This window comes from Bradysia coprophila, unplaced genomic scaffold (assembly GCF_014529535.1).
Source record: "Bradysia coprophila strain Holo2 unplaced genomic scaffold, BU_Bcop_v1 contig_324, whole genome shotgun sequence".
Classification (NCBI taxonomy): domain Eukaryota; kingdom Metazoa; phylum Arthropoda; class Insecta; order Diptera; family Sciaridae; genus Bradysia; species Bradysia coprophila.
In genome coordinates this window covers 2269618-2505616 of record NW_023503584.1, presented here as the reverse complement: position 1 = coordinate 2505616, position 235999 = coordinate 2269618, and the positions used below count along the sequence as shown (strand labels likewise).

At 35.7% G+C, this 235999-nt stretch overlaps 15 protein-coding genes and 1 long non-coding RNA gene across 25 annotated transcripts; 7 read left to right on the top strand and 9 right to left on the bottom strand.

Moving 5' to 3' along the window:
• Nucleotides 1–4578: 4578 nt before the first annotated feature.
• Nucleotides 4579–103722, bottom strand: LOC119079434 (diuretic hormone receptor-like). Of its 2 annotated transcripts, none has more exons than XM_037187348.1 (15): nucleotides 103408–103722; nucleotides 34409–34528; nucleotides 29052–29175; nucleotides 28865–28920; nucleotides 28659–28801; nucleotides 20843–20936; nucleotides 16075–16168; nucleotides 15821–15901; nucleotides 15635–15708; nucleotides 12355–12465; nucleotides 11931–12116; nucleotides 8564–8688; nucleotides 8416–8481; nucleotides 4740–4899; nucleotides 4579–4665 (listed from the first exon to the last, which is right to left on the bottom strand). In XM_037187348.1, exons 1-15 carry the CDS (start codon nucleotides 103411–103413, stop codon nucleotides 4642–4644), a joined length of 1464 nt encoding a protein of 487 aa, XP_037043243.1. In that variant the 5' UTR covers nucleotides 103414–103722; the 3' UTR covers nucleotides 4579–4641. The 2 variants fall into 2 exon arrangements, with proteins under 2 accessions (XP_037043243.1, XP_037043242.1); XM_037187347.1 differs by having other exon boundaries at nucleotides 4611–4668; nucleotides 8416–8493.
• Nucleotides 48091–48910, top strand: LOC119079437. The gene is made up of 2 exons (XR_005088170.1): nucleotides 48091–48269; nucleotides 48431–48910. It is a non-coding gene; the product is annotated as an uncharacterized LOC119079437 (long non-coding RNA).
• LOC119079436 lies at nucleotides 78373–79999 on the top strand. The gene has a single exon (XM_037187349.1). The coding sequence runs from the start codon at nucleotides 78531–78533 to the stop codon at nucleotides 79695–79697; it is 1167 nt and encodes a 388-aa protein (XP_037043244.1). The 5' UTR covers nucleotides 78373–78530; the 3' UTR covers nucleotides 79698–79999.
• An 11998-nt stretch (nucleotides 103723–115720) lies between the features above and the next one.
• Nucleotides 115721–130021, top strand: LOC119079432 (diuretic hormone receptor-like). 3 transcript variants are annotated; one of them, XM_037187344.1, is made up of 12 exons: nucleotides 115721–116281; nucleotides 120638–120758; nucleotides 124818–125013; nucleotides 125085–125178; nucleotides 125253–125346; nucleotides 126579–126659; nucleotides 128722–128819; nucleotides 128888–128998; nucleotides 129092–129277; nucleotides 129339–129475; nucleotides 129537–129584; nucleotides 129893–130021. In XM_037187344.1, exons 4-12 carry the CDS (start codon nucleotides 125164–125166, stop codon nucleotides 129918–129920), a joined length of 798 nt encoding a protein of 265 aa, XP_037043239.1. In that variant the 5' UTR covers nucleotides 115721–116281; nucleotides 120638–120758; nucleotides 124818–125013; nucleotides 125085–125163; the 3' UTR covers nucleotides 129921–130021. The 3 variants fall into 3 exon arrangements, with proteins under 3 accessions (XP_037043239.1, XP_037043238.1, XP_037043240.1); XM_037187343.1 differs by having other exon boundaries at nucleotides 129080–129277; nucleotides 129893–130015; XM_037187345.1 differs by lacking the exon at nucleotides 126579–126659 and having other exon boundaries at nucleotides 115722–116281; nucleotides 129080–129277; nucleotides 129893–129930.
• Nucleotides 130013–131600, bottom strand: LOC119079433 (mitochondrial import inner membrane translocase subunit Tim22). Its single transcript, XM_037187346.1, has 5 exons — nucleotides 131422–131600; nucleotides 131211–131335; nucleotides 130952–131145; nucleotides 130806–130878; nucleotides 130013–130178 (listed from the first exon to the last, which is right to left on the bottom strand). The coding sequence occupies exons 1-5, from the start codon at nucleotides 131547–131549 to the stop codon at nucleotides 130093–130095; spliced, it is 606 nt and encodes a 201-aa protein (XP_037043241.1). The 5' UTR covers nucleotides 131550–131600; the 3' UTR covers nucleotides 130013–130092.
• Nucleotides 131601–132876: 1276 nt separating this feature from the next.
• On the top strand, nucleotides 132877–134852 carry LOC119079431 (CDK5RAP3-like protein). The gene is made up of 6 exons (XM_037187342.1): nucleotides 132877–133031; nucleotides 133094–133268; nucleotides 133336–133940; nucleotides 133997–134248; nucleotides 134310–134506; nucleotides 134572–134852. The coding sequence occupies exons 1-6, from the start codon at nucleotides 133026–133028 to the stop codon at nucleotides 134822–134824; spliced, it is 1488 nt and encodes a 495-aa protein (XP_037043237.1). The 5' UTR covers nucleotides 132877–133025; the 3' UTR covers nucleotides 134825–134852.
• A 2008-nt stretch (nucleotides 134853–136860) lies between these two features.
• LOC119079430 (protein fem-1 homolog CG6966) lies at nucleotides 136861–144881 on the bottom strand. Its single transcript, XM_037187341.1, has 9 exons — nucleotides 144364–144881; nucleotides 140586–141355; nucleotides 140347–140524; nucleotides 140033–140286; nucleotides 139831–139964; nucleotides 139639–139773; nucleotides 139274–139399; nucleotides 138570–139209; nucleotides 136861–138522 (listed from the first exon to the last, which is right to left on the bottom strand). Exons 1-8 carry the CDS (start codon nucleotides 144507–144509, stop codon nucleotides 138985–138987), a joined length of 1968 nt encoding a protein of 655 aa, XP_037043236.1. The 5' UTR covers nucleotides 144510–144881; the 3' UTR covers nucleotides 136861–138522; nucleotides 138570–138984.
• Nucleotides 144882–150209: 5328 nt separating this feature from the next.
• LOC119079428 (tyrosine-protein kinase Abl) lies at nucleotides 150210–170736 on the top strand. Of its 3 annotated transcripts, none has more exons than XM_037187338.1 (11): nucleotides 150210–150745; nucleotides 163507–163940; nucleotides 164026–164157; nucleotides 164215–164578; nucleotides 164640–164957; nucleotides 165016–165093; nucleotides 165204–165394; nucleotides 165454–165580; nucleotides 165646–165763; nucleotides 165840–165907; nucleotides 167542–170736. In XM_037187338.1, exons 1-11 carry the CDS (start codon nucleotides 150607–150609, stop codon nucleotides 169758–169760), a joined length of 4188 nt encoding a protein of 1395 aa, XP_037043233.1. In that variant the 5' UTR covers nucleotides 150210–150606; the 3' UTR covers nucleotides 169761–170736. The 3 variants fall into 3 exon arrangements, with proteins under 3 accessions (XP_037043233.1, XP_037043231.1, XP_037043232.1); XM_037187336.1 differs by having other exon boundaries at nucleotides 165840–165964; XM_037187337.1 differs by having other exon boundaries at nucleotides 150217–150745; nucleotides 165207–165394; nucleotides 165840–165964.
• Nucleotides 170737–175356: 4620 nt separating this feature from the next.
• On the bottom strand, nucleotides 175357–177285 carry LOC119079429. The gene is made up of 2 exons (XM_037187340.1): nucleotides 176943–177285; nucleotides 175357–176868 (listed from the first exon to the last, which is right to left on the bottom strand). The coding sequence occupies exons 1-2, from the start codon at nucleotides 177161–177163 to the stop codon at nucleotides 175623–175625; spliced, it is 1467 nt and encodes a 488-aa protein (XP_037043235.1). The 5' UTR covers nucleotides 177164–177285; the 3' UTR covers nucleotides 175357–175622.
• Nucleotides 177286–180082: 2797 nt separating this feature from the next.
• On the bottom strand, nucleotides 180083–182290 carry LOC119079426 (venom serine protease-like). Of its 3 annotated transcripts, none has more exons than XM_037187333.1 (7): nucleotides 181977–182283; nucleotides 181499–181631; nucleotides 181357–181433; nucleotides 181181–181283; nucleotides 181025–181120; nucleotides 180609–180961; nucleotides 180083–180309 (listed from the first exon to the last, which is right to left on the bottom strand). In XM_037187333.1, exons 1-7 carry the CDS (start codon nucleotides 182274–182276, stop codon nucleotides 180127–180129), a joined length of 1245 nt encoding a protein of 414 aa, XP_037043228.1. In that variant the 5' UTR covers nucleotides 182277–182283; the 3' UTR covers nucleotides 180083–180126. The 3 variants fall into 3 exon arrangements, with proteins under 3 accessions (XP_037043228.1, XP_037043229.1, XP_037043227.1); XM_037187334.1 differs by having other exon boundaries at nucleotides 180221–180961; nucleotides 181977–182182; nucleotides 182261–182290; XM_037187332.1 differs by having other exon boundaries at nucleotides 180221–180961.
• A 2373-nt stretch (nucleotides 182291–184663) lies between these two features.
• Nucleotides 184664–185292, bottom strand: LOC119079427. The gene is made up of 3 exons (XM_037187335.1): nucleotides 185207–185292; nucleotides 184994–185139; nucleotides 184664–184928 (listed from the first exon to the last, which is right to left on the bottom strand). The coding sequence occupies exons 1-3, from the start codon at nucleotides 185216–185218 to the stop codon at nucleotides 184757–184759; spliced, it is 330 nt and encodes a 109-aa protein (XP_037043230.1). The 5' UTR covers nucleotides 185219–185292; the 3' UTR covers nucleotides 184664–184756.
• Nucleotides 185293–187579: 2287 nt separating this feature from the next.
• Nucleotides 187580–189630, top strand: LOC119079425 (probable cytochrome P450 6d5). Its single transcript, XM_037187331.1, has 4 exons — nucleotides 187580–188659; nucleotides 188722–188905; nucleotides 188965–189198; nucleotides 189261–189630. Exons 1-4 carry the CDS (start codon nucleotides 187702–187704, stop codon nucleotides 189454–189456), a joined length of 1572 nt encoding a protein of 523 aa, XP_037043226.1. The 5' UTR covers nucleotides 187580–187701; the 3' UTR covers nucleotides 189457–189630.
• Nucleotides 189631–190548: 918 nt separating this feature from the next.
• Nucleotides 190549–193306, top strand: LOC119079423 (SET and MYND domain-containing protein 4-like). The gene is made up of 3 exons (XM_037187328.1): nucleotides 190549–191746; nucleotides 192194–192806; nucleotides 192863–193306. Exons 1-3 carry the CDS (start codon nucleotides 191113–191115, stop codon nucleotides 193194–193196), a joined length of 1581 nt encoding a protein of 526 aa, XP_037043223.1. The 5' UTR covers nucleotides 190549–191112; the 3' UTR covers nucleotides 193197–193306.
• Nucleotides 193267–196755, bottom strand: LOC119079424 (aldo-keto reductase family 1 member B1-like). Its single transcript, XM_037187329.1, has 8 exons — nucleotides 196577–196755; nucleotides 194998–195140; nucleotides 194601–194937; nucleotides 194433–194540; nucleotides 193887–193925; nucleotides 193745–193814; nucleotides 193480–193618; nucleotides 193267–193414 (listed from the first exon to the last, which is right to left on the bottom strand). The coding sequence occupies exons 1-8, from the start codon at nucleotides 196649–196651 to the stop codon at nucleotides 193372–193374; spliced, it is 954 nt and encodes a 317-aa protein (XP_037043224.1). The 5' UTR covers nucleotides 196652–196755; the 3' UTR covers nucleotides 193267–193371.
• Nucleotides 196756–199356: 2601 nt separating this feature from the next.
• Nucleotides 199357–228319, bottom strand: LOC119079422 (coronin-1C-like). Of its 3 annotated transcripts, none has more exons than XM_037187325.1 (12): nucleotides 227990–228319; nucleotides 206217–206237; nucleotides 205058–205243; nucleotides 204885–205001; nucleotides 204661–204810; nucleotides 203944–204114; nucleotides 203671–203874; nucleotides 203493–203597; nucleotides 203288–203426; nucleotides 203126–203227; nucleotides 202670–203052; nucleotides 199357–201567 (listed from the first exon to the last, which is right to left on the bottom strand). In XM_037187325.1, exons 1-12 carry the CDS (start codon nucleotides 228137–228139, stop codon nucleotides 201436–201438), a joined length of 1860 nt encoding a protein of 619 aa, XP_037043220.1. In that variant the 5' UTR covers nucleotides 228140–228319; the 3' UTR covers nucleotides 199357–201435. The 3 variants fall into 3 exon arrangements, with proteins under 3 accessions (XP_037043220.1, XP_037043222.1, XP_037043221.1); XM_037187327.1 differs by having other exon boundaries at nucleotides 206217–206456; nucleotides 227990–228317; XM_037187326.1 differs by lacking the exon at nucleotides 206217–206237.
• A 1943-nt stretch (nucleotides 228320–230262) lies between these two features.
• LOC119079421 (spindle and kinetochore-associated protein 1-like) lies at nucleotides 230263–231756 on the bottom strand. The gene is made up of 3 exons (XM_037187324.1): nucleotides 231302–231756; nucleotides 231013–231243; nucleotides 230263–230653 (listed from the first exon to the last, which is right to left on the bottom strand). The coding sequence occupies exons 1-3, from the start codon at nucleotides 231672–231674 to the stop codon at nucleotides 230346–230348; spliced, it is 912 nt and encodes a 303-aa protein (XP_037043219.1). The 5' UTR covers nucleotides 231675–231756; the 3' UTR covers nucleotides 230263–230345.
• Nucleotides 231757–235999: the final 4243 nt, after the last annotated feature.

Here is a 235999-nt window from a genome sequence, read left to right as displayed (position 1 = left end):
TTCTCATACAATTTTCCAAACGAGTTGAAAATTTTGACAGATAGCCCATACATTTTGTGTCAAAATTTCATTTCACCGGTTGGCTTTGAAAGGTAAAAACCTTCTACTAAACTCATTGTGCGCGTTGCACGAGAGATTTCTTTTAGTAAGATATCGTTGGCAACATGACCAGAGGGCGTCCTACCATTTGTTAAACGATCATATCTTTGGACCCATTGGTTGGAGACCGATAAACCTGGAAGCTGTAAACATTTGTGAGATTTTGAACCCTTCATAAAGTCAATCCAACCAATAGTTCGAAAGATATAGTCAGTAGGACGCCCTGTAGTCATTTTTGTGACGATATTATTTTTGGAAACAACAAATTTGCACAACAGATCAACGGTATTCGAATTCGAATTTTAGTTGCAATCAACATTTCGTTTTTATGGCAGGTTTCAACACTTGAACTTGAAACAGTGTTACAGTTAAGAATCATTTAAATGCTAAATTGAAACCTGAACTTATACGCGAAAAATGTATATTTTCGATGGTAACTTTGCACTAAGACTCTTTTTGGACGAAGTACATTGAGAAGTAGGAACGTTTGTGGCTATCATCAATAAATTCTGAGGCATTAAAGCATGAAACGATGGTTACATTTCGTCCAAAAAGAGTCAAAATACAAAACTATTACTGAAAAACCATTTTTTATTGGTTTTTCCTGCTTGGAAGCTGTAGTCCTTTGAACTCTTTTTCAAGTAAAAATGGACTCTTTTTGAAATTTTCGATCTGGGAAATTACCAAATCCATTCATTTAAGACAGGGCCCGTTTCTGAGAAATTTTATTTCTAAAAGTCAAAATTTCTCAAATTTCTAAAAAAAATAGTTCGAGAAATGTAAGAAAACTCAAGGGGCCCTCTCAATAGAACAAACTGACAAATTAAAATGAAAAAGCATATATTTGAATATGTGTGTGACAGCTCAGTGTACAGACAGTAAGAGGGACTATTAATGTCAAAAGTAAAGGGACTCATAATGTCAAAAGCAAAGCAAAGTTGACGTTTTCGTGTTAGTGGTGTGTGTGATATAATTTTTCAATGAATTTCGGTCATAATTCCTCTAATACCTCTATGAGAAAACTTTAGAAATAAAATATCTCAAAAATAATCCCGGACTCAAAAATTTCGAAATTTTTAAATTTATTTATACAACCGACTGTTGGTGAAGTCGTATTTCGTTAGACCGATCCGTAGAATATAGACAAATATTTGATTTAATTTTCCAACGCAACGCCTTTTCCAACCATTAAAAGCTTCAGGGGAAAGACAAAAATTTTCACTGCAAAGTTTACAATTAAAAAAAAAAATTCTTGTGTTTGAATAAATGAAGTCCCTGATTTGGTAAAGCCAATTCGGTTTTTCCCTTTGAATATTGCATGAAAACCTCCTTCAAAATTTTATGAATTTACTCCTACATTACCTAAAAGTCGAAGTAATTACGCAAAATTTTAGTTGTGCAAAAGGACCTGATTTCTTACTTTTCAATAATCGTATAATGAATTTACTTCTTGTTGCCGCTAACTGATGATGGTGGTTCTGACAACATAGTGCTTCTATTCTATTGTGAACTGAAACGAATGAAAAAGCTTTTCTGCTGGAAGTTTACTGTATGGACATTAAATGTCCGACATTTGAAAGGTTTGTTTTTGCAACAGCAAGGACAACTTGACTTGCTTTACCTTAAATAAATTCGATCGATATCCGGGGCGACATCTGTTATAACTTATCTGTCGACAATTCGTTTTTGTATATCTAAACTTTACTAACTTAAATACAAATTTTAACGAAGATAAATCTATTTCAATTGAAATAAGACGTTATATCAAAACATACCTGACCTAAACAGCCGTGCTTGACGCAATTGAAAAAATTAAGAGAAATTTAGAGTTGTCATTCGAAGTAATAATGTAAATTTCTTCGTTATGACAAGTTTTAGATCGCAGATATCAATTTTGTTAGTTCCTAAATTACCAAGCCAAAATTCTGCATAAAGGCAAAATACAGCTTTCCAATAACATATTCCACTACAATCTGATTTTATATGATGCCACTACTTTTTAGTGAACTTTTCATTAATTTTGCTTTCATTATTCTCTTTGCATATTTGAGAAAATGACCGAATCGGGATTTGGACACTATTAGTGTCAGTCTTGCTTTACACACAATTGGGTTGATCAAAAAATTACCAACCTTTTAATGACTATATTAATGACTATTTGAGGGCAAATCAAACTTTGGCTTCATGAGTGTAGGTGTCGCTAATATCTATGTAAATTAGAGGTTCATATTTACATTTGACTGTTTGCTGTTAAAAAAGCCTCATCTACCACTCGCCATAATAGAAATTTGGGAGCGCGAATGTACTATTAACATTTAATTGGTTTACTTTTACATCAGAAGTTTAGATAGCTTTATTTAATTATCTTCGACCGCAACCATCATTTTCTGATCTTCTTCATCAAACAGTGGAATAATTTTGACGATAATACGTACCTCAGTTTTAAGACTAACTATGACATCATAAAATGAAGAATTGATCCCAAGAGCTTTTATACTAATTTTTGCTCATTTATATCAGATATAACCCAGGGAGTTGCAGGAATGGACCAAAAAACATTTTTTTTAAAGTAATTTATTATAATTGCAACAAGTGCGACAAGTGGAAGTGTATCTACAGTCTTTCAATTGAACTAAGATGGAATAGTTCGATGTTAAATTGACCTAAATTTACAAAATTTGAGAACCCGATGTTATGGGAATGTTAAATTAATCTCAAGGCCACAAATAAGAAATGTTTTCAATGTCGAAAGCCTTGCCATATTTAATGGCTACTAAAAACTTTGAATTGAAAGCAAGTGGAAATAACATCCTACAACGAGCATTGAAATCGGGAGCAATTCCGGCTATTCTTGAACCGCCAGGATGTTCCAGACCCGATGGGAAAAAACCGGACGGATTAACACTAATACCGTGGGCGAGAGGAAAATCTTTGCTGTGGGATTTTACTTGTGGCGATACGTTTGCTCCTTCGTACTTAAATTCTTCGTCACGAAATGCTGGTTCTGTAGCAAGGAGAGCTGAGGCTAAAAAGATAGATCATTACTCTCACTTGGCAAGCCAGTTTATTTTTATCCCAGTCGCTACTGAGACATCTGGTGTTTTCGGAAAGTTGGGATTGGAATTGATAAAGAAAATCGGAAGCAAAATCACGGAATATACAAACGAAAAGCGTGCGACGTCGTATCTAATTCAACGAATTAGTATCGCTATCCAGAAGGGGAATGTAGCATCGATTTTGGGAACTATTCCGCCTTCGAAGGACTTAAGTGAAATATTCTATTTGTAAATTCAAATAATACGGAAATAAATTTATGAAAATTGGTGAGAAACGTATACACACACCGAAATGAATTGAAAGCGAATTTATCGCAAGAGTAGAAAATAAGCAGAAAAAACTTTATTAAAAAACACGAAATATTGAATAAATTTGCCCCACAATTTACACTTTGCTCTATTTCACAAATTTATTCAATATTTCGTGTTTTTTAATAAAGTTTTTTCTGCTTATTTTCTACTCTTGCGATAAATTCGCTTTCAATTCAAAGTTTTTAGTAGCCATTAAATATGGCAAGGCTTTCGACATTGAAAACATTTCTTATTTGTGGCCTTGAGATTAATTTAACATTCCCATAACATCGGGTTCTCAAATTTTGTATCTACAGTTCAATGTAAAACGTACTTTATTTGTATGTGGCGTTCCTCTTTAATCAAAATAAATGTGTAATATTCAAGGACTATTTTTATTCTAGAGCTTTATTTGAATCTCTTCTACTAGGGCTCATAATAAGAGTTTTTCGTTAATTCTTTAGAAATTTTTAGAAATTCTTAGAAAATTTTCTCCAAATTCTTTAAAATTCGTAAATTTAATAATTTTTGCGAATTTAATGAAACTTTTGAGAATTAATTCTTGAAAATTCTTACAATTCTTAAACTAAATAATTTTTAGAATTTAAGAATTGAAATTCCGAACCATGAGCAAAGCAGGTCCCCGTTTGGCAAACTACTTTTGCACTAAATGCATCACGCTAGAACGAACTTTTCGATATTTTCGTGGTCGTTTCTATTTCTATATGGATAGTCTCGAAAAAATGTGTTCCATTCCCGCAGCTCCGATGTCAAATACGGGTTCAAATTTTTTAACTTTTTTTTTTGAAATATTCACAACTTTTCCTAGATATTGCCACCGGAAGCACAAGGCTACTTGCATGTGATGGGGTAAATAGCTTCGCTTAGTTGACTTTCGTTGTTAGTTTACTATTTTTGCAACAAACACAACCAACACATTTTAGCTTATTAAAAGATTTTTAATAAATAAATTTTTACATGAAACTATACAATCTAAAATGTACAAATGATTTTTAAGTACTTACAACAGTAAATTAAAATATTTTTTGGCATTGTTTAGGTCATCAAAGAATCAAAGTTTCGAAATTTACCAATTGTTTCAATTACATCACAAACATTTAGAAGATTTTACTTTTGACAACATTTTTTTTTCTTTTTTTTTTAAATTTCAAAATAAACTAGAAAATGAGTTTTCCTAGACTGAATTCTCTTCGAGGCCCTGCTGGAAACGAAAAAAAAAAAAAAATTGAATTAGAAGCAAACGCTTAACCGGCAATGTGTCGACAACTATACCTTCATTAGTGGACTAATAGCTCGTGGAGTTGAAGACATTTGTAAAGCACCATTTGAGTCCCGTTGCTGATTGTATGTGTACGAATTTGGTCCGAGTAATGTTGTGGTTGTTGCAGACGATGCACAAGACTCTCTTTTTCCGCAATGTGAAGTTAATGGACTGAATTTATAATTATTTATTTTGACGAGGTGTTTTAGTTGTTAGTCGAATTTTGTTTGAAAATTAGTTAAATTTTAACAACATCAATTTGAACAAAGAAATTTTACGAACAAATAAGGGTAGCAATGAACTATAGCGTGTAACTGTTGGTATAGTGAACAAATTATAAACTAAAAAGTAATGAAATGGATAGACCACTAGAAATGGTTGCCTGGCGGGTTGAGACTTGCTCATAGGGCATTCAAAGTTTGTATGGTAAAAAAATAAAGTACAAAAGACAAGGACTTGGATGATATTCGTGCTAATTCTCGCAGTTATCTTCTTCTTTTAAATACTTAGACCGGTCAGACAATTAGATTTTCCAATGCAAGACAAGATCCCAAAGAAATAATTTTTCGAAAATGCTATTCGCAGTGTTATTAAATAACTATTCGTACAATGTACCATAATGTTTTCAGTCGTCAACAGTTTTCATCGGATGGAAAGCGTAAAAAATTGATGTATCCCATCAACTTCCCCTTATTGACGGAAGCGATCTAATCCAGAATTTTATTGATCAACGTCCATCTTCTGACGAAGCACATGAACATTCCATTTATCAGATTGGTTACCATTCATAAATAATAATTTTATGGCGCTTTATGGTTGAATACAAAATTTTGATTAATTTTTATCCCTCTCTTCGCTGTCTATATCGTCTCATGCAAATCATGACCTATATTCCAGAAGCAGCTCCCGAATTTATTTCGCTCATAGATCTAATTGATAAACAAAATGGCTCTCTGAATGTCATCGTCAAGGATAAAAGTAATTTGACATGATTAGGTCTGAAAAGCTTTTTTCACTTCTGAATAATTCCTTTCTTTGGTAGATGCTCTTCACCCCACACAAAGAATTCAAGAATTTTTTATCTGAAGGAAGAGGGAGTTAAAAAGAGGCTAGATAAAAGAAACACCCTCGAAGACACCACCAAAACGAAGAAAAGAAATCTTAACAGTTTCTCGAGTCACCAAAGAGGCTAGGTGCACTGTGCAGTGCCGCCTTTTCCATATGGCCCAAATTGCCAAATGCCAAATGCCAAATGAAGTGGAGCAGATGAAAATGGCGCCCGAGGTCCTTAAAAAAATTGGCTTTACTAAATTGGCGCCTATTTTTCCAATTGCCCTATGGCGCCCAAAAGCTAAAAGCGGCACTGGCTAGGTGAAAACAATGCATTCAGTTCAAATCCTAAGGAGGATCCTAAGTCCTTCTACCAAACTATATTTCGCTAGGAATTATATCCTTTTTAGCATTGACCTCCTATCTGAACATCGAAATTACCACTCTAGTACTGAATTCCTATGCAAAAAGCATGTTCAAAAAATATTGCAACAATTCGCACCCGGAGCGAATACATCAATTCAATTTTTATGTCCGCTGATGGACGATTTTCCAAATTTTTATAGTCTTGCACGTACGCTTTTACAACAAATTTTATTGAAGCTAATGTTCCATTGTGTTCTGTGTGTTCATCTAAAGATATTACTCAGGTAACCAACCCCTACCACGTAAATTCGGAAGAGACGAACGTTCTTAGAAAAGCTTTATATCCACTTCTAGATTGACGAATTATTCCAACGTCTTAAACTGAAAAGACTAATGGCAGTGGAGGATGGTTTGTCGTTACAAATTTCGTATTGAACTGAAGTAGTCGTTTAAGCGATAGGAAAAGTCAATTCATTCAACAACCCTCCATTATATTTTGTGAATATTATCATTTCCAATGCGAAAAGATGCTTCATTTCATGTGTAATGCATAATAAATTGATCTGCAAATTTTCACTGATAGAAAATGACGAAACTCTTATCCTGTTTAACAGCAGAATGAAGATGTGATACGAGGGGTTTCATTTGTGGTGTGGATGTGTAAATAGCAATGAACTTCAAAAATAATTTCGTCAGAATGATGTTCTTGTTCATACATAATCAGAGACTTTAAAATGGTATGTTAAAAGACTGTTGATAGACAATTTGTATTTAATTATAAATATTTGTAAGAAAGTTTCCGAAAGGGATGTGGTATGCTTTTATGGTTGTGCGGTTATAGTGTACGAAGCAAAGCAAAACGTATAACATATTATGGAAAACAAGAGTTAAATTCAACATAAAGTTTCGAAATGGTTTTATAATGGTCCTTCATGGGGGGGACGTTATAAAGTAGTAATTTAAAGAACAGAGACATGCACAGGGAGTCAGTTGGAAATGCTGTTCGAATGAACCGAACCAGTGCCAAAATACATCAAAAGCATCCAAACATAAACACATAAAGCTGGGACCATTTTAAGGAATTTAATTCTCAATTTGATTCCGCAAAATTCAACCTTCTTCATCAGTCATTTAGGGGTGCGTTTTCTTTAACGCTAGAAATTTTTTGGAATTTTGATGCAGCTGTGTGCTGTTGATGTTAAAGGTCAATCATCGTTTTTTGGATAATTCCAATAAAATTTCAAAAATCGTCTGGTTGGCAATGTTAGAAAAAATCAGTCGCTACGAAGTCATGGTTGATCAAGATATTTCGGAGAAAATGAGGGTTTTTCGGTAACATGCATACCAGAGTGAGAGGTCGTTCTAGGCGCTAGGTAAGCTTATATTTGATTCGAACTTCGTAACAAATTCTCCAATTTCAAATTTACTTAGCAAAACTCAATTTCATTTGAATAACAAAAATAATTTGGTGCAAAATATTCGCTACCTGTAGTTACTAGTGCAGAACGGCAGCTCGCTATGGTGTTTATTTCGATTCATGATGGACATTCCCATAGGCAATTTCATTGGCATATTAGCTGTGATTTTTCACGATTGGCACAGATGAGTACTTGGGTATGACAGTGAGTTAAACATGCTGAATGCCGCTTGTAAATCACATATGAAAAGGTTAGTAATAGGGGATTGAAGTTTTGACAAGTTTTTTTTATGCAGAACACGATTCTAAGCAAAAAACTGTTTTAAGGGTATCGAGAATATCGCTCTCTCTCTCTCTCTCTCTCTCTCATCGAGTTCGCCCCTTCAAGCCCCTTAATGAGTTGTGGTGTCGATAAAGTAGATAGGAATTGAGGGTAGCTTTCCAAAATGTGAAAGCAGAAAACCAGTTCATAAAACCTTTGTTACCCCATACCTTTACTCCTTCCTCTGTCACTGAAAGTAGTGATAGTAAATCTTCATCGTTTAGATCATAGTACCTGAAGGTGTAAAACCTAAGCCAGGTATAAAGTAAGTAAGGACTTGCACAAACCAAATAAGTTATAAAAAAAGGATTTTTTTGTCGTTTAGAATAATGATGTGCGTCGACTTCAGTCAAAACTTCAACTCCCCATTTTCAACAATTAAATTTTGTAAAATATCCCCTGACCCCAAAGTGCTAAAAGCCCATAAAACAGAGTTTACGATTCGGTTTAGTGCGTATTACTACATGTTGGGTAATTACAAACAAGAACATGATGAACAACAATCTTAAATAATATTCGAATTAATCATTACCGTATGCTTTCGGCTCGAGACCTAGGTGAATAGTCTCTCGAATAATGTAGACTCGTTGCTGTATATCTTGAAGAAAGTCTGTTGTTACAATTACAATTTATTAAATTTGAAACAAAAACAATTTTTTTTGTTAACATTCCAGTCTTACCGTTGACTTTGACGCGTCTGACCCATACGAATATTTCGTTCGTCTTTCCATCGGTTGAATCGATGTCTGAGCGCTGTACGTACGTCCGAATTTAGGAAGCAATAAAAAAGCGATACGGAGAAACCCTAAAATAGAAAAGAGTTGGTGAGTGAACATTTTGTAAACTTTTTTTTTTGTTGATTATTTGACAGCATTGGGTATAGATAGGGGGTGGGTATTGATTTGATAGACTTATGTGAGCTTTATTCGTTTTTTCATAAAACTTTTACAAGTTCAATGAAACACAGTTTAGTATCGGTTCGCTCCATAACCCCATTGCTTCAAATTATTTTTAGCTTAGCCGAAAACGTAAAACCGTTAAGCCAATAATGTTTTATTGACGGCTATCTTAAAAGATGGTATTACAATGTCTTTGTGTAATTAAAATTTTACTTTCGTCTTGCTATAAATACTAAAGGAATTGTCGTTCGACGTTTAATAAAACCGTATAACACACATGTATCTCAGCTGTTATTGCTCGTAAATTGTATGATGATAATGTTTCGGCATCATATGCGAAGCACAGAGCAATAAATTGTTTATTGATAGTAAATTAGGGAAGGTGATGGAGCTGTGACAAAAGTTTTCGTTTGGAAATTTTAGTGCCAGGGCAGTACAGAGAGTTTGGAAATTATAATGCAACCTCACAAACTTTTGTTTTGATGAACTTGTAAAATTATCAAACATACTCAATTCCCTCACACATAAGCTATAAACAATATGAATAATTTATCTATTCTACTTGTCTCCTGCAACCATTTATCAAGTGATGAATGTAAGACCACAGACAGATATATCATCAAATAGGTAATTTGAACGGTTTCCATTCCAAAATTTTGCTAGTACACACAACGCAAGGAATTTCAGAGATACTGAAAATTACAACGGTATGCATGGTATTACAACGGCCAGTATAATTTGCATTTCTTACAAAGAATTCCGAGCTAAATGTAGATAGCAACAAAATTGTTACTTTTGAAAACTATAAAAGTACAAACCATATAGAATTTCCATAAATTACTGTGGCTGTGATGCGAGGTCATCGTCCAACAAAGAGAAAAGTTGTCGGAGATGGTCACTGAAACATGGACATGAACATACTCGGGACCGGGACAGTAACTGTAAAGAGTGATAGGAGATATAAAGAATGCACAGAAATTTCTTAAACACTCTCAAGAAAACTCGCTGGAGACTGCTTGTCATGATGACAATGTCACCTGTTAACAATAACGACAAAAATAAGTGACTGAGTAAAGTTTGCTTATATAGTAAGTACGTAAGTACGTTAAATTAATGAAGTAATAGATTCTGTATCAAACGTTACTTTGAACATGACAAGTAATAGATTTAATGAATATTGCTTGCCGTTTGACGAGAGTGAAGAATTTCAAGGGACATTAGAACATAAGATTGTCAAAGGAACGACAAATGATGCAATATTTTTAGAGATTTAATGGAAGTCTCTTAATTATTCACTTCAAATGAATATATATATATATATATATATAGAGCAATAAGTACGTTGATCCTTCAATGTTTAGAGGATCAACAAACTAAGTCGAAATTTGAAAGCTGAATGTACAGTCAATCGTATAAATATTTAAGCAGTTTTTTCGTGACAAACTCCATCTGACTCTTCACAAAAGTATGAAATCGTATTTTGACAGGGACAATGTAGCTGTATGATTCTGTTAAACATATAGCGTTGTGGTTGCGAATGTGCGATTGCGAAAACATATTTTTTTCTTTAATAAAAGGAAGAAATTTATTAAACAAGTGGTAGTGCACGGACTATTAAGATACATTTGAGAAAATAGAAACAAAATATTTACGATTCTTCCATCAGAGATTCATCACTGTGTTTTATTGTGTTAGCTGTACCAGCTTGGGGAAGTAAAAACGGAATAAACAGAAATAATGGACCGTCCTAAAGAAAGCATACTTTCATAATGGCTTCAAATCCGCTTTCAGTAGAATTACTTTCGTTATGTTTTCATAGCACTTTAATAAACTAGGTTCAACCTTCCGGGCGGGTCAGATCACTTGACTGACGAAGCTATGAGAAGATATTAAAACAATTCTTTTTATTTCAATTTCAAATCATGGGTATGACTAAATAATCTCAGTTCACCACACACCACATTCCACTGAAATAATGGAAAGACTTTGCGTTGAATTGCTCATATCGCAATCGGAACCACTTTTTTCATACGGGACAAAACTGAAACCACGCGTCAAATAACGTAACTGTCACTCATTTCCAAAACGAAACTGGAACCAAGAGTGACGCAACTGTCACTCATTTCCATTGTTTTAGTGGAGTGTTGTGGAGAATTGAAATTATTTTGGTATGACGTTCGAAAATACTCGAGAGCTGTTTATATTGGTGCTGGTCGAAAGCCAAAAGTTCCAGGTTTAAAATGGACGTCTCGAGTGTAACTCTATGCTTACATCAATTTGCGTGCTAGAAAATTCTGAGGAGATAGCGTAGCTCTCTGTATATCTCGTGAATAAAAATGCAACTTGTTTTAGGAAATCCATTGAGATTTACTCAAATTATCAGAAGAGCAAGCACACTACTCCCAGATTGTCAGGCCGATATTGCTTATTTTCGAACTTAACCCGAGAAATTCGATTCTTGAAATTCGGGTGAGATTTATTCAAATTATCGCGTTACCAAAAGTACAAAAAGGTGTTACGACCAACGAACATCCATTTTTCGTTTTTTATCACATTTCCAACCATGATGATCGCATACATCTTTTGCAGTAAGACCCATGACTTCAGTCAAGGGGATAATGGATAAATTATTCAATGTACCTTATGAGAACGTGTGCCCTCGGTGTTAATTAAACTGAGTGAGGACTTACTGAAGACGAAAGATGTCAAATGCAAATCGTACGTTAAGACAACAGTGGAGAAAAGGATTTTGTGTGAAACGCTCGACAATAATCCAAACAAAAGAACTAAATCAGAAGTAATGTTCGGGATATACGCTTCCGAGGTAAGTATATCATCAGGATAGTGGGTATTGCATGATTTGATCAAAGTAATTTACATTTTGCCATACAAGCTAGAACTCATCATTTACTTTCGTCGTCGTTGTCGATAACAGATGATTTGGAAGTTTAATTAATTACATTCCATGTAATCGTCGTCCCATAGAATTACAATTTACAATTTAATCGTTGCAGACATATTAAACACATCTGTTTTTCATTATCGGTTCGGCCTCAATAAATATTATTTTTTTAACCAAAGAAAACACCACACCACGCACACACAAAAAAATTGTAACGAAAATAAAATTCTCCACCAGCCTCCATACCTGTGTACTTAATAATAAAGCTCGTGCTACAGCAAAAATGTAACTTCCCACACCTTCATTCGGTCCGGCCATAACCACCAGATAAGTTATACCCAGCAATGGTATGAGTACGAGAAGAGCCTTCGTTGCCTTTCGATACTGACGCGTTTCCTGTGTGTTTGCCGAACGCAATTTTGTAATAAGTACCTATGGCAAATGGGATGAAACGAAAATACAGAAATTATTATTATTATCAAATGGTCTGATGTCTTTGTGGTATTGTTCGGTCTGAATGAAATATAAATAAATTTTGTAATGGAGACACTGTGCGGAAGAATAAAAAGCAAAATTAAACAAAAATTGTTGCTTTGCGGTCAAATGTGAAGGAGTAATTAAATATGTAGATAGGATTGGAGCCTAACCGAAAGTTACATTTAACACGTACCCACATTATTCGGCACAGGAATATTAAGTTTATTATAAGAACCGCACATGCTGGTCCCTGGAATATCCAGTCTATATTCGTTTCTCGCATCCATGTACATTCAATGGCCAGCTATATTAAAGTAAAATGTAATTATAGGTGGAATTCATGAATGCATAATTAATGAAGAAATTTTGTTTTGTTTTTTGTGGTGAGCGAGTAATTTTGTGTAGCTGGTATTTTATATGTAATACTTTGTTTATAGAGCACTGTGGTGCTGTACACGGGATTATTATGTTAACAGAAAAGTGATAATTAATATAAATATTATAAAAGTGTTCGTATATGGAGATATAAAGCGCCAACATGATAAAGTAGATGGAACGCGTTTTGAATGTCGGTGAGGTGGAGTGAATTTATTGTGGGTTGTACTGGCTGACCTTTGCGGAGCAGACTGTATTAATTCTGAAATAGAATGTGCAATTAAAGTTTGCCATTTTAATGGACGAATGTGTTTGCAGTTTTTTTTTTAAATATTTTTTGTAAAAAATTGAATTTCAAACTAGCTTTGGGTTCTATAATTTTCGAATAACTTTGCACTACATCGACTAATTGGGTAAATTGGGCAATAAATTAAAGATACACATTTGTAAGTAGTGTTTGAGAGATATCCAAAGTTCATTAGAATTGGCTCCACATGTCCGCAACATCTTCCACTCCTTTTGCTTGCGTAATAATAAGTTTTGTAAGGATTAAGGAAGTCCATACTATCTACCTTTTAAGATTATCAGAATGGTTATGAAAAATGTTTAAAGCTGATTTTATAAGTTTTGAATCAAAACTTTTGATTTAAGACCTATCTCTAGGCATATAAAAATCACCCCCCGTAAAAAATCAGAACGATTTCGTCGAGGCCAATTTTAAAAGAACCTTTCAATAAATATACAGCCAAGATATTTTATTGTGTAAGCTAAAACGAGACAAGCAAATAAGGGAATGACGTATTTGCCACATCACAGAAGAATAATTTTCGATTATGCAATCGCTAAAACAAACTGGTGTGCATAAGTTATTTTGCACCAGCTGCTCCCATTTGGAATTGTATGTGACCAGCTGGTGCAAAATGCACACCAGTTCGTTTTAGCGATTGTACGTTCTAGTTGAATAATTTTGAGGGGAAAACAGAGCGCGTACACTATAAAATGGAAACCTCGGTTGGCCTATAGAGGCGCCACATTTTTTGTGCACCGGACAACTGAAATACGACCTATTTTGCCATGATTTCTTGTTATGAAATGTCAGGTTTCACCGAACGGTATGTCGTTCGGGAAAAAATTCATTTCTTTCCGATATATCGTGTGAAAACGATTTTGAATGACTATTGACTATACGATAGATCAAATCTAATATGATGAATGTGAAGTTTGAATTTTTTTCAAGTAAAGTTATGTGTTTTGTCTATTTCAGTTGTCCTGTGCACAAAACGTTGTTCGTACCTCGACACGAAATGATGATTTTTTCAGCACACGTCCGAATTTTCCATAGTCGCTTCACTCGTGGTGCTGGTGCTGAAAAAATCGTCATTTCCTGCCTTAGTACGAAAAATACTATTTCATTCTTGGCGCTCTATTTTCAGGCGATACGAGGGTGATATAACTTGGTGAAATATCCGATGCTAGGTAGGCCAATTACTGAAAATTACTAAATTTTATTCGCTCGTAATATTAAGAAATAATGAATAGTTAAATGCAAAAGCAACACCTTTCACATTAACGAATTATAGGAAAAATGAAATTTCATTGACTTAGCTCGGTTCCAAGCTGAAGATGTCAGCAAGGGTCAGTAGAATTTTCTTTTTATAGTTTTAAACAGAATCTTTTCGTAACGAAGCTAAATGAATGAAATTTTGTTTTTCCTATAATTCGCTAATGTGACATGTCCCGTTTCTGCATTTAACTATTAATATGTTTGTAGCCTTAGAAGTTAAAAGTTAATTCTCTTTACACGCTTTTGGTTTCCCTAAGGTCAAAAGCGGCTTATTACACCTGGGAAAAACAAGAAAATTGGTTTAGGTTCCAAAAGCATATAGAAGCCATTACACAGCTCTGGATAAAAATGGAAAGTCTCGTTTTCGTGTGTTTATTGACCTCGGCTTCGCCTCGGATGAACAAAATTCACACGAAAACTCTACTTTTCAACTTTTCATCCATTGTTATGCAAATAACTATTGAATAAGCCCTGATACTAACTGTAAGTACGCATAGCAAAGAGACCTAATTCAAATTTTTCATTTGTTATACAGTTTAACAGGAGAAAAGAAGAAAAATTTGAATTAGGTCTCCTTCGCGTTGCTATGTGTAGCTAGAGTAAGAGTCTCACCTAAATCTAATTATCCTAGAGGAAAACGAAAAATGAATGATCGTAAATCTGCGTGAAACTACCATGATTGATAAAACCCAAATACAGTGACTAACATTCTGATACCGGTCAATCTTAGTTTTTCGACATTTTTGACACTTCTCGGTATTTAAACTTCCAAAGTATACGGCTGCGTATGAGTAGGAAAGCCAGTAACCAATCACTGACATTTTCAACCGTAAGAGCTTTAAAAACATTGAAAAATTAAAATGTCATACAGTGGCTGGTATGTTAGCTTGTTTGTCACAATATTTCAAGCTAACACAGTGTTTAAAACTACCGAATAAACTCCACTCTACCTCACACGAGTCCTGAGCAAAACGATCGCCACCACTTAAGTGTTGGACATTCATTCTAAAAATAGTATACGACCCCATTTTACAGCTTAATGAAATAAACAAAAATGCGAAAAAAAGGGAAATTTCATCAGCAAAGAATGAATGTATGCCAACCACATTCAAAAGATCTTTTATATTTATCTAACATAGTTATGCATTTTACTTTGTCGCTGTTTTCAAAGTTACATCCATTCACCGAGTGACTATATTCAACACGGTGAAAAGGACAAACTTTAAATGAATTCTTTGAATGGAATTCTGTTAACCATCCTGAATCGGCAACAAAAACGGATGGAAGGGACAACGTAAACATGTTTTGCAGAATATCCGTTCCCTTTCATATATGGAACTTACGAATGCGACACAATGCTCCACAGAAAAAGCCTACACTTTCAGCTCGAAAATGTAGCTCAGCGTGTGAGTGTGTGTTTGTTTGTCTGTGTTTCAAGTTTTTCTTTTCTTTTTTAAATTCGGCTCTACCCAGAGAATATGGCATTTCCGTAACAGTAAAACTTTCGCATCACATTCTTTTATGTAATACTTACCCCATCGAGATTTTCATTTTCCGCAGTAAATGCTTTAATTATCGCCCAACTCAGAACAAACAGAGCTGGCCCACCTAAAATAAATACCATCATCAAATATACATATTCATTTTATGCTGGGAGGTTTATTCAATAGTAATAAGGGGGAAAGGTTTTCTTTCGGTAAAAGTACAAGGCTATACGCACCCCATCCTATTGAAGCGTACATAGAGAATCTGAGATTATCACCGGAAAATGTCTCAACCACCAGCATGTACAAATAGAGGCCTGGAATATGGAAGAGAAATAAACATTTTTATTAAAATGTCAAAGATCTCTCGGTCCATTAGCTTAATATCTTTCATATGCTGTGCATATTCCCCACTATATATGGTCGTGACGCATAATAAGTAACATCGGAATTGATTTCGCCTTTAAATCCATTTTTCTTTTATACTAACCTTCCACTAGCATCCAGAAAAAGTTAGTTAGACTAAAGTAATGAAACAGCGTAACCAAAATTATGCAACTACCTATGCTTGGATGACCCGAGATCTGGAATTATTGTAAAAAAAATAGGAAAAAGTTTGACTCGTTTGTGTGAAAGCATGAAAAACAGAAAATATTTTTAAAGAAAACAAATAAAGTTTTTGGTCGCCATATGGTCTGAGCTTATCGTTAGCTAATAACCATCGAACAAATGTTTGTTTTGGAAAGTTTTTTTTTATGCACCGAATTGTGTTACCGAAATGTTCTTGTGTTGATGACCTTCAGGATCGATTCAGTTGTAAATATGAATAAAATCTGAATCGTACAAGTTACAATAATAGCATTAACCTACATCACCACGGTGGTATATTTGGACTTAGAAGAAATTAAATTTTTTATTAGTGTGAATTATCTGCGCTACATAGTTGCTTACTCGCACGTTTGTGACATTTTATTATTTTCAGAATCGTTGCGATAGATTTGTTGATGACTCAATAGAGATGGTCAGTAGTTTCAAGTTTCAATGGATATTGATTGTTGTTTCCTACGCAAGACAGGGCCTATTATTGGTAAATTTGTTTACTGAAATTTACCAAAGATTACTGGAATTTACTGACATCTAATCTTTGGTACACATTTACCAATAATAGGCCCTGAGTACATTAGAAAATCTTGGTGATAAGATGCCGCAGGAGCACAGATTTTTGATTTAAGAATCAATTTATAAAATGTTGACGGTCGTCTACTGCCTGCGAGGCATAATTTTCTAATTATTTCGTTCATTTCAACGGCAAAAAAAAATATTTGAAAATCAATGCTCCGCCGAGAATCGAAAATGTGTTTTTCATTTAGCATCTCCATTAATGTCACTCAACTTTCCAATTTTCTATGTACAACGCACATCCAAAAATATCCTCTCTGACTTATGGATATCTTAAAATAACGTACAATACTTCAGCTAATACCATAATTGAATCACTTGAAGTGATTTTCATCCCTTTGAGAGTTATATACCCTCATTCCCAAAGAATTGGCTTTTTATTTTCTTTAATACTTTCGGTAACATCTTATCGAAGAACACAGAGAGGAAACAGGAAAAGTGCTGGTGGAGATTTTAGAGAAGAAAAGAAATTGGTTGAAAATGAAAATAACGAATTGTTACTGAGAAGCAAATGCGATTCAAACGGATACGGAAATACAATTCATTTGTCATTCTAAAAGGTTGATTCATTGAACTCTAGTTCGTTAAAAGAACTACATCGTCGAAAGTCAATAAATAATTTCTGTCGCATTCGCAACATAACCTTCTGTTATCGACAGCTTGCACAATAACAACCAATGAGCACAGGTGAGTGTTCTCGTATACAGAAAACCTGTAGTAAAGAAGAACAAAACCTGGTGTGAAGCAGCGATACGTAGAACAACAGATTTAATTGTTACATGGTGCTTGACATGGATGGTGACAATCTTTTTTTTTTGTATAAAAGCTTAATTGAATATTCTAAAACACTTATTGTCAAGCATCTCACTTTTATCGAAAAGCATAATTGTCTTTGATTTAATTCAAAGTTATTGAACATTCAGTATTTAAGAAGCAGAAAATGCAAATGTTCTTCGTGTTCCATCAGATATTTTTCCATATAAGGAAAGGCTTTACAGACTGCAAGACTGCAAGACAGTTATCGAATCTGATACTCAATTTTATATACATTCGAAGCTTTTTCGGCAGATTGTGAAAGAAAATCTTTTACTTCATTTGTTTCAACTTTCGATTTGCTATATAAAGCGCGACGTTGGCTAAAGTTTGTTGTTTTTATGATCATCGTTGTCAATAACAGATGATTTAGTTTGCGATTTCCGTTCATACTTTGCCGTCTTTTCCATTTGGGTAAGTGCTAGTGGCTCAAAAAAAAAACTGACGCTTAAACGAAATCTGCCGCAAAAAAAGCAGAAGACTTTCAACCAAAATGACAAGAACAAAAATTTATTTATTTTTCAATATCCATGGCGCCGAAAAGGTTAAAAGCGGCACTGACACTCCACCCCTTGAAAAGGCGTCAAGGTGACGGAACGTTGAGCGACTCAGACATAGCGTATTTGCTTTTTTGAAGAAGCCAACAAGCGAAAACTGTAGTAAAATCGCATATTAAAAAAAAACCTTTCACTTCATATGTTGCGTCCCGTTACAAATGATAAGTTTTGCTACACAAGACGCTACGTTGGCTATAGAATATAGTTCGGAAAAGGTCAAATGTGGGGTGGGTCGATTTTCCCAATTTTAAAATCCACAACCAGTAGGTTGTGTGGTTTGAAGAGACGAATCGATCTGCATCATTAGTTTTTGATATCCGATTACTTTTGAATATCCCATCACAACTTTTACGAGTTCAGCGCCTTACTTAGTTTTGAGATTTTTGTAAATTTTTTTTCCGTTGGATTCTCTTCAAATAAGTAAGTTGAAGACTTGTAATGATAAAAAGAAACTAAGCGAAGCTTTTTGAAAAAAAATGTCCGAAATTTGCACACTTGTTCCACAATTTTCACATAAAAGTTCATAATTTTCACACAAAAAATTCATTTCGATTCATAGTCTCGGTTTTTGTTGCTATCTTGCAAAGAAAAAATAAAGTACACAACAGAAATCAACAAATAGTGTGAGTGAGGAGAGTGAGTGGTCCCACTTGATCACATCGTTTATCGAAACTCCTGTCGAATAGCGAATATATTGGTCCGATTGAAAAACTAATTACTGTTCCGGAGTTCTGAGGTCATGTGCTAGACGCTAACACTTTATTTGACTAAAATCCTCCGAGGAAAATTTAATAATTTTTCTCTTTATATTACTAACATTGGATCTATTGTAACGACATTGTAGCGAAGCATTTTCCTATTGATAAGGTAAAAGAATAGTAGACGATAAACAATGACTGCCGCAGTACCGTACCTGTAGAGCCCCCAGAAAGACGGAAAAAATCTGCATTTTGGCACCAACGTTTTTTCCAAGACTTCTGTAGTCTTGCAGCACAAAAGTACAGGGTTCATTTATATGTGGAGCGATAGTGGGTGAGGCCAGCTACAACACCACATACTCAGTTCCGTGGAACACCGAGGAAGGCGGACTACGAACATCGGCTATATTTTAGTCATAACTCTCGTGGATCTACTCTCACCAAGCAGTGCATATACTCTACCTGTAGGTCTTTCGAAGGCCGATATTCGTACAACATTACAATAATTTAAAATAATCTTTTCTTGAGTTCATGCCGAAAAACTGTTTTCGGTACCCTCTGACATGTCTTTACTTTTGAACGCTTTTCACAGAAAATATTTTCTTTTCTTTTTCAAAAAATTGAAAGATTGCTAGTATTGACGAGTCCAGCGAGGTATCACTCATTGAAATCGGAGACCGCTTTGTTCCCAAAGTTAATTAAATCACCTGAAATTTTTGTCGGTAAGACTCTTAACTATAAAAAATTCCAATGACTCACTTTTATTTTCGTCTGCTAACAAGTCATCATACGCCTGGCTTATACGCAGGGACTATTTCTGAGAAATCGGGTTTCTCAAAACTATCAAATTTCTTAGAAATGTTTCAAATTTTTTAAAGCTTTTAAACATGTTTCAACATTGTAATTTTATGTCTGTTTATGTCTTTTATACAGAAGTAACCAAAGAACTTGTACAGTCGAAATAAATAAAGAAGAAGTAATTCAAGCCTTCGATATAAAAAAAAAAAAATAGTTTTCAAGTATTTATCAAAACTAGCTCTCTAAATCAGTTCCAGAAACGTTTAATTTATTATTAACATCGTTAGACACTTAACAAAGTTAATTTTCTTACATTTTATTCATAAAAACAACAAAAACATTTTGTAAAATTTTGAGAAACTTAAAGAAATATTTCTCAAATTTCTCAAAAAAAATCTCGAAAATAGTCCTTGATTATACGTGAGAAGATATCTATCTTTCTCGGTAGCTTCTCTTCGTTGAACACACGTGAACGAATAAAAAAACAAGCTTGAGCATGTATTGGCCCCTCAGCGTCGCTACTCACTTCCATTTCTGCCATTATAACTACTCTTACTCACTAAGAGTAACCAAATGTGACGATGGTTCATTGTTAACAATGTAATACAGAATGTTAAGTTTAATTGTCGGAAGTAATAGAATGAAAGATAAAAAACATTAAATCGATAGTACTATTTGTTGCGTTCTGTTATTTACTTTATTTTTTCTTTGCAAGATAGCAACAAAAACCGAAACTATGAATCGAAATGGATTTTTTGTGTAAAAATTATGAACTTTTATGTGAAAATTGTGGAACAAGTGTGCCAATTTCGCACATTTTTTTTCAAAAAGCTTCGCTTAGTTTCTTTTTATCATTACAAGTCTTCAACTTACTTATTTGAAGAGAATCCAACAAAAAAAAAAAAATTACAAAAATCTCAAAACTAAGTAAGGCGCTGAACTCGTAAAAGTTGTGATGCAGATCGATTCGTCTCTTCAAGCCACACAACCAACTGGTTGTGGATTTTAAAATTGGGAAAATCGACCCACATTGTACAGTAAATAATAAATCCACCAATAAACAAAGTCTCGTCCAACGTTAAATATTAAAGGAAGGAACTACTTCCACTACCAATATTTTACGTGAACGTTTTTTACTTTTTAGTTAAAACATTTCATGCGATTCCTCAGAATTCCCATTTCATTAGCATAATAAACAACACTTCAATAATACCTGTAACGACAGCGTCAATATCCAGAGCAATCCTGATAAAATGTAGGTCAAAAATAAATTTGCATGGATGGTGTTTCTTAGGCATCGAAGATCTCTGCAAATATATATAAGAAAAATAGTATCGAGTGAGGCGTATAATTTGCACCCTTGGTGTAGATTTTATCATGAAATTGAATGGAATTTTCTGTTCTTCTATTAAAAAATGGAAATTGAACGGAAAAAGAAAATTGTTGAAAGAGCAATCCTATGCTTGACAAGTGAAGGTTGTAAAAAAGTAATAAATTTTGATGAGAAATAATAACTGTGTGCAATACAGCTGATGCGGATATCTCGTATGCCGATGGCAAATGCTCTTTTTATTACATTGAAATATTGCAAGTATTATAAAATGAGATCAACAATTTGTGCTCAAACAGTATCGTAAAAAATATCATACACCTAGCTACAGGTCTTCGTTACTTTTTGCTGTGAAGGTTAAACATTGAATGAAGGATTTGGTTTCAAATACCTTTTTTTGCTCGTAATTTCTTATTTCAAAAAAACAGTCGATCAGAATGGAACGCACTTTATTTTTGAACTTTATTGACGAGCATGAATAAGCCTCATTTCAAAACATCAAGCAATTTGTTTTATTTTTTTATTTTAATATGCACAAGAGAGAAGATTTGGTCTCTGATACCATTTAGACCAAACACAGCTTACGGTGAAATTGTGTGTACGCACTTGTTATACGTACGCACGCACCGTATGTTTTGTTTTGGCTTCACCGTTTTGATTATGTAGACAGTCTATACCATTCAAGAACATATTAAAGCTATTTCATCTGTTAACTACATCAACGATTAAGAGTGAATTCGCGAATTCTTCGAACAATCGGATGCTCTTCCTATCCGGAATTTTCAAATGAAAAACAAAATAATCGGAAGCATTTTACAGCGGACTATTTTATGTGGTCTACATAGGTAATGGTCCCTAGGAAGTAAAAACAATTTTTTGAAAATTATTCGATGATTTTCTGCCCAGATAGATAGTCGAAAACCGAAGACATGCATTTTTATTACGGCGTCGCATCCGGCTACACAAACGTACAAAGTCGTGTGAGGTGTCATTTGAAAGGTAACTGCATATTCTTTCGGATCTCGTTGGGCTTAAAATTCATTTACGAGCGCTATTTCGGAGAACTACTTATGGTTGCCATGCAGCGGACAAGCTGCAGAAATAAAAAAAAAAAATGTTTCCCTGATTGCTGGTCTCAGCTTTACAATGACACCAAACGTGTAGTGACACGGTGAATGTACTTTTGAAGTGTAAATTTTAGGCTCACATCCGAAGATCTACGAACATCGATAAGATTTGATCAAAAGTTTTCTGGACCATTTACTATTGTTGCTGTCTCACAGTCTCCTGGTTTCAGTAGGTACAACCAACGATCTGACATACCCGAAATAAGCGGCAAAAGGCAGGGTTTTTTTTTCCACCAGAGGTCCACCACGTTTTCAAACAGCTTTACCACTAAAACGACACTTCGGAGAGAGGTCAGTTATACCTCGTTGGGCTCGTAACGATGCAAGGATTGTATCCAGCATGGAAATTGTCAGAGCACTATGTGAGTGCTATGAAATTGTCGAAGAATTCGCGATTTCACTCTTAAGATAGACGATAAGCTCTCACTAAATGTTTTTAGCCCCGTACGAAGTACTGGGGGCTTATAAGATTAATATGCCGTTTGTAACACGTCGAATTGGAAGCAGACAGTAAGGGCAAAGCATTTGGTTATGTTCATAGATGACGAATCCGCAATAAAAAAAATGTCCGTCCGTCCGTCCGTCCGTCCGTCCGTCCGTCCGTCCGTCCGTCCGTCCGTCCGTGACCCCTCTAGCTAGAGTAAATCGCAACCTTTTTTTAAAATTCTTTTTTTCCCCGATTGGTATCGACAAAAGTAAGGTCAAGTTCGAAAATGGGCATGGTAGGGTCGGCCCTTCCAGAGCTAGGGCCCTATAGGTGTTTTTCAGTCTTTCGACGAAATCTACCGAAATATGCACGCAATAGCTGCTTGTGATATATCAAATGAAAGGTATTGACGAGTAGAACAAAGTTGCTGAACATTGTTTTTGGGTAAGATGCAACGTGGGCTTGTTGGGAGGGCTCAAAGGTCGTTACTCGGCCCTAAGTGTTTTTTGCACATAAATCGAGTAAATCTCATCCGATTTTGCTAGTTTTAGTTTTTTATGGAAGGTAATTGAATACCGAAAAGAACGTGACGAAAAAAGTTTCAAATTAGGGTCCTTGGACTAAGGCCGCTACTCGGCCCTAAGTGTTTTTTGCACATAAATCGAGTAAATCTCATCCGATTTTGCTAGATTTAGTTTTTTATGGAGTCTAATTGAATACCGAATAGAATGATGGCGAAAAAAGTTTCAAATTTGGGCCCTTGGACTAAGGCCGCTACTCGGCCCTAAGTGTTTTTTGCACATAAATCGAGTAAATCTCATCCGATTTTGCTAGTTTTTGTTTCATTTGAGAGATAATTGAATGACGAATAGAATGATGGCAAAAAAAGTTTCAAATTTGGGCCCTTGGACCAAGGCCGCTACTCGGCCCTAAGTGTTTTTTGCACATAAATCGAGTAAATCTCATCCGATTTTGCTAGATTTAGTTTTTTATGGAGTCTAATTGAATACCGAAAAGAACGTGGCGAAAAAAGTTTCAAATTTGGGCTCTTGGACTAAGGCCGCTACTCGGCCCTAAGTGTTTTTTGCACATAAATCGAGTAAATCTCATCCGATTTTGCTAGTTTTTGTTTCATTTGAGAGATAATTGAATGGCGAATAGAATGATGGCAAAAAAAGTTTCAAATTTGGGCCCTTGCACTAAGGCCGCTACTCGGCCCTAAGTGCTTTTTGCACATAAATCGAGTAAATCTCAACCGATTTTGCTTGTTTTTGTTTCATTTGAGAGGTAATTGAATACCCAATGGAAAGTTGGCAAAAAATTTTGGGTTTCTAAAATAATGTCGTAAATTGTTGGTTTTATTTGAAAGGTACTTCGTACGGGCTTTCGTAATTGCGCTATGCGCAATTTTAAAAATGAACAGTTTCAGTAAATTTGACAATGCGCAACTTGACTTGCATTTTGGTAACATACGCATTAGAGGGTTGTGGACGTATTAGGGTTCCGAGCTTATTAGGGCTACGGACGTATAATGGTTGCGGACAAAATTGGATTACGGGTTGTACGGGGCTAAGTCGCAGCAAACGCTCCGACTGTTCTGATGCCTTGTTTTTTAAAGAATTTGTCAATAATGTTGAAGCAAATGATCTACAAATTAGTTGAAAATACTCAGATCAAAACGATTAAAAGTTTCGATAACTTCATGGGGAATGTCTGTAAAATGTTAAACAAAATCTGAAGTCATTTTGGCCTCAGGAACCGAAATATTTTGATATTTTTAAAGGAGATACGACCTCATAGATTCTCATTAAGAGAGTTATTGTTTTAAAAAAATCTGAAATTGGTATAAACAGAAACCCAAAGGTTTGCGTAGTACAAGAAGAAGAAGGATGAATCCACACGAACCCGCTCTAATACCTATCCCACCCTATTTAACTGTGCATAACTCTTTCCCGCACTGTTCCATGCAACAGATAAATATCTCTCATTTCTCAACGAGTGCAACGAAAAGAAAAATTAAATTAAATATGGAAAATGTTACAATTCCACTCTCGTACCAATTTTTTCCTTTAATTTGTGAGAATGGTTTCAGAACTGTTACCCTGCTGGCATACATTATAAGAGACAGCATAGAGCACAATGTGTTTAAAGAAACGAATGCAAGATTGAAGAAATATTTCCTTACAAGAAGACTCCGGTATACCCCTTTCTCCAATTATTTTCATCAACTTTAATTACTTCCAGCTGAAAGCACTAATATGTGATCGGATTACTACTGAAACCTTAAGTTTGCTCCACAATCAAATAAATCAAGTCCCAGAGAGACAATGCCACTAAAAATAATCGTTATTTACCGTTCGCAAATGTCAACACTCATCTACTTTTAATTAATTGGTGGACGTACACACAGCGTGTCTGCCTTGCATCTTCGTTTTTTTCCGAGCCAGTGTCTCGTATGACTCTATAAATTTCTGTTCCTAAGTATACATCAAACATATTAGCAAAACATACGAGACTCACACACATTTATTATGTATGCACAACGCAAAATAAATATTGTTCCACGACCTTATCGTAGCACATTGAACGTACAAAAGAAAATGCAAAAGCTTTTCTAATTACCATATGGATGAAGGGAGGCTACATGCTCCAACTTTTACATTCTTCTATAAGTCGGATAAAGCGTAAAATATTACTTTTTATTAAAAACATGTTTCGCCATGAACCGGGGCTTGTTAATGGTGAGGGCAAAATGTATGAAGTATGTACGATCCAAATGTTTATTTAAATAGGAACTGGAGGTAGAAAATTGAATTAAATTTGAAGCTGAGTTATTACGCACACACATAATGTCGATTCGCATTTTAGTTTTTCCTATGGTGTTTTTATTACCGACACAGGTATCCTATCCTACCCATGATTCAATTATGACAATCTCTTTGCATAAAAGTACTTTGCTGACGATTACATAAATAGAATTTTAATAATTACCCTTCCTGAGAGCCTTCCTGCCTTGTATTTCGTGAATTTGAGAGATCGTATTTCCATTTAACCTGTAGCGCGCTATATAAAAATAGAATCCAAACCTCTATTATCATAATAATGTTCGCAAACTTGATGCTGAGCATGGTAGAAAAGATATGGAAATTTTTTGCATTTTTTGTTTGTACTAGTTGCTGTCGTTTTGATATTTGTGGAGGACGAATTTTATTTTTACAGAGCAGCCTTCCATCACTAGACTACTAGAAACGAGAGCTCAACTTGATGAATAAACTTCTAGTATAAGTAGACGATACTTATAGTGATTCTGACATTGAAATGAAAGCCATAATGGAATATAAAACCGTTCCGTGAAAGCATTTCTGATGTAAAAATGAAAAATTTTAAAAGAAAGTTCGTCCACTCCATGGTAAGTTTTATTACCATTTTTATCATTCAAAGCACATTCAGTGACTATGTCAACGGCGCACTTTAACGGTATAAATCGGGGAGCATTCATGAATTTTGCCATAATTTTTCCTCGATTTATCTTTTCACCAGTCGAGGAAGGTCTGCAGTAGGAGTTTTAAACAAGTTTTAAATGCAACTTCACGTTTAGGATATATTGTTTTGTTGTAATCTACTACTCTGTCTGACTTTGTACTTTAACAGGACAATTGAAAAATTTTGTGTGAATTTTGTTGATCCGAGACAAAGCCGAGGTCAACCATCACATGAAAACTTGACTTTTCATTTTCATTCTGAGTTATGGAATGGATGGTTGAAACATGAAAAGTATAGTTTTCGACGCATAGCATGGAAAACACATTACGTTTTACTGAATACTCTTCAATTTAGTCAACGATATTTAGTGCCCACTTTGTCTGCAAAAGTTTCGTTTTTTCTCCAAGTACTTTTCTATCATGTCTCTTCAATTTTCATTTTGTCAAAATCACTCCCCCACTCTAGGGTTAATGGCATTTAAAGATGTCCCCTTGTTCAGAAACTATAAAAGTACCTAATTTGTTGAGTTGCAGCTGCAGACTACTCTCAGTTCAACATGTTGAAAGCAGCAATGTAAAAATGTAAAAAAAAAACGAAACAACAAGAAACTGCAACCTTAAAGTGAACACCTTGTTCCACTTTGAATGGGTTTTCAGGTAGTTCTTGCATGGCAAAATTAATTTGAAAGACAAGTTTATATGCTGCAATATTTTGTGTTTATAGACAGTCGGGTGAACTTTGTTATTATAAATTCAAAAGCTGGAAGAGATAAAAATTGAAATAAACAAAGGAGTGTAGAATTCGGTGAACCAAATTCTAGTGGAATCATATTTTCCTTTCGCCTGTTTAATTTACAATTAAAATTCTCTGAAAATGTCCTGGAGTCACTATGATTTTTATAAATTACAAAAGCTCAAGGTTCAACGTTGTATATGTTTATGCACGACGAAAAAGTCTTCTATCCATTTAAGATGAGGAAATAGAACGAATTTGGTGACAAATTGTTTTCATAACTTTTCGCCTCGTTCACCACGAGTAGACGACCAACTTTCAAAATTTATTTAAAAGCCTTCAAAGTGAACAAAAATTAAGACAAATTGGTGTAAGATATATGACACGACACACCAGAGAAAAAAAACGTTGGTCATCAAATGAAGTGACGCTCTTGAATTTTTAAGAGAAATCGATATGGCTGATGGCGGAAAAGTTTAATTTTATTCGATCAAAAAACTTTTTCTGAAACTTTTTATTTCCTCATTTATATTTAGAAACATTGGGATCGGGTCGGAAGCTAACTTAGAACGAAATAACGTCTCTATTGTTTTCCGTCTTTAGGCCAGTACGAGTCACTGGTCTTATCCCTGTAGTTATATTCTACTAAAATGTATCTTAGGACAGGATAGTTACGTTATACATCTACCATTCGTACTGCAAAATGGGCAGTTTTACGAACAAGCGTATCACCATGTAATTCAGAAATCTATTACTTATTGTGTTTAAAGCCATCGTCTAGTGTCCGATACAAAATCTAATACTTCATTTGTTTAACCATACGATCTACTATAAATTAGATAACATTAACCGTAGCTCGTCATTTATTTTTGTCGTTGATGTTGATAATAGATGACACGTCGCTTCTAAAAAGTTAGAAGTTTCCATTTGACCGTATGCTTCTGTTTCACTCTATTTACGCTCCTCTATCGTAACTTTAACACGGTGACTATTCGTTTGTATGTATAAAGAGTGGATGAGATGCATTATGTTCACAAACGACAAATAATTTGCCAATTGCCGTTAAAGGAATAGTTGCAATGACGATTGAAGAAAAGTAGTAACTATGTAGTATGTAAGTATGTCAAAGTTAGTGGCTGATAATCTGTAAAAATGTTTCAATTCGACCACTCTTTCTTACGGACTCAATGTCATACAAAGGATTTGTTACAACGGAAATTTTGTAGTTTTTCGATGAAAAGAGTTTGTACGATGCCAAATAGTTTTCATTTGAATGGTTCAACTTGAACGGTTTAGCAGCGTATAGCTTTGCTTTTCCTACATACAGTCGTGAAAATGTAGGAACTAAAAATGTCAAACCAATTTAAGGTTTCATTTTACATCCAATGACGTAAACACTTTCCCATTCATGCATTACATAGGGTAAACAGATCAGTTACGAGCATGTCTGACTCGATTTTCTCTTTCAGTGCCCGTAACTGACATAGGTCTCAAAATAACCCGTTTACCCTTTATCTTGAACTCATTTGGTAACGCTTGTGGAATTTAAGAAGAAAAAATAAATCGTGCGAGTCTTGCCTACCGCCCCCCATGGGCTTGTTAAAGCACAGTTCTACAATGTCATTGAAAATTAAGTGCCTTCGTTTAATTTGAAGTAAAGTTTCCCAATTGTATTCCTATCTACCTATTCATCTACATAAAAAAGGAATGAAAAGGAGAAACTCATTAGAGTTTCTTTCGAATTTTTCTTCGTAAGGGAAGGCGGTAATACGGGAATGATATTAGGATTTGATTTAATTATTTTCAACAGACTTATAAACTTCATTTGCTGTAACATGTTCTATATCCGACAACGTTAGTTAGAACTCATTATTAATTGTTATGGTCGTTGTCGATAACAGATGATCCATCACTCCTACGTAATACTTACTTGAAATGAACAAAAACCGCTACAGCTAACGTTAATGAAATCAGACTAATTGAATATCCAATGTAGTAAACAATCGTTGGCAACTCAATATTTGGCTCGAATTCAGATACAGCAGACGACTCAGGAACGTGAATGCATAAATCCTTGTTTGAGATGATTTCGATCAATTAAGCTGTACATATCGGTGTTAAAATGAAATTACTTACATAGTTGGTGTAGTTGTCCCAATTACCATCCAAATTACAAAATCTTGATGCATTTTCTGTATAAATTGAAATTGATTAATGGGTTTATGCAGTACACGTGCGGTCTGTATGATGTATGTTTATGGCAAGTGAATTTCAATTCATAATATGTCGCGTGAAAGAGGCATAAAATCATTAAATTTCTTACTTGAAATGTCATAATGTACACCGCTTAGCTCAGCGAGACATGGTAATGTAGCCAATGAACCTTTAGGTGTTCGTGGCCAACAGAGTATCGAGTCGAACGATGTGGGGCAAAATCGATCCGCATCCTGTAAAATTGTTGTTGCGATTTTAAAATGCGTGCAAAATGAAACATAGAAATGTGATACTGGAATATGGAAAATAAATTACGAAGAACGAGTTCAGGGTAGGATGTATGTTTTCCTTTAAAAATTTAAAGCATTTTTCATTTGAATTTTCATGAAGTCTTGTTGAAGAGTGCACGACCACTATACCATTAATCGGATTTCGAAAGAAGGGGTCTAGTAACATTCTAACCCAAACAGAACCCAGCAAGGAATGAGACATCAGATCATGTTGGTTTGGATACATGGACATCCTGCTCTTGGTTCCGCGTCTCTCGTGAATGGATTAAAACCCTTCTTATCGATCCCGCATTCACTATGTAATAAAAGACTGGTCTGAATTTTACTAAATACTGGATTGGGTATAGCGGAGGAACGCACACAGAGAACTTCTCCCCAGCGCCCGATAACAAGTAGGCCATAAGGAGGGAAGTATAGGAGCGATAACTGAGCATTATGGTCTGAACAAGCATCTGGCAAAGATGGGAATGAAAAACTATCCCAATTCCTGTGGCATCGGAGAAGAAACCGGCCTCTTCATCATTGGTGAATGCCGGAAGTACTGCCTCCTGCAATTCAGAATGGTAGGTGGTCATGACAGGAAGTTTTAATTGATTTGCATGATGCACAGGAATAGAAACAAAGGGTTGGGTCACAAGACCTGGAAACGGACCATTCCGAATGGCATTCTAAACTTCTATGCCCGACTGTAAAAAAAGTACGAAATCTATCCATAAAAAAACTTATTTTACTTTACACATTGCTGGTCATAAACACCAGTCACTTATTCGATAGAACTGAGTGGATAACATAATAAACACTCCCCATAGACAATAGAACAATAAACAGAATGCCTGCACAGAACACAACGGTCGTATATTTTATAGTTGTGTGTTATTTATATTCTCAAAGAGTTTAACAACATCGATGATAAATAAATAACAAGAAAAAAGCTTAACTGCCTTTGTGAACCGTTGCATTTGAGACCGTGTAACGAGAGTGTATGTTTGCAACAGCAGTTTTTGCTGGTGATTGTTGCTTCAAATTTACATAGCCAAAGAGCGAGTAATGCCTAAGCGATTTTCAATTTTCTGCATTCATAGTTTTCACATTTGCCTTTTTAGCGCGTGGAAAACTTTTATGGTTTTTTAATTGAAATCTGTCATGAGGGAAATACATGAGCTTCATCCACACAAAAACGAGCCATCAGAACAGTCGGAGCGTTTGCTGCGACTGAGCCCCGTACAAACCCGTATATCTATTGCGTTCGTGACCCTAGTGCGTCTGTCACCCTACTTTGATCGTAAGCCTATTGCGCCGGTTAATGTAGTTAAAGTAAAATTATTATGTAATATGTACATCTTACAAATTGCGCATAGCGCAATTACGAAGCCCCGTACGACGTTCCTTTCAAATGAAACAAAAATTTCAAATCGCCCTAAAATTTTATTTTTTTGAAGGGCCTAGTATCGGCCTCCCAAATTTAAATTTTTTTCAACTACATTCTATTCGGCCTTTGATTACCTTCCAAATGAAACAAAAATTACGAAAAACGAATGAAATTTGCTCGAGTTATATGTAAAATACACATAGGGCCCTAGTATCGGCCTCAGTCCGAGGACCCAAATTTTTTTTTTCAACTACATTCTATTCGGCCTTTGATTACCTCCCAAATAAAACAAAAATTACGAAAAACGGATGAAATTTGCTCGAGTTATATGTAAAATACACATAGGGCCCTAGTAGTGGCCTTAGTCCAAGGACCCAAATTTAATTTTTTTTCAACAACATTCTATTCGGCCTTTGATTACCTTCCAAATGAAACAAAAATTACGAAAAACGGATGAAATATACTCGAGTTATATGTGAAATACACATAGGGCCCTAGTAGCGGCCTTAGGCCAAGGACCCAAATTTAATTTTTTTTCAACAACATTCTATTCGGTATTCGATTACCTTCCAAATCAAACAAAAATTACGAAAAACAAATGAAATTTACTCGAGTTCTATGTAAAATACACATAGGGCCCTAGTAGCATTTCACTTCTAAGGCCCTAACTCACGGCCCACTTACCCGATTTAAAAAAAAAAAAATTTCTGGATTGGTATTGACAATACCTATCATTTGCCGTGTTACATTTCCATCGTTTATTTTGCCATAAATATCACCAAAAGACCTTAAATCACTTAGGTGGCCCTAACTCACGAAGGGCCGACCCGAATATGCCCATCTTCGAACTTAGCCTCACTATTTCGACTATCTTTCAGGGAAAAAAAAAATTTTGAAATCGGATTTGATTTACTCAAGATATCGACGTGACAGACGGACAGACGGACAGACGGACAGACAAAATTTTTATTGCAGATTCGTCATCTATGAACATAGGCAAACACTTTGCCCTTACCGTCTGCTTCGAATTCCATCAATTACACACGGCATCGTAAACCTATAAGCCCCTTTGTACTTCGTACGGGGCTAAAAACAATGATAACATTAGCTTGGGCGTAATTTTTCATTCATGTAGTTCTTTATCTTTATTTAAAGGCTAAAAAGCATACATTTGGGCGTCATATATTGGATTTTAGTTTACTTTTGATGATGTCTTTCCACAAGAATTCATTTTCAAAAATGTATGACCGCAATAGAGACCACGAATGTGTTAGCTTTCAAAAGAAAGTATATTTGGTTGTATTTTAACCAGTTCTAAGAAAACTGAGCTGCTCATGAAAATCTCGTTAAACTGCTCACGCTTCTCAGAGCCGGTCAAACGAAGAGAACCAAAACCGAAGGGGCCGCACTGAAAAGAGTTGCATAGATAGCGTAGTTAATAAGGACCAAAATATTTACAGATCGGGTAGAGACAAACCAGTGATTGGATATTGTTTGGGATGTAAAAAAATTAGGTTTTGGAAGGGTAACCCAAAAATCCACTCCATACTTCCCCCCCCCCTTTCAGCCCTTCAAACTTCAAATGCAGAGGCTTCTTGTATGAATTATTGTGAAGCGACGAATGAGCGTACAACATTGAGTGGGTACTCAAATGAAAGCTAAAAGATCAAAGTTTTTTTCTCTACAAAAAAATTTCCAGAATTTTCCGATTTCCTTGGAATTTTTCCAACTTTTCTTAAAAACGAAGTTTTAAATTTGAGGTTAAAGTTAAATATTTTTTGAAATTAGTTCACAACAATATTTTTTTCTTCGCTATTATCGTTTAGCATCCCATTACCAAACTTTTTACAAACAAAAAGTATTTTGATGTTCCGCAATTGAAGCAGTTATCGTAAATTTTCATCAAAAATTGGTACCCTTTTTGTATGGCAAATTTTTTTCGTCACATTTTTTTTTTATACAGGTGTGATAGTTGTTGGGTAGGCTCAGAGTGCCTCAAAAACGAAAGAAAACAAGTTTTTAGATTTTCAAAAATGATTCCGGTCTCGAATTCGGCTAAAATATTGAAATTTTCCACCCTCGGCGAACTTTGTCGAACACTACAAACAGCAAAATCGACTCAGACACCATAAGATTACCCCTATCACAATGCTACGACTCTCAGCTTTCAAACGATACCAAACACTCCATATTAAATTTAAAAAAATTATGACTTAGCATGTGAAATATGTGGTGGGACCCCATTTCTTGCAAATTTTGAAATATGTGAGAGCTGACTAAAAAATGCAAAATAAACTTACCTAAAAGATGGTGAATGGACAATTTCGAGTAAAGGTCTTTCACAATATGCATATATGAAGTTGTAAACTGGTTTATTTTGCATTTTTTAGTCAGCTCTCACATATTTCAAAATTTGCAAGAAATGGGGTCCCACCACATATTTCACATGCTAAGTCATAATTTTTTTAAATTTAATATGGAGTGTTTGGTATCGTTTGAAAGCTGAGAGTCGTAGCATTGTGATAGGGGTAATCTTATGGTGTCTGAGTCGATTTTGCTGTTTGTAGTGTTCGACAAAGTTCGCCGAGGGTGGAAAATTTCAATATTTTAGCCGAATTCGAGACCGGAATCATTTTTGAAAATCTAAAAACTTGTTTTCTTTCGTTTTTGAGGCACTCTGAGCCTACCCAACAACTATCACACCTGTATAAAAAAAAATGTGACGAAAAAAATTTGCCATACAAAAAGGGTACCAATTTTTGATGAAAATTTACGATAACTGCTTCAATTGCGGAACATCAAAATACTTTTTGTTTGTAAAAAGTTTGGTAATGGGATGCTAAACGATAATAGCGAAGAAAAAAATATTGTTGTGAACTAATTTCAAAAAATATTTAACTTTAACCTCAAATTTAAAACATCGTTTTTAAGAAAAGTTGGAAAAACTGCAAGATAATTTCATGGTATTACGGTGTAATGACTGAAAACTCAGAACCGGAAGCAGCCATATTAGCCCAGTCAACCTGTCGGAGCCTCATCTGCCCTCTGCTTTGTAAGTCACACAATAAAAGTGCAATTTCTTCACTAGTTGAACAAATAACTATTTCGACAAGGGTAGAGTTTGTTTGTCCGAGCCGAAGTTGAGGTACACCTACACTTCGAAAAACAGTTTTCAGAGCAAAGTGCTCAAAATTGTTTCCAAATTAATGAATTACCCAGCAGCATCCAGTGTAATTCTGTTTTACTGCCTATGAAAATTCACGAAAAATGAACCGATTTAATCGATCATTTTCGCAGGGGCTAATTGCTATGTAATGTTTAACTTTCGCATGGGGCAGGCAGTGAACCAGTTTTTTGTCTCAGATCGAGTTCATTCATTCAAAAATTACAGATGTTTTCCATTTTATTGAATTTCAAAAAATATTTGTAGCTTTCTACGTCGCGAGGCATAAATTTGAATTCTAATCAAGTCAGTTGTAACAACAACATTTTCCGAATTCCATGAAAATGTTCATATTTTTGATTTTTTTTGCTTCTTGTGTGTATATCAGGAGCAATGATGTTATAATAAGCAAAAGCAAATAATTTAGATTTAATTTAATACGGTTCGCAACATCATGGGGCCTTGTATTATATCCAGAATCGAGTCATACACTTCATTGAAAACAATGCGTATATAGCATGATTGATTGCACCCATTAACCTTTTTAATTTTAAATGATTGTCTGAATAGCATTTGATTGCGCCATTCACGCGGAATACAAAAGATCCATTTATTCCATTTATTTGTTTGTTTGTCATATTTACCTCATTTAATTGTTCGGCATGACCGTCCAGTAGACATTGTAATTCCAAACTTGTATTTATCGCCTGAAAAACATCCGATGGGATGGCTAATGAATTGTCCGCAGCCGCCACACTGATGGTCTGTGGTTCGATGGAATACATGGAATGGAAACAAACGGTGGGTGTTACTTTCATTCATCAAACACATTTCATTCATGGAAGGGAAATGGATTGCCCAAAATATTGTTTTAAAATCCCCATACATCAACTGATCTCTTTAGTCTGTAGGTTAGTTGTGGATGTTTTGTGGATAACATAAAGGGTAAGCGTACCAATACTCGAACAAGAATGTATTGGTGACTAACTAATTTTTTGAGTATTAGGTTAGCTAGGCAACAAAAGTGAAGAACAGTAAAGTGAAGTCAGTCACTGCAAAACGATTAATCCACATCACTAAAGTTTTGTAGTTTTTCACTTTTCCATTTCCCAACGGTAACCCATCCTGAATCTGCGCAAGCTAATTCTTATCTTTGCATAGAAATTTTGGAACAAACTTCAGAAGTAACAAGTACAATCTGGACCATCGGCTTAACGTGACTTCAGAACATCGCCTCGAAGTATGCTAATACTATCTGAGGAAAGTTATGTGCTTAACTGATATCTCCTCTTAAGTGTAGGCTAGACATAATGCACACAAACTAATCGTATTTGGGTTACATCATACGAGTAATTCAGTGTGTACATCGTTGCAGCCACAATACAACAACCCCAAATTTTTAAAATATTTTTTTGATGGGCGCTAAATGTAAATGTTCTGTTAGGCACCAAGGGCAATGACTATTTTACCACTATGGAGAGAGAGGTTTTGCTTATGCTATGAGAATTTATTTAACAGTGTCGGCTACAAAATGATATAACGTATTTATGCCATCCTGAATTAAGTGGAACTTTAGTTATTATTTTGTCGAATTGACCCAAATAGATTGATGTGTTCTACTTCTACAATTTTACATGTTCATGTCTCGTTATAGTGTAGTCGATAACGCAAATTCTCTTAAGGAACGTTTACCGAGCGAGTTCCTGCAAACGAGTGATTGGAGGTTGTTGGGTACATCGAAGAAATAATTTTCCGAAGAAGAGATAAAGCATTCCTCCTCATCCTTCCCCTCCCCACCTCTTAAAAGTTTAAATGCAGAGGTGTCTTTGTCGAATTATTGACAGGGCTGTGTGAAACCGAGAGATACGTGTGATAGCTCATTTTAAAGGTAAAGGTTCAAAGTTTTTTGGCGCAGTTAGATTTTCAAAATTTTCCAAATCGTTTAAGACTTTTCCGACTTTTCTTCAAATTGATGTTTTAAATTTAAGGTTAAAGTTAAATAATTTCTTAAATATGTTCCAAAGTAAAAAAATTTTTTTTTGTAATATTGTTCTGTATACTGGCTAGACAATTGAACAAATAGTCCAAAGTTTCTGCGTCTAAATAATTCAAATCAGTTGAATGTCATGGTAATCAGTAGACATTTCCAATTAACAGTCGTGCATTACCATAATTTCCGGTAAAACTCAGCGTTTTTTTAGCAGCCAAACAACCAATAGAACAACTCAATCCTCTTATAGATCTCTACCATAAAAAAATGTTCTTTCAAATCCTAAACGTCTTTTACTTTGAATTGCTTCTCAAATTTTTAACATCACAATTTTATTTCCAATATAAACAGCATTACAAAAGACCACTTTTTCCCCATCGTTATATGTCTTTTATATGGGTATTTTATATGTACATTTTCAATGTACTTCCCTTTCAACAATAGAACTTAAATACACTTACAAAACCAGAGAAAATGCAAAGTTAAAGTAAGTGTGTAAAAATGATGTGAAAGGTATACAGGCAAGGTATACGTATCGTGTTTTCTGATTCTTTGATAGAATATTTTCTCGGCATTTTATAAACGTAAATAAATGCGCACAGCTCTACGAGCTGTAAAACGCTTCAGAAGACGATTTTATCTGATTTACTGTGTACAGTTCAAGATGTGAAATTTTTTCGCAGCGCAAAAATTAACTTAGACATGTTGAAAGGAAAAATTGTTTTGAAAAAATACCGTCACAATAAGACGTTAATACAACAACACAAATGCGTACAAAGGATGTTGAGTGCCTTTTGTTGGTAAACATTGGCTATGATACCTACACTTTACTTACACTATCCTACTACAATCGTACGCGTGGAGTTGTTCATCAAACATGATTTTAATCGGTGTGTTGCTTTAGCTTCTATTCTTTTACATATAGATGACAGGATTATCTCTCTGGTGTATTGTACGCGAATAGGACGTTTAGTCTTTACGTTTACATTTTCCAAAAATTTTCCTTCAAAACCACCTCAAAATCCTTCCCTTTTGTAATTTGATAAGATCATAATATCCACACAAGATTTGAATCTTTTACTTCTTCGTACACAGCAGGATATCTTAATGAATTTGACTACACCATCAACCCATTAAAATATTTCAGAACGACTTCCGAGAAGGAGCACGAAATTAATTTGATTAAAAAACACCTCAGACAAAGAAATACAAATTTAACTCGAATTGTTGGGTGTGAGATGAATATAGAGTCGTTGAGTAGAGATGGCGTTATTTCGTGTCTATACTCCGATGTAAACAAACCAATTTTACTTTTGATTTTCGTTGTTGGTTTTAACAAAATTGTCCTAAACAACACCATCACTTGAATACAAGATCTAAATAATTAAAAATAATTCAATTTATGTTTAAGAACAGTGATTTCTTTGATTTTCATCTGACAAGAATTGTCATAAGTTTTGCCAACGACATTCCACCACTGACCTCAAATGAATCTTAAGATTCGTGTAGAGAGTAGAGTTAACATAACAGAGTAAACAAATCAATTGGCAGAACTGTTTCCACTCACAAAAATCTCATGCGCACGGAACTTTGAGTTTCAATCGTATTCGACATGCGATTTTCTGATAAGCCTAACCAGAAATCTAATTCTGCCCTTTATAAAATGTTGATTGCAGATCCCTAAATGTAGACCTCACCTCCCTCAATATATTTCCAACACCAATTAACTCAGACCAGATTATACAACAATGTTTACAAATCCTCGCGATCCACCATTAGATGTCCTCGCTGCCAAGTAAATTATTTGATAATTCGTATTACCGTACCGGATTTCCTCATTAAACACCATTAACAATTATTAGTCTGTTACCGGAGGCAGGATAAAATAACAACAGACAAAGCAAACAAACAAACACTCAAAACAAGGCTACATATTGAGTAAGCTTTGGTATAAGTTTGAACATGCATTATGAGTTTAGTGTAATTGAAAACGAGATATTGGCGTTGAAAACAATGACAAAAATACCGGGAAATTTATCTACCATTTTACCTAATGAATATGGTGCGATTTCCATCCACTGGACGAATTCAATTTAGCTCTCAAAAATGTTTTATGGGTCACAACGATAAATAAACGAAAGTGGAAAACTTTTCCACTGTTTACAAATAGCTGACGGCGATTGTCCTATGCGCATGATAACGAAGGGAAAGCTAAAGTTATTTCTATGACAAATATATTTTTCGTATTCCCAGAACTTTTAGTTGAAGCAAATTTAATAAATAAAAAGAATTGAATTGTTGTTTAGCAGTTACTAGTTAATTGGAAAACTGTACCGGAAGTAGAGTTTAAAATGAGAATTTTATTGTTCCATTAAATGCTTTATCTGACCACCCAATGCACCATTTCATAATTCGAAGTGTAAGACTATTCGCAGTCGTGTGCGAACAATCAATTGTCAGACTATTCGCACACGAATGTAAATTGAATACAAAATCTATTCACCTAGGTGTTATACTCTTAGATGTTATATAAATATTCACCAGTATATTCCGCATTATTTAAAGAAAAAAGTTGACAAAGTGGAACATAACATAAGGAACTTATGCTTCCTTTTACAACATGGAACACAAGAAACTTATACTCCCTTTTACAAAATCGAACATAAAAAACCTATGCTGCATTGTACAACATGTAACAAGAGGAACTCATGCTATGATTTACAACATGATGAATTCGTCCTTACTTTTACAAAATGGAACATAAGAAAACTATTCTGAATTGTAAAACATGGAACATAAGGAACTTATGCTACCATTTACAAAATGAAAGATAAGGAGCTTTCAGGGACGCCGACTTGTGTTTGGGAGTAGTGGTGCTCACACAACAAGCGAATCTGGGAGTATAGTGGTGCTCTTTCAAGTAAAACTGGAAAGATGTTGTGGTGCTCTTTCAAGTAAAACTGGAAAGATGTAGTGGTGCTCATCATTCGAGTAGTGGTGCCCGAGCCTCGCTTGTCCTTAGAAGTCGGCGCCCCTGGAGCTTTTACAACATGTATCATAAGAAACATTTGCTTTTTTTACCTAATGGAACATAAGAAACCTTTGCTGTCTTGTGCAACATGGAACATGAGGAACTTATGCTACCATTTACAAAATATAACATGAACATAAGAAACCTAATATCATGCAGGTTCAGTTGCAAAAAATATGACCTTTATGTACAAAACTAACTAATAAATATTACGTACACCCTTTGTACAGGTCGCTACGTATGTTTTCAAAAATTAACCGAAAATATCGGTTTCAGAGATGATCTGTTATTTATTCAGATTTTTTCTACAAAATTTTCAATAATATTTTTAAATAAAATCTTCTTTTACGTCCATAAACTGAGTGGAAATTTTTCAAGGACCAATTGGGTAAACAGTGACTTGCAAAAACATCTGTACCGAAATAGAAATAATTGACATTCTTTTCAATATTAAGTATATCATGGGCGCGTGTTGCCACTTTGTGATGCAAAATTTTTCTTCTAGAATTTTTCGGTTTAATTTTTGTTTTCACAATTTTTGCGTACAGCGATATCAGTTGTTTTGGAAGTATGCACAGGGACTTGCGTCACTTTTACTCTTTGAGTGTTTTCGACTGATATCTAACGTATCGAACTAACTACGTAATTGTTGTCTTATCTTTGAATGTCATTTGCTCAAGACTAGGTCCTATTAGGTAGGTCAGGTCACTTCGATGAATAATTTCCCATTAAATTTGGTGAGCTCGAAGAGATGACTCTCATCAAATGGGACCTCTATTCAATTTAATTTTATTGAATTCGCGAACCTATCAGAGTTGAAAATCATGAACACAAGTGAATGTTATTTATTAGATATGAATGTGCAAACAACAGCTCTACATCTCACCAATAAATTGGTCAATAACATACAAAAAATAAAATGCAGCATAGAATACGCAACGATATTCCGTTATGATATTAAATCTTCACTAATTTTTTCATTCAAAATTCGTCGAATACCAGACTTTCACCCGAAATGCCATTACAACAAAAGTACACAGCGAAATAAAGTATCCGCATAACCCATTTGGTGAATCTAGTCTAGCGAAACAGAGCCACAAATGTGTAGGTATAAAAATAAATTGGGATAAAGCGAGCTCAACAAGCAAATATTTAAATGACATTCAACGCGCTGGTGGATAAATTTCAGATATTATATAAACGGAGAGCATTTAAAGTGTGATGAGCTAAATTTAAATTAATTAAAAAGAGATTAAAAATGTAAATGATGATTTCAAAGTTTACGGGAAACGCAAACGAAACATGGGGAAGTTTAAACGGTTTTATCGACGTACAAATAAACGTTTTACAGTCCGCCCGCATTTATTATACACGAACCCAAAGTAAGTATACGCGAATCGAATAATTGCCGGAGAGCTTTAATATCCGTTTTTTTTTTTCGTTCGCATTGAGTACAAGCACCTGTTCTGATTATGCATGGAAACGTATCAATCAATATTTACTAAACCTTAAAAATTGTGAAGTATACTTTTCGTTTGAGTGCAGGCAGAAGGACGAATAAAATGTTCTTTTCAAATGACATGCAATGTTGCATTTCGTTCATGAATAAAAAAGGTTTCGTTTGTAGCACCTTCAATGAGTCTTATCTTTCACCCTCGCTAACATTCCCTTGGAAGCGAGTGAATTCGATTTAATCTTAAAATCTTTTATGTGTTCACTGCGTTTAGTTGAGAATACTGTATTCAGCCACCTGAAACAGACAGATTACCGTTTCTGTAATGTCGTATCTCATTACGGTAGATAAAAGGGAAATAAGTGTAAATAAATATAGTAAAATAGCGAGTCTTCCACATGCAATGAGTAATATATTCGAATCATTTCGTACGAGGAAGTATAATATTTTGAGTAGAAAGATTGAGGTATTACCACAACGTATCATCCTTTTGTTGATAGAAAGTCGTTGAGAGTTTATGTATAAATGCAATGGTTTGTCGAATGACAACGCAAGTTGATTTGGAATATAAAAGATAAAGTTATTTTCAAAAGTAAACACGGAAATACTGAAGCGGATGCTCAAACGGATGTTCACACAAAGATGTTACGTAAGATGGTGAGGAGGATGCAGGACTCGAGTCTATTTTTGTCTGTTAGACTTTATGAACCAATTCATAAAGCCAATCCAACTAATAAAGTGAAATTGGGGAATAAGAAAGATATATGAACCAAATCATGCTAAATGACTTACATGTAGTTACACACTTATAAGCAGGGACTATTTTTGGGAGAACATGTTCCATACTTTCCTAAATTTTTTCAAATTTTTCTAAAATTATTTTATTAGAAAAATTAAGTAAAACATGGGAAATACTAGGGAAGTTCTAGAAAATAAGTGAAAACGTTTTCCCAGAAAAAGTCCTTCTGCTCATAAGTGTCCAATGTTTCCTTGTTGACACGGGACTAGCGGCGGATTGAAAAAAAACTGTTTGATTTTAGTGCAATATTTCGCTCGGTTTATCTAGAGCTTCATCAGACTGTAATTAATAGCATAAAAATGTGTCCAATCGGTACACCAATATTCTAGATCCACATATATTTTAAAGACTGGTTTATTAGACGTTGAGGTCTGGTTACAACGCTTTTATTTAAACAAAACGTAAGCTCAAACTAGCGAAGGGCAACGTATCAAACACGCAGACCTAGACTTCTGAACCTGAACAAATGAAGTCCTAGATCAATACATCTCAATACGATGTGTGTATGTTCGTAACTGCTTATTTATTAGAAACAAACGCTCTCGACACTCTCGACACGGCCTTGAGAAACTTCCGAGGTTATTCTTAAGATTTTTTTAGTTACATACTCAAGACTACAAATGCAATTGAATTACTTGAATAAGAAAGCGATGAGGTCTGAATTTTCTATTCAAACGACAAAATTATTCACAAATATTCAATGCAACACATCCAATATTTATGAGAAAGTTTACATTAAATTATAGCAGTATGGCATTGTCTTCCTTTTCCGCTCTGATATATTCACAAGCCATTCCACCGTTAAATGAAATTAAATAATAATAACTGTGTAACGTCCCTCGGTGCATACAAAGCGATAAACAACAGAAACTTGGGCGACGCGACGTGCACTTTCCACTTGGATTGAATTTTAACAAATATTTTTTCGCATTTTTCAACTTCTAAAAACAAATAATTTTTACAACGAGACTACCATCGGGAAAAGTTTGCGTTCGTGTGGATTGATGACAACTTTTTATTAAATTTCGTGAGGTGTACATGGGAATCGATGTAACTGGAGAGTGATATTTTTTTCTATTTTCATTGCTATTATTAGATACACACGGATGCAGAACAGCAGAACTATACTAAACTATATTTTCAAAAGGAATAGAATTACTTGGATGTATCTGAAAAAGGATCCACATTCCTCTTTATCTAATGTTGAATCTATTTTAAATTATATGTTGAACGATATTTATGTGGTCGAGGAAGCCAAATGCAAATATCCGAGATAAAAAAAGGGTATAACGGATACAATATCCTTATTTATTGAGCAAATATCAACATCGGCATATATACAAATTCCAATCAACCGATCCCTTTTCCCGTCGAAATTGAGAGTGGCACAAATGTCTGGTTGCTATATACAATGCAGGAAAGATTCTGTAAGACAAGGAGTTGCACTGATTTAAAGGTACAACGTTGAGCAGATATGTTTGTGTGTTCTATTTCCTTCTATAAATGGATTTTTTAGTTGAGGTGAAATAGTCACCGGATTTTCTGAATACCTTTTTCTGTACGAAAATACAACATTGTATCCATATTTTGCGCACTAGTAAAATAAAGCTTTTTGAGTTAATCATTGATACTTAGCAACGCTTATGATACAAACCACTAAATCCTATTTATAGATTTAGGTAATAAGTTCAGTAATTTTTTACTTTATTTTGAGTAACATTGCGAAATTTGCAACAAACTTTTCCAAGTGAAAAGTTTTCACAGACGACAAGCATGTAATGATGGAACGGCATAATAACCGAATCTAGTACTTGATTAGACTTTGGTCGATATAAAATCTTTTACTTCATTAGTTTAATCAAAAATTCTTCCATTTGCGTTGAAAAGATTCATCTTATTTGGCTTAACGTGTCAGACTAAACAGGTGAATCAATTTAACTGCTTGAAGATTAAAACACCAAACTCGATTACACTAATCCTTCCGACTTCCGACATTTGCGAATGAACATTGACGGATTTAACGTTAAAATTAAACAACGATTTTCCAACGATTCAGCAATTTAACCGAATTTATGTAGTGCTTGTGAGACTTGAGTTGTTAAATTAAATGTGAATACGCTGAGACAACTAAATATTTACTCTAATTTGTTCAGCAATCAAAGGAACAATTTTATGAATTAACTTCTTCTCTTCTATAATGTTAAGTGCTGAAATTTCATTTTCATGAACATTTTATTTACAAAATCTATTTGAATATGAGAAATTGTAAATATTGGTTGTGTCGTTAAGTTTGTGGAACGTACAACGATATGACGACACACTAAACATCAACTTCTATTTCTCCTCGATAAGTAAATTTTTGCTCTGAGTAGATTTCAAAAACCACTGACCATAGCAAAGTTAAATGTTTGAGTGATTCCAACAGTTTAGTGAGTTGGAAATATGGTCATCATTGAACATTTACTCCTTGTTTTCTGCTTCCATTTTGTTTAATTCCAAAATATAAGTATGGCAGCTGTATAGTGCCCCGTACGATGCGTAAGATTCTAGTGAATATTGTTTCTACATTTATGGAAAAACCAACCATGAACCGTTAAGGAAGAGAACTTATGAAATAGACTGTCCAAAAATTAATTATTAAAAATTGACCTGCCTTCTACACAATCGATTACTCGAGATTGCCCTACGTTCGGGGATTTCATCTACCCCAACGATATCCTCTACCTTTTTGATATAACTTGGAAAAAACTTCGAAATTATTTTTCAAGGACAGTCGGACAATGTAACAAATAGCATCACGAAGCCATCGCTTCGTGAGGGGCTGAAACTTATCATTTTTGTCTATTCAATCACTCGTAATCAGAAAATATTTGGTTCAATTCACCTAGCAACTTTTGCCTTTCGTGTCTGATTTCGAGGGAAAACATTAACTTGAACCAATGAACTGATGAGTTACGTCACATGTCAACATATATTTTTGCTTGTAGCAATCATCAGAATGTTGGTTTTGATGCTTAAAGATCCACTCATCAAAATACTTAACGTTCTGTTCGATCACAAAACATCCAAAGAAACTGGGGTTACAAAGGAATGCTTTCGCCAATTTTATATTGGAACGTGACACGCCGATCAATTTTACTTATAGATGTGACAAATTGATTTCAATCAATGTAATTCGTTCAACGAGCACAAAGAGAGGAGGTGTGTCCGTCGTGATGCTTTGGAACTGTTTCAATCCGATAATATTGTGTTGCATAACAAAGCACGATTTGTAGTGCGGAGTCGCATTGTTATAGGATACTTTTTTCGAATCGTAATTACGATAACGATTGTGTAACACGAACTCAATGGATCGAATTTCTGCTTCATTGATGATGTTCTACATTTATTGCAGCACCTACAACAGTGATAGATTGATACTATTAAGACGAGAAGTGTATTTTTAGCATTTGAAAGCTTACACTCTTCGTTTGTGATTAACCGGTGCACTCTAAATGCTTTCGGAAAATGCATCGCTCGTTATTATAATTAGACAGAAGACAGTAATAGTGCAAAACGACAGATGCTCGTTTCAATTAGGACAAGTACCGTATCTGAAACTCCATGGGTACGACAGAACAAAGAATGTAAAATGAGAAATATGTCGCATATTGACTGACACTAACACTATATAGTCGTCCATTCCATAGTATATGATAGCAAAGGGGATCAATGGGGATGTTTACAAAATATTTCGTTGCAAGGGAACAACTATTCCCCAAAATTGATTCGGTAAATTAAATATCTTGCCATAATCTGTGAATTCCCGAGTAATTTTCCCCTATAGATATTGACCTTTTAGACAGGTAAATAAATCTACATTCCTTGTCTTTATGATGCCTACACACGCGTGTAATGGAATGACGTATAATAACCATTTTCCGGATACCATAAACTTAGCAAAACAACCCTCGACGTTATTTCCGGTTCAGATTTTGTCTTCTTCTTCCAGGCATTGGTTTTATTATTGTTTGGAAGAAAAATGGTACGTTGTAAACGACCTTATATTTACCGTACGAATTATGTATTCTGAATGAGACACCAATACCAATATGTGGAGGGAGAAGAAAAACTTTGAAGGAAACGGAAAAAATAGTACATTACGTTACAAGGGAGATACTTTCCGAGTGACGTATATAGTTTTACATGCTTGCTAAGCAGGGCGAAAGTAAGAAATGTCAAATTCAAGGGGCGAAAGCGATAGCTTTCGCCCCGTGGGTTTACATTTCTTTTTCGCCCCGCTTAGCAAGCATGTAAAAACATTTTTACTGTTCGTCGAAGAACAATGAATAGTCATTTGTGTACCTGTTTTGGACGATTGATTTTAGGCAATTTCGCGGATTGTAGGCCGAACGAAGTGAGGCTTACAAGCGAAAGTGCCTTAAATCAACCGTCCCAAACAGGTGCACATGTGAGTTTTCATGCAGAGGGCCGGAAACCCGAGAAAATTCGAAAAATTGCCCTCATTTTCGGCCCCGAAGCATGAAAAGTAATTTGTTTTCATTGAAAAATGTGACACATAAACATATGCGGGAAAAATGTACAGAAGATATGATGGTACAGAGTGCACAGTAGGGTAGCAAATTTTCTCGGGAGAAAATCTTAACCTTGGGCGTCGTAGGCCAGAGTCTATGTTATCGTAATACTTACTGCATTGTTTGGACTCTTGAGCATTAATTAAAACAATTTAGGAAAGGGAAAAAAAATCTAAATTAAATGTCAAGAGAGGCTTTCATTTTGGGTCAATTTTATTCTCTGATTTTGTGCTAGCCCAAGAAACCGGCGTATCTCCGATTTTTTATGCCAATTTTCGTTTCTCGTCATGATGTTTCACAATTGGACAATTGACAAATTTGGACCACAGGTGTCAACAAAAGAAAGTTTATACAATTCGGATGACCGAATCGTGAGTTAGAGTTGGTGTGAACCAGGTGCAAGGCGGCAAGCAGTTTTTGCTTGTAGGTCGGCCAAATTTGAACCGATTTCGACTACTTTCGCTTTATTAGATAGGTATTGACCGTACCAATCAGGGAAAAAAAGTTTATGGAATTGGAGTGAGCTCATATCCGGCTACCGGTGGTTTTTGCCAATAGCTCGAGTAAATTTTGACCGAATTTCATGATTTTTTTTTGTTTGAAAGGTATTAACGAATGTAAAGTATCAGTACTATTTCCGGTCTCCTTACAAAATGGCTGCCGAGGCCGTGTTGGATTTTTTTTAAAGTGAAATATCTTGGAAAAAATGGTACTAAGAGAGTTTCTGTTACCAGACAAGTAATTGGTAATTGGTGTGTGGGGTGTTTCAAGCATTCCTATCTACAGCTATATTGAGCTACACGAACAGAATTTTGAAAAGTTTTGAGTTTCTGATTTCTCCATATAAAAAAACGTGCGAAATTCACAAAAAACCAGTAAAACACAAAACAGAAAATGTGTCGGTTTTCAAAATTCCGCGAGTGTATATACAGGCATATAGAGCTAATTTCAGCTATATTATAAGCATATTCATCTGTAATATATATTATCACATAAGCGAAAACGAGACAACAACATAGAACTGAAGTGTAATTTTTGATTTTATTCTTCTAGTTAAGTAATTTTGACATCCGAACATCGCGCGTATGTGATAAAATGTTTATAGTGAAATATAGGTAAATATAGCTGTTCAAATATAGGAATTTTCGAAATTTTACTTCGTACGGGGCTTTCGATATTGCCTTCGGCAATTTCTTTGTGCATGATAGCAATAAAAAGAATGGAACGGCTTGACAATCACCAACTCGTCAAAAAAAGCATGTCTCCGAAGTATTAATCTCACTTCCGATGAGGAAACAACAAGTGCGAATGGTGGGACAGGCTGCATTAGCCGTTGGAGCGAATGAAGTGAAATACGAGCGTATGAGTGGAACTGACGAGCGCAAGTTATGAGCGAATAAAGGGAAAATATAGTCGAATGGTGGGACAGGATTTTCCGTTGTTGTTTCCCCATCGCTAACTTCGTCTGGGCTACAATTCGCGAAATTCAAAAAGACATCCAAGAGAAAAATTCTTCAAATTTGACTGAGTCCGTTTGTAACCGCGACTAGGAGACATTTTTTGAGCTGCTCCATAGCACTGTCAAGCACCGAAGCTGACTTTGACATAACTATAGAAGCTGACTTTGACATCACTCAATTCGAAGGCCAAACACACATCTGTTGGCTATTTAAAAAGAAATTTTTGATAGGCATTGTATGAAAAATAATAGCCAACTTTTATCTGTTCAGTTCTCTGTTTGAATGACGTCAAAGTCAGCTTCGGTGGCTAGACAGTGCATTGGCGGCTGTACGTTCAAAGCTTAGAGTTATGCTTGATTTCCACTTACGCCATCTTGCCTCCGTTGAACGAAAACTCTTTTCTTTTGTTCAAACCGTAAACGGAGAGCAAATGGAGCGTACACGGCGTAAGTGGAAATCAAGCATTAGTTTCTCTGAGTGCTCCAGTCTAATTGTCCATTTACGAGTAAGTCTAGTTAATGTTTTTCAGTAGAAATGTTGTAAGTGTGATTTGTTGTCGCACATTTGTGACCTAAATTTGAAGTTTCATTTCTGTCGAATGAAAACACGACAGAGTAAAGTTAACCAGGCAGGAGCGCTGATTTGACTAGGAACCTGAACAATCTAGTATATTTTTTATATTTTATATTTTCTATATTTTTTACAAATAAAATTTTTCAACTTATGTCAGTGTTCATTTGAGTTCATTTTCATACAGTGTATTAGGTCCCTTATTTGTCGTTTCGAAAATGAACCGCTCCTGCCTGGTTTATTTTACTCTGCCGTGATGAAAACAATTACGATCTACTTAGAATGGAATATTTTTTTTACTGAGCAACCAGAAACGTGTTGCAGTTTTATCCACATACCTTCATACAACCTTCAAATTCAGATCAATTGACGTCAATAGGCGTGATAAAAACAAATGCTCCAGGGTATTTAATATAAATTTAAAATTACAATAATTTTGAATTCAGTTCGATTTGAGCTTCTGTTAATTGATATTGTCACGACATACTAAAGTGTTGGTACAACGTCGTGATATTGTAGTTTTTCAAGAGTTTCCTGTTTTATCAAATATAAAACTTTGAGCTGACCTGGGTGATATTTATTGTTCAAATACTTGTTGTGCTGAGAAGGAGAGTAAACCGAATTAATTGTGAGTATAGAACGCAGTGTTTTGAGTTTCAATTCAATGCGGTTGTTGTTTTATGGTTTTGCTGTTCTTTTATGAATAATTCTACTATAAATTCTCGGATCCTCTGAAAATATTGTAGAGATTCTACAAAATTTAAATAAAATTGCAAATCGATTTTTCAGATAATCTCGTCATGCATTCTACCAAAATTTGCATACTCGCATTCGCTGCATTTTTACTAATCGGAATTGTCAGCAGTCAGGGTTCGTGGCAGTCATATGTCGATAGTAATCTGTTGGATGCAGGTTTCATAGAAGGAGCTATTATTGGCAAAGACGATGGTTCCGTTTGGGCAGCATCGCCGAATTTCAATCCGACTGAAAACGAAAGACAAACACTTGTCGGTCGTTTTAATGGTTCTTATGGCTCATTTTACCTGGACGGTCAAAAATATCTTGTTATTAAATCAGATGACCGATCAATTTATGGAAAGAAGGGTGTCGATGGTGCGATTTGCGTCAGAACATCGAGTTCAATTATAATTGCTATTTACAATCACCAATTACAGCCAGGACAAGCGGCTAATATCGTCGAAAAACTTGCTGATTATTTAATTGACAACGGCTATTGATTTAATGAATTAAAATTGTAGACTTAAAAAATCGTGATGGTTTTACAGCTACTCTCTTTACTTTCAATGCAATGGACATAGTTACTTTTAGAAGGACTGGAAGAACTATAGATTGTCGCACTGCTAGTACTTCTCTGGATAAAAAATTGGTAAAAGTGTCTGATAGACGGAATTTTCTTAATAAATCAAACCTTTTCCCAGTAGAATAGTATATTTCGTACCTTGGACTAAAAGTCTTTTTTAGCGAGTGAGAGGTTTCCAGACAAACCCGAAGGCGAGGTCTGGAATCGAACACGTCATATCGCAAAGCAGCTGCTGAAAACAATTTGTTTTCGATTCGTTCGAATAATTGACGTAAGTGCAACTAATTTTTTGCTAGGAACTTGTCAGTTGAAATTTTAGCCTTAATTATGGTCATTGATATGGTCGAATGAAAGGGTAAATAGTACATCAAGAAACGTACAAGAAATGCAAACAATTTGTGAAATCAGAAAAGTGTTCAGCTAAATGACGAAACGATATGCTTAGAATAAAACAGAAGTAATAGATTCAATGATTATACAACGACTCGTTTGTCGGTTCTAAAAGTGTACTCTAACATCCTTGGACACCCAATATAACCCCATATAAACCAGAAGCTATTTTCGATTCATCAAATTTTAACGGTAAAGAAGGGAAGTGCTATTCAAGTAAACAAGTTTTAGCAAAATAACCTGAGCTGTTCCTGAGAACCAGCACCAGCGTTAGCCGGAGCTTGTGGAACAGTGAGGACTTGAGATTTATATTGGAATTCGAAGAGGGACAAATTCTAAGATTTACAGTGTAAAAATTATGGCTCTTGATAATTTCTTCATTGAGCAATAGTAGCTAAAAGTAAAAATGTCACCATGTTGAAAGACTGATATCTCCTTTGCGAAGCAACCGAGGAAGCCTTTGAATGGTGATTCCAGACTAGTTTTGCAAACCCTTTTGAACAGCAAAAAAATTATTTTTGAATCGAAGTTTTTTGTTACATTTTCAGAGATTGCACTTTTAGGCTACCCTCGGTGAACTTTGGACGCTTCAATACCTTACTGGTATGAGTATTTTCCGTCAATAAGGTTGCTCATATGGTAGCTTAGAGTCTCAGCTTTACAACGATACCAAATATGCCATACTTCATGCTGTACAAGAAATATTGATGAACACGTTTTGCATCGAGGTCGCTCTACTCGCTCTACTACTATTTTTAAGCCTCACCGTACAATGCGTGGCACGCGTTTATCCGAATCACCGCATGGCAAGTTGATTAAAGATCCGACGGTATCTTGAATCCCAGCGTACCATTGTTATATGGCACATTTTAGTGTCACTAAATAAGTGAAACCAATTCTGCGAAATTCCGTTTCACTGAGGGGTGGATAAAGTAGAATATTGTCTGTCGTGTCAACCGAAAGAAAAATCGTTTGAAAATTTTTGAAAACCACAAAATCCTCTTATCAGAAAGTCGTCATAAAACCAAACATAAAATTTCAAGAAAATCTTCAAAATGAAACAAATCCTTAAAAACGATGTAAATCGCAGTAAAATAAACTTAATTTTTTTTTTTGACTTAGCGTTCTACAGTCTTAATTGTTCCACGTCGTTGCATTTGTTGTCAACAAAAGAAGCGTAAAGAGTCGACAAGCGCTACTGCTACGTGGAGGAATGCGTGTCGCCCATATAAAACACAAACGAAACCCACAAAAAGTAAAAACTTTTGATGAGGTTAGTTTAATAAAGCTTACAAAATCGTAAAAACGTAGAAAATCCTTCAGAAACTAAGAATCCTTGGAAATCCTAGAAAATCTTAAAAATGAAAATGAAAATCCTTAAAAACAGCTGGAAATATTTGACAATTCAGAAAACCAGTAAAGAAAATCCACAGAAAATCATTGAAATCAACGAAATTAACAAATATATATCACTCGTGTTTCACTAAAATTGGAATTGCCAATTGTATCGTTTACATCGAATCTCTGTGATTTAGACTACATTCATAAAGTATTTTGTACGTAGAATTGAGTTATTCTAAACGTTATCGATTTACTTAAATTATCAACGAAAACGAATGGAAACTTCAAGTGTGTGTTTCTCATTTTTCACAAAAAGCGGTTCTTAGAAAACAGCTGAATACGTATCAAACATTCAAATGTAGTGGCTGCGTACACGAAAACCGTGAAATTCTTTCATAACAGAATGAAATATTTTGTATAAACCTGATGATATTACAGTACCATGGTTAAGTTACACGACAAGTATGCTTCGTAGATGGGTTTGGAACAGAGCCTATTTTTGGTAATTTTCTTTGGAAATTTTGGAAACTTTTGGTAAATTTTGGAATTTTTTTTGAATTTTTTGGAAATTTTAGCAATTTTTGGAAATTTTTGGAAATTTTGATAAATTTTGGAAATAGGCCCTGCTTGGGATTGAGAAACTCACACTCACGAAACATAGGACAATATGTGGAAAAATATGCTGATTCCACTGAGTGTAATACTAAAAATTCAAAAAGATAAAGTGTCTAAATGAAGCTGTTAATAAAACGAAATTTATGTGAAATCAATTCGTAATCAAATTGAAATAGATTCTTCTCAATATGTATACGTAAAATGTATATGGAATATTCGTATGTCGTTGGTAACCCGGTATACCAGGAGAACAAAAATAAAAATAAATGAAAGAAAAGTAAACGAAATTCGAACGACGACAGTAGCATGGAAAAAAAAGTTTAACTGAAAATTTTCCAAATTCACATTCAATTTTCTTCAGGCAATTCAATTCTCTTGTCTTTTTCCCCCGAAATGAAAAAAAGGAAATTCTTTTTCATTTTGACATAGACAATGATGAGATGATGAAAAGCATGAGTGATAGAATAATTACCAAGATATATAAAATATGAACGTTATATACACACCGAGCATGCCTTTGAGGAGTAACATTTCAGTTTATCATAAAGGTTATATCATTACCAATTCAAATACTGTTCGTGGAATATATATTTATAATTGAAATTTGTGAGCACATGAAAAGGACAAGATAAAACATAGAGAGGTATACACCAGGTAAAAGCTGTATGAAACGGGACCGATCATCGTTTATATCCTGCGGAAACGTACGCTATTTGTTTCGTTCAAAAATGTTTCGTGTACTTTCCTCATTTCTCGATTTCAATAAAATTGAACAATGGCAAACTTTGCTGTATTGATTTTAGGAAATGTAAATATATCGGTTACCGTAATCATTCGGAAAAAAAGTGCACAGCAAAATACTGTTCCTCGATTGTAAATCATCAGAAAGACTTGTATAATAGTGTCTGTGGTGGAATGTTCTCTGCTAGTCGACGACATTAAATAATGGAATTCGATGTATAGTATGTCAAAGGTAATCAAATCCTTTGAATGAAAATTTGTTTGATTAGTTGAACTGGTCTTGCATAATTTATAGACGTAGCTGCGTCAAAGGCAATTTGTCCATTTGCACGTACGGATAATAATCCTGTGGATTATTAAACATAATTTAAATCAGTCAGAACAGAGAATTTATAAACCATGGCAATATCGGAAAGTGGTGTTAACGGTTAGTTCTCCGTACTGTGAGTCTAATATCCGTAATTATCGTTTTCTTATCTCGAAGACTACAGTTGTAATGCCGTTACGATTTGCTGAGAATGGCAATTTCCGATAATTGTAATTAATCCGATGTCGTTTCCATGGTGACGCAATTTTCGTAATGCTTTTTCAGTGCTGTCATCAAAATTAAATCCTAAATAACTCGAGAAATTGGAGCTCCTTGAAGTTAAAAGTATGTCGTATCCCGATTTAGAGGGTATATTGGGGGGTAGAACATAGTTTAAACTTCATAGAGCTCGTATTTCTTGATTTATTTAAGATTTAATTTTGATGACAGCACTGAAAAGGCGTTACATAATTTATCAATGATCCTTTAGTACTCGTACGTCAAACGTCAAAAATCCTCTAATTTTTTGTGTGTAATTGCATGCATTGTTTGTGGTAAATCGCACTACTGTCATAGCGAGAGAAATGCATAGCCTATTTTCATTTCATTAGCCTCCAAATATTTTCTATGTTAATGCTAGGAGAAGTGCTATTCTATCAACAATAAAGAATTATATGACAATGCAATCACGCTGCATGCACAAAAAAACATAAAATTCAAAAATCTCAAACTCAATCGTTGGTAATGCAATGAAGGCAATAAATTCCGTCACAAATATTAAATCTTATTAGATTCAGCGACAGATAAAACAGCTCCACCAAAACGATAAAGTATGAAGACCTAATCTAATAAAACTTTGAAGACATTATGTGAGCAATAAGCTGAGACTTTACTAGAAACATGAAGAAATCTAATAAAAGTGAATACAATTGCTAAAAGTTTCCTATGTGCAGAATGAGCACCAGCTGAATATCACCAGCTGGTATATAAACAAAAACACTTTGTACTGTAAACAATTCAAAGACAACCTACATGCAGTGCATTTCTACGTTAACGTCATCTATGCGCACACATAAAACGTATGAATGAAGTAAACACTTTGTTAAGAATGTGTTTTGATTGTTTATCATACAATAAGTGTGTGTTAGTAGATCCAGCTGGTGATATTCAGCTAGTGCTCATTCTGCACATGGGAAAGTTTTAACAATTGTATAATTTTCTCTGGTCTCTGTCTCTGGTCTCTCGATCCACAAATTTACAAGAACAACTCATCATTCTACGAATACACTGGTATTCAAATGAAATGAAAGCTTTTGAACATCTTTTGTTACATTTTACCTCGCATATATTTTGCATTATTGGATAAAGCAGACCGAAAGTAATAGAAAAAAAAAAACCTAACGACATCGAGACTATTATGAATGGAAACTCTGACTCGGTATTGTACACTTAAATTGAATGATTACGACGATTATACTATTTTTTCCGAATCGACCTAATTCTATTTGTATGTGTGGATCAGAATGATTTGTTATATTCTATGTACAATAAACCCACGTCAGATCCAACTACATTTGTTATCTTAAGCACAATGAGTAAATCAAACAGAAATAAAACTACCAACAAAACCGAATCAATTAAACATTAAGTTATTTAAGTAAAAGTTGTTTCAACATAATTTAGTATCAAAATACCTCTGCTGCTCGAAAAACATACAACTTGATATGTCTTCCATAAATCCGTTTCTTTAATATACTTACATACGAACGATGAACGTGCTTATACAGACACAACGTATTATTATTTCACATTCATTTTAGGGTTATTTACTGAGTATGAGATAAAATATTAATTATAATGGAAATCTTGATTCAAACAATGACTGTGATGGACCTTTCTCATATGTTATATCCAAACACTTGATATATGTAACACCATTTCAGAAACTGTTATGGGCAAACTGTTTCATGAAATGATATGGTCATCATTGCTTTTATATTATGAAAATAGAACCGTTCAGTACCATTTGCCTAAGATATCAATGGAAACTTTATTTTCTAAGCAAACATAATCAGGAGTGACGAAACATATTGCTGTTAGTTATTGGATACTAGCGTCCAGTCCAATTAAACTTACTGTAGTTTTATTACATTGAAAACCCAAATGAACCTAAATTTGACTTTAGGCAACGAACTTCAAGCAAAAGTGATCAAAAGTCGACAGCTGTCAAATAGATATCTGTTTTGTTTGAAATATTTTTTTTGCAGATATGTGACACACTGTCAAGTCTCAGTGTTACATTACCCTATTTAAAATACCACTCATGCTTGAAGTGCCTTGAGTTAGGCATAAATGTCAAATGTGAGGTCTATTTTACGCAAACAAAATTGCATGTGTTGTGTTGTTTAACTCACACAAAGTAAACAAGCCTCCTGAAGGAAACACAGGGTCTACCATGAGTTCATTATACTTGAAATGATTTCCGTGTTAGCAATAATGCCATGCGTTGGGTGTATTTTGGTGTCGCTGTGTGAATTTACAACAATGATTTTTGGTGTGTAGTGCCAATCAAGGCTGTATACTTTGGGGAGGTCACGCAGACCGCCATTTTATTAGATACGCGGGAACACACCACTTCTGATGATTTTACATGTAAAAATTTTCACCACATCATCAAGACGACGAGAATCATCAGAGTAGGTGAATTTTTGTATGAAATCGGCCATTTTATCATCAACTGTGGTGTGTAACCCGCGTATCTGTATCTGCGTGACCTCCCCAAAGTATACAGCCTTGAAAGTATACAGCCTTGGTGCCAATACCCTCTCTAGCAACTAAACTAGGAAAATTAAGGTGGTAAAACTTTACAGTGTATTCTGTCATAGAAAATTTTACACTTTTAAAAATAATTTAATTGAAGTATGAGCAGCGATTTCATTTTTTATGTTGAAAATATTACGTCTTGATTAACCATTTCGGTGTTCGAAAATGAATAATTTGTGATTGTGACGTGTTTTTTTGTGTGTTGCTCCGTTATTTTGGTGTGCAAAAATGAAATAAAGTTTAAAGTTTGTCTTTTTCGAGTGACGTCAATATTGCTTTAAAAAAGAGCGCGGCACGGCAACTCTATTACAAGAAAAAGTCAGTGTCACATTTGTCAAAGTAAGGTGGTATTTTGACTGCGTCAAAACGAAGTTTGGTTGCTTGAGAGGGTATTGGTAGTGTGGGTACATAGTTTAAAAATAGAGCAAACTATAGTAGAATGGTGTGCTTTGAACCAGTGATCATGCCCGCACGTTAGTTAGCGGGCGTGACGCAAGTCCACTACCAAAAATGTTTTTTAAAAAAATTTTTGGGGATTAATATTGATATGTAGATTTTAAAAACGATTATTAGCCCTTAAAAAACCCACCCTTAACCCCTCCACCCCTATTCAAAGTTTTCAATGTAGAGGCAACTTGAATGAATTATTTTGAAATGATTTATTCACCTATCGTGGTGATATATAGCTCAAATGAAAGAGGAAGGTTCAAGCTTTTTTTCAGGATCCTAAAATTTTCCAATTTTCCACACATTTTCCAATTTTGTTTCAGGGGTAGTTATGAATTTGCAAGTTAAATTTAAATACCTTCCAAAGTTTGTCTTGAAAATGAAAATTTCTTTTTGGATTATTGTTCAGTATTTAATTTGCCACTACTTTCCCGAAGGAACCTCTTTTGGATTTTTCCAAACGTAGCGGCCAGGTGCCATTATTGTATTAAATTTGAGTTATTTTTAATGAGATTTTTTTTACAAAAACATAGCTAACGCCGACCCGTACGAAACACCTATTCGTATCAAGAGCCTTTAATGTGAAACTCTTCATTTCTCTTACTTCATTTTCTTCTCTGCTGAAAAACTATTCTCCCTTTAAAATCAGTTACATTATCCACTCTTTGCCGGAGGCAATATAGACAGCCCCGTACGAAGTCAAATTTCAAAAATTCCTATTTAAACAGCTATGTACCGCTATATTTAACTATATTTCACTATAAATAAACATTTCACAGATAAATATATGCTATTATATAGCTCTATATGCCTGTATATAGCTCAATATAGGTAGGTATATATAGATGTCCATATATGGAATCCCTGAAACCCCACACACATAACTAATTGTTTCCATGTTAACAGAAACTATCTAAGTACAAATTTTCCCACTTTATATCGTTTTTACTAAAATCCAATATGGCCGCCGGCAGCCATTTTGTTAGGAGACCGGAAATAGTACCGACGCTTTACATTCGTTAATACCTTTCAAACAAAAAAAAATTCATGAAATTCGGTCAAAATTTACTCGAGATATTCTCAAAATACAACACGTTCACTGTACTTCCGAGTAGCCAGATAATAGCTCACTTCAAGAGACCTAGCTCACGCTCCGGAGAACATAATTTCATGAACTTTTTTTTCCCTGATTGGTACGGTCAATACCTATCTAATAAAGTGAAAACAGACGAAATATGTTCAAATTTGTCCGACCTACAAGCAAAAACTGCTTGCCGCCCTGTGCCTGTTTCACACCAAGGGGTCTAACTCACGAGTCGGTCATCCGATTTCCACTTTTTTTTGTCGATCGGTATTGTAAATACCTTTTATTTGACGTATCACTTACAAGTTTAACGTTTAAATGTCCGGAGAAATCTTCGAAAAACCGTAAAGCACTTATTGGGCCACAACTCGGGAGGGGTCGATCCAAAATCACTCATCTTCGAACTTAGCCTGTCTTTTGACATTACCAAACGGGGAAAAAAAGAATTTTCAAAATCGGATGCGTTTTACTCAAGTTATCGTGCAGACAGACAGACGGACAGACGGACATTTTTTTTTTTCGCGGATTTGGCATCTCTAGACAACCACAATCGGTTTCCCCTTACTCAGGTAGTCCAATTCGACGTGTTACAAACGTATGCGTAAACCTATAAGACCCCAGTACTTCGTACGGGTCTAAAAAACTTTTGATCATATTTTAACTTAAAATTGTAAAATAGTAAAATAGTTGGTTTTCAAATTTAAGGACAGGGTTAGGGTAGCTCATTTGTTTTTATTATGCCAATTTGTTACCCCTAATAAACTTTGACCTAAACTGTAACTCTCGCACTCAGCTCCAATAGAAAATAATTAACATCATCATAAAGCTGCATATCTCAGCTTTACGAAGAGACCAAACACTCGTGAACGTGAACTATTGAAGAAATAAGTATTTCAAAACTCGGAATAAAAGTGAAGTGTCACGTTTTCGTGTCTTCAATGACCTTGGCTTCGCCTCGGGTCAAGATTATACGGTTTTCGAACTTCCGAGACTTTTACCAGGGCAGGCGGCAGTGACAATACGCAACGCTTGAGAACGCTTGAACTGTAACGCCTGCAACATCCTAATCTTCATCAGACAGAAAAAGTATGTGTTTGAGTTGGAAATTCGTTACGTTTTGGTTTTGGCAATAGTTATTTACGTAACAAGGGGACGAGCTACGTACAAAACTTTTCATGTCGGTGTTGGCGAATGTTGATTTATATTCTGTAGCCTGGTCGAAATTAGCTGTTCTAACGATGGAAATGATTGCTCTGCACTATTTGGTCCACCAACGGAATGGAAATGTAATTGAATTAAAACTTTATATCGAGTGTTAGTTATCATGCGGGTGAACGTTGTATGAAAGTTTGAAGTTATTTTAGAACACCACAAAGTCATCCATTCTACCCGGTTTATCAGTCAGTATATTATGCGGCAGACATTTTAACTAACAATTCATTATATTACTGAACAGAATTAACGCCTTGCTTAACTCTTCTGTGCAAGTTTTATTTATCTTTTGCAAACAATGAACGACAAAGAGCTTTTATATTTATCTACAAGCGGAGTTCATGTAAAAATAGAATAATACAAAAAAATGTTTGTAGGATGTAGAGCTTGCCGGCTCAGAATAACAATTCATAAAATGAAAATTAACGTGCAGTATATATCAGCTTCCGAGGAAAATTTGTTTACATTCGCAGTGTGATGATAAATGATTTATCATAATAGCAAGACTTGGTTCATGCTAATGAGATACTCTCAGCTTCGGATAAAAGAAATTATTTTTTGTAGGATATGTACCCACGCACTCTAACTGTTAATTATCTCATCATGCCGAGGGTTGTGCAACCGTCTTGTGCGGTGACACTAAATTTTTTTTCAGACAGATTTCTGTTTTGAAGTGTGACAAACTTTCAGATCTTGTAGAGTTTGTGTCATCTGTTATCGAGAGCAAGCACATAAATGAACAGTAAACGGTGGTTGATGACTTAGTATTTGTCACAATATTGAACTTAATGAAGTAGAAGATTTTATATCAATCTTTTGAAAATACGCACATCAAAAGAAGTAAAAGATACGATAATCCAACACTGAACACCAACTCGTACGTGAGACTTTCGAGCCCAGTATAACGATAATATCTCATAAAAAACGGAACGCAAGGTATCATCCTTTAAGCATAATTTGTTTTCACTCTAATTTATTACGACAACACGACCAGATTCAAGGCCAATAAATATTCTAAACTGGATGAGATATGCGTTGATTTATAGCAAAAATTATTCCAGCAGCTTAACTTTCAAAACATTTACCAATTTCGCTACATCGTGTAGAAAGTTTTACGACCGTTTTATTACCACTCATACTGTGGGATCATCTGATTCAATGTACTACATACCGAATAACTGGTTCAGATAGAACGCAGGAAGGGAATAAAACTATTCCGTTAGCTTAGTTTTAAATTTATTCTGTTTAACAGAAGCGCTCAATTTAGATTTTACCATTTATACAATGCGAATATAACCCCGTTGGTTAGACTTGTAGAAGATAAATAATAATAAAAAATTCAGTTAAGGAGAATCCTTTGAAATTTGATTTTTATTTATGAGATGCTTTTTTTCCTGATACCATTTCATTTCTTACACAATTGTGAATTTCTGCAAATTTTGTACATTGTATTACAATAATGTAAGAATATAAATTACATTGTTGATGGCTGTTGATATATGAAACCATTACGATTTATAACATACCCCAACCCGTACCTTTGTTTTTTTCTTTCTCGTTTTGTTTTAACTTGGGTAAAAAATTACGTTGTTGAATGTTGATGTTGTTAACAATTCCGTTTAGTAAATAAATCATTTTCAGTTTTTTAATATAAAATAATATTGTTTGGTTGAGTTTTCAAAAGCTTTATTTTGCTAAATTGAAAAAAAGGAAATTGCAATTCGTTGAAGAAATGGAGCTGTAACGACCGGTGTATTTTTAATTTAAATCCACTGTGACCAAGAGTTGAATGTTTTTTCATCTCAAGTTTTTTCGTTTTTATTTAACTTTCTGGTATAAAGTAACAAGCCATATGCTTTCATACTTAAGGCCTTTCTTAAATTACACAGGGCAAAAGAAGTGGTATGAAGTAGTACGTATTCATTGATTACTAGTCAAGCAAACATCAATGAGTGGATTAATTGCCTAATGAACACTCCTCCATAACGAAAAAGAAGTTTTTTTTTCGAAATGCACCCATAAACTAAGAATGCACATCGATTCAGGTAAGGCCAGAACAGCATTCAATAAAATCCATCGAGTTCCTTCCCCTTACAAAATTTTTCTTCTCATTAAATTTCATATGAAGAGAGTTGTGCACTAATCGTCACAAAAAAACATTTCCCAAATAACAAATATTCTCTCCTCATCCTCTGAAACCGTTTTGTTACAAAAGTTCAGTGAGTGGACATATTTTGATCTAAGTTATAGTTTATCCTATAGTCAGACGTCATACCTTTCGCTTTTGCAAATCAATTTGTTAACCTGTTACAGACATCTGTCATCTGTTTTCGACAACGGCAGCAACGACAAGCTCTGACTCATGAGATGTTATAGAGCAAAAAGTATGTTCAAAACAAACGAAGTAAAAGATTTCTGAAATCAACCTCTGAAAATCTTCGATCAAATGAAGTAGTAGCTTGTATAGTAAAACTGTTAATATGCTTGCCATCTGTGACAGGTTAATCAAATGAATTATAGTTTTCATTTTCATAAATTTGCCTTCATTCACGTTCGTCCTATCAAAGAACACGGATGGTGACAAGGTGCGTTGGATAGGTCTCGGTGCCCTGACTATGGAGCACACTTCCATTCGTCCCAGTCACGTCTGTGTGGAGAGGAGCCTCATTCAAATTAAAGAAAATTAAAGAAAATGTAAGGTAGCTGGACATCCTCAGTTCAAATAACAAACTGCATCGGTCTCGATCACCTATCTGTCGTTGGACCACAAAATTTACACCTTTAAATGAAACCCACACTCGCCCGCGTGGTGTTTCATGGCATACTCCTCATTGAAAGGCCTACATCCAGTAAATGTTTTAAAAGATACCACAGAGGCAACTTCACTTTGAAATTCGATGTTGAAATTGGAAAGAAAAGAAATTTTACCGGTCAACTAGTAAATTGTTATATCATGCACGCACGTTAGTAAGTAAGGTGTTCCGAGGTTAGTTCCTAAATTTTGAGATGAGAGATGATTCCTCTGGCACTTCTTAACTTCCACCGGAATTTTCGGTGGATGGACGCAAGTCCCTGTTTCTACTTACAAAATAACTGATATCGCTGAGGGTGACGCTTTCTGCGCCTCAACGCAAAAGTTGACCCAAAAAATTTAAGAAAGAAAACTTTGGAAAAAATTGCGTCACATGTGTCAGATGATTCAGGACATATTTTTCCCTATTTTAACTATTTTCCTAACATTAGTTTCCTCAACATCTGCCACTTGTGACGCAATTTTTGCTAAAATTTTCTTTCTTAAATTTTTTGGGTCAATTTTTTGATGATAAAACTTTCGCGTTGAGGCGCAGAAAGCGTCACCCTCAGCGATATCAGTTATTTTGTAAGTAGAAAGAGGGACTTGCGTCACACTTTCACCCTTTAGGATTTTTTGGGGGATAGGAAAACACGGTAGACGGGAGAGTTTTTGAAAAGTTTGAAATTAGGTCTTCTTCATGTTTCTATGTGTAGGTAGAGCTATACTCATTTTAGAAACCGCAGAAATTTATATAAAATACAAACACTGTTGACATTTTATTTGAGTTTCTTAGGCGTGTTATGTGAAGTTTTACAGACATTTATGCAATCTATCCGCATGAAAGTTCAAGATACATATCTGCTACTTTCCACTTTTAAATTACCCCGTTCTGTCAACGAAGTTTTTATTAAATTGAAGAAAATGTTTGACGCTCTATTTATTTCTGTGGTTGATAATCTAAAATGAGTAACCCTAACTACACATAACAACACGAAAGAGACCTAATTTATTTTATTCAAAAACGTGAAGAAAGTTAACTTAAGAGGCTCCGAGCGTTCAGCTCAGACAAACCAAAAATTGAAGAAAAAACAGCAATATTTAGGAACATAAATCTGTACAACTAAAGTAGGAAAACACATTCTGATGAGGGGAAATACTTAATTTGGCCTTACTTTACCGAAATGTGGTCTCACATTATCACTTTTTAGAGTTCTATTCAATTAATTTTGCTATTTAAATCACCTCTGCAAGAGTACAGAATTTAAACTTTAGGTACACACTTCTATGCAATCAAAACTGAAGACTCGGAACTTCTTAACTGCACGGATCCAAAACTTTACCTCAAGTTTTTATAGTAGATTACATTGGATGCTGCGGAGGTAGTTCATTACATGATGGATCAATTTCGTGATACGAGCCGAACTCACAGGTGTGGTTATAAGCAACAAGCTTTGGAAACGGTTATTTTGACAAGTGTAGAGCCGAAGGCGAGGTGTGCAACTACACGAGTCAAAATAACACTGTTCCAGTAGACAACTGGCAGACTCTTACATATCAAAAGATGATTCTAAATTAATGCACAATTTCACAACATTTATGTCGCACTATTTCATTCACTGCCAGACTAATACTAAACATAAAAACTACCGATACAACAAAACCAACAAAACAATCTGTTGTTGCATTGAAACGTTTAAAAACGAATCTAGTCTGCTGATGAAATCAGCTCACACTCCTTCATTATATTAATCCCGAAAGCATCACTGGCAACACTACTATTTTGGTGACATGTTGATGAACTACTTTGACTGTTTTGTTTTTGTGAAGTGCTAGATTCATATTTTGTGTAATATTTGTCGATTTTGGTGGTGTTACAATAAATTTTGCTGTGAAGTTAAGTGAATACATGATAATAAAAGTAAAAGTGTTGAGCGTTTTTGAAAATAAGTGAAAAATGCAAAAATAAAATTGTGCGGCCATAGGTGTTCGTCGAAGTTGAAAAAATTGAAATTATGGCTATAGACAAAATGGCCGTCACTTTTATTTTTGTGTTTTTTATTTCATTTTTTTCGAAAGTTTTTAATGAATTTGCTTAGATTGGTGTGCATTTAATTCAAGAGACAAAGTTTGTGATATCAAAACTAAAATAAGATCGCGAGTGTTGTTTTGATTCAAGTGCTAAAGAATATTTCATGTGATACATTTTTGCTGATAAGTAATGAAATTCTGCTGGTATGTAACGAAAATCTCCTGATATGTAATGAATTTTCATATGAATATTCCTTCACTTGTGATGTAATGAAAAAGTTCCCATATGTAACGACCGCTTTCCGCGGGTGGGAAATGTACGTGTAACAACAATATTCCGGGTGGATAGGCAAAATTATATATTACACACTTGTCACGAAGAAGTCGAGGCTTGCCGAGACTGATAGTGACAAGTGTGTACTCTATTTTATCACATGTGATAAAATAAAATACCTCACTTGGCAATGTGAATTAGGTATTTTTCGGCATGTCGGTCGGCCATCTGTATACCTACAGTAAGACGTTACCGAGAAAATAAGTTTACATTGTAATGACAACGGGGGATAGAAACAGGAAGTAAACGAAAATAGCCCCCAGTTGGGGTCAAGAATGTATGAATTTTACGAGTAATATGGCAACACAAATTTATTTGATCACAACGAACTATGCGGAATATAATACCGGACGCATGTGAAAATAAAATCCGTATTTAACCAGCGTATTTACTTGTTATGTTTGGTACAAATAAGTGTTTTGACTTTATGGCGTGTTTGTTGTTTTTAATTTTGTTTTGCTTTCCAAAAATAACAATTTCGATGCCAATAACTTATTTGAATTAGATTTTGAAGTGTATTCAACGAAACAGGAACAGCAAAAAAAGAAAAATACAAAACACACATTCAGTGCATGGTTTCGATTTATGATGGTAAAATCTCAAAGTATAATCACAATCAGTATACAATAAGCAATATATAGATCGATCGAGTATACGTAAAGAATGATTTTCCAACGAAAATATGTTACAAACTTCAAAAGAACATCCATGCTATCAAGTTTTAATTTTTATTTTTTTATTTTCTGCTCATTTTATTTTTATGTTTTCAGGCGATATTACCTACCTATGCAATCAGTAAAGCGAAAAAAATTGGTTGTAAAAATTTTATAACATAAAATGTGAAGCTAGAAAATCTCCTGATTATTCACGTTACAGTCGAAACAATTTCAGAAGTTGTGCTTCTTGTGCGTACACAAATTTTCCTAAAAAATTTTTTAGTCAAATTCATAAGTACATGGAAATGAAACGACGACAACGGAAAAAGTTGCTAGTTTGTTTGTGTATATTTTTTTGAACTTTTTAAAAGCTCTAGATGTACTTTTTGTGTAAAGTTTGTTTAAGCTTCGGTAATGTTAATTTTACAAAAGAATTCAACATTTACATTTTCTTCGGAGTTAAAAGGATGAAACGGGCAGAATACAATTTAAATGAATAATTTAATATTCGGAAGAAGTTTAATTAGGTGGAAGTGGTGTAATGCGAAACGGGTCTTATATTCCTCTGAATATGAGTCACTAACTTAGGAGATGTAAAGAAGAGAGTTGGGGGAATAATATATCTCGACTCACAGTCGGATGCATGGACTATTTCTTCCACATATTTTCCTACATTTTTCCATATTTTCCAAGATTTTTCTTTTATTTTTCCATATTTTCCTTAATTTTCTTTACAATTATTTTGGGAAAATTTGGAAAAAATATAGGAAAAGGTATCCTTAAAAATAGTAGTCCCTGGTCGGATGCGTCTACTTTGAAGCAAAAGATTTCGAAGACTATTTTGGACAATGTGCACATAACTGGTATATGATAAATCTAGTACTTTGGAGTCAATCTCCAGCTCAACACATTTTAAGTGGACAATCAATGGAAAAAGTTTACGAAAATTTTCAATACTTTTGCTGTATGGAGAATAGATAACCAAAATGTTTCGCACATTTCCATACTTTTAAGCTTTCACATAAGATAAGTATATTAGAAGTGCAATTATTCTGTTTTGTTTGTTTCGAAGTATTCAACACGGACTGAACAATTTTCACAGTTATCTCGCAAGAGACAAGAAACAAGAGAAGTACAATTAATAGATTAATTAATAATAATTAATGGATTGAACGAAGCCTTTTAATTTACCAACGTATAACCAGTTTAATACACAAAAAGGCTTTATTTCCAAGTAATAACCCAATTTAAAATTTTTAATTGAGTAACCTCATCACTTTTGTAGTAAAATCTAATTTTAAATTGAGTAAGTTTATCCTACATAACTAACACAATTTTCATATTAATTTTAACTATCAAACGGTAGCCAAAACTTTTTGACGCGGCTTATTACATGCAAATAAATCAAATTACGGTCAGTCTACATACATAGGGAATCTGTGTGGAATTGGAGTATTTTCTAACCTACTTGTTGCTTGAGTTTATTTGCATTGATATTTCCATTTAAGTGTTCTTTCTGTCCACTGCCAACATGTTCATGAGTGAGAATGAGTGACAGTAAGGAAATTAATTCATAATTTGAAAACGACTTACATGTGATAGCTTAACTTAAAGTTTAACCTTTTAGAAACGGCAAGCCTTTCGCTTTATAATCATTAAATATGTCACTTCAGTTGTTCAAAGGTAAATCTGGTGTTTTGATAAAGAAAATATTTTACTTCATTTGTTTAAACATTCATTTTTGCATATAAAATCATATGGACCATATTCAATTGTTTATTTTTGTCGTTGCTATCGTAAGCAGGTGATTATTCGCTTCTGAAAGGTTTAAAATAGTTCAAAAAGCGTTTTTCAATTTTTTAACAATCCATTGTAATTGTCAATCAGAAGAAAACATAAATCGAACCTACGTCTGGATGACGGTATGGTTTACAAGCATCAATTTCTAATAAGTTTCTTCACATAATTTAATCAGCGATTTCCACGATGAGGATCGATAACTTTCTAACAAACAAAATGCAATTGAACGTTGAAGTTGTGTTGACTGTGAGAGAGCTCTCAATAATATTATTATAGAACGAGTTTCAGAACACAGTGAGACGTTTCATAATTTAATTATTATTAGTCAATGAAGTCAATTATTAAGGAATTTGCGATATTTTTTTTCGAATTCTTAATTTTTGTGTAATTAATCCAATTAGTATTACAGTCATTGTAATGAAAAAATTATGGTATGAAGGGTAGAGAATCATAAATTATTAGAAAATTCAATCTGGGAAAATGTTTTATAAAATTAATTGATTTAATGAAAATTTAACAAGACTCTAACAAGACTTTAACAATACTTTAAGTTTCTTGGAACTTTTGAAGAATAGAAAAACTAAACATCGAATCAGGGAAGACGTATTGGAACCATATATTTGAATGAATAGGAATCTAAACGAACATCGTATTTATATGTTTTCTACAAAATCAAGCCTGTCTGATTCGATTCAACTGAAAGGGCTGCTTGGTCCACCACAACATCATTTTATGCCCAACGTGAGATGAGGTCTAGTAGGGGACAGTAATTGAGACTTTAAATGTTATTACGTTCATGGAGGCACGCAGTCTTAGCTCACTTGCATAATTACATATAACTACACTTTCAAATCGTTTTTTTTTTACTAAAGGTATTGAAGATGAAGGTCTTGCCTACCTACGGTTGGAGTAGAAAACTTTCTCCTCACCAAAATTAAAGTTCTGTGACAATTTTGATGAAGATTAAAATTTCTTACAAAAATGCATTTACTGCATATACTTAGTTCAATTAGTTCAGTCACTGAGCAGCCATCCAATTAAATAATATGATAACTTTTACACTTTCATATTTGTTGCTGTTGCTGTCTTTTTTGATAAATTTTTAAACTAATGTGAACAAAATCCTTTTTAAAAACCTTCAGTTGCGGTTTGATGTTCGGCTAAATGTTAATTAACGTTTGCTAATTTTTAAATATCACATATATATGATCGGTCAGCCTAGCTGTCATCAGCACCTTAACCATAGAAACGAAAACATATTTTAGCAATGGTATGGTCAAAGCATATGTGACCCGGAAGCTTAACATTATTTTACGGTGAATCTCAGTGGTGCGGGGTGCAGTCTATTTTCTGCAAAAGTTTGTAGTTCAAACAGATTTTGGTTGAGTGTTTAATCATCTGTCGGATTATTATTGTCATGAACAGTAGGGAAATTTGCATTTTCAGAGCTTTTTTTAATTAATTGAGAAAAGAAGAAATTTTACTCAGGGTTGGGTAGCACATTTGCATGTTGGGCCAGCTCCAAAGCGCGAGGACAATGAAGGGCGCTGAGAAAGTAGGACATTGAAAATTTTTCAATGAAAAATGTTACAAAATTTTACCATAAAAATTTCAGGAAAAGCATTTTGGGTGCTGTTACCCCGCTGCAAATGCTAAGTCCGATCTTGATTCTATGGCAGCGACACGATTATTAATAAATTTCTGAGAAAATTTCCCTTTCATTGGTCAACATTCGTAATTTTCTTATTTCCACGATGAATATGAATGTTTTCATTTCCAAACGATTTAATTTCTTGATTATGTCTGAGTATGAGCCATTCGTTAAATGAACCGATGAAATTCCCATCATTTTATGTTTTTAATTAAAACACGAAACTGAGACATAATAACATAAATAAACAATCTACACAACACGAGCAAAATCTGCCCAGCAAATAAACGAATTCGATTCGAATATAATTGTATATAAATAATTCCATGAAAATCTAATCACCACAACTAGCACACTCACACACCGTGCGTTCATATTCTATTGGGATTCTTGATATTATACGAGAAAATTCAAACAATTTGCTAATTTATATAGTTTTCTGCTTTGCATTAACTTGATTGTTTGTTGTGGTTAACGATTTATGTGATATTTTAATTATTGTTCGGTTAATGTTGATGAAACTCTGTTTTCATTATTGAGAGATTAAAATTCTAATAGAAAAACATCTGTTCCAGAAATTGTAGAATTCGAACATTTTCTAGTGATTTTGTATCGACAACACGTTTTAATCCACATTTAATCCATTGAAATAAACGACGAGGTCTGGTTGCTAAGTGTGTCTTAGAATGTATTCAGATAAAAGAGCATTCTTAGCAGAAAAGAAGTCACACAATAAAAATTACACTACACACCAGGTCATATTTTCAGGAATTAAAACGGCGTCGCTTCTAATCATTTATCATTTCTCGAAGATAAAATACCCTTTACAGTTTAACTACAAAAATAAAATTTTAATTCTTAATTTTGGAATTTAAAAATTTAGGAATTTTTTGGAATTTTTTCCAAATTTTATGGGATTTTAAAACATGAAAATAAAAGTAGGCCCTTCTTTTATTTTGCCACACAGTACACAGTCTGCTCCACGCTGGATGACTACAGTCGATGTTTACGCTCATTTTTTCCTTCTTCACTTTGCAATTTATACACTCGTTGCTCTACAATCTTCTACACAGTGAAAGTCTAAAACCTGCGAAAAATCTATGATAAATAGCTAGTCATCTGTTATAAACGACGAAAAAAAGCGACCAGCTGTGGTCAGTGCTTGTATTATATAGAATAGATTACGTTAGAGCTGATTACGCTAGAATGAAGTAAAAGACTAGATGGTTTTTCAAACAGTAGAAGTTATAGACTCCTGCTTTGACTGGATAAACTAGGATGATTGTGAACGAATATCAACTTCACAAAATGTGTTCGAATGTTTAAGTTAAGCTTTAGAGACGGCCAGAATACTAGAGAAAAGAGTTGAAAATCTCACTTGTAGCTGGTAATTGTGGCTCCAGGTAATCTACAATAGCTGCCACAGATGTAGCGCCGCATACAAAAAATTCAGCTGTCACAGCTATTGTAGATTACCTGAAGCTAAAATTGCCAGCTACAGGTGAGATTTTCGACTCCTTTTCCTCAGAGCTCTTGCAAAACGACGTACACTTAACAACAATAAAAAAAACTATTTTGTTCAAGTTCAAGTGTGTTTAACAAAGTTGGTGTCACCCGAGGGGCAAACCACTCGATTTGCAACTCATTTGCAACTCTTTGCAACTCTTTTTTTTCACGTGCAACTCTTTGCAACTCTTTTTCTGTGCAACTCTTTTGCAACTCATTTGCAACTCTTTTGCAACTCTTTTCGTATTTAACTTGTTTTCATCCAAAAAATGTAAAGAAAATCAACAACATTTGTTTAAAACAAAAACAAAATGGAAAAACATTAAACGTTCCTAATAGAGATATTGTAAAATGCCGACATTGATGTTCCTAAGGAGCGACAAAAATATTCAATGGAACCGATAAGGGAAAAATTTACAACGATTATCGGTAAATTAACGGCAAATCCCATTGATTTCAACGATGTGGAATGCAAAATCAATGGGCGGGCATTCAAATTCAATTTTTCTCATCTTGATTGTTCTATTTTTGTCAAAAACGGGCATATATGATGAAAGAGAATGTAGAAAATAGTGTGCCCTCTTCGAGCTCACTTAAATGAACTGGTTTATCTTCCATGTGTGACTATTTCATACATTACTCGTTTCTGTATATAAACTCTAAGACATACGTTAATTCTGGTTTTCTAGGGATATAATTCTATTATTACTCTTCTAGGGTAAATTTTATTTCCGTTTTTTTTATTTTGAAGAAAAAAACCAGTGACCCAACGGAGATTCGAACACGGAACCTCCGACTTATGAACAAACTACGCTAACCATTTGACCACAGAGTCTTCGGGTATATCAGATATACATACCCTCATGATTGTCTTATGCCGCATTGTGCGACTCAATTTATAAAGTATATAAGCAACATGTACTGCAAAATGTGTCGCGTCTATGTGTGAATGCCATGTTGGAATTCGTTTAGAGCAAAAAATAGTCAAATTTTGATGAAACGGATACTCTTCATTCAAAAATTTCTTCTTTTTTTGTTTTACCTCAAGATTTCTGTAAATTATTTAGTGTTCCGATTGAACCTATCTGCCGAGAAATATGCCATCGCAAATGTGGTGTAAAAATGTGTAAAAAAGCGTAGGGTCTCAGTGCTCAGCAGAAATTCGTACGAATGAAAATCAACTTACGATAAAGAGATGAGCATAGTTTATTTGCAATTTATTTTAATAAAATGAATAAATAAAAAAAAATGTTTGGTGCGGGAAGAGAACTCACGACCTCATGCATAAAAAGTTCACGCTCTAGCCAATTCGGCCACTGAGATTGATGATTCCACTTAGTTTTGTTGTCATGAAACCCCACATGTATGTAGAACATAAAGGCAATGAACATAGATGCTCGCATAGATGTGTTAGTAAGTCTGTCGCAGGTAGTCCGATCAATTTAAAAAGTGCACGACAAAATGTCGCGTGTGTATGTTTAGAACGAAAAATAATCAAATTTTGACTAAACGGATTCTCGTTATTCAAAATTACGTTGTTTAGTGTTTTATATCAGGATTTCTGTAACGTTATTAGTTTTTCAATTGTACAAATATCTGCCGAGAAATGTGTCATTGCAAATCAATATGACAAAAAGGCTAAGGTCTCGGTTTACAGCAGATATTCATTCGATTGAAAATCTACCTACGATACCGGAGATCAGTTTATTTACAATTTTTTGATAGAAGATTGAAAAAAAAACAAACAAAAATGTTCGTTGTGAGAATAGAACTCACGATCATGTGCATAAAATTGACGCGCTCTAGCCGATTCGGCCACCGAGACTTACGATTACGTCTCGATGTTGCCATGATTTTGCTTGATTGTCACACATGATGCTTGTATTGTGTACTAGATACACCAAATATTTCAGTGGTGTTTGTGTTTGTATGTCTTCGAGTTTATATACAGAAACGCTGAATGTATGAAATAGTCACACATGGAAGATAAAGCATTGTATTGGTAGGCGAGAAAAATTCTCGAATCACTTCTTATGTACATATTGTATACACACGCGTTCGCTACGCTCACTTGTTATATACAATATGTACATACGAAGTAATTCTCGAATTTGTCTCGCCTACCAATAAAGTACTATTATTCCTAGTAAACTGGACTTTTACATACAAATTTTGACATATCAAGACTTGTTGAATAACTTTCTATTTTCTCTCTTTTATCGCTCTTTTAACACTTTAATAAAGTTCAGTGAACAGTGTTCACTATTTGAAGTTCAAGTAATCGTTTGAATAACATTTATTATTTATTTCTTCCGCGTGCAACTCTTTTTTTTCTCGAATGCATTTTTTTTGCAACTCATTTTGAGCGTGCAACTCCGATGCAACTCTTTTTTTTGCGTGCAACTCTTTGCAACTCTTTTGAGTGGTTTGCCCCTCGGTGCCACCCGCCTTTGTGGGTGTCAATAAGACCTTATGAGAATGCTTATTTTAACACAAATTCTAGATTTAAAATCGTTGCTCTTTGTATCAATTCCCAGAACACTTAGATTTGACCCAGATAAATGATAACAGATGGCGCTGCGATGAGACGGCAGCAACGCTATCTGTTATCATTTCTCTGGTTTGAATAGACTAACTAAAGAACTGACTATACAACAACAATATGGAATTTTAAGCTTTCTTATTTTAATCAAATACGTCGGCACAGTAATTACATTTTCACTCGAACAAATATCTGCCGAGCGATAAGACAAATGTTAAATGAAATGGAATTCCCAATGCAGAACTAACTTGTCGAAAGTTTCTAAAGAAAAATACTTTGAAATTTTCATATTTTGCATGTTCAATTTCTTGTTATTCTGTTATTACAATGCAGAACAGAAAAGGCAGGTGTCAAGAGTCAAGACATGATTTAAGTCACGTCTCAACTGAATATTAAATTTGTATAACGAAATCATAATTTTATGCATTAGAGTTTTAGTATCGAATGGCTAATATAAGCAGAAACTGTCTGTACCAATTAATTGATACAATCACCTTGAATATATGAGTTAAAGAATTCAACCGATTTCAACTTGAAAGCTGTGTTGTATCACATTGAAAAAGCTCATTATAAACCATTGATTGTCACGAAATATATTTATAAATCCAAAAGTATCGGAAGACCTTAACATTTCTTTCAAATTTTTGAATTTATTTATTTTACAAAATGGAAATGATTGTTATCGGCAACCACTGAATAAATTAACAAATCAATCAAAAACAGAATGAATCGAATCCGAGTAAAATGTGGCAAACCTAGTGTGAATGGTTGCGTTGCGATTATTTATGTAGGTTGTAAAAATAAATTCTAATTAATTGATATAGAACACTCACAGATGATATTCGTTCGATACATCACATACGAGTTAAATGGAAGAATTTATTTACAAAAAACAAAAAAACAATATCGAATCGAACAGGGAACATGTAGGCATTAAATGTAAATTCAGTTAAAACATAACAAGGTTTCCCATTTTCATTTCAAAACAGGATAAAGAGGACTTATCTTAAAATTACGTTTTTCATCTCACATACATTTTCAATTATATTTTCGTTTGAAAACCTCACGTACAACAAATATCTTCAGCCCGAAAATCTCCAGAAATTCAATATATTTTTTGTCGTTTTCTTATCACAAAAACAGTAATCCCATTCATTGAACAGTAATATCATACACACCAAAAAAAAAAAATCACACACAGACCGCACGAATAACTTAAATCTCTGCAGCAGAGATATATATATATAACAAACCGAAATTTAAAAAGAACCCGCCGAGAAATGATTTACTACTTCACTCTAAGTAACATGATATTATGGCTATAATCATGAATCCGATTCTATGTTTGGGACGTATTATCAAATGCGACCGTTCTAATCGACAGTTCGCGGGATACTGCTTGGTTTGTCAAGACTGTTGGAAGTAATGCTCAAAATTATAAATCAAACCAGAGGTATATAGGATTGTGTTTTCGCACATGCAAGTCGTGTATAAAATATTTTCGAGTTGTACGTCTTTTATGTGTACGGTACTGTTGATGCTATTTGGGAAAGAAGAGTGTAAGGTTTGCGACGAAATACAGTCCTTTATTTTCTCCTGGATATGTTTTATTTGATTGTCCGTAGAAATAGTCTCTATATTCCACTTATAGTTCTAACTGAAGAGGTCATGGTGTTAGAAAAACTGATTTTCAAATTATTTCAAATTTTCATACAGTCGGCGACATTCAAATAAATGCCGCATGTTGTTTCAGCTGTTTTTTCAACTGATCCATGCGTACAAACAAATGCATTAGCAGTGTTTATACGGGTGAAGAATGAACACGCATGCTTGTGTAGTGGTAAAACCGTTTAAGGACCTAAAACGATATTTGTTTGTATGAGTGGATCAGCTGAAAAACGCCTGAAATGAAATGCGTCACTTATTTCAAAGTCATCGACTGTAAGTCGAAAGAACGTCGAAGTGGAAGGCTTTTGTGTAAAAAGGTGCAGATAAACTTTTACAGTGAACAACGCCTTTTAACCGTGCAAAGTTAGTGTTAATTTTATTAATATCACACTGTCCGCACCTGCACTCGAACATTCGAACCCTGAACATCGTGTTCTTGAATTTTGTCGAAGTGCCTCATATAATACCATCTGCAAAAGCACCCCAATAAAAAAATTTGCGACGCACGGAGAAACGGCTAGTCAGACTAGTAGTCATCTACGATTCAATGAGAATTGCAATAAGAATGGATGACGTAAACGTATTTGCAATAAGAAACGGCTAGTCATCTGCTATCGACAAAGACGCCAAAAATAAACATTGTGCCATGACTAGTACTGCTTATAAAGCAATATGTGCATGCATTCAAATGAAGTAAAAGATCTTTGGTGTTTACCATTGCAATACTTTAAACAGAAGAAGTAACAGATTTGATTATTGCGACATGTTTGTTGTTTCATTTCCAACAAAAATTGAATCAACAAATCAATATTCAAGAGTTAATAACATCATAATTGCAATAACTGAGTCAGACATTATGTTTAAATGTCTTTGCAGAGGTGCCAAAAAGTTGTCAAAAAAACCTGACTTTCGTCGCATTAATCAATGACCATTCAAGCCGACACCAGCGCATTCCCTCGACCATTAATAGTCTGTACTATAACGGAGAGCCAACAGAATGGAACCGAGTTTCACATTCTCATTACATTAGACACACAGCTGTGAAACACATTGTTTCTCTCCCAAACAAAAGAGGAAAATGCATGGAAAGCTACAAGTGTTTTTGTTTTGGCAAATCTTATATATGCAAGAGAGTCTCTGGTGTTTTTCGGTTCATCGTTAAGAGAGCAGAAAATTTTGTCACTCGCAAAGTTTGACTATCGCTGGCATTTTCCATTATCCATAAACAATGAACTCTCTATTATTTATATAGGAAACGTTTTTCCGGTATTTTCTTTGGTTTCGTATTGTATAACTGCCAATATATATTATTCAACTCATGATTGTAAATTGTATGTTTACTCAGAAAATGTAATTTTGGAGTGTTATAAATACGAATGTGTTTTTTTCTCGTATGCTCTTTTGTACCGACATAGGCTATACTTATATAGATATGGCTAATGTCTAGCACGGACTAATAGCACTGTTGAGCTACAAATTCTATATATCCGTATATTAGACATGTCATCTTTTGGTCGTTAGCTGTTTGTTTTGAATTGCTTTTTCTCGGGTGAATTGTTTCTACGATAGGACGTTGGGGGACGGTTAAATGATTTTATTTTCAACCTTGCTGAAATGTGAATGCTTGCCGAAAAGTCATTTTGTGATATATTCCGGAGAAATATTTTTTTCTCGGTTAGCTGTGGGACGTATATATTATAAAGATAAACGGAAAGTCAAAGAAAGTATTTAATTAAACGAATTTTTAAATTCTCTTTCCTTCACCTGCATTTATACGTACAACGCACCCATCAGCTTTATACCTCGAAAGTAAATTTCTGCAAACTTTTTCCTCCTGTTTTGAGTTTTTAATAAAATCATTGTGACAATGTCAATCTCTGCAAAGTTTTCAAGAAAATAAATTAGCAGCAGAGAATTCATATCATTCATTCATATACCACATCAAGTATATTACGAATGTTAGCTATTATATTCCGAGATTATGACTGTAAATGTATACCTTCACTTAGCCAAAAAAAAATTTATCGTACAGCACAATGTAGATATATATAACACAACACGGTCATATCTATCTCCCGTCATGAAATAATGATGTCGTTACGAGTTTAAAAGCAAAAAAGATATATTCACAAACTAGCTGAATCCATTCCAGTGTCAGTATACCTCCAGTATACCTGAGGGAAATAAGAAAGGTGTTCAATTGTCGGGGTACATATCTAACAAAAAGATAGAAATAATTTCTTCTGATGCTTTATTCAGTATGGGGAACATTTCATTGAAAAATAGTCAATTTGAAATTCGGACGTTCATTGACATCATGGGATGATTCCTGTTTTCATTTTTGCCTAGTTTGTGTAGCATTTTTCATTTCATTTGCGGTATAGAGAAAAATCAGTCATGTGTTGCGGATGTTTTTTTGTTGCGGTTGTTTCTATTTGACCATTGAGAATGGTTGTGCCTTGGGCTATATGCATAAAACGGTTTACGGGACCAGAAATATTTTATGGAAAAATTCGGAATATTTCATTTGTTTAAAAAAAATGGAAGTGACACGTTCGTTCATTCCAAAGAGTTGAATACGAACCTGATAGTGACAGAATTTTAAATCGGACATTGCAGCGGTCGACTCTTTAGTATAACATTTTTTTTAAAACGAAGCTCTAAACAGCTTGAATTCATAAACTAAAAAGCCAAAACGCGATTGTCTTCGATTAATTGTATAATCTTTAGAGGATTCTAGGAATAAACAACTAAGTTACAATTTCATTTTATTCTTTTATCCGAAAAATAATTGAATGTAGGATGTTCTTCAGAATTACATGAGTGATTTCCTGTTACCCAAGTTATTACTTCGTGTTTTACATAGTGTTAACACACTGGTTCGCTATGGGTTAGCAATTTTCACGTCTTACGCAAAAGTTTCAGGACCAGGAATCTGTCGTAGTTGAGTGAAAACGAACTGGGCTTAGAAAAACTCACTGTGAGTGCGAGGCACAGTAACACTTACAGAGGGATTCTTTTGAAAAACGACCTGCCGAAACCGGACGCATTTTCTAGTGGATTTTTCGATATGTGCCTAGATGGGTATTGGTCCCTAGAAGCCAAAACCACTTTAAAAAAAAATCGTTTAAGCTTGTCTGGCTAGTGAGTGGTGACCAAAAACCGAAAACATGCACTTTTCTTATGGAAATCTCTCGTAGGCCACGAAACGTAGAAGGTCATGTGGGGTGTCATTAGAAAGGTAATTGCATGTACTTTCGGGGTCTTGGGTCTTGGATTGGGTCTTGTTGGGTTTAAAACTCAACCACACTGAGTTATGAGTAGATGAAAGTATGGGTAAAAAATGGATAATTTCGGCGAACTTCTAACGGTTTCCATATATCTGAAAAGCAACAGAAACGCAAACAAACGGTTTTCCCCTGATACTGGCCTTAGCTTTCAAATAATACCAAACATGCATGGGTAGTGTTTTGATGAATGTGGTTTTGAAATGAAAATTTGATGCTCAGTATTGCTACTCAAAAAATTTCGTGCACGTGAAATTATTGATGAAAAAATATTTTTTGCAGAAATTTTAGCGGCTGGTTCACTTTTTCGAAGTCACTCTATCTAAAACAATGCCAAGCAACGTATCTCAGCTTATTAGCCATGCATGTTTGGTATTATTGGAAAGTTAAGACTAGTATCGAATGGGGAAAACAGTTTCTTTGTGTGTGGTTTTGGCTTCTAGGGACCAATACCTATCTAGGCACATATCAAAAAATCCACTAGAAAATGCGGCTGATTTCGGCAGGTCGTTTTTCAAAATCCCTCACACAGGTTGATTTGAACAAGTGTTAAACTTGTCGACCTATTCTTACTTACGTAAAATTGACACATGACTTAACAAATTCCTGAAATGGTATGCATATCAATAGTTTTACTATCGAATCTGTTACTTCATTTGTATTTTCAAGAGATTAATTTCAAATCTATTACTTCATTTTTTTTGAAAGTATTTCTTCTGTTATAAAAGACCGAATTAGTCAGAGATTGTCGTTTATTCCAGCAGTCGTTGTCGATAACAGATGATAAGATAGCCGCCGATAAGATTAACACAACTCTTTCTCGTTTTAAAGCTTAAGGTTAAGGCCAAACAGCTAATTAATTTTTGGTAAAAATACAGTCCACTGGAAGGGTGTAAAAAGTTCCCAAAGCTCACCAAGGACCAACCCAGTGTTGGATTGGGCATAGGGTGTTTTCAATGGGCGATATCTCGGAGTAGAAGTGACAGTGAAAGTTTTAAAATGGTGATATTGGTAGAGGTTAAAATCTTACCGGCTGTGCGCGACACAGCTGCTGGTTCTCTGAAACGGCCGAGGAAAAATCCTTTGTGAAAATCTTGTTCATAACTCATTAATAATATGAAGAAAAAAAACTATTAATGGTCGGCGGTCCATATTTTATCTCGTTTCTAACGAACCGTGACATCCTCTAATTCTACAAACAAATGAACTTCTAAAACAACATCATATCCATCCAAACCTTGGATAATGTCCTCTACTATAGGATCTTACTTCTCACAGCAAAATGTTAACAGAAACCGGAACCAATTTCCATTCGTAGCAATCCAGCGTCACACTTGAAATCATCTCTAGACATGAATGTTTTCAGTTGATTGAAATTGTATTAAAATCACCAAATAGGACAGAGTTGCTGCTGCTAACTGCAAAAAACATTCGATATTAAAGTAGCAAAATGGATCCGCTAGCGTTGGCTTTCAACATACCGATCCCAGCAAATCCAAATTGATGGTGAAAAAACCTTTTGCTGATAGAACAATGCGTTCGTGTAGAATCTGAAGTGAGAACTCTCTCACCAGAAAATTTAATTGATCGTTGTTGTCCCACTTCTCAATTTTATTTAACAAACGTCCCGTGTCTTCCGCCTATAATGAAGACACGACCAAAAGATAATGAGAAATAATCATTTAAATGATAAAATGAAATGAAATGAAAAATAAAATAAAATTAAAAAATGAACGTGCATGTCTGAAGTTGCACTGTGTTAAATTGTTGTTTTCATTTGTAAGATATTAGAAATTAAAACTAAATTTGATCGTGAACATTAAGTAGTGGTCGTGTTACATTTTCAACTAATTTATTCATCATTCTGACGGCTTGAATTGGCAAATTAATGGATTCAAAATTGGGTTTTACGACATTTTTTGACGGTAGATGAACCATTACGTAATCTGTTATCGATACACAATACAGTGATAGCGTTTATTGGACAGTCGAGCTTTGTGAATTTTGTGTTTGATGTTAATTGCTCTACTGCTGCGTTGTATGTGTTGTGCTTCACGGATGATTTTACTACGACATTGTATGAATGTTGGATAAGTGAACCGTTAGTTATATAATAATAATCGGTGTCACTTTCGAATGAGTTGTTCGTTGTTTTTATATCGTAACAGATAGCAGTCGCACAAATTGCATCGTAGTTGGTAGTACCAATTTAAGTCTGTTGAAAGTGTTGTCTTTCTAAAACACCGTGCAGCACATCTACGACATTTTTGTTTGTTTTGATCAGTGTCCGCAAATATTCACATTCTCGCTTTTCACATTTACGCTTGTGTGCAATCAACAAAATGGCGAACGCGTGCGGTACCTGTAAAGCTGAAATCACAAATTCAGATTTTATTTTGTGCAACGGGTCGTGTCGACTCCGATTCCATGCGAAATGTGCATCGTTAACAAAAACAACGCTCAACGCCATCGTAAATTGTTCAAACATCTACTGGTACTGCATCGAATGCAACAATGGAAATAAACAGATTCTAATCTCAATGGACACAATGAAAGACGACATAAACGCAATTAAGATTTCACTGTCACAAAACCCATTCGAATCTATGAAGGACGATATTAACTCGACGATGAATTCCATTTCTCAAAATCTATTGAGTGGGTTTGCGATGTTGACTGACAAACTAGCAACGACGTTGTCTTCTGCTTCATCGCCGTTAAATAGAGCTGAAAGTTGCACCAAACAACATCCGAAGAGACGTAGAGAGGAGGACACTGCTTATTCTGATCGTTCGCTCCTCACCAAGAAGTTCGTCACTTGTTCTAACGTCTCAGCCACTGCCTCCTTTGCTGCTGTTACGAATTCAACGGACGCTGCTGTTGTAGCTGCAAGTACGAAAACAATTGATCGGCGTAGAAGCATTGTGATATCCAACATTGGTACAAATACGCTTCCTGAACATATAATTGACTACTTATCCGGTTCGTTGTCGATTGACAGGAGTCTTATTCGTGTCAACTTATTGAAACCAGCTGGTAGAAGTTTTTCTGACCTTTCATACCTCCAGTTCAGAATATCGTTGCCTGATTCGATGTATACAAGAGCTGTATCTCCTAACACCTGGCCTGTCGGAGTGAAAATTCGTGACTACGTCCACACTGAACGTAAAGGAACTGTTTCCTTGGACAATTTTTTAGTCAAAAACGCTGGTCACAAACCCATGGAGGAGCACACGAAACCAATGGATATAATCGACCTTACATCATCAGTTACGCCGATATTGCCCGTAGTCCCAGTGTCATCGACGTTATCGACAGATCGTACCAACGAACAGCTGGAACCATTCGAAACGTTAGCCCAAATACCCGCTCCAGTGGCTCAATTGATCACATGTACACCGGTGCCACAATCGATCACATTGACACCAGCGACGCAATCGACCACACTTCAATCAGCGACACAAACACCAACGATGTTATCGCCCCTAATTCCAATGACGTCACAATAGCTGGATCTGAAGGAGACAATATTTTCGCCTTTGCTTCCGAATTAGTAAATGTGAATATGACGACGGTAGACTCTACCGGATTTTTTGACGAACTAGTAAGTGACTTAGCTAGTGAAGTTGCAACCAATATTCCAGTTGTAGAAAGTGTTGTTAATGATAGAGATTGTGTGTCGAGTCATAATTTGATTGATAAAGCTTTTGTTGTTAAGAAGTATGTTCCGTTGTTTTATCAGAATGTTAGGGGACTTAGAATGAAAACCAACGAATTTTTCTTGTCGTCTTCTGAATGCGCGTACGGTGCCATCGCGTTGACAGAAACCAACCTTCATCCATCGATATTGAATGGCGAATTATTTGATGAGAGCATTTTCGTAGTTCACAGAATTGACAGGTCGGTGCTCAATAGTGAAAAGGTAAGTGGTGGAGGGGTCTTGATAGCAGTTCGTTCAGACATTAACAGTGAGATGGTAAACATTGATGGCATTGTTGATGTTGAGTTGTTGGTCGTTAAGTTGAAGTTTGAACGTTGTTGTGTATATATCTGCTGCCTGTACATACCGTCTGGTTCATCTGTAGCTGTCTATCTGAGATATCATTTGGCGCTTGAGAAAGTGATTGATTCGATTGAATTGAATGACGGTGATCGTTTTTTTGTGGTGGGTGATTTTAACATTCCTAAGGTTCAATGGATCCCTGACTCTTTATCGTCCGCTGTTAATGCGTCTGACGAGGAGTATCCGGTTGATGGTAATGTATATCTTCCAACGAATGTTGAGTGTGAAACGAAAGGACAGCTGATTCATTTGCTCCTGGGTTCTGGCTTTTTCCAGATGAACAATGTCGTTAATGACCATGGTAACGTGCTCGACCTCATCTTTGCTAACGACAGTGACGTGACGGTAAGAAGTTCGTTGGATCCTTTGTGTAAAGTCGATGCTGTCTTTCATGGCGCCATGGAAGTTGATTTCATGGTTGATCAATTGGGTATCGACGAAACTAGTCCGACAGTTCGCGAGTTCGACTTTCGTAGGGCGAATTTCCCCGCCTTAAGCTCGTACTTATCAAGCTGTGATTGGCATGGGTTGTTTTCTGATGAGGCTGGTGTTGATGAGGTTGTTGACGTGTTCTATGATACGCTCTTGACTGGATTTCGTTCTCATGTACCTCTGAAAAAGGCTCAATGCTTCCGTCGCCCTCCCTGGTATACAGATAAGCTGATGAAGTTGAAGCAGAGGAAGGATGTGGCTCACAAGAGGTTCAAGCGCTCGAAAAGGTACGATGATCGCCTTGCTTTTTGTTCTCTTCGCAGGCAATTTCAGGCTTCCCAAAGATCTTGCTATGCGTTTTATCTGTCTAAAGTACAGGAAGGCCTGGTCTCTGATCCTACGAAGTTTTGGTCCTATGTGAATTCTAGACGTGAATCTCGTGGGTATCCGAAGACTATGCGTAAGGGCAGTGTCGTAGCTGACAAGATGCGAGACAAGTGTGAGCTTTTCGCCGATTTTTTTGAGGGAGTGTACGGTGCTGACGACAGAAACGATGGGGCTGAGTTTGGGATTCCGAAGTCGGTGGATATTGGATCGTTGTCAGTTAGCTATGACGAAGTGTATAAGTCGCTCAATGGTGTGAAGACATCAAAAGGCGATGGCCCAGATAATGTCTCACCTTTGTTTTTAAAGAACTGCTCAGATGGCTTAACCGCTCCGCTTCTCTTTATATTTAATCTGTCGCTGAGGACTAGTTTCCCTAAACGGTGGAAAGTTTCTTACGTCACCCCCGTTTTCAAGAGCGGCGCTAGGTCTAGTATCGAAAACTACAGAGGTGTAGCGATACTGCCGACGTTTGGGAAGTTTTTCGAGTCGATCGTAGCCGGTAAGTTGATGTGTAAGCTTAAGAGAGTAGTGTCTTTCAAACAACACGGATTCATGAGGAGGAGATCAACTTCATCTAATCTAGTGGATTTTGTTAATGATGCTGTCAATGTCATGGAGTCCGGCTTTCAGTTGGATGCTGTGTACACTGACATACGTAAGGCGTTTGACAGGGTGTCTCACAGCTTGCTAGTACAGAAGCTCAATGAGGTTGGCATTCACTCAAGTCTGCTTGGTTGGATTCACTCGTACCTGGTTGGCCGTTCCCAGTACGTAAAGTTGTCGAGTTGGAAGTCACGTTTGTTTGACGTAACGTCAGGAGTTCCTCAAGGTAGTCACCTCGGTCCTCTTTTGTTTATTGTTTTCGTCAATGACGTCACGTCTGTGTTTGCTTCATCCAAGTTTCTGTTGTTCGCTGATGACTTGAAAATATTTCTTCGTGTGAGCTCTATACTCGATTGTGTATTGCTTCAGCGTGACCTTGACGCTCTCTCACGCTGGTGTTGCCGTAACCGACTTCCGCTGAATGTTGATAAATGTAAGGTGATTTCTTTTCACCGATCCAGAGACCCAATATTGTTTAACTATTGTATCGTTGCTTCCGTGTTAGAACGTGTGACGCTTATTCGCGATCTTGGAGTCTTCCTTGACAGCGCACTCAATTTTAATTTTCACGTTGAATATGTTGTATCAAAAGCATACGCGATGCTTGGATTCGTTAAGCGAATGTGTTACGGCTTCACCAACTTAAAAGCGCTTGTTAGTGTCTACTGTGCGCTCGTTCGCTCACATCTTGAGTATGCTTCAGTTGTTTGGTATCCCTGGCAAGCCGATAGAGTGGCTAAGATTGAATCGATACAAAAGAACTTTGTTATTTATGCCCTTCGTCGGACTGTAAGAAGAGACGCTAATTTCAGGCTTCCCTCCTATGAGTCTAGGTGTAAAACTCTCGGGATTGAGACTCTGACAAGGCGAAGGATAAATCTGTGCGCCTTTTTCGTACACGATATTCTCAACGGCCGTATTGATGCTCCCGACCTTGCTTCGAAGTTCATCGTGAACCAACCTTTCAGGACCCTCCGTTTTCACGAGTTTTTACGCGTACCGGCTCATCGTACGTTTTATGGCTTTTTTGAACCGGTTTGCAATTTGTCCAGGATTTTTAACAATTTTAGTCGTTTGGTTGACCCACTGACCCTTAGGACCACGTTTCGCCGATTGATCAAGGCTCTGTCAATTGATTGTGAACTTAAATTCGCTGTTGGCTCATATGTCTTCTGATACCATAGCCGTGTAGTTGGATGAAGGTTGGTTTCGGTATTGCTACATTCGTTTTTTTTAATTTCTTATTCTTTTTGAAGTGATTATTGGTTTTCGTTCTAAGTTTGTCCGGTTTTGTTTGATAAATTGTTGACGATTTATGATTTTTAAGGAATTAATTGTTATTTATTCATCATCAGTTGGCGATCACGCTGTCGATGATTATTCCGAAATAAATAAATAAAATAAAATTTATTTGTGACAAGTGAACTTACACAACCGGTGCAAAGGAAGCAGGACAAACACAGCGCCGATAGTTGTATTACACTCAACACAAAATTTGCTGCAGCATCCACGATCAGGTCAAAGTCAATGAGACTTTTGAATCCCAAGAACAGCCAATATCCATTACATGTGAATCCAATAAACGATCGCGTTACAATAGCCAACACTGACCATCCAAAGCAATCGTTCAAATAGATGCTAGCATTCCAAATCATTGAATAGATTCGTTTCAATGCCAACATTTCATCGAAGTCATCACGCATAGGTCTTGGCTTCGTCAAACGGTTGTAGGCGTCAACGGACAGAAGTAATTTCGATTTCTTCGATCGACGTTGTGCTATTTCCACTAATCGTTGATTCAGAAATTCCAATCGCTCGCGTAGCAAATCGACGAAAAATATGTGTTGTATGCATCGCATGTTAATGACAGCGCAGGAAAACGATATGGGCAACCAAAAGAGGAAAAAAGGTTGTCGTGTACCGAATGCAAGGAACATTATTATAAATCCCAGCAGTCCTTTGGTGACCAACAAATTGACACTCAATTTTAACAAATATTTCCGCTTCAGTGTAGTATAGTCGACCGGCCAGTGAAGTTTGATTCCAAACATTTCATCGATACAACCAATTTCGGTTATAAAGTTTTTCAAATCATAACGCGACACAAACGCCTGTAGAATTATTATCAGGAACGTCAATGAGTTGCTTAGGACCACTAGCCCTACAACCATAGCCGAAATCGCATTGCTATCGTAAATAATACTGTTATGGAACATGGCTATAAGCGAGAAAACGACTAAAATCACAAAGTAGAGAAGTGAACAGAAAGCCAGAATGTAATCTTGAAATCCATTCCGGCCGAATGGACACAATGCAAATGTTTGAAAAAGGAAAATGAATTTCCAAAGTTCGTCGTACAATGTTTTCATATTTTACGACTGGAACTGGCTATGAACGGCGATTAATGCACTTTTACTAATGGCAGTAAAATCCGACAATGTTCTCGATTCAATTCTCATTACAAAGAAACGTATTACCGATCCGTCGTGGTCATTTGCATTTTTTATGAATGAATAAGTAACCCTAATTACCCCATATGTAGGGTTACAAACAGATCCTTGCTGTGAGGATAGAAACGTTTATTAGAAAAAGTGAACTCGGTATCACCCACTGAAAATGTACAATGACTAAAGCAATATTGTTGCTCCATATGGATGCCCCCTAATTGCTAAATCAATAATTAAATAGAAAGATATAAAATGCAATTCATCATTGTGTTTCGCTTGGAATATTTTTTCCTCAGTTCAGAGGCGAAAAGTAAAACTTTCACAGACGGCAAGTATAACAGCAATTTTATTATATCCGATTTATTGCTTTATTTTATCTAAGTAATAAGAAGAGATTGATTTCAAATCTTTTACTTCATTTTTGTTAAACATGCTTTTAGACCTGGAGCCAGTGGTATTTTGAGTCCCTCATATGGTCCTGGAATTCTCTTGGGTGCCAAAGGGTGCCCATGAATACGAGCGACAAAAAATGTTCTACTATTTTCCTGGAAAATGCATATTGGGACATGCCAGACAAAAGGGAAATCGAAAAATGGTCGCTTTTTGTCGTGATTAGCCCACGACCTGAAATTGGTGTCATTCGATGCCCACGGACCTAAATAAACAGAAAAAACCCCGCCAGACAAAATTCGTCACGAACTGTGAGCTGCCAGACAATCTTAAAAGCCCAACATGGCCGACTTTTGTCGTGATGACCCATGATCTGAAATTGGTATCATTCGATGCCCACGGACTCCAATGAACAGAAAAACACCCGACAGACAAAGTTCACTAAGAAGTGTGAGCTGCCAGACAAAAAGAAAACTCAAAAAATCACTTTTTCTTTCGTGATTTGACATGACCGAAATTTTGATGCTATTGCATTCACATTGACCCCAGTGAATAGAAAAACACCCGCCAGACAAAATTCACTAAGAAGTGTGATCTGGTATATAAGCCCGCATTGGAGTTTGTCGTTTACTTCTGAGTGTCGCTATCGCTAACAGATGTTAGATATGCATGAAATTTCACTTTAATATTTCTTTGTTTCAATGCTATAACGTGGCTTTTGTTCGTCATGTCGAATCCAAAACATCAGATGTCGATTGACTGGACTGAACAAAAATTAGGTTGGAATTTGAAATTATTCGAATTATAGAATTACAGGAAAGATTTATATGGAAATATCAGAACAAATGTTACATGAACCGGAATATTAATAACTTATCTTTTCAAAATCTTTTACTTCGATAGTTTCAACAAACGCTGTGTCATAGCTAATTGTTAACTTTCGTCGTCGGTAACGTATGTCTGGCCGGTTCTAAAACGTGAAGTAATTTTATGATTTGCAAGAAATCTTTTACTTCATTTGTTTTGTCGTATAAAAACAATGCAAGCCAAACTCATCAATAATTTTTGTCATGGTTGTCTAAAACAGATTCGGATTATTCGGCTATTGTATCGACTTAATGCGAATGAAACTACATTCTCACCGTTAAAATTTCAGTATATCATTCCCAAGCGTCGGAACACAAAAGAACAAATTGCTGAATAATATTGACAATTCGAGCATGATTTTTTTTTTTTGCAAAAAAGAAGTTCTTCCGGTGAACTTCCGCTAAATACAGTCACAGAAAATTTAATTTCAATTTTAAAGCTTCGTAAATTTCATCACATTACGGATAGAAGTTATGGCATTAATGTTGCGCGTGTTTAGTGAGAATCTATAAAAAAAAATATTAAATTTCATAGATCTTATGGGGGCTTCTTTTTTTACAGAAAAAAAAATTGGATAGACGTTCCACAACAACACGTGCCATCGTAATCAGAATGATTTTCATTTTTTTAAAGAAAAGTTTAACGATTTTATATGAAAGTACACAAAATTTTTGCACTTCAAATCTCTCGGAACCAATTGCATATTTGATGAATATCTTTCATAACTCGTCAGATGAGAATAATAATGGAAATATAACCTTTTTTCTGTGCTGTTCGCGACATGAGAAAATATCTTATTCATTCATAGAGAAGTGGGTCACTGTACATTGAATATGCACATAACAAAAAATATATTTTTACCCAATTCCCATAGGGGTGTGATTATGTATCCGAACTAAATACATATATCCACGTCCGTGTATTAACTGAAAAATATTTCATTTCATATGGGGAAACCATTGGAAAGTAAATAAACATGAAAAAAAAATGTTGTTTCCGATGTAAAGTAAGTGATAGGCCGCCAGATGTTTTTATTTTTTCCATAATTTGAGAGTGGAAAACGCATTCCATTTTTTCCATCGAATTATGTTGAAATAGATTTTGATTCGCCACTACAATTTTATAGTCCATAAAAGAATACTTCGACCTTCCGTTGAATGTCGAGGTTTTATTTTTATTTTATTTGGTATGAAGTGTAAATAACTTTATCCCATCCCTTCCCCGCTTTATTACAGTTGTTGTTGTTGTTTTTATCCGGGGAAGAAAAAAAAGGTTAAATTTATTTGGTTCTTTCAGATAATATATCATCCCGAACGGGGCCGTGCGATAAAAAATATATCATTCCGTTGCTATAAAATCCATCCGATATTTTAGATTGTTTACGCTCAGTACAGCACACCACTTTACTATACCATCAACAGGATATGAGTTTGTCTTGCAAGGGTCGAATCGAAATACATATATTAGAACCCAATATGATAATTCAACATTCCAATAAAACAAAATCGAAACAAAACTGGGCTATGGCGAATGGTAGCTACAGTTTTTCTGAACAAAAATTTGAATAGAAAATACATAGCTGAAAAGAGCGTTCTTGTTGAACGTTAAAAAATGGAGAGTGCCGAGGGATCGTGGAATCTTTTGAAGCTTGGTGCATAACACAACGAGATGAACAGACTCTTTTAGTGTTTGAAAGGAGAATTATTCGGTCAATTTTTGGAGGATTCAACCATAAACTGTATCAGCTTTATAATGACCCAGACATAGTCTAGGTCATGTGCGAAGGATGGATGAGGAACATGTTCCCCTGAAACTTATAATTACAAATCTCGATGGCAGCCGCATTTGTGTTGGATCGAAAAGCACTAGGAGTGACACCCTACACGACCATGTACGTTTTGTCTACCTCGAGAAATTTCTATAAGAACAGTGTAAGTCTTCGGTTGAAAACTTTAACTGCACATATTTCAGTGTCGATGAATTTTAAACGCAATAAGCCCCTATTCGGTACAATAGTACGTGGGGTGTGATTACCTTTCTAATGACACCCCACACGACCCTGTACGGCTCGCGTAACTGGAGAATTTTTTTGTAAGAAAAGTGCAAGTTTTCGGTGTTTGATCACCTCTCACCTGCCACACAAACTTCGAAGAATTTTTTTGAAAGTGGTTTTGGCTTCTAGGGTTGAATACCTTTCTAGGCACATATAAAAAAGTCCACTGGAAAATGCGTCCGATTTCGGTACGATGTTTTTCAAAAGAATCCCTCTGTACATTCTCCATCGAATTCGCGACCATTTTCAATTTTGCTCCGAAAACACTCTAGGTCGAAATCACAACGGAAAGTTTCTGGGGGTAAATCACTGATTTTTCGACAAGGGATAATGGACTAAATGAGAAAGTGATACGCCTATGTTAGAATCTCGCTATATGAATGTTGGTATTTCACGCCATATGAGCAACAGTCTTCTTACTGCCTGTAAAATTTATGTTGAAACAAGTGAAGTAGAAGATTCTACATCAAACACTGAGGAATGATTTATACATGAGACGCAACACATGGCTCCGCACTTTTAAACTACGTAAAAGGTGAACTTGCACACGCAAAAAATCGAAAATCGAAAAATCGTGTGCGAGTTCACCTTTTACGTAGTTGAAAAATGCGTTGTTTTAGCAACGTGTGCCAAATTACCCCACGCCTGAGTGTTATGTATTTGTAAAAAATAGCAAATTCATCTAATGTAATCTGTTGCCTAAACAAAGTGAGGACAACAGGCGAAAGTGGCGAAAATCAACCGTCCACACCAAATACAACTTATCACCCAATGGAAACAAATAACGAGAAAAATTCTGTAATTTTGTTTCGTGGCGTAAAACAGGAGTTGCAAATCAGACGGTTTACCCACGATAGAAATGTGCCGTGCTTGTTCAACGTATAGACGAGATCCATGTTATCACAGCAAGTATACCATAAATGTCTGAAGTAGATCCTTTGATTCTTTTTCATCGGTGCATCTGACATGAAATCGTTTTTCGAATGAATTTAACATCGGAAATATTCTCAGTATCACGCAATGAGTTAAAGTCATAAATGGAGTAGTCAGTGAAATAAAATTAAAAAATTTAAATAAAATGAAAACCGGCTTCAAGAATTAAAGCGCTGATCATTGCACCGGATGGAAAACATTGTGATTATTTTATGTCACGACATCAACGATTATGTACATTTTCCCATTATCATCGGTTTAACCGACAATCAAATGAGGGACCAACCCTAATTTCGACAAACACGGACTATCATTATTAAAAGCACATAATGTATATTGATCAATAAATTACTCTAATGCCTTTCTTACTAAATTAAGCTCAATAAATTACCAACCAACAAACCATCATCTCTCACACTGTCTGGATATGTTTACCATCGAAGGTATAAATTGAAAATCCACGACGAAAGGCGTCTTTACTCCTTAGTGTTAAACATTTCCGACTCCAACATATATATAGATTTTAGCCACAGATAGTCTCAGTGTAATAGATATCAGATCGAAACAATTTCTAAACAATATAAAACAGTGCCACACAATATACCCGAAAAACCATTCCAATTCAATTGGTGTATAAATCATGGCGTAGTCGAATATGTATATATTCGAAGTTGTAATTAGGAAAGGAAATGTGGGAAAGGGGTGAACTGAACAATGTTCAGTGAACATTCTATGCTTAGGATATATAACAACGTGGAATGGTAACACGAGCTTTCCTTGTTATGATAAACGATATTTATGATACTTCAAGTCCAACAGAAGAATGAGAAAGTTTAACCCGTGAAACAAGGTCAAGTTTGCAATTACACTGAAATTGGTTTATACGTACTACAACATTACCAACGATATAATGCCATTAATTTGGAGTTATGTTAATGATTACAAGGAAGATTGGCATCAATAGGACGGGGTAAATTACAGTTGACATTATACACTCAATTTTCGGTGTTGACAAAACACTTTCGGAGGAAATGAACGGTTTAAAATCTCCGGCTCGTTGTATCATGATTTCACTGCAAAATTTTATAGATTCAAATGGAAATGGAAAATGACACGCAGCGTTCTTTTCCATGTTACACAATGCCAATGTTTACATTAATAAATTAGTGCCGTAACTGTTATAAAGTGTAAACGTAAATCCTTTGTTTGTTTTATGTTTCGGAAACGTTAAAAATGAATTTGGAGTTTGTGGAATAGAATGTTTTGACATCGGGCAACTTATTTAACGAGGAATAATTTCGATTTTTTCCCTGAAAAACAGAGTTTGAATGAATCAAAAGCCGGTATCTGATATGGACCGGAAATATGATTTCAATGACGAAACACTGGTTTCTAAAGAAGGTTTATGATTACACCGGCGAACACCTAAAAGTTCCGCTAGGTATGTTTTATACATTCGATTGATAAAATATCGAATATTTCCTTAGAATCGATTATTTATCGGTATTATCAAAAAATCCTGTACTCTTCTCAGAGCTTCCGACAACTATGTGTTGAATCTACTACTTCTATTGTTTGCAGAATTCATACTATTAAAAGTGGTTAAGAGGTTCCGAGCGTACGCTGAAATTGTAGCATACATTTGTGCGTTTCAAAATTTTTGATCGCTGATATCTTTTTACGATAGCATTTAAAAAAAAAAATGTACGACCACATTTTTGAGTAAAAATATGTAAGCTTTGAATAAAAAATAAAATTGTCTGTGAAAGTTTCATGTGCTTTGAGAAAACTGTACCGATGCCCCAAATTTCCATCAAAGGTACACTTTTCTCAAAGCACATGGAACTTTCACAGACAATTTTATTTTTTATTCAAAGCTGACATATTTTTACTCAAAAATGTGGTCGTACATTTTTTAAAAAGGGCTCTCGTAAAAAGATATCAGCGATCAAAAATTTCGAAACGCACAAATGTAGGCTACAATTTCAGCGTACGCTCGGAACCTCTTAAATATAAGAACAAGACATTTGAGTTTGAGTTTGTTACATTGTTCCTTATCGGTACTGCAAAATGGAAATTATTACCTGTGTTGAGAATTGTATCTCACATTCACTCGTGGAAATCCTAATTTAGACAGCCGGCCATTAGAATGAATCACATCAGAGTACACACGAACGGAGAAAAGAAAGTGAAAAGTCAGTTACAATTGTACGATCGATCAATAAAGACGTGTTTCCGGGGACAGCATCACCAAGTCTCAGTATTTTATTGGTAGAGAGCGTAGAATTCTCAACAACATGTTATGTGTTCTTACTTACGAAAGTTCCTTACGAAAATCCATTTTATTTTTAGAAGTCAAAACAAACCATAGTCAAGTTCTGTTTATATAATTTAGTATTAAAATCTAGATCTACAACAAGTTTTTTTGATGAAACAATTTTAAACTACAATAACTTGCAAATGAGAGTGTCGGTGTCCACTCTTCCATGAGTGTAAAATATTTTGTAAAATATTGAATAAAAAACTTTCTGGTTTGGTTTTACAGTAGTATTTTGTCGGTGACAAAAAACCGGGTAATGAAATCTAACTCCGGAAGGGGTGACCGATTTTACAATTACAAAAATTCTAAGTAGTTTTTCGTTGATTTTTCAACAAATATATAATTTTTGTGCCTCGCTCCGCTCGTAAGGAAAACTTGGGTCTAGTGCCGAAAAAATCAACATTTCAATACTTGTATAACCAATACTCTCTCTCTTTCACCACCTTAATAAAAGTAGTTTGTTTGATAGAGAGAGTATTGGTATAACACAACATACTATTTCGGAAGCAATCGAGCATGGGCTACTATAACTCCAAAGATATCAGACTTCACTGATTTCACTTAGCAATCATTTCAATATCATTCACATTTTATTCCCTGAAGACCTGTTTGTTTTACGAGAGCTCGGAAAAAATAAAAAATATTTCAAAATATAACCACGCATCCAATTATTAACAATGAATATGATAGTTGATGAAATTGTTGCAGAGTTTGTAGAGTGATATCTTTGTTTAATAAGCAATTCTTATGTTGTTGTGGTTTCGTCTTATTATGATCCTTAAAGCACGTAGTTCGTAACTCGTGATGAAAGCAGAATTTTTCAGTACAAGTCGTAAGCTTGGTCCTACTCGGCTTCGCTTATGACTATTAATGAAAAATTCAACTTTTCTTCATTCGTAACGAAAAATACTATTTTGGTTCATGTATATCTCTACTAAGTTATAGGTTGACGTAAGTCTTGAAAATTATAAGTAAGTTCTCCGTGCAAGGTTTATGTAGACTCTCCATTGGAGAGTCAACTTATAATTTACTAGATTTACGTCAACGTATAAGTGAAACTCGCCATTTCCCTATTATCAATGTTATAAAATCCAAGTATAATTGTAATCTTTAACTTAAACGAAACAAATACACTTTCGAATCTCTAGTACGCTTCACAGTTGAATCATATCGACATATGAGCTTCAGCACTTGCAGCCTCCGTTTTACTATGTCTCCAATTTTCCAAAATGTTCTCTCATTCAATTTAAAATGTTCCGTATCAACGACAAAGCGCTCCAACTTTTCCAGTCGTTGGATGATATCGGCTACATTGAACATATCATTCAACTCACAATCTTTCAAAACAATTTCTGTTAATTGAGACAAGCGAGCGAATTGATCCACGTCTCTCGGTAGAATGCAACATTTCAGTTCTAATACACACAATTCCTTCATAGATGCAAACTCCTCAAAATCTTCGAATGTCACCCTACATAGTATCAAAGTTTTCAGCGATTTCAATGCTTGTAGTGGTTTAAGCGAAATAGATAAGTGCTCTCCTCCAGCTGCGATTAAATTACGTATATTCAATAACTGTAAAGCCGTGCAGCTAGTCCCGATCGCTTGCAGAATGTTTATCCACCATTTATGTTCACAGTGAAGAGATATGTCGATTGATTTTAGAGCAGGATGATATGTGATAAAAGTCGGTAGCGTTTCCAAATACGGATTTTCCTTAACATCATTTATACCGGCATTGGAAATTTCGTTTGCGAAAGTGAATCGTTCCAATTTTGGGAACACATTCTTCAGAATTTTTTCGCAATTTCGCACCTCTATTACTCTTAACTCTACTAGTGAATCAAACCCACTGAATAAGTTATGACTGTCGTATTCCCCCACTTTCATTTGGTAAAGGGAGAGATATTTCAACTCTTCAACACAGTGGTTCCTCACCATATAGAGCACATAGGTCCTATGTTGACGATTTTCCGAATTAATCGAAAGTTCCGACCAACACGATCCAAAATTGCTAAAAAAACGTCTGACATCATTTCCGTCACCTAGTTCACCGCCATATGGTTTTCCATTTAATACGTGGAATTTTTTTGAAACGAATTCGTACATTCCATTGAACAAAATAATTTTGAATTTTGTTCCAGTGATGCGCCGTGTAATTGAACGGAAACGTTTACAAGTCTCTGCAAGACTACACAGATCCTCCAGATCTATATATTTTACCGAAAACAGTTTCAGAAGGCAATCATCGGGAAGAGTGTGGAGTTGAGCGCAACTGTTCGTGGACGATGTATCAACATTAAAATCGTCCTCATCTTCTTTTCTCTGAAACACAAAATAGAAGCAATTGCAGCGTTTGGGTGAGCGTAAGAAACGTTAATATTTTTACCTGCTGGACAGATTGACTACAAGACGGTTTGTCCATTGCACGACTTGAGCGGGTTAAAATTTAATTTCGAAATATTTAATAGTAAAATTGAAGCGTTCAAACAAATGACGTATACACTAATGACAGAAGCTGTATCTCTTGTTGATATACGGATATGACGGATCTCATCACCCAATTTTTGCGTCGTCAACTTATGTCAAAGTAGAGTAAGTTTAATACTGTAGTGTGTACACTGTCAATAGAATAGTCTATTTGAACAACGTTCTCCGATGAGTAACAAACTTTTTCTGTTTGTCGAAATATTTGTAATCAACTCCGAAGCGTCTTAACCAAGAAAGACATTACCGCATTCATATTGTGTGAAAAGTCAACTTCAAGAAAATATGTTTTTTGTTAGTTTAAGCTGTCAAATTGTTGGAAATCTCAGAATGAATGAAGCGAGATGTTGATCGGTCGAAATAGTTTTATTGAATGAAAATAGAATTTGGAATTTGACTCAAGACTACTATGTGAAAAGAACAATTAATTGCTAGTAGACCATGCTACTTTGATTTTCCAACACAAATAAACTTGCGCCACAGAGTAATTTTTGTGCCGCATCCTTCGGTATCAACTCAAGTGTGTCTTAATTATCCTTAGTTTCCTAATTTAAATTGTACTTCAGACGGGCGCTGTACGCTAACGGGCGAATTTATGCACCTCATTAAGCGTCATCGGCGTATGTCAAACTACACTTTTTTATTTGGAGGCGATCTCATTTTCAGATTGACAGTTCAGTGAATTTATCTTGAATCCGTGTATTAGGTCTGGCATAACTGCAGTCTGTTATTTGATATAAGCGAATTATGCGTGTCCACGCATTTAGTGCGGCATTAGCTTATGTCAGAAAGTTTCAAGAATATTGGTTTCGTATTTTGCGATGATGCTGATTAATTCAAAATTCCTTCATTGTGCTATAAACGGCGAACGAAAATATTCTCTGAATTGATTTTACCAAGGGGTATGCTGCTGTATATACCTCATTTACTATGATATGTATCTGCTGAATGATGAAAAGTGGAATACGAGCGTAAGGGGCCGTTCATAAATTACGTAACGCTAGAGGGGGGAGGGGGGGTATGAGACAAGCGTTACGGTTCTAACAAAATTGGGTCAAACTTGACCCTTTTAGCGTTACAGACCCGGGGGGGGGTCTGAAAAATGTTGATTTTTGCAAAATCAAAATTACATCGAATTCTAAACGACTTTTTTCTGCTCTTCTTAAAATGCCATCGTCTTCCCACAATAAAACGTGTGTTATTCTACGAATATGAATAAACACTAAACAGTAAAGCATCAAGAAATACAAAAGGATCTTTTCGTCGAAATTTACGCGTGAAAGAGCATCCAGACATTACGGTAAAAATATTTTTAGGATTTAGAAAAACAAAAAAAGGAAAATCAAGAGATAATCCCACTCAACATTAAAGTTAAGTCAAAATCAACAATCAAACAAATGAAATTGGAAAGAAAAACCGAATTAATTTTCCTTGAATGCGTCCTGAAAACCGTTTGTGTATTTACATAAAATTGATTTATGCGAAAATATAAATTACTTGTTTGGGCTTAACCGACTGAAATGGGTTAATCTCTTTGGAAGTTTAAGTGTAGACAATTTATTGAATATTTCTTCGGTCAAATTTATTGTCGTGAAATTGAGTCTAAACGATTTCGAAAGATATTGAGTGGAAGTAGTTCCAATCAATAAATGGTTTGTCCTTAGTCCCTTTGGAATATTAGAAAAAAACAGGTATATGTCGTCAGCGCCCCCACCTTTTTGGGCTGGGGTTTTCGTTGCTGATTATTATGAGCTAGGTTTTGTGCTTTCGAATGATGCTACCTAAAAGTTTTGTGCTGCTCAGGCACCCGAGCACAAAATTACTTTCTATTCAAAACATGTCACTTTGAATGGTAGACCCCTAATATATCAACTACACCCAAAATACAATTCTAGGACTAAAATGAACACATTGTGTGCTGACAATATCACCCCACCAATAGTTTAGTGCTGCCACCTGTGTCCAGCACAAAACTACTTTCTGCTCAAAACATGTCACTTTGTATGGGAGACCTCTAATATATCAACTTTATTCAAAATACAATTGCAGGACTGAAATCTATACATTATGTGCTGACGATATCACCCCACCAATAGTTTAGTGCTGCCACCTGTGCCCAGCACAAAACTACTTTCTGCTCAAAACATGTCACTTTGTATGGGAGACCCCTAATATATCAACTTTATTCAAAATACAATTGCAGGACTGAAATCTATACATTATGTGCTGACGATATCACCCCACCAATAGTTTAGTGCTGCCACCTGTGCCCAGCACAAAACTACTTTCTGGTCAAAACATGTCACTTTGCATGCATGCTAGACCCCTCACAATTCTCAGAGTTTGTCTTGCATGCAACAGAATTCTTGCACAATAGCCTGAGTCCATTGTGCATGTACCAAGAGGCTTGCACAATAGTCACAGTTCATTGTGCATGCATCACGATGCTTGCACAATAGTCAGAGTTCATTGTGCATGCATCTTGATGCTTGCACAATAGCCTGAGTCCATTGTGCATGTACCAAGAGGCTTGCACAATAGTCACAGTTCATTGTGCATGCATCACGATGCTTGCACAATAGTCAGAGTTCATTGTGCATGCATCTTGATGCTTGCACAATAGCCTGAGTCCATTGTGCATGAACCAAGAGGCTTGCACAATAGTCACAGTTCATTGTGCATGCATCACGATGCTTGCACAATAGTCAGAGTTCATTGTGCATGCATCTTGATGCTTGCACAATAGTCAGAATCCATTGTGCATGTGACAAAATGCTTGCACAATAGTCAGAGTTCATTGTGCATGCATCTTGATGCTTGCACAATAGTCAGAGTTCATTGTGCATGCATCTTGATGCTTGCACAATAGTCAGAATCCATTGTGCATGTGACAAAATGCTTGCACAATAGTCAGAGTTCATTGTGCATGCATCTCGATGCTTGCACAATAGTCAGAGTTCATTGTGTATCCAACAGAATGCTTGCACAATAGGCAGAGTTCATTGTGCATGCATCTCGATGCTTTTACAATAGTCATAGTTCATTGTGTATCCAACAGAATGCTTGCACAATAGTCAGAGTTCATTGTGCATGCATCTCGATGCTTGCACAATAGTCAGACTCCATTGTGCATGTGACAAAATGCTTGCACAATAGTCAGAGCTCATTGTGCATGCATCTTGATGCTTGTACAATAGTCAGAATCCATTGTGCATGTGACAAAATGCTTGTAGAATAAGGGGCCGTTCATAAATTACGTAACGCAAAAATTGACATTTTCAAGACCCCCTCCCCCCTCCTGTAACGCTAGTGTAACGCAAGGTCATACCCCCCCCTCCCCCGGTTTGTTACGTAACGCAACTCATGAAAAAATTGATATTTTTCTTACAGTAATTACAAAAAACTACACGATTGTATGTATACTATTGCTTCGGATTTGTTTTTACAATTTAGATATGTCCATGCTGATAAGTTTCGGGTGTCACCTACTAAAAAATAATGTTGCAATGTGCAAGTTTTTAAGCACATTTTAATTTATTTTAAATGTTGTAATTTGATTTTTTTATGTTACAAACCATGTATGTGAAACTCGATTCGCTGTGCAGACTTTTTAGTACGAAATATGTTGCGTCACGTAACGTTACTGTCGGACCCCACAGAATGCTTGCACAATAGTCAGAGTTCATTGTGCATGCATCTCGATGCTTGCACAATAGTCAGAATCCATTGTGCATGTGACAAAATGCTTGCACAATAGTCAGAGTTCATTGTGCATGCAACAAAAGGCTTGCACAATAGTCAAAGTTCATTGTGCATGCAACAGAATGCTTGCACAATAGCCTGAGTCCATTGTGCATGTAACAAGAGGATTTCACATTAGTCATTGTTTATGCATTCTGTTGTATGCATAATGAACTGATGAACTCTGAACAATGCAGAATCACAAACCTTTGAATGACCGTAAATAAAAACTTATTATTGAATATCTGTGACCTTGACCTACAATCAAACTAACATATTTGCTATAAGCTATTTACCATGCATGCAAAGTGACATGTTTTGAGCAGAAAGTAGTTTTGTGCTGGGCACAGGTGGCAGCACTAAACCATTGGTGGGGTGACATCGTCAGCACATAATGTGTACATTTTAGTCCTAGAATTGTATTTTGGGTGCAGTTGATATATTAGGGGTCTACCATACAAAGTGACATGTTTTGAATAGAAAGTAGTTTTGTGCTCGGGTGCCTGAGCAGCACAAAACTTTTGGGTAGCATCATTCGAAAGCACAAAACCTAGCTCATAATAATCAGCAACGAAAACCCCCGCCCAAAAAGGTGGGGGCGCTGACGACATATACCTAAAAAAAACGGGTTTCTTAACTTAATGAAGACAAGTACAGCTTTGCCTGCATTTATTGAGAAAAATGCTGAATGCATCTCGGTGATCAAAGCTTTTAAGTCACACGAAGCGTAACAATTATACATCTAGTGCCTACAAATAAAATAATATCCTTTGTTGACCTTGAATGGAAGTGATAAAAGTAATATTAGATATCGGTAGATGAGACGTAGAGACGTAGTAGATTTCATAATTAGGTTTTCCGTTTGTAAGCTAGACGATAGTTCTTTACGTATCTGTTATGGACTCACTTCTCACTTCGCTCAGGCCACAGCTCTCGTAATTACCTAAAATCTACGGTCCACAACAGATAAACACAACCTATCTTGCATGCTTTTTGGGGCCAAATCAAGAAAAACTTGACTTCATGAAAAATTGTTGTCGTTGCCAACATTACACCACACATCCACACAACAAAATCTATTTTTATATCATCACTTTCTATGTTATCCAACGTACATCTAACTTCACGTACAATATTACTGGTCAGTATCCCCTGCCATCTGCCATCAAGAACGAGACTTGGGCAAAGTAATAAAATTTCAATAAAAATAACAATTTTTGGTTCAAAGAACTTTCGTTTTTACGTGGACCAGCAAAGACAAGTTTATTAATTTTCAGACTCGTACAAAGGCCTAGGATCATCATAGGTCTTACAACTTTTAGTTTGGTATAGTAGATCTAAAAAACATAAACATCTTCACTGCAAATGAAAAATTCGAATGTTCTAAATCTAAAACCAAAAAAAGGTTTTGAGAATTTGTTCAGTGTGCAAATTGTAAAGAATGCAGTGCTTAAAATGTAAATGTGGCAAGGAATAATTGATTCTATGTCGGCAGTAGCCGAGATGAAAAACAAAAAGTCTCCCGGAGAAGATGGTGTTCCAGTGGAAGCCATTAAACTGGGTGGAGACTCCTTATTAAAGGCAATCACGGCTTTGTTTAATCAATGTCTCCAATGGGAAGAAGTACCAGAAGCCTGGGAAAATGCGGTAATTACATTGCTGCATAAAAAAGGAGACATAACAAAGCTGGAAAATTACCGACCCATAAGCCTATTGTCAACACTCTACAAGTTGTTTATGAAAATCATTACGAAGAGGAACACTAACAAGTTCGACTTCTACCAACCTGTTGAACAAGCTGCTTTCAGATCTGGTTTCAGCACAAACGACAATTTGCAGGTGATGAGAACGCTTATTGAGAAGTGTCGTGAATACAACATCGACATAGTCTTGCTATTCATAGACTTCGAAAAGGCTTTCGATTCTGTGGAAACATGGTCGATATTGGACGCATTAGACGAATGTAGAGTAGACTCAAGGTACTCCAACACAATTCGATATGTGTACAAAAATGCTACTTCATGTATAAAACTTCATAAGAGCACGGAGAAATTCAGAATTGGCCGAGGTGTAAGGCAGGGTGACACCATTTCACCGAAATTATTCACGGCGATTCTGCAGAGTGTTTTTATGAAGTTAAACTGGAGTAAAATGGGAATAAAGATAAATGGAGAGTACCTGAGCAATCTCCGCTTCGCTGATGACATTGTACCGATAGCAACGAATCTAGGTCAGGCTCAGCTTATGCTACAACAGTTAAGTGAAGAGGCAAGCAAAGTTGGCCTCAAGATGAACTTATCGAAAACAAAAGTCATGACCAACATCATCAGGGACGATAGAGAAATCAAAATTGGTGACACTGTCATTGAACGAGTCGACAGCTATGTATATCTAGGACATAAACTGAAGTTAGGTCTGGACAACCAAACTGATTTCAATAAGACGTAGGATTGGTCTTGCATGGGCAGCGTTCGGAAAACTCAGACTAATTTTCAAAAGCAAAATGAATAATAGTCTGAAACGCAAAGTTTTCGACACTTGTGTCCTTCCAGTGCTCACTTATGGAGCGGAAACGTTAACTTTAACGAAAGCATCCGAAGATAAATTGAGAGTGACACAAAGAGCCATGGAACGGAGTATGCTTGGAATAACACTCAGAGACAGAATGACGAATCAATGGATTCGACAACAGACCAGGGTCGTTGATGTCATGGAAAGAATAGCATCTCTGAAATGGAGCTGGGCGGGACATATTGCAAGAAGGACAGACGAACGTTGGACCAAAAAGATCATGAACTGGCGACCATATAAAAGACGAGCTATAGGTAGACCACCAGAGAGATGGACAAACGGAATTAAGAATATTGCAGGTACAAACTGGCAGCAAATGGCAATGGATCGTACGAAATGGAAAGAAGTTGGAGAGGCCTACATCCAGCAGGTGATAGAAACAGGCTGAAAAAGAAAAAGAAGATGTCGGGTTATGTCGGGTTAAACAATTAGCGGAATAGAAAATATTTCAATTTCAGATTTAATGGCTTTAACGAATATAGGGTAAAGTGGGTCTTGAGACACAAGGTCTCCAAACCTTGGCCTCTAGTGGGCTTGTTGTGCAGTGTCAGGCGATGAATGCTAGTAGTAATTTGGAGAGTACAATCAAACGCAACGATCGAACTAAAAACATGTATCGGGTGTATCGAGCTAGATATAAGTATACGTCCCAAGGGACACATTTCGAATTCGGTTCAATTTTTTTTTTTTTGAAAAATCGAGTTTGGGTACACCTATGGAAGAAAGGTCGAGTATCGAGTTATATTTTAGCTTCACTGTATATAGTCTGATTGTGCCCATTAAATAACAAAAACAATGATTTCGTAGACAAATCATCAAATTTTTCAACATGATGTCGCGCCGCTTATTTGCTTTTATCGGTGTTACGAATATAATATTTATTACCAGTGATGTAATAAATCGTACATAAATCACGGTTTAACTATCTATCATTTTTAATGACCATGAACCTTAACGTTATCATAAGAAACAAAAATGAAAGACAAAACTTTCGTTCCAATATCGTTCGTGGTTGTGAAGTAAAAGAAAGACGAAACATATTTTCATCAGTTGTAATCGGTCGGTGAATAATAATAAATATAAACATGCACACGCCGAGCAAACGATGAGACAAAGATGAACTTGAAAGGGAGAAAAAAATCGTCGTGAGATATAAGTATTTGGTGATAATTGTTCTATTGAGCGTGAAAATCTAATGGAAATTTTATACAATGCCATTGTCATTTAAATTTTCAACCATATGGTGCCGGTTCTGTGTTCGACTATATAAATACTTTGCCCGAAAATTAATAGAGCCGACGAACTGAGGAAAGTCATTTATTAAATGGAAGCGCCGGTATGTGTTGTAAAATAAAATTTAAAAGCTCGTGGAAAACCGTCGAGCATATACTTTCAATAGTGAACCCATTTTTACTAATGTCTAACTCTCAAAGTGGCAAATGTAATGGAAAGCTATTATAGAACGATGTATAGCTCGAGCTTCACGCTACGTATCCATCCATCTGATATGAATGACATTGAAATTTATAAAATGAACAATTTAGCAGCAGAGGAATCACTTATTCGAATTGAGTTATTCGACGTCTGCTTTCGTTTAAGTATTTAACGCAATGGGATTGTTGTCCTTTTTTTTTCTTGTTCGGAATATTTTAAAGGTTTTTCATCATCCAGACAGGAATTCGTAATTATTTGAATTGAGTATTGTGCACGGGTTTATATACACATTTCCATGGTTCCATAGAAATTTTCCAGTTGTATCAAATGGGTGAATGACCAAAAAATTTGATCACATTCGGCAAGTCTAGAAATGACAACAACATATTTGCTCATAATTAAAATGCGAAATGGTTGTACTCTCTTAAATGTTTTTCTCTCAGCGAATCACTTGGGGTGAAGGTTGCTTTTAGCGCTTTCATCTTTAATCTTACAAAGACTGCAAGCAAATCAGTAATTTTACTATCAGTTCTATTACTTCATTTGTTTCAAGTATTTTCTCGAACGATTGATTTCTAATCTTTTACTTCATTTTTGTAAACATTTCATTTGCTATATAAAAGATCGAAATAGTCAGATGTTGTTTATTCTCAAAGTTGTTATCGATAACAGATGATAGTCGTCAACAACAAGTTAGCAAATATGTTTTTTACTCCTCATTTGAATATTGGTGGGGAAACAATGTCTTGCAACTTTCAATATAATAATTTAGTGAATAACGGAGGATTACAGTGGAATTTGACTACGTATATCTAATTTAATGTGTTCTATTGTTTGTACAGATGCATATAGTTTGTCCCGTCACCATTACATACTATCATACAACTTATGAAAATAACTTAAGTGTGTATCTCTAGCGAATTATAAGGAAATGTCTAGCTACAGGTCTCTGTGCCAGAAAATTTACTGATAATAATGTCGAAGTAGTTGCCAAATACCGACGATTTGAAATAATCGAAATGTTAATTCAAAGCGTCAGTATAACTTACAGTTTTACAACAATTTAATGCAATGGTATGAATATTTCAATTGTTATTTACATGCTTTTGTTTTCCCTAGGGTCGAAAGTGGCTTATTGCACAACTAGGGAAGGCAAGAAATTTGGTTTCGGTTTCAAAAGCATGTAAAATCCATTACATAACTTGGGATAAAAGTTGAAAGGTCTCATTTTAGTGTGCTTATTGACCTCGGCTTCGCATTAGAACAGCAAAATTATCAAAAAAAACTCTACTTTTCCGCTTTTTATCCCTTGTTATGTAAATAACTATCCCTCAGGCCAATTTTTTGATTTTTTGCGCGTTTTCATATTGGTGCACAAAATGGCCACACGATGATAATTGAGCGCAAAATGTGCACATTTTGTGTTCAACATGTACACAAAGTGTGCTAATTTTGTAAATAAATCTGGCACAATTCGTGAATAAAATTTACACATCTTGTGCGCAAAGTATGTACATTTTGTCCTAAGTCCTAAGGATCACTGTACAATGAAATAGATACGAGACGGTTTAATATCTTCAAAAGTTTTTGTTTTTGATCTAACAAACATATATGGAAAATCATGGGAATTGTACATGCCAGATTCGAATTAAAGGTTTTTTTCCTATATACCTATAAGATTTGTTCAATTCTCGGTTACACGTATTGAATGGGTTTTTTTCAGCACACGACCCAAGTTTTCCATACGAGCGGAGCGAGTGCTAAAAAAATCAACATTACCAAACTTGTAACACAACATACTATAGCGGCAACGTATGATTTTTTCGGTCGAGCACTGGTGGAACTGCGTGTGTAAACTTTTTCATATCTACTTTGATATGCGTAAAGACAACTTTTTTCACTTGCTGTGAAAAGTTTTTTCGTAACTAGTGGTGAAATAGCTATTTTCAGCGAATAAATGTGAAATTATAGAAGTTAGCCGTCATTCTGGGAATGACGGGTTTAAATCTAGCTCGTTTTGATTCTAAAAGTGTCACCAAATTGTGAATATTGTGACATTACAGTATCTAAATTATTTTTCTCTGCTATAGCTGCGAAATGTAGCTGTGGTTAGCTGTTATCGTTTATATTTATGCGAAATCTAAACAAAATACGCATAAATTGTGCACAAAGAATGCGTAAAATGTACATAAAATATGCACAATTTGCGCATACTACAGGTGCACAATCGAAACAAAATACGTGTAATTGTTGCGCACCGGTCTGCGTAATTGGCCTGAGGGCAATATATTGTTCAACGATGGAAGAAAAGATGGAAAGTCTTCCCAAATTTCAGCTGAGGAGAAAATATGATTATTTTCTCGTCTGCGTTGTAATAAATATATTAACAAATGCAACCCCATGTTTTGTAATATACTCACTGGTAGTTGGCGCATTATTTTAATTTTATTTACCAAATAGTCTGGTAATGGTCCATTTGTTGTACACTTACCATCATTCATTCAAAGTTTTAACTGTTGAAATGGCATGTATTGCAATAAAGTCAAATACACCGTCGCTACAATATTTATTATGTGTTCATTCACACGATTTGTGCAGCCACAAATTGCATACATAATTTCCAAAAACGAGAATATCTTCAATTTGTAATCCCTATTCCACTGCACAAGCTCACAAAGTGTTTACAGAATCGAACCGAAATAACACGGGAATATAACACAATTTTATCAAATCTTTCGCAATATATATTCCACTTTCGCTTTTCTCAATTGGTTTTTCGTGCGACCGACACTACCTACTAAATATTAAAATTTTTTCTCGAGAGCTTACACTTGGCAATAAAATATTTTTTGATATTCTGCTGTTTACCCAACTGTCTTCTTATTCCTTCAGCTAGAATCACATAAATTTGAATTTTGATCATTTGCCTGCGAACGCTGTTCAATGTTGTTGTTGGTTGTAACAACGAAAAATTTTTGGATGGTAAATTTCAGTTTGAGTGTGTTTTATCGATGACGGCAAGCGTTGCGTTTAATTTTCGTTGATTTTTTTTTGTTCGCTTCATACTCAATTTTATACAATTAATCATTCAATTGTCAATGTGTCCGTCAAAAAGGCATACCTACCTATTCGTCTGCGTATTAGACGGCTTTTAGATGAAAAAGCATTTGTGTAAACTTTTCTGGTTGTTTATTAATAATTTTGTTTATTTGATAGTAAAAGTGATGATATGAAAATGTATTCCATTGTCGAACGAATATATTAGAGGTAGGTGATGCTCTTCGTCAAATTGTTATTTATTCTCAGTCGAATTCAACTTTGATGTTGACGTATTGCTATACCGGCATAGTTGGTTTTAGTAGACGTGAATTGTGAGGGTTAAAATTTCTATCAAAGAAGATTGCGATAATTGATATTATTTCCACCCTGTTGGTTTAATCCCAGGAACAATCTCACTATAGATAGATCATTAATTTGATGAGAGCTTAGTGAAATCGTTCGACGAACTTTATAATCAAAATTAATACAAATGAAATTTCGGTGTTGGAGCTTTCATTCGTGAAACTTGTAGGCAAGCAGTGATGCCAAATTTATGTGTTAGACAGAAACGACTGCCGCATAACCCGGAATCGAAAGACAAGGTGAATACTTTGAAAGACAAGTTTTGAGGCAGTTGAGTTCCCACATTCTGGTACGAATTGTTTTAGAAGTAAATGTGGATGTTATTCGCCCCGGGACATAAAATATGTTGTTCCTTTGAGTGAGTAGAAGCAATTAATTACAAGGTGAAATCGGGCATACAAAATCTACATTTTGATTGTTTGTTACACATGCCAATGTTTGTAACAAAAATTATAGCTACGAGATATTTGCCTTTAGTCTAAATATGTTCAAGGGTAAAACATCTAGACATGTTCGATAATTCATTCTATTGATAAAATATCGATTATCTCTTTAGAATCGATAATTACTATTTTCAAAATCTCAATATCCATCAAATTGTTTATCAATAATCGATAAACATCGACTGAAAATCGATAAACACCGACTGATAATTCGATTATCAGTCGACATTTATCGATTATCATACAACAACATCAGTAATATTGTGTCTCACATATGACAACTATCATTTATATTGTGACTATTCGCCGCCCAAAGGGAATACCAACTACCTGAACTCTAATCTAACCTCAATCATCCAAATTTTTGTGCCTAAAATATACTGACGATAAGCAATACTATAAATATAAATTGTCGACAGCTGATTTTACCGATTTTTTATTATCTATTTTGTGCATTGAGTGTAGACATATTTCAGTCATAAAATTGTCGATGGTATCGACGGTATCAGTGCACTTCAAAACGGTAACGCTTTATACAAAATTATGGATTTTGATTTAAAAGCTCAAGTGTTTTTCTTAAGTTTGTAAACGTTGGTATCTGAATGGGAGATAACGAGAATGTTGTTGACAATGCAAACCGGAAATGGCAAACAGTGGATGGTGAGGATTTTCACTCAGACATTTAAGTTACGCTGTGTGATTAACGTTATTTTCTTCACAATGACGCGTTATCTGATGACAGTTCGAGGGAGAAAATGTTGTTTCGTGGAGAAAAACGTTTAATCACACCACGCATCACACACACGAAAAATGTTGTGTTCGCCTCAAGAGGAGAAAAGGCGCCTATGTGGATTATAGACTCCACCAGGGTTTTTCAATAGCACATTTAATGTTGAAATTTTTACGATCATGTTAAATCTACCACTCCTTTTGTTAAAGGATCATCTTACATATGCTCACCGATAAAAGTGGTGAAAGCTTCAAGCGTATATGACACTGTGTCCAAACAGACCACAGTTTTGCACAACAGCGACGTACGTACATACAAAGGTCTAGACTGTAAAAAAAGAACCGTGACAGTGCCGACCTCTTTTTTGTCGTTGTTGTCGTTTCTAAAAGGCAGTATGTCTACAACTGCACTTGCTTGACTAGACTGTAATCCAAGGATATTTTTTTTTCGGAATTTTAATTCTGAAAAATTCTGAATTCTTCCAAAATTCTTTTTAAAAAAAATTCCGGAACTTTGAAAATTTTCAGAATTTTTCATAGTAAAATTCTCAAAAACCGGCCCTGCTTTGTTCACAACCAACACTTTGTTTTAGATTGTCTGATGATTTTTTTTTAAATTACGTATTCCAGTCCCAATTTTATTCAGTTTCTTTCACGTAGCTTAACTTTTCACCAAACTTTCTCTTTTTGATTAAAAAAAAAATTAAAAGTAAATTAACCCATATCTACACAGTGGAACAGCGGCAGTTCTCATATATACATACACCCGAAAAGCGTAAAGTGTGGCAGCTAATAGAAATTAGGCAAATTGAACAAGAATGTGTACGCTACACATTATCTCATTATCATTTATATTTGCTATATAAATTCATTGGGGTGAATCAAATTCATTATGGATTAAGTTAGTAGTCATATAATTTGTCACTCCAATGTCTACCATAACCATATTTATACCTCAACGTTTCAGATATATCTCCTTCTTTTCGGATTATAAGTTTTGCTATCGTCTCGTTTAATCACACTGTTGGATTTGTTAAAGTAGGTCACAGTGTTTCTCCTGGCTTTTTTTTGCTAAGAAAAGAAAATTAATCTTTTTGATGATATTAAAACATAAGACGACCATAATAATCAGCAATTCTATCGGCTATTTATTTCTCGACGATATGGTGACACTTTTTAAGTGAAACATTTTTTTGTCTGAATAATACAACCCAATATGAATGGAATGTAATGGAGAAACTTTGATTGGACATTCTTTGGTCAAATTAAATCAAAACTTTGCCGAACATTAACTCATTACATTACTGTGTACAGATATTCGAATTGGAACAATCGTTTGAGCCTCCGACAAAGAAATCGTGTATTTTGTGTGCACTTGTTTGATTATCCGTCTATATGGATGTCTGAGAATGGAATTATTTATTAGACTGTGACACTGTTTAAGACAAGGCACGATTGTAATAGCAGAAAATTTAAGAAAACAAGTTTTGTTACTCTGTCACTGACAGACTGTTAGTCCTGATAAGCTTTTGTGTCGCTTCAATATGTACACATATAAATGTACAATGATATATGTGTGGATGAGAGTTCTGGTGGATGGCCGTATTGTGAAAGGACCGTTTTGCCCTATTTCTAAAGCGATATGATGAGGCTCCAATCTGATAATAATATTTTTCAGATAAGTGTCACATATTTCGTATGCTTTTTATATACATCAATGGAAAGGGATGAAAAATCCTTTTGAACGGAAAATATGTGTGGGAACAAAAGTATTTGAGAGGAGAGTGTATAAAAAGCTTTCACAACTTTTGGTACTTGACATTCGGTGTAAAGTGTTCGAATCATTATTTCCACTTATAAATACCTAATGTGCTTCTATAGACGGTTATCCACCTTTTATCGATAACAACGACATCCAACAATGAAAGATGTAATGTTCCCTTATATAGCCGACACTCTCCAGCACCAAAGCTGAGAGTCAAGTCAGCCCCGACAAATCTTCCTCAAATAAAATTCATTGTTCGTGACAGTAGAGCTAAAGAGCTATATGTACATTTGTACGGACTTTGGACCCCATTTTTCTTTGCTCTGAAATAAAACAGGCTCATATTACCATTGCGATAAAGTTGTTAGACCTTAACTTTGGACGAGTTTAAAAAATTGTATTTTTGTTTGCTCATGTTACTAACATGATGTTAGCGACGATGCAATCTCCTTTTGTCTCCATTTTATACGTTCGAATTTACAAGACATGTGTGACCACTCATTCAACACAATATTTGTCAAATTCGAGTTCAAAAAACAGTTTGAGTCAGACGCAGAAATGTTTCATATCGATGCATAGTGCACATGTAATGATAAAAGTCCTCTATGTGCTGTGTTGTTCGTATTCAACAATCACATTTAAACTGTGCTAAAAGGTGCTTTCAATGTGCAACCAAAATGTTAGTTCAACAAATTCACAGAACAAAAGGATGAATTTTCTTGGCACGTCCGAAGTTATTGTCCGGTGATAATTCTGGTGAAAAATTTTTGGAACCAGAATTACAGACAATGGAAATTTACCGTAAATACGTTGTCCCCACATGCTTCATTTCTAGAAAATATTGTTTATATGCTACATGTGTCGAATACCCTATTTTTCATGTGTACTACTTTCAACGCCCTCAGCTTGAAATAGTACATTTTGTACCTTGGACCTTGGAGAAAAAACACCCTTTTTATCCTAGGTATAAAAAATCCATTACATAACTAGGGATAAAAAGATGAAAATTCTCGTTTTCGTGTGTTTATTGACCTCGGCTACGCCTCGTATCAACAAATTTCACTAGAAAACTTTACTTTTCATCTTTTCATCCCTAGTCATGTAATAGTATTTTAATTAAAGTTGATCCGAGGCGAAGCCGAGGTCAATAAACACACGAAAACGAGACTTTTCATTTTTATCCCGAGTTATGTAATGGATTTTACATGCTGAGGGCGTCGAAAGAAGTGCTTAAAACATGAAAAGTACGGTTTTCGACGCATGTAGCATGTAATAGTACATTACTATACCAGTGAAGTAATTTGAAATCTCGTATCTCGTATCTCGGGCTGAAGCCCTCGGATACTTTTACTCATCGTGATACGAGATATCAAATTATTTCACGTGTAAAGTATAACGTTTTACTTTACGAGCGAGGGAAAAGGTTTTCACTAGTGAGGTAATAGCCACTTTACCTCACTAGTAAAGTAAAATACTATTAAATGCTGGTTGTCAATGAAGTACTCAAAAGTCAAAGGTGTTACAAGATTTCGTTTTTATTATCTCAATCAATTCTTGTTTTATAACTCTCAAGACAACATCCTTCCAGTAAACTCAAGGACTGCTATTATATAACATCTGTGACAAAAATAAATTGATATTAGGAAATGTGGTTTTATAAAGGAAAAAAAGTGAATGTGAAACATAATGAAGTACAAGATTTTGAACTAATATTTGTGAGAGCTATGGATCAACGAAGTAACAGATTCGATGCGTTCTCCCCTCAATAGCTTGAAACGTACCACTCACTTCAATTTAAAGTTGTCTCACTCGCACTAATGGCAATCAAAGTTATTGAGTAAAAAACGATGTAAAAACCTCTGCGGAAATCTCAACGGCTATGAAAATACAACGGAATACAAGAAATTGATACACAGAAACCTAAATGAGTTTTTTTTTACGATTTTTAATGTAAAAATCTTGTATTTCACATGACAAATATCGGATTTATATATCATAGCCTGAAAGGAAGATCGAATAATATCCTTAACTCAGTCAAGCTGGTAAGTAATTTGATCTCAAATTTTTCTTAAAAATCTTATTACTGGCAAACAGACAAGCCGGTTTAAATTCCATTATTGAATTTGTATCACTTCCTTCCGTACCATTTTCAAGTTTTGTCTTTTAGCTCGAAAATTAAATTGTCGTTTTTATTACGAGAACAAATAAACGTATAACGTACGTGGATATAAACTCTGAGCTTCCACACAAATGTTTGGGAAAAAAATGAAAATTAAATTTTGATGCTTCACTCAGCACAGATTTTTTTTCATTTTTATTCTCATCGGTCGGTGGAAAGACTAGATACGGATGGTTTTCCAATGATAATAAATTTTCTAGTCTAGACGCTAAAAATGCTTCGTTTTTATTACAATCGATAAGGATGTTTGATTCAGAAATGAAAGTGAAAATATTTGAAAATGTACCATAATTACACGCTCCACCAACTTTATTTGCGTTTTATGTTGGTTGTTGTGCAGTTGGTTCGAAAGTAATTTGTTCGAAAAATGGTAAAAGAACAACATTTCTCTACTCGTTGCATGTTTGCAACAAAGGAAAACCAATGATATAGGATCGGGGTTGCTTGGGCATGATTTTATTGGTCAGTAATTTTTCCAATTTTTCATTACAAAAATAATAATACGATTTTCAACATTACTTTCGGTCGGTGAAGCTATGAGCCAGTAAATTTTCGAATTTTAGCATCAGGCAAGACAAACATCCCAGAATTAAAATCCACAAAAATAAACCCCAGATGGCAAAAGGAAATTTTGTCTTTACCAATAATTAAACGGTGTCTGATGTTACTTTAAAATTATGCCACATTGGGTACTGCAAAGCGCTGCGCTTACTGTAATAAATCGATAAGCTTTCAATTTGGATGGATCATTACGCGTTATCGTAGGAAAAGCACCGATCGTCATTACTCACTTCTATCCATTTATAATTATATCCAATGTCGATCAATTATTTTAGATTTATTGCATGGCTTTAAGACTATCGTAAGAAATCCAGTTTTATGTTAACTCATATACTCTTCAAATGCAACCTTGCAATGTGGAATTGCTGTTGGCCATTAGCCGTATTACACGAGATAAGGTAATTCTGTGTGTGATATCCTTTCTGCTATAAACATACCAATACTATGCGGTGGCTTATCGATGCGACGATGGGGCAAAGCGTTTCAAGGAAGATATAAATTTTAAAACAGAAAACTTATTCCTTGTATGAGTATGTACCATTCTCCGATACTGCTAGAACTTCATTCCTGTTGTTATTTTCTTTTGGCGAATAATGTAATGTGGTTCTTTTCGATACAGAAACTGTGTGCTCAGAAGGATATGGTACAAGGATACGATACATGTACATACAGAACACTAACAAGCTTATAACATTTCATTGTAAAAATTAGTTTTTCGTTGGAATCGGAGGACAAATTGGCAGACTGAAAGAATAAATGGATGGATTTGGAAATGAAATACTAAATCGTTGTCAATAAATGAGGGGACATAGAGTAACAGATAAAGCGTGAAAAGATTGTCGTAATTTCGTTCAGAATGATATTTCGACGATTTTGGTCAATCCATGTTGTTTTCAGTCGCAAACAATTCTCTTCACTGGTTTCACCTTTAAACGTTTCATTGGATGAGCTTTAATAACATTTTAATTTGCGAACTCAATGGATTCGTTCGTCAATCTTAAATCTAGGAGATTCGAAAAAAAATAAATAAAAGGAAAGTCAGAAAGTCGTACGACTTTGTCATAAATGGACGTTAGACTATAGATGAGTAGGTTTGACAAAAAAAAGTTTTCTAAAAGTTTCATAGGAATCAATTTTCTCGAATCTGCCGATGGATACAGAATTGTGGATGGTAGTTTAGGCTAGTGACACTAGCCCTAAGTTTGAAAAGAGTCTAGGAACGGTAGATACCGTAAAGTGATGGTAAGAGACTCGCAACTCACTTGTTCACTTCTAAGAAAATTTCAACACCGTACAGAAGCACGTGAAAATTACTGAATTTTCATCTCTTCCTGTATGCAAAGAGCAACATTCAGCAAACAATTCTGCCATCTAAAAACTAATTTTCATTCAGTTGTGTTGGTTATCCGTGTTTAAAGCAGTAGATAAACCAATCAATTACAAAATATGTAAAGCATCCGTACCACTATGCAATCTTGTAGTTAGTGCTAGCACAGTAGCACACACTCATACTGAAGGACAATAATTCATAATCCAACGCAGTCGTTCATGGTGGAAATTCCTTTTGGCTCCCCTCGGTAAACAATAATAACTGCAATGTTTAAGGAAATACGCTTGTCGTTCCTTAACGGTTAAGAGTAAACCAATGCAAAAAAGGAAAATTTTCAAAATACTCAATTTGGTGGACAAATGGAAGGGTTTGTTTTGATTAAACCGAATAGGAAAACTACTTAGAGAAGCAGACGTTGGAATTTAATCAAAAGAATTTTTCAAATTATTTTCTGAAGATGTTTGAAGTCTCTCCGGGTAGCCACTACCGCGTCCATAAAGGAGTTATTGCTACTTGGAGAGCGATGAAACTAATGAAGTAAAATATTTTGTATTGCGTACTAGACACTCGACTAAAATACTTTTAACAAAAGAAGTAGCAGATTTACTCATTATGCTGTGACACGCTTTCAAAGGCTTACGAAAGGGTAAACAAAATGTGACCCAGTTCCATTAGTAGAATAACACAGTTAATTGCTTGCTGACTGATCCAAAATAAAATGCAAATGAATGAATATAAACACAACATCAATTGTTATTGTTTACGTTCGACTATAATTTGTAAAATGTATAATCAGTTTCCATCGATGAACTGTGATACGTTTTCATTTTCAAGGATTAATAGTCGCCTAACTTTTTCAGACTTAGCAAAAATAGAGATTATATTACGACTAATAAAGTGCATCGTGAAAATGATTGCTTCGCAAATGTTTGTTTCATTAAATTTTATTACCGAAACATTTCACTTTTTATTATTGTGTGTGTGTATAAGATAAAGAATGTTGCTTCATATTGAAATAAATGAGAAATATTTCGTATAAAACGTAAGTGAAAAGCAGAGCACACAATACCACAATAGAATATTACTTTTATGTATCCTCCAGCTTTCTATTATGTTCCATAAAATATTAGTTTTAAACATAAAATTAAAAGCTTTGCGGTTTGCTTACTGTAAATATCAGAAACTTTTCATAACATTTATTTAGCAGTAAAGATTTCATAGAATATAGAATTAAGAACTGACTTATGGAGCGGATGATGTATGCAGCGGATGATTTTCAGTACTTTTATGAATACTTTAAACAACAACATGGTTTTTAAGTTTATGATGCAAGAGGGGGAGCAAAAACTATTTTGACTAGGATGGGTCAATTTTAACAACTTGAAAATCTACAACAAGTGGCATGTGCAGCTTGCCAAAGCTGCTAGTCAAACTGCATCATTACTTTTTCGTTTCCGAATACTTTTGAGTACCGAAAAACTGATTGAATGGGTTTGTTAGGCACCTCGTATTTTACTTCAAAATTTCATAGACAATTTTCTTAAAAAAACTTTGATAATGTCCAAGTCATTAAATGAATTGTTGTTTCAGCTTGATTGCAGTGATTTTAAACAACTGACTCTAAAAATAGCGTTACCACAAAATATAACAGTAATCCGGAACCACTACCACATGCCTATAATTTGTACATTTTCAACAAAGACTTGTTCATCCAGAAAACTTAATTTTCATTTCCAAGCTTATACCTACTGTGTACAACATTTCGTGTTAAAATATTTATTCCGACAGCGAAACAAATACGTAGCCCGTAGAATCTTTGAATTTGATCTGAATGAACGGGTACATTATTGTGTATAGTGGAAACATTCTGTTGCTTGAATGAAGTGAATCAACCTGAAAAAGCACATCGTACATAAAGCCAAAGAAACAAAAACCGCACAGTATACGTATACGATACAAACGAGCTTTTCCCAACCGGATGATGTACTTAATTTTGTTCGAACGTGTCTAATTACTTCCGTTTGTGTAAACAAGGAACTATGATCTAAGCATGTAGTTGTGCAGGTACAGTTATTTTAGTTTTGTGTTGCCGCACATGTAGCGTAATCCATTAACATCAAGTAGTGAATAATCGAAGAAGTAAATTGCGGATGTAATTATACAACGAAGCAATAAGTAACTGTTAATGATCACACCATAGCTAACAAAGTTGTGGGTCTGCTGTATGAAATTGCAGGTAATAGCCAGGAAATTGTTTTGTAGTGTGCTGCACATATTGCACAATGAATGGGGGTAGTAATGCGAATGAGATTGTTATGTTGCTAATTTAAAAAGATTTTGCATTCGATTTATGGTATGCAATACTCGTATTACAATTTGATTGGTTCAATGGAACAGATTGTTGCTGTGAAAAGCAATGCGGTAAATAGAGGAACCACGACAGAGTAAAGTTAACCAGGCAGGAGCGCTTGTTTGACTAGGGACCTGAATAATCTAGTAGCCCTTGATATTTTGCGAATAAAATTTTTCAATTTATGTCAGTGTTCATTTGAGTTCATTTTCATCCCATGTATTAGGTCCCTTATTTGACGTTTGTTATAGATAACGACGACAAAAATAATGACAAACTCTGGGTAATATGGTCCTTTATATAGTAAAAAACATGTTAAAAAAATTGAAGTACAAGATTTGAAATCAGCAGATTAAAAATACTGTGATCGATGGATGTAATAGAGCAGATAATAATACTGGTGATATGCTTTCCGTCTGTAACAGGTTAAACTACCAACATGGATTCTTCGGTTTGGGAAAACAACGTTGATTCCTTTCAATTCAGACTACTTCCAGAAATTCTGACACCGTCCTTAGACTACAAATACCGGCGTTTACTGACTTTTCTGACATTTGCTTCTTGTGGCTATCATCGCATGAAAATTTTAAAGTTTTGACTTCTGGTTGAGGTAATTAACCACCATAGCCCCACAACTATATAATGCTACAACTACGCGCGGCTGGTGGATCTAGCTTAACGAATGTTTGTTATTCGAATTTCATTATCATTCGAGTGTGTATACATGAAAATAATAAATTTTTACGTAGTAGCACCAATTTATAAATAAAAGCCAGTGTAATTACAGTATAACGTCTACTCCAGCAATGAGACGCATGTTTATTTACATTTACATTTTTAGAAGAAAAAACCGACTTTTTTAATCCTTCGGAGTATAATACGAAAACAAACATCATGCCCGAGAATATGAGTCGTATTATATGCGAGATAATATTCATAATTTATTAACATCAAATTTACTCGACTTTGTGCGAGACTGTTGTGGTAGACGGTATACGGCTTTTAAAAGAAATAAGTAGAAAAACTGTGAAAAATGTGTTGAAATTATGCAATTGCTTTACTCCATCTAATTTTTATCACGACAGAGTAAAATAAACCAGGCAGTAGCGGTTCATTTTCTAAACGTCAATTAAGGGACGTATGAAAACGAACTCAAATGAACTCAAATGAACGCTGACATAAATTGAATAATTTTATTCGCAAAAAATAGTGCTACTAGACTATTCTGGTCCCCAGTCAGATCAAGCGCTCCTGCCTGGTTTACTTTACTCTGCCGTGAATTTTTATGCATCAAATGACGGTGGTTTCATTCCAATTTAAGTGAACTTTTGACAAAAGAATAGCCTGAGCGCATACATTTACGTCACAAAGTTGAAAAGTCGAGTTTTCGCGTGAAGTTGATCCGAGTCGAAGCCGAGGTCAATAATCGAAAATTGATTTTTCATTTTTCGTCTGAGTTACGTACAATATTTTACATGCTGAAGGCACAGAAAAAAAATGTTTTCATGCCTTGGGATTACGGATTTTTTTCTCGTAATTTAGGCCCTCAACATGAAAGGTTATTTATGTATCTGTTGTGGACGGTACATTTTAGGCACACTTACAATGGTGACACACCCTTTTCCGCTCTGGTATTTTTTAATTAATTTTTGGCGTTTGTCTAAAGGTATAGGTATAGGACTACTGTTACAAAAATCGACTTTGTGCAACACTCTGCACACTATACAATTGCAAGTGGAATGCAACCAAGAAGGTCCCCCTGAAAATGGATTTTTCCGTCTTATTTATTGCAGCAACATTTTTCCTTCAACGAATTTAATCCACACAATACACAATGAATTCGGTCGTTCAATTCCATTTTCCATTTAACATTTGGCTTTCGTTGGTAGAATCTGTAAGACAGTACGTTATCTTATATGTGCACTCACTTACTCGCCTATACACACTCTGATGATATGAGTACATACCGTATTAAATATTAAATATTTAAATATATAATTACATTATCTCCTCCAATAAGATCAAAGAGCGTACACTTTCAGCTACACTTTGTGTCGTTTTTTAATTGTTTGTTAAATTTTATATTTTGCAATTGCTTTACTGTTCAGTTAGGAATGCCAGTCATTAGTTCCTTTACTCACTGAAAAGCCGAACCAGAACGTTTTCAGAGGGAAATTCGGCTTTAATTTGCAAAACCTTTTATATATTTAACGAGGAAAAAGAATTGAGTTTTTAATGTTAAATTGAATTAAAATTTTGTATATTTCGTGCATATTAATGTGGTTTCTTTTGGGTTTGGATCGCGCGAAAGAGATGAAAAATTAACTTGTGCTCGTAATGAAAACATGAATTCGTTTTGATTCGATGTTAAAAGCTAAGTTGAAAGAAAAAGAAATTAATTGAATACCGGAAATCTAAGGCGCTTGGGAAAAGCGTTCGTGACGATGTAAATTCTGTTTCTTGTGACTTTGGTTGATAAAAAAGAATTCATTGTGGCGTCAACAACAAGTGAGAGTTCATCGATTCCAATAGACGACGACGATATTTTGAATGCTTTGGAATTGGAATGTCGACTGGATGCATACGGAAATACTACAAATGCTCAAGTTAGTGATTGCTTTTTCGTACAATGATATCACCAAACAATTTTTCAAACTTATGAGTTCCTGTGACCTCTGACACATTAACTAATCATCATAAATCCATCACATTAATGCTATACCACCAGTGAATTTAAAATTTCGTCAGAATACAGTAGTACTCGATGCAACATGGTCATTTTCGATGGTATATTATCACACCCGATGCAATATATGCATTCTAGATGCTATATAGTCATCCTCGATGCTATATATTAGTCATCCTGGCTAGTCGTAATTTCGCGCCGTATTAAAGTAGGAATCTCGCGCCACGCGAAATTCCTACTTTATTAGTGTAATTTCGCGCCCATAAGGAATTTGTTGCTGGTAGGAATCTCGCAACGTCTCAGTTGCGATGCAGGCATCCTAACATTTTGTAAAAGGAAAATCCACTTTTTCTGAGTAAGGATACCGGTATCCTTGATGCAAAATATGTGTATCTCAGTTGGGATACCGATATCCTAACGTTTTGTAAAAGGAAAATTCACACGTTCTATGTCGTAATACCGGTATCCTTAAGGTTTTGTAAAAGGAAAATCCACACTTTCTAAGGATACCGGTATCCCTGATACAAAGCTCTAGGGTGTTAGAATAAAATTCGCATCTCCAAAATTTATGTGCCTGATACTCAACTGAATCTACCGCCAATTTATCGCCAGGTACTCGCAAAAATTCTCTAAATCAAGTTAGCCATTGAAAAATGTATGGGCGCGAAACTCCACTGTAATATGTGTAATCTCGCGCGGCGCGAAATAACTCGTTACCGTCATCCTCGATGCTATACATTAGTCATCCTCGATGCTATATATTAGTCATCCTCGATGCTATATATTAGTCATCCTCGATGCTATATATTAGTCATCCTCGATGCTATATATTAGTTATCCTCGATGCTATACATTAGTCATCCTCGATGCTATATATTAGTCATCCTCGATGCTATATATTAGTCATCCTCGATGCTATATATTAGTCATTCTGGATGCTACATATTAGTCATCCTCGATGCTATACATTAGTCATCCTCGATGCTATATATTAGTCATCCTCGATGCTATATATTAGTCATCCTCGATGCTATATATTAGTCATCCTCGATGCTATACATTAGTCATCCTCGATGCTATATATTAGTCATCCTCGATGCTATATATTAGTCTTCCTCGATGCTATATATTAGTCTTCATCGATGCTATATATTAGTCATCCTCGATGCTATATATTAGTCATCCTCGATGCTATACATTAGTCATCCTCGATGCTATATATTAGTCATCCTCGATGCTATATATTAGTCTTCCTCGATGCTATATATTAGTCTTCATCGATGCTATATATTAGTCATCCTCGATGCTATATATTAGTCATCCTCGATGCTATATAGTCATCCTCGATGCTATATAGTCGTAAGAATTTAGTTGTATAAAATCAAACGTTTTCACTTAAAAATGAAAACTTTCTTGTGAATATGAAGGTATCAGTGTAATAAGCATAACTCTGTATGAGTAGAGAGTGCAACAAAATCTTCTACTTTTATTCTCAGTTAAAAACTAGAAAATTGCAATGACTGCAAGTCAAGCTAGCACATACATATCACGCAAATTATACGACGTATGCTATTTAATAAACATTTTATAGCAAAAGTGCAAATTATGACACGCTAGTGTAATCAAATTGTACAACTTTTCACATACGTGATATGCTTGCATGCGGTAAATGAGTGCGGTTCACATAGAAAAATTCTTTCTGAAAGGATAATGAAGCTTTAAAAAGCTGCTTATTGCATCTAAAAATCTTTTTACGTGTGCGAAGTATTTTGGCCATTTTTAGTAAATAGAACGCTATGTTGCTGATTAGATCTTTTAAATTTATGATAGCACTAAAACGTAAAACCTTTTTCGTTCAGAAAGAAATGTGTGGTAGCCACTTCCACTACTGTTTAAAAGTAGATAGATTTTGTGGTACAAAAATGGCAGATTCAAGAGAAATACATTCTCGACAACAGAAAAAATCGACTAAACCCAATGATTTAATGAAAAACATTTTTCTGTTCCATCCATAAATCACGTTTTTTATTTAAAAAAAAATTACATAAATTTGCACTGAAGGAATTCCCCAGATAGATTTTTTCAGAGAGAGAGAGAGAGAGAGGCAAAAGAAAACCCACAAACGGGTAATTAATTTAAAGTCTTATTTTTCTTATTTGAAGAACATTTTGCTCATAGTTTTAGATTTAAAAAAAAAAAAAAACGGGGAAAAACCTGATGATCATTAGATATTCATATGTGACCTTTTTGATATAAAAGTGGAATTCTCGCGTCGATTAGTTCATAGTTTACTCGACAACGTTGAAGCTACCTCATCCAAAAATGCTCAAATTAATTTTTGTGTTGATTGTGTCGGTGTCATACATCAGTTTATCTGATGCCTGTTCGTGTATTCCCGGTTTTGAAAAAGAGACCCACTGCAAGTCTATATTTGCTGGTACACTTAAAGTGACTGGTCCATCCTACACTTGTGGTGATCTTCAAACTTGCTATCCAGTTGTTGCAGTTGAACGATATCGTGGCTCTGGACCACTTTCACCAACAATTGTCACCACCTCATCCAGTTCGGCGGCTTGCGGTGTGACGTTGTATCCTGGTCGCACCTATTTTGTGAGAGGAAATGATCCTCCTTCTGAGAACAATCGACAGGACGAGATTGGTGTTTATTCATGTGGTGGATATGCGGACTGGACAGATTTATCACCGGAGGAGCTTTTAACGAAAGAGAAGGAAAACAAAGCTATTATATGCGATTGAAAACGAGAATTGAATGAAATAAAGTATCGATAGATTTTGGAAAAACCTTTTTAAGACATGTACGAAGTGAACGGGACCCATTACCTTACTTCATGTTGGTACATGTATGAAGTGAACGGGACCCATTACCTTATTTTATGTTGGTCATTCGAATCCTTGAGTAAAGTGAAGCTTTGTTTAGTAATAACCAAAAGAATTCTGACTTTACAGGTGGGAAAACTATTGGGTCTGGTCCTTCGTTTAATTTAGTTTATTGGGATGAGAGCTAGCAAGATAGAGAAAAGTTAACCAGGCAGGAGCGCTGTTTTGACTAGGGACCTGAATAATCTAGTAGCCCTATATTTTTTGCGAATAAAATTTTTCAATTTATGTCAGTGCTCATTTGAATTCATTTTCATACAGTGTATTAGGTCCCTTATTTGACGTTTCGAAAATGAACCGCTCCTGCCTGGTTTATTTTACTCTGCCAAGGAGCTAGCGTTGCCTGAGTAGGTAGATTATTACTATTTCGTATGGCATTAAAAAAGCTGATTATCACATCGCAAATATTAAAATAAAAAAGTTCAAACAAAGCAAAAAAAAAAAAAATCAACGTCGGGAAAGCATACTATCGTCACACTTGAACATCCAATTGATTGAGCCATTGAATAGCGTTAGGCGTCAGTTCGTGTAATTCGACTAGGCCACCAGTGAACTTTCTTGTTGAATCCGTTGAATGTGTTTCAGTTATTCCTTTATTATTAAACATCTACAGTCATTCATAATAACACTAAGTTCGAACATGGTTTTCAGCATTGTGTCATCATATTTTTTATCTTCTTTTGGATCTATTTTATTTTCCGCAGATGTGTAGATTACACGCAACGACAGTTTTTCTGTACATATTTGAGACTCTCAAAAGAACAGGTCAGCTATCTGTTCACATTTCTATAATATAAAGTTTCAAGTTTGTTGTTGGTTTGATTGTTTGTCCACAAGGAACCAATACGAAAAGTCTTAGAAACTTGGCATGCGTTATTTGACGCGTAGAGTTTTTTTTTTGTTCGTTTGCGTCGTGGATAAAAACGAAGCAACATTTTTTACCGCGTGAAAATTTTTGACTTTAAATTGAATTTATTTTTGATGCGTGAAAATACTTTTGACCCGTGAAAATAGTTTTTGGGGGATTTTTTTTAGAGGAAAATATTTACACATTTTTCCCGAGCGAAGCCGGGATACTCCACTAGTACCTAATAAAAGAAAATATCCTACACAAAATCATCTTCGTTCTCCATAAATTATTTCCTAACGCTCTTCAACATAAACAAACACCCATCAACTCTATCCATTCCATCAAATCATTAGTATAAATTTATTTATTTTGCGCATAAAAACAACCTCTCTCTAATTGAAAATTAGATTTTCTTCAACATAAAATTGGTTTTATGAGCAGTTCAGCACATTTATTTTAGACATGTCTGAACGTATTATTACCGTATACACGGTTCATGATTACATGTGTTTCGAATATAATTTATAGGAGCCCATCGGATGCCCGAAAGTATTTGACTCGATACTGTGCTGGCCCGAAACAAATCCGGATTCGGTGGCGGTTCTACAATGTTTTCGTGAATTCAAAGGAATCTTTTACGACAGCACGCGTAAGTTATACGTCTTGTTATATACGCTTAATATAATATAATCATGTATGCTTCACGGAATGTCGGTGTTTGCTTTCAAAAGAACTTTTGTTCCACATAATGTTTTATTAAATTTAAAATTTACTTTATGAATGTGCCTGTATGGTTGGCTTTTAGATCTTAGTCTGGTAAATATTAGTAAAAGGATACTATAAAGTTGAAATGAATAGGAAATGTGCGGCTTAGCAAATTTGGTTTATAAAATTTTTTGGTTGATAAAGTTTAAACGTAAAACATTTATTATGATACATTGTTCCAACGTGGTGTACCCTAGCATGAAAACGGTATCAAAATGCAGATACGTGGTCGTTGTACGGTATTTTGCAGACCTAGGAATATTACAACCGTCCTGTAGTATGTTGGAATGGTTATAATTAACCTTCCACGAACGACTATCAGCTATCGAATGCGAGAAAGCAAGTAGACGATTAGTTCTGGCAAACGATGATACTTATATAGTAAAATTTACGTGCAAAAAATGAATAAAGGAAGTGGTCAATCTACTAAAGGTGCTTAGGTCTATTTGATTTTGGACAAACAAACGTCGAAAATCGATATTTTACTTATGAGAACAGAAAACTCCAAAAACTCTGTAAATATTCAGTGTCTCCAGCATCATAGCACTGAGCCAAGCACTAGAACAGATTTTTTTAACGGATATTTAGCCTCTCTAATATGATCTGTTACAAAATAAACAAAGTTTTTTGAGGCACCACAAGTATAATGTTAATGAGTCCCTCTAAAGAGGCAAAAATTCACGTTAAAATGTGGACAACGAGGTCATTTCAAACAGATTTATAGAAATTCAAACAAATAATTGTCAAATATTATTCTTGAATGAAAATTTGTCAATAAACACCGGCAACTCTCATTTTTTATAATGACAACATGTTACGGTTGTATACGCAGGCCCCTCTTGGAAAACTGGTCTACTGCTTGGTTGCATATGCTATGCCTGCGCTGCATCTATTTAATATTGTGAAGTTTCACAACGGCCATGTCTTCCAATTACGACTGCAGTTAGTTTTTATAAAAACCACTTTTTACCGAGTGGGAAACAGCTCCGGAAAATTGTGCAACAGGTGCGAAAAAAGTCACTGATTTATCCGGAAAATTATAGAGTCATTCCGAAAGTAAAAGACTAGTAAAGTCGGGAAAAGTAACGAAGTCACGAAATATCGGCGATATCCGGAAAATCCCGGTTCTATTGAAAAATTCTCGAGAGTAAAAAAGAAAGAAACGGGAGTCAAAACGGGACATGGAAAGTCAAAGTCTATGCCGCCGTTTTTCAGTTGTCGAAACACAATGAAGTTTTGCGTGAGGTTTCTTTTCTGAAATTACCAGTCAGGTCAAACTGGTTGTTTAATGTGCTTGAACTTGAGTCTTGAGAAAGCAATTAATCCGTATTCTAACGGGAATAATAAAATACACATACCAGAGATCAATGTTTGCTAAGTAATTACTGAACGAAAGACAAATGAATTGCCCACGTAAGACATAGACAGTCAACGAACTGAGTGTTGCTCGTGAATTCTTACATGCAGTATTTTTCTTACAAAATTATACGATCGTATTGCAGTCTAAACAGATTACTTACTGGCTTCAGTGTACAAAAATTGTAATTTATGTTTCCATCAAAGACATTGTATTATATACTTTTCCGTAGCTAGAAGCATCCTTTTTAGGATGGTATGAATGTTTTCATTAAAAGCACAACCAAATGGATATATATTTAAATCGCGTAAAGAGATACAACCAAATCGGATAGCGCATTTATTGGCTTATTTATTCAACATTTTATTTCGCTAAAACATGCTTTGTGAATCTGAATTCATTTTCTGCGATTTATATTATGGAACGTAACTAAAAAAGGAAATTTCTTAATATTCATTGTGCTTTTGTTTGCGTATACACTTGAGAGATAAAAAGAAATATAATAAATAAAGCAGAATAATTGTGTGGATTTTTCTGTTGTTGTTGTATAAAGATTGTACGGTTGCGGTGGTATGAAAATGTGTAAACTAAGAAATGTTCAGACTTTTTTTTTTGTCTAATAATCTGAACAGGTGCAAAGATAATGATGATGCTTTGTTTAACCGTTATGCTGGAAGATTTAGTAAAAACACGAATTAAATTAAATGAAGCCAATTTATATGAGTTAAGATACCCCTTAACGACCCTTCACTATAAAATCCTTCTTATTGATACAATCGTCTTTTTCGGGATAAAAATGTGCAATGGGACAATGAACTTTCTTATGAAGAAGAACACAAATAGATGGTGTGGAAGCCAGACCAATTTTTGGAATAAAATTCTATAAAAATTACAGTCGACGACTTTCAAAATAAGTAACGTTTCAGCTGTTTTTCAGCTGATCCACTCATATACAAACAAATATGGCTTGACGTCTTTAAACGGTATTATCACGCGGATGCTGAAACAAATGCGTTATTCATTTAAAAGTAGCCAACTGTATTGAAAAATTCAAAATTTTATTTCAGGAATTTGCAAGAATTTTTAAGAATTAAATTTCATATTGGAAGGACTGGAGAAGCTCTGTACAATAAGTTCTTAGAACTATCAACTATCCTAGTATGATAAATGTACCTTATACATAATGCTCTACCAACGGCTTGCAAATATAAATCATATTAGGGATCATTAGTAAAACGTTTTCCAGAATTTTCACACATTTTTTTTCAATATTTGCCGAATTTCCCAAACCTGATTTTAGAAAAATTAGTAAAAAATTGAGAAAATTCGGGAAAATGTTTTCCCAAAAATAGTAAAGTGGGAGCAAGATAAAATGTTCTATTTTTTCGCTTTAAACGAAATACAGTTTTTGTAGAAAGCATTTAAACAACATCGCAGTATAAAAGCTTACGAATGTGCAATAGAGCTGTTTGTGGTTTGCGGTTTACCCGACAAAGCCTTACGAATGTTATGCAAATGTTCAAATGTGCAAAGAAATTTCAAAACTTCTTAAACATTAACGACAAGCATACTAAGCATTGACTGCTCTATTTCATTCAACGCGTTTCTTCACATCACATTGCAATGTGTATTATAATGCAGCCTTCTTGATCGTTCAAATGAATTTCTGCACTGTCAGTGCTTTGCTGTAACACAAGAATTTTGGTACAAAATGTAGGACATGTTTTGCATTGGAAAGGTGATTATGGCCCGAGATTGCGAAAAAAGTTGTATCTACCACGGTAGTTATGCCTGTATTTTTTCGCACACGACGTCTTGTCGACCTCGGCTTCGCCTCGGGTCGATAATCGACATATTGTGCGAAAAAATACCTTCCTTGGTAGATAAATAACAATTTTAGGTTTTATTGGGTTTACCACGCGTAAACATATCAAATGTGTGTAAGCTTTTATACTGTAATTCAATGCAAATGGCTCAAATACTTCGACGAAAACTACATTTAATCGAAAATCGATCAATATTAAATGCGTCGGCTTTACATGCGGATCCTAATTTGTTCCGAGCAATGTCAACTGTTATCGACATCGACGAAAAAAAATCAACGGTGGCATCTGGATAACGTAATATTAAATAGCAAAAAGGTAGACCACATCTAAACGAGGTAGAAGATTTCCAACTGAAGTTATTGACAACGGAAGTAGTAGACTCGAATATTATTCCGGGGATCTACTTGACGCTTGTGAAAGTTTAAGAAAAGGCTTTTGTATGTTCACTAGCACTATCGCTCCTTTCAAACACCACAATAAATATATTAGTAGTAGTGCTTAGTGCGTACAAATTCTTTTTTTTTGACATTGAACTAAAGTCAGGTGATGGAGATCAATGGATCAATAGAGTCGTTTCTTGAACACACAGCATCCAGGTGATCTACTAGCCGATCCTATTGTTTTTTTTAAAGCAAAATGACCAAAAAGTTTTGAAAGAATGCTAAGTTAATGCTGACTTCGTGAAGCATCCATATATTACGACAAAATGTTATTTGGTTAACGAATTGAATATGAATTAATCTAAAAATTATCCCCACAGAAAATGCAACAAAATATTGTCGAAATGACAGCACATGGGACAATTCCAATTACGAAAAATGTTTGCATATCGCAAACGATACCGAGCTGCACGATTTCGTTCCATCGATTGAACTACCGACCATTATCTACGGATTTGGATACATACTGAGTTTAAGTTCGCTGACATTAGCACTGATTGTTTTCCTGCATTTAAAGTAAGATAACGTAGAACATCGAGCCATGAAACTCTTTTCCGTTAATACTCGTTTTGTTTTAAATTATGCAGAGAACTTCGTTGTCTAAGGAATGCTATTCATGCAAATTTATTTTTAACGTACATCCTGTCGGGATTACTTTGGATATTGATGCTTTCTCTGCAGGTAATCAAGGGGATTATAAAATTTAAACGAAATTTCTGTTATGCAAATTAGCATCGCATTTTTTCCATCATCAGATTACAGTCAAACCGGGAGTAGCAGGATGCATAATTTTAGTTATACTTTTCCATTACTTTAGTTTAACCAATTTTTTTTGGATGCTCGTCGAAGGTAAGATTAAAATTAAAATTATGTTAAAGTTGCAGATATTTCGTGTCCGTTCCGTGACTATATATGGATTTCAAAGAAATCATTTCATGGATTTCAAATCGCAACTTTAAACGGCTAGTCATTTGTTATCGAGAATAACGCGAAGAATAAGCGATAATCTCTGACTCTTCTCATTTTATATAAGAAATATGTCATACAAATGAAATGAAAGATTTTGTATCCAACACTTGCAACAAATGAAGTACTAGATTTAACCTGTCACAAACGGCAAGCATATTTACAGTTTACTTATCCAATCTATTACTTCATTTGATCGAAGATTTTCAAAGATTGATTTCAGAAATCTTTTACTTCATTTGTTTTGACCACGCTTTTTGCTATATAAGACCTCATTTGTCGATGCTTGTCGTTTATTATTGCTGTCGTTGTCGATAGCAGATGACAGAGGTTACAGAGGTTAATGATCATGTTGCAATACGTTTGCCGTTTCTATAAGGTTTTAACGGATTTCATGTTACGTTAGTAATTGCATGAAGTTGTAGGGTGTCATCCTTCAGTACCTTCCACCTCGAGACCGAAATGAAGTCTGAATCTCCATACAAAATTTTCTTTCTATGTAAAAGGTGACCACTGAAGGAGGTAAAAAATATCCAAAGAAAATAAACCGAAAGACGTATTGAGTCATTTATAACTGACGTCCTACGCTAAATGCACACGCCACGAAAAGTGAATGGGCCCTTTATAACTCAGAAATATTGTTTATGGGATCATAAGATAAAACTGTCTTTATAGCTGTCTTTAATGAATTGTCGACAAATTTATTGCTAATTAAATATGGTTCCTCCCCTATCTTTAAATTCTGCCGAGAAAGCAAATATTTACTTCAGTTCGATGTATTTACATTTACATGGTGTAAATGTTATCATATTCAATTTTCTGCGGCAGCGTAAACAATACATAATTAATAAAAACCTAAACAAACCCATTTTCCACTGAATTTCAGATAGGAAAAAAATCTTCAGATATCCTTTCTCTTGCTAAATTCAATGTCGCATCGGATCCGTTCTGAAATTTCATGTTTCGAGTAATTGGGGAATGTATAGCCAGTTATGTTGGCTTGAATTTACTTGAGTTTTTTTTTTACTCTCTCTCCTGTTATTTAACTATTTAAGTATTCGCTGTACGTAGCATATTTACACACTCAAAATTGTAATATTTCATTTCGGATTCAGGCCTTTACCTGTACATGTTGGTTGTAGAGACGTTCTCCAGTGATAAATTAAAATTCAAGATGTACGCGATACTGGGTTGGGGTAAGTGAAATTGTCGTTCTTTTTTGTGTATTCATAGTGTTGTGTGTTAATAATGCTTTATGGGATGTAGGGGCTAGCTTGTGTTGTCTAAAAGGTTTGGATAACAGATTGAAAAATCATTTTTCGGATATAGTCATTATGAATGTTTAAAAATGAACTCTGATCTTGGGGTAATTAGAATGGGAAATGAAAATTGGAAAAGATAAAAATTCTAATTTGGTATGAGAGGAAAATACATTTCCATTAAAATCTGTGTAGATATCCGATACGAATGATTATACGAAATTCAAGCAACAGTTTTGATCTTTGTACAATTACCAAGTTGCGGTAAGGAATACAAACGGAAACGAGTCGATTAAAGAGAAAGCATCGGGCATCTCTTCAATGGTAATAGAGTGTCTCTGTGAATCTGTGTTTGGTAAGAAAGATAAATTATAAAAATCGGTTTAAACTAACCAGCATCGACGATGCTGCATCTTCAAAATTTTCCATTTCTTATCTTCATTTGATACTCCCGTAGATTTAAGTGTAATAAGCCGCGGAATACTTCAAAAATTTCTCTACCTCACACTTATCATCGAACTTAAAGCCACTATTACCTTTCAGGCAAGGAAAGAATTTTACTTTGACTTCCCTGCACGGAATTGCAAGTGTTAGTAACGGCATATTAAACCTAATAACCCCCAGCATTTCGTACGGTGTTAAACATTTATAATTGGTGCATGTCAAAGATATGCTGTAATTAATTTTCCAAATTAAATTTTTCTGGCTCGGTGTCTTCTTATAGCAATCAATCATTTGAACCAAAACGACCAGCAAATTGAATGGAAACAAATGTTCCATTATGAGTAGCGCAATTTTAAATATAAATTGCACGTGTCTGATCATTTACCTGTCCTTGGCAAAAGGAAGACGAAAGAACTGATGCCTTGGGCATTTGTCCCTTATAATTCGACTTACATTACAACGAAACCAATACTGCAAACAATCGTATAATTAATTTTTCGCTGTATTCATTGCTGCTTGTTATAGTTATTTATACATTTCTAGACTCAGCTTTCACTTAGATGTATAACATTATGTCTCAGCAACAATTTTTAAATGGAAAGCCCATCGTTTATTTAACACAATAACCACGGAATAGTAAGAAAGAATTGGCGAAGGTATCGAACAGCCAAGACTCAAGTCATGTCCGATCCGAATTATAATGTTTTTACTTACAATACTAACGACTCTTCGTAGCCAATGCATAGGAGAAATGAATTCTTTTTGATTTTTTTCCTAACTGGTGTTGAAATATCGCTACTTTTTCACGTATTTCCAACGTCGTTTAGAAAAAACGTTATTCCTAACGTTGCTAAAATGCTTTTTTAACGAATTTGATTCGATTCGATAACAGCATGTAGACAAATTTTTTCAACTTTGTCATCACCCTGGACAATTACGACCAACGGCAGTCGCTGGACAACTGGCAGTCCACTCTTTTCTTTAATATTTAGTTACACATTTTTTTGGTTGTTGCTGTACAAGAGATTCCGAAGCCGAAAACAAAGTATTGATGTCTAGCGCGTCCATACGAACATTTTTCGACTTATGTTGGGTATATATCACAGCGTCTCTGTATGGCCAACAAACCTTCACTCTTCCAACTAAATCAGCTGACGAAATTATTCGACTTTTAGTTCATGAATTTATTTACTATTTTATATGTAAAGATAAGTAAACAACTAGTAATTTTTCCACACAATCAGGACCGTCTACAGGTTCTCTAGAGGCATTGATCATTCGAATCGGATGTGGTTTAAATTTAGTTTTCATATAAGCTTGATGAAGTTTTCGCTAATTCATTCTTAAGGGTATTACATCTCACCTCATTTCATCTCGCCTTGAGATAATGAGGAACGATTTTCATCTCGTGTCCGTTTTAAAATCTTTTACTTCATTTATTTTAACAAATATTTATTATGTAAATAAGGTAATATTACCCAAACCGTGTTGCTTATTTTTGTCGTCATTGTCGTTACTAGATCCGTTTCTAATGACTACATTAAAACTGTTATAGTTTTCCCGGCAATAATCATTATGATCTGGGCGATTGTGAAAAGTGTTATAACAACGCCATTAGGGATTTATGACCTAGGTTTGGATCCGATGAGTGAGGTAAAATCGAGTTTTGTAAACACGAATCGATTTGACCATTTTGTTACAAATCTTTGCACGGCAAATAGCATCAACTTGATTGTACATGGATGCATGAGTCGCAAATCGACTGGATATATCAAGGACCCGTTTCTGCTTGCTTGGTGATAAATTCCATTTTCCTTCTACGTATTATGTGGGTGAGTGGTACGATTTCAATTAACAAAATGAACATTCGGAATGCACAAAGAAAAACTGAAAAAGTTTCTTTTATCATAAAGTGTGTTTTTAAGGTGCTTATTATCAAATTGCGATCGAACAACAATGTCGAAACGAAACAATACCGGAAGGCGACGAAAGCTTTATTGATCTTAATACCATTGCTGGGCCTTACATATTTGGTGGTAATAACCGGTCCAGTCGATGGTCTTGGCAAATATATCTTTGCGATTATTCGAGCTCTACTTATAAGCACGCAGGTAATGTGCGAAATGAATAAAATTGTTGACCCAAGTCGATGAAGTTTTAAACAAATTTCAGGGATTCTCAATATCTGTCTTTTACTGCTTTTTGAACTCGGAAGTCAAGCAAACCATTCGACAACGGTTTTTCAGATGGCAGGATGAGAGGAATATTCAATACAGCCAAAGAAATGCCAACACTCATCAAAAGTTGATGTAAATGACATTGTCTGTCTTCAAATGTAGAAATTTCAAAAAAAAATATTTTTCGTTACAGAAATTCGTCATCTAATGGGACTCAGAGATCCGCAGTCGATAACGGACGGTTAGTAAACTGTTAAATATTTGAAAAGAATCTCTTAATTATATTTACATTAAATGAAGTAATAGATCCGAACGTATTCTGATATGCGGCAAGTCTGTGAAAGATAAAATCTTTTCGAGGTTTAACAAGCTTATATATACTCAATACTCACATTGAGACTCAATTTGTTACTTCTCCCGTTTGAAAGATCGCACAATGTCTGACAACAGATCTTGTACTTCCTTCGTTTTGCCCATGAAAAACACTATTATTGCTGAGGTTTTTGTGAATAAAACAGATGACTAAAACCTACCATTTACTGTTTCTAGGCTAACTGATGTGAGTCCAATGCTATAGCCGTTAACTTGACGTTAAAAAATTGGAGTACAGGCAACTTAAAGACATTGTATTCATCGTCGCAGTGAAAATATTAAAGCAAAGATGAAATATTCTGTAAATTTGTTTGTTTATTTACATTAAAACTACAACGAAAATGGTACAACTAATTGTCTTGACTGTAGTCGACAACTCAGAATCTCTGTCTCATATAATAATCAATGGCTGTTGAAAATGCAGCAAAACCAGCAGCACCTAGTATGCCCGCTTTCACACCAGCTGAAATACGGAAACAACGTGATGAATGGACGTAAGTAAAAGTCGGAAAGGAAAGGCCAAATTGTCAGTTAAAGGTCAGATTCTCTCTGTCCTCCGAAATAAAAAAAAAATCCAGAAAATGGAAAATCCCTTGAAGGAAATCGTCAATTTCAATGCAATTCATTAGGAAATCGTAAAACCTTCAAAACTGGAAGAAAATTCCTGACGCTTGTAACTGTCTCTCCAAGAAAGTCTTCCCAAAAACCTCCGACTACGATTCGGATCGCTTCAAAAATTATGTTTAAATTGTGACTGTGACTAATTGACGTCGATAAAGAAATTGTTTCCGTGGAATCGTTCACAAGGATTGATGCTGATTGATGAAGAGCGTTCAAATTATGTGTATCTACGCCGATGGCATTAGACATTTATAGGGAGTTACTGAAGATCTCAAAAATCGATCGATAGAAATTAGAAATCTATCGAAAGTCAGACCGTTCTAAACCGACGGTGAACATGCATCGTTCTGAGTACATTCAATAAAATTTAAGGTGTCTCCCTTGTCTCGCGGATGTTGTCACCGAATGTCTAGCCACCTTTGATTCTTAACTAATTTTAGAAAGTCCCGAAGATAATCAATTTTCTCACCTCTAAGACCTATCAAGCCTCCGGTTATTCCTCCTGCATATGTGCCATTTCGCCAGTCACTTTTGCCGCGACACTAAATTGAAGAGAAGGAGATGAGAAACAGCGCCCACTGAACGGTTGCACTACTCAACCAAACGTTTTCTTACCGATTCGATCGTGCACTCGACTCCTGCAAACATCAATCCAATGACGGAAAAGTTCTTCGCATAGCCATGCGTGGTTTTCCTCATTTCACGGAAGATTTCTCTGGCGGTTTGTTGTTTTTCTGGTACACCGGGTACAGCAATGTTGGGATTGACGGACGAACTAAAAAGTCCAATAGCGGCACCAAGACCATAACCTAATTGGGAAATGAATCAGTGACTGGAAGTCATCGAAGGACACAGTAATGGTTAGATCATTTACCCATCACGCAGGCCATGAATGACTTGAAGAAGCAGCTTTCAAAGAATGATTCGACCATTTTCTCTTCACTCGTTTTGATTGCCACTGGACCCAGATTTTTCGGGATGATAATGTTCTCGCGGTATCTGTGATTGGCCGATTGTGGATGTCGGTAAGTTGTGTTTTGATTATGAAATACGTTGACATGGAATGTTCACTGTTTCCCACTTACCGTTGCATATTGACGAAATGTCTGGCCAGACTGTCGAGTTCTGAGTTTTCGAAGAACACATTTCTTTCAGTTTTATTCTGATTTGTCTCTTCGTTTGAGTTTTTCAGCAAGGATGGTAGCAAAGACATTTTTTGTTTTGAATTTTATTGAACATGACAGCGATGACAGCCAATAATATTTTTATGTGCGCCGATGTTTGTACACGCGAGGATGTTGCTCACATTCAAGTATTTTTGAAAGTTAAATACCCGAAACAATGCTCAATAATGGGATTGTAGCACTCATTGTTAGTTTTTGTAGTAAATTGAATAGAGCGGAACCCAGTTTAAAGCAATGAACGTCAACACAAGGTATGGTCGAATGTCAAACTTTGTATGGAGCGGAGGACATAGCAATTTCATATAAACAAACTCACCTCTCATGAGAGGTGAGTTTGTTTATATGAAATCGCTATGTTCTCCGGTTTGTATGAATAGACCATACCTGGTTTATACTTTAATTGGTCAACACAAGGTATGGTCGAATGTCAAACTTTGTATGGAGCGGAGGACATAGCGATTTCATATAAACAAACTCACCTCTCATGAGAGATAGCCATGTCCTCCGGTTTGTATGATGTAATGTACTCTGTGGGTCAGCTGTCAAACATTCATGAATTGATAGAAAACATTGTGGGAAAGTCCAGTTCAACTTTGTATGAGTGCGGAGAGCCGTTGTCATTATATTTCCATTATTTCACCTATAAGGCAAGCCCACACCAAGGCTGTATACTTTGGGGAGGTCACACAGATGCAGATACGCGGGTTACACACCACGTTTCATACATAAAATTCACCACGCCATACAAATTCGATTTTGGTGAATTTGTTTGTATGGAAAAGGTGTGTTCCCGCGTATCTAATAAAATGGCGATCTGCGTGACCTCCCCAAAGTATACAGCCTTGAGCCCACACAAGCGTCGTCGGTTTTCGAAGTTTTACAGATGAAGGCAACTTCACATTCTATATAAAGATCCTCGTATTTTGACATGTGACCCAGAATTATAACAGGTCAGCTATCGGTCTCCGCGAACAGTATATTGGTTGCGGCAATTGATTTTTGTAATGATCTTTACTACAAATTTTAGTGTCTTCCGGATTAATAGGAAATTGTTAGACTTTGAGAGACAAGAAGCATACTATCCAGGCCAACAGGACTTTTTCAATTTTTTATGAAGGCCTTTTGAATTTTTTTCCATAAACTACTGGACCTGATGCAATGAGTTCGGCTCTGATGCCAGTGGCATCATGCCACTAACAAGAATGAGGTCCAATCTTTTACTTCATTAGTTTTAACATTCATGTTGAAAGACGACAGTAGCCAGAAATCAAGTCGTTCAGTCTACATCTTGGTCTACAGTCGATTGTTGATTTTTCATAAATAAGTAGCTGTGCTAGTCCATGAAGTTGGTAGGGGTATCATTTGACTGGTGATGTACTCTTTGACAGTACGTTTTTGACGTGGACAAAAATATGTGTGTTTTTGATCAGTTTTTTCGTTCATAGTTTGTGATGTTCTAGCAGAGCTATTATAGCAAGTAATTCCAGCAAAGTGTTGTCCTCAAAATGAATGTAAGTAAAATCGAAATTCTGTTGAACATCATTTCCGAAATACTGTGATGGTTTCCGCACAGGAACAAGACATTCCCATCGAAATAACCGCCACAAAACTACTGGAATGGCTGGAGAGTAGAAAAATTGTTTCGAAAAATTGGCAAAGCCAAGTCCGCGAGATCCGGAGCAAAATTAGTAATGCCTTGAACGATATGCCCGTTCATCCGGAGCTGGTGAAATTACTATCTGGATCATGTGAGTAGAATGGTTACAGTCATCATAGGTTCTGTATCGCTAGATGAACGAAATCTATTTTTTGTAGACATCAACTACTTTCATTGCCTTCAAATTGTCGACATTCTCAAGACAACCGAGGCTGACACAAAAAGTCTATTCGGTCGTTATGGCAGTCAACGTATGAACGATTGGCAAGGTATCGTCCGATCGTACGAAAAAGACAATGTCTATTTGGCAGAAGCCGGCCAGATATTGCAGCGACAGAATGTAGAAGTGCCTGGACTCAGAAAGCAACGTAATAAAATTGGTCAAATGATCGACGACACGGAGGAGCGCATAAAGAATTTAATTCGATCGGAAGAGCATTTGCTGAAAGAGCGACAAATCATTTGCCAGCAGCTGGGCATCAAGGGAAGTAATCTGAAAGAGGAATTTACAGCACGAATTAAGGAACTGCCGACATTCTACGATGAAATAGTGAAAGCTCTGCCGAAATTACGCAAAGCCGTCGATTACTATTTGGAGTTTTCGGCAAATTCAGAGTTTTTGCCATTGTTGCGACACATTTTGGAGTATGGGAACACGACTGTCTACCAGTTCATCTACAATGAACCTCCGCTTTCGATCGAAGAGCCTCCGATAACAGTCACATTGACAGATACTGAAGTATCAGCAGACGCTGATGGAGAGGTAAATGTTTAGCATGGAAATTTAGTTACGCCACTCTTTACCGTGAAACTTTTTAGATTGACTTTGGTGACTTGAGTGTCGAAGCGTCGATCGACTTCGGTGAAGAAATTGTCTTGGCTGAAGATGACGGAGCTATTGACTGGGGAGATGTCGGAGAAGCGGAAGCTATTGTCAACGTGTCGTTAGAGGAGAGTGGCATTGTAGTGGCTGATAGTGGACTGGATGGCGGTGTTGCGCGGGGTGAAGAAGCATTCACTGTGTTGGATAATCCGTTTCATCGAGACCAATTTATTGATGAAGTGTTTGAGGTTTGTTTCGGATTACGGAAAGTGATCTCGATCTTCAAAGATTAATTTTCCATAATTTCAGCTGCAAGCGTTCCTGTTAATGCGACAATACGAATTGAAGTCGGACCAAGCAAACTCGTTTGTATTTTCAATCATCGAAGGGAATAGCAAGTATGATGTGGAGACAGTCAATGAGATGCTTGCGTGCGTTCAGACTATATTAACTGCAACTTCCAGTGAAGCATTGGAGCACTTACATCGCTTGAAACATTCACCAAAGTAATGACGAACAATAATTATCTCATCCATCGATCCGTGCAAATAACTCAATTCCTATCTTTCAGATATGCTAAAATCTTAGCATCCAAATTGCAGCAACAATTGCTAACGGTCGCTAAGATTCGGTCTACACGCGAAATAAACAAAGAGAAAATCGTTACGCTCGGCATCGAAAAGGAGAACATTAGGCCAATCATATCGAAGTTGATTGCTAGCACGAAACAATTGCAACAACTGATTGAAAAGGATATTTCGAAGCGGTATAAGGGCAGAAATGTGATATTGTACGGTGGTGTTGAGTCTGATCCGATGGATTGATAAATAAAACTTTTTCGTTAAGTTGAAAGTGAAGTCTTTTCCTGAACAGCAGTCTTAGTTCTTTGCATGAATTGTATTATTTTACTCACTGACCGATCATTACTTCACTGACATACGCTTTAAAACTCATTTTGCGGACGTTTAGTGACTAAAATAACTGAGGTCCTTGCTTAGAACTTTTTATTTCGCCTTGTGTGGAACAAAGGGCATGACAAGCCCTTGTTGTCGTTGTCAACAATTTCCGTTAATCTGCTCAAAATAGTGGGATCGCAGGGAGCAATTGAGACGATAATACTGTCGCTTCCGTGAAAGGTCCACTTTTCAGCAGTAAAAAGTACTGGACTCAATGACCCTTAGAGGAGAGTTCAATAAGAGACTCATGACGACTATAGGGTTGTCGATCATTCATAATTGGGATGCTACAAGCAATCCACAATCGAACAGGGCCTGTTATTGGTAATATATTTTACTGAATTTTCCTAATCCACCGATGAAATTATCGAAGTCACGAGGGATTGTTTTGAAAAACGTCCGAAATCGGACGCATCTTCCAGCGGTATGTGCCTAAAAAGCTATTGATCCCTATTCCCTGTTCGGTAAATTAGGTGAATTCGGCACTGCAATCCACGTACAAAGCAAGAAAATAAACAAATCACATTTTCAACGAATACAATGATTGGATTCCAATTGATGTTATGAGTCATATCGCCAAGACTACAGGCGATTGGGGAACAATCGGTCTCCGATTTTAATTACTTCTGAACAGTAATTGGTTTTTCAACTGGACCAATATTTGCTACGCAAAAGGAGTTTGGAACGACGATATGATCAAGTGGGAGCAAACGGTTTTCCAAACTCTTATAGCGTAACAAGTATTGGTCCAATGAAGAACTAATTACAAATTACTGTTCAGAAGTCCTGAGATCATGCGCTATAATCTAACACTTTTTTATTACTAAAATCCGACGAGAAAAATGTAACAATTTTTCTCTTGATATTGCTAACATTGGATCTGTTGTAATGGTAAATATTAGCGACATAGCGATGCGTTTTTCTATTAATAAGGTAAAAGAATAGTAGACGATAAAAATGACTGCCGTAGTACCGTTCCAGCTGCTGTTCCAGCAGTTGGGCCCCCAGAAAGAAGGAAAAAATCTACATTTTGGCACCAACTTTTTTTCCAACTGTATGCTCGCAGCAGAAAAGTACTCGGTTCATTTATTTGTGGAGCGATAGTGGGTGAGGCCAGCTACATACCACATACTCAGTTAAGTGGAACATCGATGCTGCAGGGAAGGGGAACTCTCCGAACTTCTGCTATATTTTTAGTCAGAACTCTCGTGGATCTACTCGCACCAAGCAGTGTGTATACTCTACCTGTAGGTCTTTCTAAGGCCAACATTACAATAATTTAAAATAAAAATGTTTCATGAGTTTTTCCGAAAAACGGTTTTCGGTACCATCTGACATGTCTTTACTTTTGAAAGCCTTTCACCACGGCAGAGTAAAATAAACCAGGCAGGAGCGGTTCATTTTCGAAACGTCAAATAAGGGACGTAATACACTGGATGAAAATGAACTCAAATGAACACTGACATAAATTGAAAAATTTTGTTCGCAAAAAATGTTGGGCGACTAGATTATTTGCCTTGTCAAATCAGCGCTCCTGCCTGGTTAACTTTACTCTGTCGTGCTTTCACAAAAAAAAAAATTTTTCCGAAAAAGTGAAAGACGTGTTTGCTAGAATTGAAAGTTAATAAAATCACCTGAAGTTTTGGCGATATGACTCTTATTCAATCTACAATCCACAGGCGACATCCACGTTATAATACGAAAAAGTCATTGCATTGGTATTACCAATTTGGTAACGCATGTGAATTCAATAAAAAGAATTGTGTTGTATTCACCAATTCATTGACATCGATCGAACTACGAACTGTAACTTCTTTTTTTTCCTCGCCTGTAAGTAAAATCGTAGAGTGGTGCGATGAGTCAAATCGTGTCCGAATTCAATAAATAAAGGGAAAAAGCATTTCGACGTCTTTATAATATTGTTTTTCTTTTATTTGTCTTTAATGTACTCGGTTCTACAATTAATGATTGTTTAATTGAATAATTTATTTTATAACATTTCTCTCTCTCTTTGTTTTTTCTTTATTTATTATTAATTGGTTTTTAAGTCTAATAATCACATAATCGTCTATTACGATTCGAAACATAGAGATTAATATTTTATTGATGTGCTCGATAAACTATGCAAATTCACTTTAGTACTACACATTGGCCATATTGGCTACAATTTGAACAAAATTGAAAAACTCAGAAAAACCGCGATTAAAACTTAATTGTTCTCTTACGTATAGCAGAACGTGTGGTTAGACAAAAGAAGTAATACATTTCATCATTTTGTTGCGATCGATACGCTTGCCGTTTCTGAAAGAATAATGTTGGAAAGCAAGACAGAAAGGTCAGTCTGGAATTAAAGTTATAATAGGAACAGTAAATTGTAGCCAAATAAATAGGTAGTTGAGGTTTACGAAGGATCAAGTTTGGAAGTTTTGAAGTAATTTTGCTGCAGTAGATGAGATTTTCTTGGTGCAAATGTAATGGGAGTCTATTAGTGTGATGGAATGAATTATAGTAATGGTTGATTATGTCCTTGTTTGTAACCTTTTTTTAAGTGTGAGGGAAACAGCTTAAGCCGAGTGAAGTAATGACTCATTTTCCTGCTGTGAGTGAATTAATATTTCTTTCACACTGATAAAAAAGAGTTGAAAATCTTACCTGTTGCAGGTAACTTTATCTCCAGGTAATCTGTTTTACCTGGTAGAGCCGAATGTTTCATTTGGGAAGCTAAGCGGTGGCAGCTATTGTAGGTTACCTGGAGTCAACGTTACCTGCAACAGGTAAGATTTTCAACTCTTTTTTGTCAGTGCACAAAATGATAAACTTTTAAGCAATTTGCTTCTATCAAAAGTCTATTACTTCAGTCGTTCAAAGTATTTTTTGTGATGTCCAATACGAAATCTGTAACTACATTCATTCAACAACTGTAACTAGAGCGTATTCGTTATGTGAAATAATTGTTCTCACTAACAAAAGGGAAACCGATAGCAAGCCTTAGGCCATATTCATTTAGATGCTCCACAATATTTACGTTCCACGGAATCAAAATTATGTGATTTTTATCCATGTGTCGCACAAGACAGACTCTTATTATATCAAAAATCAAGTGCAAAATAATTAAAAGATTGTAAATTGACGATTCTCGAATTACACGCACTAACGACGGACATAAACACTTGAATGTTATGAGTGCACCAGATGGTGAGACAGCTGAAGCAAATTTCAGTACAAATTTCATTGAATATAACTGTATAACAACGCGTACGTCATATGTGAAATGATGAGAAATCAAAATCGTGACAACTTAGTTTGAGATGCGGTTTGACATTGACTTATTTTGAACTTTGTGTATAGACTGGGCGTCCTTCACTCTGCCTGTATACTAGACCTATTTTGTCATTTCAATGCGAGCGCATAGGTAGAATTATCTTCGAAATTTCGCAAGACTAAAAACTCCGACGATATTTACAAACGTAAACGAAAAACGATTAACTCGGTCGATTTGCATTAAACGATTTTTTTCCCGATCCAATTACTGAATTTGCATGAATTTATTGACAATTCTGGTTATTCTAATGAACACTAAATAAACTCACGGATTAGTTAGTGAAATGTGTACGTATATAAGAGGTAGGAGACGTAAATAATAGTGGTTCTCTATTAAAACTAAGTTCAAAACAAAAACCTGTTTTCTATATCAAAAAAACGAAGAAAAAAATAATAATTATCGGACCACAATGGGAGATATTGCCACACAAATCACTATTATTAATTGAGTAGTAAAAGCTTTGTCTTAGTTTTAAATCACGAATCGTCTTGAGTACATTGCTTCAATTCAGATCCTATTTTTACGAGGGGAGTGAAATTAATCAGCCAGCAATTTGTTCAAAATTCCGGATATTATTGGGAAACTCAGCCCTCTAAACAAAATAGGTTCCGACGACAATAGCACGTTGTAATAATGATAAATTGCAATAAATTTCGTCGAATCAAATGTTCTCAATCAAACCTCCAGAGCTTTCAGTCCACCCACTTTAAGCCTGATGAAGTTTGACGAAATCCTCGAGTGTCTTCGGAATTTGATTGCGATAAGGTATCTTGTATTTGGTGATGACTGTGGCCGCTTGACATTTCAACGTCGTATAGTTGATCAGCGGAATTATGTTTGTGGCATTCATTGTGATGAACTGCACGGCCCGGTCGTCGTATTTATTTGGCTGATCTAAGTGGGCGCCAGCATCGAGGAGCATTTGTATTAGCTGAGGGAGATTCATATTTTGGAAAAATCGAATCACTCAGAAAACCAAGTTGAAGATATCTTACCGTGCCGTCGTAGTTGTATGCTATTGACGCGACATGAAGTGGAGTTGATCGAGACTCGTTTTGAGCGTTCACGTCGGCGCCACAGTCAATTAGAAGTTTTGCAACTTCGATATTTGGAAACACAACCTGTTTTGAAGAGGAAATTTAATTTTTTTTTTAAATATTGCGAAACGTTAGACGGGAAGGCCGTCTAGAGCATGCCCTAGATTTCTGAGATATTTTAAATATTTTGCACAAAAATGTTGAATGAAATTTCGGAAAAAATTCTGAAGAAAATGAAGAAAAATCTCGGAAATGACCCCTGATGGGAAGCGCAATGCGCAGAACCTCCATCCGACCACAAATTTCGATATTCCGAAACTCACCCGTATATTGTTTTCATACTGGAAATAGCTGCTCTTAATAACATTCAGTCGCGAAACCGATAAATGCAGCAGAGTGTCATTGGTGATAGCACTTCGTATATTGCCTAAGACTAGAGTTTGGACAGAATTGAATACCTGCAAATCAACGGTCAAGATTGGTTGCAACATTTGGGTGAATAACGCAGTTCATACCTTTCGCTTTTCATGTTCCTCCTTAGCACATTTGACCATCAAGTATATCAGATGTGTGACACATTTCAGAACTCTGTCGAAGTTCTCCTGCTGCTTTTTATGTACAGGTCGGATTTGCAGCAATTGTCGTGCCTCTAAAATGGAAAAATTTTGCGGTTTTTTAGTCCCACTCGATCGCAACAATCCGCCTGACCGCTCTTACCCAATATATTCTCAGTCAGCAACAGAAAGACATCGTGAACATCCTCGAATCGTGGAACTCCTTGATCGTCGAATTCGTGCGCCTGCACGTCGATAAAGCCGTCTTGTAGATCAAGCATTAGTCTCACCAACGCCTGCGAAGTGAAACACGTGTCTGAGTATACGATTGAATGACGTGCAACCCGAACTTGTAGGGTTAAGCGCCACAGGTCGATGCATCGTTGATAGCGTAACGAATCAGCATATGCTGCTCCCCTACAATAAAAGAAAAACTTTTTAGTTCCATGCCCTTAGGACTGATTTCGAGTCTCTTACCGGAACATAAGTCGGAAGAGTGTGTCTTTGTGACTGATTCCCAAAATTCGCTCGCAGATCAACAAGCTTTGTATACGCATAGCATCCACATCGACAGCAATGTTGTCAAGTTCGGCCACAGTAGAAAATTCGACAGCGTTATGATAGGCAGGACGGGGTTCTATCACTGGGCGTTTTTCTATGGAAAGAGATGACTAATTTGACTAAGTCCATTTCACTAGCCGTATGTTAGCACTTACTTATCGAATCGACCAGCCGGGTATGATGAGCCAATCTCCAATGCAAAACTGCCACTCGAGTCTCATTATGTTCGTCCAGAAATGTTGATCCGATCAGTTCGTGAGCATCTGCTATCCGTTCGGCCGAGTACTTTATACGACTTTTCAAGAGATCAAATATCGGCTGGGATCCATTCAAACACGCTGTGGTCAAAGCATCATCACCATTTTGACTTTTAGAGAACGGATCAGCACCTTTGTCCAATAAAAGTTTCGTTGTTTCCAGTCTGTGTTCTTGGATCGCATAATGAAGCGCAGTCTTCTCCTGAATATCCTTAGCATTGACGTCCACATCTTTACTTATTAAATAACTGCACAGCTGCACGGACTGAACGGAATTGATCAAGCATGTACCACCATTGTAATTTGTCTTCTTGATGTCAGCCCCATGTTCCACCAAATATTTCACAATTTCCATATTTGTCATGAAACATGCACTGCGGACGGGCGTTGATCCAGTATCTGATTGAGCATTTATCGACGATCCGAGACGAATTAAACATTTTACGACTGGTAGTTTGCCGGACACTGCAGCACACCACAGCGGAGTGACCGAATGAACTGATCGATCATCGGGCACCTCAAACATTCCTTTCTGTTCCAGATCGGCATCACAAATTGTTACGAGAAATTCGGCAATTTCGACGTTGCCCCGTTTACAGGCGATGAACAGTGGGGCACAGCCATCACGTTGAATTTTGACAATTTCACGACGAGTCTCACGAGGATAACTGGAAAAGGAAGAAGAAGAAAATCGATGACAAAAATATGCAATGCACTCGGGTGTTCCCTGAGAAGCAAAAGATTTTGCATGAGACATCAGGCGATACTGTCAACCAAAGAACGAACCGATTCAATAGTTATGTGAATATGGCGATAGCCTTGCTGTTTGTGAAAAATTGTAGATAAAACTTATAGCAATTTACTTTAGAAAAGAAGATAGTAGCACAGGTTCATCTAGACAACGTCGCAGTTACTCAGAGTTGGATCGGTTATCCGAAAAACCGAAAATTTCGGTTCGGATTGAACCGAACCGAAAACTTTGGTTTTGTCGTAAAACAATATGAAATGAAGGCAGACTCGTCAAAATTGATCGATTTCATTATGAACTAAACAAAAAGAAGTAAATGGAGCAATTGCATGCGATTTTTGTGAGAAAACGAATTTGACAAGAGCTTATGAGATTTTCAATTCTTAATAAAAGTATCATGCAATTGCTCCATTTACTTCTTTTTGGTTAGTTCATAATGAAATCAATCAATTTTGACGAGTCTGCCTTCATTTCATATTGTTTTTCGATAAAACCAAAGTTTTCGGTTCGGTTCAATCCGAACCGAAATTTTCGGTTCGGTTCAATCCGAACCGAAATTTTCGGTTCGGTTCAATCCGAACCGAAATTCTCGGTTCGGTTCAATCCGAACCGAAATTCTCGGTTTTTCGGATAACCGATCCAACTCTGCAGTTACTGCAAGCATTGAAAGGAAATTTGATCAGCATTTCAGTCTCTATGTACCGAATTAATGACTAAACGACCCAAAGTGCCCTTTGTGAAAACGTTGTGCTCGGAAAGCCTACATTGAAAAGATTTACTGTTCGCACTGCTTCTTAATCTATCTGTCATACATGTCACAGATTAACAGTTTTACTACTATCTGATCTATTACTTCATTTGATCGAAGATTTTCAAAGATTGATTTCAGAAATCTTTTACTTCATTTGTTTTGACAGCCGTCTGTAACAGAGGTTAAAATGGTTATTTGTGTACCAGTTTTGGACGATTGATTTTTAGGCAATTTCGCGGATTGTAGGCCGAACGAAGTGAGGCTTACAAGTGAAAGTGCCTTAAATCAACCGTCCCAAACAGGTGCGCATGTAAGTTTCAGAGTTCCCACGGCTTAGGAAGGCTCCTAAAATTAGGAGGTAATTTAAAGGTAATTTTAGGAGAATTTTGGGAGATTTGGAAGGTAATTTTAGGAGAATTTTAGGAGGAATTTTTTAAAATTTGTGAAAGGTTGTGTTACTAATTTCCGGAGGAATTTTTCCAGTCTTAAGATCTCTCACACACTTTATAAAATACTAAAAAGGTTTCAGAAAATAATATGTTTAAGAAAATTGACAAAAAGTTTTTTTTTGTCAAAACATATTTTTCCTTATGTAACAACAATCTACAACAATCTAACAAACTGTGATCATCGGTAATGTATTTGTTTTCCTAAATCCATGTTCAGGACCGCTGTTTGCATGACTCAAAGAAAGGAGTGTTTTCGCAAGTTGAGTCAGGTTCATACAGAAGTTCAAATTCATCGCCGCTGTTTTACCGTTTTTAGTTTTTCAGTTTTATTAAAAAATTTCTTTGAGAGTGTGCGCTCATTTTAGGAATTTTAGGAGTTTTAGAAGATTTTAGGAGATTTTAGGAGGATTTAGCCAATTTTATGAATTTTAGGAGGAGTGGGAACTCTGAAGTTTTTATGCAGAGGGCCGGAAACCCGAGAAAATTCGAAAAATTGCCCTCATTTTCGGCCCCGAAGCATGAAAATGATTTATGACATCTGACATGACACACGAGTGGTAATACTAGGAGCAGTGTGGTAGTATTAGTGATAACTGATTTTCAAGTCAACAAACTGATTTTTCTCCCATGAAATACATTGAATGGGGTTCGTTGGAAAGGTATGACCTCTGACTATAAGACAAAAATAAAATTCGATCAAAATATGTCCACTCAGTGACTTTTTGTGACCAAAGCGTTTCAGAGGGGTGTATGAAATTTCATGAAATGAAAAATTTTGTATGGTAAAGGAACCCAACCGATTTTACTAAATACTGTTCTGAGCTTCCAATAGGTCCCTGAATCGATGTACGTTCTTAGTTTTTGGGTGCATTGCGGAAAAACTTCTTTTTTGTTGTGGGAGAAGAGTTTATAAGCAATTACTTCATCGTACGACGCAGCAGCATCGTATCTGGATTTCAGATACCACAATCGGACAGTGTATCAAATATTCGACTTACACTTTAATAAACAAGCTAATATACGTTTGATGTCATTGTCCAGTGCAGTGTCAAATTTTGCAACAAAGGTAACATTGCACGAAAGAAGTGGTCTTAGTTTTTATGCCCTAAATGATATTGCAATGCTAAATCGTATCGTATCGTACTTAGATAGCGGCATAAATTCACTTAGTCACTACTATAAGAGGGTGTGTTTAATAGTGTGAAGACGTATCTCGAAGCGACAAGGCCAACAAAGACACGTATATACAGTTCATTTAATCAAAATATTTAGCCGAATGGACAAACAGTGTTGACAAATAACAACAACATCACAGCAAATCTATTTTTGAAAAAAAAAATTATCAAAACTTTACGCCTCTGCGTTTCTTCCATAAATTCAACAGAAAAATCAAATATTTTTTTTTGCGCCGAATAAAACTAAAGGTTTTGCATTCTAATTTTATTTCCGGAACGATCGGACACAAAAAAAAATCTAACCAATTAAAATTTGGTGACCAGATTCATGGCAACATTTCGAAGGTAAATAAAAAAAAAGCCAAAAAAAGTCATAGAATTCGAGAACACCATTCAAAGCGAAGGCTGTGAATGTGAAATATTCTCGATGGCTGGTTTATAATGTGATTATGATTTGTGATAAGTACGACCGAGATTTTCAGAGGTCATCAGACCATTCTAATCCGAAAATGCAAAATATATTGAAAACAAACACCCGAAAGAGCCAACTTACTTTTTCAATTTATTTCTCAATGCTTCGGACAATTTGGTGGTTTCAAGACAAACTTTACATTCTTGTATCAGTTCACAGCTCACTCGTTCGGTTTCTTCGAAGATATTACAATAATTCGATTTGGTCAACGAATGGTGACTCTTCATTGTTGCAATGTTTTAAGCACAAAAATTTACACAAAACTTAAAACAGAAAATTACATTTTTGAAAGGCCAACATTTTTGTCAAATGTTTCTTAGATAATGTGCAAACACTTTGTGAACTTGTACGGTGGTACTGATGGAAAAAAGGGGATATCACAAATTTTGCTCAAACAATAAACTGCACACATGCATTAGAAAATGTTTAACTTTTTCGCTGATATCAAATCTTAAGTCCAATGCAAATAGTTAATCGACCTAAGCATTAATGAACTTTCACCGAAAATTTCCCGGTAGATTGAAGATTATTTAATCTAAACTCCAATTCGAACTAAGTTAGTCGGGTACTGTTACGGCGGGACATCTAATTCGACTACAAAACACGTCTGTGACATTTCTCTATTATACACACGAAAACAAGCCTACTCATATGGTCCGTATGACTGACGACGGCAGCGCCATTGTGCATAAAGAATGAAGCATAGATTGAACAATTGTTTATAAATTTGAATTTACTCCTGCCAAAAGAGCGCAAATAATAATCAAAAGACAAACGAAAATGGATACGATACATCAATGTTGTATGCTTGAAGACGAGAGTAACCAGCCCTGCGAAATATAGCAATTGTCCTCATTTCCGATATATTTGTAAGAAAACGTCCGACAATAGCCCCGGAGCCGGAACAATTTGTTTCACTCTATAAAGCGTTTCGCAATAATAACAGTTGAACTATGTGTTCCTCAAAACTAGAGGGCCGTTTACTGTTAAGGGAAGTTGTATAATATAATTATACCACCACCACTACCACACTTGTCTGACTGTTACTAACTTCACTCAGAGTGAAAAATTTCATGCTTTGGGCCGAAAATGAGGACAATTTTTGATTTTTTCTCGAGTTTTCGGCCCTTTGCATGAAAACTCACATGTGTAACTGCTTTGAACGATTGATTTTAGGCACTTTCGCTTGTAAGCCTCACTCCGTTCGTCCTACAACTCGCGAAATTGCCTAAAATCAATCGTGCAAATGAGGTACACAAATGACTATTGTTGAAGAAGCCGAGTGTCTTAGCGGTGCTCATTACAGATTGTGTGAAATGTAAACTTAATAAAAATATTTTTTTTTTCTTCAAGTTTTCTTTTCATACAATCTATGATGAGTGTATTTAACAAAACATGTCTAAGTGGGGTGTGATGAAAGTTCATGGTTTGACCGTCGAAACTGATCACCAGCGCCAATGTCAACATTTTCTTTTTGATTTTTCACTTCAATGATCTATTGAAATTGAGATATAGACTCAATAAACCAATTTATTCAACGTATACTACATCCCGGCAAAAACTCTTTCAGAGCAAAGTTGGACGCAGTCTACAGTCTATATGTGTGATAACTTCTAAAACAAGTGATATCGCTAGAGGTGACGCTGTCAGCGTCGTTACGCAAAATTGAATTTCACAGCCAATTAATTGAAATTAGCTGATCTAGTTTTCCAAACCATTCGCCAATATTTTTTTTCAGAAAAAATTTTAACCAACAGAATTTTGACTGAAAAATTTTCAACAAAAAATTCTGCGTCGCATGTGGCAGATTAAATGTTCTCGTAGGTTTGTCCGTGAGCATCTGCCACTTTGCGACGCAGAATTTTTTGTTGAAAATTTTTCAGTCAAAATTCTGTTGGTTAAAATTTTTTCTGAAAAAAAAATTGGCGAATGGTTTGGAAAACTAGATCAGCTAATTTCAATTAATTGGCTGTGAAATTCAATTTTGCGTAACGACGCTGACAGCGTCACCTCTAGCGATATCACTTGTTTTAGAAGTTATCACACATATAGACTGTAGACTGCGTCCAACTTTGCTCTGAAAGAGTTTTTGCCGGGATATCAGTCGTTTTAGAAGTTAAGTCGGAAGTTGACGAAAATTAGAGGTGTGTGCCGGTTTTAAAATAGTCGGCGGCGGTGCGCCGACTGGTAAGGGATCGGCGGCGGCTAAATTATTTCAGAACGGCACATTGACTTAGTGTCAAACTTCGAAAGAACTCAGCTGATTCGGTTATGCAGTGTTGCGAGTTTCGAACATTTTTCAGGTTATTTTTTTCGAATCAACTAGAGTGTTGTTAATTCTTGGGAATAAAAGAAATATTTCACTTACACAGTATTGGCTAAGGAAAGGTGTATAATTTGATTCTCACGTCTTACATTATTTGCGCATAATTACATCACACAAAAATGACTATTCGAAACTGGCAGCACTAACATCACCGACGACTAATTTTCGGAAGCACTGAGTATTCGGAACAGCTGTGATTTGTGAACTGTCAAATTTTGTTGATATACCGTTCGATTTGCCACAATTATTCTGGCGCGATCAATATTTTGATTCTGATATTTGTGTAGCTTTTGGCCATTGTGGACTAACCAAACATCTGCTATTTTTGCAAACTTTTTAGTGCATCATAATGGACCTTCATTGTAAGCTTCGATGGTATTTGGGTTGTTGTGGTGTAACGTTTTGTGTTTGTTTGTTTAAGGTTACATTTTACCAAAAAAATCTGCGTCGCAAAGTGGCAAATGTTCAGGAACAGACCAGCAAGAAAATTTATCTGCCGCATGCGACGCAGATTTTTTTGGTAAAATTTTGGTTGTTTCCAGTCAAATTTTTTTTTGGTAAAAATTATTTGGCAGATGATGAGAAAAACTAAGCCAGCTTGTTTGAACTAATTGGGTGTAAAATTTAATTTTTGCGCAACGAAGCTGAAAGCGTCAACTCTAGCGATATCATTCATTTTAGAAATTGTATTTCAAAGACTGCGTCACACTTTTCTCGAAGAGATTTTTGTTGGGATATCAGTCGTTTTAGAAGTGTAATCAACACTGCTTTTTATAACAGTTTACAGTTTTAATTCAAAAATTTTACGAAAATCGAAAATTTGACGAAATTAGAAAATTTGACGAAATTAGAAAATTTGACGAAATTTGACGAAATTCGAAAATTTGACGAAATTTAACGAAATTCGAAAATTTGACGAAATTCGAAAATTTGACGAAATTTGACGAAATGCGAAAATTTGACGAAATTCGAAAATTTGACGAAATTCGAAAATTTGACGAAATTTGACGAAATTCGAAAATTTGACGAAATTCGAAAATTTGACGAAAATTGACGAAATTCGAAAATTTGACGAAATTTGAAAATTTGACGAAATTTGACGAAATTCGAAAATTTGACGAAATTTGACGAAATTCGAAAATTTGACGAAATTCGAAAATTTGACGAAATTCGAAAATTTGACGAAATTCGAAAATTTGACGAAATTTGAAAATTTGACGAAATTCGAAAATTTGACGAAATTCGAAAATTTGACGAAAATCAAAAATTTGACGAAAATCAAAAATTTGACGAAAATCGAAAATTTGACGAAAATCGAAAATTTGACGAAATTCGAAAATTCGACGAAAATTAAAAAATTTGACGAAATTCGAAAATTCGACGAAAATTAAAAAATTTGACGAAATTCGAAAATTCGACGAAAATTAAAAAATTTGACGAAATTCGAAAATTTGACGAAATTTAACGAAATTCGAAAATTTGACGAAGAAAGTAATTCTCTATCTGCCACCATTCAAGAAATATCTCCAAAACCCCAATTGACCCACCCATTTCCAACTTTCGACATTTTTCGCAAATGCCCTTCTTTTCTACTCGTAAAACTCTGAGACTTTGCCGAAGAAAGTAACTCTCTATCTGCCACCATTCAAGAAATACCTCTAAAAACATAATTGACCCACCCATTTCCAACTTTCGACATTTTTCACATATGCCAATGTGTTCTACTCGTAAAACTCTGAGACTTTGCCGAAGAAAGTAAATCTCTATCTCTCATAAGCCAAAAAATATTAGTCCTTTCATCCTACGCTCGAGTAGCTCAAAATTTGGTCACTCTGACCACTCTAGCTCAACCAAATCTGCACCAATTTTTCTAATTATTTTTTTGTTCGATTCGTGTGGCGAATACCTTTCATTTGATGGGTCACACGCCCCTGCAGGTTTCAATACAGCTGAGCTACAGCTGAAAACGCGTTCCCGACCCTCGAAAACCACACTCAGAAACCACTTCGAGGCCAATAAAACAAAATTCTGGTTTTTCCTGGAGTAGTGGCGTATCACATTTTCATTTTTATGCCCACCCCGAGGTTCCTGCAAAATTTCATGGAGATTGGCTGACTAGTTTCCGAGATCGACCGTCGATAGATAGACAGATAGGCAGATAGACAGATAAACAGATAGACAGATAGACAGATAGACAGATAGACAGATAGACAGATAGACAGATAGACAGATAGACAGATAGAAACATACAGAGTAAGTTGAAAGATTTTGATTGTTTGGAAAACGTTAATTTGGTGCATTTTCTATCAAAATGACCAACTTCAAAACGATGTATCTCCGGCAATTTTAAAGTTACATAGTCGAGTGATAGCTCGTTTTGCTCGTATTTGAAGCGCGAATAAGATAGAATAGGATTTGTGGTGATACAGGCCAAAGGAAAGAAACTTAAATTCTCGCCTATATATAGTTGCCGCGTCTCAAAAAAATTTCTTCGTTCTTTTTTTGGAAGTTAGACTGCGTCAAGTCCTCCGCTAACGCTCCGGACATGATGCCTGAAACATAAATAGTTTCACAAATTGTATTTACTGAGCGTAATAGACCTGAAACGTCATTCTTCTTCTTCTTAAAATGGCGAAAATCACAACCCATTGTCAAAAGTTCAAAAATTGTGTTTCACCCGTCGTAAGTGTCTTAACCTGTTCTTTCAGAACCTTGTGTTATAGAACCTTTGGTCTGTCCCGAAAAACTTGTGTATTCGCTATTTACATGACAAATTGGATAAAAAGATAAAAAGTCGAGTTTTCGTTAAAATTTTGTTGATCCAAACCAAGGCACCCCTAGACACATCGACAAAAAATATATGTGAATTGCGTGAATAGTGTCTTACCATTTGATCCAAAGCAAAGCACCCAACCGCCAATTTTTTTCTGACATTTTTTCGTCGCAGCGCAGATGGATATAGTTAAGGTTTAAACTCAACAAAAAGTACTCCGTGGCAGAGCTGTTAGAGAGCGAGCTGTCAAGTAAACAAAACAAAAATTGAAATATATTTAATCTTGTCTCTCACACTGAGTACGTTTTTGGTAAGTGGAAATCAACCCTTAGGACATATTTTCTATACGAAAGAACCAGATAGATGCTTTGCTTATATATGACGACTGGGTCGATGGAAGGGAATATGCCGAATGATTCTGAATTGAATAAAGAAACCAGCTGTCATTCGACATATTCCCTCTATCCGTCGAATTTCTGACGATTTTTCCGACCCCCCTGAAATAAGAAAGTTGCAGAACTCGAAATACTTGCACAAGTAGAAACTATTGTAAGAAAATGTTAGTCGACTTTCATGTGCACTAGTACCATAAAGAATTTCTTTTCAAAAATTATCCCAAAACATTGATTAATAGAAAGTAGTCCTCGATGTAAAAAACAAACAAAAAAACAAAAAAAAAATCGAACGAGAATAACCACATAACATAGTTATGTAATCTACAATTACAATTTTACGTTTGAAAAGTTTGAAAACCTAAGTGAACGAATCTTCGGCGCGACATCGGCGACATCTAGTTTCTACAATTTCAAACTAAACTTTTATGTGAACACTGTCAGCCAAAAGGTTTTGTCAAAAAGTAAAAATTTGCTATTTCAACGAAATACCCATTTATACAAAATTAAATATTATTATCGTCTGAATATTACCAAAAGGATTACGCGTGTGGCCGATTCGTGTGTGCATCAATTTAGTGTGTAGCATTTAAATTAGGTTTTTCTTATCAAATTGTTCAAATTGAAAGTGTTTTATAGTGTCGAATTGTGGGTGAGAAAATTGATTTCCATCAAATAAAAGAAGAAGAAGCCCCGAAGAAGTAAAAAAAAAATTTCTTGTTACAAATAATTGTGTGCCGATCCAAATTGTGTTTGATTGCAAATTGACGATGAATTTAATGCAAAAGTAGAAGGAATGTGTTGTGCTTTCCCACAATTGTTGGGCAATAGCAATGGGAGCGCAGCAAGTGAAAGAAAATACGTCGGCGAGTACTTTAGGGGCTGGTACGTCTATTAGAGCCAGCCGAATCAAATCCAGAGTACCAAAGGATGGCCGACTGATTGGATCAAACATTTTTACAGAACATAGCGGTGAGTCACCCAATAACATTATTGGAACGTCTCCTTATCGTGTCTCAGCACTGAAATTAATACTCTCTACAATCCATTAATTTAACTGCATAAACAAGAGCATTCTGTGCATTATATTGCCTTCCATGTTGCTGAAAATAGATTTTTTTTTTCATTGGTTGTTCTGTCGATTTGTTTTTGGTTAAATATTTAGTTCACATACAGCTGTTTCTTATCGTTTTTATCGTAAATTAGTTTCGAAAAAACAGAAAATGGTTTTTTTCGTCGTGAAAACTTTCATCACTTTGTTTTCGTATCGTCAGCTTTGTTAATTCACGAATTCATTAAATGCATCAAGACAAGACATTGAAAGACTTTGATGTTTTTTGATGAATGAAAGTGAATAAGTGAAAGCTATATACGAAGGTTTCAACAATTTTTTTTTTCCTTTGCTCTGTGTTTATTGAATAAGATAAATTAATGGGATATTATGGGTTACGTATGCTCTCCATACCACTAAAAGTGTTCTACAGTAATCACACACCGTATAGACTACAATATTGTATTCCATATACACCATTACATCGTTATGAGGGTTGGAAATGAAATGTGCAACGAAATTGTAGGATTTCATGCATGGTAATACACTCATTGCATTGTGCTATGTGTTTAAATACCCGTTCTTTCTTGTTGGAACGTGTTAATAAGGATGTTTGGTAATTTATCTGATTGGTTTAGCCTTTCTCGTATTTCGTTCAAACCGTTTTACATCATCCAGACAATTTATATGCTTTTCGAACAAAAATGTTTTGTATTTCGAAATCGAGAGAATTCTCTTCGTCGAAAATATATTCCGCTTGCCAATAGTATCAAATGCGGTACAAAAGTTGCTTTCGTCTGTCACCATCTAATCTTCTCATGTTTCATCGCTCGTTTGCTTTCAATTACGGGAAAAGGGATCGATTTGTTTAAAGTGATCCCGCACAGAACCGAAATTTCAAATGCCGACTAGTTGATTGTATAGTGATGTCTATGTATAATACGATTCGGCAGCTCAGTGGGGCGCTAGTTGGGCAATAGTAAGTGTTCCTTGTTCATATGGGGGATGTTTAACGATGAATCATTGTGTAGGGATAGTCAGACGGCTACTACTAGTCATATGTTATCGATAATGACGACAAAAAATAAGAGATGTGCTCCGGCATGTCCTCTCTGGTTCTCTTATACCAGCACATTCACAAGTGATTTTTCTAGAATTTTCAAAGCGTAATGAAGTAGAAGATTTTGATACCAAACCCTAACCGGAACTTGAGACAAAAGAAGCAGCGCAGATTTAATCGTTATGTTGGGATACGCTTGCCGTTCATAAAGGGTTAAACTAAAGAAGTCTTCACAGGGCGTGATATAAATGCTTATTTGAATCTACTACTTCGTTTGTTTAAAGTATCGTCCAATGTTTGTTACTATCACTTTAACTTCATTTGCATCGCTTCAGATTGTCAACCATTGTCTGGCGATTATACAAACCAATATAATTGAAATGGCAATCAGTCTGGTAGGTTGTGATGATGAAGAAACCGTTCAATGAAAGCAGCTACTTTGATGCATTTTACGGAAAATGTTTCAGAGCAGACGAGTATCAACTGTATTAGCCAGTGTTGTAATCGGTCGTTGTAATCACTGAATTCGTTTACTTATTCTGTTCCAAGAATCGCCTAGTAGGAAATTGCCTCATTCGGCTTAGCATTCTGCCGTTATGCATACAGGTTATCGATGCTAAAAGTCCCTCGTCGTATATCGGAACCGTTGTGCTTCGACGTTCTCATTTCGCCGTGTTGTATCTTTAAAACAAAACGTCTTTCTGATCAAATTTCTTAACGTGATTGCAGAATGGAACTTTCTCATCAAAGATCGAGATACCCTAACATTTGTACTCGTCTCATCTCTTCACCTGCGATGATGATCTCCATGTCTAGAGTTTCTATCGCTCGACCAATTTCAGACACATTTCGTGGTACAAATGATCTGGGCACTGACGTTGTAATAACGTAAAATATAAAACAAAATCTCAATCTAGATAAACTGATAAACCGAAAAAGCGAAACGAAATTTTTCTTCGAACGACGTCTGTTACACACGGCCCAATATGAATGAAATGTTGAACTTTCCATCATTAATGAACGAACATTTTTTCCAAAGACCGCATAGGTACACCAGGAATGTTCATAATAATGATGTTCTATATACAGAGCGCACAAATACCAACACGAAATAAAATTCTATTGTTTTGATCGTGTTAAATGCAAAAAAAAACCAGAGCCGAAGAATCTAAACTTGAATCACCCTGCGTGAGAAAGTTAAATTCAAATTAATTGAATTGTTTCTGGTTTTCAACAATACGCAAAACAGCAATATTACATTTCATATGGGAGTGAACGAATAATGAAGAGGAATGTGTATAAAATGATATACCAGTTTTGAAACATTGCAAAAAAAATGTTTTGTACCTCCAAAGTAATGTTCGCTACCTGTGGTATTTTTATCCGATTGAGTGTGCCTTCCTATCCTATAAATATAACAATAACCATAACATGACACTTGTAATTGCGGTAAATTAATTTGCATAATAACGTTCGAGAGAGAGCATTAAAACAGCGGGTTATGTAATGCGAATTCGTTTTTAAATAGAATTACAAGACGACATGCATTTCATCGGTTTTCGATAACGATATGCTGGACTAATGCGATCTTATATCGCAATTAACGTATGTTCAATAAAATGAAGTAAAAGATTTGAATTCAATTTTTTGAAAATTCATAGAATTCCGATAATTACTTGACGTCTGTGAAAGGTCGATTCTGTGTCAAATTGGGTAGTCCTGATTTGCGAACGTTATGTCAGTCAAATCATTTTTCTGTTATGCTAATGTTATCGGAGAACATGAGAACATTATCTTAAGTCAGTTCGTTCGAAATGTGATGCGAAAAGTTGCACAGAATTTGCTTATCGATCATTTCTTTTGGTTGAAGTTATTCATATTTTATGACAATTTATTAGCGAAAAAACCGTTGCTCATATTGTATTATGTGTCCCATTCCCATATAATAACAAAACTGCGATAAAATCTTCAGTTTTGTTGTATTTTAGTGGTGACGTGATGTATGGGTATTAACCTTTCACCGCACCGCAACCAGTGCAGTCATCGGTTCTATTACTATTTATGATCTAAAAATGTTCAAAACTCTCATACGAAATCTTTTACTTCATTGAATTTATCATGCATTTTGCTATAACAATCATGACTTAGTCAGAGGTCGTCGTTCTGTTTTTGTCGTTGTTGTAGATAACAGATGAATGGTCGTCTGACGATTATTTGCAACTTCTGATTCATTGAATTTAGATCTTAAACACAATTTCTGCAATGGGTTTTCACTCTCCCGATATTCCCGATATTCCATGATGGAATTTCCATCTCAATTGGGGCAATCGTTACAGATTTCCACACCGGGAAATCGAGCCTTCGCTGACAAAGCACCGGTAAATATATGGCTTCGGAAGTCAGTTTTATGTTCTTCGTTACCAAGAAAGTGTGACTCTAAAGACTGTAAAGTCGGCATGAATTATGTGTCTTGAATGTAGCATTAGACAGTATCAGATGGCACAGCATTCAAATGTGTTGCTTTGTGTTGGAGTTAAATAAAATTTGTTACATCAGGTCGACCTCGTGCCATATATAACTATTGATACCCAGTGGAAGCAATGAAAGTAACACAGTTAATGGATCTGGCTTATTTCTCAGAACGATGCACATCAAAATTTGTTTGACTAGCCACTAAAGAAAAACGTGCTGTTTGTATGCTCCAGGTGAATTCACCCTGGTGCATGCATAAATCTTAACCGCTCGTGTAGCAATCCATCTAGAGAGAAGGCATTGCTACATTCACATAAATGAAAGAACAATAGTTGTCCGACGACTGGTAAAAGTCCGCAGACTAGTGAGTCCAGAGTCCACCATATACGTGACGATTTGGTGAACTCTGCCGGTACCAAGACATTTCACATCTCAATTTTTTTTCGTCTCGTAAGAAAGTTCTCAACTAATTCAGAAATATTTTTCAAAAGATGTCATTTTATCGGGAGAGATCGAAAGCCTTACAAAACCTAGGTCGCTCGACTTCAAAAATACATTTTCTTTGTTCCTCTGTTCCTGTGTTAGTCGGTCGCTTTTATTTTGTTTTTCTCCGGTTCTAATACATCAACAGATTCAAGATCACAAAGTTGCCGCTTATCGTACCGCACGAACTCTAAAAGTTGTCATTTTCTACGTCAAACCGATGAATCATTTGAATTTGTTTATCTTATCACCAATTCATTCATTGAAAGATCTAACCAAGTACAGCCAGTGATAAGAAAACGTGTATGTACAATGTATACACGTACGTACCGCATTCAAGATACAGCACTTTCAGTTAAGCTAAATATCGTTTAAACTTATCAGTTAACGCTATCCACTGATATTCTATTTACCGACATTTTTCGGTGTATTTCATTCCGATTTAGCAAGTACACAAATTTACATTGACTTATCGGATATCGCACTGACAAAGATTAACCCAGATATCTTATTGTCCCAATTGTTTCCATATCAAACTAAAAGCAGAAAAATGTAAATTTGATCGACAATTCCGTGAACAAAAAGTGGCTCATGAATATTAAACCAATTAACCGTTTCCATATCTTTATCGACAATGATTTGCATAAAGATGAATTCGATGGCTATATATAAAACTGAATTATAGTCGTTTTTGGAACCGAATAGATCTCCACATTTCTTTCCATATATTCGATGTATAACAGGCTGTTATAACAGCGAACAATAAAATTGTCTCTTTTTAAAATGAAAAGCGCATGTTTGGCACCTCGCCTTTTACACAAAGAGTCTCAATTTGGTGAATAGAAACGATTTTGGTCCGTTAATGTTTGGTCAAAGAAATTTTAGTGAAACAATTTTGTAAGCAACGAACAGTTGATTAGACCGATTTAGAAATTGAGCTTAGATTTTTTGTGTAGCGTCAATTCTTGGTGCAATTTACAATTTTACGCATCAATTTGATCAATTTTTTTTTCATAATATACCAAGGCTGTACCAACAACTATAACGATGAAGTGCAATAGTGAGAAATTACAATACACTTGGGTTCGAGGTTCTTCCAAGAATTGGAAAATTTTATTTGAATTAACATTTCCGTTTTACTTAAAAACAAACGATGTGTTATCGCTAATGAAAATATTTTGATTCACTGACGCTTTGTTTCGAAGCATCGTATAGCTAATGCCAAGGCAATCAAAAATTGAAACTCAGGCCTCTAATCAACATTCCTTTTATAACATTGACGGATCTTTTTGTCTGTTTAGAACTAAGTTAAGAGATTAACTGAATGATCTTAAGTCATTGCCAGAGAGGAAACAGAACTCGCTTAGTTTAATACCTTTATGATAAAGAAACTGTGTCCACTATTGCCGCGCAAACTATCCACACATACTGTGGGTTTTTGTGGCTTCTGGTTACTCTTAAAAGGAAAATCTTCAAACAATAGTTCTTGATTCGACCTTTTCAAGCATAGGGTGAGACTTGAGCACGGAACTGTTATTAATACTTCTAGAAAACAGAATTTTGTCCAATTTCAATACAGTTAGAGGCACTAAAGTTTCAACTCTTTTTCAGCTGATCAGTCAAAACTGTTTTTACGGTTTTGCCACTACCATGCGCGTTAGTGTAGCAGCTTCAACCATATAAACAGTTTTTATTGTATGTGTGCACCAGATGAAAAACACTTACTTAGGTCGGCACCACAACCTACTATTGGTTTTGGCCTCCTCCAGCAATTTTCTACAATCGGACCTATTCCGCACCAACGTTCTCCAGTCGCTCACTCTTTGTGCTTTCAGATCAGATTCAACTGCAACTTTCCATCTCGCTCTCAGTCTTCCTGCTCTGCGGTTACCATCGGGATTTGTATGTAGCAGTTTCAGTGGTACACGCTCCTCATTCATTCTTTGAATATGACCAAGCCATCTTAATCGATTGATTTTGATGAATGGTTGTATCTTCTTCTCCAGTTGCCGTTCACATTGACACCTACAAAAATTGATCGAAGAATTGTCTTTTCAAAAACCAAAAGTGTCTGTTCATCACATTGTACCATGCACCAAGCTTCTGATCTATGTGCTACAACTGGTGGAATCAGCGATCTGTACAATTCACGTTGCGGTTGAGTGTTTTCGACCGGAGGAGTTTTTGAAGATTGTACTAAGGGGCCGTTCATAAATTACGTAACGCAAAAATCAACATTTTTCAGACCCCCCCCCCCGGGTCTGTAACGCTAAAAGGGTCAAGTTTGACCCAATTTTGTTAGAACCGTAACGCTTGCCTCATACCCCCCCTCCCCCCTCTTGCGTTACGTAATTTATGAACGGCCCCTAACTCCTGTTACCAAGCGTTTCTAAGTATTTCCTCTCCGATGCTATAATCACTGTTGAACAGCAACCCAAGGTAAATAAAGCTGTCGACAGTCTCGAAGTGTTTTCCATTCACCTACAGCGTTGGTCTGCCATCAGACATGAAGTTGTCGTGTACTTGGTTTTCAGCTGATACAATGTCATGCTGAAATTTCACTGTAGATTTGTGTAAAATGTGCGAACGTCAAACGCTTGAAGCAGCCTAATTCTTAAATATTTTGCACGGTGAAGTAGAATGTGTTTGGAAGAAGTAATACCTAGGCCGACAGCGGTCAAAAAATGCAACTTTCATTTTTCTTATAATTCACTAATGTGGTATGTCCCCTTTCTACATTTAATTATTTATTTTAAAAAAAAACGGTTTTTCGATGACTTCTTTTCCGTCACAAATGTATGATCAAAATGAAGACAACCCGCAGAACTCTTTTCGAAGTGAGTTTGACAAAATTGAGATATTTTGCTGAGAGCTCAGCTCATACCTTATGGCCTGGTTTGCCTAATTTTAACCGCAATCGACGATGCTATACAGCAATGTCAATTGCATTCATCCTCGAGAGTGCTCTAGTTCGATGTTATCAAGGATTTTCCGATTTTCCCTTCAAGTTTGCATTTTTATCGATTTCGTTCTGACATTGACATCGTAGTTGAAATTCTCTCAAAGAAATTTTGCATTTTTCTATGATGTCTTGGCGTAGTTCAAACACAATACAAATTGAGATGTAGATCGTTTGTGTGTGCGCGGTATACGAGATACTTCAAAACAATGATTAGAAGCTGTATCTCATGCTATATAGCTATCCAATAATATAAAGGCACTACGCCACTATGCACTAACGACTCGACATAATAGAATTGTGCAACTGCAATATGAATATGAATAAAATTGAAATGAATATGGCTCAAGGCCGTCCATAAAGTAAAGTGTGAATTTTCACATTAACAAAAATTTTTCTTCTCAAATTCATGTTAATCGAGACAAAGAACTCGGTATGTGTTATTGTTGAAACAATATCCAACACCTCTTAAATTGCAATTATATGCATCTGAGATTGTTGTGTAAATAATCACATCGTTGGGTTGGATCGAGATTCTCTTATCTACTTATCGAAATCAGCATTTATTAATGATTCGAACTGATGTTACGACATTACCATTCCAGACATTTTAAAAGCCGAATTTCATTCACACCCAGCTTATATTATGTACGTACAATATTACCGAAAACAATTCAATAAAAGTCAATAAACTGTGTAATTTGTGTCGCAGGAAACGGTGTTAAATATCCATCTACTTAAAATGTTCTTTTCTTTTAAATTTATGCTCGGTCTGTATGTGCATGCCTGTTACTCATTTCGTTTGTAATTTTCGTTTATTTTGTGTTTATGTAAACATAATCGGTTTTAAATAGATAGCATTCGTTTGAACCAGACTCAATTTACACTTGTTACAAAAGTTCTTTTTTCCAAGAGTTTAGCTTTGTTGATTCAAAAAAAAAAAGTGAATGTGTGCGTTCTGCAAACGTTTGCACCGCACGCGTATACGGTAACAAGTTTGTGATTTTTTTTCGCTACGTTATTTACTTTTCGTTCGAATGAATTGTTATGGTAATGGCTTTCATGGTTTCTAATATTAACAAAAAGTAATTATTTGCTTATTAATTGTATGCAATCAATAAATATTTTAACTCTTGAAGAATAGGTTGTTATTGTAGCCGAAAAAAAAGAAGAAATATTTACCTTCATCGTACCAGACATATTATGAAGTAAGGCAACCGACATTTGAGAATCATTAAATTGAAACCACTTCTTATGGGAAAAGTGTGTTTTTACATCGATGATGATGATGTTATCTTTTCGCTTTTCTTCTCTTCCGTTCTGCTCTCATCAATTTAGACTCGCGTTACTCCGCGTAATTTATTTCGAATTTCATTGGAAAAATTTCGTAGAATTTGTGAGAAGTCAAAACACTTTACGGAACAATTTATTGAGAATTCGTTGAATCTGTTGGCTGTTAGTAGAACAAATTGTGAGCTGGATTTTTAGCGAACATTAATGAGACCATACGTAAATAATGTAAATAAATCATAAAATTTACACATTTCAGAGTTCAGATTGAGTAAAAAACTTTAAATTCGACCAAACAAAAAGTGTTTCCACCAATAAGTCCAGATTTCCAGCAAAAATTTCCAACACATAGCTCAGGTTCAGTCACAGCACCTCGATATTGGTTACTCGGCTAATCGAAGACCTGAGGTTTGGACCGTTTTCTAACCGAGAAAATAATTTTTACTCAAAAGTTAACACTTCTTGACACAAAAGATGGTCTTAACCTTTTAGGGATTACTAGCACGCGACGGAATCGTTTTTGGAATTAAGACTTAATGAGGGATTCTTTTGAAAAACAGCCTACCGAAATCGGACGCATTTTCTATTGGAATTTTTTATATGTGCCTAGAAAGGACTTCGACCCTAGAAGCCAAAACCACTTTCAAAAAAATTCTTCGAAGTTTGTGTGGCTGATCAAAGGTGAGCAAAAACCGAAAAATTGCAATTTTCTTACAAAAATTGCTCCAGTTACACGAGCCGTACAGGGACGTGTGGGGTGTCATTAGAAAGGTAATCACATGTACTATTGAGCCGAATAGGGTCTTATTGGGTTTAGAATTCATCCACATTGAAATATGTGCAGATAAAGTTTTTAACCGAATACGTACACTGTTCTTACTGAAATTTCTCGAGTTACACAAAATGTACATGGTCGTGTGGGGTATCATTTGAAAGGTAATTTTATGTGCTGTTGAGCCAAATAGAGACTAATGTGGTTTGGATACATATGCGATGAAAAAGAAGTTGAAATGTTTAAGTGTCCATATTTCATCATAGATGCATCCAAACTACATTAGTCTCTATTTGGCTCAAAAGCACATAAAATTACCTTTCAAATGATACCCCACACGACCATGTACATTTTGTGTAACTCGAGAAATTTCAGTAAGAACAGTGTGGATTTCGGTTAAAAACTTTATCTGCACATATTTCAGTGTGGATGAATTCTAAGCCCAATAAGACCCTATTCGGCTCAATAGTACATGTGATTACCTTTCTAATGACACCCCACACGACCCTGTACGGCTCGTGTAACTGGAGCAATTTTTGTAAGAAAATTGCAACTTTTCGGTTTTTCCTCACCTTTGACCAGCCACACAAACTTCGAAGAATTTTTTTGAAAGTGGTTTTGGCCATGGACTAAAATAAGGATTTTTTTCGGTGTAGCCAGATCTTGTCAGGGGCCCATATTTTTGCTTTGAAGGGGCCAAATCTAAATCTGTCTATTTTTAGTTAAGGCTCGGATCGGGTTCGGGTTGACCTGTTTAAGTTCAGGTTCGACCTGAACCTGCTCTTCACCTGAACATGAAATTACCATTTCGGGTTCGACCCGAACCTGACCTGAACCTGAATTGGTTCGACCTGAATCTGACCTGAACCTGAATTTCTCATTTCGGGTTCGACCCGAACCTGACCTGAACCTGAAGTTTTTATTTCAGGTTAACCCGAACTAACCTGTTTTGACCTGAACTTAAAGCAACTCAATGAATCTGACCGAAAATACGGCGGTATGAACCGTGGTAAAAACTACGTTTTTTGCAATTCTGAAGAGAAATCAACCATTCCTATACAAACCATTAAAATATGCATGTTTTAATCAAAATACACAATTCAAATATGGCATAGGCAAGGCATACAATCGCAATGAAAAACTCAATAGCAAATTCCACTTCATTTACACCAAATTCATTGTTTGTATCTTAAAATGTTATAAACATTTTGTCGCACTGTTTTTCGGTGCAAGAAAACGTTTCTTGCACTCCTTTTAGCTGTGAAAAAAGTGAAATTATACGACACTTAAATCACGCAAATAATGGCTAATTTCAGTCACAGAGATGCAAAAACAAGCTTTTCGCAACAAGTGACGAAAAGTAGGACTTTCCGTTGCATTTATTGCGAAAAACGTTGTATAAAACTCGATGATAAATGCTTTTTTAGGCACACTATGTGTATTGTCACACTCGGCCTACGCCATCGAGTGACAATCTACATATCTAGTGCCTGAAAAAGGATTTATCACTCGGTTGTATAAATAACTATTTCTAATTGTATACAAGGCTTTCTTTCTAACGCATATTTTCAGGGAATTAAATTTGACGTTAACTCTGTCATAGTATATGCGTGAATATTTGTGATTGTAGCTGTTGTATACAGGGAAGGGTGTAAACAAGGTTGTATCAACGCTATTTTTACTGGCCGCACTAGATGTTTAGATTGTTACTCGAGGCCGCAGGCATGCATCGCATTGCCTTATAAAGCTTTTATCACCGAGTTGCAACGAAATTTCAACTTTTCGTCACTGAGTTGAGACGAGTAACTTATATAACAATTAACAATAAGATAATAGTATTTTCGTGCCAAGACAGGCCTTACGAGCGAAGTGAACGAAAAATCATTTCAAAATATTTAGCATTTCAGTTTCAAACACTTTTATTTGTCGCATAATTAAGTGTCCCATAATTTAATGTTAGACATGGATGTCCATTCGTTTCAATCGACGCTCAATTCTAAAAAAATGTATTTAAATTAACGTAATACAAAATTAGGAATCAGTTCAGGTCAAAACAGGTCAGGTTCGGGTCCAACCCGAAATAACAAATCAGGTTCAGGTCAAGTTCAGGTCGAACCAATTCAGGTTCAGGTAAGGTTCGGGTCGAACCCGAAATTGAAATTTCAGGTTCAGGTCAGATTCGGGTCGAACCTGAAATCATAATTCAGGTTCGGGTCAAAAACAGGTTCGGGTTCCGGTCAGACCGAACCCGACCCGTTCCGAGCCTTATTTTTAGTGACAGACAGATTAGACAGATTTTCATAAGTCGCACTTTTCAGGTCCTAGGTATGATTTTTTTTAATACTTAGTTTTGATGATACAAAAACAGTAAACTGCACAACTCTTAAAGTATAAGTGAATCTCTGATTCGAGCAAATAATTATTTAGGTATATAAAAACGTTTAAAGGAAAAATGCGATGCAGGCGAAATTTAGTAGTTTTAATTCTTCGGGTTCTGGTGAAGACGTTTCTTTCGGCGCAGCGGGAAGAACTGACCGGGAAATATCTAGATAAATCTGCAAACTTGAAGTTAGAATTTTGGCGTGGTAATTCAAACTTTAGAAGTCTTGACCGCTAATGGTGTGGCATTTTACGTCAGAACTCAAAAAATTTAACGAATGATTCGGTTTTCGTCTTTAAATTTATTTTTATTTTATCCTTAAATTTTCTTGACGCAAGTTTTGTTGGTAGTTGCATTGGTTCAATTGTTGAGTTCAGTCGAAGCATTAATTGCATGGTGATTAGAGCCATATGGGGAGGTCAAATGCTGTAAATATACTCCTCAGTTAGAAAAACGGTTTCACCATAAATACAGTGAAATTTCTGTGGTGGCAAATGTCGACGGCAGTGTCGCCACTTTGAGGGGCACTGTCGCCAATTGCCTATACACTTGTTCCTTACTTTAGTCCCTGGTTTTGGCCACTAGGGTCGAAGTCCTTTCTAGGCACATATAAAAAATTCCAATAGAAAATGCGTCCGATTTCGGTAGGCTGTTTTTCAAAAGAATCCCTCAATTCCTTCATGTATTACATTCACTTAATCCCAAATCAATAGGTCCTAGAGCGAATGCATTTTAATCTTTCGAGGCCTGAGTTCAACATCCAAAAAATGTTCAGATGTGGTGACATCTGTCATTATTAGTGAGAAAAGGGTTTTATTACCCGATGACATTACAACCCACGACATCCAGCCCACCAGTCGAAATACATAGCACTGATCTATCGCGTCTTAATTTTGTTGGCGTTTATTTCGAAACGTTGCGTTGGTGGAGAAAGATAACCCTCAAGGGGTTAAATGTGACTACTAATTGCAAATGGATTGCGAAAACCTTGTCAATGTTTTCACTTTGTTTGTTTACTTTTCATCTTGGAAAATTGTTTTTCGAAGAATTGGTTTTCCGCCATGTACTACATGGCATGTACTCGACCTTGTCCAATCTTTACCAATTGTTACTCCCCTTATTTACCAGCCGAATCACTTAATTACCTCTACATAAGAAAATCTTAGTCAGAGCCCATCCTTCAATTTTTTCATCGACAACTGATATACCCTGTCCAGATATAGTGGAATGCAATGCTAATCTGTTCATTTTTCTTTTCTTTTACAGAAGCGCTTCTTCAATCTCGTCCACTTCCACACATACCGCCACCGGGTAGCCAGCTCAACTTGGACAGTGAACATCTACAACAAGGCCAAGATGGTTCCGCATTTTCACAGAGTAGTTCAAAAGTGCCGTGTAGCTTCGAAACAGCTAATCGATGGACGTCCAAAGAAAATCTCTTAGCTCCCGGTCCCGAAGAAGACGATCCGCAATTGTTCGTAGCACTGTACGATTTTACGGCCGGCGGTGAAAATCAATTGAGTTTGCGAAAGGGCGAACAGGTGCGAATATTGTCGTATAACAAGTCGGGCGAATGGTGTGAGGCTCATGCGGATTCGGAATTGGTAGGATGGGTACCATCAAACTATGTAACGCCAGTGAATTCACTCGAAAAACATTCATGGTACCATGGTCCGATATCACGAAATGCAGCTGAGTATGTAAGTAGAATTTTCAGTGAATCCCTGAACGTGGGACCATATTTGATTTATTGAATCGGCGACTGATTCAATTACTATTTTGTAGTTACTGAGTTCTGGTATCAATGGAAGTTTCTTAGTGCGTGAAAGCGAAAGTTCGCCTGGTCAACGAAGTATTAGTTTAAGATATGAAGGACGAGTTTATCATTATAGGATATCAGAAGATTCTGATGGAAAAGTGAGACTGTCTGCCGGCACTTTTTCCCCGCCATTTACTCAAGCTTTACATTTTCAGGTATACGTAACTGTCGAAGCCAAATTTAACACATTAGCTGAGCTAGTACATCACCATAGTGTTTTACATGAGGGTCACGGTTTAATTACCCCATTGTTATATCCAGCACCAAAGCAAAATAAACCAACAGTATTCCCGTTGAGTCCCGAACCGGACGAATGGGAAATATGTCGAACTGATATTGTGATGAAGCATAAATTGGGCGGTGGACAGTACGGCGAAGTCTATGAAGCTATTTGGAAACGGTATGGCAATACCGTTGCGGTTAAAACGTTGAAAGAAGACACAATGGCTTTAAAGGATTTCCTGGAGGAGGCAGCCATTATGAAGGAAATGAAACATCCGAATCTGGTCCAGTTGATAGGTGAGTGGAAAATAGCGAGACTGAAACGCTTCGGTGAGATTGAATTCAAATGTAATTCTAGGCGTTTGCACGCGTGAACCTCCGTTCTACATTATTACCGAATTCATGAGTCATGGAAACTTGCTGGACTTTCTACGGGGTGACGGTAGAGAAACGCTTGACGCAGTAGCTCTGCTGTACATGGCCACACAAATAGCATCCGGAATGAGTTATTTGGAAAGTCGAAATTACATTCATCGAGACTTGGCTGCTCGAAATTGCCTGGTCGGTGACAATAATTTAGTCAAAGTTGCCGATTTCGGCTTGGCGCGGCTAATGCGAGACGATACCTATACGGCACATGCAGGTGCCAAATTTCCTATCAAATGGACAGCGCCAGGTTAATAATGATGCTCACCGGTTTGAGATTGTCTTATTCATCCAATTGAAATTTGCAGAGGGTTTAGCTTACAACAAATTCAGTACGAAATCGGATGTATGGGCCTTTGGGGTGCTGTTGTGGGAAATTGCGACTGGTAAGTTTTTCAAAATATGTTGAACGGAGTCCTATGTGTGCGGGTGACCTTATCTGGTAGCAAATGAAAGAAAAGACGCAAAATTGGAAAATATTTTCTTCTTCAATAAGCAGGCATGTCACCGTATCCTGGTATTGATTTAACGGATGTTTTCCACAAATTGGAATCGGGTTATCGAATGGAGAGACCGTCCGGCTGTCCACCAGAAGTGTATGATCTAATGAGACAATGTTGGCAGTGGAATGCTCAAGAGAGGCCGACCTTCAAAAACATTCATCATGCTCTGGAGCATATGTTTCAGGTATGTTTCACTGCAAAAATCATCGCGACTCCAGATGTAACGCCGTTCTTTCGCCGTAGGAATCATCAATAACCGAGGCTGTGGAAAAGCAACTTGCATTGCAGAATAGTTCAACACCACAAATGGGTAAAAAACCGCAAATGGGAACGCACGTTCACCAAGAACAACCCATGACACCAATGTCAGGTAATGGTTTCGTTATCAGCAATTGGCTTTCAAAAGACTCGTCAACGAAATACAATTTCTTGCAGATTGCTCAACTACATCGAAACTAAGTACATTTTCTACCAGCGGAAAGGCGAATGTGCAAATGAGACGAACGACAAACAAGCGTGGAAAGCAAGCACCGGCTCCACCGAAACGAACCAGGTGAGTGAAATAAATGGAACAAAAAAAAAATGGAAACGACCTTGACACTGATCAATCTTTTACTTGAAACTTTCAGTCTCCTGTCGACGAGTCGAGATTCTACATATCGCGATGACGACGGAAAGGACGACATCAACACAAATGGTACAATTGCAAAATCTTCTTCTTGCAGTAGTTTTTTAATCGATATGTTATTCAGAGGTATTTTTATTCGTACACAAATTCGTACACATTTCCAGCTGAACTTAACTGCTTTGGCTATGGTTTTTCCTTTCTCATAAAACATTTTGTTTGTGGTAAACTTAAACTAAAAACTAAATAAAAGCATTTTGTTCGATTATTAACAATCAATTAGGTCTGATCTACGGATGTGTCTTACTAACTCTGAATAATATTTCAGACGGGGAAATATCATCAGTTATCGACATCGATGACAAAAATTTTGACCTCTCTAGGCCATGTCGCCTTAGATAAAGCAAAATTCGTACTAAAAACAAATGAAGTACTAGATTCGATAACACTATGATATGTCTGCCGTCTCTTGTTTTGGCAGATAGATGATAACAGATGGCTGGACGATCACCATCGATTATCATCTCTTTGCTGCTCTTATTTCTAAAACATTTCACAAACTTACAGATTTAAGCATGTTAGTCAAGCTCTCGTGTCCAGTTCGTTTTGAGTTTTCGATGATTTTTTCGGTTGTATGTTGTTGGACAATGAATTATGAGTGAAGAAACTAGGAAAACTTTCCGTTGAGTGAATCAACTTTGACATTGCATTAACCTTTCTTCAAACTAACAAAACAAAATTTACGGCTATTCATCTGTTATCGATAACTTCGACAACGATAATGACAAACTCTGTGTAATATTGTCCTTTATATAGTAAAATGCATGTTCAACAAAATTGAAGTACAAGATTTGATATCAACCGATCAAAAATACTTTGATCGATGTAAGTAATGGACCAGATAATAATACTGGTCATCGAATATTTACATCATCGTTTTCAGGATATTATCCATCAGGGAACAAGAACCCTCAGTATCTCAATTGCTGTTACGTTATGTTATGTTGTAACTAAAATCCAAAAGTAAAACCGAGGTAACCACGAAAAATCTTGGATTTCTATTTTTCGGAAGATCGATTTGAGGACTCCAAGTAGTCATTTTAATCAGAAGGGAGGCATGAGTCTGATGAGACAATATTCCAGAACTAGATTTTAGTTCAAGGTTGATTCTCGTTTTATGAGCATCACTCCCACTTTGTCAATACAATCCAACAACATTTTGTTTCTCACTAAATACGTTCTTCCACAAAGTCTTTACGTTGACTCAATGTCACATAAAAATTGTTCCAACAATAACGTACACTGAGATCGAAGGAGAACACTCGAACTGAAAATTTGAATTAATTCTCTGGAAGTTCTCCAAATTTTGCTAAATTTAAGGAGTTTCGGCGAATTTTATTGTTATTTCCAGCGAATTAATTTTCAAGTATTTTGCTCTGCCAAAGACTGCATCTGAATATCTAAAAATAAATCCAATTTTGCCATCGAATTAACATCTGTTTTGTAACTTACTGTGACCATTAACGAAGATGCAATGAGCTATGAGCACATTAACTAACATGCACGTTTTCATGTCTCACATACCACTAACATTAAACAAACACTGTACTATATTCAGTTGTTTGACAATGTTACTCTGCACTTTTGATTTAATTGACCGTCCATATGCTAATCACATTCCATTTTATTACATTCGCCACATATAGGTCTATCTCGTGAAATAGCTGGTCTAGCAAATCGCGGCGGTGGTGGTAACAACAGCGGAAAAGAAGGACCCGAATCGGAAACCGATCAAACGGAAATTACACCAGACACTGACACCGACAGCCAGGAACCGCTCCACAAACATCAAAGTTCGTTCAAACGGCCGGCTCCAGTAATGGGTCATCGTGGCCTTGAAACGCGCAACAGCAAACGATCCCATCACCAACAGTCCCATCACAAAAAGGATCATTCACCCGTTGCTAATTCGGGTTTGTCACCGGTCAACCAGCCTTTAGTCGGTGCACTTGAAGTGCAAAATGTTAAACGTGCAATCAATCGTTACGGTACTTTGCCGAAAGGTGCACGTATCGGCGCCTATCTGGAGTCTCTACGACAAACTGGAGATGCTAATCAACAGGTGCCGAATCAGCCCATCGTTCCCGAACCGCCACCAATGATTGTAGCACCGAGTGCCTTGTCACCGCGTGTGGTTATGAAAACGCAACCGCAAATGATCCGAAGTAATTCATCGGGCGGCGTTACGATGGCAAACAACGCAACCGCTAGTTTGAATAAACTTCAACGACATCGTACTACGACTGATGGTTCGATGATAACATTTTCGTCATTCCGAGGCACCAGTGGTAGTCCTAAACGTGCAATAAATCCGTCGTTGGCTGATTTAGAATTTCCTCCACCGCCATTAGATCTACCACCACCGCCAGAAGAATTTGAAGCAGCCGATGATGAAATGTCATCTCGTCTTCCGAACCAAATGAGCCAGTCGATGGCACCATCCAACGATGTAAGCAACACAGAGCCGAGCGTAGAAGAGGCAAGTTCTCGATTTGGGGTTAGTTTAAGAAAGCGCGAACCATCCACAGATTCGTGTAGTTCCTTAGGTAGTCCAGGTCCCGCTGAACTGCCTGATACCACGTCGGTCAAGGAAAAATTGGAAATGAAATTGGTGGCCGAAATTAAGGAACGAGCCGACAAAAAACCGTCTATTGACGTGGTGAATCACGTGTCCAATAACAAGACTGTTGATCCAGTTTCGCAATTGGTTAGTGAATTAGCCGAAACGATGAATCTACCAAAACCCGTAACGGATAAGAAAGTCGGCGGCAATTTGCCAACGAAAACGAACGAACAGCTGCAGCCAACGAATTCGTTCAAGGCTCAATTGAAGAAAGTCGAACCGAAGAAAATCCTTTCCACTCCGCCGAAAGAGGAAACCAATTCCATAATCGATTTCAAGTCTCGACTGCGCAAAGTCGAAAATAATAACGAAAACGATGCGATCGACGATAACAAAAAGTCGTCGGATTCGGACAGTTTGGAGCATTGCAAATCGAATAGTGATGGCGGTGGCGACGACGACAGTCGAAAGTCAATAAAGAAAATTGAGATTATTAGTAAGAAGAACGGTGATAGTAAGTTAATTGAACATGACAACAACGTAACAACAGCTGTGTCGAATCGCAAAAAATCGATTTCGGATAAGAATAAGGTGATCGAACTGAAAAAGACTGAAATTAAAATAGACATTCAAGAAGAGCCGAAACGTGACAGTGTGGAAAGCGTAATCATATCATCGAAATCAGACGACGATGATAAGCGAAAGAGTACCGGTAGCATAAGCAGTTTGAAAAAACTGTGGGAAGCCAAAGAGGGAACCAACGAACAGATGCAGCTGAGCCCCAAGCTGGGCGTCAAAAATTCCATTTCCAATAACAACAAGAACGGTGACGACGAAAACGAAGACCATCAGCTGCTGAACAAAAAGCCGGCCGTTCCCATCAAACCGAAATTGGTCAGCATTTATGCGACGCCGATTCAAGTGAAACTGTCACAGAACGAAACCAATACAACGACCGCACCGGTAACCATGACAACAACACAGATCAATCGTGAGGGAATCTTGGAACTAGTTTCGCTGCTCGAGGGCAGTTTAAAAATTCCGGTCAATTCCATATCGGCATCGCAGTGGCTCCAGTTGAGTGATAAATTGAATATTTTGCAAAATTCGTGTGTTGTCTTTGCCGACAGAGAAACAATGCCGCCACACTCGAAATTCCATTTTCGCGAAGTGGTCACACGTGTGGAAACGCAGTCGCGCAATCTCCGATCGGCTGGCACTAAAAACGTTCAAGACAATGAAAAACTGGTGTCCGAAGTGGGACAATCACTCAAACAAATATCAAATGCATTGCATCGGTAGATTTTAGAACGACAGAACACCCAATTCCCGTTAGAAGTTTTGAACTGAAAACTTTTTAAATTTTTTACTTTTCGTCGTGCTCGTTTAATTCGTGCTGTGCGGACTACATTTAACATTTTATTTAAAGAAAAAAAAAACTTTTAAAACTTTCCATCAAGCAAACTCAATGGTCGCCTAGACGAGACAACAGAACCAAAAACAAATTCGAAAAAAAAAATCATTTTTATTCATGACCGTGCATTGTGTGTGTGTTTAAGGTAACGTTTTTAACGAATTTTAATTTTAAAAATTATTTTTTTCTTGCATTGATCTCCTCTCAAAAGAAAAAGAAAAATTAGACTGATTGCACCATGAATGTCATTCCTAAGTTGTTCGAGACGGATGAGTTTGTTTGGATTTTAATATATTTATACAGCGACTTACGACGTTCGATAGATTCATTTTTGTGATGAATCGGTGTGCTCCGACAACCCTGAGTACCCTGAGTAAGATTATGTCGAAGACACGCTCTACACTTATTTAAGCCAGTTGTCATCAATGACTTGACGATTCGATTTCTAAGGATCAAAAAGATGGTCGGAGTGTCATTGTTTCGCGTAATTGATTTCCTTCTTCCAAGATGCACGCACGTTTTCAGTTCAATTTTCTTTTTATTTGATAATTTGATTTTAATCCAAGTTTTTTTTTTTGTAGAAAGAAATCGTTGACACAATACTCAACGGTTTTTAAACGATTTTAATATTTAAATTAAAACACTTAGTTTGTAAGGGTATAAAAACACATACATAGGCTTCAAGTACTATTCTCTATTTTGTTATAAATATAAATACAAAATCTGTCTAAAATTGATAAAAGTAATTTTAATAAAAAACATAATAAACATACAAAATGCTAGTCGTAAATGATAAATATTTCTTTTAGTTGTATAAGCGTACAGTTGTAGCCCCGGATATAATAAATAAAGATAGGAATTTAACAAATAAAAAAATTGTAAAATTTTTAGAAATTACAATTTTGTTTCAAATAAAATGAAACAAAAAAAAAACAGCAATTAAGGCTAGGAACAGGTCAGGTCAGGTATCCTGAAGATCAGATTATCTGAATCGGATTCGAACAGAAATTTTTTTTACCTGATCTGAATTTACCTGAAATCTGAAAATCAGTGAAAGTTCAAGTAAATCAAGTCAAAGTTCCAGATATACCTGAAAAAGTCCCAGGTATACCTAAAATCTCACCTGATTTACCTGAACATTTACTGATTTTCAGATTTCCGGAAATTTCATGTAAGGTCAGTTCAGATTGAATTATTCCCAGGTCGACCTAAAATTCAGGTTCAGATAAAGTGATATCTGACCTGATTCCAGTCTTACCAACAATAAGTTAAAAAAGAAGAGTGCTCGAAAGTGGTCAATTTCATGTCCTTGGAAAATACATTCAATAGTCCTGTTCTTGTGAAAGTGCTCACACAGTCGATGGGAATCCAATAATGGTTATGTTAGTCAATAAATCATTAGCTCTCTGAAGCATATTATTCTGAATTTAATTTACTGAAATTACTGAAAATCGACGAAATTTACCAAAATTTACCGAACGAATTGTAGAACTTGTGACAAATTTTTTGGCCAAGTCATTCTTCAAATCTATTTTCTACCATGCAGTTTTGATGGTACAAATATACAAAAAATATAGATCGCGGTGTCTACGTATGTCTTTCCCGTTTTTTTTTGGTCCACTCATACGTCCTAAAACCGTATCTAAGCCATATGAGGCTCATACTATATGCACTTTGGTTTATATATGTAGACCAGCTGGAGAACAGCTGAATTAAGTTCATGTCTAAATTTCACTGACGTACGGTTTAAACTCAAACCGGGTTAACTTCAACTTCAATCTGATATTTGAAGCTTACATTAACCTATCTATGGTCTTAACCTAACAGACAGTCGTTCAGCAGAGAAATAAAAAATGGATATCTATTAGTACCGCGACTGACAACGCCAATATATTAACATCCGTTTACAAGTCAATTGAATTGATTTTCCAAGATCTGAAAATGGACCTGTTTCTCGAGCCTTTTACATGAAATCAGACCATCATCAGGTTAAAAGATTTTTTTTTAACAATTTAAAATTATCATCTGTTATCGACAACAACGGCAATAATAACCGATGAGCTCTGGTTAGGGCTCTTTCATTTAGCAAAGTGTTCTGTTAAAACCATTGACGTAGAGACGAAAAACACTTTAAACAAGCGAAGTAAAAGATTTACTTACTGTACCGTGATACGCTTGTCGTTTTTAGATATTTATTTTCCCAGACAAGGACTGTCAATCGATTCACCTGATAAACGTTTTTTGTTGTTCTCCGATTTTAGAATTATTCCATAGCATGACAATGTCTTCAGATAATTTTCTGCAGATTTTTAACAAACATTCAAGCAATCCTCCCACTATCAATACCTGACTTCCACATAGAACTAACAATTGAAATTGCTCAAAGTTTGTAGATTTATCTAGATCCCATAATTTCATGCTATTTTTCTACTGTTAACCTTTCGGCATAAAATATTAAAATTCTCAACTTTGCAGCACCTTCTATTTTCATTGGAAATTCGTTATTGACAACTGAACTTTCTACATCAACTATGTTTTATATAGTAAAATGAATGGATAAACAAATGAAGTAAAAGATTTTGCATCAAACACTTGTCGTTTCTCACATTACATGTACAAGTCAAAGTACATAAATTTGAACGTCGAATAGTGTTGGAAACAGTTTAGGTATCAAATGATCCGAATCTGAAAATCAGTTAACAGGATGAATATAAAAGCCGCAGACTTTAAGATAAGATTTGACTTGCTCCTAGCCCTAATTTCGAAACATCCATTGTCCCCTTTTTCATTGTATTATATTCCGTTCCGCGGCATACGATTGGATGTTAGATTAGAACTCAAAAAAGAAAAGAAAAGAAATTTTGATCCCAGCCGCTGTTGCAATTTAGGATGTCTGTTTGTTGAGAGGGCTTTCTGAAGACTGAGTTGACTGAAAGTACTTCAACTCAGTTTTCCTTGGCTCGTCTCTTTCGTAATAAACCAGAAAACTACACCAAAGAATGGTTCGCAATTAATACGTGGCTCGTCGGTTCGCACTATAGTTTAAATCTCTTTCACCCCTCACACATAAACGATAGGGTAGTTCCAATATTTTCGTATCTTATTCTTGTAACAATTAAAAACGTCCTTTACCAAACACTTTCTTTTCCTTTTCTAATGAAAATGCTCAACAAATAACTTTGTGAAAAAATAAATTATTAACTAAAAAGCTCATGTTATACACAACCCCTAGACATTAAAGAACAAAAAATTTCTTTTGATAAAATTTTTCTTTATTTTTATGAAATTTTAACAAAAATCCAAACATATCGGTTTCGATTCGTGTGAACTCAAAACTCCAATAAAAAATTGTTTAAATTTAACAGAAATGTCGTGCTAAATTTAGTATAAAAGAAAAAGAGAAAACGAAACATCGGAGTGATAATTTTCTTTTCGATTCCAACCATAAATTGCTTTTAAATTTGTGAATCATCTTATAAACATAAATTCCAAATTCTATTCCGTTTATTGTGAACATTTAAAATTATTATAAACGAATAACAGTAAATCTCATCACATTCAATAAACATTTATAAAATAAACGAAAATAAATTTCCACTTTATACTTAGACGCATTATAATCAAATATTTATATTTAACTCAATCTAAAAACAGGCTAAAATAATCCAAAAAAATAAGTGAAAAATGCAACAACAACAACACAATTGAAAAAAAATTAAAAACTAAGGGAAAAAACGAAAATTAAAAACTAAAAATCAAATGCATTCATATTGCCATTATATTTTTATATCGATCGTATGATTCATATACAATTGAAAAGAATATGACCAAACCAATTCTAATGATATAGAAGACACAATAAAAAAAGAGAAGAAAGAAAAATTAAAATTTTCCTGCAAAAATAAAATACAAAAAAACTATAAATTTAGTGCTATAATTAAACACATAATAAACGCTGTATAAATTTGAAATAATTTAATTTATAATAAGACCATTTGAACGATGTGGGAAAAAATCAATGATATGAGATAATGAGGAGAATGTTTTTTTTTGATAATTATTGTCATATGAAATCTTTAAATGGACTAGTTTAACCTATATCTTAGTTATGTATGAATATAATGAATGATGTGGTAAATTATTAAGTAAAAAAAAAACATAAAATATTTCGTAGAATAAACTTAAAAATTAAAATATAAAATCAATTTTGCTTTTATTTCTTGGGACTGTCGAAGCAGTCAGTGGTATAAAAAGAGAACTATCTGCTAGCATTTGTTCTTCAATGAACAAGCATCTAATGAAGCTTCGGGTTAATCCACAAAAAAGCTTTACCTAGCAATTGTTACTAGGACTACATTTGCGCCATTTTCTCTTTTAGAATTTCTCGAATTCGACGTTTACGTAGTGACAGATAAATTTTATTCAAACTTCCGTGAGAAAGGCATGGCAGCGAGCACTTCTTCACTAGACTGAAAAGGTTTTTATGATGTAATTGATGTAATTGATGTAATTGATGAAACATTGACTTAAATCTTTAAATATGTAACCGTTAACAGTTCGTACAACGCTCTTCAAGCACGAATAGTACTCTAAATGGTGTACAGAAACTGGACAGTGTATCATACAAATCTTGGCCCCGTAAAAAAAATTGAGAAATTTTTTCATAATACTCTGACAGCTGTCACTCAAAGCAGTTTGGCTTGAAGTGCGTTGTTTCGTATTATGATTTGACATTTTGTAAAGTGAGGCGTAACTCTCTTCTATAAACACTCTTTTATATCACTCTTTTCTACAAGGACTTTGTAGAAGACAGTAATTTATTCTTCTTTTACACAACGTTTGTAAAAGATAGTGATGCTTCCTTTTTGCAAAGTGTTTGTAGAAGAGAGTGTTGCTTCCTTTGACGAATTGTTTGTAGAAAAGTGTGATACTTTTAAGTTTACTTTAAAAAAATGTAAAAACATAATAAGAAAAACTATAACGGTTACTTGTAGATTAGGGGTGATCGATTTCGCGGGACGCGAAAGAAACTGGTCCACAAAAAATTCTAGTTGCCCAAAGAATCCGAAAAACCCATTTTCAGACTTTGGTCCGGAACAACTTCAGGTAGCAATAAATCGATTACTGAAAATTTGCTAGTAGGGGCACATTGGACCATTCTCGACTTTACGAAAAAAAAAGCTTTACGATATTTTTGTCCGGTTTTTTGTTTTTTTCCACTCTATAGAGTCAAAGATATAATAATAAAATAAAAAGAAAATAAAAAAAGTGAAAACCTGACTTTGGCATGTAGCCAAAGTTCGCCGACGTCGATTTTCAGAGAAAATTGGAAACTTCAATAATTAAAAATTACACTAAAAAATCGGACGATTTTGTGTTGTGATGGTTCATTTGAAAAGTAGTTAGATATTTATTGCCAAGAAAAAAAGATTTTGGAATTTTTTTGTATTTTGATCGAATTGTTTCGGATTGTTTTGAAAAAAGCGGCTGAGGAGCCCCTAATGTAATTTTTTTGTAATATTTAGAATATGTAATGTAATATTGTGTGTAATAGCTGCAGATTGATAGCGTATGCACTTAGCGTATCTGTCCAAAATGTTTATTTTGACCATTTGGACCGAACCGAAGGCGTGTTGTTAAAATAAGCCTATTGGACAGAGGTGCATACACTATTTTAATTGTCGAGAACAGATATATTGGGATAACAGCGAGATTATCTTTCTAGGCAGATAAAATAGATTAATCTTTTGTTAGTCTAGCTGCGTAAAAAAATATGAACTAAGTTTTAGTGGACGAACAGATTTCTTGAACCTTACAATAGCTGATTTGTCACTGTACCACCGTATAGACGAATCTTGAGTACCCTCATCTATAACTTCCAAAACCGATTGCTTTACCAAAAAATTATGCGAGTTCCTTACAGATAATTCCAGAACTTTGATAAATATTTTGCCAACTGAGCGGAACCCCTTTACACGTTTGCTTTTTTTTAATTTAATTTCAAATCCATGTGTCGTAATTGCATTGCATATGGCTTGATATGATTGCGCAACATCTCCGCTAATCAAGAATTTCTTTAATCTGAAATTTTGTTTTGAGATGTCAAGAATTTGGATCAGTGGAACATTTTCGACGTAGTTCAATCTGAACTCTTCGACATTTTGAAGAATATTTTTTGCAACAAGAGCATCTATTTTGATGGATTCGAAATTAATATCAAACGACGTTATGCAATTATTTTTGTCAATGAAGTCGATCGTGCATTTTTCATTAAAGCACCAATTGGTGGCAGTAAACGATTTAAGTTTTTTAAAAACGAATGGGTTCGTCGAAAGCACTGCGTTTTCATAGATCAACAGATGAAAGTCTTCAATATTGTCAAATTCAAGCAATTCCTGATTTTTTTGGAAGACAGTTTCATCTTGGACAGATAGAGTTAACTTTCGAAGCGATTTAAGATGCTTACTAATCCACTGAAGTATTCCATGTCCATGATGTTCAAAGATGCTTAAGTGCAACACTTCCACCTGTGGATTAATCTTTATCAGTTCGATAATATCATCTTCATTAGGTATTGTTGGAGTCTTAAGTTGGCTTTGTCTTTGCGGTGTGAAGGACAATCTTAAAAGCTGTTGCATATGCTGTACAATCTGTGAGTTGTAATAGGAATTTTCCTTCAATTTTAGATGTTTCAAATTCGGAAAGTGATCGCTGGTAAACGTTGCCGGTTGATCGGAAAATTGGCACTCAAACATTTTGAGCGTTTGTACATTTCTAAATGGTTTTCTCCATTCCAATGGTTCGAACTTGCATCGATAGAATAATATCTTCTCCATTGATTCGTAACAATATTCATTCACATAAAGCAACAGATCAGCATGCCAAATAGTGACAGACATGTACACGTGTAGATTTGATATTGTATGACCAAAATTACGAAGCACTTTGAAAATCATCGGTTGAGATATAACAATCAAATTGCATGGTGTTGTACTCCTGGGTAAAATAACAGTAAAATATTTAATCTCTAAACTACATGGGACTACAATTCATTGCAACGAAATATTTACTTCTCAGGTGATCCTAATGCCACTATGTTGTGTCCGCTGTACTTTCGTTTAAAAACAGCACATACCGCTTCATTAAATGATTTGCACGTCTCGGCAACATTTACTAGGTCCTTCCATTCTAGATGCTCAAAAATTAGCTGCATGCAATCAATGTTCATAGATACGAAGGTTTGCAGTTTCAATAATTTAGTACTACGCGTACACCATTTATAACGTTTCATCTCAAACAGATTATCTAATTATCCCTTTTCTGACACAATAAAGGACACACAGCAATGGCCGTTCTTGTATGTTACTCTTTCGAACTTCGGGTTGCAATACTATAGTATTGGTTGCATGTATAGTGTTCACGGAGAGGGAAAACCAGTTGAATTTAACTGATCTGTGGGCAAGCTGTCAGAAATTTAGGAATATTTATGCGATTTCTCTTATTACGCCGAGATCAGTAGAATTAAACTACTCAGAAATCGTACTCTTATATTTAGTTTTAGTACATTGAATATGGCAGCCATTTTGTTTGTTTACATCTAAATATACTTAAACTGCACAAGATTTGACTTGGCGATTCAACGTTTAACCGACGCACTTCAAGCAAAACTGAAACTGTACAGTGTGTTATGTAGATCTAATGTCATTTCACTACAAAATTCTAATTTTCCGATTTTCGCAAAACATGTCCGCAATACACATGACAATCAAAAATGAATACTGTCAACAGTCCACTAAAGCTGTCACAAGGATCTGTCATGTTTGCAGTGCGTAGGTTTAATGCATTCGTAAAAAGGAAGGTATTCAAACAGATTCGAAATTAAAAACTTTATAAGAAAAAAGAAAAGAAATCAAGTAAAATTAGGAAGAAAAATTATTAAGATGAGAAGTCAAACGGATTTTGAATGAATTTTACTAAGTGGAAAGAAAATATTTTGTTATAAAAATATTAGCGTTGGCATTACAAATTACAAAAACAAGAAAATTAGCGCGAAGAATTTGAAATTTTTTGCTACACAAATATAAGATTTGTTTATCCGTCCAGAAAAACCATTGAAAGGTATTGATGATTGGGAGACGGTAATAGTGTTTGTAGTGCTATAAACAAAATGGCCGATGGCGGCCATATTGGAATTATTTGGTCACTTTCAGTTTTTAATCTTATCTTCGGACATAATGGCAGCTGGAGCTTTGCTATGTTTGCTTTGCTTTCTTCGGCAAAGTCTTGAGAGTAGCATAAGGCCGTATGAGAGAAAATTGGTTAGACTTCGACTTCGGAAGGGGCTTTCAAAATTGCTTCAGCAAATTAAAAAGACAATAGACATTTGAATGGCTGAATTTAAATGCACATGGCTTTTATGGACAAGCAACACTTGCCTACGATACACTCTTCGTACGAATCCGAGACTGTGCACTCGTCGAGACTGTGCCTAAGTTTTTTTAATTCAACTTTGAATGTTGTTGTCGAAACGAAACCAGGCTGTTCAAATACAACAGTAGGACGTCAAAATTTCCTTACTACAAGTATTTGTTGACATTGTACTTATTGTCGTTATTTACTGAGAAAATCAAGCCAAAACCAGTCATGGCCTTAATTAATAATAAAATTGTTGTAGTGCTTGGTCAGTAATTCAACATTGACAAAGTGTTGTATTGCTTTGACTTGACCAAAATTGTTGAAAAAATTTCTTTTATTCAACGAAGGGCGAACGAAACGTGTTACCGTTTACAATTCGTGACGAAACGTTTTACCGTTTACAATCATAGTGTGGACGAACAACAGGACAAAACAATGCTGATTTCGGCGTATCACGCCATCATCAGTGCACCTATGTCTTGCGATGACTATGTGCATATCAGCACGACACAAACTGAAGTGAGCAATCGCTTCAATTGTACGAGCATTATATACACTTTTTCGTCATTTGTTAAAACTCTTTGTTTTGTTTTTTTGTGCTATATCTCTCACATACAGCTTTTGTGGATCTCTCACATCCGACAATTTGTTTTTCGGTAATTTTAGTGACAATAAATAAATCGTTACTAAAACCGCGCAGAGTATGGCAGCCGTTGCGCCACCCACAACTGCGATGCCAAACTTCAAAAAGCATCGGTACAATTAATAATAAAATTGTTGTATTGCTTGGTCAGTAATTCAACATTGACAAAGTGTTGTATTGCTTTGACTTGACCAAAATTGTTGAAAAAATTTCTTTTATTCAACGACGAAAAAGTGTATATAATGCTCGTACAATTGAAGCGATTGCTCACTTCAGTTTGTATCGTGCTGATATGCACATAGTCATCGCAAGACATAGGTGCACTGATGATGGCGTGATACGCCGAAATCAGCATTGTTTTGTCCTGTTGTTCGTCCACACTATGATTGTAAACGGTAAAACGTTTCGTCACGAATTGTAAACGGTAACACGTTTCGTTCGCCCTTCGTTGAATAAAAGAAATTTTTTCAACAATTTTGGTCAAGTCAAAGCAATACAACACTTTGTCAATGGCCTTAATGGCTTTTCGGATTTAAGGCGGCGAATTTCTTCACTTATTTTTTACCAAGAATTTCCAACAGTTCAATCATGGGCGTAAGGTAGCAAGTCCCAGTACTAGAAAAAAATTACAAATTGCCTTAGACAGCAAATTTTAAAATTCTCCCCATCAATTCATCATGGCCATTAAGGCTCCAAAAACAAAAAATTCGCGAGAAATTCAACCGTTTTTTGTTTAGAAAGGTTGGAAGTGATGTAAAACCATCAAATTAGAACTATTTTGACTTTAGAAAATTTATATCGAGTCTGTCCATTGGAGAAAGAGTCAATTTGAAGGAAAACGTGAGAAAATCGACAAGAAATTTTCAGAGCTCCATTAATCTAGACAAACTTTTTTTCAACAGCGTGTTGTGTATCATTTGAAAGGTAATGAAAAGTGGTTGAGTTTTGCTCTGCGTGCACCTTACTCAATGTTCGAGTGTTTTCTGTTTAAGAACGTTTCCGAGACTTACGTTAGACTGTGTGCAAACAAAGACGATGTGATCGATGTTCAACGGATTCTAAGTCTCTGTGCAATGCACAAAACATCAACTTACTTTGAGGTTTTGTTGGAAAATATTTAAAATATGACAAAAACGACAACAACTCTACAGCCGCACATGTCCGTGCCTCGTCTTTATTATTTTCGCTATAAAATACTACGATAACGCTCGACTGCACAATCCTGTTCCAACCACACTTTCGATCCACGGTAATAACGATGCTACTCTAGTATTAAGTCCAGGAGTAATGCCGCCACAGCCTAATCCGCGAACAACCAGTCCGATTACAAACAACCGGGCATCAGTCGCACGGTACCAGAGTGGACCACCACTATCGTACTAATGTTTTGGAAGGAGGAAATTGATTAGAAAATAGACTGACCATTGGCTACTACAAACCTCCTTCATTACCTACCCCAACCACGCACTCTACAAGAAGAGTTGGTTGGAGTGTATGAAGTACGTTTACAGTCTAATAGAAAGTGTAGACCATCCACAGAAAATTGTACCACCTTATTGAGGAATTGCGAAGATTTTGTAGTGAAAATCGGTAGCTTTGATGCCGAAATTAAGGAGAAATTTGGGAGGTGGAAATCAGAATTTGTGTGAGGTCGCAGAGTATAAATAAGAAAGTCTACCTGGCAGGTGTCCTTCTCGTTTGCATAAGTACACATCTGTGAAGACGTGACATCTGGGTATTTCGCGCGACATTGTGCGTTGCTCAGAACTTTTAGATCCACCTTCAGCAGTACATCACTTATTGGGCCGCCGTATTCCGTTGAGCCCCATCCCGACGCAGTTACAGTAGTTCCGTTAAAGGTTGATGAGGTATAGTAAAACGGCAGACAAGCAGGACTGACAGCCCTCGAATACAATATTTCTTTACCGGTTTCTACCAGGCCGATGTCATTTACATCGGTTTCGGTCGAGTAAGAAGGATGCTCCACGAATCGTCTCACCGCATAAACGGCCGTGTATGGTGTGTCGGTGGCTGGTGGGAAAGCTTGATGTTACAAAAGTGCTGCCACAACTGTGAAAGTAATTTACGGTTCACCTGTCTTAACGTTATGTTCGCCAACTACAATCGCAGTGTTGGCAGCTGTAGTATATCGCAGACAATGGGTAGCAGTTAGAACATATTTGGGAGATACTAAAAATTGAAAAGCTCAAGACAAAAGTGGAATCCGTAATTCTGATAAGAGTTCTCTACCAATCGTGCCACCACAATATATAAAACGAGTTGTGCCTGAGATGAGTCCAGCCATGGAAGTAAATTCGTTTACATCTGCCTGAGTACCACCGACAATGCGACTCTAGATTTTGATTTATGTTACTATATTTATCACCGTTCCAAATACTCTTTGTAGAGTGTAGAGTGGCACTTACACTGATCGACCATCCACAGTCACATACGGTAGTTATTGCACAGCTGAAATGACCACTGTACGCTTTACTAACATACGCTGTTGGTTCAAATAATCATTGTCATTGAAAATTCCTACTGCCGTGGACCATTTAGAACACAAACCTAGGACCATTTGATTTCCATTTGATGTAAAACTGACGGTGCGTGAGCCACAATAGTACGTCGATGTGCTCAGATCTTTCCGGCCATCTCTTGCAAAATAAAATCTCTCGCTGGAACATCCCCCATTTGAAGCCTAAAATTCATGGAACGAAACATTTGCGAACTCCCCAGGCCCACGGAAACACACGAGAAATTTTGCATCGCTCAGATCGACACATTTAAGGCCTTCGCGTACTTCACCGTTTTGGTAACATACTTTTCGTTTCGAAAATGCACGTGAACAGCAGGAGAATCTCTCTCCACGCATGCACATTAGCTAAACGGAGTACTAAAACCCTAGAGGTAAACTACATAGAGGAATTATGAACTAAAACGGTCAAGTGCGCGGATGTCTTTTCAGCCCATTCCACAATCCGGTTTACAGCACAGGACAACACGAAATTCTCGTTTTCAGTACAAGTAAGGATTATACACTTACGTCCTGCATGTTGAGATTACACGTCGCCCTGACTTGGTACTCGTTCGGCGCAACAATTGTGTATCTGCATGATGATCCCGCGGCATACCTTCCCGGTGATTGGACATTTAATGTCTGACCTGCAGCAATGTTAGTTGTTGAATCGCACGATTCGAAAAAAGATTGGCACTGTCCAATCGTGCTTAGAAGAGCAATAATAAATGGCACTATGGAATGAAAGCACTGTAAGGACACACCTTTTGTTGCGCTGCAACTATGGCCTCTTTTCGCTTTTTGCAATTTACCTGTATGCCAATCCATTTTTATCGAAAACATTTTTCTACTGACTACCATCAGTTGGATTACAACGCTTTTTATGCGTGAAAATGTGAGGAATTCATATGTGAGAGATGTACTAATTTCCATTGATGTTATGTATACGGTAAACCCATTTGCCTCGTTTTGCGGTTTCGTTTTTCACGCCAATAACCGAGATAATATTGATTTGTAGCTTTACAGCAAACAGACGCCACTGTAACAGTTTCAATGTTTATATTTTGAAGTGGTGACATATTTTTTTTGCTATTGACGAAGAAATTTTCAAATTTCGATGTCGTGTCACTCGTTAACATAGTGTTATGGGTTGATCTCTTTTCTGGAATTACTATTAAATTCAAACTTTTATCGACAAATAAACATCAATTAAATCCATTTATCGTTTAAACTGGAGCTTTAAAAATCACATCGACTATTCTCTGCCGTCCGGTATAGGAGCATAGTATTTCCAGATTATCCTACTTTTAACAAAACATATCCTACGTATCCTACTACTGTTCTTCGTACTACACATATCTGTATCAAACATATCAATAACATGTAATAAGAAATAGGAAACCTCTTTTAGCCTGTAGAGGGGCCACAACTTCTTAGTCTGCTCGACATTTGCGCTCTATTTCTGGTGTTTTGATTGATTTATATGTGAAGAAATTACTTTTCTGGCAACACCGAGGTCATCTTTGTCGGGCCCATTGTGCTTTTTCTCAACTTACTCGTCTATCATTCCTACACCTGTGGAGTATCGTAGTTAGACTCCAACATCTACACAATCGCACGCTTTCTATTCAAAGCTGTATTTTGGTATGTCGCATTGAGTCTCGTTCTCTCGTTCCCGTCGATACCTATCTTCAGTGTCTCAATTAGACGAATAATTGGCACTTCTCAGCTACATGGGCGGTGCAGTGTACTTAATAAACCTGTTACAGACGGCAAGCATATGACCAGAATAATTATCGGGTCTATTACTTCTAACGATCAAAATATTTTTATTTGGTTGGTTTCAAATCTTGTACTTCAATTTTTTTAACTCACATTTTACTGTATAAAGTACCATATTACCTAGAGCTTGTCATTATTTTTGTCGTGGTTATCGATAACAGATGAATAGCCGTGTGCGACAGGTTGATAAACAATTGTTTATTTCTGCTCCAGTGCTTCTACAACCATTCACACCCTCAAGAAGCCCTATGTGTATGCATATGCATGCAGTAGCAGTATATGCAATACTAAGTTACACATTCACACTTAAGGACATTTGTGTGAATAATCGATCTCTTTTGTTGGACGTTGCTCTACGTGAATTCCCAGCCACATACACAGGTACAACAAGCCCTTAGGATTTATTCTGGTGCTAATTATATCTCCGTCTACAGTTAGACTTCAATCAAACTCAAATATTTTTGTAAACGGAATTCATAGTGAATGGGCTGCGTCACAGCTCTGCTACTAGCACGAACATACAAAATATTCGGAGGCTTACGTAGTCACACGTAGGCTCTGCATTTTTTTCGTAAAGATATGAGTCATGTTTTCGTTGTATTAGTTAAAACACCTAATAAAAACAAGGTTAAGAGCTAGTATCAGAGCTGTGGATGCATCGTTTTTGTCATTCTCCTATGTAGAGTTCGTCGAGTTTATGAAGCTTGGTGAAACTTAGGAACGAATGTAGATATTGCAACTCTAGCAACTGCGAAATGTAAATACTTGTCTGGACTCAATGGTACAGCTTGTGTCTCAGCTTTCCAATGAAATATTAGGGAATGCATTGACCGTTGATTTTCAGGTAACCGGCTGATAGTATTACCGGTGTCATTTAATATGACATTGAGCAATCTGATAATTTCTAAGTGAATTTGCCGGTTGTCACTTATGTGTTCGAAATTTATGTAAATGGGAAGAAATCGTTCTTAAAAACTTCTTTTAAAACATGTGCAGATAAAACATAGCTGCTCGGAGTTATGTTTGTTGTTCAAAGCTTCTTAACCCATGCATTTCATGTAATTGTAAAATCATATGCGATGTGGAATGCAGAATAAAATGTTTCTTTGGCCTTTGAGACCGAGGTCGATTTTATTTGCAAATAAAGTTGAAATTTTTTGTCGAAAAGTCTTAGTCGGGAACACTGACAGAGTTACTCTGCCCGAGTGAAGCCGAAGGTCAACAACGTTCTTATAGTATTTCGTAGCTGGACTCCTCTGGCTACTACCCCGAAAATCAAAAATCAGCCTGGAGGCAAGGAAAAAATAATGGTTTTCTTATGTTGGAGTACTGGAAAAATTAATTTTTGATTTTTTTGTACGACAGTTTTATAATCGAATCTATTACTCTCATTGAAATATTCAACAAATTGATCAAAAAAAATCTTTTACTTCAGTTTAACATTGAATTGAACGTATAAGACCACATTATTCTGAGCCAACAGTTTCTTCTAGTCGCTGACGATGACAGTCAATATCCGTGAAAAGTTAACTTCCCTTTCGCGCCGTCATAAGCGATGAATTTAGAACAAGCAATAAATCTACAGTCTGCGTAAAGGGTCTAGCTGGAGCCGCGGTAGCAGCGGTGGTCGTGGTACTAAATAATTTCCTTGAGTTGTCAGCATTTACCGGCTCATCCTCGATGTCGCTCTGTTGTTCACTAAAATGGTAGCCAAAAAGTCACTTAAACGACTTCCTTTCCGTATGATTGAATCAATAAGTTACATTGGTGCAGAATTCTCTTCAACAACTTCTTCGATTACTTCAATGTCACTGGGTGCTGCAATTGATTCCATTGGCGTATCTATGACATCTCTCCCATCGTGTATGCTTCTTGCCACACAATATGACAGTAACATAAGAAATATGACCTGCGACAATTCATAAAAACTCTTCGTTTAAAAGGTACACTAATCGTTTGGCATACTTTGAACTTACAGTTTTCTGCATTCTGGTTGAACGATGTCTATTTCACTATATATAAATATCTTAAAACATACGGACACAATTAATTAGGATAGACTGAAAAGAGAGAAATTTGAGCTATCTTATTTATACCAAATAATTTTTGATTTTAAGTTATTCAGATTGGCGATCGATTTATCATTTTCTTTCTATTCTTTTGCAAATATTTGCCTGCGAATCAGCATAATAGTTGGAGATCTTACTGAAGGTTTTTTTGTTGTTCAAATGGTGAAGCTTAAAACTGGAGATTCAAAAATATAAACTGTGCTGTCTGTTTGGTAGCAGTAGCAGTATCTGTTTTATAGAAATCGATTGGAATTCGGGAGGTTAGACGCATGTAGAACTACGATCAACAATTGATCAAGACTATGCCTTCTGTGGACGTCCAACTCATAAGCGTCTCGTGTATATTTCTAACGACACTTATAGTAATATCTTATTGAAAGTCACGGATTCAAGGAAAATGGATTCCTTCAAAGTTATGACTCGTCCGTCACGACTTATCTTTTTCTTTTTTGTATTTCTTAAATCTGAGAGCATTTTAAAAATCGGGAAAATCAAGAAAATTTGATTGGAAAGAAAAAAATTCTCAAAGTTAGGCAGGGCATAGAAGTATGATAAAACTGAATTTGAAGGTGGTATCGAGGGGTAATCACTGATTTACTAGCTCAGTAAATCACGGTAAATCACGGTAAATCACAGTAAATCACAGTAAATCAAGTAAATCAAAAATGAAGTTTCTACTAAATTTGAATCTATTTACTTCAATTTGTATTAGTTCATGAAATTTATCCTATATGTTTACGGCCACGATACTTCGAAATGTAATCCAGTGACAATTAAAAAATTTTCAAAAATTTTTCAAAATTTTTTGTGATTTACCGTGATTTACTTGATTTACTGATTTACTAGTGATTACCCCCTTGGGTGGTATATACCAATTATTACAAATTAACTTCCGAATTATCTTCTTCGTAGGCTCATAGAAAGATGTTATGTCGATGTGTCGACTCCATTAGAGAGCTAGAGCTTATCTCTTATTTTCTTAATCATTTTCGGTAACAGATATAATTCACCATAAAACCGTTGATAAAAAAACAAAACTTTTGACTATAGACCGGCTAAACGACTAAAAATAACTTTCGATCGAAAAGCATTATGTTGTCTCTCGTTTCTATAGATTGGGTTAAACCATCAGCAAACATTAGTGTGTCAACATGATTTATCTGAAACTATTTTTAATTGGTTCATCGAACTAACGAATATCAATAAATGCAAAAAAAAAAAAACATGGAAACACGTGAATCTTTTAATATCAACTTTCCATATGAGAAACTATAAATTTAGTTAGGTGAAGACAAAGTCTGCATAATATTTACTCAATCAACAATCTACCAATAATTTCTACCTCTTCCACTCTCCCATCCACTTCTCTTTAACTAGTAGTTTAAATGTTTTACTAGAGTACAAGTTATACAAGTTACACGACTGTGACGTCATTTTCGTCATCACTTTTAAGTCATTTTTTTTGTACATATTTAAAATCGACAAATTCATCGAAAATGTTTTCTTAATTCACACACATCGACCAAATTATGCCTCTAACAATGATTAATCAATTCGGTATAGTAATACAAATCACGTTCCAACGGACTCATATTCAGATCACATACCAATCATCCTTATATTGACTCATTTTTGTGTCATTACTGGCGTTCGTAATGTTTACCAAAAGTCATAATCATCATTATTGTAAAATCGCGTTGTTATCAATTAACGAAGCGTTCGAGCCAAAATACGATTTGACAAAAATATAGCAGTGACACTGAAAGGAAAATGTTGTTTTGGGAAAATTGTCATTATTCGAAAATCGAACCATGTAACATTCATATTACTAGGCCAATAACCAAAGAAATTATTGTCCGTTTTTTTTAAACATTAACCTGTTACAGGCGGCATTTGACCAGTATTATTATCTGGTCTTATTACTTCCATCGATCAAAGTATTTTTAATCTGTTGAATTCAAATCTTGTACTTCATTTTTTTACATTTTACTATATTTTTGTCGTCGTTGTCGATAACAGATGAATAGCCGTATGTAACAGGTTAGTTTTACTCAAGTGCGGTTTGTTTAGCCAGTTGTTCATATTTATTGAACTTACAAATTGTACATGTTATTATTCTGGTGAAGTAATAGATTTGCTGTTGAAAATACTTTTCTTAAAAGGGGAATGATTTTACATCTAATTCCTATACCACAACCGAAAGAACAGCACTGCTTTTTATACAATCCCCTTACTATAATATCAGAAAATATTGTCTATTCACCTCCACCAGATTAGATAAAATAAATTCCGAGTTCGCTGTGACTTGTAAAAAGAGCAAAATCGGTTAAATATAAAAGCAAAACCTTCTCGTTGAAGCTACAAGTAGTTCACTTCGGTCCAGTGTTGTGAAAATATCGAAAATGTTCGCCGTAATCGTAATAATTACCTGCTGTTATCTGATCTACTATTTAGCTCAGAGACGGCACAACTTTTGGAAAAATCGCGGCTTCGCTCAATTGCAACCACATTTCATATTCGGCGACATTCAACCGATGATAAAACAGAAAATGTCCTTCGGTCAAGTGCTGGAAAGCCTGTACGTAAAGACTAAGATGCATAAGTTGGTGGGAATCTATTTTCTGTACAAGCCAGTGATGTTAGTCAATGATCCAGTGCTTCTGCAACACGTCTTCATCAAAAACTTTACGAATTTTCACGATCGACCATGCAACATTGACTTGGATGTCGATCCAATTCAAGACAATTTATTTAACACACCGGGAAAGAAATGGCGGGATCTCCGAACCAAGCTGTCACCGACTTTCACCAGTGGTAAATTGAAGGGAATGTTTTCCATTATAACCGACTGTGGTAATGTTCTTGATAAATATTTGGTGGATAATGTGAACAATGGAAGCGATGTGTTCGAGTTCCGAGATCTCTTTGCACGATTCAACACAAACATTATCTCATCGGTTGCTTTCGGTATCGACAATGATTGCATCAATGATCCGGATCACATTTTCCGAAAGATGGGTGTCAAATTATTTGAAATGGATTGGAAGAAAAAACTTCAAGCGAGCGTTGCCATCTTCTTTCCACTGCTAAGAAAAATTGTTAAATTTAAGTTCACTCACGACGATGTTGAACAATTCTTCGATGGCGTTGTGAAACAGACCATAAACTATAGGGCGCAGAACAACTATGAACGGAACGATTTCATGCAACTTTTGATTCAACTGAAAGACCAAGGATTTCTGTCAGCTGATAAGGGAGAAACCAAATGGGCTGAGAAGGAAGCGGGCAGCCAGAGTGGGGAGATGAAAAAACTAACTTATGAGGAATTGCTTGCTAATGCATTTCTGTTTTTCGTGGCTGGTAAAAACCATTTCAATAGATCGCAAATGATTTTCGTTTTTTTAAATTTTAAACCACTTCAGGTTTTGAGACGTCAAGCTCCACCCTGTCTTTCTGCATCTTCGAATTGGCCAGGAATCCACGAGTTCAACGAAAAATTCAAGAAGAGATTGATAGAGTCCTCGCCGCCCATGGCAATAAGGGTTTCACCTACGAAATGGTTCATGAACTGAAGTACTTAGAATGTTGTATTGATGAAGCTTTGAGGTAGAAATAATTTATGCCAACATGGAAGTCAATGGTTTGACCGCAAAACATTTCCATAGAAAATATCCAATTGTGCCACTATTGTTCCGAGTGGCCAATGAAGACTTCAGAGTACCCGACACTAATTTGGTCGTTCCGAAAGGAACTGAAATGATGATACCAGTGTTGGGCATTCAACGCAATCCAGATATTTACGATAATCCTTTGGAATATAGACCGGAAAGATTCTTAGACTCGTCTACGGGATCAACGAGCGAAACGAAGGGTTGCTATTACTTGCCGTTTGGTGATGGGTAAGTTTTAAAATGTTTTGTATGGATGGTTGAGTCAGTCATAAACGATTTCATTTTATAAGACCTCGCAACTGTATCGGGATGAGACTAGCTAAAGTAACTACGAAAATCGGTATGGCAACTGTGCTGGCTAAATTCAATGTCGAACTGGTCGATAAGAGTTTGGAGAATGTGGAGCTTGATATTGACCCACATCAATTTATTCACACTCCATTGAAACCGTTCAATCTTAGGCTGACACCGCGAGTTGTTTCGTAAATTTGAATAAGATGGTGCGAGAGACGAGAGGATTGTCACAAATTGTATTTATTTTGAAATTAAACTTATCGGAATGAATTCCGTAGATTGAACACATTTCACAACATCTTAGACACTACAGAAATGTTTTCATCCACGAAATTCATCTCTATACACACAGGAAAAATTATTTCCCATTTCATTTGATATGTGTCTCTGTCAGGTTGTTACTGTTTACGAAAAAAAGGATTGGAAATTCAAATCTATTTGAATCTTTTATTGACGACAAGGATATCAGTATGTTTACTGTCGTATCTATTACTTCATTTGATCTAAGTGTCTCAGCAAGAGACTGATTAAAATCTTTTAGTTCAGTTTTTTAATCATGTGTTTTGACATATAAGTCCGCATCAGTCAGAGCTTGTCGTTTATTCCTGAAATAGTTGTCGATAACAGATGATAGCTGTCCGAAACAGGTTGAGTTATAAACAGCGCACTGTCTATAACATGGTTATACATCAATTTGGAAACAAAAAGGCAGTCACATCCATTCTACAACAATTGAAGTAAATGTTGTATTACACTCGACGATTGAAATGCAGTAGTAAGTCAATAGTTTCCCAAGCCAAATTTATAGAGATTAATGAGTAAAAGAATTGTTTGCTTGTGGCCAGTTAATGTGTCATTGTCATCTCTTCCAACATGTCTCAACAAAAAATAGTCGGCGTTTGTAGCCCGAATCAATTGAGGGCTACATTTGAAAATGCTTCGAAATACATTATTTTACTTCTCAGGTCGAAAAGGCAAGAAAATTTCAGAAAAACCCCTGTTTCGACCCCGACCCATTAAAAAGTTATTTCAGGCGGACCAAAAACGTTACATTCTCTTACCAGACATAGAACCAAATTCGAAAATACTTTTTCCATTTTTCTTCCCACTTTTTCGTATCAATTATGTCAACTTATGTTCGGACCAAAAAGGTGTATTTTTTGACCACAGTGGTGAAAAAAACATCCTCTGCCCTAGCCACATCATCGTATTTACCACCTGGGTCCAAAAAATACCTTTTCTGTCCTTAGTGACGTAATATAATACTATACATACACCGTTGTAACACCGTGTAACACGTTTACCGTCTGTGAAAAGTCAACGTCTAAAGTTTCCACTGAACAAAACGCATATTTTAACTGATGTTCGCATATGAGTTATGACTAACAATCATGTATTATTTATCAACACACATCTGTGAAAATTCTATTCTGTTTTCCGATGGCACACGAATATTTCAGAAATTTCTGCTTTTCTTACACATTTTCTTCATTTAACTACCAGTTTTAATGCGGGCGTCGTCAATATACCATTATTCGGAACAGTTATTTGAGAAAAGGGCTCTCGACTCTGCAAATAAATAAATTGTGTTGTGCGTTTGAGGAGAAACTGTGTTAATTAACTTTAAAGGTCTGGTACGGCTAATTGCAATCTTACAACGGTGCTTAATGACTGAATCACTCCAAAGCGAAGAAGTGTACAAGAGGAATCAACGATTTGTTTTTTTTTGCGCATTTTTGTATTTTCCTCAACCAAAACTTATTTTTGATCATGTGGGAAATGTGAGGAGTGACGAATAAATGATAAACTATTATTTAGAGAATTTAAGTTATTTTTAGCGGCAATTGTATGATGAACAAAATGCAAGCAGACAAAAATGATACGGTCAAGTCATATGAAAGAGCTGAAAAAACGAGAAACGAAGGAAATAAATTCTTTCTCGAAAAGAGTTTTTTCGATGCGTTGCTTAAGTACAACGAAAGTTTAAGTTTTGCTGAACGAGCGAGTGAAGCACTTGGTCTTGCCTATGCAAACAGATCGGCAGTGTATTATGAAATGAAATTGTTCGGAAAGAGTTTACACAATATCGAACTAGCACGCCTCAATGGCTATCCTGAAAAGAACTATCACATTTTAGACAAGCGAACTGAGAAATGCAAATCGCAAATTGAAAGTGGAACGGAAGTAAAACTCGATGAGAATCCATTTGAGTTTATTAAGCTGTCCAATGAGGTCAACACAAAATTGCCGTTCGTTTCGAATAGTCTTGAATTGAGGAGTAGCGAGAAATTTGGACGATATATCGTGTCCAATAGAGATTTGAAAGTCGGCGATATTGTTGCGATCGAACGGCCACATTTTAAGATAATTAAAACCGATAGTCGTTACGATGGATGCGATGGAACGAACAAATATCAGAGGTGTGCATACTGCTTGAGAAGCAATTTATTAGATCTGCTCCCGTGTCCAACGTGTGCGTTAAGTAAGTCATTTACATTCACGCTCTTTATGTATTTTATATAATGTAGGTGAGGGTCTGTTCATTAATGACGTTCACTTTTAGTGGTGAGGGGGTCTAAAGAACTCTAAAACAGTGTACGTCATTTATGGAAAGCTCCTAAAACTGTGGAAAATGGTTCGGTTCAATTCAGAATTAAGAAAAAAGCCCGTTGAAAGGTTTCATTTGGTGGAACGTTTCTTTCTATAGAGTATTAACAGAGCGGAAAAAGAGAGGAAAAAGACCACTTATTCAACTGATCTCGATTGGTGGTTTGTCAAAATTTACACGTAAAAGTCCAGTCAACCAGGAAGAAACCAGTTAACTTAACTGGGCTCGATACCACCCTCTTTACTACTGTTGGTTTCACTTTAGTTCTCCATTTAGAGTCTCTACTTGAAAGTAATTCGATTTATTTAACCCATTTTTTAGCTATGTACTGCTCGGACCAATGCCTAAAAAACGCACTGAACGAATATCACAACTACGAGTGTCCCATTGTCGACTTGCTGCACAAGTCTGGAGTCATGCAAATGGCAATGATAACATTTTTCCGGGCTCTGTCGATTTCTGACGGATCAATATCGAATTTGGAACAAATTTTCAACGAAATCGAAAGTGAATCCCATTCAGTCTATGACTTTGACTTCTCGGATCCCGATAATCGAGCAAATGGTAAAAATTATCTGATTTCATTGCTGTGTCTTGCACGTAACGACAAAGACTACAGAAATGACTCGCCAGAGAAACTGTTTAAAGTTCATCCAGCATTGTCTGCTATGTGGGATTCGCACGAAGCTTTCATCCGGAAATTTATTTTGCGAATTTTGCAAATCGGAGATTCCAATTTCCATGGCATATGCGGCTGGTCATTGCGAAAGTATGATCAGGTTCCGCAAATGATCGGCATTGGATGCTATCCATTCATTTCACTGGTGAACCATGGATGTGCACCGAATGTGAATCGCATTTATGTGGAAGATAAAATGATGTTGTTGGTGGAACGACCCATACGAAAGGGAGAACAACTTTTCGACTGCTATAAGTGAGAGGCTTGGTTTTTACTGTTGAAATCAGAATCTAAATTAATTTAATTTCCAGAAACACTTTTTTCATCCAACCGAAAGCAGACCGTCAACTAACGTTACTCGACAATTACGGTTTCCTTTGCGATTGTGTTGCATGTACAAGTGACTATCCAGTTTTTCATCGACTTAAAACAGTAGACAGATCGATTTACAAAGCAGCAAGAAAGGGAAAGGACGAACTTCCGAAATTGGATGGCAATCTAGCGAAGAAGCGCTTCAGAGATTATTGCGAAACAGTACAAAAGCATCACGACAGAGCTTTTCCATCGGCAGAGATTGTAGTTCTGCAGGAAAGTATCCTGCAATGCATATCGATTGTAATTAAGCCGAAACTCGTCATACCGTAAGTCAGGTTTAGCTAAGATTTCCCAAGTTCCTGGTTCGTTGAACCGAAAAATATTTTCACAAAATCCAAAGTCACAATTTTAACAAAAAAATAAAATTTTATTTCAAATGCACATCCTAGTCTATCAATTTTGGTACATCGGTATAGTGATTGCAACGGAACGATTTTCCGCAACATTAATATTCGTCGTTGAATGGCCATTCGGGGTGATTGCGACCTCTGTGAGTAAACAATAAAGAGAAGATCAGTACCGGATAGCAATACTAACCGAAGAAGACACATACTCAGCCTGTGGACAAGCACGTCCATTACAATCGAAGGTGTCGATTAGTGCCATATCGTCACTGGTTAGTTCAAAATCGAACACTTCGAAGTTCGATTGAATTCGGCCTTTTGTTACGGATTTTGGAATCACACTGTGTCCTGCAGCGAAAAGAAAAAAACAAATTTCAAACAATTGGGTCGTAGAAACGCAAGACTGTAAACTTTGGGGTCCGACAGTATACAGCCTTGGTAAAATGCTAGGTTGAAATCCTAAATATTCCGTACCTCTCTGAATTTGGTAGCGAATTAGAACCTGGGCAGCAGTTTTGTTGTACTTCGTTGACAGACTTAGAATCTACAATTAAATTTAAAAAAATTTAACTTGATTGCCGTGCAGGAGAATGCAATGACAATAGAAATGATTTACCTTTGGATCTTCGAGAAGGACTGGATCATCACTCGTCACCTAAAACATTGTAAAATTAGAGACGGGACATGTGTTATTTTACAAAATGAATGTTAAAACCAGTGAATTAAAGGATTATCAAAGGGTCAAGGTCAGTAACTTTGATGATGAACAGGCTTGGACTGGCCCAAGGTCATTCGAAGAGCTTTTTATTTTTATTAAGGGCAATGACGGGACTTTTTTTTACAAATTTTTCGATACAACGCCCAAACGGCTTTTTTGAACCAGTCCGATCCTGATGATGAAGATGTTGGTTAAGTTAGCATAGTTCTAGGGTAATTCTCCAACCACATCACAATCTGTGTGATGCGAAGTTTCCCCTTCTTTGGATTTTTCTTGGAATGGAGTTCCTGTTTCGGCTCCACTTATTTCTTATAGTAGATGCCACAATAGGACTTTCTTACACTTGTGCCTATTTACTTTACCAACAATGACGGCGGAAATGATATTTTAACGAAGCTTGCGTTACAATGGACAAAATGAATGATTCTCTAAAGTAACTCTTACCCATGGTCGAGTTGGTGATCCTAATGGAGCGTATGCTGTGACTGCAACGTCAATTGACTTACAGAATTCGCTCAGTCTTTTCTGCGTTAGATACGGGTGGCACTCAAACTAAAATTTAGCGGGTTGTTAGATACGAAAAACATTTCTGTGCGAATATCAAGTAAATACTTGGTTAATGACTGGCTTAATGCGACAGTTTGCCACCAGTTTTTCCAATTGTCTCTTGTTGAAATTTGACACACCAATACTTTTTATGAGACCTTCATCAACGGCCTTCTCCATTTCCTTCCACGTGTCAACGAAATCCACAAACGAATAAATGATGTCACCTTTGTCGTCTTTCGGGAATGGATCACCTCCGGGCTGATATGCCATCGGCCAGTGAATCAGATACAGGTCAAGATACGGAGTGTTCAGGTCTTTAAGAGTTCGATCAATAGCAGCTCGCACGTAAGCAGTATCGTGAGAACTGTTCCATAGTTTCGATGTGATGAACATATCCTCGCTGTGAACAATATTTTGTTAGATTTATAATTAGACTTGAGTCTCTTGGTTGGGAATTCACCGTTTAACAACTCCTTCCTGGATTTTGCTGTTTAGACCTTGGCCGACTTCGTGTTCATTTAGGTAAAGGTGAGCTCCATCGATATGACGATAGCCGATATCAATTGCATCACCAACAGCCCTGGCGACTTCTCCTGGTGGAGACTATTTTGAAAGAAAAGGATTTTAAGGTAAACATAAAGAGACGGGTATAAAAACGGGATTCTTTTTGGTAAGCTTTGGGGAGCTTCTGAGTCACAGCTGGACATTTCCTAGCACACTTTTCATTTAAGTTCAAATAAATCCCATTCCTTGTCAAAGCTTTTTGTAGCTTAATAGGGGCAAATAAGAAATTGAAGACAACAGCGAAAGGTTGTATTTATTTATCATCCAAGACAGTAAATATTTGTTTCCAGCAATAGTTATTTGTTAACCGAGTGAAGAAAATAGGAAATTCTACCAACAATTCCACCAAGTGTCAACAAAATATCATTTTCTCAATGCACGACAGAGTAAAGTTAACCAGGCAGGAGCGCTGATTTGACTTGGGACCTGAATAATCTAGTAGCCCTATATTTTTTGCGAATAAAATGTTTCAATTTATGTCAGTGTTCATTTGAGTTCATTTTCATACAGTGTATTAGGTCCCCTATTTGACGTTTCGAAAATGAACCGCTACTGCCTGGTTTATTTTACTCTGCCGTGCTCAATGCCAATACGGCTAATCATACCGCATATATATGAAAAGCGATGTGACAATTGTGCCGCGATATAATGATTAAATCTGTACTTTATTTGTTGAAAGAACCGCCTAATGTTCGATACAAAATCTGTTACTTCATTTGCTTTTACACATATTTCGCTAATTTGTCTTTTTGCTGCCGACATTAAGCATCAGACTTCATCTCTAGCTATTCAAATTAACGTTGAAACTAATGAAGTTCAAATTAACGTTGAAACTAATGAAGTAAAAGATTTCCGATTAGTTTTGAAAAAATATTAATATCAAAGAATATAATCAGACACGGTGTTTATACTGGTGATACACTCTTGTCATCTGTGAACAGTAGTTAATGACGCTATCAGGAACGCTATCTTTCATCCATTCAAAGCATGTTACTAACAAGCTTATTCAATAATCTTCAACAAAATTATTACGTAAATTGTTGAAGTATTCGCGTTATCATCTTCGTAGAATACAGATAACTCAGATCACCATTTCTTATTTCAACTAGAAAAATCAAGGTCAAATGTCGGTTAGTGGACATTTACCGGTTGAAATTAACTCTAGTTCGCATAACAATGAGTGTTCTGTTCTTTACGAACTAGTGCTGCATTTCCTGATTCTAAGCTGTTGTTGTTTAGAGACGTTTTTTGATTGTGATAATTATAAAATCATCGGCTGAACAGCTCAACTGTTCGAAATTTTTCTAAACATAATTTAGTGAGGCATGTAACACGTTTAACAAACTTCAGCTCCCACTACTAAACACAACACACAACAACAAATAGACGAAATATACATTTGCTGAATTTCGTGATATTTCTATACGATAAAAATGTTGGAATCTTTTGGATATTTTCGTTTTCAATGTACGTACATTCCAGGTTCCGAGTCCAATGATAGGCATCTTTCTGCCATTATTAAACACAAGATTTGGTACTCTCGAAGCCATTGCTTAAGTTTTTAATCCAAGAAAATGCGTAAATGTAAAGACTTTAAGTAAAACACGATATCAATGATCGTACACCGGCCGATTTCGTTCGACTAATTTCAACGATGTGATATTCTGGATTTTAAAAGAAAATTTTGTTTTGCGGTGTATGTGTTTGTTGAAACTAAATTCCCCTTCATGTTACATACACAATCTTGAATGTTGTTCCATGTACGAATGTAAATCAGTAAGTCGTTTCTACGTCAGACCTGTGTATAAGACGGTGGGTCTTCGGAAAAAAAATGGTTTTATCTTATCAGAGATTTCTATCTGATCACTATAGAAAATGCTGAATAGTACATGATGGTGTTATGTTCTCGTGTTAACATTTCACAGTAGAAAATTTGGCTAACAAATGCTACGTTTCTTGAGAAAGATATATCAACTATTCTATTCATCTGTTATCGATAACGACGACAAAAATAATGACAAGCTCTGGATAATATGGTCCTTTATGTAAAATACATCTTAAAAAAATTGAAGTACAAGATTTGAAAACGACTGACTAAAAATACTTTGATCAATGGAAGTAATAGATGCAATAATAACACTGGTCATACTCTTGCCGTCTGTAACAGGTTAAGGAATGAATAAAAAACCAAAGGGAAAAAATGTCGAACGATAGAGCCTCAAAAGCTGAAGCCAAACTCGAAGCTGTCCAAATTAACAGAGCTGAAATGAAGGTTCAGCTTTATGTTTGCCGAAAAGTCGGATGCATTTTCATATTCAATCATCTGTTATCGACAACGACGACAGAAATAATGACAAGCCCTGGGTAATATGGTCTTTTATATAGTAAAATACATATTTAAAAAATTGAAGTACAAGATTTGAAATCAACGGACTATGGTTCCGAAACCGTTCGGGAATGTTTGAATGAAAGTGTTATACTTTGTGAAATAACTGATAGAAGAGCCATCTGGCACTGAGTTTGTAAATCGGCAGGTGAACTTTGAACATATAAGCGCGAATGATTATTGTGTATTATGTATATATATGTTAGAACGGAGGTTCTCTTAGTTTTAAGATTCATTCTGTTATAGCATCCAGTAGATGTAAGATAGAAGCAAATAAATATTGTAACTAGAATCGAAGGAGTTGCATTTCATTTCGGACTAAAAATACTTTGATCAATGGAAGTAATAGACCCGATAATAATACTGGTGACCAGTGACTGTCATATGCTTGCCGTCTGCAGCAGGTTAAGAAATGAATGAAAAAAACCAAAGGGAAAAAAAGATGTCGAATGAGACCAATGAGAGAGCCTCAAAAGCTGAAGCCAAACTCGTAGCTGTACAAAATGCGCTAAAATGAAAGTAATAATCGGCGCCATCATCATTCAGCGACAAAAAATTATCACCGACCTTCAGCCATTCTGGTCACCTATCCATTGAGCCCACACACATGTATGTCCATAGCCTGTAGCGGCAGTAAATCACGGACAAAAAACACACTTTTTCGACTTTTAGTGGAAGTTAAATTAAAAGATTGCGGTTTTAGACTATAGTGGCAAAGGGCCATCTGTTCATGTTAACAAAGAGTCACTAAAAAATAGCTCCGACCGAGGCTGGACCATTTAAAAAAAATCCCTCAGTACAAGATTTGAAATAAGAAAAATGTTTTGATCAATGGAAGTAATAGACCCGATAATAACTGGTCATATGCTTGCCGTCTGTATCAGTCGTATGTAACGTAAAAATGGAACGTTTTACCGTTTGCATTTAACATTATAGACGAATACAGGACAAATCAGCATTGTTTCGGTGTATCATCGGCAACATACACTTTTCGTCATCTGTTCAAAAACTTGTTCATTACTGCTATATGTCCCACATATTGCTTTTTATTAGCAACGTTATTGCTAAACCATATAGGTATTTATAAGTCAGATCGAGGAAACCTAAGTGTCTTTGTCCGAAAGGATGGTTGATTGTAGTGTATTCTCTCTGTCAGCCTAAAAAATTATAGGACTAGGACATCGACTATGATTACATCAAACAAATATTCGATCTTTGTCTTTCCTTGAGCATTCACCTGGAACATTCATAGTTCTATTATTAAGGAACATTTTGTAGCTTACTTTTTTGGCCCCCTAGCGATTCTGGAAGAACATGTCAAAAAAATTTAGACTGAGGAAATTGTGGATTTGACTGAAATTATTGGAGGCTGTTCTAAGTTTATGACAGTACCAACGTTTTCCGATTAAAATTTCTAAGGACAAATTAGAAAAAAAAAGATTTCACGAAAATTTGGTGTACGTCCGTGAAATTTAAAAGAACCGTGAGCAACGGTTTTGTATAAAATTAATTGCAATGACTTACATCTCATTCTATAGTCAAGAGGTTTCAAATGATACAATACTCACCTTAGGCTACTCAAAAGTTTGCTGAAGTATTAGAGAAAATTGAATTCTTATGATTGTCAATGTCATTTAAGAAGATGATAGTCATTTCATTTCACGGCGGCAAAGCTTACCTCGATATCCCCCCATATCACACTTCAATTTGACATAATGATGGAAATGGCTTTTTGATTATTAGCCTCGGAAGAATCAACATTTCCATCATTCACCACAATGTAAAGTAAGGCATTCGAAATGTCATCATTACTTCGATTCTGATAATTCGTGAACTTATTGAAATAAAAAATCGAACACTTGTTTTTATGCAGCACACACATTTATTTCGGTTTCTTTTTCTATGCTATGCTTTGGATAGCCTAAAGAAATTTGCGTTATCAAAATATATTTTTTTGTTGTAAATTTGATATTGTCCATAGAATTTTACAAATATTTTTTTTGTCTGTCTCGGTACAAAAGCGTTGTTCTCTTAACAATTAGATTGATATATACTTAAAAATTAATACTTTTCGTTATTTTTTTGTTTTGTATTTGATATTTTCTCTTGTGTTTTGTGGTTGTGCATTTTTCATCTTTCATTTTCGAAATTTTCATTTCTTTCTTTCCTTTTACATTATTACAATCACATAATTATGGTAAAAAGCAACCTCTTGCAAACGACCAGTCATCTGTTAAATGCGACGGAATCGACAGAAATAAAGCGATAAATATTAGCTGGGCAAAATGTTAATACTAATGAAGTAAAAGATTTCGTATCAATCTGCGGAAAATTCAACAGTAACAGATCTGGTACTGGTGGAATGCTTGCCGTTTGCAAGAAGGTCAAAACTTCACGAGTGGAACAGTGTTAAAATTTTGTTAATTTAAAGCCGACAGCATCAGCAAAGTTGGTACAAAAAAAGGTTAAATAATAAAAAAACGCGCTACGAACTAATCGATTTCATCATTTAGAATAAATAATACTTTTTCAGAGGGTGTTGGAGCGTTGGATTATGCTCTGTTCAGTAAACTTCGGCTATGATCGACTGTATTTAAACAAATCTTTCAGATAAATCTGGTAGGTTTCTGGTCAGGTTTGACGTCATTAACACATTCAAGTTTTGGGTCGAATCAGGCATCAAATAATTCCAAGCATTAGATGGATGGATCGTTTGTTATTTTCAATAAACAAATTGAAAAGGAGAATTCATTTGCAATGTTCTATGAACGGAAATTTCTTTCATTCGGATCTTTTAGAAACGATTACTCATCTGTTATCGAAAACGACTAGAAGAATAAGATCTCTGGCTACTTTTTTTGCAAAACGTTTGGTAAACCTAATGAAGTAAAAGATTTACCACCAAACGATTTTTTAAACAAAAGAAGTAATAGTAATGCAACGACACCTTGGCCGTTAAAGAAATGCCGTCATTACAGAACTCGCGTCGTGTCTCACTCATCAATCAATAAATTTCTCTTTCCATTCATTTCCTCAACCAGATACGAATCAAAGGAGTTTCGTGAAAATCAAGAAAGTGTGTTCCACAATTCACTGATGAGTCAATCCATTTCGATAATTTTGTTTGTTCTGTTCCGAAAATGATTGGACGACCTAAATGGTTAGCACTCCAATCATCATTAAACAGAAGGTTCAACATTTCAGTATTCATCTTAATCTAATAAATTAAGCGAAAGCATTAAAAGACTCTTTGAAGCATTGCGTTCATTGATAGCTACAAAGATATTTGAAACCAACAAAGAATTGAGGGTTATCCTCTTTCACGCACATCAAAGTGTTGTGCGTTTCCTCCATTCATACAACATATCCTCTTCTCACCCACTGTTTTCTACGATCAGAACTTAATCTAACTAAAATATTAAATTCGGACCATTCACAATTCATATTCGCTTACGAGTTTACTACCGATGTATTGAACCTGTAACATTTTCATCTTCATCTGCATACAGATTTCACTAGACGCTCGAATTTGTCTGTTCACTTTATCCTACCGATATTAGCATATAATAATAACAATGAAAATTTTTTAACTATTTTAAAAACAAACAAATCATTAAACTAGAGACGAACAAAAAGAACATTGAGAAAGAAAAGTACTTACAATCACAATAAAACAAAAATTGATTTAACCCAATCACGAGCGGAAAACAAATCGGTCCGTTCGATTGAACGAAAAAGAAAATTAATTTCGTCCCGGTCCATATCTACTACGACAAACGCTCGATTTTCTCTCTTTTATTTTGGCTAAATTGATGATGAATGACATTACGTAAATATTGTCATGTCGCAAAAATCACTGTAAATTTAACATTTTACATTTTATATAGCCGGGAAAAAGCCTAAGCCATGCCATCATAATACAACTCTGCATCAGCAATTCAGTTCTGTCTACTTCCTATTCAGCTGCAACTGTAATCGATGTAGCTCGGCCTCCAACTCTTTAACACGTTGTTCCGAGCTGGACAGTTGATTTTTCAGGTTTTTTATCTCCTCCGTTTGCAGGGTGAATGCTTTGCGTAACTGGAAACGATAAGGAAATGGCAATGTCAGTTTCAAGGTTATACAACAGGTATATAGCATTGGGACGCATCGGCATGGAAATAATATCTAACTACGTTACGAGGATACCGCATTATTTCCATGCCCGAAGGTCGATGTACACCATTTTGAAATGTCTGACTTTATCGACATAAATAAAACCACGAAAATGACCTCTGTCACCGTGAACTGCATGAAACGAATGAAGTAAGAGATTTCTTGTATTTAACATTAAGCGACACTTTAAGTGAATGTCGATGTCGATTCAGCATTTTTATTGGAGAAGACTTTCGATTTGGCGATTGCTAGCTATATCTTGAACTGTGAGCCTTCGAAGGTATAGAGCTGACCTAGCGTCAAAAAGCTTTGAAAAAATCCGGAGCTTGTAGAGGATACTTTATGCCACAATTATTTCCAAGCTTTCGAAGGTTCCAAAATATTAAATCAAATTGTAAGAGTGTGCTTTAGAAAGCTTTAAGGTCAGCTTATGGTCCGATATATCGCACATATGTCAGGACGCATAACCTGGCCTTAAGGTCAGCTTATGGTCCGATATATCGCACATATGTCAGGACGCATAACCTGGCCTTAAGGTCAGCTTATGGTCCGATATATCGCACATATGTCAGGACGCATAACCTGGCCTTAAGGTCAGCTTATGGTCCGATATATCGCACATATGTCAGGACGCATAACCTGGCCTTAAGGTCAGCTTATGGTCCGATATATCGCACATATGTCAGGACGCATAACCTGGCCTTAAGCTTTTTTATATAGCTCATTAGAAATGTGAAACATTTTGAGTGGATTACAAAAATTTAGAATGGAAATGTGCGGCAGTGCCGCCTTTCACTTTGGGATAGAATATGCATTAAAGGCGCCACTGGATAGCTAGCAGTTGTGTTTTAGATCAAATTGCAAAATGATAAATAAGACTTTCGACACTGGATGACAGAATAAAGGGAAACAGTCTGGTGGCAAGGCATTAGGATGAAAATATCCTCACCAGCATAACTTTCGATTACTAGAGACACTTAGATTCAAACCGTTTGTTCTTCGAACAGTACATATGAGAGACACTCACCTCATTTTCCGAATTGATCAAATTCAGATTCTCCAACGAACTGTTTGTCGAGCTTATCAGATTATTCTGCAAATTAGCGATGTCTTTGATATTAGCACCTTGATGGCCGAATATCGCCTGTAGCTGATGAAATTTGGTGCTTTGATTGGTCGACGTTTTCTGATTTTTATCATTAATCTGTTGCGGCCGATAGTCCGGAATGGTTTGTTGTGCCAGAAATGCGAATTTCTTGGAATTGTTGTCGTATTTCTGGTTATCGTTCTCGTTGTTCCCATTGTTTCCGTTATGTACTTGCTTCAGGTTGTTATTGTAATTGGAATCGTTCGTCGATTGCTTGTTGTCATGTTTTTGCTGCTTGTTGTTTTTCAACATAATGCTTTTACCTGGATCAAAAGGGACGAGTGGTGTGTGAATGCAAAAGATTTCATCGAGAAAAAAAACAAAATCGAAAATTACCAGTTTGCATAGACATCATAATGGGCTGGGCATTACGTCCCGATAACCATTCTTGAGCATTCGTTGCTGGAATGTCGGACACGGTGTCTGGATACAAATCGGCTAGAAATAAACCAAAAATGACACACCAGATGATTGACCAGACTCAATTCTAAAATTTACTTTGAAAAAGAGTTGACTTCCTGGGCACAATCATTGATATTGGCTCACATATGTTACCAGTTGCGTGTAGCTTATAGAAACGGAACACTTCGCATTGATTGGTATTCAAGCCGCGCTTGGGCATGAAACCGAGTGCTTTCTATTGATTCGAAAACAAATTAGTTAAGAGAGAAGCGAGAGGAGATTCAGGAAAATTTTGTCTTACTTGTGGCTGTCCCGACAGAAATTGATTCAAGTAATAGATGTATGGTTGTTCCTCGACAATCTCGTAATACCTTATGTTCCCATCGCCCTTTCCAGCGAGATAGAGCTAAATCATTAAATGACAATACAGTTCAGCAATTCTGACATTTACATCAAGAAATTGAAGAGCTTCAACTTACGACTTTCGTATCATAATCAAAGTAAGGAGTCACAACACCACTCGAACTGTCCATCACCTCCAATGCTAACGGTTTCTTTAGGTCATGCTGATCCCAGATAGCATATTGTCGATCGGAATGTCGAGAAAATCCTGTCGTTAACACCTTGCCATTATCCAAAAATGTTACCTTCGAACATTTCGAACTCAAGTGACATGTTCCTTCCTGAAACGGATTCATTTTGATTGGGTAAGTCAAACTGACATGGAAAAGAATGAATTCATTACCACTTACCGAAACAACGATTGCAGTTCGTGGTTCTATAATCCTTAACTTACGATCTTTGCTAGTAGTGGCCAGAAGTGACCCATCACGATTTATCGCCAGCGAATAAATCATATCATTATGGCAATTGATTGTTTTAAGTATTTGATCGGTTTGGTTGGACACATCCCAGATTATTATCTGTAAACAAGTTCACGAAATTTGTGAATTCAAAACAACTTCATTTCGATATCGGCAACTTGTTACAGACGGCAAGCATATGACCAGTATTATTATCGACTCAATTATGTACTTCCATCGATCAAAGTATTTTTGTACCAGATGCGAAACAGTGTTTTAATTCAAAAAAAAGTGACAGATTCTGAAAGGGCGTAAATTCACGGCTGTCTTTACCTTTGAATTTGTGTGCACAAAGCATTTTTGTGGAATTAATCATACGAAACAGCTCAACGTAGCATAAGCCGTCAATTGCATGCCGGTTTTTGACCTCCATCTGTTATCGATAACGACGACAAAAATAATGACAAGCTCTGGGTAATTTGATGTCATTTATATAGTAGAATGCATGTTTAACAAAATTGAAGTACAAGATTTGAAATCAACAGATTAAATTCTATTACTTCGTTTATTTTAACATTAAATTTGCTATAAAAGAAACGGTGTCTGGAGCAGTTTCTGAGTCGATAACAGATGAGTTATGTTAATGACAATAATAATTTCACTTACCGATTGATCGAAACCAATACTAATCAAAACATTGTTAGCTGTTGGATGCCATTCAACTTGCAACACTTTTCGCATATGACCTTGAAGTTCCACAAGACTTTCAGTTAAATTGGAAGTCAATCCTTCCGTTGGTATTTCCCAAATTCGAATCTGATCAAAGAAAAGAATTATTTTTTCATCAACATCAACGACACCGCGTATATATTCGTTAATGAATGACTTACAGTACAATCGTCGGACGCTGATGCGATAAGATTATCGTTGAATGGATTCCATTTCAAATCGAGAATCTGTCCAGTGTGTCCAATAACTTTGCAGCATTGGAAGTCAATTCGACCAGCCTAACAACGAAACTTTAACTCTATCGAACATTGAATTTATGATTGTCAAACCATACCTGGCTCAACGGGATTACAACGAACGCTGTATCGGCCACTATAGCCAACAGTATTGGATTGACTGCACAGAAATTGCCATCGTTCCCGCTGCGAACAACACTGATGTCGGTGTAGCAGCTCTCTTTACGGGACGATTGACCGTAGATGTGGCGGAATTTCGATGGTCGAACACCTCGAAACCATAGCTGAGGGAAAATGTGTTGAGTTATTGGCTTGGTAAAAAGATTACCTCAAAACATTAGAACTAAAAATTTATTGGGAGAATCTGAGGGATTGATGTAACGATGGGAGAGTGTGTTATGGAAAGTGTTGTCGGAACTTTTGATCGACTAAGTCTGGTCCATATCCAAGAGGTATTGCTTTGTAGAATCTTTTTCGACGTGAAATGAAGAGATCATTAACAAACATTATGTAGGATTTCATATATGAAAAAAAGCTCCGGACACATTAACTCTCAGACATTGCTCTTTCTTGACGTCTAACAGGGTTCTTTGACAACCCATAAAATTGAATCTCCAGCACGACAGTTGAATGACAGATGGATCGCAGACCACTTTTACAGAGGAAAGTGGATTAATAGCAAAATCGAAAGTTTTGATTATTTAGTCTCTGTATGAGGTATGACGATTCGTTTTATGGTCTGAGAATATTTTGCCCATGTGACTATTGTCTCTCGCTTTATAATCCTTGGACATAGTTTCCTTCAACGCCGACAAACAAAACATTACAATAAAGGACATAAACACAAAAATTGGCCTTGTTAGAAGAGACCACAATTAACATAAATAGACCAATTGAAACCCTATAAACTACAGAAAAGTGACCGACTATAATGGAAATTAATGATACGTGATTTTGTTGGAAGTGAATAGAAAGTCTGTGAAGTACGAGGAGTTTCAATTTTATTGTCCTTTTTACGGAAAACGATGAACAGTGGACTGTATACTAATCAGAAAAATGATAACAGATGGCGTTGCTTCCGCTCTGTAAGATCAATGCAGCGACATCTCTTATCATTTTTTTAAACTAACACAATTGAGCTGTAAGCAAGCTAGAACAGCTACAAAGATTAGAACGAACTTAAATATAATGTGATGGACATGTGTGGATAAGCTAAAATTAATTAACAACATAAAAATGAATGTAAATTTTGTTTACCTGTGAGTTTGTCATCGTATTCTAATTTTGATAAAATGCCAATTCAAAAAAAATCAGTTCAGGTCCATTTAGAGTATCATGCGATTGGTTTTTTTTTTTAATTGTATGATGAAAAACGTTGAAATGAATAAAAGAAAATTTATTGAGTTTTTTCTTTAAGTAAATTTTTGTATGGATAACGTAGACGCAGTACGTTGAATTAAAGATGTTATAACTAACTAACACGACAACATCAGTTCACTAAAAAAATAAAAGAAAAGAAAAAAAAATCAAAAAAAGCGAAAGAACAAAAAATAATTGCAGTAAAGTTAAGCAGCAACTTGAACACTTGATTTCTTTGATTCATAAATTACCCATCATTTTCAGTCAATAAACATTACTTCGATAGTGCCGAAATACCCTTGAAAGCATGGGTCTCTATATAGTAACAAGAATGTGAGGCAATAAATTGGAAAAATTGCGATTTTCACTTTATGGGTCGACGTAGAACTTGACAATTTTATAATTTTCTTATGTAAGTTCTTCGTACAGCATGTGTACAAAAGTTTATTACTTGTAAGTCTCATACCCATACAATAAGTCCTGGAATGTTACTTATAATTTCCAACTTATAAGTTTACTTAAATGTTATACGTCATTTGCGCAAAGTTTCTATTGACTGTTAAGCCGTAATCGCACTTCACCGTTTTGGATCTCCGGATCTCCGTTTTAGTAATACTCGCAGATCTAAAACGGTGAAGCACACGGAGATATTCATGACGAGATAGAAGGAAATCGAATTCGGATCAGTAATGTTTATTTGCCTTGCGGGATCTGCCAAAATGAATATGAAACATTTCAATGACAAGCACAGGCGAGTTAAAAATAACTGATATTTTGACTTCTTCCCCGTATCATAACAGTCTACAAAAGTTTTGCGTCAGCATAATTATAAGTGAAAATCGCAATCTATCCCTTAGACATTTCTTAACATTTTCATAGCTTTGACGTAAAATGGATATTAACTGAGTTCGACCGGTAAGTCTCATGCATCACGAAGCAAATAAATGGGATCAAGTTACCTCTAAACTTTACTGTAAATATAAAAACAAAATCTACTTTGAGCTTTATTGCTAGGTAATTCATAAATAAATAATCCAAAAGTAATTACAAAAGGAAAGCTGTTGATTCTAGAAGTTTTATATTCAGGACTTACAACTATTACAACTACTAACAATTGTCCGAAGAGCAATACTTATTTCGCGGACACTTTGTTATTAGAAACTTAAAAGTTACTTTAGTAACTTTAGTAATATCATGAAACTAAGCCAATAAAAAATATTATTGTATTTACATCACCCTTCTGGACACGAGGTCGCCAGAAATGTGTACACCAAAACAAAATCATTTTCGCTCGCTGAAATTAATGGCCTACATTTGGAAGTTTCACACTATACAGTCGACCTCATTAAAATTTGGACATGAACTTGCTTCAGCTGTTCAGCTCGTCCACTCGTGCAATAAAAAGCTCTTATACGTAAGTACAGACACTTTAAATAGGTGAAATAGTCACACGCACGCAAGTTTTAGTGATAAAACCGTATAAAGACCTATAAGCAGTTTAATTTGTAAGAAAGGACCAGCTCATAAATTTTTACAAAAATCCCTTTTGAAAAATGTAAGACTACAAATGTGTTAGATTTCAATAAAAGTAGATTTGTTTATGACATTTTGACCAGTTGAGCTCTCAGAGCTCGTGAAACTGCTACAAATAAATCGATTTTTTATTGAAAGCTTACATACTTGTGGCCATTATTGTCGTCTTACATTAAATACGAAACTCACAAATGTAGGCATTTTAACGAAGTATCGACTGCTCTTAATGAGTGTTCGTATTTTGCCTCCCAGCTTTATGCTTTATTTCAACAAATTTATGTATTAGCTCTTAACTATGAAGAATCCATTTCTACCGAAAAATGACCGACGCGACAAGTATGTTATAAAAGGGAGAACCAGTACGGACAAACATGTAGCAAACAAATACATATAATATAACAAGAAGTTCGTTTTTTTTTAACAACAAATCGCAACACTCAGCAATTGACCGACAATATTTCGCAGAAAATCCAAGTTTTTTTCTAGCAAACGCTCAAGTAGAAAAGAAAATAAATTTTAATAAATAAATTGCAAAGTAACGAAAAAAAAATCATATTTTTTATCATTAAATTAATATTTAATAACAAATGTGTTTTGAGTCTAGTTTATTAGCAAAAAAGAAAAAATAAATAAAATAAATTTCACTCCGCAGATTGGCTATACAGAAAAATTTCGGGTTGTTTAATTTAGAAAGAGATTAATGACCGCGCACAAATTGAATCGCAAGAAAAAAATAAATTATTTTATTGCTCAGCGAAACCGCAAAATAATAGCAAACGTGAAAAGGCGTTTCGCTGGTGTACTGGTCGATTCCCGTGAAGATGGTTCACATTGTTGTCGATTCAATAATAATAATTAATAAATGAGCGTATCAGTGACCGCACAATTAATTAAATTTTTTGTGTAATAACCAGCACCACAAAATTGGTATTATACAAAGTCAAAGGTCGGCCATAAAGTAAAATTTCGTTTTGTGATTATGAAGTTTTACTAATTCGCAAGAGTTTGCTTATGAGCCACAGGTAACAGTATACTTCTTAGGTTAATAAAGATTTGAGAAAGAGGAGTGTTGACATGTTTATGGTATAAGAAGAGATTTTTAAAAGGACGAGTCTAGTTTATTAAATGTATTGTGAGATTTTTGAATGAACCACAGCTGACCATTTTTCCGGTACCGGTTTTGAATTGCACGTATACATCACTGCACATACAGACACGAAGGTAAAATTGTCCTTTCCAAGAATATTCTATCGTGTTCAAAACTTCGTCTATTTTGTTTCTCTTTAAAAATTACTGATATAAAAAAAACGTTTCGTCTGCTATCGACAACGCCACCTAGAATGAGCGTTGAGCTGGTGTCCTCTTCTACTATGGAATTTGTATGGAAAAAATGTTGAAGTAACTTTGTACTTTTCACAAATGAAGTAACAGATTTGTTGCGATACACTTCTGCGGTTTCTGCATCTTTAGACCCGTACGAAGTACTGGGGTCTTATAGGTTTACGCATACGTTTGTAACACGTCGAATTGGACTCCCTGAGTAAGGGGAAACCTATTGTGGTTGTCTAGAGATGCCAAATCCGCGAAAAAAAAAATGTCCGTCTGTCCGTCTGTCCGTCTGCACGATAACTTGAGTAAAACGCATCCGATTTTGAAAATTCTTTTTTTCCCGTTTGGTAATGTCAAAAGACAGGCTAAGTTCGAAGATGAGTGATTTTGGATCGACCCCTCCCGAGCTGTGGCCCAATAAGTGCTTTACGGTTTTTCGAAGATATCTCCGGACATTTAAACGTTAAACTTGTAAGTGATACGTCAAATAAAAGGTATTTACAATACCGATCGACAAAAAAAAAGTTTATGGAAATCGGATGACCGACTCGTGAGTTAGACCCCTTGGTGTGGAACAGGCACAGGGCGGCAAGCAGTTTTTGCTTGTAGGTCGGCCACATTTGAACATATTTCGTCTGTTTTAGCTTTATTAGATAGGTATTGACCGTACCAATCAGGGAAAACAAATTTTATGAAATTATGTTCTCCGGAGCGTGAGCTAGGTCTCTTGGAGTGAGCTCTTATCTGGCTACTCGGAAGTACAGTGAACGTGGTGTATTTTGACAATATCTCGAGTAAATTTTGACCGAATTTCATGAATTTTTTTTTGTTTGAAAGGTATTAACGAATGTAAAGCGTCGGTACTATTTCCGGTCTCCTAACAAAATGGCTGCCGGCGACCATATTGGATTTTAGTAAAATAGAAATATCTTGGGAAAAATGATACTTAGAGAGTTTCTGTTAACATGAAAATAATTTGTTATGTGTGTGGGGTTTCAGGGATTCCATATACGGACATCTATATATACCTATATACAGCTATATTGAGCTATATACAGGCATATAGAGCTATATAATAACATATATTTATCTGTGAAATGTTTATTTATAGTGAAATATAGTTAAATATAGCGGTATATAGCTGTTTAAATAGGAATTTATGAAATTTGTCTTCGTACGGGGCTGTCTATATTGCCTCCGGCAATTTAGTTGTATATGATAACAAGGCAAAGAGTGGATAATGTAAGTGATTTTAAAGGGAGAATAGTTTTTCAGCAGAGAAGAAAATGAAGTAAGAGAAATGAAGAGTTTCACATTAAAGGCTTTTGATACGAATAGGTGTTTCGTACGGGTCGGCGTTAGCTATGTTTTTTGTATAAAGAGAAGACCGAGGCGCTATAAACTCATAAAATATGATTTGTTGTTGCATCGGGCACAGCTCAATTTTTAACGACGTAATTATTTCAGAAATCTATCACCTAAATTATAAAACTTGTTGCGTGATACGCATTCAAATCATTTCCATAAATCAATTGGTCTGCATACTGTGTACGAAGTTGTTGATGCATTTTAATTGATTTGTGACAAGTACGTGATTGATGTCTCAATCCAATATATCATCGGAGCTCTTTAAAATTAAAACAAATAATATTCTCGAGTGATTGCTTTATTATGCATAGTGCTGCGCTATGGACTGCTGCGGCATATGTGTATATATAAATGAGACGTTACATATGGTAAATGTTATGAAATATTTTTAATTGTTTTTTGACCGAACTAATAAAATGTTTTTAATCGAACCAAATGCGGTTCGGAGTCAGAATAATTCATTCATGCATTGGTAAACGATTTTAAGGAACAGCGTTAGGTAATGCCTTGTAGACATGAAATTAAATTTAAATCAATTAATTCCGATTTCGATTCATGTAATTACCATTTAATTAACGAACATATCAACAGTTCCTTATCTACGCTAACCTGACTCGACTAGCAAAACTACAACATGGAAGTACACCGAATATATTTTCGTACAACACTTGTTCGTTGTGTTGATACATTGTTGGCTTCGCATTCTGCACCGAGCAATTTAAAAGGAAATGAAATTATTTATTAAAACATTTTTGAGGAATGTCGAAGGCACTACATACATATGGTTATGGTATAAGGTGATTGCAGTGCCGGATTAAGCTTATCTGATAATTCTAAAGTCGAAGTATTAACAATCTACTTTAATCTGGTTGACTCATAGCCGGTGCAAGCGGCATTGGTCATTGACTTTCTGAGTGATAAGGAATTTCAGATTTTTTTCGGAAGTCAAGTTTAACTGTCGACAACTCTTGCGCTATTTCAATTTCATCTTCTTCGTTTAAGATTATTTTGATTTGCTCGTAAGATCACCTTTTTAAACTAGGTACTTTGTAGATCACAGACGTATCGCTGAATCATTTTCTGATTCAAATAGTGAGTAGTTTAGACATCAGTTTTAACATTAGGTTTATAAATAAAGGGCTCATGAACATGTCGTGCTAAGGTAATACAAAAGTCATTCGAAATGTAGAGAACTCGGCAATAGTCCGGAGGTCAAGCCGGAGGTGGAATGGTTTCTAAAGTGTCAATAGTGTCAATATCTTTCCTAACCTTTGATTTGACCTGTTGAGAGATTTACCAAGAAATACCCATTGTCACTTGCAGCGAATCCCCGCTTGGACATAGCAAAAAAATAACATGAAATTACTACTGGAATAAAAACTGAGCTCGCTTCGCTCGTAATCTTATCATTACTGCCACTAATTTATTATTTCTTTAAATGTAAACTGTTACAGCGAAGAAGTATGTCAATCAAGGCACGGGAAGCTGAACATTATAATATTGGAGTCAGTAGAGAGTGTCAGTGGTGCATTCTGAATTCCACTTCTGAATTTTATCTGACACTGTTGGCCAAAAAGAAAGTCGGCGTTTCTGGCATCAACTACTGACACCACCTACAAATTATGTCTTTTTCGGATTATTTCCGAGTTCTCTAAAGGGCGATTGAGTTAGTTTTGCATTACCAGATTCGACGTCTTTTGAGCCTTTATTTAGATTATTTACGTGGATATTAGTCAGTTTCATTTCATTTCAGTTTCAGTACGGCACTGGACTTTACTTTATTTTTTTGATTTTTTGGTTTTGACAATACCCCTTCTTCAATTCATTGTCTGTTTATTTATCGGATCAGATTACCAACGAAATTCCATCCGGAAAAAAATTCCTTATTTTAGCAGGAAATTGAAACTGTATGACATTACTGTTCAATTAGCTGATCAACTAAATGACCGTTCAAAAACGGCAACAAGGTCTGTTAAAATGATCGCCTGATGTTTGATGCAAAATCTTTTACTTCATGAGTTAAGTAAACCGAGAGGGTATTCATTTCAAAATAATCCCAAAAAAATCCCTAGAACTCAGTGACCCCTAGAAGAAAACACCAACCCAGAAATAATCGCTAATTTTAGTCATTGTTGTCAATAAGAGAATGACTATCCGATTCTGAGAGACTGGTCTGTTCAAATTTTGATCGCACTTCCAGTGCGAAATTATTCAATTTGACAAAAAATCAATAGGTATGACCGTGCCTTATATAAAGCGCACAAAATCTTATTCAAAATCACTCAAACCCGAAAAAAGAGCACCAAACCTAAACATTAAAATTTGAGGAAAAATGTTTTACTTGCATATCTTCCATCCGTAACGACCATATTGTACAATAACTCTGTAACTGCTTGTAGATGTACTTTATGTATGTATATCGTTACTTATTAACGCTGGATAATTGTAAACATTTCTTCAAGCGGAAACGTAAATATGTAAAAAGAGATTTTTGTTGGAAAAAAACAACTGATATTTGTGGCATTTCCTCGACTATATCTCTGGCGCGCAAAAATTCCGTAAAAAACACACAAGAACGGCAATGCTTTTGTATCAGCAACTTAATTATTGTTACAGTTCGGTTATGGTGAAAATGTGTAATACTAAGATGCAAAACAAAAACACAAAAAAAAATTGATTGTGTAATAACAGTGGCAGTTGGCAGTCGTTTATGCTGATTTTCTGATTCCATTTTTCTTTTGGTTATTTTCAATTATTTGTTTTCGTTTTAAACTAATTTCTTCATTATGTCTAGACATTAACTTTACATTTTTTTTCTTCAAATGCTTTACATTATCAGACCAACCATTGAATATATACGTATCATGAATTTCCTATCAGGTAATCGGTTTGTACGCTACGAAGTATAAAACGCATGAAATTCGCTTGGCTTCGTTATGTGTGCGCTTTTGTCTTAACCGGAAAATAGAGAAGCTCATGTCCATTGGTGCGTCTAAACGGAATAATAACAGAAAGAAATTGTTTCGGTTTAAGTTAACGAAATAATTAGCAGACATGTCGATTGTGTGGAATAGAAAAATTGATTCAAATAGAAAATTGGAAAAGTCGCTGAATAAAGCCAGCGACTTTCATGCATGCATACCACACAATTTTGTGGGAGTTTGATGGATGCAGTTGAACATTCGTCTTCGAATCAAGACTGTCAAAAAAATTGAAATGCCTCCAAGTATAAAAATTGCTCAGTAAAATAGACTGACCTACCTTAAGCAGGTATCTAGCGGCATTATAGGTATTCTCGCAAACATTTGTGTCAGATTGACAAACATAAAATCAAGCAGAACTGACTGTTTAGACTGCTAGATTGCTAGCAGCGAGACTGTCAATCGATGGGTTAATATTGGATTTGTGGAAAGAAAATGCGAAATTTAGTCGTGGAAAAAGAAACGGTAATTTGACAGGACACAACCATCGAATTTCGTATTCGAGAGTTCGATGGTAATGCTGATAGGACCTGACGTTTGTGAAGACATTTTAGAACTTCACAGTTCTTCTAACTTTTCCACAACAAGGAGCGAAGTTTTGAATAAATCAACCGTTTGCGTCCGCTTTTAAAGGAAGCGTGACAGTCGCATTGAATGTTTTGCTTCAGCCAGGGCCTATTTTAAGGAAATTAAATTTCCAAAAATTCTCAAATTTTTCCATCATTTTTCGTCATTTCATCTAAAAACACAACAGATTGCATCGTAAATGTTGTTTTTACTGCCTTTTTAGTTGTTTTTCATGTCTTTGAGCTTAACTGATTACTTCGGAAGAATTTTTGTGAAATTTGGGAAATTTTTGGAAATTAAATTCCTTAAAAATAGGCCCTGGCTTCAGCACCGAGCGATGCATACTATTTTTACATTGTCATTCACTGAAACTCATAAGTTCTATTAAACACATTCGACGAATAAATCATGTTTAGAACCAGCATATACGAAGATTACAATTTCCATGCAGCGGGAAGAGATGTCAGTTAAACATAGACAAATTCTTATCAGCTGTGACACTCATATAAAACTGCTCATATCCATCGTTACACGGATTTACCACTATCACTCGAATGCGTGTAAGGTCTCTTCGAAGGTAATGTCTGCAATCAAAACGTCATCCAAAGCTATCAAGAAACGAAGTTCTCTTAAAGTACTTGTTAACCTGTCACAGACGGCAAGCATATGACCAGTATTATTATCGGGTCTATTACTTCCATCGATTTAATCGTTAGATTTCAAATCTTGTACTTCCTTTTTTACATGCGTTTTACTATACAATAATACCCAGCTTGTCATTATTTTGGCCGTCGATATCGATAACCAAATTCAATAAAAATAAGGCCATTCATTACTGTAATTCATACTATAACGTGATAGCGTTTACTGTTAACGTTTCGTTCATTATTTATTTTCGCTTACACTAGTGTCAAGTGAAAAAGAAATCCAGGTTGATTATACTGCTGGTATACGAAAAGTGGAAAAGTACTCTTTTCGTAATCGAATCACCACAAATACATTAAAAAATTCCTTATCAATCCGAAATGTAGACACTTACAAATTCCGACAACAAAAACAAATTCGAAAACTCGAATGCATTTCAAGTAATTTCTTTAATGGCTCAGGTCATGGTGTATGTGTGGCCCAGGTATAATTAGTAAATTACATGGCGATAGTGAGTATATCGGGGCACATATGTACAATTGTCCATACCGAGTTTAACAATGTGTAAGAGCAAGTACCAATGAAAGTCATTTAGAAAGATCTCATCATCAAACACACTCCATATTTATTGAACGTTGTTCAATTTTACATTTTGCGAAAACGCACATATTGAACTCAATAAAAATGAAAAGTAATTAACTGTAAAGAAAAAATCGCAAAAAAATAGCAAACAAAGTGAAATATTGCGAGCAAATAATCATAAACATAATTTCCCAATTAAGATTGTGTTTGGTAAACAGCTAATATTTGATTTTATCTGCGCTCTTGAGTTATATATATTAAGTATGATATCTGAGGTATAGACATAAATTGCTCTGAGCAAATCATCGAATATTAAAGAACCGAAACAACGACGGTATACCACCTTACTTAACTGTTTTCCTAGTGAAGATTATCGTTTAAATAATTTTAAAGAGCACAAATATTGAATTGGAATTACGTATGCGAATCCAGCCAATAATATGAATAAAATTTTGAATGCAATTGAACCTTTGAGAGGTGCGAAATGTATCGTGATGTATATTCGTTAAATCTGTTACTTCGTTTGTTTGATACGAGATCTTCTAGTTCAGTTCTTAAGCTGAAATCGCACTTCACTCCGTGTACTCATCGTTTACGTTAGTTGAAAGAGAAAGCAGTTTTCATTGTTTCTTGTAAAGCGGAGACGTAAATGAAATAAGTGCGCTTCGTGCCTTATATCATAAATTTTTCTGAGAATCTACTCGGAGCTAATCGCTTATACACCTGGCATCGTTCTCGATAACAGATTAAAGGTTAAGTGAAATGGAAATAAAGTAAAGTGAAACTATTTTCTAATCGAGATTTTGATGAGAAGCAAACTTGAAGCAGAGTTTTTTTCTTAAATTAGATTTTTAAGCTTTTCCATAAAATATTTTCTAAAATTTGTAATTTATATTTCTGCACGTAATCTGGTGGGTGTATTCTATAGTTTTGTAGCATTTGAAATTTCGAACCTGGAATAGGTGGCTTGCAGAAAGGGTAAATAACTGCAAACAATCAGTAAACCTAGGTTAGAAAATAGTAAATTCCAACAAGAGCGAAACTTTGCGACCAGAGCGAAGCGAAACAAAAACATCAATTAGCCATTAACATTTTTAAAAACAAAAACAAAGTGACATCTTCGGTGGAGAAAATTTATATTTCTGTTGTCATCAGACTAAATATCAACAAAACGACATTTTCATCCGTGCGGCGTGAATAACCTCATTTTCTTATCTCAAATGCGGCGAGAAGATGGTGTTTCTTCATGCTCTCTCTGAAGACAGTTCCGGACAGAAACAATAGTAGGCGAAATTGCCATAACAGAACACGAAAATAGCTATTTAAAGTTCGGATGTGGCGATGAGGCCACATTGGAATGACATTTGGCTTCTATGGAAGAGAATGTGAGAGAGTAATATACAAATTCTCTCACATTCTCTCCCATAGAAGCCAACTGTTATTGCAATGATCCTTTTATCTCGCCACAGGCGTATCTCTGGCTGTGGGCGCTTTATACAGTTGAGTAGACCTCACTGTTTTTCATGATTTTTTCTGATGCGATGTTTCTGTCGATTGTTGTAGGGCAATTTGACAAACTGTATCAAAATAGTTATTTATGCGATTGAATGATAAATCCTTTTTTTTAGGCAATAGACGTATAGATTGTCTATCAAAGCCGTAGTTTTACTGAGTTGAGAAAAGACAATTTTTTCAACTTGGGAAAAGTAGACTCGCCGAAATTATACCGAAATTTCGTAAAAGGTTGAATCAAGTTGAGAACAGTGCTGACATTACATTAAAAATGCCTGTTTCAAATAATGTGAAAAAAAAATATTTGAAAAAGTTCACTGTTTGCTTCGTGTGCTCTATTCCACTTCAACTGCCGATTCTCAGAAAAATATTCATGGTTTCACGTCTTAGAGAGCATGAAAGCTGAAGAAAAGTTACCCAGAGAAATTCACATTTGGCTTAAGAAGACAACTGAACATTAAATTCAACTTAACCAATTTTTCGAAAAGTATTGATAGAATTGGTCCTTTCTCTTTGAGAGGGTGCAATTAATGAATAACTCGCTTTGGGATGAAAGTCCTCAATTTGGAACTTTCAAATCCATTCAACTCATCAGGGACTAAAATAAGGAACATAGTGCAGAGCCAAATGGCTCCGTGGTCCTCGACAGTGGCTCCGTGCCTCGGCCCAAGTGGCCCAGTATCTTGGGCCCAAACATATCTCCGTGAAATGTAAAATTTCTGTAGGTGAATACTAATTTATTACAAAAATCTGCTTGTGGCGCTTCTTCTTCCCTTACAATTTCTTTATATGGTAAGCAACCGTGAAGTGTCCTAACGGAAAGTTGATATTAAGATGTCCGTGTAAATTTATATGAAAGAAAAACGATAGGACAACCTCACGGTTCATAAAACCGTGAGTTGTCGTAATGACGTTTGTATATGGGACGAAGTAACCGGTCCATTGAACTTTCATACAGGTTATAGGACAACTCACGGTTCATATAGGACAACTCTCATATTACTTATAAACTTTAACACATTGAAGGAGCCGAGTAATAATAATTTTCTAAAAATTTAAAGTTTAACTTTTGAATTTTAGAAAATATTTGGAGGTGTTCCCCGGCTTCTATACTACTTTCCAGCGTACCTTAAGTGCCTGCTCGAGCATTAATGTAATTAATAAGTTAAAGAATAAATCTTGGCAATATCATTTGAAGATGCTAGCTAAATCCGCATTCATCAACAGAAACAAAGTTAAAAGTTATGACATTGGGACACTGGACACTTCACAGTTGCTTACCTCAGTTTACATTTGAAAATTTTCTCATTCGGTAGGATTCTAAGCCACAATTTCTCTTAGTAAAATCATTAAATGAATTATAAAAATTATCGCTGTTCCGGTTATTATTAGTCTTGTCGAATCAAAAAAAAAAAAATCGAAAAAAATCGAAAGCCAAATAGAGAAAATAGTGCTGCAACTTATTGTCGCTTTAACGTTAGCTTGGACAGTTTCATTGGTTTACATTTTCAGATTTTAAAATATAATAATATGCAGAAACTTTACTACGTACGAGTCTCCTGCTGCCTGCATATCTATTATTTTTCCACATTAACTTCCTGTAAAAGAAATTTTATCTCGGTTTTGTACTGTTCATTGACCGTATTCAAATTACCATCTGACGAACGTTCGTAACATTTAAACTTCATTTACATTTTTCTATCCCATCAAACGAGAACTTGTTGAACGAAAATAAACAAAAAATAAAAAATAAACAAAATCGCAACAGTGAGTGATTAGATAGATAAAAATTTGTACTTTCAGCATAAAAAGTTAATGAGGCTGTCATGAACTATCGAGAATGTTTCTGATAAAAAAAAACTTGAAGCAAATTACAGAACATTAAGTTAACGGTGAACTGACCAATTCGACAATGGTTTTATTCAACCAAAATGCTTGAACTTCCGTATAAATTGGAAATGTACCATCACATTGAACGGGTTTCTATTTCAATTATTCAGTTCTCCTCAACGATATCACAACAACCAGTTGCTTCACTATGATAAATTGACGTCAGATTTTGTTTTTATTTAAATGCTACGATTGGTCGCATTTCGCCAATATTCAGCTATTAAAAACAGATTAGATTAAGTGGAATCGAATGAACATTGAAAATTTGTTAAATAAAATGTGGTGACTCTTGTAATTCCACACAGTTGTGGTATATACAGCTAATTGCTTCGTACGGTTCACAGACAACAGAACTTTTTTCTATTTTGCTAAACAAATCTGAGCAAATTGCTTGTCCATTCGGAAGCATATAGGTCTCTTGTAAATTCCGACCAACCAATTAATGGCATGAACCGATGTGCCGAAATTTCGTCGGTAACTTTGTAGAACAAAGTTCAGCTTTTTATTCAATATTCCCTAACGTCCGCCCTACACAATTTTCAGGTTTACACTAACAGAAAGCTTCCTGCTAAATTCGGTTGAATAATTCAATGTTGATGGTGAAAATGGGGAAAGCACTAATTGGGATGGCTCTGGGAGAGAGTACGCTTGCGCGCATTTTTTTTTTTCTTATGTGTGTATAAACATGCCGATGAGTCATCAGTTCGTTGATACATATATTTTGTTATGCATTCGCATTTTGCCTATTTATGTGAGTATTTACAATGCAATTCTCGTTACACATAACATGATAAATAGCCAACGAACGAGTCATTTTCTGCTGGGACAGATGGATAAAATATATGCAACGTATTCCACGCGAATGGAAGAAGACCGATGAGACTTATCAAATCATTAAAATTGAATCGAATCTCATGTGTATTTATACCTATCGTTGAATAATAAAATAAATCTTGAACTTGAACTTACGACGCGCAAATAAATAACCGAATCAAGTCCATCTTGTCATGTTTCGCTGCTACATAAGGGCATACACGGTACCTATGTCGTCTTCTTCTTCATCATTTTTTTTCTTTATTTTTTTTTTTCAATTACAATCAAAGCATGGTTGAAAAATCGTAAAACCATTTTACGGCAATTATTATTTGTGATGCTTGATTCATTCTTGTGTTTGAAATGTTAAACTGGTACGCTGATTTGGTATTGCTGGATGATGTCATTTTCTAGTCAAGCCCGGTAATAAGTAATATATGGAAGATGATCAGCAGATGAGCTAATAGATTCGATAAATTAAATTTAAAGAAACAAAAAAATGCGGAGAAAAATCATTGATTTAATCTCGGAGCAGTTGAATGTATAAATTTATACATTAGATTGGGTCGTTAGGTCAGCAGAAATGTATACATTGCTTGATTTGCTGAATTTGTATTGTATATTGCGGTTGTTGTTGGTGTAGTAGCATCTACAGTTTGGAGATTAAAGTTATTTATTTTTTTTCTTCTTCTCTTTCAATACACAATCGATCGTAATCGGACATTGATGATGAAGGTATTAGAGTGTTCATTTCGAAAGAGATTTTTTTATGGATCGAAATTTCGTGGCTTAGAATAGCGCAAAACTGTTCTTTATCGCTTTGAAAGAAATAGAAGAAAATAAAATAAAAATTCAACAAAAGCATACCAATTAACCGTTTTCGATTTGACGATTTTTTTTTTCGTCTTCTCTTCATCAAAATAGTCATCATAAATACGCTCCGCACAATTCAATGGCAATAATAAAAGCTTATCTCAAATGTATGCATTCCCATTTTTTTCTCGTTCTTTCTTTCCCTCGTCTGTTTTGTTAATCAATTTTTAGAGTGTCAATTAAAACACCTGTTCAATACAGAAAAAAAATTGAAAAGAAAAAGAAAGAAACCAATCGAAATGCTGTTACCGTTTGATATTTATGTCGTTATTTCAGTTTCAAAATCAACAGCGACTTATAAGTCCATGCAATTTGCTTTTTTCTCTTATTCCTGCCACAGTTGTTGTTTAAATTTGGATGTTTGCTGTTAACTTTGAGCAAACAAACTAATTGTTTGAATAGAGTGTATTGAGTACACTTTGCATTGGAACCGATGTTAAATGGCTTTGAATGATTTATTTACGAAGTAGGTTATCGTTTTGTGTTTATAACAAACCTAAAATTATTTTTTATGATTTATTGACGATCGGTAATTGTGACATGGTTTTATTGGAACAAACAATTTTTTTTAGTTTTAGTTTTTTTAGTGATTCACTTTTAGTTGTTAGGTTTAATTTGCTCGCTATTTGCACCTTATTTTGAAAACAAATTCAGCTTGAATTTAGGGCACTGTCGGTTATCTTGTAGCCGAACGTTTACTGGATGAAATGACTGGTCTGAGTTCCAATTTGAGTTGAAGACAGTCACAATTACTGACAAAAAACATTGAACGTTAACAAACCAGGAACTATTTTTGGTAAACCATTTTTCCAGAATTTTCCTAAAGTTTTTCTGATTTTCCCAAAATATCGGGAAATCGGGAAAATATGGGAGGATTACGTCCTAAAAAAATCAGTACCTGCAACCAGGGCCTATTCTACGGAAACATGTTTCTCAGGTTTTTGAAAGTTTCCAAAATGTTTCTGAAAAGTTTCTTAAAGTTTCTCAAAGTTTCTTCAAGTTTCTAGAAAAGTTTCCTTAAGAAACTTTAAGAAACTTTAGGAAACATTTTGGAAACTTTCAAAAACCTGAGAAACATGTTTCCGTAGAATAGGCCCTGCCTGCAACAGACACCTTTGACTTTCGAAATGGCGGTGTTGGTTTTCTGTCGTCTCTAATATTACTGAGGGAATTCCCTGTGGTCGGTTAAACGTTAAAGATGCAACACATCTAATAGAATAATCTCTCAAATGAGGACAAATTCTTAATAAATTCGGTCTTCATTATGTTCTGCGTCTGAAACATTCTGATACGATCATCATATAGAACGCTCGTTACATTAAATGTCGTTGTCGTCCCATTTAATCCTCAAGTCTCGAGCAAACAGGAGTAAGGCGATTGAACGATAAAAGAACGGACGCTCTAACATTAATACTCCGCATTAAAGCTTAATCTAACTTATAGGATTCTACGTGTACGGACACACTTTGTCCATAAATAATCGAACTAGTAGAGCAAATACACAGCAACCGAGACGACGTAATCAAGAAAGAAAAACCTGTACAAGGAAATGGCTAGAAATCGTCACATTTTGTTGTCTCCGCAACCAAAACATGCGTCCATAAACGGTGTATGGGAGACGAGAGTTTGAAGCACAATCTCCGCTCATTGTTGATTGTCTAAAAAATGCGTAGAAAAGAAAGAATTCACTTAACGTGTCACATACGGCTATTCATCATCATCTGTTATCGATAACGACGACAAAAATAGTGACAAGCTCTGGGTAATAGGGTCATTTACATAGTAAAACGCATGTTCAACAAAATTGAAGTACAAGATTTGAAATCAATCGATTTAAATACTTTGATCGATGGAAGTAATAGTCCCGATAATAACAATGGTTAAATGTAACAGCCGTCTGTAACAGGTTAATAAGACAATGTTACCGGAGCGGATGCGGTAGGTTTTTTTTCGAACAATTTAAACTCGCAAACAAAATTTTCCCCTAAGCACCGCCGCCTAGAAAAATCAATTATTAATAGAAAGCTTGAACATGATGGCCTTTTATCAGGAGATCTGCTTAGGTCTTAATATGAAGACCGTCCTCAGCGTGTTCTGCTCTAAAAAGAGTATTTGCCACGAACTCAACACAAACGAAATGTGAAGGATCGTTCGAACTAGCCTCTGATACCGAATTAGCGACAATAGATATTCAAGAACTTTAAGATAGCATAGCACTCTTGCTCCAAGTATAAACACTCAAGATGTCAAATTTGGTGTCTATCTAACGCATACGTTGCACACAAAGAAAACACGTCTCCTGTCTATACGGAAGAAATGCAGTCTATACTACAGTAGACTAGAAATGTTTTATGTCGCAGTCCTTGGAAGCGAAAGTGCTATGATAGGAGTCATAAAACGTTTGCGGTTGATATAGCCGCAATGTAGGCTTGTCTTCGCTATAACTTATGCATACCACCAATCAAACCGCTTTCGTACATTGCTATCCGTACAACACACAGTTGAAACTTGCTATTGATTTTAGGGTTGATTGAAAACGAATGAAATACACGAAAAGCAACATAAACTGTGCACAGTTACGCGACAATTTCCTTTAGTGAACAGGAACTAATTAGCCGTTTTCCGTGAATATGTTTTTTAAATGTCTGTGACACTCCTTCACGTTTATCTTTTACAGCAGAAGTTTCGGAATGACTCAAAATCCAATTAGGATAACCACCCACAAAAGGTGAGTCCTAGTTGAACAACGATATCTGTCCGGAATTATCAATACAAATATCCTTGTGTCATCATTTGCAAGTCCCGACTGATTGGATAACATTTGTAACCGTCACGTAAACAAGCCGACCACAATAATAATGATCGTACACATCACGTGCTAAACTGATTTTAATTAATCGCAGGTATAACTACACAGTGTTTGGCATGAGTAAATATGTGGTTAGGGTGAATGTCTCTATTAAGATCAATGTTACATGTTTTATAATACTGTGTGTCTGGATGGATATAACATATGAGTTGCCATCATTATGACTTCGTATCAAAGCGAATCGCTCATGAATATACTTTGTGTTCCTTTTTTTATATTAATATTTGTCTTCGGTTTAATTGCATCGCATCTTTGGCTATCCCAGCCATTCAAACAAAAGCTGAACCGAACACATTGTTGTTTGTTTAAAGTTGATTTAATTATACATTTATTCGTTGCTATTGTTTGTATTAACATTTATCTGTTTCGTCGTCGTCGTCGTAGCTATAACAAGCCAGGAGAGGACGTTTTTCGTTTACTTACAACCAGTAACTGAACTTAGAGTAGAAAAAAACCGAGATGTTTTTTCAAACGGAATTTTATGTTTTGTTTTTCTTTTTGGTAACAACTCTGGTGTTGGTTTAATGTTGTAAAAACAAGCAAGCAAAAAACAAGAGAATCACATTGAACATGTGTTTGAGAAAGGTTGTGACCCTTTCGTTTATGAGAAATTGTTTATCAGTTTAATGTCTTGTGTGGAAGACGTTTTTCCACACTTGGTTGGAAATTGAAAGAGTAAAAAGGTGGAATATTATGTGTATGGATGTGTGTGCATACATAATGTATGCATATATCCATACATTGACCGTGTAATCAACGGACTCACTGAAAGTGACCAATTAACCTCTTTGACCCGGCGACGAACATGTTGCATGAGATTTAATTGATGCTTTTTTACATTGTGTGGCTTATGAAAATTTAATGACGCGTAGGACAGTAACGGCTTTATATGCAAATGTTTAATGTTAAAAAGATCCAAATCTCGGATTTAGTGCTAACAACGAAACGTTAAATTATCTCGAATCTACGCTGTCTTCAGTACCCGAAAAAAGAGTGAAAAAGAAACGTTTTCTGTGTTAAATTACGTCGATTCGCAATTATATTCTTTTTGTGAGTGTTCCAGCAATGAGTTCGTTCAACTCACAGTTATTAAAGTTATGAAAAACGGTCAGAACCTCTGTCAGAAATCAATATGTAAATCTAGATTAGGTTGCCAATAAATAGGAGTTCAATTCTTATGTCAGAACCATATATACCGATTTCATAACGTCAAACTATATATTCAATCAATTGCACTGCAAAACAATAGGCGGCATGGTAACTATCCAAAAATGAAATTCAACACGCAAGCGCTCTAAATAATGGTGGTGAACTTCCCTTGTAGTAGGGTACGGGCACCAGTATTCGGCCACCTCCCAGTTATCGGCCACTTACAAATATTTTCATTAAATAATCTATATTCTATAAAATAAATTGCCCCGATTGTATTTTTTATTGGAAGCTACATCAATTACCCTATGGTTGATGAAGCCTCATTCATATTACAGTTTACAGTGTATTTTTAATTGTCTTGAAACACATGACGTGTTTATTATTATGGTTCGGCTAAGTCTTTTGTTAAGAGAACGCTGCCAAAGTGATTATGAAAAATGTAAGTATTTCTTCAATTAAAAAGTGTTTTAATACGAAATAAACACTCGGAAACATAGACAAAGGCTTAATTTTGTGATTAATTATAAATTTCATTACGGAAAGTAATTTAAAACTGAATAAAAAGACTGAAATTGTTGTGGCCGAACATTGAAGTCACTTTTTCCATTGTGTTTTAGTGTTCGGCCATGATGAATTTCAGAATCAAAATAACCTAGCAATGAGTCTAATTTGCATAAAAAAACAAATTTTCAGGCCAAAAGTTGAGCGAAAACGGTTTCGTTACGAAGAAACAGCAATGCTGAATGCGGTAAATGAAGTGATCAAGAGCCAGTTAAGTATTCGTGCTGCCAGTGTCAAATATGGAGTGCCCCGAGCAACTCTACAAGATAAAATCAACGGAAAAACAGCTAACGGGCCTCGTAAAATGGGTCCTAATACAATTCTCACGGTTCGGGAAGAAGAGACACTTGTGCAGTGGATGATAAGCCTAACGAAATGCGGCTTTCCCCGAAAACCAGATGACCTGTTGAACACTGTACAAAACATAATCCGAGATGACGAACGGCAAAATCCGTTTACAGACAACCGTCCAGGGAAATCTTGGTACAAACTCTTCTTAAGAAGACATCCGGAGCTTAGTTTGCGTGAAGCTGAAGGAATATCAGGCGGTCGTGCAGTAGTAACGGAACAGAGCATTCGAAAGTGGTTCACCGACCTGGAGAATTACATGCAAAGGGAAAACGCCGGCGACGTTTTACTCGACCCGAAAAGGATATTCAACTGTGACGAAACTAGCTTCTCCATGTGTCCGAAAACAGGAAAAGTTATTGCTCCCAAAGGTTGGAAAAATGTCTACACGGTGCAGAAAGGTAGCGAAAAAGAAACCATCACATGCTTGTTCACGTTCAGTGCGAGTGGTGAAACAGTAACGCCGATGGTCGTATTCCCTTACGTTCGGTTACCTAAGGATATTATAAGTACCGTGCCAGATACATGGTTTATTGGAAAGTCCGAGACCGGTTGGATGAGAAGCGAAACATTTTTCGAATTTATTGCAAATGGATTTAACCAATGGATAACTCAAAGTAACATTAAGAAACCAGTTTTGCTGCTGGTAGATGGTCATAAATCACATCTCACAATGGAATTGAGCCAATTTTGCCATGATAATCAGATCATTTTGTACTCTTTCTTGCCGAATTGTACTCACATCTTACAAATGGCTGATGTGTCGATCTTCAAGTCATTGAAAAGTGACTACAAGAAAACAGTGTTAGCCTGGCAACGGCGATCTGAAAATTTGGAACGAACATTAACAAAAACAACATTTTGTCCCATGATTGCGACTGTTCTCCAAGAAAAAGACTTATCTCAAGCCATACGAAATGGATTTCGTGCAACGGGAATTTATCCTTTTAATCCAGATGCTGTGGATTATAGCAAGTGTGTTCAAAACACTATCGAAAATCTTAACGCAGCAGCTGTCCAAAAGCCAAGTATCGACGATTTATCGATAGCATCGAATGTTATCAATTATATGCGAGATATATTAATCGGACAAGGTATCAACGTAGATGCTGTACTGCAAGCTATGCGAAATGAAACCCCAGCAGAACACGAGCCGCAATGCGTTACATTGAATGATTCAACGCCGATATCTCAACCTCTAATTGAGTTTATTGGATTACAGGAAGATGAGCTCGAAATTTCTGAGCTGGATTCAGTCACGTATGTATTTGAAGATAAGGCGTTGACGTCAGTTCAATTATCAGAATTTATTATGGATGTCGACGATGCCACACCGACTTTCTCAAGTTCTCAAAGCTTTACGTCGACAGCCTGCGACCCAAGAAATGAATCTGAGACCTCTATAGCTTGTAGAATACTTCAACCAATCGTACCTGTTACATCGACCTGTGAACTAAAAATAAACCAAGCCGAATCCGGTGCCGATGTTGATGACGTCAAATCGAAAAACATTTCAACAGCGCAAGCACTCCGCGACATAACAAATTATTCTGATCAGACGAAATCCAATATCGAAGGTAACATCACGACATCCATCGTCCCTGATCTCGCACGAGCCGTTCAATCCAACTCCCAAACACATTTTTCAAATCACGTTGCTCCAAACTTGATAAGTCCAATTGGGACTGGGTTCACGAAGCATTTATTCTATCCGAAGCCTATTAGTTCAGGTAAAAAGAGAAAGGAGAAGTTGAAAACTCCAATGGCGGTATCAGCACCCGAATGGAGAGCAATGAAACAACGTCTTGAAGACGAAAAAAAAGATAAAATTGAGGCAGTTGAAAAGCGAAAGAAAGAAAGGCTCGAGAAGGCAAAACTCAAGTCCGAGGCGCTTGAAAAACGAAAAGAAGAAAGAATTGAAAAAGCTCGAATAAAAACCCAGCTGACTTTGAAACGATTGAATGACAAGCTTATCAAATTACAAAGCCAAATGTGATATCTACCCATCCTTTATTTTTCTATAAAACGTATCTATCAGTGTTCAATAAAACATTTTCTCTATGTAATATAGAACAATTGTTTCCTTCAATATTTCTTCCAATCTTAATGAATGTCCACTGTTCTTCGCTAATATCGTATGAAAACCTACTTCTTCCTCTATATTCTTTCTGCTTTGTCCAAATATCAATAATATTCAACAGTCGGATTGTAAAAACACCTCTCCTTGCTATTTTCGCCCATTATCCTATACACAATCTTCAAGTGGCCGATAACTGGATCAACATGGCTGATAACTGAAATTTTTGGCCGATAACTAGCGAATCGCTGTTTTTCAACTTTGAGATTTAATTACAAATATTAAATAATTAAATAAATATCCATAATTATCATCAAAAAAATCTTAATTAAATGCTAAATTCAATTAAAATTTGAGAAGTAAATATTAATTAGCAAAATTATTATAATAAAATCACCAAAGTTAATCACAATCCTTATTTGGCCGAATACTGGTGCCCGTACCCTATACACATAATATTGGGGAGCATGAAAATACGGAAATGAAACAAAAAACGAATTACACTAGCAAGCTCACACAAAATACTGGTTTCCACAACGATAAAGAGTCCGTGAAGCAATCATTATTTTACCTTTCCGTCCGGTTTCGAACATGCTCTGGAATCGACACTGTTTGTGATATTATTTCCAGTCATCGACAAAACACAGTTGTTATGATTCTCAATTAGCAATTTCTGTACGTTAATTGAATCCGATGATTTAACACCGTTTAACATCAACATCAAATTTAAAATATTTTTTTTTTTTGATTTATTTTATCGCTCACCAATTTATTCACTATTCGAATTTGCGTACACGAACGTGTGTGCGATTTTTATTCAATGTTTCGATTCGATTTGCACTTAAATTTTTGTTAAAACCGAGATTGCACAAAATACACCACCGATCGTCACGGAACAAAGTTCTAAATGCTTTTGAAACAAAAATTTACACATTCACATGCAAAACCTTTCGTACCTATAGTGTTTCTATTCTCTCGATCCTCGCTCTATCTCTCTCTCTCTCTCTTTTATTGTTTTGACATACTGTAGTGTCCCAGGTGGTAAAATTGTATGGGGAGAAATGAACAGACTTCAGAAATGTCTGTGAAAAATTCAAAATATACAATCAACTGGTGTACCTGATGGTATTCAAGGTGTTCAAGCCTGATGATATGATATAAAACAATTCGTCATGTGAATATCGTCGTTGCACTAAAATTTCAACAACATGAGTATCGACGACTAACTGAAGAAACGGTGACGACTAGTCGATGTTTCTTCATTAATCCACTGTTTCTTTACTAAGTCGTCGATACTTCTCGCAGTTCTTACACTTCTTTAATATTTTGTAAAAGAAGTGTTCGTTTTACAAAGTGGTTAGATACGTCGACTTCCTGAAGAAACGTTGACGAGTCGTCGTTTTTTCACTAACTCGCCGGGAGTTCGTCGAAACTTCAGTGTAATTCTCCACCAGCTTCCCTTTTACTTACGTCAATGACATGGGTCATTAATTTTTTAAGCGTGATTGTTCAGAGCTTTTTGAAATGTTCAAAAATATCATTCATAAAAACTCCATTCAACTCCACTATGATTTATGCAAGGTGGTGACAGTTATGGGACTCAACATTTTTGAATAAAAGAGTGTATACGACGATTAAGACAATCTGGAATCGATGACAAGCGATGAGTTCTTTTCAATGTAGTTATGTTGGCTATTTGCGTCGAAGAGTGCGACTCGTTGCGGAAAAAAATTGGTGCAATCAAACAATGAAAGTAGATAAGTAGGTATGGCCAGTCCATACAAGTCGGAACACATACGGATTTGCATGGCGCCACCTCAAACGAACTCATTTCTAGTGGAAATTTGCACTAGAAATGAGTTCGTTTGAGGTGGCGCCATGCAAATCCGTATGTGCTCCGGCTAGAACAAATTTGAACGTTTGGCCATACCTATCCATTTACTTTCATTGCAATCAAAGTGCCAAGATTCATGAAAAAAGTGCTGACACAAGATCGTGTTGTTTTGGACCAGCCAAAATGACAATTTTCACATAGAAAGCGCTGCCTGGATATTTTGAAAATCAAGGTTCTTGATGTTCTGAACCTTGTTATTAACAGCATCGGCTAGTTGCGGTATAATTTTGAATATTTTTTTGGGACAATCAACCAATTGTGAACTGTCTCGATTACCTCGATTTTTCGTTTCACTTAAACTTTTTTTACGAACGGCAAAAAACCGGTGTGTTGTTTCTTCAAAATCCGAAGAGTGAAAATGTACTTATTTTCGGTCCTCTTCTAATTTGCCTTTATCGTTATTTAGCGTTAAAAAATCTGACGTTCTCTAATAGCATTGAGCTATTTGAGGTATAGTTTTCAATACTTTTTTGGGGCAATCAGGGCAATCAGCTAATTGTGTAAAAGCAGCTCCTTACAGCATAATTCCTTACACCGATTTATCGTTTCCATCATTTATTGTTTTAAAGACCATCAGATCAATTCACTTTAAATTTTTTTAGGGACGGCAAAAAAGCAGTAGTTTGTTAAATCCAGGCTCGGACTAGCTATAGAGGGCAATCTGACCGCGCACAATCGGTCGTTTGCTTTTTTCATCATAAAATTTTGTGCAAAACCAAAACCTTACATCCTAGTCACGACGATAGTTAGGAAACTATGTTTCTCTAAATATATCGCTGCAAGCGTTGATACCGATATCACTGAAGAAAACGCTTCTGCTGCAAACGCAGAATATGTGGCTAATTCAAACCGTTTGAAACGGCATCGTCACGATGTTGATGTATTGTCGACGGATTGACGCTGAACGGTTGACCGTTAACAAAACAAATTCATTAAAATGAAAGGTCTGGGAGTTTCCCACACATTTATTTGCTCTGCAATCTCATCCGGTTTACAATTAGAAGTTAAATGTACAATTTTCCTCTCCTACAAATCACTTTTTCCCTTTCCATATGTAACATGTTGCCATGCCACGACGTACTTCCTGAATAATTCCGCCGTTCAAATGTCTCAGCATAGCAATTCGATTGTTCATCTTCTTATCCATCATCCTGCCCAGCAACGTTGAAATATCGCCCTCTGTTATAAACATGTCACCTGGGAAGTATTCCATTTGCGAGCGATACATTTGCCATCGAGTCATTTCACCGGGCTGAACGTTTTCCCGGTCACGATGCAGTAATGTGTACTTGTTGATAAAGCATTTGACGATGACCGTTTCCAGAAAGGTTGTAAGCTCATCTGAAACAAAAATTGTCAAAGTGTCAGCCTTGTAATCGTAGTCTTAGTCATGCTTGCACCGACCGACTAGATTTTCCATTTTTAGCCCCGTACGAACAATGACATAATAGTGGTCACTATAATGTCATTGCGTACGAAGTGCAAAGGGGCTCATAGGATTACGATGCCGTGAGTAATTGATGGAATTCGAATCATAATAATTTTGCTTTAACTACATTAACCGGCGCATAGGCTTACGGTCAAAGTAGGGTGACAGACGCACTAGGGTCACGTACGCAATAGATATACGGGTTTGTACGGGGCTCAGTCGCAGCAAACGCTCCGACTGTTCTGATGGCTCGTTTTTTTTTCAAATTTACCTAATGAATCTCTACCCCTCATATACTTGGGGATTCTGTCGAATTCGCTCGGATCGATGTGTAGCTGAAACTGTTTTTTTAAGACACCGAGACACCGTGGATCCACGCGTAGTCCAAAAGGTGACTGATGACGCTTGGGTGTTATGGTGTTCACTTTTACCGTAAAAGTCATTCGATTTTGTTTTGGAGTCGATGGTTGCACTGGCGATGCCGTACGTTGTTCATGTTGACCTGCAATGAATCGAAAAATGAAGTGGTGAAGTGGATACAGTTTCGATCAGAACATTACTTCTGCCACTGGACGAATACGAATCGTTCTCCGAATTGTCCAGTTCTTCGAGCTTTTGCATCATCGCTAAATGCTGATTTCTCATATCGTTGATCAATGTTTCCGCTTCGGCTTTTTCGACAGTTTTGAAGATTCGTACTTTTTCACGAGCAATGGACACAAGTTCCTTTAATTCAGCGGTTCTCTCCTTCAACTGTGCCAGATCGTCCTTGATTAATTTCCTCTCACAATGCAGGGACATAAAATCGTTTATCACAGCGATCTTGTCCAGTTGTATGTCCATTTCAGTTTGAATATCTTCAATTATTAGTTCTCGTCGCGGTTTTAAGACTACCGGATTCGGCGGATCATCATTGTTGGACATATCGGACATAATTTAATGAATTATTTCGAATAATTTTAAACTTTTTATTGCTAATCGTTCCGCCTATTGATAACCGATGCGGACTGTTTACAGTTTGTTTTCAAATGAACCAAATTAAATGTCAGAAAAACTGGAATATCTACCGCCGCCACGGCCGCCACCGACGATTTCTATCAATTTATTGAAAATGTGACGTACAGGTGGCGTTGTGAACAGTTTCGAATTTCTCTAAGGTTTGGATAAATCGGATAAATCACAAAATTTGTTCTCGCTCGGGGCAAATACGGATATCGCTTATTTTTACTGATTTATTGGGAGAAATTCTAGTCAACGTATAGATGAGGTCAAATGTCGGCCCGGAGCACGTGGAGGTTTGGTAATCGTACGAATCGTACCCGTTTTCGTAGTAATTCGATATTAAATTATGAATCTCTAGTTTCACAGATTGGCCATAACTCTAGTTTCATTGGGAAATTCAACGTAATTTGTAACATGTAACGTGAGGGCGGTTACATGTCATAAATTACATAGAATTTCTCAACTTTAAATTTACATAACCCAGCTACAAGAGAAATTGACTTCTATGCAAAGAATGTAAACTACCAAGTATGGTAAAGGATATAAATATTTTGAAAACAGACTCAAACGCACTCATTATCATATTATTTTGACATAAATAATGAATGTGTTCTAGATAAATCAACCGATTTTGAAGAATCTGCCATATCTGTTTCATTACTTTCATCGCTTTAATGATTTGCAATGAAAGTAGAGACTAGATTTGATATGGCCAATCGACCGACTCATCACTTATGTCAAATTAATACGAAAATGAGTGTCTTTCTCTATGTGCTCCGGGCCGACAATAGACCAATTTTTTATTTTGAAGATTTTGTAACATCAAAGATCTTACTTCATCAAAGATCCCAGAAGATTTCGAAACATCACACAAAATCACAAAGTTTTTTTTTGTTATGATAGGAGATTTTGCAACAATAATTTTGCCTCAAGGACAAAGAAATTTTGAAATACTTGTTAAAAGCACAAAGGTAGACTATGAATTTATGGTTGTTTTAGAGCGCATAAATAAAAGAATTTGCAAATCGGCGAGTAATGCTAAATTCAATTGATGTTACATTTTATCCCTCATTCTCTGAGTATACTCAGATCTGTGTGTGACTAGGGAATGCAATCCCGGTACCAATCCCGGTACCAGTACCGGAAAATCCCAGTCCCGAATCCCGGTATTGATCAAAAAATCCCGAGATTAGTACCGAAATTTAAAATCCAGTTTTCACTGACAAAAAAGTTTCGAAAAACTCACCTGTTGGAGGTAACTTTGTCTACAGGTAATCTACATTATCTGCCGCAGCTGTATTTTTTGCATGGGACGCAACAGTTGTGGCAGCTATTGTATATTACCTGGAGACAAAGTTACCTGCAACAGGTGAGTTCGAATCTTTAGACCCGTACGAAGTACTGGGGTCTTACAGGTTTACGCATACGTTTGTAACACGTCGAATTGGACTCCCTGAGTAAGGGGAAACCTATTGCGGTTTTTTAGAGATGCCAAATCCGCGAAAAAAAGGTCCGTCTGTCCGTCTGTCTGTCTGCACGATAACTTGAGTAAAACGCATCCGATTTTGAAAATTCTTTTTTTCCCGTTTGGTAATGTCAAAAGACAGGCTAAGTTTGAAGATGAGTGATTTTGGATCGACCCCTCCCGAGCTGTGGCCCAATAAGTGCTTTACGGTTTTTCGAAGATATCTCCGGACATTTAAATGTTAAACTTGTAAGTGATACGAATAAAAGGTATTTACAATACCGATCGACAAAAAAAAAGTTTATGGAAATCGGACCGACTCGTGAGTTAGACCCCTTGGTGTGGAACAGGCACAGGGCGGCAAGCAGTTTTTGCTTGTAGGTCGGCCACATTTGAACATATTTCGTCTGTTTTAGCTTTATTAGATAGGTATTGACCGTACCAATCAGGGAATTTTTTTTTATGAAATTATGTTCTCCGGAGCGTGAGCTAGGTCTCTTGGAGTGAGCTCTTATCTGGCTACTCGGAAGTACAGTGAACGTGGTGTATTTTGACAATATCTCGAGTAAATTTTGACCGAATTTCATGAATTTTTTTTTGTTTGAAAGGTATTAACGAATGTAAAGCGTCGGTACTATTTCCGGTCTCCTAACAAAATGGCTGCCGGCGGCCATATTGGATTTTATTAAAAGTGATATAAAGTGGGAAAAATGATGCTTAGAGAGTTTCTGTTAACATGGAAATAATGTGTTAAGTGTGAGGGGTTTCAGGGATTCCATATATGGACATCTATATATACCTATATACAGCTATATTGAGCTATATACAGGCATATAGAGCTATATAATAGCATATATTCCTCTGTGAAATGTTTATTTATAGTGAAATATAGGTAAATATAGCGGTATATAGCTGTTTAAATAGGAATTTATGAAATTTGACTTCGTACGGCGCTGTCTACATTGCCTCCGGCAATTTAATTGTATATGATAACAAGGCAAAGAGTGGATAATATAAGTGATTTAAAAGGAAGAATAGTTTTTCAGCAGAGAAGAAAATGAAGTAAGAGAAATGAAGAGTTTCACATTAAAGGCTTTTGATACGAATAGGTGTTTCGTACGGGTCGGCGTTAGCTATGTTTAAAACTACGATGGCTAGCAACGCACTTCACGCATGCATGATCATAGTGGTCGGCTGCAGAAAGTACTCTATTTTACATGGAAATATTTTTATAGTGTTCTACGTTTGTATAATACACTGTCCAGTTTCAGTACTCTATTTAGAGTATCATCCATGCTTGAAGTGTTTAAAATCTTTCTGGTGAGTGTCTGCTGCTCATCAAACCAACTAGCGTTGAATCTGAACATGCATTTCCGGCTTGCCGGTACTTGCGTAGTAAAATATATTGTGGATTTAGGCGATATTTCACAAAACTGCCACTAATTGACGCTGTCGGAAAGTCGGTCTTCTGTCACTTCACACGATTTATATTTTCAAAGGCAGCGTGCTTGAAAATTTACATTACCTAACAAATCAATTAATTTTTAAATCACAAAGCACAAAAATTTGCGATTGTGACGACAACAAGTCCCACAACTTATACGTTCAAGATTGAACGATGATACGTTAATTGCATTGTGAGCATTTTTCCAAAGAGAAAATTGAATTTACAATGTGACATCTACGCTGTTGCAAACATAAAGTAAAGTTACCCGGCCTTCACACAGCGACGTAAGTATCGAATTTCTTTTGTCGTAGTGTCAAATTTGATATTTAGAACAAAATAAATTCGATACGTGTTTCACTGTGAGTAACCACACTTAACTGTACCATTAAAAAACTTAAAAAAATGAGAATAAAATGAAAATAATTTCTTTTACTGATAATTAATCCATATCTTTTCAGTACCGGAAATCCCGGTACTGGTACCGGTACTGAGTTTCTCAATCCCGAATCCCGGGATTCAAAAATCGGTACGGGATTGCATTCCCTATGTGTGACTTTATAGTAGGGGACTTTTGAAAATTTTTGTCCTCAAAATCTCAAAATCCCCGTAGAGATTTTTAGAATTCTTGCAAGCTACTAAAGTGAGTACCCCCTCGCAATAGACCTATTTTTTACTTGTATTGATGATAGTTTTTCATATTGATTGCAATTTCTGACATCAAAATAAGAATAATTACATACAATTCGACCACCACAAATCAGTTTTTAACCTGTTTTTGCTCACCGTGAACACAGTACATCATACAAAAGATCATGATGTCAGTGCATTTTCCGCTTTTAGGGTCGGTTTTTCCAAGAGCACAAACGTCACTACCCCCACGTTCATTCTCTATTAAAAAAAAATGTGTGGCTGGAATTTTACACCCATTGATGAACCAACACAAATGTTAGACTCTTTTTTAAAAAAAGTTACGCCTTTAGTCTATAGTTTCAGGCACTGTTATGATCAGAACGAGAATACCTAAACCAATTAATCATAACTTGCCTGGAGGCACTTGTCATTGAATATTTTCATATAAATATTACCACATCCCTCTACACATTCAAAATAATTGCAACTTGTCATCTTTCAGCACCCTGGACTTTACTTAAATAGTCGTGGAATGCCTCCAAATAAATTTCTAAAAATCTAGAATTCAGTCTTGGATTTTTAGAAATTTATTTGGAGGCATTGCTCGACTATTTAAGTAAAGTCCAGGGTGCCGAAAGTTGGCAAGCCGCAATTAATTTCAATGTGTTAAATACAGTGCATTCGCTCTAAAATTGGAGTGCGAATATTATTGTG

What these genes read in the sequence shown, in the direction of transcription:
- LOC119079433 (XM_037187346.1), bottom strand. Translation starts at nt 131,549, where the DNA reads ATGTCTTTGCTACCATCCTTGCTGAAAAACTCAAACGAAGAGACAAAT. An exon ending in CATTTCGTCAATATGCAACG is followed by an intron (nt 131,336 to 131,421) that starts GTAAGTGGGAAA and finishes GGCCAATCACAG; the next exon opens with ATACCGCGAGAACATTATCA. An exon ending in ATTCATGGCCTGCGTGATGG is followed by an intron (nt 131,146 to 131,210) that starts GTAAATGATCTA and finishes TTTCCCAATTAG; the next exon opens with GTTATGGTCTTGGTGCCGCT.
- LOC119079424 (XM_037187329.1), bottom strand. Translation starts at nt 196,651, where the DNA reads ATGGCTTCGAGAGTACCAAATCTTGTGTTTAATAATGGCAGAAAGATG. An exon ending in TTAAGCCAGTCATTAACCAA is followed by an intron (nt 194,541 to 194,600) that starts GTATTTACTTGA and finishes GCTAAATTTTAG; the next exon opens with TTTGAGTGCCACCCGTATCT. An exon ending in TCGCTACCAAATTCAGAGAG is followed by an intron (nt 193,619 to 193,744) that starts GTACGGAATATT and finishes TTTTCGCTGCAG; the next exon opens with GACACAGTGTGATTCCAAAA.
- LOC119079431 (XM_037187342.1), top strand. An exon ending in GAAATTACTATCTGGATCAT is followed by an intron (nt 133,269 to 133,335) that starts GTGAGTAGAATG and finishes TATTTTTTGTAG; the next exon opens with ACATCAACTACTTTCATTGC. An exon ending in TTATTGATGAAGTGTTTGAG is followed by an intron (nt 134,249 to 134,309) that starts GTTTGTTTCGGA and finishes CCATAATTTCAG; the next exon opens with CTGCAAGCGTTCCTGTTAAT.
- LOC119079422 (XM_037187325.1), bottom strand. Translation starts at nt 228,139, where the DNA reads ATGTTGATGTTAAACGGTGTTAAATCATCGGATTCAATTAACGTACAG. An exon ending in GTATTGGTTTCGATCAATCG is followed by an intron (nt 204,115 to 204,660) that starts GTAAGTGAAATT and finishes ACTTGTTTACAG; the next exon opens with ATAATAATCTGGGATGTGTC. An exon ending in TTGATTATGATACGAAAGTC is followed by an intron (nt 203,598 to 203,670) that starts GTAAGTTGAAGC and finishes TTAATGATTTAG; the next exon opens with CTCTATCTCGCTGGAAAGGG.
- LOC119079432 (XM_037187343.1), top strand. An exon ending in GTACGCGATACTGGGTTGGG is followed by an intron (nt 126,660 to 128,721) that starts GTAAGTGAAATT and finishes AAACTGTTATAG; the next exon opens with TTTTCCCGGCAATAATCATT. An exon ending in TCCTTCTACGTATTATGTGG is followed by an intron (nt 128,999 to 129,079) that starts GTGAGTGGTACG and finishes TTTATCATAAAG; the next exon opens with TGTGTTTTTAAGGTGCTTAT.
- LOC119079421 (XM_037187324.1), bottom strand. Translation starts at nt 231,674, where the DNA reads ATGTCCGATATGTCCAACAATGATGATCCGCCGAATCCGGTAGTCTTA. An exon ending in GTATTCGTCCAGTGGCAGAA is followed by an intron (nt 231,244 to 231,301) that starts GTAATGTTCTGA and finishes GATTCATTGCAG; the next exon opens with GTCAACATGAACAACGTACG. An exon ending in GAGGGGTAGAGATTCATTAG is followed by an intron (nt 230,654 to 231,012) that starts GTAAATTTGAAA and finishes TTTTTGTTTCAG; the next exon opens with ATGAGCTTACAACCTTTCTG.
- LOC119079423 (XM_037187328.1), top strand. Translation starts at nt 191,113, where the DNA reads ATGATGAACAAAATGCAAGCAGACAAAAATGATACGGTCAAGTCATAT. An exon ending in GTGTCCAACGTGTGCGTTAA is followed by an intron (nt 191,747 to 192,193) that starts GTAAGTCATTTA and finishes CCCATTTTTTAG; the next exon opens with CTATGTACTGCTCGGACCAA. An exon ending in CAACTTTTCGACTGCTATAA is followed by an intron (nt 192,807 to 192,862) that starts GTGAGAGGCTTG and finishes TTTAATTTCCAG; the next exon opens with AAACACTTTTTTCATCCAAC.
- LOC119079426 (XM_037187332.1), bottom strand. Translation starts at nt 182,276, where the DNA reads ATGGATTGGCATACAGGTAAATTGCAAAAAGCGAAAAGAGGCCATAGT. An exon ending in GTAATCTCAACATGCAGGAC is followed by an intron (nt 181,632 to 181,976) that starts GTAAGTGTATAA and finishes CATGAATTTTAG; the next exon opens with GCTTCAAATGGGGGATGTTC. An exon ending in ATATTGTGGTGGCACGATTG is followed by an intron (nt 181,121 to 181,180) that starts GTAGAGAACTCT and finishes TTCAATTTTTAG; the next exon opens with TATCTCCCAAATATGTTCTA.
- LOC119079436 (XM_037187349.1), top strand. Translation starts at nt 78,531, where the DNA reads ATGGCGAACGCGTGCGGTACCTGTAAAGCTGAAATCACAAATTCAGAT.
- LOC119079429 (XM_037187340.1), bottom strand. Translation starts at nt 177,163, where the DNA reads ATGAAACGTTATAAATGGTGTACGCGTAGTACTAAATTATTGAAACTG. An exon ending in GCATTAGGATCACCTGAGAA is followed by an intron (nt 176,869 to 176,942) that starts GTAAATATTTCG and finishes TATTTTACCCAG; the next exon opens with GAGTACAACACCATGCAATT.
- LOC119079428 (XM_037187336.1), top strand. Translation starts at nt 150,607, where the DNA reads ATGGGAGCGCAGCAAGTGAAAGAAAATACGTCGGCGAGTACTTTAGGG. An exon ending in CATTTTTACAGAACATAGCG is followed by an intron (nt 150,746 to 163,506) that starts GTGAGTCACCCA and finishes TTTCTTTTACAG; the next exon opens with AAGCGCTTCTTCAATCTCGT. An exon ending in GAATCTGGTCCAGTTGATAG is followed by an intron (nt 164,579 to 164,639) that starts GTGAGTGGAAAA and finishes ATGTAATTCTAG; the next exon opens with GCGTTTGCACGCGTGAACCT.
- LOC119079425 (XM_037187331.1), top strand. Translation starts at nt 187,702, where the DNA reads ATGTTCGCCGTAATCGTAATAATTACCTGCTGTTATCTGATCTACTAT. An exon ending in ATTTCTGTTTTTCGTGGCTG is followed by an intron (nt 188,660 to 188,721) that starts GTAAAAACCATT and finishes AAACCACTTCAG; the next exon opens with GTTTTGAGACGTCAAGCTCC. An exon ending in TACTTGCCGTTTGGTGATGG is followed by an intron (nt 189,199 to 189,260) that starts GTAAGTTTTAAA and finishes TCATTTTATAAG; the next exon opens with ACCTCGCAACTGTATCGGGA.
- LOC119079434 (XM_037187347.1), bottom strand. An exon ending in ATGCCGAACAATTAAATGAG is followed by an intron (nt 29,176 to 34,408) that starts GTAAATATGACA and finishes ACAATTTTACAG; the next exon opens with GATGCGGATCGATTTTGCCC. An exon ending in GTACGCTTCAATAGGATGGG is followed by an intron (nt 15,709 to 15,820) that starts GTGCGTATAGCC and finishes TATTTATTTTAG; the next exon opens with GTGGGCCAGCTCTGTTTGTT.
- LOC119079430 (XM_037187341.1), bottom strand. Translation starts at nt 144,509, where the DNA reads ATGAAGAGTCACCATTCGTTGACCAAATCGAATTATTGTAATATCTTC. An exon ending in AGTATGAAAACAATATACGG is followed by an intron (nt 139,400 to 139,638) that starts GTGAGTTTCGGA and finishes TCTTCAAAACAG; the next exon opens with GTTGTGTTTCCAAATATCGA. An exon ending in CATACAACTACGACGGCACG is followed by an intron (nt 139,210 to 139,273) that starts GTAAGATATCTT and finishes AATCTCCCTCAG; the next exon opens with CTAATACAAATGCTCCTCGA.
- LOC119079427 (XM_037187335.1), bottom strand. An exon ending in GAAGAGAATTCTGCACCAAT is followed by an intron (nt 184,929 to 184,993) that starts GTAACTTATTGA and finishes CTACCATTTTAG; the next exon opens with TGAACAACAGAGCGACATCG.